Source organism: Manacus candei, unplaced genomic scaffold (assembly GCF_025592945.1).
Source record: "Manacus candei isolate 608988 ecotype Guabito, Panama unplaced genomic scaffold, ASM2559294v1 h1tg000049l, whole genome shotgun sequence".
Taxonomy (NCBI): Eukaryota; Metazoa; Chordata; class Aves; order Passeriformes; family Pipridae; genus Manacus; species Manacus candei.
The window spans coordinates 17,647,640-17,888,380 of NW_026138097.1; the positions used below are offsets into that span (position 1 = coordinate 17,647,640).

General features: G+C 39.7%; 2 protein-coding genes and 3 long non-coding RNA genes across 5 annotated transcripts; 2 read left to right on the plus strand and 3 right to left on the minus strand.

Moving 5' to 3' along the window:
• The first annotated feature begins 52,460 nt into the window (after positions 1-52,460).
• LOC127476510 (uncharacterized) lies at positions 52,461-55,929 on the plus strand. The gene is made up of 4 exons (XR_007906658.1): positions 52,461-52,668; positions 53,308-53,414; positions 54,986-55,101; positions 55,829-55,929. It is a non-coding gene; the product is annotated as an uncharacterized LOC127476510 (long non-coding RNA).
• A 16,576-nt stretch (positions 55,930-72,505) lies between these two features.
• On the minus strand, positions 72,506-77,051 carry LOC127476512 (uncharacterized). The gene is made up of 3 exons (XR_007906660.1): positions 76,981-77,051; positions 74,929-75,085; positions 72,506-72,626 (listed from the first exon to the last, which is right to left on the minus strand). It is a non-coding gene; the product is annotated as an uncharacterized LOC127476512 (long non-coding RNA).
• A 47,040-nt stretch (positions 77,052-124,091) lies between these two features.
• On the minus strand, positions 124,092-230,286 carry LOC127476511 (uncharacterized). The gene is made up of 6 exons (XR_007906659.1): positions 230,131-230,286; positions 227,485-227,604; positions 198,744-198,881; positions 182,258-182,386; positions 180,371-180,540; positions 124,092-124,207 (listed from the first exon to the last, which is right to left on the minus strand). It is a non-coding gene; the product is annotated as an uncharacterized LOC127476511 (long non-coding RNA).
• A 6,064-nt stretch (positions 230,287-236,350) lies between these two features.
• Positions 236,351-237,749, minus strand: LOC127476521 (uncharacterized). The gene is made up of 2 exons (XM_051799524.1): positions 236,951-237,749; positions 236,351-236,843 (listed from the first exon to the last, which is right to left on the minus strand). Exons 1-2 carry the CDS (start codon positions 237,747-237,749, stop codon positions 236,764-236,766), a joined length of 879 nt encoding a protein of 292 aa, XP_051655484.1. The 3' UTR covers positions 236,351-236,763.
• On the plus strand, positions 237,736-240,175 carry FOXQ1 (forkhead box Q1). Its single transcript, XM_051799512.1, has one exon. The coding sequence runs from the start codon at positions 237,748-237,750 to the stop codon at positions 238,960-238,962; it is 1,215 nt and encodes a 404-aa protein (XP_051655472.1). The 5' UTR covers positions 237,736-237,747; the 3' UTR covers positions 238,963-240,175.
• Positions 240,176-240,741: the final 566 nt, after the last annotated feature.

Consider the following 240,741-nt stretch of genomic DNA (forward strand, 5'->3'; position numbering starts at 1 on the left):
CATGTGTTCTTTTCCTTATGGAAAGGGTCAAAAGATCTGCTTTTTCGCTTTTTGCTAGTATTGCTTGATATTCGGTTGCAAGAGCCAAGTTCGGACAAAATCTTACTGGGAAGGAGAGGAAAAGCAATGAGAAGTAAAAAACACTGAAGAATCCATTCCTCAGTTTTGCCAAATCCAACCCAAACCAGAACTGTAGTGGGAAAACAAATTACCTTTCATCAACAGTAAAGAACTTAAGCACTATAAAAAGCATTAAGGCCAAGAAACACAATTTTTCTCACTTTTTTTGTATGCTATACCCACTCAGGTTAAATTAGTAGTCTGTAATATTTCATCACATGAATAAACAACACTTTTCTGACTCTTTCCTCTAGGCTTTCTAAAACATTACACAGCATCTTTCTAGGGAAAAACAAATCAGACGGTACCTATTTTTTCTCTAATTATCTCCAAAGTTGTAACCAGTGACTCTGCAGTTTTCTTCTAATATCCAATGCAGAAAATGAGCTCCTCAGTTCTCCAAGAAAAGTTAGCATCACATTAAAAACACAGTGTAACTATTTGCCACCCATTTCAAAATTATGCTTTTTCTCCATGACAGCTTGTTTGAATTTTTATTTGGATGCACCAAATAAAACCACTCTTTGAAAGGTTTGATTGCTGCAGAAGGGCCCACATAGTGCAGCACATATGTGGGTCTCAGTCATGCCCAATGCCCCCTGAATATCTGAGAGTAGATACCTGTGCCCATAAAGTCCATTGACTGCAGTGGGAGTCCACAAAGGGAACTGTGTAACCACAAGGTTTTGTAATAAACAACTATGAATTTAGATTCTGTTCAAGTGACAAACTTCAGTGCCAGACTGAAATTTGGTTGTGGATTTGACTGCATATTCACTTCTGCCGTAAGTGCAAAGACCCTAAAGAGGTGATTAAGAAGAGGGAGCCTGAACTTGAGAAGACGCAACTCCTCCAGGCGAGGAAAAGCCGCGAGGCCTTTTGCTTCTGCAAATGTCACCTAGTCTCCCCTTTTAGAGGTTTTAAACTGCTGTTTCTAAAAGGCTGCTCAGCAGCCTTTTATCCAGATTGTGGCCCTGGGGAATCTGTCAGAACAGCACAACCAGGCTAAACTCTGCAACAACAGAAACCTTATAAATGCCATATGTAGTTTCATCACAGACATCCACACAGGCAAATCCTCCTATTTCCAAGACCAGTATCCTGGAATCTTATGATCTGCAGGGGCCCTGCATAATACTGTCAATGAAGATCTTCCTGTGTGGTGCACTTTGTTGAATCTGCTGTGGGTGGTTTTACCAGCTGATGTGTAGTGACCATCACCTACCCCTTCAGTGACTCCAGAACAAAGCTGACAGTGACTGGCTGCAGATGTGCCCCACTGGAGAAAAGAAACACCACCCCACATATCTCTTTAGAACAAAAGGAGGAAAACTAGTGCGGTTAAAATATATATATATATATATATATATGTATAATATATATATATATGTGTATAATATATATATGTGTCGCATATATATAACTTATGATGTATATACCATAATATATAGTATATATTTGCTGTCATATATAATGCTGCTAATATAAATACATTACTCCCTGGAACTCCAGGTGCTGTTGAAGAGATTAATCTATGCAGTTAAAACTGAGGAAAGAAGTGACAATTTGTAATATAATGACCTGGTAAATAGTAAGAGTTATACTTCACAGAGGTCACAAGAGTAATTGCTCATTCATGCCTTTTTCTAATCCATTTATGCAGATTTGACAGTGATCTGTAAACATTACATCTCTCTACAAAGTTGAGTAAACAGATTTAAAAGCCAGAGAGATTATTATGATCATCTTGTCTAACCTGAATATTGAAAGCTGTAGAATTTCCTCCAGCCATTCCCACACCTAGGTCTTTCTGTAGTTGTTTCTTAGAAAGACATCTTCGTTTTACTTTAAAGAGCTGGAGAAATGGCAAGTCCATCACTGCACTTTTGAAGATTTCTCAGTGGTTACCCTAACACGTACCACGCTACCTTAACGTGTAAAAAATAACTGATAGAAATGTAAATGTTGTTTGAAAAGGTAAATTCATCTAGCTGCAGCATCTGTCCATTGCAAGCCTGCTTCTTGTTAACAGAAATATCTCCCTTTTGAAGATGTTTGTAAAATGCAGCAGATTTGCTCCTTCACCTTCTCTTGACAAACTGTATGGATTAATTTTGATTCTGCACTGTATAACTGCCTTGCCAGAACTGTTCTCTTTTGTGAATGCCTTCAAGCTTACAGCTATTGCCTATTTTTTTTTTACATTTTGACATCCAAACCAGACCTCTCCCTACTTCTGTTTGAATTTGTGAGGTGAATATTATAACCAGGGAAATCTAAGGAACAGAAAAAAAGCTAAGATGCATAAGGTTGAAAATGACCTTAAGAAATCACCCTTTCTGGTACTTTCCCTTGCTCTAAGACAGGATCAACTACTCTTTTGTTGTAACATAATTGTTTTTTCAATCTTGTTCTTACAGGCTTCCCAGTATGGTGCTTTTGCCATCTCCTCAGGCAATCTTTCCCAGTGTTTCTCTACCCTTATCACTAAAGGCCTTTTTTTCTAATGTATACTTTGAACATAACCTCTACTGCAATTTCAGTCCATTAGTGAAAGGTCTGTCTTTGCTGGCCCAGAGAACAGACTCTTTGCTTCCTCCATATCGCAGTCTTTACCATATTTAAAGGCCCTGTATCTTCTTTTCTTCATTATTCCAAACAGTCCTCTTACTATCCTGATATTTAATGTTTTCTGGACTTATAATCAAGCTTGATCTCCACTGCACTATTCTGCAGGCACCTAATGTCATTTTGGAAGTGTAGTTCCCCAAGCCAAGCATGATCCAGGTGAAAAACATTTGAAAAAAAGCACTAAAATTGAAGCAGTACTATGGGTTAGCAGAGCAAAATAATTGCATTTCCTATTTTGCAGGCTGTTTTCCTGTTTCTACCCCACTCGTATGGCATTTTCCTTTTTACAACAGCTTAACAAAGATGACTTGTGCTTAGCCTGTGATTCACTCTACATTTTTTCTATGCAACTGTAATCCTGTTTACTTTTCCCCTTCCTGTATCGGGGGAACTGATAATGCTATGTCTATTGCACCTATTGAATACCATCTTTTGAATACCATCTTTTGTGTTTTTCTTAAAAAACCCCCATCACCAGCTTGACAAATTCCCTCTGAATTCTTATTCTGTTCTCTAACACACTTTCATTTCCTCTCTTCTTCATGTCCTCCTCTGTAAATGTAACAAGCTTAGTCTCTATTCTGTTCTTGGGATGTTTTATAAAAAGTAACATATACAGAATAGACCCTTGAGAAATCTCTTTCAATACATCTCTACATCTCTCCATTTAATAGTGGCCCCATTTTGCTAACCCTTCCTCAGCCTTGCCTTTTCTGACACCATGGGATTTTCAATCTGGATCATATTGTCTTTGCTCCTTTGTAAGAAACATTGCCAAAAGCTTTACTAAAATGAAGATACATGACTTTTTAACTGGAGATCAGTAGCTTTCCAAGGCAGTCAAACCAAGAGCAGAGCCAAGAAGCCCAACCCTTCCTTGTCTGCTCTAACAAATCTATAATCACTGCACAACTTTTCTTCACCTCATTGGTCCCACTTCCTCTTATTTTCTTGATCCATCAATGGAACATTCCTGTAGATGTTGGCTTCTAGCAGTTGCCATAGATTTTATGAAAAATTCATACAAATATTTCAATTGCCAAGCAGATTTCCTGTGTTGTATTTTGCTCCCAAGACCAGCTACTTTCTGTGTCCTCCTAAATTGGAAATCACCTGGATCTGTGTTGTCAAACCAACATCCAGGAACTGACCTACATAAATCATACAGTTCTATTTCTTTTTTTAATAGATTGGTACAGAAATAAGTTCTTTGACCTTGGCAGCATTTTGACCATTATCCAGGAGTTTAAGCCAGAAACTTTTATTATGAAGTGAAATATATTTATCTTCGCTGACAGGCGAGAGAGAAAGAAACAACTTACTGATCAGTGTTTTCCCCCAGATGATTTCTGGTATGATTCAAGAGAAACAACATCAATTAATTCACATAGTATTTTGAGTTTTCTTCCAGAACTCGTACAGTCACTTTTTCCACATCAAACAAAAAATACAGTCTTTGCACTTTAAACCATTTCCAACAGTACACAAAATTCTCTCACTCCTTTGCTTTCTTGGCTAACACCACCCTAATTCTTCCCTTTCAAGGCCTATCCAAGGAATCTGTGCACTACTGACCCAGAGGCATTGTTTCTCTAAACAGCACCAATGAAAAAATTACTAAATTACTTTGTGCAGCTAAAAATACTGAATGTTATATACCATAGCTCTGTCAACGGTGTCAGTAGTAAGTTGCCACAGTTTAAATACTTCTCGGGACCACCCTTTATCCATTGTGTGTATTTTAAAACAATAGATGGGGTGAAGTTGAAATCTGAACCAACATAAAATTTTTCCGCATTTCTTTCTCAAAGGAAAAAAAAATACCCCATTTCAAAGATTATTTGACGGGTTTTGTCCCTCAAATTCTGCATGAGATTCTGTTCCACTTTTCCGCAAGAACAAAGTCTGGCACAACTGCTTTAATTTCAATACTTTAGGGAATAAGGAGGGAAAAGCTTTTCATCAGATATTTTTTCAGACTCCTGAAATCATGTTGACAGAGGGCAGAGATCAGATCTCCTGTTCTGAATTGAACTGTACCTGTGGAACAGTTCATTGCTGCCTGAGCACCCCAGTTCCCCTCTACTGGAAGTGACCATATCTCAGCTCTGGTAGCAGCCAGCACTTCCCAATGTGTCCTAGTGAAAATCAACTAGAGTAACAAAGAACTATTATTCAGTTGTCAGTTGGACCTATTTTGATGGAACCAAGTTGTTTTCCTCACTTTCCCAATTTGGTGTCTCTGCACAACCATATTTATTTTAAAGGAAATGATATGGGAATTTTTGTGTTTAATATTACAAATAAAGATTCCATCTATTACTAAATCCCTTCTTGTTTGTTTTTTTTTTCTGTCTTCATAGGATTCCCTATCTGTCTCTTTCTTCTTTCCTCTCTTCTTCCTCCCAACCTCCTGATCTCTAATTCTCCTATGGTGAAAAATACAGGAAAAATTACAAAATAGGGCTGGGGAAAAGAGAATGAGAATGGCAAAAATCAGTTAGATACACTATGCAGCCTGGGCCCAAGTATAATTGTTCTTTCAAAACTTAACTTTTTAGATAATTTACATTCAAATTAGTATCACAGCTGTATGCTGTTAGCAAGAGGTTACATTTTACATCAGTTAGATATAATTATGAAGCTCCTTTTAGAGATAAAATTATTTTCATATATCAGACAAGCAATTAACATTAAAATGTGAATCTTGATCTATGCCTTAAATGTACAGTCAGAGGTACCAGATCATGCAGCTTAGTCTGAAACCTGTCAAACACATGACAATATTTGATTTAATGAACTACAGTCCTAGTCTTTAATGCTTCTTAGTGACATTTATTCTTAGATACAGAATTCTAAGAGGTGTTTGGCCTTGACTTCAGAACTACAGCAATTTCCACAGAAATTTCTAAGAAGAATGTTGGTCAGTGTTTTAAAACATAGGGGCCTAAATTTAGACTGTAAAATCTGTATTTAGCCCTGCAATGTGCTGAGCTCCTGGGCTATGATCCAAGAAAGCACTTATGAGTTCCCATTAACTTGAAAACACTTTCAGGTCTATTATTCACTTTACCAAAAGTACTGAACTCAAATACTTAAAATTAGGCATGCACATTAAGTAGCCTGTTGGACTCAGCCTTATACAGTCCCCAGTCCTGTTCTGCTCATAGCTGAGATCCTGACTCACTTTATTTGCGTGACTTGGCCTATTGCAGTGGCATGACCGACAATAACAGTAAAATTTCTCAAACATATTACAGATTTCAGGGCTGTTTTTTTAAAAGAACCAAATGACCATCAGACACACTTGCAGAACCTACTTTGAGACACATGTTTTAAAATATGGTCAATATCTGAGTGGATTTATAATTATATTTATAATTCTGTCCTGTTTCTACTTTATTATTATTAATAATAATAATAATAGTGTTTTGCACATCCAATCCAGCTTGTGGGCAATATTCACACACTTCTGAAGGCCTGATAAAAGTCCCACAGCAGTGGTTAAGAGTCAGTTTTCCATATCTGGGAGGGACAGGATGATGAATACAAGACACTATAGCAAAGTGCATTACGAAGAACTCTAACACTGATGACAGCAAAGTATTGGTATAGGTTGTTTACAAAATCAACTGTATTTCATTCACTGGAAGCCTTTAAGAAGTGGCTAAAGCACCTACAGGAACAATGCTATTCTTGGAGCTGTAGTCAGTCCTTCCTTAAGAGGTAGGATGTACTAGCAAGTTCATAAGGTGCCTTATTTTAAATTTGTGCTTCAGGAATTATACGACAAGAATTTCCTCTATGTGCGGTAAACCCACTTTTAAAAGCACCCCTTGTGCTTGCCACAAGGGTCCTCCCATTCCGTGCTGTGTCTCTGTTGTGCCAAATGCCAAGCTGATGGTGTGACTGTATCCTCAACAAGGTAGAGAAACCCTCATGGCAGAGATATACAGCTGGGGGAGCACTGTCTTCTTCCATTTTAACCCATCTTTCCCAGTTGGTTACTGTTCTCATTTACAAGGCAAAATTAACAAGCCATAAGTATAAAGGGAAGTGCTCATTTACTCACTTGTATTACACCTAATAGAATCATAGAATCATAAAATTGTTTGGCTTGGAAGGGGACCTTGAAGATCATCTAGTTCCAACTCTCCTGCCATGGGCAAGGACACCTTCAACTATACCAGGTTACTCAAAGCCTCATTCAGCCTGACCTTGAACACTTTCAGATATGGGGCATCCACAACTTCCTTGGCAACTTCTTCCAGCACCTCACCACCCTCACAATAAAAAATTTTTTCCTAATATCTAATCTACACCTAGTCTCTTTCAATTTGAACCCATTTCTCCTTGTCCTGTCAGTACATGCTCTTGTAAATAGTCTTGCCCCTGTAAGTTCCCTTCAGGTAGTGGAAGACTGAAGTTAGATCAGCCTGAAGTGTTCTCTTTTCCAGGCTGAACAATCCCAATTCTCTCAGCCTTTCACTTCAGGGAATGTATAATATCCTGAACCAGAATTCACTGTTAATTGTAACAAGGCACAATATGCACATGTCAGATACTTTGATCAATCACTACTCTACCCTTAGCGTGGGGCACTTTTTAACTTCTCACTGGGAAATGTGAAGCTTCTCACTAGGATTTGGAACAGGCTGGAGAGGTCCAGTTAAAATCTGAACTTCCCCACTGGAGAGATCTAGACTTTGCAAAGAAGGAAATGGAAATGTGGAGGAATGCTAGGGCTGACATTTTCATTTGAGAATGTCTCTGTTAAAAAAAAAACCCAAAACCAACAACAAAACCAAACAAAACCCTGAAACAACAAAAACCCTCAAACAACAAAAAAACCCACAATAAAACTCCATAACAAACCAACCAAACAAAAACCCACACACTGCTTATTTTGTTACTTTACTCAATTACAAGAAATGTTTGGTGCTCCAATAAAAAGTCTTCAAATATCAGAGTTATAGATAAAACCCCAAAATGGCATCCTGAAAACTCAGAAATTGGAGCAGACATTTTCTTTTTTTAAAACTTCTTTTCCTTTCAACATCCAGTTTTATCTCCATTCTGAAACATCTATAAATTCAAACAGTTGTGGAATCTTAAAGGTGTGTGCCTGTAGGTAAAAAAGAATCTATCTTCAGTTCACTCTTCCTCCAAATAATTTCTGAGATACAGATCAGCATCATAATTGTATATTTATTGCTAAAAACTTCCTTATGCCTTCATTCTGGGGAACAAAACATGATTCCCAAAAGACTTCAATAGTTGCCCTTAGTGTATTAGATAAAAAGTAAACAGGTTTGTGCCAACCTTTAATTTTTGCGTGCACAATAAAAATTGCTATAAACCAAAATAATTAGGCAAGAAGAGAAAAAAATTATGTAAGTTTGAAATTTTGTCAAGGAATCGGTGAAATGTTTTAATCAAAACTTGAAATCTACCACAGATACTCATGCCCAAGCACGTGCACCTCCAAGCACGGAGCTAACGGTGACATACTAACCCTGTCTGCTGCGGAATTACATTCCTGCAGAAATCCAGGGAGGCAAAGCACGATGCTAGTGCCAATGGCACATCCAGACATAGTTGGAATTTTCCTAGAAAGTGATGGAGGGGCTGCTTCTCTTTTCCTTCCACACACATTATGCAGCTATTGAACTCTGTAAGTCTTGCAAAGAATACACTTTATATTATCTTTTCATTTCCATGGCATCTGTGCATTTAAAGTTTCATGCCTCATTGTGTCTGCATGTGATCATCTTGTACATGTATTTAAATAGCTTCTCTTGCCTCTGATCTTCAGAGACAAAAGCAACACTGAATTCTTTTTCCATTATATATTTTCACAAAAGAACTACTGTAAAAATTAATCAAAGATATGCTGCTTTTTATTGTTATTTTTTTAATTTTGGGGGGTACTGTTCCTCATATTGCAGTGGTTTTGAAATTGAAACGTTGCACTGCTGAGAAAGTGCCATGAAAATATAACCCACTACATTCCAGGAAAATAAATAAGCAAGGCCACCCAAATTTTCAATTAGTGCTAGTGCAGTATGCAGGAAATGGCTGGAGAACCGTCAAAGGCAGCCTTAGGCTGGGTCGTGGATACGGAACAGTGACAGGAAGGTTTGAAGCAGGAATACAGGCTCAGTGTGAAGATGGCTTTTCTCCAAGGAAAACTGCATACTAATAGGTTAATACTGATTTCCTGAAACATACAGCCTGGGTATTACATGCTGGAATTTACATTCTGACAAAGGCAATTGCTGAGCCTCAAGACTTTGCTTTTTTGGTGATGAAATAACACTTGAAAGTTCAAACTGCATTATATATTTCATGTTTTAAGCTTATTAAACATTCAAAGTACAAACTGTGCACATATTTTTAAGCCACCTGAAATAGCAACGGCCTCACTAGTTTGGGAAACTAGCATGAGAAACATTACATTTCAACAGGTCAAGTTTGTTCGGATTAATCCCAGCAAAAGATACCGACCAAAGTGAAGTGATGCCACTTTCAGAGTAAATCTGCCCGGAATACAGAAATATTGCCCAATCAAGCAGACACACACAGTATCAGGAATGAAACACTTTTCCTTTAGCACAGGGAAGCCTTTGTAGACAAAGTGGTACTTGGAAGATATCTGACGACTTAGTTGGACAAAGCACTTCAGAAAATAAAAAACTAACAATCACAAGGGGGCTCCATTGATGACAGAAGGTGCTGTACCAGACCTTCATCCTTGCCTAAAACAGGAACAAAATTAATAAAGGAAAGAAACTTAGTGAGAAAGACCAGCCAACCTTTCCCTACAAATGTCCTCCTATTCTGTTCTATCCAACTGATGTTGCAAGTGTCAGCTGAGGGTGGCACTGCAGCATTGCTGAAGACCCTAAGCCAGACTCATGTACTACCTCGGCTGTCTTTATAGAGGGTAGCTGGGAGAGGAGCACAAAAAGCATGTGCATCCACGAGTGGAAGTGGGGAAGAGATGATGGGTTTTCCACCAGCATCTGCAGGGCCTTGATTTTTCTGTTTATCCATCTTAATATCAGCAGGAATTGCTTTTTCAATCACATTTTCATGATATTTTCCATCCTGTTTTTAGAATACTACTGGAGTAAGCATGATCACATGTCACAGCAAGCGGCCAGTGGTGCCCAACTGCCCTGACCCCGGGTACCCATTTAAACCACAGGCTGTGCCTGTACTGGTCAATCATATTTATTTATGAGGTACACACCATTTTCATTGTCTCTCACTGTTCGGAGAACTGGAAGCCATCCTGCAAGTCTTTTTAATACTCCTAATTGCACTAAAGTCACTGAGAATTGTGCCTAGATGGAGCCTGGAAAAACTGGGCCACAAAAAGAGACCCTAATTATTTGCAGTAGGAGGCAGAAACAATCCCCTTTCAGTTCCAGCTTCTCCCTAGGAAAGGTTCTGTGGGATTGAATTTGCTGAAAACTACTTGGGGTCCATTGAGTGATGCACTTTCCACTTCTTTTCAGGGAAGCTGTTTTAAATAATCTGTGTAAAAAATTTAATCAGCACAGAGTATTTTAAGTTTTGAGTACCCATACCTCCCCTGGAACCTTTTTAGTTTAAAGTCAATAATCGTGTCACTTGCCTATAAAAGAGAAATTAATAGAGCAAGGAAGTGAAGGGAATTTGGGGAGTTTTAATTTGTGTTCACACATAATGGTACATTTTTTGGTCATATGTGATAATTATTCAATCAAATGGAATTTTCCCAGTGGTGTTTCACATGACACCACTGCCAATCACCCCAAAGCAAACAAATCTTTCAGGTGATGAAGGGAGCGTTTACTCATCTGTCTTCTGGAGAGCTGCATGCTGTGAATGCTGAATGGCATATGTAATATTGCTAAAGTGATCCATGGGCAGCTAACTGGAATGGCACCAATTCACGGCAGCACTTAGGCATTTTTGGGAGTGTAGACAACCTTTACGGAAATGGGTTTGTAAGGCTGGGTATATACTCAATCATTGTCCTGGATCAAGGTGCTCTGCTGAACTGAGGCCACAGATTTTATGAAAAGGTACTTCTTCCCTATAGGAAGAAAGTGCCTCATTTCTTTTCCATGTGAACACTTGATCCATGATAAATGTTTATAAAGTTCCCCTTCACCAAGTTTCTTAACTGCTGAAGAATAAATATTTAAAGAATCACAAATGCTATAATCAAAACCACGTAAGATGCTGCAAGAGTGTTCCCCTTTGTACAAAAAAACAAAGGAGCTCAAGCTTGCAGAAAGCTTCGTTTTCCTGGTTTGAAAACCGATCTACTGTATGATATAGCATGTATTATCTTTGTGCAGTATTTTTAAAACAATACCTTAAATGCCATTGGTTTAATTCTTACCATATTACTATAACAAAACTATGGAAGCTCTGCAGAAGACCAATGAAGAGGAGGTTTGGGGGTCACATCTGCAGGGTACTGAGGTCGTTAGCTTCTATTTGGTGAAGTCCTGGGGATTAGACCCATGTTTAAGATTAAGGACATACCTAAGTGCCTTGCTGGATGGGAAACAGAGTGTTGAGCACCTTGCAGGAATGAGTCCTTTGCTGGCACTCAGGACAGCAAATTCCTTAATAATAGTTGTTATTAATAAAAGTGGAATAAAAAGGGAATAGAAGTTGTTATTAATAAAAATAAATAAATACATCCCTCACATGTTTCCTCATTGTAATAGGTAAATAAGACCTGTAACACCTTTAGAAGCAGTGGTCACCTGATGAAATCTACCAGCTGATTTCAGAAATATAATTAATTATATATATACATAAATTTGAACAAGACTTTAAGTCATTTGGGTAAAAATCCTGGTTCCATGGAACCAAATGAGACTATTGCCATTTTTGACATGGGACCAGGATTTTTCTCATCCCTTTTACATGACACAGGCTGATTTGGAGCCTTTTTCTGACTCAGAATTTGACTCTAATATTAACTTAAATGGCAATTTCCTATGGCCAGTGACCAAATTATCCAATAATGTCTGCTTAATACAATCAAAATAAAAAAGGTGGAAGTCATGTTATTTTAATGCAAATGATTTTTTCCCTGAATTTTAATCAAAAGGGACAGAAGGATCAAGTTGATCAACCAAAAATTTACAGTAATTCAGAGGTAAACAACATCTTTGCCCATGTAAAACTCTTTCTCAATTCTAATTCTTCTTTCCTTCTTTCCTTCCCTACTAGCACTGGGAAAAAAAGAGGAAAGAAAAGCTTTTCTCCTTAGGAAGACAGGAAAAACTATAGGAAATTTAACTACAATGCCTCTGGACTCCTGGTGATCAAAGGTAGTTTCCTACTTTCCCCTCCAGACCATCATACGATTGCTCTGGGAGAAAAAGAAGGGAAAATGTACATAGTAAAAGGTAAGGGGACTGTCCCAGAGACATTCCTGGGCTCTGACGGTCACCTGGCTGCCCAAGTGCTCCTGCAGCAGTCACGCAGCAGATTCACAACCAGCAGCCAAGCATCCCAGCTTCAGAGTTTGGGCTTCAGTCCCCGTGCATACATCTGCACTGAAATTCTAGCCCATTGTCAGATTGCCTGCAAACCAGTGCTGACTTCAGCAGAAGCAGAACACGATCAGAAGCAGTTTTCACCTTGCATGTTCTGTATGTTTGTAATTAGCTGTGAATTAATGTGGAATATTCCTATACAAGTTTGCTTTTCACCAGCAAAAGGCATATCCATGTATGTGAGCCTGGGGAGAATGAGAAACCTATTGTTGAGGTCAGTGTTTTATTTTTTTTGTTTCACTTTCAGCCTCCAGGCATAAACACTACATTGAGAAAATGACTGTTTAAAAGTGGGGTTTGACTCCCCATTTATGTTATCCCTAATTCTCACAGTAGCTACAAGGAATAAAATAATTTAATAATATTTTCCCACTGTAAATGGCTATGGATTAATTTCAAAGCCAATGCAGGAGCTGAAAAACTAGTAGAAGAAGGAGGTGAAAAACTAACAGACACATGCAGGTCTTGTTCATGAAACCGTTAATGAAAGCAAAGCCCCTTAGCAGAATAACCTACCTCATTACTCTCTGACATATCACTGTGTGTTTCTCCTCTCTCCAGATACATCACCACAGTAAAAGACTTCTATAAAAGAGCTAGCTCAGCTTAAAAATAAGGGCGGTAACAGACAGAAGAGGAATTAGGCATGCAGCCTTCTGCAAAAAGCCTTATGCACAAAACTATCGTGGTTTTGATTTATGTTCTGTTCAAGTTTTCTGTTTTTTCAAAACCACCAGAGGGAGCCCCAAACCTCTCATAAACATAAGAAAAAGCTTGTTGGGGTCACCAATGAAGAAAATGGAGTAAGAATTAGGCTGTCTTTTGTGTTTCAAAGAAATACACTAATTGCTCATTCACCAAGATCCACACAGATGCAAAAGTTCTACATAGTGATGCTTGAATCACATAGAATTATATTGGAAGAGTCTTTTAAATTTGGTCTTGACAATTATTAATACAACTCATAATAGTTTGAGCATGCCAAAATATACACATCAGTGGTGAGGATGAAATGATGTAGATAGCCATAGAGCATATATTACATTATCATTTAGGAACATACTTTTGAGCTCTGCTTCTGAATCAGCATAACACTGTTGGGTGCACAGACCATAAGTGAAGTTATTTACAACATGGGCTGCTTCACATGGTTGCCAGTGTTTACGCCTTTATAAGTGCTGATGGCTAAGGTAATCACTGGGAAAAAAATGATTCTTTGGATAAAAGAGTGAGGAGCACAGTGTCATGAAGCACTGATTGCATGACTGTCACAGAGAAACATTCCAAATTCTGGACTGATATACTGCATGACTTGCTACTGATTTGGCTCTCCATCAGCTGGTCACTGATTGATCTAATTAAGTGTTACCTTGGCTAGAAAATAAAATAGATAAGGAACTGTATGGACTTACCAGACCACTTTTACGAGAGAAAGCTAAAAATGTCAAGTGTAAGTCACGATTTCTTGTTACAATTACCTTATATGAAGGTTCTTCAAAAAGGTTCAATAGGGTCTAACTAAAACAAAAGTAGATCCTAGAAAAAGCCCAAGAAGTTTGGCATGATGATAAAGCAAATGGCATATAATTAGTTTGCCCTTTCCAGATCAATATATTCAGGATGCAAGTCCTAGTTTAATAGCTATGGGAAAAAAATTAAAAGCTCAAAGTGTGCAGAAAAGCCTAAGAGGAAGATGGACAAAAGTTCCAATGGCAGGACCTGACACACAAATCCAGTGTTTCTTTGAACAACCAAGTAAAATTAATGAAGATTGGATGAACTCCGTTTGCTCATCTACACAAGAACTGATTCTTAGCGTTTACTACTCTCAGGAAAGATTCTACAACAGACTCCTTTTTTTCTGGGCATAGAAGAAAAAACAGCTTTGAGCAACCTGATCTAGTGGAAGGTGTCCCTGTCCATGTAAGCAATGTTGAGATTAGATCTTTGAGGTCCCTTCCAAATCAAACCATTCTATGATTCTATGATACTGTATACATCTTCTCCTTGATGAATTGTCATAGGTCTTAATTGCAACATTTTTCAAACCAAGCTTCATCTCTGGTTCTGGAGGTGCACACAGAACATAATTACCTACAGCTTTTTAACATATAATTGTAGAGCAATATTTTCAGCTTTTACAGCAAACTCTTGCCATTTGTTTTAATTCCACTTCTGTGACCTCAGCAATGGAAGAAATAGTTATTTTCCAGGTTTTCATGATGCCTGAAGCGCTTGACTAATATGCAGTTCTCTTTACACACACATTAAAAATAGACCAGTCAATGCCAAAAAGTAAAAACCAGTAAAACTTTGACTGGTAATATTCCTGCAGTGCACATCTCGACTACAGCTATGAGTTCTGTAACACTACTGATCTCAACAAAAAAATGGTCTAATTCAACAGTCAAAATGAGCACTCTATCTGATCTACCTTACTTGGTCCACAGGATAATTCATTAAAGATATTTAAATAATAAATAAATAAAAGGAACAAAAGGTAACATCATGTTATCTCTAGCTCACTTCCTTTCTAGGAGACACAGCACAGAATTGCAGCCAGTTTATTATTTGACTACTCTGCACATGAGGGATCAAGTAGAGATCAGTTAATTAAAAAAAAGAGGATATTATTAGAACACCATCATTAAGGGGGGAAATTGTTTGAAAGCCAGGAAATTCCTCGTTTAGTGTTCATAAAGTCGTGACTGTTAGAGCTTCCTCATTAGGAGAGAAAACTCATTCTACCAGAGCGTGAACAGATTACAAGGTGCAGAAGAGGGCACAGGAAAAGTGCTCATGCCTCCATCAGGTAAAAAAGTATCCCATCACTGGATACAAGTCCACCCTGACAAAGTTCTGCAAAGGACCAGAGCAAAACCACCAAAAATCACTCTCATGTCACAACTCTCATGAAACCACATAAAACCCCGTCTATGTCTGCTCTTACTGCTTTAAAGTCACAAAAGATAGCTATTTGCAAAATATAAAATGGGGGCAAAAATCTCTTGTTCTTCACCCAAATTGCAGATGCCCTTCCTCCCCTTGGACCATCGCTGGAAGGGCTGCAAGCAGGTCTCGAGTGCTGCAGTGGGTGATGGTGTGCTCACGTAGATAGGGAAAGCAGGGTGGCCATGCCAGGGGGCTGCGCTATCCGCATGGTGGCTGGCACCCCATGGGGCCTGCCAGGGCTCTGCTGTCTGGGACAGCATCTGGATTCACGTCCAAACCACACGCACAGTCAGCCAGGCACTCCAGTAAGCCTGGGAGCAGGCTGTGGTGGGATGCATTAAAAATCCTATGCCCAGGAGGCAAGTGTAGGACTGTAGCTGTTCCTGAAACTCAGCTTCCCCAGCCTTAGGCTCCTTCCTTGCCCCCATTCCCACGACTCAGCACAGTTGGGGATCACTTCTGGTGCCTTGGCCAGCTGTCACTCCCTGCCCATCTCTCTTTGACGCCATGAGTCACTTCCTCTCCTCAGATCTCACCTTTCAAAACTTCCTTTTTCCTTTTTGGGGGTACGTCTGAAAGCCTCTTTTGAAAGTGGGCATTGGGGTTACTTACCCATGGACAAAAGTGCCTCTGGGAAGCAGCATGTTCTCATGTCTGAAGACACACAGCTGAGACCTTACAGCCACATTCATATGGTCCCCATCATGCTGGTGTGCACACCTCCACAATGACCTCCTCCAGTCCTCTGCTCTGACACCCTGGATGTGGTGGCAGAGGGCCTCTTGCTCTGTACCTTGCCTGCAGGTGTGGGATACACAGAGAAAAAAGGAGAGAAAAGAGAGGCCAATTCACTCCAGTTTCCCTTGCTGGCCCAAACTGCTGCCTCTTGCTCAGAGAGCAGCAGCCCTGGGGTTCAGTTGCAGCTGGAGAGAAAGCAAGAAAGTAAAATAAAAGGATCTTTGACTTAAAAAATGGAGTTCCTTTCTTTTATCCTTTGTTTTCTGAGCTGTTGGGAATTCAGATTTAACATTTTTCTCTACAGCCATAAGGGTTAGAGATCTGTTTCTTGGAGAGTAATACTGAACCCTTCCGAAATCAGTGACAGTTGTCAGGAGCTCCTCTAGCATGCCACTAGTGCTATCCCCTGGGAAGCTCCCAGCTCTTCATGATACTCCGTCATATATGATGGAGAGTTCATGTATCCCTGCCCCTCACAGGCAATGAGGACCAGGAAAGTCAAAGGGGGAGGAAAGTGTGGATGTGAGGGGAGAGGTATGTCGGGGGAACCTGTCAGGGTTTAAGAGGTGGCTCAGGTACAACTTGTTCCCTGGGAGATTTCTGTGTTATCAGCAAGATAATCATATTAGCTAACAACTTAATCTGCAGGTACAGAGGCCAAATCTGTCTGCACTCAGCAATTCGGAATGAAGCTGTTAGTTAACTATCTTATTTGTCACTGTAGTTTCAGGATTATACTGTTGGATGAGTGTGCTTTGACTTCTCCAGCTTTGAACTCTGTAAGGCTGTTTGTTCTGCTCCAGGACCTCTGAGACCTGACGTTTTGCCTATATGTAAAGCTGTTATCACTTCTTTACTGTGCAGCACTATTAGGAGAGGAAAAGTAAAGTTATTTGGGCAAGATTCTGAGTTGGTGCAAAGCCACATCTGGAATGGGGGGCTATGCAGGTTCACACTGGCTGAGAATTTAGGCTACATTATAATGGGCTTGCAGAAGAGATCATATTTTTGAGTTGTTTTACAGCAGGGACTTGCAGTTTTCATGCTAATTTCATACCATGCTAATTAAGTCACTGGGCAGACAACTGCAGTATTTAAATTAATCATGCAAATGGATGTGGTGTTGAAAGATACTGTTTGTCACAACACAGAACCCTTCTGCCCATAGAACACATTTCCCTGGACCCTGATGTAGGACAAGCTGGTAATTTTTTTTCCCATCTGAGAATAATAGAAAAGCCCCAAATTGCTGAATTTTGGGTAATTAACTGTTGGCAATAATACATTCTTACCTTGCTGAAAACTTAGCACCATGCATTTGGATTACTATATGCAGTTTTCTAAGGTAGTAAATTAATCTGTCAGGCATTAGAGGACTCTGTGGGCCTTCCTAGGCAGGAACAAAAAGTAGGAATAACCAGAACTTGGCAGTAACATTGGGTAAGCAACACTAATACAGATAGGAGCATAATTTTCCAGGGGAAGAAGTGCCAATTTTACATGAAAAGGTTAATAAATGACTATAAAATCAAAATGGGAACACACTCACTCCCCTAACATTTTCAATGTTTTTATATTCACAAGATTTTATATAAAGGACAAAACCCACAAAACTCATCTTACTACTAAATCTGAAGAAGAATTTATTTTTCAGATGCAATTTTTTTCCAACACCTCATTGCTGTAAATTCCTTATCATGAAGTAATAAAGAAATGGATTTCTCTTTTCAGAACAAGAGAGCAGCTTCGGGAATTCCTGTATTCATTCAGCTTTTCATTACAAACATCATCCATCATGCCTTACATCCCTTACACTGGACTGCAGAAAACATACCAGAAATTCTACTTGGAACAGCAATGCATCTTGAACAAAGCTGATTAAACTCAAAATTAAGTTTTCAACAACTACATGTTAAAAAGAAAATCAATGAAAGAAAAACAGCGAGCTCCACTGAACAAACATCCTGCGGTTAAAAAAAAATATGTTTTGATTGATGAAGGAAAAAGCCATGACATTTTAGGTGCCTTAAAAGAAGTTTCAAGGATCACATTAAAAAGAAAGTTGGCATTGTATTAAAATATAGTTATCCCAAGAGATAACTGTAATATACTGTGAAACAAGGACATAAACTGGTTTTTCCTATTTCTCAGAGCAGTTCATTAAATCTTTCTTTCTTCATCTCATGTCCCCAAGTGAGGGAGTTTACCTTCAGGATCATCAACTTTCCTGGTTGTGAAGCAGCTCTAATCCACTTACTTGATCCTCCTGCAATCAATTAATGCCATGATAATCCTGTCCTGGCCAGGCACAATGTGGAAAACCTAATGTATCACATTATCTACAAGAAAAGTATGTAGGAATCTAGTTCTGAATCCAAGACACTTTTACCTCTACATAAAGGTCAGGACGAAACACTCGGTTCGGTAAGATTTATGATATCTACAAAAACAGCAAGGTAAGCTCTGAGGAGAAGCAATATCTTTCATCAGATCAACTGATACTGCTGGAAAAAGCAGACAGCCTTTCAAGCACAGAGACCCAGTGTAGGTATGGATGACATCTGAAGTTTAGTTTGGATTAGCCCTGCAGTGAAAACAAGTCTTTTGGCATTGGACATTTACACAAATAACTCTTTTGAAGGTAATTCTTTTATCCTCTTTATGGAAAACATTTTCATGGTGTAATTAGAAATAAATTTCTAGCTTTTACTTTTATGACAGCAAAGCCCCAGATATTTCCATAGGATCTTGCATACTAGAACTAATAATGCAAATGCATTTGTCAAAATTAATTATATTTTTAGTATTGGAAGCCTCTGTCCAGTTTCACAGGTTATTAAACTGAGTACACCAATTCCAGAGAATTGATGGTTCTTTTCTGACTGCTTAATTTCTATCCTTACGGACAGCATAAATCACATACTTCCATGAGAAAGTGTAGGTCAATGGAATTACTATGCAAAATGCAACTTCCTCTTGAGTGAACTTGTCAAGTCAATGTCTTCACTTACAGTACTTTGGATGCTACTCTGAATGTCATCTTTGCAAAGCAGTACCGCTTTGGGAGAAGTAACATGCTGCTATTCTTTCTTGTATGTCCCTAGGCTTGTTTATCTACTTCCAATCAGTTATGCAGGCAACAAGATGGCACTGGTGTCCTCACAGGCATATGACATTTATGTATATCATCTTTGTGAGGCCAAAACTGATCCGAGAACAGAATTGCTTGAATTTTGTCCCTAATCTCCATTACTGCTGTGCATTATCAGTGAGATTCTTGAATATTTATGCAATCTCAGTTAGCTATAGCTGGGCACTCCCATGGCGAGTTCCTCCTCTGTGTATAGGAGCTTCCATTGCTATATTCTATTTTATTTCTCTTTCAGATATAGAAAGAGGAGTGCAATGGAAAATCATGGAAACAAAAACAAAAGAAAAAGCCAGTATGAAAAAACTGAGCAGCTCACAGTGGTATTGTTTTGTTCACAGGCAGTCTTGCCAGCACAAAGGAAATGAGGTGTACTCACAATGAAAAGAAACAGGCACCTTCTGCGTGGCCAGGGCCCCTGAGCTTCTACTGGTGAGGCTGCTGGTGCTCATGGCTTGGGCTCTGGAAGAAAACTGCTGGGACCTTCTTGTCTTACCACCCTCCTGGGCAAGTGCAGCTTCCAGCTCTCTGGGTGGTCTTTCCAGCAGTGGAGGTCTTGTCCTTCTGCTCTTGGTGTGACCCAGGAATGAATTGAGCTCATTAAATGTACTTGCCTTTCCTTTAGAAAAAAAAAGGAAAAAAGGTGGAAATAGATACAGTCAAGAAATGATACTAATTTATACTAAAAAAAAAAAAGACAGTGTATTTGTTTGTAGAAATCAAAAGCATTTCACCCATGTGATGCTTGCTTCTTGAGAGACCAGAGCAATGGTCAGATCAAGTATTTCAAGACACGTCATTTCCAGAAGAGAGGAGTTAGACACACTCTTGATCGTGTGCTTCTGTTTATTCTGCATAAGGGATCTAGGACACCTGTGTTAGTTTTAAAGCTACTACATGTACAGCACTTGACTGCTATATTTTGGCAAGTCCCAGCTGTTATTTCACATGTGTGAACTAAGAAAATACCCAAGGTAAATACAGACTTAGAAGAAGTACCAAAAACATTTACAATAAAGTGCAAGTATAGCCCTGTATGTTAACTTGCTAATATATACAGTGTGTTGGCCCTGATCTATTTCCCTTTAGAGAGGCAAAGAAAAAGAGATGTAACAAACCCTGTATGAAACACAACTGGTTACCAGTTATTTCTCCTAAAGAAGCAGCAACAATATGCATTGTTTTTCACATATATTTCTTTACTTACAGTTGTTACAAGCCAAACTTATGCAAATGTGGGCAATGCAGAATAGAAACATTTTTTTTTCTATTAATTTTGTGCATCTGACAGCATTTAATTTAAAAATCAGTTTAAATCCAGGTTACTTAAATGTGTGCACATGCTCATGCTCCCCCTCTACACACACAATGTTAAAAGGACATTACTGATGATCATTTATTTTTCTCTTCTCTTGCTGCATTTCATAATATCCCTTCTCTCTTGAAATACTGCCAGAGAAGATTGTCTTTAATAGACTTCAGTGGTGTCAAAAAAATCTCAGGAAATGAGGACTGAGTTGCACCTAAGGTCCACTGTATGCCACCAGTACTCTGATTATACATACTTCTTTGTACAGGAGGTAAAGATCTGCACCCCCTATGTCTTGCCTTCAAAAACCAATATTCTGTCCACTTTCCATCTCCTCTAATTAAAGCGAACTACTTTGACATGCTTGGTTTCTCCTCCAGAAATGATGTTCTGTTTTAACCTCTTCTTGACCACACTCAGCTTTGAGTTATGCCTCAGAAACTCTTAGATTTCACTAGAAATGAGTTTTACTAGAAAAACAGGGTTACTTTATCTCCATGATTTCCTGTATATGGGTCACATCCTTTTAAGTACAATCACCAGCTCTCTAAGTAGTATCCTTAGAGGTAAGCTTTCCAGCTGCCTCCTGACATAGCCTGACATAACACCCTGTAGTCTGGGAGCCATATATTCTATGGGGCAAACAAATAAAAAAATGAGCTATCGATTCAAATTAAAGTAGTCAGATAAGGAATTTCCCGGCAACAACCTGATCCCTGAGTAATGTTTCCTGAGGTATTTCAGACAGGAGCCTAGCAGATATGAGAAGATGAAATAAAAGACTAAAATTTTGTAATGGGATGGCAGCACTTTGTGTATCCAGGGTCAGCTCAAGCTCCAGAGGAACGTTTCCCAATGTTTTAGCTCTCACTTGCTTAATTCAGTCCTGATGTACATGAGACCTGTTCTGCTGAAGTTACGCAATGGGTGAGTTAGCTCGCTGTGTAAGAACCATGCGCCATTTTGTAATTAACTAATTTCTCGCTCAAAAGCTTTCAGGAGTAAAAGACAAGTATCGTATTTGTCCCATGTTTGACATGGGACATGTCAAATTTCAATTGAAATATCATGTCCCTCTAATTATAGGTGCTTCATACTCTGTAATGTTTTGCTTACATCAGTCACTGGTCATTCACTACTTCCATTGATCATAATCCTGGATTGCTGTAGTTCACTCAGCAGTAATTCTAGCTGGCTTTCATCATTCCATGGAAAACACATATGAGCAATTAAATCTCTCAGCAGAAGGAATCAACCTCATTTGGAGATTTATAAAAGCATTGCAGAAAAAAGACCATGTAAATATTTATGTGAGCAATAGCAATGAATAATTATGTTAATATCTGATAACAATACAGCTCATTTTGTCAATGGTGAATTACTAATTTGATTTGATTCTTGAGAGCTTCCTGGATAACCTGAATAGAAGAAGGGAGGGGGTAGGAAGACGAGGAAAAGGCACATGCAGTTATCTACAGAAGTTCATAGAAAGCTCCCTACACAGTGCAATCTAGAAAACATTCATTTACTATAGTGATATAACTATGAAATAGTTAAAAATAATATTTAGAAGCAACAAAGTATATCCCAATACTTTAAGGCAAGAAGAGTATGTGGCCCAGGCAGGGAAAATTTTGCCTCACTCAGTTGTGACCTTGCAGGTTTGTGCATACTGAACTCTAATCAACTTTTTCCACTGTTCATTCAGCTCCACCTGCTCTCATGACTTGTCTGAAGTCCTGCAGAAAGTCTGTCTGAGGGTGGGGAATGAAGAAAGGTCTTCTTGCCCCATGCTGTAACCATGAGACCACTCTCCCACGTAAGAGCCTGAAGGCATTACAATATCAGGTTAAAGGCACTCTATAGCTTTCCATATATTTTAGTGAAAATAGCTTTGCAATACTAGAAAATAAGCAGTAAGCATAATGGTTTGAGGGCTGATAGCTCAGTCATGAAATATTTACATCAGGCTAATGCTGGCTTAATATTGTCTTTACAAGCTCCCATGGCAATGATTTATATGTCCTTCCAAGCCTTGAAAGAAAGAAATGAGGCTTAGTATTAGCTTTCTAATGACTATAGTGGTGAAGAGCTGACTATGTGTAGATAATGTTAGTAATAAAGAATTGTAAAGGATGCTCATTTTGTGTATGCATATAAAATACGTAGTAAAAGGAACAAGAGAAAAAAAGGAGATGCAAAGCTGCAGAAAGAAATTGGCTTGGTTGCAAGACTTAAAAAAACACTGCAATAGGGAGCACACACAACAAAATAGCAAAATAAATTTTGATTAAACCAGTCCACAGGCCACCACCCTATAGACTGCTGAACAAAAGCAATCCCTCATTATTTAGATATCCCTCATGATGGAAATTTTTATAATTCACCAGCAAAAGACACTTTGGTGTAAAAAGATCATATTTAGAATCACAGAATGATTTAAACCTTCAGGGGCAGGGCTAATGTTAGGTCAGATTTAGTGCTCATGCCTGAAGTTCCTAAATCAAGAAAGACAGATTTTTTTTTTTAAATTCTATCCTTACATTATTTGTCAGTACTTCACTTGTAGGAGCGGCTGGATGGACAACATCAGCCACCTGGATGATAAGAAGAAGAAAATACTAAAGTAAAAATATTGTGGTCCTGAGCTAACCAGAGCTAAGATTAGTGTGTGTGTGAAAAGAATCACGAGGTCAAGCTGGAAAGCCGCTTGAAGCATGATTGTTTTCTGTGGCTGGAAGAAGTCACATGAGGGTGTGTGGTATGTGGGGAGATAAAGAAACATCTGCCTGGCTGGACAGCTCAGACCCAGGGTTGGTAGAGAGTCTGTATATAGGTATGGAGTAATAAAGTTACAAGAGAGTTCTTCCTGGACAAAATTCTGTCCTGTTTGAATTCATTTGCTGCAAATGGTGCAGAGTGAGGGATTTTTCCTGCATTCAATTACAGTATAAACCTAGCCCAAGCAAGAGACATCTCATTTACTCTTGTAGGTTTTGTTTACACCTGCTGCATCCAAACCAGAGACAGTTTCAGAGATCAATTTCTTTACTGACCTTATTTCAATACCTTCAAAAAATTTCTTGTCTTAGAGCTCTCATGGAAGCTCTCATGTTCCTCAGAGAAACATCCTAAAGCTCTACCAACATCTAGTTACTTCCACCATGGACAAGAAACACTGAATTGCTTTTGCCTTTCCAGCAAATGTTACAGTGCTGGAGACAGCTACCCTTATTCCAAACATTTTACATGTGGACTTTTAGCAGGACATTCTTCCATGGTTAGCTTTGGTCGCTGGAAGAGTTGTTTCCACGCACATTTTGTCATTACATGACTGGTTTATACCTATTCTGTGTACTGCATTTCATTTCAGATGCAAACTTGCCTCTGTCCCAGTGCGTATGAAACAACTGAAAATGGATAAACATTGGACTTCCGGTGGTCCTTCTGTTGACTTCAAGGACTGTGTATCATTTGCTCCTTCTAAGCCTACAATGTTAACACAGTTAATAATACGTCATGCATGCCTTTCAGCTCACAGACGTAATGGCTGAGAGTGCTAAGAGGAGGAATTGGTTTTGATTGCACAACATGAAAAAAAGTCTCTTCCAAAAACAAGCAGGTACTAAGAGAAAGCTGTTTGGGAGATACCAAGCCTTATAAGGGCTTCTTCAAGGAGTTAGACCCATGCAGAACTATCAGTGCAATGAGAGATTAGTGCTGAGTAGAGCAGAGTGGAGATTATGAGTTAGGAAAAGAAAGTGACTGCAGCGTCTTAAAAGAAACAGTCTATCTTTATTGCCTTTTAAATCAATTAGGGATCAGACCACCAGCATTTCTACATCCTGCTTTTGCTCATGGTACTCATAGATTATAAAAATGTTGACATTTCACTTACACTTGATAATTTTTATTTTTTTTAAAAGGACATGTTATTTTTAGATGCATTATTTTTTATAAGTAATGTTTTAGCTATGATGGTCTAAGGGTCTAACCAAGGCCAGATGTGTGGAGAGAAGTATTGTCTTTCATTGGAACTAAAATAGTTGAAAAAATAGACAAGATTTAGAACATGCAATCACTCTTCAGGTAAAAAGAATGAAACATCCTCAACTGCATCAAGATAAACTGTGGAAAGAGCTGAACTACGAAGTTACAATCCTTGCACAAGCTTACTGGGAGAAAGAGGCATGAAACCTGTCTGTCATCTGCGCTGTCCAAGAGGAGTCCTCATTTATGATTCCTGATTCTGAAGAAGTTTGGGAATTGCTGTCCCCAGAGACTAGGGAACAGGACTCTTTTTTTTTCTCTTCTCTGAATGTCATGCATGACAGGCTTCTGTTGACAGGACTTTTACACCAGCAATGGGTAGGTAGGAGGCAGACAGACATCTTAGTGGTCAGTGCACATTTGTATGGCACATTGTATTTGTGTAATGCATTTGTTGGTAAAGGATGGCAAACCGGCTTTTCACTGCAACCTCACTGCTTTCCACCTTGACTGGTAGGTAGCACTGTTTAAATCAATGAGACCAAACTCAAAGTGTGTCATTCAGGGTGGATTTAAGTCTTTGAAGAGACGAGACCTGAAAGAACAAAATCACTGTCTTTATAAAGCCTGCAGATGGCATTGCTCAAGCAAGCATGTTTGAATTCTTCATGAAAAGAAAAACATATCTGAATAAAAACTATCCAAGCACAAAAAGCTCCTAACAGTTGGCTCCTTCTGCTTTCTAGTATATTTTCCCTTGGATTCAGCTGCACTTAGTAACTATATATAAAACAAAGCTTTGTGTCCTCAAGCCTGACTTTGTATCCTTGCTCTGTAGAAATAAATAAATAAATAGGAACACTATTAAAATATTGTTAGAATTTGGATGAGGATGCAGAGATTTAATAAATGCTGCTAAAGTACAGTCTTTTAAAAATAAATGCACACCTTTTGGAAACTATTCTGGTCCCATTATAGTGTGATTAACAGAGATGTGATCACAAGTATTTCACAAGGACACTAATCCAGGCAGGCAATAGAAACAGTGCTCTCAATGGGCCAGTACCAGTGAAAAAGAAGGTAGTAGCAAATGCTGTGCATTAGAAATCACTGCACGAATATATAAAGTTCTGCAAAATGACATGCCAACCTGGAAATACATGGACAACAAAGGGCTAAAACTACAGAGAACTTAATTATATCAAAATTTTCTCATGAATTAATATAGTGCTAATTTTCTGGAATGCCTACCTTCAGAAAAGATGACATTTTACAGATTATGAAAATATTCATTATAACAATATCTTTTAACATTGTTTTAGCGTTTGTCACAATTGCAGACAATTGCAGAGTATCCAGTTTCAGGACAGGAGATAGGAACAGACATTTCCCTCTGGTTCTGGGGTCCATCCCATGAGAAGCAAACAGACGCATGGAAATGGAAATATATGCCTGTGGTTTTCCACACAGTGGATGGGAAAGAGTGAACAGCCCTTGGGAAGGGCTCCTTTAGGAACTTGGGAAGGCTGTTGGTCAGATTTGTTTCACATCCTGGCAAATGTCTTAATACTTTGGCTCATAGGATAGCCGGTCAGCAACAATTGACCTGGTTAAAAAGTTCTTAAGAATTTTTTTAAAAGTTCACACCATATCATCTCCACAAAAAACCGGACATCTACATTTGCCCCAGGGAGTTTGCCCCCTCAGAAACAACAAACAACAATTTTTTTTCTCATTTAGGCAATTAACCTCTTTTTTTCCTTTGTTTTTCTTTAAACCTTTTTAGATAGATAATATTAGCAAGAGTTTTCTGCTTGTCTTTCTGTAAAATCTATAGTGTGCACATATGTGTGTATCTATGAATATAATTATAACTTATAAGATATAAATGCAATTATAATACAGTAGTTGTTATGTTTAACAATGATAATATTATAATACTATTATAATACAACTTATATGAAGATAATTTACCTGGGATCTTTTCAAGATAAAAATCCATCAAGAAATTATGGATTTGTATAAGTTATACCTAACACATATGTGCTTACCATACGTCACCAAAATTAGAGCAGTATTTTCAGTGATACATCCTAAAGAAATGAAACTTCTGGGATGAGCTATCTGTCTGGTCAGACCTTCTTCCCTCTTTCCCAATAACTCCCAGGCCAGTTTCAATCCAATTAAACCTTTCACAGACAGCAGTGTTCCTATCAGTTATATGAAATGCAGAGGATAGAAACCTAAGGCAGCAGTGTTTTGTGGTGTGCTTCGTAGCTTACCAACTGACATATCACCGCTGAGCATCCAGTCAGCATGATTATTCTTCAGGCCTGCCCCTTCACACCTCTCTTTTGCCCAACTGAAGGCATGAGATGAAAGTCTCTAGGAACTTAGTAGTCTAATTCCCTGGTGAATAAACCACAAAGGTTTGCAGTAGCTCAGAAACTATTTTTATTATGAAGATGATTCAATCCTAGGTACCTGTCAAAACCTCCCAAGTAAGTCCCCAACATCACAAATTTCAGTTTACAAACTACATTTTACATTCCACTATCAACCCAGGAAAAACATTGTGCGGCATCAGTGCTGATGGACACTTACCTGCAGAGAAAGGCATGGCATCTTTCCAAGCCATTTATCTTCCCATGCCCTGTTTGGAGTTGTGGAAACACACTATACAGTGGTAAATTATACACAGCATTTAATTTTCCCTTAAGAGAGAAAAAAAATCTGCAACCAACCAACATGTCAGGCCTGTTGCTATTTGTGGTACCTCAAGAAAAATTTTGCTATTTCTGAGGCTGATGCCTTTTCCAGAAGCCAGCAGGAGACTCACACTGAGCCTGCCAGGGCATCTGATAACTGCTGGGAAAGCTCATCTGCCCCATTCACTTCTCTGCCACAGGAGCCCACAGGTTCAGATGAAAACATACAACCCTGAAAGGGGATTTTTGGAGCAACACAGTGAGCTATTGAGACAAACTTCAGTCTTCACTGGATGCTGTCTTTTCTTTGGAATCCTTTTCTCTGGGTCTTTTATGCTAGCTTTAAGTGGTGACAGTTTGTAGATATCACTACAGAATAAATGACAACTCTTTGACATCTGGAACTTAAGGATCAGGCTTAAATCTTCGCCCATCCACATACCTGAAATTAATGTGGGCATTTGGTCACCTGCAATGCGAGTGCAAGAAACCACTGCAGTGAAAATACATATGCAAGCTACGTCATGGTGGTGTTCTGGGGGAAATGGAGAATCTGAAAACAAAAATACCTTTTGCAAGCTAGGAATGATTTCATTGATATGTAAAATTATCTTGGTATTAGTGCTGATTTGTTTTTCTGCGAGCTGTTTGCACGTATGTGGATATGATAACTTGATGTAGTATTTACTGAGTCCAAATACATTTTTATCATTTGCTTAGCTGCCGAAGTGATTTATTTTCTGGATGTCGTGGTGCCACTAGCAGGTTAGTGCTGGGGGTGCCATAAAAGGGCTCATAATGTGCTCGCCTAATTAATTGCCTCCTTTTCAGAACCTTCTCAAGTCTGGCAAAGTCACAGGATTGCAGGGAGAAAGGTATACCCAGTGAAGGAAGGGAATATATCCAGCCCCAGGCCAAAAGGGCGCACATTCATCCCGTATCACATGAGTCTGGGAGGAAATGGTGCCAGACCCTCAAGTCGTTCTCCAGTACAACAGGCAGATTACTCTAATACAAAAAATGTAAACCACGATAAATCGGAGCAGATTTTAGCTATGATAGTCCATGTAGCCTTCAATGCATGAATTGATTCTTTGATGGAAGTCTGAGCTATTTTCATTGCTGACAGATACATTTCTGTTCGCATGGGTGGTTTTATAAAAAGTGATGATATAAATAAAAAAGTATAATTTAAAAATATTGTCTTTTTTCTCCCATCCAGATTCCTCTAGATAAAATGTGTCATTTTAACAGGTCGAAATATCGCATTCTGCTTCAAAAATGTTTCTACATTCAGTTCCAGCTGAAAAAAGTAGCTCATGTCTGAGATGTTTAAAATATATGAGTTTTATTCTATTTACTTATTCTTTAAAGAGACATATAGCAAAAGAAAACTCAAATATCCTAAGTCAGAAAATCCAAAAACCTAGCCAAAAGAAATGTATCTGTCCACTTTGTAGTGAATTAATGCACTGTCCAAAGAGCATGTGCTTTGTACATACATAGGCCTTTCTTGCAGTAGTTCCAGCTGTGCAGTGTAGAACCACCTGGAATAACAATGGAGCCACCAGAATTACTTTTTATGCATATACAGCAGCCAGGACAGGGTCCTATCTACATAGAAGGGAACTTTTACTTTTGAAGATGTTCCCAGCCAGTAACACCTTTATGAATAGCACAAGTTTCAATTTAAATACTTGAGTTGTGTCTCACATCTGTTCAGCCCAAGCATACTGTAACTTACTGGTTCTCTTGATTAAATCTACTGCATTACAGGGGAACCCTATGGAAGAAAGTCTGTCTTTAACATTCCTGTTAGATGGTAGAATTTTATAAGTATTTCTTACTCTAGCCTCCAGTAGAAATCACATTCTTTGAGTTATGGATAGGTCCAAAGGCCAAAGGGAGCCAAATTTCTGTCTTCCATTACCCAGTAGGAAATGGGAAAAATTAAATGTACGCTGAGTGGTAGAGTTAGCCAACATCACAGCTGAACCATTCCCAGTAATTTGACAGAAGTAGTTAGAGGAGGGAATGAATAGAGAAAATACTATGATAGAAAGCATTTTGCAAGAGTTTTACAAGAGCATAGTCCTCTAAATGATGATAAGAAACTTGATTGGCAGCTGGCAGGAATATTAAATGTATCTATTTTAATACCTGTATACTTCTAAAATATTCCAAACTCCACTCCCAATTTTTTTCCCTTACACTCCTTATACTGACAAAGCCACCTTTAAAAAAAAAAAAAAAAAAGGACTTTAAAACGTCTGTTTCATACATTCCAGTACAGGGTTTTTTCTACTTTTTAATATGATTAATAACTCTAACAGGTATTCTCAAAGCCAAACAGCTGGGTTATTGCTCAAGAAACAGCTGTTTCATTGCTAAATATATCCTTATTTCACCAACCATCAACTTGCTAAAGCTTTGCTGGTTACTTGCTTTTAAACATTTGCTGATAGTGAGAAAGTCCTGGTACTTAATCATAGCTGGTGCTACAAAAGCCGGAGCTACTTTGAAAAAATAATACATGGAGAAAAACATTGGCAGAATGCTTTTTTCTTTGAGGGTGGGGAAGTTTTTTTTGTTTCAATGCCACACATTAGGTTGCAACCAGATGTTCATGTTATAGATCCTGCCTGGATTAAAAAAAGACCAAAAAACACACATGCACAAAAAAACCACTCTTATTCAAAAATGTCAATATCGTTTAACAGCAAATGTAATATAATTACAGTATTCAATAAACATTTAACAAGACACAGACATTTTCTGCAAGAAAATATTACCAGAGTGAGCCTTTTAGCAGTTTAGCAGTTAAATTAGTAATTTCTTCTTTAACATCTGGTGAGCAGTCTCTAATTTCTGAAGTTTTGGAACAAAGAGACATGGGGGAAATTTTGAGTTATGAATAATTTGCCAGTTGTTTACCTTCATGCCAATCTAATTCTCCACTGCATAGATGCAATCGAATACATTACAAATGTGTTTTCCATAAAAATATGTAAAATGCAGGAGGGGGAAGGTAAAGAACGACTTCAAGCAACTCTGGCCCTTCACAGGCATTGCTGTGCCTGTCACTGTCCTCCTTGCCTCTCTTGACACACACACAGAGGCTCAGGACCCCACTCTGAACTCCCGAAATTCAAGAGTGCCTCCGTGCAATGACTCAAAGCAAAGCAGTTGACCTGAGTAGGAATCTTTCCATAAACTGTGTGGATATGGGATCAAGTCCAACAAAAAACCCTCATGGCAAGAGGAGTCTCTCAGGAAGTCGGAGAGCATCAAGGGACCATCTGGGTGGAGGAGGAAAGCCCCAGCCACCTGCTAATGTGCCTCTGGCCAGCCTGGGGACACGACCCATGGAGTAGGAAGGCTCCTTCCACAAAGGGATGTTGCCAAACCACTAACCCCTTTCCTGTGCTGAGAGTTTTCCCTGGGTACAGTTACTCCCTAGTATCCCAATACTTCTTGCTCTGTGTTTTTCCTTGGCTGAAGATCTTGGATGTGTTTGCGGCGATTACCCTTCCCTTTTGCAGTTCAAGCCCTTGCCTGCACTGTGACCAGGGCTGCAGTGGTTGCAATGATAACCTCCTCTGCAGGAGTTAGGTCAGCCCACCACACCTACTGTACCCCCTTCTATCTACCATTAGATCCATCCTGCATTACAGCCACTACAATCCTGTGTGTTGGGAGAAGACTGTCAGCATGTAATTGATGTACATCCAGTGCTCTACAAACCACATGTTGAAAACAGTGTGATAAATCTTTCTAGAAGTTGCTGATTTCCAGAACACAGTTGATGAACTGCCCATTATCTTGAATGGGTGATAATATTAAATTTAATAAAAATTACTCTTTGCTGTCATGTCATCCAAAAGATACAAGATTTTTGTATCGTTTAGATGAAAGGTTTAATTATTAGCCTATTTCTAAATGCTTATTTCTTTAATCCTAAAAATTAAAGCTGCAAGATTTTTAACATATTCCTAACAGTATATGTTCCATACATGCTCATAAAACTTCTCAAAAGACATCATGAACTGTCCGTAAAAATGTACTTTCAAAATATGCCTCCTATTTTTTAAAGTATCAATGTTGAAAGTCCTATTTAATACCCAGTAAGGAACACTTGACTAAAAATCATGATGGGCTCACCACACAGAAGAAAATCTCTCACGGGTGCTTTTGTTGTACACCGTGGTGAAGCGTGGCCGGATCTCATCTGCTGTGTGTTCTCCATTCAATGAAGCCAGCTGACACTGGTGCAAATATAGGCCAGAATGTTATCTGATATAAAGCACAATAGTGATTTTTTAACCCATCAAATCCCTTCCTTTCTCTGACTGCTTTTCTTTTTTCACCAAAAAGTTCAGAGGAGGCAGAAATACAGCACATATAATCGTGGAGGTTTTGTGTCTTGCTAGATCAGCTAGTGCACTTCCAGTTGCCCTGCAGGTCATGCAAACATAAACAGTCTTAAAAGAAGAAAGCGAGAGAAAAGAAGAAACAGAAGCTTAAGCTAAGTTTTGTTTTCCTCCCAATACCTCACTTCCACATGTGGGAAGTGAGTAAGCTAGATAATTTTGTTTATAGCCTGCAATTCCAGTACTATCTACATAGCAGAAAGAAATAACATGTTACCAAACAAGCAGCATCAGAAATTAGAGGCAGTACAAAACGTTTTCTCTTCAGGGAACAAAAGCACTTTGGATCAGTAGGGAAGGGCACTCAGAATCCAAAATCTGCAAAGGCACAGTGGGACTGAAGGGCATTTTATGCCTTTGATGGTAAAGAATCAGTTATTTGCAATGATAAAAGTGCACAGTCTGTCCACATTCTGTGCTGCCTTCACTGTGGATGGTTCTTGCTCTAATGACTGTGAACAGCCCTTGTGACCACTACAGGTAGTAGGACTCAGCCTTCTCATGCCTGTAGGAGTGTACCTCATTTCTACCTGTTAGGCAGGTTAAGAAATAGGAATGTAAATGGAAAGAGTTTAGGATAAGTATTTCAGTGAGATGAGAGACATTTTAATGGAGGAGATGATTTTTTTGGGGGAGTGAGGGTTGTGTGAGGTTATTCCCTCCCCCCTTCATTATTTGGCGTTTCTTTGCTGCAGAGCAGCAGAGCATATCTGGGATGTGACATTCTGTGGTAAGTGCTTCATCCAGCTGCAATATAAACAGAGCTTTTCATGGCACATTCTAAAGCTGTAACATTAAGGAGAATAATGGACGATACCTTTTGATATCTTTGTGTAAACGAAGAATTTTATTACAGTGAAATTACCATGTTAATTTATGAAAAGTAAACAAAACCAAGTGCAAAACTGATTCAATGTATAACCTAACTTTCCTGGTGCCTAATGAGGTGACAGTGATGGAATCAAAACAAATATCTTTATGTTTCATAAATGTAGGGAAAAATACTTCTGTGTTTAATCACTGCCTGACTCACTGACAATGCTGGCACACCAACACCACAGGTTTTAAAGTAAATAAAAGTCACTTTGTCTAGTGGCTGAGGATACAGGCAAACTCACTGTGGACCACCATGTGTTGTAGGATAACGAGGATGCAGGGAAACAGCAGATAAGGTTCAGAAGCAGTCGGACCATTCTACACTTAAGTAATATACTTTCTCCTTGCCACAGTTCCCCCATTCATCCATAAACTGCAGAAGCAAAACTGTACAAAACACTTCATACAGAGCATCTCCCTTGGGTCAAAAAATTCCTTTAACTTCCTTACTGTGGAATAAGACATTGAAACCTCTGCCCATGGAAGACAAAGTGCTGTCACTACCCCTAACATATTATCCCTCTTGAGTTGGCAAGTTTCTTCCTGTGATGGTATGAACTAGGTGCATGTCCCCTCGATATGCCAGTTCTCCAGAAAACTGTGATCATGGGAAAATTTGTAGGCCAGGGTGAATCTTCAATAAGAATATTGTCCAGACCTCTCTGGAACAATTTGGATGGATCTTTTTGCTCTTTACATGTATTCTCTCAGGTGCTCAAGAAGTGTATACATATTTGCTGTTTACAGATATTTGGGGTTTAAGTGTCTACAGGAGTGTAATTGACAGGTTATTTGTGCTGATGTATTCCCCGCTAAGAGTGTCTGAAGACAAGACTCCACGACAGCTGCACACTGAAGAGTGTTTCAGTGCTCAGATAGGAGCTGGCAAACTTGGTTCTCCACAACCAGTTCCAGTCCAAGTCACGCTGATAAGAGTCATGCAATGTAATAGGAAAATAATACCATAGGAACCAGTAAACTATATCTGGCTAAATTTATTATGGGTCTGAGAGATGTGATATAAAACTAATTTAACTTGTGTCTGTGGATTGGATCTTTATGTTCTTAAAAACTGTCTGTAGAGCAGCCCTTTATGTCCTCTGCATCTTAGGAGCTCTTCCTGGGAAAAAAGACAGAAGGCATGGCCTCCCTTAGAAACGTTAATTTTTCTTCTTTTGTTTCACAATAGAAATATTTGCAGTGAAAGTAACTTTTTTTTATACAGAAGATTGGGGATCCCTGCCAGAGTTGTGTATGGCAATTCCAATTGCTCTCTACACAGCCAAAGATTAATTTCACACCAAAAAACCTGTCAGTTGGCAGCAATAACAAAAATAAAGCTGGAAAAGGGTCCACTTGTCACTGTCTATATGTTTCTTGGTCTGATTAGGGGAACCCATGGTGTTGGCGAGACGCTAACAAACAATCAGGTCCTTGGACTCAGCCTCTTCTGGTGCTGCCAAGACATAATCATTCTAACATCCTGGACAGCCTAACCTTGCCTCCTTTTTAATAAGCTCCTATACAGGAAACCATTTATAGATAAAATAAAGGAAAATTATTGTGCTCACTTCATATTCCTGAAGAAGGAAAAAGAAGCAAAGTAAATTAAGTCCAATTTGCATGGACTTTTGAACACGCAGTTTTGGATATAAGCTGTGGAGCAGACATAGAATGTTGTAGCCTTTATAGTCAATATTTTATTAAATTTTTCCTTGTAAATTTTGCTCTGTCTTTATTGCATTCATTCAATAATGGAAAAAACTTCCCTGTTTCCCTAATTCTATGCCTTGAAATTTCCCTTCTTGTTAACCTGTGACTGCAGTCTAATGCATAGAGTGTCTGCCATACAATACCATAAGGGTAGATTCAGGTACCAAGGTGACTGTATTTTTTATTAAAATGCCATTTTATATGTTCAGTTCCAAACTGATGACTGCATTTGAAACACCTAATTGCCACCAGTATCTACAAATACTTTGCATTTAATGAAAACATCCAACTAAGGTTCCTCATTTCACTTGAAGCAGCAGGTTGTATTACGCAGTGTAAAATATCATTTTATGAAATTTCATAGGAATACAGACATAACTTTGCACTCTCTATTCTTATTTGAACTTTATTCTCTTTACAATGCAGGGTTTTATTAATTTTTTCATAGTAAGTCTCAAAATAATTCTGTTGCATCAGGAAACTAGGCAGCAGTGGCTAATTTAACACCTGTAAATTGCCATGGCTACCAAGGAAACACTTTCTAGCTTTATAAGGTAAGTATCTATTTCATATTTTAAAATAGTGGTGGATTTGGATCCACCACTTATATCTTTTATTAAAAATTCTATTAACTTTATTCATTAACACACCATCAGGGATCACTAGCAGCACACAAATTTAAGGCCAGGAGGTAATCAGTCAGCCAAGGCTGACCTTCTTCATACTCTACCACATGGATTCTCACCTAATAATGGCTGAATTAGATTTTTTTTAAAAGATCCAAAACACTTTTGCTGCTTACAAGAGCAAAGAAGAAAAAACAGTTGAGCTATTTGAAGACTTGGTTAAAACAAAGAGCAGAGAGAACTGTGTCATCTTTTGTTCTGTTCGTCACTCCATAGCTTCATCAGATCTGATTTCTGGTAAAATCTAACAAGGATCTGAAGGTCATCTTGTGTGCAGCCACATCATCTACCACTCAACTATACTGCTAATGCAGCTTTGAACTTGTTTAAGGTGTGAAATGGCAGGGTATTTACAGCTGTATCATTCAGTCTACAGCCTAATGACAGGCAGTACTTGTAGATTTTAGCTCACCTTATAAAGAAAAATCAATTCATAGCAACACAAATCAAGATTATAATTCTTCAAAATTCAAAAGACAGGAAGAGGCCATAAAACTAGAATTTTTAGTGCCCAAAGATATTCTTTATATCTCTGCAATGTGAGTGCGGTGTTCCACAAGTGATGTCTGAAATAAGAGCCTACTCAGTTTACAGGGACCAAGCTTAAACTCACCATCTTGGAGACCTGGCAGAGGTAAACCCAAAGGGTCTCAGTTTCATCCTTATTCAGCACGAATTATACCACAAGAAGACAATGAAGATCCACAACTTGCAGGGACAGAAACTCTGCCTCCATCTCTTAAGCAAATAGTAAAAAAAAATAAATAATAGTATAACAGCCAATATAAAGGCTTTCCTAATTTAGTAATTTAAACAGTTTCGTGCCGAATTCTGGATTACATCTAGGTAACACTTCAGGTTGACTTCATTACTGCAGAGGCACATGGTATGAAGACAGCTGGTGAGATGGCACAAAGAATGACTGAAAAGGCAAAACAACTGCATCAAAACCCCTAACTCTGCTTTGTGCTTTGACTGCTTTTTTTTGGACAGTTTTAGAGCTCTGTGGGTATATATACACAATCCAGATTCTCCTTCTTTCAAAGGCTGGTAGTCTCACTCTAGAGTCTACTATCCCGCTGTACCTGACATTGGTACTTGCAGAGTATAGACAAAGAGCATCTTGGCCAGGGAATGGGAGAGCACGCAAGAACAGGAACATATACCATATGCTTTAAGCTTTCCAGGGGCATCAGTAAAGGGGTGGAAACCTGATTTGGGCTTACATGGGCTGGGAAAGCATGGCTCTGGATCACTCTTCAGCCCATTGCTGCTTTGCTGTAATGGCTTCTCTGTCAGACAAGCAACTGTAGCAATGTGGAAACAGCATGGATATTGGGTAACTTTGGCACTGCAGTTTTAACATAGCTGGAAGTTTCATATGAAAAATGCAAAAAATTTGCAAATGGCCCACTAGGAGAAGGCTGTAACATAGCCAGATATGTTCACCCTTCTGATTTAGTGGGAATTGGTCAGAAAGGTCTCATGAAAAATATACAACACTTTCAGATGGGAAAAAAAAAAAAAGGAAAAGAGCTTGGACTACATTGAAAGGAGAAATGAGACTGTGAGAATACAACTGCACTGGTCTTTGATCATGAATCCAGTAGGAATATTAATTATATTTATATTTGTGACAAGATTGCGGGATTTCCTTTTTACCAAGTCCCTTAAAAAGCAGAAGGAGACTGCGACATAACAAATTGGTGCTGCTAATTCGAATGAGAAAGGCTTCCTTACATGTACTGTATGTATCTTCACAATCCTGAATGGAAATTAAAAAAAAAAAATAAATGGGGAGATGCTTTTTTCAGGACACATAAATACAAGTCCACCATTATTCCACTGGCTTCAGTTTAGTTCTACAGATTTTCTATATTAAAATCAAAACCAAATAAAAACCTAATTTTTCTTTCATTTATACATACATCATGTAAGTCAGATGGCACTAACTGAAGTTAGTGTATGTGAGACTAAAACCAAGTGTTATACATACATAAGATGTGTTCAAGTCCCATGTATCAAAGCATGACTGGATCTGGAAGCACTTGTATAATATCAACTCTATATAACACCCAGAGTAATGCCATTCATTCCTGACTTACTCATGAGAAAAAACCCCTCCAAACTCCCCTCATTCACCCCCCAAAAAGACAGAATAAGATCCTTTCTTTAGGATTGCTAAGAATACATCCGTAGTATAACTCTTGGTATCAAGGTGTTTTAATAATCTCACTTCTTTCAACATTTCCGCTCTTCTTTTCTTATTTCTTCTTCCTTGCTTTAAACTGCTGCTCTGCCTCCTCCTTTTTCTGGGCGCTAAGTGTCTGTCTGATTCAAGGAACTTGCAGTGATTTCAACTTCTCAAAAATCAGTTTCTTTTGAAAAATTTACAGTGACAGAGTTTCTTTTGTGTTCTTACAAAAATAAACTCAATACCTGTTGGAAATCCGAAAAGCTTTTGTTTTGGATAGTCAAAAAGGTTAGGTGTGCTGAAAGGCAAAAAAATATGCATATTTGCTCTCGTTTTTCACAGAAAACCTGAAAGAAGGTGATGATGGAGTTTAGGGAAAAGGAATTCTTAAGAGCGGACATGTCATTATGTTGCAGCAGTTTGGAGACACTAGTTTCTCTGCAGCAGTTTGGAGACACTAGTTTCTTTTAAATTGTAAATATTTTTTCTTTGCATATGTAGAAACTTCTTGTAAAGTATAACACCGTCCCTTCCAAAAAAAAATAAAAAATCCATCAAGACAACCAAAAGCTGCGCAAGGATTCTAAGTCGGCTTTCGTGAAAGGGGAGCCTGAGATCTAATATTTTGCTTCAGAGGATGGAGAGGGAAAGTGGAAATCGATCCCCAGAGCAGACGCAGGGAGTGAGTGGAGGGCAGGAGGGGCGGGGGGCGGCCCGGCAGCCACCAGGGGTCAGCCGAGACCTCCCCAAATTGTAGGTGAGGGTGAGGGGCGCCGTGCGGCTGCCCCGCTCGGGAATGGCTGGGATAAACCATCCGTCAGACCTGAAAATCTGGTAAACGTTTCCGACAGGTTATCTCTCAGGCTGTTACGCGCACGGAGCATTGACGCGTCCTTTTTATTCCCTCGGTGTTTATGCAGCATTTAAGGAGTTGAGTGTATCCAGTTTGTGCTCAGCGCGACTGCAACCTGATACGGAGAGCACGGCGAGGTTTACTTTTTAATCTCCATACTCCCGCGGGAGAGGTATTTCAGGCTGCTCCTTTGGGCAAAACAATCCCACCAGCCAGCAAATTGATTGTATGGGGAATGTGACTCTATTTCCAAAAATTTATCCAGAAACTATGGATATAGTGGGTCAAAAAAGTTATCCAGAAATTATGGATATAGTGGTACCAGGTGCCAAATTTGCACTTTTTAAAAATTCAGTTCACATATAGCTCACTTTGTTTCAGATCAAATGCTTTACTGAACTAAAACTAGAAAAGAAACACAGCTAGCCAAACACCCCAAGATCACAACCCTACAATAACAACCCAGGACACACACACAATAGAAAAGAAAAGCTTCTGCAGCAGCAAGGAAACAGACTTCAGTCTCAAGCTTCCAGGGGGGTTAAAACAACAGTGAGTTAAACGTGCAACTTTGCATAATAGGAAAATATCTCGGTCTTTTATTCCATGAGTGAGGAGTTGCAGAATCAGAATAAGGAATTGTGTATGGTAACTGAAACCGCATTAAAACCTTGGGTTTCTTTGCATATGGAGACAAGAGCTTGCCAACATTAATTCAAGGAGAGGACCTAAAATTGGGAAGAATGCTTATGCATGTACACTAGAACCTAGGAAAGTCCCTGAGACTGAAAAAAATAAACCAGAATGTATTTAAACACTTTCCTGAACCAGGGCCAGTGTCTGTCATAATAATTAGTGCATCTTAATAATCAGACTATTTTAATTAATATTAAGCTCTTTTTATTTTTCATGGAAAAAAAATATAAGCTATTAAACATACTCCCACATATACTTTTTTGCTTAAATAAATAATTGTTTTTGAGGAGGGATTCCTTTCCTGACAATTTTTTATGAGAAGAAGTAACAAAATGATACAAATAATGCCTATTATAATCAAGCAAATTGAAAAAATAGATCAAGTGCAACCAAAAAATATTTTTTTTTCTGATTTTCTAACCAGCTCTAGAATTGCTTGCATTTGGAAAAAACAATTCACCTGCTCATTTTACCATAATTTAGAACATTTATATATTCCCTCCTGCTGTGATACAAACTGTTCTTCTTTTAAAATACAACAGCACTGTAAATATTATAAGACATTTGCAATACAATGAACTTTTCCACATTTAACTTTTTTTCCTGTTCTCAGTTATAATGACTACTTATTCTGAATAGAACATTGCTCCACTATACAGCTTGTTTGTACAGGATGAAGTAATATCATATCTATCTAAAATGCAGTTATAGCTTTATTCTGTCTCAACTAGAAAACCAGTCATGTAGTTGTTGTAGAGCTATTTACTTCACTGTTGGAGACAACAAAAGGTGACCTCCAGACTGTTAAGTTCTGTCTTTGTAAGTGCTCATAAAATGGCTGTACTTTAGAAAGGTTTCTGCCTCTTCCCCAGGATCGACGGTTGTGATCTAAGCTTAAGTCACACCATGCCATATCCAGAATTTCTCAACACACAGAAGATTGGAAAAAATTCATAGCCATAATCCTATCAACGTAGCAATTGCCAAAGTAAAGATAGGGTTAGATGAATCAGGCACTGACCTGCCAAGACTGGGCATAAATATGAAGCTAACAACACTAAGTAGATTAAAGAGTGGGTCGACATCACTCGTAAAAGTTACATTCAGTTCACTGTAATATTTGCAAATTCAGACTTTTTCCAACAGCCATTCACCATGTGGCATATACGTATGTGTGTGGATGTTTATGTGCTACACATGTATTAAAGTAAAGGCAGTGAATAACTTCTTCCAAATTTCCAGAAGAAGGTTCTTGACTCCTCCATGTTTCTTGACTCCTGCAGAAAATGTGGGCATCTCACGTTCTAGCAGGCAAGACTTTGAAACACTACTCAACTTCTCTAATATCCTTGGAGCATTGCTATAAATCTTTGATTCTAGTAGCAATGTTGAGGAACCAAGTTCTAGGTTGTATTTTCCTAGAAGAGGCTAAGCCAGTTCAATGGAGTTGTGCCGATTAATACCAGAAAGTGGGTCGACTCAAATATGTTCCCAATCAGACTGCTATTTTTTATACAGACATAGCCTATTTCCATCAAAGGCAAGGGACATGACCAGAATACTTTTAGAAGGATATGTTTCATGGGAAGTTTCAAGATTTTATTGGGAATCGTTTGCATAAGAAATTGCTCAAAATTGAGGAACTTTTCAAATAAAATTAAGCAGACTTTGTATTTTGAAGGACTGGAGCCAGAGTAGAAACTTGTGTCAGAGCAAGATTTCAACAAGGCTGCTGTGCACAGGGTTTGTAACAGGGTTCAGAGGCAGCTGAACAGTTGAAGAAGAAAGTTTGTTTTTCTTATTTTAACTGCTTGGTCACAGCAGTACTGCGAGGGTAGAGCACGTCCTATCTGCTGCCTGGTATGTGCCTCTATTCTCAAACACAGTACAAGACACGTCAGTCGTTACTGGCAAAAATTATGAGATTTTTCTTCTACTGGAGAACTCCGTTGGCTCTTATCCACGTTGCTGTGCTTCCAACTCCCTTACACCTTCCCTCTCAGATCTCAGCTATGTTAACTCTTTCTTCTACATCCAGAACTGCTCCTGTTCCCTGTACTATTCCCCTCTTGTTACAGCTTGTTGCAAACAGGAGATGGTGAGGAAAGAGAAGTTGCTGTGTGACAAAACACACCTCTGAAACTTTCAAAGATAAAAAAATCCAGTTGAGGTCTGAAGTGGAAAATTTCAGCCAGTTCCACTTTCTTTTTTGCTCAAGGCAACAGCTCAGCTGACCCGAAGCTTTCAGGAGGCCAGAGAAGTGCACAGTTAGATGATAGCAATGCATGCATACACAAATATAAAGATACATACACGTGTGCGTGTATATTTTCAAAAAAAGCTGCTGCCTTGCTTCCCTCCCTTCCTGTGCTGCTGTCAGTGCTCCTAGCTGTGTTCTGAGATAAGTCCTGTTTCAGACTGACCTTTGCTTCCCATCATCCCAACAAAGAGACCCTGCCTCTGTGGCTACCCAGGGCTGGGTTAAGGAGTTGTGCCTCTCTGTCTAGACAATCTGGATGTTAGGAAAGGAATTTGGCAGTGTTTAAAGACACCATCAGTAGGGCTGATGCATGGGTCTCTAACAGAGGAGACACTCCAGCATATATGTAGTTACTGGCGTGTTTCTTGCATTATAATTGCTGCCCAAGATTCCCAATAAGAGATCTGCAGTTCTACAGCCAACCAGAAAATGACCAAGAGCTAAACTATGAGGATCAAAGGTATGCAGCATCCATGTGAGCATGGTCATTCAGCCAGACAGGAAAGCCATGCTGCTACTGGAGCATGAAGCAACTCCAAGGGACTTAACAGCTGTCAGTTAAGTCTCTGCCAGGCTCTGTCAGGCAGCCAGATGTTCTTGTTGGGGAAATATACCCAGTACAGCTCAACATCTGGGGCCCATGATTGCCACTAAAATGCTGGAAAACACTGGGATATGGGGGACAAAAGGTTTTTGAGACTGTACCCCACCCTTCTTTTCAATTAATTGAGAAACATTCCTGGAAAGTCAGGGTGCTAGAAAGGACAAATCTTACAACACAACTGAAGAATAACTTAAGCATGTTATTTATATATTTACAAAAACATATGTCTCTTATTAAGATTTTTTATTATGAGACTGTTGTTTGAGAGCTGGGAAACATATACTGAAATTAAACCACTCACTAATATTTATATTGTATTTATAGTATGATGTATATGTGCAGGGGGGATTTCTCCTATAGGTGATAAGTCTGTGTCTGAACCTACTTCCAGTTACATCAAGGCAAAACTCCCATTAACATTACTAGGAGGAGAATTTGACCTGGTGAGAGTCAGTAAGACTTTCCCTGAGCTCAGCAGGCCCTAAGTCCAAAGGATGACTCAGCTCATGGAAGCTCCTTCAAATTCACTTTCCCTGAATATGGTGATAAGTCACTTGCTCTCCTAGGTCAGCTTTAAGGAAATTTGTATCCTCTCGTGCTTTTTTGTGCCTGATTGAAATGAGAGATACTATGTTGTTACGCCAGGAGTGGAGTTTGCTAGATTTCTTATTCCCAGTTTCTGTTTCTGTTTTATACATTAAAGACAGAAGCTTCCATAAATACCAACTCTTTTTTTCTGTTTTCTTGAAAAGGTCTGATTTTTAAAGCATTCTGTGTTTGCTGCTCTTATTGAATTTTTCTGCAAGGAGTGCTCAGCAGCTCTAAAAGTCTCTCAGGCTCCAACTGAACAGACAAAGTATATAGAAAACAACAACTTTTCAAAAAAGTCCATAACCCCATCTAAAATCTTCATATTCCTTCCCTGTTCACCCAAGTACCTCACCACATGCTGAAGTGCTTTGCTGGGAATTGGAGGTGTCTAATGCCAAGTGCATCTCACAGTACTTCGGTGGTGGATGCCCAAGTTGAGCTCCCAGAAGGTGGAGCCCACGTCTCCAAGGTGGGTACAGTACCATACGTAGTGTCCCAGTCTCAGTTCCTGAATGATGTTGCAAAGACCACTGGAACCATATGAACCCAGACAAACTTAAACAATAGCAAAATGCCCTCTTCTCCTCTGATTTTGCGCTTTGAATAGCTATCTGCAACGCTGATAAATAGATGAGTAGCATTATTAACAGCAACAGGAGAGAACTATGCTCTGGTGGCATTTCCAATGCTTTTTTACACGTGGGACATTATGGCACAGCATGCGACCGCTTATATCAACAACTGACAAGCACAGATTTGCTGTGGAGAAGGGAAGAGGCAGAAGAAAAGAGCCTCTGCCCTGTTCAGGTGTAGTCAGCCAGAGCGAAGTTCACACCATACAATGTAGTTGTCGGCCCAGCTGCTGTTAAAATGGAAAACCCGAGCTTGCATGTGCCACTGCAGGGAGTTCTGCAGCACAAGAATGGGGCAGCAAGTTGTCTGCCCTGCAACAATTTGATTTTGTATTAACTTAAACAAAATAGGGGTCTATGTAAAAGTAAATAAACAAATAAAGACTGTGTGATGGTAGGAAAAAAAGTCAGGTTTTTATTTAAACTTTACCCAAGACAGTTTGTATTAATTCAAGTAGCCTGAGTCTTTATTATTTGAGAGCTGAAATTAAAACAAGCATAACCCTAACAATGATAAGGTTAGTACCTTAAACAGGAAACAGGTAAATATCACTAGAGTACTGACTAAGATATATGCCATGAATATTTAGACAGTCAGCAGCTGTCTTAAAGCAGATGTCTTAAATGCTAAAGTTAGACTACAGACTACCACATAGGATGCATATAGCACCTGCGCAGCCTTGGACCTGGTAGACCTTCAATGCATCCTCGTTGGTAGCTGCAACTAGAGAGACATAGGCTCTAATAAAAATTAAAAATAGTTATTGTTTAAAAACCAGTAATAGTTTCCATTCATTATTTCAACATTTTTATCAAACTGGCACATTGAAAATTTCTGTCTCATGTCTCATTTAAGCTAGCAACATGTTTTATGTGGCTATTCTTCCAGATCTTATGATTACATTTCCAGACTCTTCAGAATTACTCTTCTGACTCATAAGTTTCAAGGAAAGCTTGAGTAGCAAGAAAAAGAAATTTAAAATAGTCCCCTTCAGAGACATTCAAATATATTAGAATTGTAAAAAAAGGGTAACAAGTTTTCCAAGTTGTGACTCTAGACCTTGACGCATTTCAGCCCCTCAGATGGTTTCTACACAACATTTGTCAAGTTTTCAAATTGTTAGAATCTGAATTGAGAGCAGCTTTAAATTATGGTGTATAATGGGCTCTATAAAGTAGATTAGCTTTCTCTTTTTAACCCAAAACTGCTTTGGCCTCCATAATGTGCGCTTGGAAAACATTCTGGGCAAGGTGCAGTTGGCTCACTCTGTAGCCATGTACTGTACAAGTAGACATCACACAAACCAGTTGCATGTAACCAGAACTCCTAATAGCCTTCGGCTTTCAAAACGCTAACCTCTACTGAGGGAGCGAAAGGAGCTGCCCTACTTGTGTGGAGTGAACCTAACACAAACACTGAGGAATAGTTTTATTCAGATGTAGCCCTAATTTTGAGAACTTTATTGATGAGGATGGAAGGTAGTATATGTACTTTTGCTTTGCTTTCTGGGAATGAAGAATTCTCTTAAATGGGGGTATAGCACTCCTGCTATTCAGGAGTGATGTTCGCACTAGAACCTCATGATGTTTGAATTCCAGCACAGGCTTAATAACCCACACTCCTTCATAGGAAACTGAATATACATATCAATCAAGCAGCTCGCCTTGGTGCTCACCTATCCCCTCCATTGACTGGGGTTATGTTTGAAGGCAACACAAACAAATATTGCTTTTTTTACTGTTTTCAAACACTTTCAAGGGGTCCAGACACACAACAACAGGACGATGCAGGCACCAAGATGAATGAGGGCATGGAGTATAACAAACCATATAATTGGGCAATGGTTTCAGGAAAAGCTTTGTTCACATTATTCCACAGGTTCTTTTTAAAAAACAACATAAGCAAAGCAATGGACTTGGTATAGCACTTTCTGTTTTGAAGTACCACAGAACATCCCACAAAATAAGCAGCTGAGAGGCAACTGCCAGTTCTCACCAAAGGTAGAAAGGTTAGGCCTGTTACAGAATACAGCTACTGCCTTAAGGTTAGTCCCTCAGAAACCCTCTCTGTTGACCTAATTATTCTGCTTCCACTGAAGCTGATGGGAGTCTGATGGCTTCAGACTCACTAGAATAAAGCTAAACATAATTTTACCCTCTGAAAATCCCATTCATTTTGACCACGTTTCACAAAATGGGTTTTGCTCCTTATGCCAAGGCATCTGCACAGAGCTAAGGGAATCCAATACTGGGCAAGTTGAAACATTTATTTTATTTGTATTAAATCTACTACATAACATCTGGGCTTAATGTAGAAGTCTATCATAGCAGACGAAAACGCTGAAATCAGAAAATGGCCCCCAATCTAACCTAGCACCTTCCCTACATGTAAATAAATTTGCCATTTACAAAAAGGCCATCTTAGAGAAATGTCCTAGGTTGTGTTTGTCGAGCTGAAACTTTTCAAGCCTTTGATAACATGGCCAGAAGGCAACACTATGATCAACCGAAGTGCTTTCCTGCAAAACACCAACCCTAGGATTTCACTCCACAATTTTTGTAGGAAATATAATAACTTGCGGTAGAAATAGAGAGTGTAAGACTGCGCAGTGAGTAATTGCACTGTTATAAAAATATTTATGTTTGTCTTGAAATAAAGCTACAAAGGAAAGAACTTCTGAATTACAGATTGTAAAGAGCCTTAACACTCTTTCTTTTCTTTTTTCAACGTGCCACCTTTATAATATTTGGTATTGACCCATTCAAAAAGTCCATCAACAAAGAACACACCTACTGTGCCAGATGACGTGGTAAGATTTTTTGGAACATGTAGAAGATGTTTTCTACCTGCTCTTCTTTAATGTTCATATTTAAAAGAAAAAAAAAACAAAATGAGAAATAGTTTGCCATTTCACTTCTCATTACAAAATTGCTCTCTGTCCATGAAAGAAATTAATTGTCCTGCACATTTTCTGACAGAAAAATAAAATCTTTTTGATTCATATATTTCACAGTTGTTAAACTGTGTTGTAGAATTACAGAGTTATTTCAATCCTTAATGTAATTTAGCAATCTTGACTTAAACATGTTCCGCTATATCAAGGACATCAGCATGGAATCAATTTAGAGTAAAAAGATCTTCTGTTGTGCTTTTTTGAACTGATGTGTGGGGTTTGTTTGGGTTTTTTTTAAACAGTAATTAATAGAAATGACAAAAGAAATTTAAAAAAATCCTTCAAACTCAAACAACTAGAAGTAATAAAACCAAATGAGATTTATGCACAGATTCAGCTCAGTCAGGTTTGTCTCAAATGTAACTGACTTCCCATGATTTCAAATGAATTTAAAGACTGAATTCTGGGGAATTGGAATCTTTGGTGGCATGAACCAGACTTTCACTTACTTCCTTATAAATTGCTGCAGTAGAATTAAGTATATTTTAGGCTTCCCAAACATCTCCAATTTCTTTCCAGTTTCTTTCTTTTCATGAAACATCCTTTATGAGAATGCCAAACCTCAAAGTATAACCCGAATCAGCTGGTTCAGGCAGCTTTTAGCATTTCTTTGGGTCTAGGTCTATGAGGTCCTCAGCATTTATCTGCAGCTCACTCTAAAGCTTCATTAACCACATGTTGGGGGCATGAAAAGATGGAATATTCAAACCTGTATTTCTGATATAGCAGTGGAGTGGAAGACACAGTTTAATCCCCAATAACAAACTTGCAGAAAAGCATCTCAATTACCCTCAGATGCACATGAGTAACTCATTGGTTCCAATAAGTACCAAGCCTGTGCATGTGCTTTTCAGTATTTATGAATATACTACCAGACTAAGATGCTGGTAGATTTACATGCTGGATGCAATTCTGCTTTTTGGTAGAAGGTGAAGATGAACATCTCTGATCTTGGAAACAGCAGCTATTCCATAAGCACAGAAACAGCTTTTCTCAAGATGCATTCTGAGTAATAGGAGGAAACCTCAGATCTGCAACACTCCTAGTTTTCTGTAAGATGACATGCATTCATTGGAACCTATAAATCAATGGCATGACAGCTTTACTTTACCTGAATGATGAAAAAAGATTGATATTCCTAAATTACATGTTAACAGAGTGAAATTGTTATAGGCTTTCCTGAAGTGTGAATATATTTTTGAACTGAGATCTTAAAGACACTTTGGCAATGCCAGAAAAAAAAGAGAGAAAAATTTAAAAATACTTTGAATATTTTATCATCCCAGCTCAGAAGACATTGACTGTTATTACTTCAATATTTGAAAAATATTAACTATTTAATATTGAATAAAGTATTGTAATAATTTAATAAATAAACTGACAAAAATTATATTGCATGGTTGAAAAGAAAGAGAAATTAATTGTTGTTTTACATTAACTCTGGTTCATTTCCCCCCGGATTTCTACAAAGGTCTGCTGGTATGATGCAGAGGGATTTTAAAAGTCTAAAAAAAACCAGATAAGGATTAGCAAACAGTAAATTAACAGTAAAACTTTAGAGTAGGAAAAATTTATTTGTTCTGGATTCTAGTGCTAGTAAAGACTGCTAAATAAATCAAGTCCAGGGAGTATTCCTGGCCTGGAGGCTGGTCTGACTACATCTACAGTAGCCTTGGTCCTTTCTACCACCCTAACCTTCATCCTTTACACCGTGCAATGGTGACCTGAAGACATAGGTACAATTTTAGTGTGTTTTTTTCAGTCCAGTATTCCTTAAATAAAGTGCAAGCCGACCAGAATGGTATTTTCATCATGTGAGTCTGATGCAATGTTTTATGAGGACACACATGTTGGAGAGTGCAAAGTCTACTGAACCTCAAAGGTCTGTCTTGGCAAGAGGCATCTGAATTTGTTCCAGTACTATCTCTATTCCATATTGAAAGTGATTTCTGCTCCCTGCTTTCCCTGTGCCAGGACTAGGTCTTGCCTTAGAGAGCACCACTCAGCGCAGGTCAAAACAACCAGGCAATGTACTCAAAGTTAGACAGCACAGATGCTCAAACACACTCCCTGGATCAATTTTGTTTAGCAACAGAAACAAAGGCCAAATGATTAAAGGAGTTTTACCACACCCACAAGAACTGTGAGTTGTGATAAAGGTCAAGAAACCATTTATAGAATGCAAACTTGGCTTTTTCAGCCACCTTTTTATGATTACAGCCCATCTCTAAGGAAGACACAACCAATTGTGTATAAAGGAGGCCATGTGCTCTGGGGTGAGAAGAAGGAAAGGGGCTGCCCAGCTAGGACACTTTCCTAGCATTTTCCTGCTCTGCTCTGGCATGGCTTCTGTCACAATTTCTCTACCTGTAAATGCAGGTGATAATCCTTCCTACAGAGATTGGAGAAGGGGGTGAGAGTGTTTCATGAGGTAAAGAATAATATGATAAAAAAGGAAGTGCTAGCAGTTTCAACATTAAAATGGTATTTGTTATCAGGGATAAAATTAAACAGATTGTAATTTGCTTTCCACAAATGCTGTAGTTAGGATGCTCTCAGCTTTTGTGTTCATATATGGAGCAGCCTTTTATCTGTTGAGGAAGGGGGAGAGAAGGTGCACTTTCTGTTATCCTATTTTATATGTATATATCTCTATCTTGTTACTTTCAGACTTTATTTCTTTTTTGAATACCAGGTGAGCCAGTAGTGTCTCGCAAAAAAAAAGCCATTTACTTTGTTGTTATACCTCATTAGCATGAAAATACCTGCATAGTCACCAATTAGTATTTAAACTTTAGGCAGAAAGTTTGAGAGCTCAGGTGGGGAGAGACCAAAATGGGGAAATGACCCAGGGCCACCCTCAGGGTTAATTCTAACTGTATGACTTAAAGCATATCACACTGGTTCACAGTTTTGAAAGGTGTTTAAACTCATAGCTCCAATCAAAAGCAGTAGGTTCAAAATAAATTCTTAAAATAAAAAAAAGTTAGGATTTTCACCAAACTAAACTTAGATGCTAAATCCAGATATGAGTTCTAAAATAAGTCTTGATTTTTTTCATGTTAACTGAGGTTAGTAGGAGTTATGCCACTGTAAACAAAGGAAGAATTTCACAAAAAATTTCTGTATGTTGTGGTTAAATACACAGTTATTCCCTAAAATTAGGTGTAATTCCTTACAATGAATAACACCTGTAAGGAAATAGAAAGGCAGAAACTTCTTAAAATAAGTCAGAGGTGAATTACACTTAGTGCTGTTAAAATATAATGGTAGTAGTCCTTTGTTCCATTCATAATATATCTTTTCAGCATAAAAATGAATAAGAACTATTATATTGAAAAAATATAACCTTTAAAACAGACGTGATACACTTCATTGTGGTTTGCAAATAAATTGGTAAAAAGTATGTATTTGGCTACTATTATAGCTTTTATATTAGTTCAGAAATATCTTTTATTCTAGTCATTTATAAATAAGTTTGTTCTGTCCATTTTTTTTGTTTTGTTTTGTTTTGGGTTTTTTTTGACAAGTCTAAGGTATCATTCAACAGTTTTATCCCCCCTAAACTGAAGGGAGGTGAAAAGCGGCACAACATAATTTCCTCCTGAATGGGGACTAGGTAGCACCTCCTGCCTACCTTCCTTCTTGTCTGCCTGGAGTGGCTTGACCTTCAAATTTTCTGGGACTCCAAATTCTGGACTCCCTGAGCTCCTCCCATGGAAAAAGTAAAGTCATAAATGTTGCAAAATACACCTTCTGGGAAATTCCATCACAATACAGCCTGTTAGGGGTATGCAGACACACCTCTTCAATTCTGATTGCTGAGTGGGAAGAAAGAGGATCTGAAGACTTATGAAGTCAGAACAAGCTGCTGCAGGCAGAACTGTTCCCTCTTTCTACCTCAATGATCTGTAATTTCTTAGAGAAACTTTCTAACAGCCTACAACCTACGTCATGAGCCAGACTGGCCTCTTTGGGCAGTCTCAGTGCCATGTTTGGTGAGGGTTTCTGGGACCATGAATGCTTGTGTTGCCCCTTGATGCAGTTTGGGCATATCCTGCCAAGTTACAAGCTGGTGGAGGCATACAGACACAGCAACTAGTGGGATATGCTGTCCTTTAGCCTGTTTCCCATCCCAGACTGCCCCAGTTGATGAGGGGCTGTTGAGGTGAGCCTCACACATCCCCTTCTCCCCAGTTCTACCTACTGGTGGAACAGCCCCTCCCTCCAGCACGTTTATCCATAATGATCAAGTGGCTTTCTTCAAAGACATTGTTGCCAAAGCCCTTTTCCACCATCCAAGCAGCTCAACAAATAATGTCTGACTCATAACTTACCCAACCCATATATTTTGCTTTTAAGTGGTGTGACCAGCTCTGAGCACACTAACTGCTCTGTCTCACAGTTCAATGGTAAGATTATCTCTATTAGGGCTGTATTTTCAAAATATAATTTCTGTATTTTATTTATAAGAACAATGCAAAGTCTTCTAGCAGTTCAAACTTCTTGCCTTTCTTGCCTGTGAATTGTTCTTTAATGCTCCTGTTGTGAATGACCAAACAGGAGCACTAGATTTAAATTCTTTCTAACTCTTGTTATTTTATATACCTTTAACTGCGCCCTTTTAAAATTTGAGAGACAATTTTTTCACTGTCCCTTCCCATGTGGAAGATAATGCAGGTCTCAGAACATTTTGGCATGATCAGGGATTACCCACATACAAAGTCCATCAAGAGGGAAGTGTCAGAATATATTCTGACAATACAGTAGGAAACTTTTGAAACTGTCTTGACCTAAACCAGAAAAAAACCCACTGTCGTTTCACTACTGTGCGTCACAGGATAGCTGTTCCAAAATCTGTTGCCCTTTAGCATCCTATTTTGTTCTGGGATAACATCCATACCTCGTTAACTCCTATTTCTCATTTGCATCATCATCACAATACATCACAAAATATTCCTTTGTCAACAGACATCTTATGGCATTATGAGACTGATGCTGTGGCACATTTATTTAATACTCAGACAACAGGTAATATTTAAAACATATATTGTGCTATTATGGAGTCTTCCCACTTTGGAAGACTGAAAATAATCAGAGAATTCACATTCACTATTTTCCTGTGTAACTAAAATTCTGATCAGAAGAATGAAACTTTTGATATGGGCATTCACTAACATTCTTTAGCAGCCATGGTCATAATTTTAGACACTTTTTAAAATAATGTATTTCAGGGAATTATGAAAAATTACATGTAGCTGAATGTGCTGGTTTTAATATTTCCTTAATTTCAGAGTTTTAGTGAGGTTTCTGGTTCTGCATATTACTAAATTTACAATAGTGATAATAATAAAATCTTTAAAAACTCCCTAGATACATGCAGATGTTTACTAGTTTAAAAAGTTTCCTCTGAGTGAGATGTAAGCTTTTTTTAAGAAAGCACTTCAAAAGAAAAAAAATGTTGTGGCTGGCATTTGTTATACAGATAATGAAGAAACTAATTCATTGTTTGGACAGGTCATTAAGAAAAAAGTAACTGAATTTTTTGGGAGAAGATCAAGTACTTAATACAACACGTGATTTGTATCAGCTTTAACTTGTAGGAAACATGTAGTGAATCCAAAATAATTTCAAAGTAAATATATTAGAAAGCTTATGGAGATTGTCAAAAGAGGTTTTTTTAAAAAAGACTGCATAGCTACTGTTGCTTCCAAATATCACATGAAATATTTTGCTACTTCAAGCACACAAAATATTGAAAGTAAAAACATTCTTTATGGAATAAAACACCATGAATTCTGTAAATACCTAGAGACTGTGCCATTTAGGGAAAAATTGAGTACAGAGGTTGCAGTTTTATTGTTAGTTTGCATAGAACTGTATTTTACTTAAGACAAAGTTCAACTGTGTAGTGAGGGTGAAATAAACAAAGGTAGCCCATTTAATGTGCACACTTTCATACAGGAGAAGAGGAAAGAAAGAGGGCTAGAGCAAAGAACACTGGTGCTGGGTAGCAAGGTGCATGGCACTTAGGGAGACAGCACTGTACCTGGGGAGGGGTTGTGCACCTCTGCCAGCTTTTTCTTCAAAGAATTGGCTAGGACTGACCTCTGCTAGGAGCCAGAGTGACCCTCACATACCCCCTCAGAAACCTTCCCTCACCCTTATGGGTGGGGCAGGTGCCTCGCAAACTCTTTGTGTTTGCCTTCCCCACCTGTGGAAAAAGCGGATGTGGTGGTGCCTCTGTTCCTCAGCTCAGGGTTAGGTGGAGGTCCAAGCCATGTCTCTGGGTTGAAATCAGGATTTTTACCTTCTCTTGGGCTTCAAGGTGTTCTAGGTGGAGGCTCAGCATCCTCAGACAGTCCACAGCCTTCCCTGGAAGCCCCACCAGGACTCATGGGGGCAGGGAGATGTAAAAAGATAATCTGTCTTAGGAGGCTAGTGACCAAGCTAGGAGCAGTGAGGAATACATATTTTGGGAGTCATAGTTGGTTGTCTTCCAAATAAACAGTATTGCTTATAATTTCCAAAGCAAAGAAACTACCAACAGCAAATTGGTAATCAGTTGTGCCAAGATAACTATCGAACACAGTTCCCCAAAGCAACATTTTTATCATGAAACCAACAAATTGACAAGTTCACATCCACATTCTGTATCCACCTACAGAAAGTCACTGAGAAAGTCAAAGGTGTATAAGACCTTTATTCGATCCCTTTCAGAATTTATGAAGGCTGGTGGAACTGGGGCTGATGCCTTGTGTCATAATTGGAAGAAAAACATTGCCAAACAACAGTATCTACCAGAGAGTGTGGAATTCCCTGAGCAGAATTGCTACCAACCAGATTAGCCAACCTGTGCTGCAGACGGAAATTCGATGCAGCTTTCCAGGATCTAAGTTTATAGAGGAACTGAGAAACTGCCCTAGTTGACATATGGCAAAGTTGAAGCTCTAACTTCAAAAAAAAGTACTGAACAACTCAGGAAGCACTGAAGAAACTAATAGGAAAAAGGTAGTGCACAAAGCATAAATGCAGTAATTTCAAATAGAAAACACTAACAAATCTGAGTTAGTAGAGTTAGATTCGCCACCAGCAGTCAATATTGATATCACAGCTCTTTCCACATGACAGCATTTTGTATTTGACTAAAACTATAATTGTTCTCATATGAGGAAACCCAAAGTGAGGATGCCTAAGACTATGAAATCTGCAGTATGCTTTCAACAGGTGCCAAACAGTCCAACGTCATAAGAAGAGATTGATTTAGACAATTAACACCCAGAACTGTGAAGCACTATATTTCATATCCAAATAAAGAAATGGAAGATTTAGTAAAACAAATAGATGTTACTGACCAAGTCAATGTATACAGGCAAAGATAATTGATATGAGCAAAGTTTTATATCAAGTTTAATTTACCAATTAAAGAAATGCAGCACAGACCCCATTGTCTAGGATGCCTTCTCTTGTTGCTTGTTTGGCTTTGCCATCAATGTCACTATGAAGACAAATTGCAGATGAGTGCAACACAAGTATCTCATGACTTGACATTACACCAGGAGATTCACAGAAATAGTGAGTGCAATAAAATATAGGTCATGTGCTCAACAGCTGGATGTACATGCAAGTACACACAAAGATTTTGTCCAGGGTTGCAAAAAAGAATCAAACACATATTTGGAAAAGAAATGATCTGCCATAAACTCCATACACCTCACCCCAAAAAGAGAATCCTCACAATCTCAACTCCAGACCATGTAAGTCAAAATAGATGAATCTTGAAATATGGAAAGGATCTCAAAATATGAAAGGAATTTTAGTGTCCCAACAGGCAAAAATGCATTTACCACAGTAAGCTGGATTTGCTGAAAAGTCTGTATCTTAAGAACTAAACTATAGATTTTCAACTTCATTAGCATTTCCATGTTGATACATGGATGTGAAGACTGGAAATGCATGAGAGTTAAAAACAGGCGTCTGTATACTTCTGAAAGCAAATAGACATACAAGGGAACAAAACCCTGGCAAATGTCAGGATGAATCTGTTAGCTTCACAACCAAAAGTTATCCAGAAAGGTAGCAGAAAATTTCTAGGATATATGTTAAGAATGAATATAGATAATCTGCTAGGAGAGGGATATGCAGAGGAACAGGGCCAAACAAACACTACTGAAAACAAGAAAAATTCATGGGGCTTCATAACACAAAGGACAGAGAGCAGCCAGAAACAGACTGGAATAGCAGGAGTCATGCTCATGCCTGTAGCACATTTAAAAGGAATGGTTCACCTGTGACGTAGGGTCAGCTGAACTCTAGCAATACAAAACTACTTGCTGGCACATTTGGTTCTAAATAAAAGGAGAGGGTAAAAGGGGAAATGATAGGGCAGTGTCTGTAATTATGGCCCTTATGACTTTACTGTTGTGAATTCCTTCCTCTATGTTAACTCCTAACCAGGAGTAACTCTGGGTACTAACATATCCATTCACCAAGAACTGCAGCTCTCCCCTTGGTCCAGCCCTTTATTTCGATCTCTCCCATGCTGTTGCTGCCCGGGCTACGCATACTCACAACAGGGAGTGGGCAGTGGGAAAGCTCATCTGCACTCCCTTCCTCAGAGGGAATGAGAAGGCTTGTGAGTGAGTAATAAGCCAAACAACTGTATCACTCATTAACCGTTCAATAGCAACAGCCCCTCCCAGTGCACCAGCTTACTTGCATGCAAATTGAGACTGGTTAATGAGAGGACTTTTCAAGTAAAACTGATTTATGTAATCTGACCATCCTTGAAGCTGCTCTTGCAGAACTTGTATTATGAACTATAGGAAGGAAGAGGATGTTCATTGAAACCCCTTTGGAAAAGCAGCTTCATTTCTACTTCTTCAGAGGATAATGGAAGGAACAGACTGTCCCTGCCTCATGGAGAAGGTTCCCAGGTTGTGCTTCTTCATGCACTGGCCACTGATGCTCAGGAGTGCCCTATGTTTGTGACTCTTAACATCAGCTTCTATTATAATAATATAGTGGTGTGATTCCATAAAACACATTCTGGAGTTCCCCAAGGCAAAACAAATGAAAACCTTCTCTATTCTTCCCAATTGGAAAAGTGCGATTGCATCAGATGAAGCAATTTGATATTCTAACTAATCTCTAAAATTATGCCTAGAGGTTGGATTTTTGTTTGAGTGACTACCTCATTTACACAAAAATTCAAGACAACTAGAAGAAAATGAGGTTGTAAAACATGCTAACCGTTTAGCTCATTGCTACCAGAGAAACTTGCCAGTATGATTGCAAAAGAATAACCTGACATGATTTGTCTTTCTAGGATCTACAGCCTTGTCATGGTCTGAAAACTAAGACAACCAAGACAAAACTAAGGCATAGATTGTGAGTTTGAAAGGATTTCCCCCTTAATGCAACAGAGAAAAAGTCTCTCTGTGGGTATGTTGCAGATTCCTGCCCGTGTTCTTCACATACTAATCTGGGATTATCACTTCTACACTTATATGCTGAGGGACCAAGTAAATCCCTCTACTATCTTATTTTTATTGGGACTGACCTCCAAACAGAACAGGAAATCTCTTTGTAAGCAAATTCCCATAGCCAGTCCCCTTGCTGTTTAGTCTGCATTGGATTAAGCAGTGACTTGCTAGCTTCTTTGATTGGCAACTATAGTACTATAAAAACAAATGTACAGAGCAAATCTCACCAGAAAAGCCTCCCAATCTGCAGACCCTTTCAGCTTTATTTGGACTGAAACTTGATGATAGCTCCACTAGACAGGAAACACTCACCCCTCCTTTCTAATATGGCACTACCAGGAGAACACATTTTCTCACAGACCAAGTAGCGGAACTGAGAGCAGGGGAGAAAGCAGGAACACCAGAGACCTCCTATAATACATGTCTCAAATTCAAGCTGTTGTAAGACACAGAAGCTGCCAACACTATTTATTTACCCTGCAGTTAATTCTTTGATTGAGAAAAAACATGGCTTATGCCATGCTTGAAATTGGGTGAGATATGGAGAAAGCAAAGCAAAAGCAACCCAGGCATTTTAAGTCCACCACATGGTAGAAGTTGGAAGGAGCAGCAAAACATTTTCCTTGTTTTCTCATTGGACATAACACACTGCTTGTTAATGACACTTTACAATTCTGTATCACCAGGAAGAACCCCTCAGGTGTTTAGGACTGTCTTTGAAGCTGTAAGAACTCACAGATACATAGAAGAGGCTGTACAGCACCTAACATTGTCAGAAAATCTTAAGGTAAGCATACATGAGATAGAAAAGGAGCTGGGTGCATTATTCTTCCATTCTGTAGCAGATCTATTAAGACACATGATACTTATGTGAAGTGACCACAGATTGAAAAGTCAGAGAAATTAAATATTTATTTTTGAGGCCAAATCAGACACATCACATAGTTGAGCTAGCATTAAACAAATGAACCACCAGCAGGTGTGAAGTGCAAATCCTGTCCTTCTTAAACTTGCATCATGTGCATTTGGCACTACTCTCTAACTTTAACCTTATCAGCCATGCCAGCCAATTGCCTCAGCTGCTTAGAATCGTAGAATATCCTGAGTTGGAAGGGACACCTGTGGATCATGGAAGTCCAGCTCCTGGCCCTGCAAAGGACACCCAAAAATCACACCATGTGCCTGAGAGCATTGTCCAAATGCTTCTTGAACTCTGGCAGGCTTGGTTCTGTGACCATTTCCCTTGGGAGCTTGTTCTGGTGATCACCCTCTGGTCCAAACATAGCCTAGTATCAAGTATGTAGCATAGGTTATCTGTTGGAAAGATGTGGATTCAACCATAGTCAAGGAATACATCTGAGAACTAGAAACTATACAGGCAAGTATGTGTGTGTACACAATTCTTCCATATCTGGATGGCCACAGAAAATATTTCTCCTGCTGTTTTTTCACCAGAATAAAAGATGGATCAGTAACAGGTTTGAAATTATGCAGCCACCTACCTATGCACAACAAATTGCCTCCAAAGAGTCCTGGTAATTTGAGAAAGGTAAATCACAGCTCCATGCCTAAGTCAGCAAGACATTTGCACTCCATCTGGGAATGTTAAATGCTGGTGCCCAGCTATACCTGACCAGGCTAGCTAAGGTCCATACTAAGCTCTCCTACCTAAAATCCCTATAGGAAGGACACAAATAAAACTTCTGTGAGATTGTCTAGCTTTTTTTAACTAAAGAAGTGGAGGTGGCCACTTACCATGAAGCAGCAGGGTATTAAATCCAGGAAGCATCAGGAGGGCCATAGATTCTTGCTTCTCCCTCCTAGCCCCAGCTATGTTCTGACTTGTTATCCAACTTTCCTTCTGCTGGGTCTCTTACCTGCTACATTTGGCATTCACTATATTCTTGATCTTCAAGGTTTCATTTGACAGAATGAAAAGCAGGAAGGGGTAAATGCCACCATCCCGTTCACATGATTCATATTACTCTGAAGCACATTTCCACACCTGCTTTCATATGATTCACCTGAAGACACTTAAAGAGACACTAGAAAAAGTATTCTTATAGGCAAGAAAGTAGCTGCTTCATGTTGGCCTGCACTTTCCTTTGGTGTAGGGTACCTACATTAGCCACTTCTTGTGACTGTCATCTCCTGTGCAAGATGGCCAAAGGCTGATTTTGCAGATCAGCCGCTGAATTTCTGTGAAAAAGAAAGAAAAAGAGTTAGGCTTCCTAGTTAGTTTTCTGGGATGCGTGAAGAAAGTCTTTGCTGGAGCTGGTAACAGCTCATCACCACCAGCAGGGCTGCTCACAGTGCTTTCTCCCAGACAGCTCTGGGGGTGGCTGGATCCCTTCATGGGATGACATAATTCACTAAACCTGCAAAAAGCTATACCTGCCAAGGGTGCCGGGGGTGGTGGTGGGGGGGGATGGTGGTGGAATCTTTCTGGCATTTTAGGAAGTTGAACTGCCTCAACAGAGGGCAGTGATGCCAGAACTGCCACAAGAGAGGGCGGGGCTCGTGACCATGGGGTGAGGGAGAAAGGGCCTCCACATTTGGCAGCAGGGAAGCATCATGATGTTTTGGCTATCCATGGATGCACAGTCTGAGCCTCCTGCCAAATGACTGAATCACCAGGCCAGAGGCAAGCAAAGCTGCAGTGCTCCCAGGCCCTCCCTGCTGAAGGTGGCACTGTGCCTGGCACCCCAGGGTGTTAACCTGGGGCAGGGAAACAGCACAGCTGGCTGGACAGCAGGGCAAAGGGACACTTGCCAGCTGGGGCAGAGCTCCAGGGATGTCCCTCACACAGCTAGGAGAGACAGGTCTACATCCTGCGAAAGAGCATCAGCCTCATCGGGGGAAACCCTCATGATGTCCTAGACTAGATAACCATCCTTGCCTTCTGCTTGGAGTACAGCAATAAGGGGGTATGTCCCCTATCTGGCAGAAGAAGGACCTGACGCTGGGTATCCTGCCACCACAGAGGGGTTAGACTGAGGTTAAATCTTTATTTCCAACGACTGAGGCTTCTCAAAGGACATTTGTGAAAGCTGTCATTTGTGGATGCCATCAGGGCTTAAGCATGAGCTGGGTATCTACCTACTGAGCTCAGGAAGGGAAGGGAAAAAAAAAAAAAGAAGAAAGGGAAAGCAGAGGCAGTCCCAGGCATGCCCAGGAGCAGACCTTTGGGCACCTCAGGAATTTTACTGGCAGGAACATAGGCACTTGCAGACTTCAGACGCCTCCAGGGTTAGGCAGTAGCTGAACAGGGGTTTTGAGGATCTAAATATTGGCTGCAAATGCCTATGAGGCAGCTTACATGCCTAAACCTTTTTTTGTGGCTCTAGCCCTAAACTAATATTATGGAAAATACCAACAATTATTAGGGACTTCTTATCAGATTGGATACATATTTCCTTTACATAACTTTACCATGGCCTCATTTATGTGGTGCTTAGAAAGGATGAATACCTGTTCTGCATGAGTAATTATGCCAAAGGCTTGTGTGAGGGAGGTAGTTTATGACTGCTGAATAAGGCCAGCTATGTTTACCTATACATCTTCATCACTTAAACTAAAAATTGGTCTTACCGCTAAATCTCCCTCATTGCTTCATTTGCCTGATTGCAAACAGATCCCAGAATATGCAGTTGCACTAAGATGATTGATGCCAAGATGCTGCACTGAAAAGGAAGAATTCTTTTAAGTGTTATCACGACTGTGAGCATAAGCAAAGCCATGTCACGTGACAAAATGTAAATAGAGCATTTCTTAGAAAAGCCATTTATTTGCCTCCATGATTTATTATTCAGTGACATATAGGGTATTTTTTCTTTGTTACTGGCACTCATGTTCATAGTAACAAGGTACTTGACTTGAAGGTATTTGGCCAACCTTTCCAAAGTGCTATGTAAGCAGTAATCAGAGAGAGCTAGGCTTGTGAGTCAACAAATTGCTCTCCCATGCTGATCAAACAGTCTTGGCATCTCTATTAAAAAAAACCAAAACCAGATTTTGGACTGGCTTACCCAGTTTTCTCTCTAAAATTTTTTATTGTATTTGCATTTGGCAGAGTCCAGGCTCAAAATAACCAAAGGTGACAGTTGTTTTATTAATAATACTTTACATATGATTTTCATTTACATATAGAAGGATATATGAGATAGCCAGTTAGCCTCCAAAGTTCTTGTTGCCATAAGTTAGGTTTCATTTGCTCAACCTAGAGGCAAATGCTTCTCTCGTTTTACACCATACCTCTGCAGCCTGCAGTAGAAAACAGTCTAATACTCGGGTCAAAGTTAGTCAGCTCAGTAGAGTTGAGGTTTATTATGAAAAGCTTTCATTCCAACCTACTCCAAGTTATTACTATTAAAGCAAGTAGCAATCAGATATACTGCACAAGCTGCTGGCATTATCGGAGGGGAGAACTCAAATCTAAGTGGGATTTATGCTCAGTTTCCATCATCTATGCCCATCATATGTGCCTACAAACCCAGGTCCTGAATACAAAATATACACCCATGCTTAATCTTGCTACTTCACTTGTAAATTAATGCCTTAAAATGAAATACCTGTAGTTGTGTATCATTTCACTGCTTCTGTGTGCAAAGTGAGTAGGGCTGCATGAATAATAGCATTTATTTTCACTGTGATTGCTGAATTCAAAATCTTTTGGAAGCTTGCGTTAAACTGGTGGAACTCTCCTCTCTTTCCTCCTCTTAATTTTTTTTTCCATGAAACAAAAAAAGAGGAAACCTTATGTGCATTGAAAAGCTCCTTCTGACCCCCAAAATGAAACACTTCGTTTTTGGACACATATAGTAAAAGCAAAGGAAATTAAAAGGCTAGATTTCCTAAAGCAAGAAGGGGTGTTCTCCCCCTTCTTATTCAGTAGCCAATAGGCAAAAGATAAATTTTTTTTGTTTCCTGAGGTCTTTGAAATGGCTATCTCCCTTCCCTGGAGATGCCACTCACCATCCCTCAGCTTAAGGGGGACAACTAGGCTGTGACTTTACATGCAGCTTGCCTGCTGTGCAGCTTTCCTCCATGTTGCCTGTTTTGTGCTGCCCCAGGCATGGGAGCAACTCACAGGAAAATGAGGTGAGGTGTCATTGCCTGAACCAGATGCCTCCAAAGTAGCAGGTTATCCTGATGCAGACAAGGTGCTCCCCTAAGGTACAGCCCTGCAAGTGAAAGCTCTTCCAAACACCCTCCTTTTGGTCCTGTTTTGGTTTGTCTGTATAGTAAGCCGTTCCCTAAACCCAGGGGCTGCTTATTCTCAGTGAGGGAGCCCTTCCCATCAGGCTACACAGTTATGCTGCCTTTTAACCAAAGGGTTATTTCAGCATTTGGTTTCTACCAAAGTGCTGTTAAAATAGTTTCACTTATTGCAGGACCACAAACATCTGTTAATTATGGGTCTGGGGTTTATTTATTTATTTATTTTAATAGCTAGGTCTTATTGACCTTCACTTAAGCACTTTTGAAAATTTTACCCCATATAAAGACTGCCATGTTGAAAAGTGCTAACAATTACCATCATGGGAGTCTTGGATTCAAAGACAGTTTGCAGACCTCATTAAGCCAATGAGCTCGCCAAGTCCACTCTTTTCAGTTCAATGGAAGCAACACTTAAGTCCTTTCATACAGCAAACCAGCTGCTAGCAATGTAGGCTGCCTGACATGGGCAGGGAAAGCTAAGCTCACCCAGGGAGACTTGTGTGTTTTTCTACCAGAAGACAGTGACTCACAAAGGGAGCTGTGAGAAGAACCCTAAAAAGCAGCAGGATGACAGGGGTTTTTCAGCATAGGGCTGATCAGTGAAGCAGTCAAGATCTCTGAGCTAGACAAAAGTCCCTTGGTTATCTTATGTCACAGGAAACACTATTTCTGTATAGTATCTGTCAAGAAGCATAGTTAAAGTGATAAATCTTGACTAATGCAGATCAAGACTGGCAAGGTTTTCCTAGCCCAGCTAGGGATGGACTAGCATGCTGCATCACGCCATTAAGAATTCTTGTCTTGCATGCAGAAGAAAAGCAGATTTTTGAGAAGTTTCGAGAAAATAAGATAAGCAAAACCAACTCTTCAAAGAGAGGTAAGATGCTCTAGGCATTCAACAGATCGAAAAGCCAGACTACATATTTACATACTAAATATGGAGGTAGGAGAATGCCTCAGGCTAGACAACAGCGTTTCTATACTTTTCAGCTGTGTGCGAAGGGTAGACTACAAGCACCCATATACATCAGTTTGGGTGAAGCAGATCAATCAAACATTGTCACAGTAATATGCACAGGGCAAGAGTAGTTTAGAAGCTTTCAGTCTAAAAGAAGTGAGAAGCATAGTAGCATTGGTATTCTATCAGGGAACCCAGAAATAAGAAGGGAATGCACAGATGCACAAAAGAGTTTAGACTACTGAATTCAGTGCTATTTAGGCACTTTTTATCTGTGAGGGAAAGAAAAAGTTTTGAAAATACATGACAGGTTTTTACGATCTGATTATTGAGAGATGTCTCTGCCTGAATTAAGATGCAGATGCGACCATATGCTGAAGTAAATAGTATGAATTTTATTTAAAACTCCATCCTTTCCCTTGGTTGTGTCATCCTCAGCTCAGGATGTTTTCAAACGAGTATTTTCAAAGGGTAAGTCCCCTTTCCACTCTACTTGCACTGAAGTTATGAAGATGAAGCCTCACATTAACTCAGTACAATCCCTCAAGGTTTGGCCAAAACCACTCTATTATACTTAGGACTCTCTCTAAATTTGTATCCTACCATACATCCTTGCAAGCGCTAATCCAGTATAAAAACCAGAAGCTGCCCAAACATAATTCCCAGGGGGGATGTAACTGAATACCTCACGGTGGTATGGCCATTAACAAGTTTTATAGAAAGAAGAAAATAATACAAGATTTGCTCTAGAACAAAAATACATGATAAAATTCCCTAGTGAACATTTTTGAGACATTGTGTCCATATTTAATTTACAGTTTCCTAGTGTTTATCTCTTCAGGTGGAATTTTACATATTAACCATTGGTAGAACACACCCCATTTTGTAATTCCCTTATCTTACTTAAATAGGAGACAGATAGCAACTTCTATATGTGCTCACACCTTGCTAATAGAAAACAGTGATATATTGAAAATTTCCTTATCGCCTTCACTTTCCACACAGGTGTTCTTGGTGATAAACTACTGAATGATATAAACAGTGATTTCAGGTAAAAAGTAACCACTGGTCAAGAGGAAAGGGAAAAAAAAAACCTACCAAAAATTAAACCAGATTTCCCAAGTAGGATTTGGAACTGAAAATTATAAAATACAAGAGCATAAGTGTGAATTTTTTCTGCTGTGTCTGTGAAGCACAGAATCCCTTGGACTTCCCTTTAGTAATGCTTGGTCTCACTTCTCACAACTTCTCTTCCATTCTGAGATAATCTTGATGGACAATTCATAGATATGATAAGGAACTGTATGATATTCCCTTAGTTTTATCCGATGATAATATTCATCTGTCCACTGGCAGGTTTGTCTCCAAGGAGTGTTATCACAGGACAGCTCTTCTACTGTTATTCCTGAACAACAGTGGTAGGAGAGTAATTCTAGAAGAAGAATTACTGAGCTAGCTCTATTGATTTTCAGCCAAACTGTTAGTATTCCTGTGATTGTTCTTTAAGATGCAATAGAGATCATTTAAATGTATTCAAACTAGCTAAACTGTGTTGCTGCCTTGTGCAATGAGTATATTGAATCACCTCAGATCCATAGAATGTTGTAAAAGTTTATGTTCTACATTGCCTTTGATTATTTTCATTTTTGTATTCTGACGAAAATTTGTATTCTCTAACTATTACTAAGTTCTTCCAAATGGACCACTAGCGGCCTAAAAAAGAAGCAAATGCACACTTGTTGTAAAAGTGCATGACCAAGTCTTCACATCTGTGAATGCCACAGCTTTCTGTACAAGGTCATTAGGGACAAAACTGGAAACCCCAGTATGTGATGATGTTTTTGAAAATCCAGCCTCTCACAGTTTTCCACCATCTGCATTAATTATCCAATAATAGGATCAACTAAGATTAGTAATACATAAGCCCCTTCATGAAATGTAGAGGAATAAAGTATCAGTTTAACAGAAGCAGGAATTCAAACATACCATTTAATTTCACAAGAAACATTCCAAGATTGTCTCTCAGGCTTTCTCCAGAGCAACACAGACTGTGCTCCCTGTCAGAACAGGACTCTGGCTTTGTATTTATTATTGATGCGCCACTAACAGATTTCAGTGACCGCGCACAGCCAGGCAGACATCGCCATCACTGGACAAGAGCACCAGACTCCTTAGTCTAAAGGATAACATTGCCCTTCTCTTATCAATTCCCTTTAAAGTTTCTGCCATCTTACCAGGAATAAAAGGTACTTTCAAAAAATGGTCCTTTTGCTTGAGGGGAAAAAGTATTTTTTTTTTTAATTTTCTCAGTGGTTAATAGATTATTTCTCTAGGACTAATTGAGTCCTGTTGAGTAAGGAAATCTATCTTTCTTAGATTTTGGAGATATCTTTTTGTGTTTAATGTAAAACATTAACAATGTCAGACCTATCAAATTTCTCTCTTATTTCTGCCTCACATGCTTTCCATAATGGTTTTATGCCCCAATTATGTCTTCCAAGTCTTGGTGTCTACTGAACTTCTGAAACTTGGAGTGAGGCACCTGGTTGATAAGTTTGGTTTGGGGGTTTTGCCTTCCTTTTATCAAAGCCTAACCAACAGTTTAAAAAAAGTAATCGTGAATATTTTCCATAAGGTCAAGTGTTGTCTGAATAGGTTTCTGTAAATCTATGAGAGTTACCAAGTTAAAGGCAGAGATTTCAAAGCCCAGAATGTGTGAATCAGTAATGGCAGGATTCAGCAGATCTCAGGTTTCCAAAGCTTCCAGTTTCTCAATAAGACGTCCTAGTACATAGGCACAGCATGCCACCACACAGCTGGACAGCATCCTTACCATATCTACTTAGCACATATTCCTTTCTCAAACCCTCTTATAGAGGGTTCTTCACTCAAGGTGGATAGCAGTAGGAGTTTAAACCAAAAGCACCACTGGCAGAACAGTTTTCCAAGGGCAACTATACAGAATATTCAGTATATCTTGATTATTCCTAAGCATTCTTGATAAGTGTGAGATATGCTTAACACTTCTCAATAAATCTTTTCATAGGAACAAGACCCCATAGGTATAATTTAACATGCATTAACCAAAATGGAGTAAATCTCTTGAAGTGTCTTTGCATTCTTGAGATCTGTTGCCTTATTTTTATTTGGAGTATCACAAGCAATCACATAGGTATTTTTTGTTCTTGTTGCAGTTCTTGTAACATGAGTGTTGGCTGTGGATTATGCCTCAGACTCCATCACCACCAGTACTGTCTCATGTCATTGACTTTTCCTTATTTTGCTCAGTCAGGGTCCGGTTGGATACCATCATGTGTCAGAGTCCACAAGGAGGCATAGGGTCTGAGAGTGGATTCTCATGAGAAAGACAGCAATGTGAACAGGAAATGTCCCATCAGGAATCCTTTCTTGGGACAGACTCCTGTGGAAAAGAACAAACCCTTATTGTCACTATTGCAGCTTTAACTTTATATTCTTCTGCTCATCCTTTGATTCATTCTCTCTCCCCCCCTCTATTCCCATCCGACGGGTGGGAAACAGGATATTTTGTGAAATTCTTTCCTTCCTGTGTGGGCCTACATGGCATCTTTAATTAGCAACTCTCTGCAATGGAAGTGAACAATTAAAAAGCACAACTGTCCTGCTGAGGAGATCATAATACAGTTGCTTTTTGAACAGGTATTTAAGGCATCACTTTCTGTCATTTACGAAGATCATTGATGTTATTATTTAAAAATATCGCACACCAAAAAAAAAATTTAAAACACTTCCTTACATAACGAGTGCTGAGGAAGAGCTTTACAAACATTGTCTGTCTTTGTGTCCCACTGGAGAAACTGTGATGTAAAAGAGTGATGGGTAGGAGACCTCTGCCTGCTTCCATGGACAGAGCTCCAGCCTGCTGGAACATGCCATTTCACCTGGAATGAGTAGGAACACTTGTTTCGTTAATAACTTGACCCAGAAGCTGATCAGAGTGATGTTTCCATCCACAGACACCCAGTGTGGTTGAAAAGATTTTTCTGAGGGTGGGATTTGACACTATGGAGGTAGAGACAGCAGTGCTGCTTTGGAAGGAGATCAAAATAAAGACAAGCCTGGCACACTCAGAGGACCTGAAACTGATCCTTCCTTACCTAGTTTCATAGGTTGGTACTTGTAAAATGCTATTAAGTCGCATCTGGCAGGACTGTCCTTAAACACCAGTAGTCCAAGTAATAGCACTCAACTTCTGGATGTCCTATAGGGTTGACCTATCCCTCTCTCCCAGACCCACCATGCTGAAATTTTCTTTTCCCACTGGTATGACTGTACAGCCCCAGAGGACATTAAGATGATCCATCTGTCTGATTTTCTTTTTTTTTTTTTCTTTGGTTTTTTTTTATTAGTTTGAATATCTGACATTTTACCTGGCATCTAGGAGAACTAATTTAGAACGCTACAGAGCAGCATACACTCATTTTGTGAAAACAAACAGTAACCACACAAGAAGCTAGATGAGGGAAAAACCAGGATCTCTGAGCCACTATGGCATTCCAAAATTTGGGGCTATGAACTAAGAAAACCGCAGACAAAGTACAGGATTGTGCTATTACTAAAATATCTGTCATATCCCAAAAGTGTCTGAAGGTTGGTGTGCAGACATGTGTAGGATCTCACCAGGCTGTACATCAGATCTGAGAAGAGTCTCATAGATAGAAATAAGATTTTTTTTCATGCTGAGCCTGGGCTTAAATCTCCCAACTACTCTCTCATGTTGTCACAGCAACAGGTTTGTCCACAGCCACTTCACAATATAAAGCAACTGGAGGCACTGCCTCCTGATTTTCATACAGATCTAATCATGAAACAAGAATGTGCTTGGTCATATTCATACTGGGACTGTGTGTCCTAAGCGAAGTTTGTACACCACGATAAATTGGCTTGCAGTTGAAAATAGAAACTGCTATGAGTAATGACTGAACCTGTAACTCTGAGCAAAGATTAGTGTGTGAATATTGCTAATGGCATTAAGTGTCTTTATCACATCTTGTAAAGTGTTATCAATCAAACTACAGGTGTTAAGCAGGTAAAAGCTCTAGTTTGAGGCAATAGATAAGAACTTTTCCCTGGAATCTTAAGCACTGTTTCCTACTAAAGCTCTCCGGAGAAAAAGTGTCAGGGTATCAAAGGGAAAAGGAAAGATTTTTTTTTAGGCCTTGGGGCAGAAGAGGGAGGGGATTTTGTAGGTAGTTTTAGGAGAAGCGTTATTGACCTATCGCAATGACTTCAAATACCAATCTCTTCTCAAATCACCATCAGATGTTTATTATGTTTACCATAGAATCTGCCTTCTTTTTTTATAAATAACAATTTGCTAATAATATTAACAGCTATGCCTTGTCAACTTGTGAAGTATATGTGGAAAGAGAAATAAGCATATTTGAGCCATTTAGCTTTACCATATACCATAGGCACCCAAAAAAATGGGTGGCAACATTACACTGGACCTTGTTTGATGTCCTGGGATCTAATGCGCATCATTTGGCTTGCTCCCAGCAAGTGTTATGCATATTTAATACATAGAAGGTAAAGAAATCAATTTTAAGGCTATAACTGAAAACCACTATAAAATTGCACTATTACTGCTGTGCTGTAAATTACATGTTATTGATTCCTCCAGCCTCTTTTACAAGCAAGGTGATTGGTGGACTGGGGCCTCAGCCCTTTATATCTGCATTCAGACTCCACCTGAGGAATCTGGTGGCCTTACTTTGAGCCTCCAATTGGGTACATTATAAACCCACCAGCCTGCTTAGGGCTCCTGCAAAAGCAGGCTCTGCAGAAAGGGCTGAGGTACCTCCACAGAGCCACACAAAGAAACTCTCAGAGCTGGACCCACATTCTCTTTTAAAATGCATATATAATCCTCCCTGCAAGGACAGAAATAGCTGCATTTATAGGAAGGAGAAAGAAGATACCTATACATGGTTTCAGGATGAACCACGCGTTTGTATTTTTGAGAGCTGAAAATTCGTAACTCAGAGTGACCAAATTTTTTTTCTGAAATGAACATTTTTTTCTGAAACAACTTTATACTTTCTTCCTAATCCAAGAAAGAGAGGGAATAACCAAAAGAAATATGTACATAAGAGTTACATGTCCTAAACAACTTAACACCAGGGGGAGAAGTAAAAGCCCTTTTTACTTCTGTAGTTAGTCAGAGGCTTCAACTTGTATTTTAAGACAGACAAGCACTTTGATAGTCATTTTAAAATCTGGGAAGAGAGGTAGGGATGTACCCAGGGCCATTACTTGGGGCAGGCACCAGAAAGCAGAGGCCAGAAACTTGGCTCTACAGTTCCAGTTTTGAGTTCCAGTTGCCCAACCAGAACTCTAAACCATGGAAACCACAAGCCAAAGCCAATCATGAAAACAAACAAACCCCAAAACATTAAAAAATGTGCTAGGTTAAAGCTCTTCAAAATTCTTTGCATATAAACTGATATTGAACTATCTACCTCCTAACATAAACCACTGCAGATGAAACAAAGCCAATCTCCTCATATACATTTTTAAATGAGGTGATTTTTCAGGATTTCAGCCAGAACTTGAGCGTACTGTAGGTTCAGTTAAAACTTTTTTAATAGTTATCTCATATTGCAGTGATCATCCCCTATTGCCCCTCAACTATCACACAGAGTGTTATGGTATTTTTCTATCTAATGGTATAAGTCTATTCAGAAAGGCAACACCCTGAGAAAGCTGAGAATTTTTTTTTGTGTCCAAACTGACAGTGGGTCAAAAATCAAACCCCGACTCTGAGCCCTTTGGATGTTGGAGACAATAGCCCCAGACTTGTCAACCCAGTGTACAGCTGTACCATGGTGTGGTCCAGATATGGACCAGATGCCCAGCTACAGCATTAAGAAATACATGCCAGTTAATTTACTCCATTTAGTCCCCGATCCTAACAGTAGTAGTTCAGGCCCTGAACTGAATAGTGCAATCTCAGTTACTAAGATTGACTGATTGGGGAAATTGAAGTGATCTTACTTAACATTTGCCTTAAATGATCTGGCAGTCTGATTCAGATAAGATTTCAAACAGTCTCTGTGCTTTTGATCTCAAATTACCTTCAGGATTAACTCAAGCTTGGTTCAGACACAGTAAAAAAAATCTCTCAATTATATCTTACACCGTAACCATGCTCAAGCCCTCTTCCCAATTCCGCCAGCATAATTAAATCTCCCCTCAACCCAGTTGTGCTAGGGATGGTCTGAACTGTAGGACAGTGCTGGGAAGCTGAGAGGGAGAAGCAAGACAGCACCTACAGAAACTCCTGTGGCTGAAGAGTGGTGGCAGGAGGGAGTCCTTTCTGCCTCTTTTTTTAAATTCTGTGATTTAATGGATGCTTTCTTGTCTCTCTGGTACACAAAGAAAAGTGTATGTGAGCAATAAGATGAAGAGACAACATGTCTTTTCAGCACAAGTGACATTAAATTAATTTATACAAGACACCGGTCAAAACCAACTTCTACCAGTGAAAGCTCAAAGTGAGACTGAGCCTTTAAGGAGCTTTCCTTCTGCTTTCTGTTCACTTCACAGGACTGCTTCAGACAGAGATGCTTCTAACATTTTGAAGGCACACTACACAAGTACTATTGCTTTTAACATAAAAAGATCCATTTTGTTATAAGTATTTGCTTTTAGCAGCTCTGTTCCTTTGTGCATTCCTTTCCCAGGTAGAGTACAGGTGCTTCAGGGCAACTCTAAAGATAATTTTCAACAGTGGCTTAGGAACCTAACTACTGCTTTTCTAAACAACATGCTAGCTAACCAGACACACAGATGCCTGTTAGAATCAAGTTACTTCTGTAACTAATCTCATACAATAAACTCTCCCAGGCAGCTTATTTACAACCTGAGGGAAAAATACACCTTTGAAAATTGTTTTCTAAAGGTACTCTGGCTCACATTTCTCTGTTCGTGCTTGGGCTTTGTGGTATTAATTCTCATTTTTAAAAATGAGGGAGGTATCTAAGCTCAGGTTTCTAAAAGTACATAGGTGTGAATAGCTGCAGACGTGCACTGGTACGTCAGGCTTGCTGAAATCTGTACCTATGATTTGCAGCTCTCTATTTATCATTTACCCTTTGCTACTGTTGAAAGGAGCAATGCATAAAGACTTTGGCAAAGCTGTTCCTAAGGAGCAAGATTACTTTAGAAGGTGATTTGAGGTTCTTAATTCCCTTAGAAATGCTCCACATTTTTTACCTCAGGTCTACAGAAGTGTTTGTGTATCACCTCAAACCACAAAGCCTGATTTTGATTAGACTGTGGGTACCACTGCTAGGTTATTGTTTTAAGATAGCATCATGGAAAAACTTCAGTTATAACTTAATTAATTCAAACACTATCATTACTTTTGAAAGGAAGCATTTTATCCAAGCAAAGGATCACCCCTGAGTGACTGTATTTGTACTGCAGAACCACCACGGCTCTAGGGTTCAGCTAAGGTCTGCAGTCAAAGTTATTGCATTAACACTTATGTTATACTGCTGCCTACAGGTCCATATTTAAAATTAGGGTATTATGCTAACTTATGTTTAAACAAGGCTCCTGTTCCAAAGCTTAGAAAACAAGCAAGATAAGAAAGGTATCAGAGAAGTTGAACCCATTTTAACTTTTCTTGGTTATATTTGTGTATGTAATTGAATGCATTTCTTCCACTGCCCTGAAGCCACTACAGAGGGGCTGGTTTTGCAGTAGAGCTGTGTATGGGAAAGCAATTTAAAAGGAAGAAAGGGATTATGGTATTGTGTGTATCAGGGCTGCTGTGGAGGAAAGCACAGTGATACCTAGAATGGCAGCCCTTCACATAACAGACAGGTAGGGATCTGATGATTTCTCCTATGGTGTTTGTTGCAAACTGTGATTTCCACTTGTGGAAACTGCACATTTTCTAAAGCAAATGTATATATACTTTGAGGTTGGGCACAGACTATACAGAATGTCTTTTGCTAATTTGCAGTTTAAAGATCCTATGAATCTCAAGAGCTTGTCATGTTGTCTCTCACTATTATATTGAAAAAAAACAGTGACACATGCCACACATTTTATCAAAACCAGAAAAATCATTCTTCCAGAGGTTGAAATGGAGAGTGGTAGTTTTCCTCTCCAGTTCACGTACATAGGTTTTTTTTTATAACTAACTTTAATTGCTACATACATATTTTGAATTTTAAAATATTTTCTGAATACAGGAAGAAGACATTTCAACTTAGTGCCTGTAGAGGAGCCAGGCATTTCTGCAAGCACTTCCTCTTCTCCTTTCAGAACTGATTGATCTTGGCAACTCAGGATGCTGCTGATTTCAGCTAAAGTAACAGCAGCTGAAATGATTCTTCAATAAACTAGTCTATTTTTGCAAAAGGAAATTCCTTTATTTGAACAATTAGCAAACTGACATTTCCTAACATCATGTAAATTCATAGAAATGTTAGCATTTAGCACTCAACATCCTCTGCACCCTGGAGGCTGGATAAGGTATTAGTCATCTCTAATTAAAGTTGCCTTATGCCAGGCAGTCCCCAGTGACTGCCACAATACCGTTTCCTTTGTAATCGTTGGTCAATTTGTTGCAATATATCATCAGGATTACTGAATTATTGGTTATAATTACAGCTTCAGTGTCAATAGCAGTGTCACAGCAAGGGTAAGTAAACACTACAAAATTAGGAGGGATGGAAATACCTTTCTAGCAGCTACATCATATTAGTAGTACAGAGACCACCCACTGTAACAGTTAGGCACAATGATAAATTCCTACTTTGAGAAGGTGGAGTTGGATGTTTTCCCCTTAATGTACCGCATTCATCTCAGTGACATCCCCTATAAGTTCCTCTTTGATTCCTGCCCACCAGCTGTGGAGCATGCGTATTAGGTAGTTTAAAATAGCTAAAGCACAGTTTGCCAAACTCAATTTTACAGCTAACACTGTCAAACCATCCCCAAGGATGCACCTTCCAAAGGTCTATGAAAGGAACCTCCCAAATTCTGCAGCTCATTTTCCTATGGTGCTTCAGTCACCCTAAGTCCCATTTTCACAAATGGTCTGAGGGATCAGGAGCCCACAGCCTGTCAGACAGGCACCAATGCTTCATTCTCCAAAGGCCACCTTCTCAAGCAGTATTTACATTTGATTCCTGATATGGCTGGCAGGTTATGACCTCTTGAAGAATTCACCCCTTGTGTATTTTTGAGAATGGCGACACAAGGTCCTCTGTGGAAGAAAAGTTTGATAGAAGTGTCTACTGCTTTTCAAAAAAGAACATAGCATTTGCTGGTACTATTTTGACTAACAGGAGAGACACTTTTCAAAACTACTCACAATTTCAAAGGATGCCTTAATATGGGGGGGAAAAAAAGAAAAAAGAAGTATTTTTCTGCAGGTCAAATCCAGGACTTCCAGGGAATCCAAAGAAAAAATATTTCTGATAAGATATTTCAGGTTTTACACTAAAGTCAAGGTATGTTGGGAAATGGCCTGAGAGTTCAGTGTGTGAAAACATGACTTGTAAAGTTCAGCATATACTGCAAGAACCAAAATCTAAATAGGGAAGTTAGTCAGGCTTTTAACTTACCTGCCTAATCTCTAACCATGGACTCAAAGACTGAAGATGTAGCTCCATCTTTTAAATCAAGAAACAGGTCATTAAAATTCAGGCTGTACAACTAACATTGCACTCATTTAACAAAACAAGAGTTCAAAACATAAAAAGTTTAACTCCACATCAGAGACATTTCTATAAACCACAGACTTAACGAACTATCTTCCCTCCATAGGTTTCAAATGAAACAGGTACAGAGGCTTTCTTTGGTACAGCCTAAGCTTGTTCAACCAGGTGTGGGTTTCAATTAAGTTACCCTTGTGCAGGAATGTGAAGTCAAAGATTTATAAACTGTTTGTTTGTTTGTTTAAAAAATATGCCCGCAGTGGCCACACTGCTGAAACCAACAAGAATGGCTGCAGCAGCAACCCCGAGCCAACCAGTCAAGTCACAGCTCTACGTGTGTGCTTGTGGTCTGCTCTGACAGCCCATAGACTGACTCAGTGGAAAAAAATAAAAGTCTGTGGAAGCTCAAGCTACAGTGAGATGACAGGTGGCTTCTGAGGAAAAAAACTACAGCTGTAGACCTGCATCCTTTTCTGGAAATCTGGCTCAGTCATTTGTGGGAGAGAAGGTGTCAAGCAGAGCTGGCTGGTGACAGTGGAATAAGTCCATTCCAAAACTGTGCAGGCTTTCCAATTTTTTCATATGGTCCTGAAATGAAAACAAAAACTTTTCAAATGGAAGGGTGTGGAATTGTGTTGAAACATCTATTTCTGAATTAGAGAGATCAAGTTTTCAATCAGGTTTTCAGAACATACATAACCAGAGACCTCAACCTGGGATACAGAAAACTCCTCATTCATCAACACCAGCACCTCTGCAAAATGTTTTGGCGACCAAGAGGCAGCATATTTTAGTTTAAATATATTTCATCAAACATGTTCTGACCAATTCGAATCTTGAGATGACATTGTGTCACCACTTTGTGGAAAGATCAGTATTTTTAAAAAAACCTCGTAAAAATAAAGGACTGGAAAAGAAGCTGAAGAACAGCCAGTCACTCAAAAGACATTTGTCAGCAAAATTAAATATAAGTTCAGGCATATTCCATTTCATCACATACTGTTCCTTTTACGGGTGAGGCATTTAAGTAATTTCTCTATTTTGGAATGAGACTGCAAGACAAACAGTTTATCTTCAGCTTGGCAAAAGAAAGTTACATTAATGTCTATCAAGATGAAAGTGGTGCAAAACAGAATATTTTACAGCCTAAATAGTGACTCTGTTCTTCAGCTATGTATAAACCATTCTTCTCACAGGATGCAATCAAATGTCAGTGTCTTGATATGAGTTCCCAATAATCTCAAAAATACAAACCCATGTACTTTATATATGTATGTGTATACACACACACACATATATCTAGTATATAGTACATATATATATGTGTATATATATATGTGTATATATATATGTGTATATATATATATATATATGTATGTTTGCATGTACACACATACACAGACACAACCCACATCTGGAGTTCCACTAAAATATTTCTCCTACCTCCTCAATAACCACAGTTACAGTAATACCTAGAAGGAACAGAGCAGGGCTGAGGTCAGCAGTCTCTGATCACCAGTATTTGTACAAAGTGATTTTATGTTTCATTTGTACTAGAGATGAATATCAAGTTAGAATTTTTGCTCATAGGAATTTTTAAGGAAGAAAAAAATGGAAGGTTGAAAGATTTTCCCAAAGGAAGGTTCAGGGAATAAATGAGATCTTATTTATCTTTTTCATTATTTTTGCAAGTTGGAAAATAGGAAGAAAATTATTAATGTTGCTCCTTACACCACTGTATTATCAGGGACACAAGAGAGTCTGTATTATATTCTTTCTGCTGAAGTTAAAAAAAGAGGGCAAACATACTGCATAAAATTCAATCTACTCTTTAGTAAAAATATTATCACTGTTTCATTTTATGAATGCTACCATCTTTTAATCAAGATGATTTCAAACACGATGTACATTTTCTGTCAACTTTGAAACATGTTTCTATGAGAATTCATAGATTGGTTTTTTATTTATTTATTTCACAAAATGTTTTTATTGAAACAAATTTCAGCCTATTCTAGTTTGCATTCTGGATTCTTTCAAAATTCAAATTCAAAACTTCAAAGCAAGCCATCTCCACAACCATTACTTTTGTAGGATTTTGATCAAAGCCATGGAAATTCCTGGTTCCACCCCACAATAATGAACCAGCCCCGGTTTTATTTGAAATCCAGCTCTGAGGAGCTGACTTACCTATCTGGTTTGCAAGAATCCCTCTGTCTTCACCTGACCCAAGAGCATCTCCTCATAGCAATGTTCTCCTCCAACTGGAACACATCCACACTACACAGTCCCCATTCCCTCTATGTGGGGGGCACCAACGTTTGGCTGTCAACCTCCTGTTTACCAACCTTCTCCAAGATCAGAAAGCTCCTTCTTTCTGCATCCTGAAGATCAAGGTTTTTTTTTAACAATTCACTAGATAGCTGTGTTTGCCTAAAGAGACCCTCCCACTGCTCTTTTATCCTCTGAAGGCAGGCCAATTTTCAACTACAGCCTGATGGTTGCCTGGGTTAACCTCTGCTTTGTTTCATGAGGCTTAGAAACCCCAATACATCTTTCAAATGGCATGTCTGATCACCCTACTCTGGGAGATAAGCAAAAAATTAGAATAAGCCTCTCCAGGTAAGCACCAGCATGAAGGTGCCATCATTTTCCAGGGGGAATGCCTGGCAGGTTAGGAGATCGGTTATGATGGGGAGACAGAAAAGGCAGCTGTGTAATAGCACAGTAACAACACTGTTTCAATGCTTTTGAAAGGCAAGGCTGTGGTGTTGCATAATCACAATGTTTCCTTCTATAGGGAATTTGGGACAAATATCTTGACAGCACTTTTAACACTTAAATATTGTATGGAAGACATTTAGGTGGCTGTTGAAGATGACATCACTCCTACCTTGTTCTACTCAGCTTATATTCAAGTATTCTAGATTTGAATTTTCATGCTTCAGTTCATGTCCTTTGTCCTGTAAGTTTTCCTATTATTTGTAGGATTTGCATCATGCCAATAGCCTCTTCCTCCTCTCTACCAACTGTAACTGCATGCCGAAGCCCTGTGCAATAACAAAGGCAAAACCTGTGAGTTACTTCAACTTGTTTCCCTCATGTTTGTTCATGTCCAAATGCAAACTTCACTGCACAGAAAAATTCAGGTCTTGTAGTTGGTCCAGACTGCTGTCACCAACTAAATTGTCCTTTGAGTGAGGGGTGACAATCCAGAGCAGCCATCTGAGCTTTCCTAACTGATTCTGAAGACCTAATTATTCCTCTGAACACCTGGCTTTCCTGGGGCAGAAGTTACCCTTCCTAAACCTGGATGTATTCAAAATGAGTACAATTGAAAGAAAAAAGAATAAAACCCCAAACCAACCAACCAAAAAAAAAAAACAAAACAAAAAAACAAACAAACAAAACCCCACAACAACTTTTACCTCAGTGTTTTCCAGTGATTTCTTTTTTTAACTACAAAAACACAGGAGTTCAGAATTCACCACCAAATTCCCACCCTTAGGACTTCATTCTCTTGTGTGCCTTTCACAGCTTTCCCCCAAATCCTAAGAAGATATTTAACCATCTCCTGCTTAGCTCAATGGGATTTAGGCAGATCCTGCAGTATGCAGGATCCCAACTCCTTTGTACTGACAGCAACTAAGCTGCTCAGATTTGTTCCACAGTGTGTCTCGCAAAAGAAATTGTTTCAAGGTGTACAATGCATTTGCTGCCTGCTGCTGTTGGCAGAGTAAAACTGCCACAGAGCCGTGCCAGGGGAAGGAAGAAATAAAATCCCCTTGGGAAAGAAAAGAACACACAGGTAGAGAAGGGGGAGGGGGTGGGAGGTGTTGGGTCCCCCCTCCAACCTAGTCCTCATTTTGAAATAAGATGAACTTGTTGTTGGCACAGGGTTTGGCCAATCTTGCTGATCCTTCTATGTGTACCCTTACATCCCTGTACATGGATGACTTTCACACGCTGAGGGTTGTTCCTTGCCGTTCTGAGCCTTTGCTGTGAGACCTCCTTGTGAACGTCTTTTAAGAGCAGTGGCTCTTACTCCACTTCCTGAAATTTGCTGTCTAATGGCATGTCAAGTGAGGGCACCCAAAAGCCCTCAGTGTTTGGAAACACAAGTGACTGTGCAGAAGCACAGCCTTCCTGCAGACATCTACATGGCTGGGGGAAGAGGTGGAGGCCTGTCCCTCATTCCCAACCTGAAACGTGCCAAAGTGCTTTCTCACCTTCATTGATTTGTTGATACCCATTTATGGTACAAGAAATTGGACTGCAGACCTTGAGGCAACAATTTTAAAATCTATTAAACCCCTGCTTACCCCCATGCAGCCAAATCTGCCTGGAGTGTGCTGAAACAGTTTTGAAAGGAAGGGAAGCCAGGTGGGGGCAGTAAGACGTGCGATGGAGAGCAAAAGCCATGGAAGAGGCCTGAAGCCTGCCAGTATTTCCCTTGATCCCAAATCTTAAATCTTCTGTTGTACCTACCATTTCCCCAGGATATTTTTCTCCAGGTAGTGCAGCAGGTATACCCATGCTCACATTATAGTAGCAGAAACCAAATAAGACTCCAAATTTAAGACGTCTAAATGTTAATGCAATAAAACGGCTAGATACACAATTTTATTTTGCTCTGTTAATTTTGGGGTCATGCATGTATGAAACTTCCTCTTCTATAACTTCTTTCACAGTCTCCCACAGAGCTGTCCTGCAGACAATCCCAGCGCTAACAAAACAGTGCTGTCCTTTCTGAATGACAGCACCAATTCTTGTCACTCCTTTGCGTGGGTGCCTAAAACAGGCACTTTGTCTCTCAAAGTGTCACTCTCAAAAAATATTGCACCTTCCAAAGAATAAGATTGAATATCAAAAAGGGATAATCCCTAACAGATTTTACAGTTCACTTTAGTATACCATGGATTAAAAAAAATACAGTTTTTCTTACCTGTTTTATTGAATAGACTTTTTCAAACTATTTCAATGGAGCCTTTGCCCCAGAGAAACTGTTAGTTCCAAACCATAGTTTTAGGCAACAAAGCTCACTAAAAGACAGAAAAAAAATGACATTAAGGTTACAGCTGGTTTATACACTAGGCATATTTTCCAGCTAAGTTCTCTTTCATTTGATAATACAATGCTTCATTTTGAAGCAAGTTCTACTTCTTCTACTCAAAAAGTGTTACCCAATGTCACATAGAGACTATATTTTTCAAATATTAATTCACAGCATTTATTTTAAGGACATGTTTATAGAGGTTGAAAGGAAGTTCAGATAAAGTTGCTGCATTGTGGCAATATATGAAACGAATTGTTTTAATAGGAAAGAAGTTGGAGATAATCTCTCGGCCCTGTTTCCTTTACTGGTTAAACCCCTTTGGTCATGCCTGTGAGAGCAATGCTGGGCACTTTTGTTTATTTTTCTTTAATTGAAAATTTTTAACCCTGAAAGTAAAGTTGAAGGAGAAGAAACTAGTCCAAGGGGCTTTGTGCTATGCCAGCACGTGTCCTTTTCCAATTGCAGATACCTCGGTAAGCAAGTAAAGTGATGATATTTGCCTTTCTCCCTGAATTTCTGTGTTCCATTTGTTGTAGCCACCATCAGTAAACAGCAGATTGGCTTTGCTATGTACCAACTCCAGATGTACCAGGAAGATGCGTAAAAACAGGTAGCCAAACAGAAAAACTGTAAAGCAGACAGAAAAAGGACAGGCCTGACCAGCAGATAGTCCTCAGAGGTATTGTCAGGTAGAAAACTAGAAGCTAAGAAATTGTACAGCACAAATACAATAGTATCTTCTTAAACCATAATGTAAAGCTTAGGATTTTGGTGGTGAAGTTAGAGTGGAGATCTGAAATCCAGAAGCTGCTTTCAACCAAGATTTCTGTGGTCCTGTGGTCTTCTGCAGATAAGAAGGGAGTTTCCATTCCTGGATGATTGCCAAAGTTGTCCTTCTCCACTGGTTTCTTTTTTTCCAGCAGAGAGGGCTAGACAATTAGATATATAGTTAATTATGATTTTTTTCAAATACTAAAAGTTGAAAATATGGGGGGGGACTAGCCAGACAACACCAAGTTGCTACTGATCCCTTATCTAACAGACCAGAAACCAGGGACTTTTTCCAGCAATATCATCTGTATTTGTCTAGATCTTACCTCTCTCAGGTCCAAGACAGAGGCCTGTTTCTGTTTCCCACACAACTGCTCTACAAAGCAGAGCTGATGAGTCTGAGAGCAAGCCCTGCTAGTGCAACCATACTGCATCTGGGGTCAGAGGGGTCTACATCAGCAGGCTGGGAGCTCACCCAGGTGCCTCCAGGTCAATGCTTTGTGCAGACATGTCACCAATATGCCCTACAGCCACCTCTACAGAAAGGCTCTGGCAACATGTGCACATCTGTCCTCCTGTTTGTCAGGTACAATGGATCACCCTCCTATTCATGAGAGATCCCTGCCTAGCCTAAGGACTTCCACAAGGCACTTGGACCATGTAGGGTCAAAACCTTTCCTCAGAGAGTGTTTCTTATCTCAGACATTGGAAAACATTATTAGCTCATTACAGGTAGCCAATCCTGACTGGAAGGCTTTCTGCCAGTTTGCCCATATCTGGTAGCCTCTGCCAGACCACTCACAATGACAGCCACCAACCACAAAGCATACAAGTCATAATGCATAATGCACTTAAGCATTAACAGAGGTGTTACAACACGGATTTAGTCACGTCCTTCAGACTCTCAAAGAACCCTTGCAGAAGTAAGTGGGCTTTTCAAGATTTACAGTAATACTAAGTAACAAACAAAAAACCCCACAACTCCATTTCCCAGTATCAAAGGAGAACTTGCAAATAGCACACTAGCAAGCCACACTGACTGTGAGCAAACAAGCTCATTTCTGCAGTGCCTGTAACTGGGATGACTCTTGTTGAGGTACTTAATTTAGATCATTGATGAATGGAAATGTTGGCAGGTACCTTATTTTTATGCTGCTTCTGGAAATCCCACACATTTGAAAATTTGGTGAGCTGGCCTGACTAATACATTTATGAATGTTGACATTTAGTTCATAGTTACTGCTGAGGTATAACCTGAGTTATTTTTCTCAAGACTATAGTCAGGTGCAGTCCTGCAACTGAATTTATTTTAACGTAACTCAAAATATTTTTGTGTTTAGATAGGACAAAGAATTAGATGTACTCCTCTGACCAACAAAAGGACTGTTTATGACTCCATAGTTGAGACTGACTGTTCAGTGGTGTCTGTCTTCAAAATACCTAAAGTGCGAAAGAAGACACTTCAGTTGCATTAGCCTACACAAAAAGGCAGCTGCCGGGGAGATACAATATCATTGCTGGATTAGTTCATCCATTAGAACCTTTCTAGTTTATTTTTGAAAGTGCTGTAGAAACAAAGTGAAGCAGATGTGCCAGGGGACGCTTCTGCAAGGGTACAACTTCTACAACTTCCTGTTTTAATTTTCTAAGTGGTAGGTGGGTGGAGCACCTTAATAATTAGCTTTTTTATTACTGAAATAAAATATCTATAATATCTAAGGGCACTGGAAGAGAGGTTGTTCTTACTGCATTCCTTTGCAGGCGGTGTGGCTTTTGCAGGGACACCTGTCCACACGAAACTCTGTAAACGCTTTTTAACAGGACCCCAGGTAGTAGAAAGAACACAGCTGCTAAAGAGTGTTAATGGCAGGACAGCTGCTTGGCTGACAGAATTGGAACCAGCATGGTGCATGTGCTGGGACTGTAAACAAGAATGAATTTTCCTAAAAGCTTTATAAGTAAAAATATTTATTTTTGGAATATTAGCAAAATAAAAGGACTTACAATGTTCCTTTAATTTTAAGTCAGAACATAATGACATGCAGCTTTTAAGAAGGTTTATTTTATAGCAAAATCTCAAATTGAAACAAGGTGCCTTAGAAACAACTTCAGAAATACCATATATTTATTCTCAATGTATGTATAAAACATACTTGGGCATTTTTTTGTCCTTAATCTGTGGTAAAATGGGTCATGAAATTCTGCTTTCCACAAACCACACATCAGGTACTGAGGAACACCTTTCTGTCTACCAAGCCTGCCATTGATGGTAAATGCTTGATGTTTGGTACAAGGAGGTATTACAAGGTATGTGGAACAGGTTACTCACATGCTAAAAAGATGCAATAGACATCTTGTTTCAAGGACAGGCACCAAAATGAAGACACCTCATTCCTAGCCTTTCCTCAGCCATAGCCTTCCTCTTCGAGTCAGTCATCCAGTGCCAAGAAAGTGCCCTCTTTTGGTGGACACAACCCTAGCATAGGCTCAGAGCTGAAATTTTGAACCCAGCTGAATACCAGCATCAGACTATTGCACACAACTGAAATCCTTTTTGGAGTGTTGGTAAAGTAACACATTCTCTTTGGAAAGTTCACCCAAGGATAGCAGAAAGCAAACTCCTTTCTGCTCCTCTTGCAGCACTTACAGTGTAGCACTCCAGCCTGGATGATATGAGCAGTACTTACCCTGTCCTCTTGTAATGCAATCCCTACCTTTTTAGGAACAACAGTGACCTTTTAAAATTTATCTAGACTTTATCACGTTTCTCAAAGTCTCTCAAAGGCATTTTCCACCATACATGCTTCACCACTAGCTCATCAAGGGATGAAAATAGTGGGTCTATTACCTGTACATAGCTCTTCGCAGCTTTTCATCAGGAGTCTGATGCTGGGCTTAGTTTAAAGTTATTAATTGACTTTTCCACACCTGGCACCAGCACCTTGCATATTGACTCAAAGTGTGATGTGATAATTAGGCAGGGTGAGGAATCTTTCTCAAGTTTTGTTCTTTGGCACTATTTTGCCTTTGATCTTCTTTGCTCTTCTTTCCAGAAGAATTACAGCGTTCCAGCAGAAGCCAAGGGTGGGCCTTTCATCAACCTCAGGGAAAAGCTTTGTTCATGCCCCACAGCACTCTGCTCTCAGTCTTAAACATCCTATTCAGATGACTGCCATGTGCTAGCTGGAGTGCCTATGAGGTGCCTACAGTCAGAAGAGCACGTATGGTGCATCCTCCACCAAAACACAGATCAAATTAACAGATTAAAAGAGAAGCAGGAATGAAGTTCAGTAACAAAAAAAAAAAAATAAAAACAAGTAAGCAGGCTTTTAATCATGCCATTTCTTCATTAACTTGATTGAAAGTTTGTGTTTTGCTCTGCAGGCAAGGAAGGCTGCACAATAAGGAAGGCACAATAAATGTAACATCCTGTGGAAACCTACATCCACTTCTTACTCGGGTTCCAAAGCTGCCCATATTCCAGACTCATGCAGGCGGTTAACATATTCATTCTGCTGATTTTTATTGGCCAATTACAAACCACTTAACAGATGGCGTAGAAATAGTTATATAAACTAAGGAATAAAACCTAGAGCATTTATACACTTATCGATGAATCATTTTCCCAAATGTTCATTCTTGGGCTTTTGTCACTTACTATTTCTTTGAGATCTGGCCTTTCTACTTGTCACACCCCATTCCTTTCCAGATCTGGAACAACATGAAATTCTGGGAGACAGTGGGCATGCCTGAACCTCATGAATATTGTCCCTGCCATAGTGTTCTCAACACTGGGCTTTTAGAAACACATCAATGAAGTAAAATAAAAGTATCTGCCCCAGGAGATGTAAATGGTAGGATTTTTGCACTATGCATAGAGCAAATGAATGAGAGGAGAATTTGTGTAGCAATTCGCTTTTTCCATCCCAGGAGGGACATGATTGGCTGTTACACTGTGATGTGTTGAACTAAATCCCAGAGCTGTTTTGGTATTAGAAATTAGACATGGGTAAGACACCTGCAAGGTAGGTGTGCACATGACAATGAAGTTAATGTCGAAGTGTATGCATGTGAAGAAATGAACAACTGTGTCATGTGTTACATAAAGAGTAACTCCTTAAAGCTGCTTTCCCCAAGCCCTTATCGTCACAGTCTCTTGGTCTTCCAAACCAGGGAGACTGTGAATACAACCCGCCTGTTAGCAGGTTTTGTTTGCTGTCATGGCTATATTAATTGTGGTAATCAACAGAGTTTGTGCATATCATCTTCAGTTTCTTTTGGGCAAATGTGCAAAAATTCCAGTAGGAGATGTCACGTGACTTCTGGGAGGCTGACACTGGTGGAGGAGCAGGTATCCGACTGCTGCATCTCTTATCTGATGGTTAGCATATTGCTGCTCTTACCCCAGAGATTGTTCAAAAGAGGTTGTCCCTTTAGGTGTATTAGATCTCCCTTTCACACACAATGGGCTGAGCTATGGTGCTTTTTTGCCCTCTTTTGCTTGTCTGCCTTCCACCTCTTCCATAATGCACTCCTGGCTGCAGCCAGCCATGTCCAAAATTCAGGAGCAGGGACGCAAAGCAGCAACTCGCATGTTGTTGTTAAACAGCCACAGCAACAGAAGTGCAGAGGTGGAAAGAGGCAAAGAAAAACTCAGTGCCTCAGGATTATGCAGGATACACGATTTACAGGGTGAGGGTTTTGTGGATTGGATTAAAGAGTCTCAAAGATGCAACAAAGACAACACAGTGCTGGGTCACATAAATACTGGGCTGTCCATGGACTGTAACAAGTCAGTCCTTCCTGTTCTTCTGTGCCTTAGGCTTCTGCAGTAAATTTCAAAGGATGCCTCTTACAGAGTGTCCCCCACATGGACTGGAAGCAGTCATGGGAGTGAGACAGTTAAATACATTTTCTTAAAGTGTGCCTTCGTCATAACCGAAATACCATACATCCTACCTAACTGTACATCTTCCTGGCTCACCACTGTGGGGTTTTTGTGACATCTCCAAATTACTTCTACTCCATCAATGGTTGGACTGATTTCTGTTCCTCCAGTGAGTGGCGCTTAAATCATTCCTGTTCCTACCAGGGCTTTTGTCTTTGTGCTTTTAGTTTTCCAAGAGGGTCTCTTTAGGCATCTGTCAAAATCCTGTTACAAGCAGCCAGATGGAACCAGACAGAGAATAAAGGGCTCATCTCTTCCATGTCCCAATTTAAGCACCCTATGTTCACAGGACTTTGAGTGCTACATAGATGAAAGAGAGAAGACAGTTTGCTGGTAGGAAAAAGGCACACCCAGAGGCTCTGCCAGGGCTGAGTCTCTCTGAGATTATGCTCAAGAGGAAAAGGTATAAAAACTTGTTTGAGTCTGAGAGGAAAAAAGTAATCAGAATCTCTTTCTGACAATGGTGGGTTCTGAAGTGGCTGGTAGGTTTTTAGAGTCTTCAATTAATCTAAATATCAAGAAGCAAAATCACATTGCAAAAATATTAAGCCTGTTATACTCCAGCAGAAAAATGAGATCTGAGAGACAGCAATTCTTGAACAGAGAATACAAATAGAAGAAAAAAAAATAATGCCTGTCTGCAACTGAACCTGGCTCATGGGTATCCTGGGGCAGAACACTGGAAGACACATAAACAGACCTTGAAAATGTGCTCAGATTTACCCAACTAAGAGAACCCCATGGACCTACCTGAGAAAACTGATAGATGACAAAAGAGTGGGGGTAAAAGGCAGTAAGGCCATATAAGTTGGAACTCAGGAAGAGATGGCCCCTGTAACTTGTGGCACTATGCCAGCTAGTGCTTACCATGATCCTGCCCAACAAGTCTGGGGCTATACAGCACTTCATAGGACAGGATTTCCTTAAGCTACATTTGGGTTAATTTCAGTACACAAGAATGAGATCAGAACACGCAAGAGTATAGATTGCCTAGACCTACAATAGACATGAAGTTCAAACAGAGGCAGCATTTTTTGACTATGGGAAAACCAGTGGAAGAACATGATTTGAGCCTTGAGGAAACCTTGGAAAAAACACAGAGGTGTTAGACTGACAATAACAAGAGTTTGTATAAGGGGTGGGGGGAGGGGGGCAGCATCTATGGTGAAAAGAGGCAACATATCAAGGGAGGCTTCAGTTGAGTTCTGCCTCTGACAGACAAAGGAGACATAAAAATACTGCTTAGGATAACAAAATACATATTGGGAAATTTGTGGCTCATTGGTCTGATGGAGCAGGGAGAATGTAAAAAGTTGAAGCACTGGAAGAATTAAATATGTCCCTGAACTGTTTGTATCTCCAAAAGCACAACATTTAAATTTTTCAAGGAAGTCTTCAGTTCAAGTTCTGGCAGGAAAATACAGTCATAACTGACAACTGATGGCTTGAGACATCAGGAGTTCTATCAGTGAAGGAAGACAGCTGTAATTTTAAGGCATTGGATTGAAATTAGGGTTAATTAGGGATCAATATCTTTACTGATAGGAACCTTATTAACTTCAAAGTGACTGTAAACTCTTTACTGCGCCCGAAATGGTCTGATAAGCATTTTGAAAAAAACACTATATTTATTTTTTCCCACCTACCAAACATATGATCGGCAAGGCAAATTTAAGTGAGGCTGATAGTGCAGGCATATGCATTTCAGCCTTCAAGGAAAGTCTAGGATAACAAACTAAATTTGGTAGGAGCCAATCTAATTTTAAAAGCCTTGTCTAGATAAAATTCAGACCATAAAATATGTTCTTGCTGGAACAACCGCTCAGGATGTGACCCCACAGAGAGAGTGTAACAGCCTTTAGTTTGTGTTACAGCTATTGGGTTGCTGGAGTTTTAAGTGCTATTTCTCCATTGAAAAGAAATTATGGTACTGAGAACTGTGCTTTAAAGGCTTAAGCTACTCAGACAGAGTCTCTGAGTCTGGGTTATAACTCTGAAACTGTTGTCAACATCAGGCACAGCCAGCTGAAAATGCATATGGGAATAAGTAGTTCTTTTATAAATGCTTTCAGAGCAGTGGGTGATCCCTAAGGCCATGCTACTCCCTCCAAAGTTGTCCTTTACCGTCCAACTGCGTTGTTCCCCACTAACTGCAGCAGTAGTAAACATTGCACAGGAATTTTTAATCCATTTGCACTTCTAAATTTGCACTCACTGTTGCAAAAAAAAAAAAAATCATAAATGAATGAAAACTTTGAACATTAAGAGAATTACTACTGTCCTGGTCTGTATTTTCTGTCTTACACTCTGAAAGCCAAAGTCTAGAGATGAGATGCTGCTACTGTTCAGAATCTCACTACTGACACACAGCATGTCCTTGAGCAAGTCTATCCATCTTTTGTATGCTTCAGGTTCAACATTTGGAAAACTGAGAAAGTTCAGTGAGCTCCACAGAGATGCCACATGAAGCTACTAATAGCTGTCAATGACTGTTTTTTTCAGGTGTGAGGTCCACTAAATGCAGAGTGGCTGACTACAATAAGTTTTGAATCAGGCTTTAAATAAAACCTGTATTACTACTGACTGAGAAGTGAAATTAAAGGTTTTTAAACAGCTCTCTAATGTGTCACTATTCTAAACTGATAGGCTTGTAAAGTAGCCACTTGGGAATTTCTTCATACAGTTTTCCCAGTCAGAAAACACTGATTTGTCAAAGATAAATCATTTGTTGGTCAGTTTGTTGCTTTGTTTTTTCAGGAAACCAGCAGTTTAGATAAATTTTATAATTTAGAAAATATTAACAAAAATGTTTCCAGAGCAAAAAAATATTTTGTTTGTATTTAAATAAAGGTACGAGTTTCAGTTCAAAGTTACTTTTGCTTGAAAAAATCTTCCTAGCTACCTGTTAGTTATAGTGGAAAAGTAAGTCCACAGGCCAAGGGAAAGATTTCCAACTGATTGCAACTGGGATGAAAGCCATGGTTTAAAACCCAACCTGTGGGACAGAAAAGCTCTTCTTGGTCCAGTTCTAGCCATGGTAATATCAAGCAAGCTGCTGCAGAAGCACAGAACCACCACTTTTTAACTCTTAATATGCTGTGGTCAGAAAGAGCGTGAATATTCGTATTGGGAAACTGAAGATGCGTGTTGAGCATCTGTGGGATCGCACAAATAAGTAATTGCTTATTCTCATAAAGTTAAAGAATCTACTAGTAAGGTAAGGATAAAGAAGGAAAGTAGAAAATTTAGAAATTGTGAACCCATAACTGCTTTCTGAATGGATTCCTTTTTTTAAGAGCTGAATTGGTCAAAGGAAGGAAAGTTACATACTGCTGTGGGTAACAAAGCCAGCAGGAAATACGGTTTAGCAGTCAAAAGAACACACACGATAACACTTACCCGAGTTCACACACAAGAACAATATTTATCTCCTATTCCCACCACTGTCAGAAAAATATAGGGTCCAATAAAGTGTTTTCATTACCGAAGTGCTTATAGAGGAAGGGATTAGAAAAAGTATGGCAGGAAGTCAAAATCTGAAGGAGCAGAGACATGTAGTACCATAATTCAAGTGAAGAAAGTGAGCTTGAAATGAAAAAGAAAGAGACATCCACCTCATGACAGTCAAACAGAGAGGGGTACAAGCCCCAAGATTAAAATCCATGTTTCAGACACCTACACTGAACTACAGGTTCCACTCAGCAGTTATAAAGGCAGAGGCTAGACTATATGCATGGTGGCTGAGGGCAGCATAACTGTATCTAAGTTCAGGTAGTCTCTGAGCCCTGGTTTCACCAAGAAGATGCTCTCCTGTGTCGGCCTTCTAGGGTATTTCTGTGCCTCCAAATTCTGATGTACTCTTAGTTAGAATTGACTTCAGATGAGCTGAAGTCAATATATTTACCATTATATGGTAAATATAACACAGATGCAGATTCCAAACAGCCTTAAAGTTTAAAAATACTTGGGGGCAGGGATCTGTTTTGGAGCCATGTATATTAAATGAAGATGAGCCATGGGTTGCAAAGCAGTGGCCTGCTTGAGTCTTCATTCATGTTATAGATTGTCTGAAACCCCCATTACACTTTTTCAAATAAAAAATCTACTTACCTCATTCCTATCCATTGTGTCAGTTACTGTAGTTTAGGAATTAGGTTTCAGTCTCTTTCTCTTTTAAAATTATTATCCCTGCACTTCCTGGCTTTAACTGGATGAAGAAATGCTGAAATACAATAAAAAATTACTTTTGAAACGTCTCCAACCCAGGCAAAAGCTGTCTGTAGGAGAAATCTTTCAAGAAAATCTGTCCTCATCTTATTTCCAGCTGGGCTGCATCCAATTCCAAAAGTACTTGCTGATGATGGGAGAAAAGCATCCAGATATTTATGTGATTTGGATTGTGAATACAGTCAACACTAGAAACAGCAGAGAGAAGTGTTAAGAAGCCACATTGAGGACAATAATAGAAAGGAAAGGTGAATTGAGACAGCTTCCTCTCCTGAGGAAAGGTTATCCAGCCTCTCTGGTCCTGCTGTTGCTGCCCTTACTGCTTCACAGATGCTTACCTGCACTGCCTAGCCTTACTTTTCTCTCACCTCTGTTCTTCTCAAAGGCAGCAGCTCATAATCCCAGCCTCCCCTACCAGATTTCTAGGTGTTTCACACATCTTTCTCTTGTCTTCATGTTTTGAAAGAAATATCTGTCATTGCTGTACAGAGCTTCTCTATATTCTTCGAAATGCCTCCTAAAGCTCTCCTCTGCCATCACATCTAGAAAAACCTGAGAAGAGGCTCCCAGGGCACTGCTGCACAGCCTAATGAACAATAATGATCAGTGTAACTGTAGTGTTTTCCCATGTTCCCTCATCCCTTGCTAAGCACTTATTTGGCAAGCCTGAAGGAGGCTATGTTTTCTTTCTCTCTTTATATAACACTGAGGTTCTTATCTGTGGGTAGGTCTCCCTGATCCTATCATCACACAAATAACAACAGGTAATGATTTAAAAAAAAGCCAAGGAAAAACATAAGGCTTAGTTGTTGTAATGGCTTTCACACAGTGCTGAAAACATCATGATTTGATAGTAGCAGAAGTGACGGAATCTTGTTATTATTACTTTTTTACAGTGCTGTGTTGTTCCAGGGTTTTTGTCAACAATCACTGTCAGTTCTAATTCTCCAAACATGCAAAAATTTGGGTGGAAATCCTGTCTCCACTGAAGCCAAGTGACAGATTTCCATTGGCCTCAATGGGCCTGGAATTCACCCGGTCACAACCTAGGGAAAGAATATTTGTAGTAGCAAACCAAATAAATATATCTGTGTTTTTCTGTGAAAAATCAATTTGAGACTCTTTTTTTCTTGGCAAGAGTTATGCACAGCGATATAATATGAGATATGGCAGTACTTGGAACAGGAAATGACTGTGGACACATTGTCAAGGCAGTGCTCTGCTATGCCAATGGTTGAAGCAGAGAAAACTCATAGGAACTTGTTAAAATACTCCAGGAAATAAAGTAAAACAAAATAAAAAACAAACCCAGAAATAAAATGGAGTGCACAATGAAAATACCACAGTTGAGACTTCTGTTAGGTTGAGAGGAAACACTGAGATGGGAAACTATATTGAAAGAAAAATAGTACTTCATGTTGGTTGCCAATGAGGTGCCAGGTGTTGCCCTTTGTGAGAGAGAGAAAGCACCTTGACAGAGATTTTCAAGAACTGGAGTAGCAACACAGCAAAGTATCTTAGAGAACAACAACCCTAGAAAATATCTTAATATAGAAATTGGGTACGGGGTGGAACAGCTTTATTAGACATCCAAAGAGTGATTTTCCTATTCTATGGAATTAATACTAGCTGAAGCATATGTGTGTGTACTCAACAGATCACATGAAACAGAAAAGGATCCTTACAGGGGCAAATAACCCTTAAAGGCTCGGATGCGTATGCCAGAAGTACTAGAAGCAGAAAATCACTGGGAATCAAAGGACATAAAAGATGTTCTCTACATCGGAGATCAATGATACTTTCAGATATTTAATAATTTTGCTTAAAGAAACAACTCCTCATTATATTAACTCAGAGCACTATACAGCAGTGGGTACAGTTAACTGGTGAAGTGAGAAATAGCCCAGAAACATGAAAAGTCTGTGCACAAAACCAGTGATTTGGTGCCTGAATGTGACTAGTGGCATGCTGCTTGTATACATCTGCTACAGACACATCAGTTCGGTATTTTGGGGGAGGTGACCACCCACTTTTTTCCCCTCTCACTGATAATTTCATTGAAACATTTCTGTCACTTGTTTTCTTCTTTTTTTTTTTTTTTTAAATTGGAAGATTAATATACTTTTCCCACTGAAAATGCAAAGTTTTTTCAGAAATTCTAGCACCATACAGACAAAAATATTTCAGGAGAATATTTTTTTAATTACATGTGAGAAAATTACTACTCAAACACCAACTTCCAAAGGAAACATAGAACTCTCATGATGATTTAAAGTAATTATTGGAATATGAGACACATTCTTGGAATGTGAGCTATAGCAATGAATAGTTTATATCATATCATAGGGGATATATTTGTACAGCATAAGAACATCATCAAAATCAAGTGTTTCATCAAAAGTGTAACTGGCAAAGTTCCAAATTGTATTCAAACTGATGATCATATATGTCATATCAGCCACATTCAGCTTGTAAACATACTTATTCACTGCAGTGCATGTTGCAAAATTCAAAATACTCCTCATTCCAATGTACTGTATAATGACTTCTCATTATTTAATACTTCCTTACTTCTTCTGGATGAGGTACTACTAGTTTCTGTATATATGCTTCTAACTTTTAAATAATTTTTGTGCATTTGATGTGTATTTGAAATGAACACTCTAGTAGAGGGTTTTGCTGGCAGGAACTGGACCTCTGGGTACAGAATCTATGAACAGATGTATGTTATGAATGCAACAGACCAGATCTATTGGGGAAGCAAGTAGTACACATGCATTCCACTCATCCACAACAGTTCACAACATCAGCCCAAAATGGACTTAAAAAGCAAACAGACATGCCACATATAAGGATCAGAAGAATATCTTTTTTAGGCCAACTGCAATCTTTTAACTGAAGTTTTGCTCCCTTTCTTAAGCTGTGGCTCGTATGCCTGGTTCTTCACAGCTGTTTAAACCCCAGAAGACGCAAGTTTCCTTGCTACTCAAAGAGTGACTTTTATTTTCTTTAGTTTTTGAAACATATTTTGACATAAGAATATTTTTCTTCAAAATATTTCATAAAAATACAGAATTGTTCATGAAAGTGAGTCACTTCTGACTCTCAGATCAGAACAACAGCTGCAATGCACTATCATGGCATGAGACCTTGTTTCTGTCTCCTTTCTTTCTCATATGAACTCTCCCCTGCAGTTCCCCCCCTCCATCCACAGCTCTACAAATTGTATAAGATGGGTAGATCCTACAACAGTGTACATATGTAACTTCCACAGTATAGATTAATGTGCATTGCCTGTTTTATCGCAATTCTTTATATTTTAAATAATATTTATAATTTTACTTTCCAACTATTTTCTTTTTTTCCCCTCACCTTAACCAAACCAAATGGGGTGAAAAAAAAATCAATGTTGACTTTTTTTTTTTTAATCTTAGGAAAAACAATTTTAAAATTAAATAGGAGAATTGAATAAGAGCTTGTGGAAACCATATCCTTTTCCTCCTTCCTTGCAGTCCTTTTTATCTCCACATCATAATTTTTCTTGATTCAGACCAGTGTTATATGACAAGATTAGCTGACATCCTGGTAACAACAAGGGTTGTGAACGGGTACAACCAATGACAAAGAGAACTGTGATATTGCCTTTGTGATATAGAGGCAGCTTTATTTGCAAATTGAGAGAGTTGCTTTCTTTTAATTTATGAAAGGAAACAGGAGAAAAAGTAAATGATACAAATAAAAATGCCACTTTGCTACTGTAGTCATATCATAAGGAAAAGCTCCTCTGGCAACAAACTTTCCAGGGTTACTTCGCACCAGTTAAATTAGGAAGATAACCTTAGCCAGTAAATTAATTTATTTTCATTAAATGCACCCATTCCTCATTTCCTATGAAAAAATTAATGCTGTATATTAGCTATAGTGCTTTCAGTAGGAGGAGGGCTGTAATCAAGAATTAGTACCAGAAACTGTAAGCACATGTTCCCATCTCCTGGATTATTATTCCACAACACATTGAATGGGTGGTTACTTTATCATCTAAAGAGCTGAACCAAGCTCCCACAGCAATGATCTGCATAATATTCATTGAGAATGCAGCAGCAAGCTCTTATTAAAATGAACACAGACAGAAGAATACATATGAGGTGCAAGACCAAAGCAACAGAGGCATAAGTGAGCTAATTCCACAACAATAAACCTCGTGATATTGATACACTTTAGCACTTTCTACATTTGGTATAAAAATGGCAGAGGGTATAAGGAAGTAATTTGAGGAATCATACCAGATCTGTGGTAGACCAGGACATATGTCAAAATAGCTTTCTGGGGGCAAACAATGCACATTGTGCAAGCGTGTAAAGGCAGATGAGACTTTGCAGGTCTATAAAACATAACGAAATAGCCCACACTAGTGGGTACAGAGATTAGAACCCAGATGTCTCACAGATGAGAGCTTTCATTTTGACTGAAGGAAAGAGAAGTATGAAACTATTTTCAATTAGAAGGACCAGAGTACACGACATCATGGATATTCAGCTACAGAAATAAACAATTTCAGTGAGCAGAATAAAGGGGGGCAACATAAAAGAAATGTGACCTAATCAGGAATAGCTGAATTAAAGAAACCCACAATCTAAAGAAACCCATAATAGTCTAACATAAGAAGAGACACTCTGTTTAAAGTTGTTTCTGTCCCTTTCTCTTATTTACTTAGGTATTTTACACTCAGCTTTCTTTTCTTTCCTTTTCTTTTCTTTTCTTTTCTTTTCTTTTCTTTTCTTTTCTTTTCTTTTCTTTTCTTTTCTTTTCTTTTCTTTTCTTTTCTTTTCCTTTCCTTTCCTTTCCTTTCCTTTCCTTTCCTTTCCTTTCCTTTCCTTTCCTTTCCTTTCCTTTCCTTTCTTTTCTTTTCTTTTCTTTTCTTTTCTTTTCTTTTCTTTTCTTTTCTTTTCTTTTCTTTTCTTTTCTTTTCTTTTCTTTTCTTTTCTTTTCTTTTCTTTTTTCTTTTCTTTTCTTTTCTTTTCTTTTCTTTTCTTTTCTTTTCTTTTCTTTTCTTTTCTTTTCTTTTCTTTTTCTTTTTCTTTTTCTTTTCTTTTCTTTTCTTTTCTTTTCTTTTCTTTTCTTTTCTTTTCTTTTCTTTTCTTTTCTTTTCTTTTCTTTTCTTTTCTTTTCTTTTCTTTTCTTTTCTTTTCTTTTCTTTTCTTTTCTCTTTTCTTTTCTTTTCTTTTCTTTTCTTTTCTTTTCTTTTCTTTTCTTTTCTTTTCTTTTTCTTTTTCTTTTCTTTTCTTTTCTTTTCTTTTCTTTTCTTTTCTTTTCTTTTCTTTTCTTTTCTTTTCTTTTCTTTTCTTTTCTTTTCTTTTCTTTTCTTTTCTTTTCTTTTCTTTTCTTTTCTTTTCTTTTCTTTTCTTTTCTTTTCTTTTCTTTTCTTTTCTTTTTCTTTTTCTTTTTCCCTAGGGAGCAGTAAAAGCATATCCCTGGCAATTGAATTTTTTTGCAGGATAAATAGATGAGAAAAGCTGTTTCCTTAGGCAATCCTAACAACCCTTTGGATAGACTTTTTCACATACTGTTTATGAGAAATTGTATTTACAACAGAGGAAAAGTACCAACTGAAAGGTAGATACTCTTAAAGTTATCAGTCGCTATGTTGAGATCCCTCAGCCCTACATATACCATCAAAACTTCTATAATCATCATGCTATTTTAATTAACATACCGTCTCTTTAAGTTTACATATCAGTGGAAGAAAAGAAAATTGTAATACACAGCAAAGCAGAACCCCTTCCACATGGCATCAGAGTAGGTCTAGAAAAGTCAAACCATTTCTGAAGTCTTTGTAAAACACTGTAAAAGAAATCATCTTAAAATAACACACTATTCTTGAACTGAGCTCAAGATATGTGTTAAGAATATACACAACAGTTTTCTCTTAGAGCCTCTGCAAATTCAAAAATGGTGAGTCATTTTTCAACAGTGACTGTGCTGTGATTACGTGCAAAGAATACAACGATGTAATACATGAGTACATTAATCTGTAACACAGAAGACAATGAAAAAAACCAGAAGACTGCTGACCAAACTGTTTTGAGAACAGTTTTTGATATCAGATACAATAATGATAGGCAGGTTAACAATATATGATGAGAAGATAGCTAATGTCTTAGAAGCACCAATATTTTATTAAGCTATAGATTAGATAACATCTTGTTCTCAACTGGTTTGTTAGCAAAACCTTGTTTGCCCCAGTATCACCACCTCCATGGCAGAGGAAGCATGAAGACCTTGTGAAGAGCTTGGTTACTCAAATATTCTATTGCTCCATTCCAAACAATACTTGTCCTGGCCTTTTTTTTTTATTATTATTTTTATGTTTTATACAAATGCCACACAGCAAAATTGCTATGCTTTTAAAGGAGATGGAAGTCCTTTGCACAGATTTATTTTTTGTGGAATACCTTTGAATTTAGGAGACAGGATTACTTAGCAACATATTCCAATTTATATTCAGATTCAAGGTAATATCTGTAGAATGCTCAGACTATAAAGAAGATAAAGTGGAAGTAGAAATAAAATAAGAACTCATATTGAATATGTTGAATGGGAATCCTCTAGCTAGCACAAATCAATGAATAAGTAAGTCCCAACTCCAAATGTCATTATCTTTCATAGGCACTATTGGTATTCACCTAATCCACAGACCTAAAGAGAGAGAAAATGCTCATTTTCTAAATAAGTGTTGGTGGAAGCACTTCCCCTCATTCTAGAGACTACAGAGCTACAAATGTCCCTGTGTCATCCTGTCAATACTGCTGTCAGTGTGTACACAAACACATCTGTCTTATTTATTTATTCAGTCATCAAAATTCCAAGTCTGCAAGCTAGTCATAATTACACCTTCCAAAGAGGCAGGCACCTGCCATTTACTCTACCTTTTTCAATTACACCTAATTGAAGACTTGAGCTCAAATAGAGGAAGGGAGACAAGAGTTCTTCAAATTGTCTAAACACTTTCTGTTGAATAGAAAAAGAGAGGTTTCCTACCACAGCTCAAAAGAAGTCCTCCAACATGACTGGCATAATAAAGAACTGGAATATGAGATGCCTTTCCTTCCTCTAAATACCCTACACCACGAGAATGTTTTTTACACAGGTGATGGCTCACAGCCAGAAGAAAAGGTCCCTCACCTCTATCCCTCCCATCACTGCTGAAGCTAAGCTATTAGAGAATTTCTTGAGAACTTATCCTGGGTAACTTCCAGTAATTTTCTCCTTTCAAGGGCAGCATGTCAGATACGGAAGGTGAGAAAAAAAAAAGCAGTCCTGAAGAAACCAAGTTTATTTATGTGTGATGATGCAGATGAGATGCTCGATAGTAGATTATCCTCTCTGAGTACGGCTGTAAACTCCTTAGCAACAGTAACCTGATAGTCACCGAGCTAGAGTAACCTTGTAGGAATTGAAGAAGCTGGAAAAAACCCCAGCTGGCTCCACTTATATAAGGGATGTAATTAGACCTAAAAGAGAGGATGATTTCAGCCTGTGTGATCTGCATTAGGAATAGGTCCCTGAGAGCATTTTTTGAGAAGGTACTTCTAGTACTTGAGTGTGTGCACACACGTGTCTTGGGATTTTCCATTTCCTCGGGTGGTGACACAGAAGTTTCCATCAAGAGATAGTAGGAGGGTATCATTTGGAGAGAAGATGGGAAGAGTCAAAGAAAGAAATCCTTCTATCAAGTGATGTGATGGGAGAAGTTGACCACATTAGTTGGTCACTAAAATACATAGACAAGAAACTACAGCTAACGTATTGTTAGTAAATTAGACGAATTATGCTGAAAACAAAATGGCCAAATGGAAAGTGTCTCATATTTGTTAAGGAGGAACCAGTGGTAAGTAGTGTAAAATACATAGGAAAAGCAGAGAAGTTAAAAATATAACAACCCATCATCAAATTAGTTATACATCCACAAAGATGCACCAGTATAATCCTTTAATTCATTTATAATCAAAGATAAAAAGCTATTTGTAATCTGAAGAGAGGATATTACTACATTAGCACTTCCTAGCCCCATTACTACCTTCCTAAGTGCAGAGGGAACCTGCAGTGATTATATGTTTAATTTTAAGATAATGGATGATGAGAGACATTTAACCATTGAGAACTCTGTACATAAAAATCCAAGTTAGAGAAATGAAATATAAACACTGTAATGGAGTTGTCCTGGTTGTTTGAAAGCCTAAAGGATTTAATGCTATTGAGTGAAAGCAAGAAAGAACTCAGCTACTTTTCATTATTTGTATCATTTCCCAGAAAATGCAAACAATTGTACCAAGAGGAGAAGGGAAGATTCCCTTTCTCTGCCTTTCCACCCACTTTTCTTTCTTTCTACAGAGAAATGTAGGCTGAATGTAGTCAACATTAAACAGGCTAGCAAAGCCAAGGTGATTCTTTCAGACTTCACTGCACATTCCGCAATACTATTCATCATCAGTGGTATTTCTGGAGAATGCAACATCATGGGTAGGAACTCGTGGCCGAACACACTGCATGAACACCACCAGTGACTATCTAAGCTGTTTGCACCTGCTCCTTTTATCTCCTGTTATGAGGAGCGAGAAACTAGACAAAAGAACAGCTAATTTGCTTTCCTAGCTAGGTGCTAGTGTAGAAGAGGTATCTGCCAGGCCACCAAAGCATAGTAAGCAAACAAGACATATTCTGTGGGTTTTAAGTGTATACTTTTAATTTTATCATGTAGCCTCTTTTTGTAATATATACAGGGGATGAGAAGAACTTGATTTGTCAGCATCACTTGAATAGCTCTCCTTATGTTCATCTCTTTAATTTTGGGGGTTTTTTTGTAGCATTGCATATCTCTTCTCATGCTTGTTTATTTTTCCTATTGTCTCCATTTTTCATTAGTATTTTCAATCAGTTCCTGAGCAGAAGACACTAACTGTCAGACAAGAGGACTGATATTCAACTAATATTTTTCATATGTGGATACACGTTGGCAGTGATGGAGGGTGCCAGATTTGATGATATAAAACATACAGAACTTTGGGTATGCAAAGATTCAGTTCCTCAGGTTTACTGACACGCTTTGAAGCAGGTGGAAGACCTGGCCTTGGTTTTTATAAATAAAAGAGAAGCACAAATTTATTTCAGAGATCATCCCACTGGCCAAAAAAAAAAAAAATGCAAAATTGGTGCCCTTAATGGAGTGACTTGTAAGATTAATTTGGCTTATTTGCTTCCCTGTCTATTCATTCATTCATGTACCGGGAAAACTGAAGCAGGATTTCACTAAATATATGTCATGGTTTGTGTGCAGGTGCAAGGGGATATATACACACAGTAAGCATGCACATTACTCTTTCCTTTACCTTGGTAGCATCACCTTTCCTTTCTGTTGCTTTTTATCAGCCTGACATGAAGAATAAAGGCACTTACTTCACTCTCCTTGTTGTTTGACAGCACAGATTAACTATGTCTACAATGATGACTGTGTTCAAAGAGAAACTATACTCGAGTCTTTCTCGCTCCACCAAAGGTCTGAGCACTAATCCAGTTTAAGATGGGGGGGCAGGGACACAGGGAACCAAAACTAAAACAAGCCAAAGTGTGCTTAGGTAGTGCAAGTGATGAATAAACCAAGACAACGTGGCACATCATTAGTGCACTGACTGAGAAATATGAGATTATTGTGACAGGTTCAGGACTATGTGGGTGTATTTCTCTCACAACACTGAAAACAGATCTCAGACCTGTATGCACAAAAGCTACACAGAGCTAATTCTTATATTTGCAATGAGAAACACTGCGAGTAAACAACCTACTATGTTTATGTTCATTATTAGACCTTCCTTCATCCATGCACAGCAAATGTAGTGCTCAACAACACACACTGAGCAGTAATGAACTCTCTTTATACTTCTTGTATTAATATATTGAACACATTGCTACTTATTGCATCTTACTCTAAACAGGCATTCACTGCTTCACAGATTCTTTTATTTCATAGTCACTCTTATTTCAATGTCAATGTAGTTGCCTGTCCGTGTACTTCAAATAATTAGTATAATTAACAATATTTGTGGTTTGCCTGATGTACGGCTTGGCTTTTTCAAGTGGAGTACCCTGTTCATTCTTTTTATGCATATATGATCGATAGTTCCAATTTTTTTATTCAACATAACACAATTAACAGAGCTTTTGTGAAAGGCTCAACAGCCTCACAGTCTGTGGGTGAGACTGCATTTACTACAGAGCAAGCAGAATAAATACTTGGTAGGCAGGGTTAACTGAACTTTAGCCTCCAAAGCATGTTTTTTCTCCTAGAATGGGGCTAAAACCCTTTCACGCATATGAAAAGGGCAAATGAGAGCATGGTATGTTCTTCAGTGCAGCATGATGCAGCTCCAGACCTCAGCAGGACTCCTTCTGAGGGCTGTCCTCAGAGGGAGCAGGGAGCCAGGGGCACTTGCATCCCCTGGACAAGAGAGCTTGGTTTCACAGGCAGCCTGAACATGTCACTTCCCATCAAAAACAAGCATGAGCCACTGAAACATCTGAAAGAAAGATGTGGCAGGACAAACCCAGTGCAAAATCCATGTGAGATAGAGAGAACTGCTGTGACAATGCCAAGCTTCATTGTCACCAAGCTCTGACAAGCAAACACCTGTGGTATGGATGTAGTTTAAGAAGTTACCTCATGTTGCTACATCCAACTGTACAGTGCTGCTTAGGAATATTAATATTTTGGCTCTGTGCAATATTGCACTATGTTGACATAACCTTAGTTTTCCTGCTTCCCTCATTAGCCTGTGTTCACATTGCTTCAGATTTAATTTGTTTCCCTAGCATTTGTTACAGGAGCTGCACGAAATGGGGTAGCACAAACTTTCCCAAGCCAGTACTGACGTTCCAAACGTGGTGAAATGGCGTAATACGCAAGAGAACACACTGCAGATACTCACTACAGTAGAAGGCAGGTTTGTTTTTTCTAGAAATGTTTCATTTGTTCTAGCAGGTGTGTCTGATACCTTTTACATAATGATAAACCCACACACATTCCTCATGCAAATAGTGACCCAACAGTTGCTCTTAGTTGCTTCAAGTAGTAAGTGCATGTAACAACCTGCACTTACATATACACATATGTTGACAGAGCGTTTATACAGTGTAAGGTAAACAGATCCCATTGTGCAAAGGGAGGGACACACAGAGCTGCTGGAATAGAGGTGCCATACCATGGCCAATATGGTCAGAATCAGCTGAAATTGTCCGAAAAGCTCTTCAGAGATACTGCGAGAGTTGTAAATCTTATCTTTCTTCTCCTTTCTGCAGCCAGATAGTATTTTACTCTAGTGTGTTATTTGAAAAGCCTTGCCTATATCAACCCGTTCCACAAAGGTTTGGGGAGCAATGTGTGGGAGCAATATTCGAGGCTCACTGACCTGGACGTTACGTGCTGTGGCCACTGCTTACTTGGGTACCTACATGTGCTCCATTGACCTGCCCTGGAGACTCAGGTGTGGCCAGCAGAGTGCTTCTCTCATTTCTCTCTCACATTTTCTGCTAGCTTTCTCTTTCTTTAAATCTTCCAGGTGCTGTGTCTCAAAGGTCAGCAGAATGTTTCTTATGCCAGCCCCCACTGTTAATTAGGTAAGATTATTATTAAGAGCTTCTTTTTTCTTATTATTAATTTCACTTCACAACTGAATCCAATCTTGACAGGTTGATGGCCAGTTTCTTAATAGGAAAAATTAATGTTTGTTGAAATGGTTGTTCTGGCAAACGTGTCTGTGAGCTAGCTTGCTGATGATTCCTCAATCCACTGTACTTGAAGAAAAGTGGAAACGAAAGAAGGAAAAAAAGAAGTATCTCAGTTTGTGGCAATATCCAAATGCACCTATAGCTACTTTATTAACACAGAATTACCACTCTAGGATGTAACTCTGATACACTAACGTATTAATGTATCTGAACTTTCTAACTCAAGCCAGTGGGTCCAATCAGCACCCATGTTTGATGCAGGACATTCACAATATCACGACACCTGTCTCTGAGCTTCGAGGTTGTGAATTACAACAGATGAGAGGCAGATATTTGCTTGCATCTCTGTTGCACCTGTTCTCTAGTGTCTACAAACTCTGTTTGGCAGTAACTAGTTTAACTTTACGCATTTGATCTGGCACTGAAATGGACTAAATTGCTGACACCATTCACTACCGTTAACTGGAGCTGTTAACTGGACCAAGATCCTAATAGGTTTTTTAGACCTCATGGCCCACTTCAGTGTTTTTAATGCTTTCAGGACAGTTGAACACATAGCCTTAAACAGTGTAAGTCATCTACAGCAGCAGTTTAAGTTTTGAGGTTTGACTTTGCACGGGAACATAATGGGAGTGCCCAGTCAGCAGAAACGTGTTTGCAGAGGCTGGCACTCCTGCATGGAGACGAGGTGTCTGCGTGAGCACCCAGCCTAGCAGCAAAAGCCTCAGTCCTCTCTGCCTCTGATCTGTTCCTGTGCTATCAGGAGCCAGTGAGAATATGGGAAACGGGCTGTAACTGCAGTATTCAGGAGGCTGTAAATGGAAGGTTCCCCACCAGGACTGGGATATGGTCCCTTGGGAGTTTCACTTTGTTTTCAATGGGGTCAGGATTTCATCTCATAATATATTTACCACTGTAAAACCTGCTAAGCTGCACAGACACTGACAAACAGATAACTAATTGTGGTTCATGCAGAGAGTTCCTGTGAAACACTGAACTCCCATGACAAGTCAGTAAATATTTTATGCCCATTTGGGTACAACTACAACATGCCATAGTAAGCAGGACAAATAAACCAAAAACATTCAGATGGGTTGCCCAAGACAGATTCAGACCTCTGCATCTCCTAATCCCTCAAGTGTGTGATGAGTTTTGTCTTTCCAAATGAGTAGTTTCATTCATTTCATAGTATTCAGTTTTAGTAAAAGCACTAGAATTTGTCTCAGTATGACTAAGAAATTAGCTAATAATTGTCATCATGCTTATCTGTTTGGCATTTTAGCTTGAGTTCCTACTAATAAAGAACTATTTGAGATTTTAACAGAAATGTAAATGTTGAAGTTTCACAGGTCATTGAGTTTTATAATATTGAGTCATTGGGCTATTATACATTGATCGAGCAAATAGCAAATGGTGTGACTTGCCAAAGAGCATTACTCAAATATTGACCAGGAATTGATGACAGTCGGCTACTCTCCAAGGACTACAAAAGTTAACAGGAAATTTCTACCTGAGGCAACTGCAAGCTTCTCCCCTAAGACAGGCAGTTTTGTTAGTTCCTTTTTGTTGCCATCTTTTCTAGTCTCCTCTGCTAAAACCAAGAAATTATATCATAAACAGAAATGTACTTGGAATAAATGCTTCCATTTATCTCAATTTTTTTAGTTTATCTCTCAATCATCGCTTATTTCCAACTATCTGTATTGCTTTAATTAATCATATCTATTCTTCTTCTGATATTTTAATTTTCTTTTATTATTATGATATATATTTTTATTTAATTAGTCATATATATGCTTCCACCTACAGAGAGTGGAACAGGTAGGGTCCTACAGAGCAGGACAGGTAGCTTGGGAGGAATACAGAGAAATTGTCCAGGATCATGTTAGGAAATCTAAAGCTCTGATAAAATCAAATCTGTCCAGGGACATCAAAGGTCATCAAGAAAAGCTCCCATAGGTAAATCAGTGATAAAAGAAAGACTCGGGAAAATCTGGTCCCTCTCCAGAAGGAGACGGAAGACCTAGTTACCCAGGATATGGGAAAGACCTTGGTCTTCACCAGCAAGTGATACAGTCACACTGCCCAAGTTGCAGAAGGCAAAAGCAGGGACTGGGAGAATGAAAAAATACTCACTGTAGAAGATAAGGTTTGATGCCATCTAAGAAACCTTAAGGTGCATAAGTCCATGGGACTTGTGTCAAGACACATCCACAGTTCCTGAGGGAACTGGCCAAGGAAGTGGCTAAGCCACTACCCATCATATTTGAGAACTTGGCAGTCCAGGGACGTTCCCACTGATTGGAAAATGGAAAATATTACCATCACTTTTTGAAAGAGAAAAAAGAAAGACCCAGGGAACTGCAGGCCAGTCAGTCTCACCTCTGTGCCTGGCAAGATCATGGAGCAGATCCACCTGGAAACCATGCTAAGGCACAAAGAAAATAAGGAGGTGGTTGGTGACAGTCAGCACGGTTTTGCTAAGAGCAGATCATGCCTGACAAATTTGGTGGCCTTCTAAAATGGGGTTACAGCGCTGGTGGATAAGGGAAGAGTGACGACATCATCTACCTGGACTTGTGCAAAGCATTTGACATTGTCCCACATGATATTCTTGTCTCCAAACTGGAGAGACATGGATTAGACAGGTGGACCACTCAGTGGATAAGGAATTGTTGGATGGTCGCACTCAAAGAGCTGTTTTCAATGGCTCACTGGTCCAAGTGGAGACCAGTGATGAGTGGTGTTCCTCAGGGGCTGGCATTGGGACTGGTGCTGTTTAACATCTTTGTCATACTGCTCCATTTTAAAATGTGATTTGTATATAATGCAATGCATTTTATCTTGAACAAAGAATGTTAAAGTACAAGCTTCTAGCATGGCACTATTCACTTTTACTTCTCCAGAGTCATAAGCTTGATCACAAAGACTCCGGTACAGTTGGAGGTATTAGCACACTGTTTTTCAAAATGTACAGCTAGAGGAGGTTACTCCTGCTTTGTCCACCTGGCTCAGAACCAGAGACTTCACCCATATCCACAGAGGAATGGACTCATTCTCCTCACCATAAAAGAATTTGAATTAATTCCCTGAAGAGCCCATTAGACAGTTTGGGATCAATGTTCCTTCCTGTGGAAGCTATTCCACCCTACTTGGAACAAGCAGACATTATCTTCACCAGAGATAGTGTGTAGGCTCTTGGACATTCAGCTAGATTGAGGAAAGCAGTGTGTCAGTTCTTATTCTACTGCCTATTTCACACTTTTGTGCAGTGTGTTTAATACAACAGGAACCGACATCAAAGTATCCTCTCTCCCATGTGAGTTGTTAACATGAGATCATAGAATCACATTCAATTTCCTCTTTCTTCCTTTTAATTTCCTTCACTTTTAATCTAAGAGATGTTGAACTAGTCCCTAAAAATCAGCCCAATTTAAGCAGAAGAAAAGCTGTGAGGGTGATGAGACACTGCAACAAGTCACCCAGAGAAGAGCTGTGTATGCCCCATCCCTGGAAGTGTTCCAGGCCAGGTTAGATGAGGTTTTGAGCAACTTCTAGTACCACTGCCAGTAGAACGAGATACAATTTCAGTGTTCCCTGTGGTAGAAAAGGAACCTGAGCCCAAACATCCACTTTTGTACCATGGGTCCCTGCATTAAACATACGTGGTTTAACAAAGGTTAAGTGACCTTTCCACATGAAGCTGTGTGCAGACTGTGACCAATTAGGCATTTTGATAGCAAGCCACTGGATCAGGTCCTGCACACCATGAGATGAAGAGAGCAGCTTATTCATGAACCCACAAGCAGCTTAAGCACAGGACAAGAACCAAGTCAGCTACTCTGTGCTGGAGGCCCTTAGCCAAAGCCAGATCAACCTGCAGTAGCACAGCTCCATGTTCATGTCTGCACTACAGCTGAAGGTAATAGGACAACGCAACACATCTGCCCAGCCAGTTTCAGCGGGCTTGTATAGGAACTGACAAGCACTCATAATGGGATAGTGTGGTCTTTGGCACAGGTTAGCAGTCCAGCTACATCTCTGGACTTCCCATTACAATAAAAGAGGGCAGCCTGGCCACACTGGGGTCTGCCCTGCTGCTCTTCCCAGCTGCTGTTACACCATCGGGTAAACAAAAGGAGCATCTCCAGAGGCAGCTACACCAACATACCTCGAGAAGCATTCAGTCACCACTTAGCACACAGTCATAGAGCAACTGCAAAAAAATACCTGTCAACACCTGAGCTGTGAATATTGCATTGCTATCCTTTGTGTAAAACGCCAAAAGCTTTCCTTTGTATTTTTAGAGATTTGCACTCACATCATTATTTTCCAGCCTTGCTTAGAGTTCTAAGCCACCATCTAGAAGGGGGATTATATTCTGCTCCTGGTTTGGGAGCAGAAGTGTCTCAGGAACAGCTTTTGCAGTTTTCTGCCAGCAGAGGATACCCAGGACCAAAGCTTCTCACAGCCTTGATGCAGATTCTGCTTTAAGGCTACAAGCACTCACTTCCATGGTCTTTGAACTAGGAGCAGACAAGATGTGACACCTCACTTCAGTCATCCCTATAATTTTGGGAAAATACATAAAGCTAGTTTTGAAACTCTACCATTTTCATTCAGGCTTGCAAAGTTTTCCAGCAGTAGGAATTTTGCACTGCCAGTCTATGACGTTTTAAGAACTACTGCACCTTGCCAAGGACATTTCTCATGACACAGGCTCATGATGGATAGATCAATAGATTCTTGAATCCTCATATCCTTTTCAAATTACTACCCAAGATATATACCTGAGTAGGCCATCTTATCTGATAACTTAAACAAGCAACCTGTCTACACTTTAATTGTTATTGAGGATTAATGTTGTTTATAAAATGAAATCAATACAATCTCTATTGCTTATTAACTGAAACATTCTAGGCTCTGCTCTGTTTGCTTTGCTTTTCAATTAGTTTCTATTATTTTCCCTATTGGCTTTTAACAAATAGCTGTAGAAATAAACTTAATGGTTGTGAAACTGTTATCAGAGTCAACAAAGTCCCTTAATGGAAAGTCTTGTATATTTAAATGTAAAAAAGAATCCACTGTTTAATCATTTGACATTATGAGATAAGTTTATTACTATACATCTGTTCTGTGCTGGGCCTTGACTTTTTTTTAAGCTAAGCAATTAAGAGTTCTTAAGGGTTCTCTAAAGTTCAGATGTCAGAACTGTTAAGTTAGTTGCTATGTTTAAGATGAACAATAATAACCTTTGCTAAAAAATAGCAAAACTGAGAATGGGCTGAAAACAATGATATTGTTAGGAACATATTAAATATCATCCTGTTACAGTGTAAAAGTGTTCTCAACACTATGCAACGATTAAGTATCTGAAGCATCTAACAGACACTGCCCATGCTTTCTCCGTGATCCAGATATGCATCAGTCAAGTGGGCTGCTGCAGTTGTCAGGGTTTGTTCCTCCCCAGCAGAATGGAAGAAGAACGAGAAGTGTTAAAGGATGGTTTCTTGACTCCAGATGTGCCTCTGATTCTGAAGTAAGATCCAGGAGTTGAGTGGATGAATGTGAAGGAGGATGGACAGGTAGAATAGTTTTAAGGGTACTGAGAGGTAACCATGCAGGTGACAAGTCTCAATACATAGCGCGATAGCAGCATGTCCCACTCCAGCCAGCATCAAGATTGTACAGATCTGTTTTCTCAGTAATTAATTTTTGCTCTTTGAATGAAGAAAACTTTTCTTTCACATTACTCACCGTGTAGGTGACAGAAGTGTGTTTGCTGATGGGTGTTTCAAGCAGAAACTCTCAGTCTACAGGAATACAGTCCACCACGCTTGCTGAAAGCTGTACCTTTATGGATCTTTCCTGCACTGCAATTTTACACCTTACTACTCATAGCCAGAGACACCTGCAACCCAAACTCTCTTGGCACACTGTTTGTGAGCTCTCAGTAGTTTAGCTGGATGTGGTCATGAAGCAAGCAAATTTACAAGAGACAGTTACATAACGAAGTGATGAGTTTGCATAGGCAAACAGCTTTGCTTGCTGCTGCTCAAACCACAGGCACCAAAACAAGTAGCACAATTCCTGCGCTTCTGTACAAAATGATTTTGATTTGGTAGCGTCACCTCCACTTCGTGTTCACTGACATAAGCAGAGAGCTAGTATAACACTGGACGTGGTTGAATCAGACTCAGGAAACAGAGAAACTTTTGGATGCAAGTCTATAACCAGAGTACCATTTTGCATACTCAGAACCACACACAAGTAAATAGTTCTAAAAGCCATTACAAATGGTGTATAAGCTAGCTAATGCAACCTATCTCAGCAAACGTCCAAGTTCTCCCAGCTTCAAATAATTCTGTTTGCAATCACCACAACTGTTCCTAGCCTTCACACAGCACAGATACATTCCAGGGTAGGGCGAGGCAAAAGGTTATGAAGCTTACTCAGGTGTCATTTATTTCATGAAAGTCTGCTGGTTATTATAATCAAATGTCAATTGTCTGTAATTGTGGCATGCAATGGAAAATCCCTACTTAGGACATGTTCTGCCACTTGCTAGTCAAGTACACTAACCCTCAACAATGAAGCAATACTGAAAAAATAGTTTTGACATGTAAGCAGGTCCAGGAGTGTAATTAACATGTATTTATTTTGATATTTTTTTTCTTATGGTTTTGCTGTAGGGAAACCATACTGTATTTTAAAAGAAAAGTTCAATGCAGAATTAAAGAATTCTTCCTACTCAGTTAATTTATTAATCTAATTACTAATTAATAACACTTTCTACTTTAATGGCCTCTGCTTTGACTTACCTTCACAAACATAGATGAATATTGTAGTTATCTTGCAATACACAAACGTATCAGTGGCTTGCAGAGTAAGGATCACAGCATAGAGTATAACTTGAGCTCACCTCAGATACTATTAGAAGACAATATTCTCTGATAGGGAGCTTGCATTCAGAGCTTCAAAATTAAGTAATAACTACTTTAATCCAGAGGGGATTCTACTTGAGAATAGGAATACAATTTGGTGTCAGAACCATGACTGATAATTTACACTGGGCTGTGTGGGGCAGGAAAGATCACTCAGTATTTTAATACTTTTATTCTTTCCTTTAAAATGAAGCAAATGAATGGATTCTATACACAAGTAATAACCATATTATTCTGAGGAGTTATGAAAGTGTGGAAATGGTTTGACAATGCTAAAATTGAAGCAAGCTCTTAAAGAAAACTTGGGTTTTTCAGTAGCAAACATCTTTTTCACATAGAAGGCTGTGGAAAATAAATGCACAATGACAGTTTACATTTTGAAACTCAGGATGAAGATATTTGTATCAGAATCTAACCTCTAGGTCAGCTTGCACATAGATGTAGTAGACTTGCCATCACTTGCAGATTACAGCTGGGGCTGACTTACTCTCTGAAAAGATGGTACAGTTCAAATAGTCAGTCTGGGTCTGAGCAAAAATCACATTGTGCAGTTTTATGCCTTGTTTCATGCATACAGAAAAATATTATCTGTATCTACCCTTAAAATCTTGGATTCTTGTGGAAAGAGAAGAAATTAATAGTATCTCAGTAGTCAAGCAATCAGGGTAGTTTATGAGAAGATGTACTTGAAAAATTAATAGGGGAGAGGAAAATGAGGAATTTCCTCAAGGATTTCATTAGCATGCCGAGTTAATCTAATATTCCTCATTACTGTTTGTATTCTCTGTGCATTGTATTATTTTGTAGCTGGTCTATTGTAGAAGAAAATACATGCAAAGAAAATGTACAAAGCTTCCTTGAGCCTGTGCCTGAAGAATTCCTACAACTGAAATTATCTGTACTGATTTTAACTGGCATGCATATGATAAACACCCAGATTTTATGCTGAAAAAAGAAAAGCTGAATTAGGTTGATTTGTAATAGTCACTCTGGTGATCACATTAGCACTTTTAAACACATACACTGTTACTTTCTGTAATGAGAAGTGACATGATTGTGGGACCCAATGGGACTTCGAATATTTTTCCAACTACTGATTGTATGTTTTCACACACATATACAGTGAGGAATAGAAATTATGGAACAAACCTGAATAAAGGTTTATGAGGAATAAAGGTCCATAACTCTTAAAGAAAATGTATATGTGTATGCATCTCTATAAAAATATACATGCTGATTGTTTTGAAAAACCACTTAATTTTCAAAATTATTTAATTCTGGCTATTCAGATCATTAGCAAAAAAGGACTTAATATTGTGTTTATTGGCAAAATAATACACTTTTTTATATTTGCTTGTAGAACAATAATGTATACATTATTCCAAGGGTTAATGTTTTCACAGCTTCATAATTTTAGCTTTTGTATTACAGCTCTCCTCTTTACCATCTACATCTATTCATTTCTTTGGACTCCTGTGACTACATTTTAAACAAGTCTGACCTTTGTTAAGTGACTTGGTTAAGGCTGATTTAGGGGCACAACTTTATTCTTATTAATATGCATGCCTGTAGGAAAATTGGAGAAATGCTCTGCAAAAACAGCATTCTGTTTAGCAGAGAGAAGAACAAAGTATTATGGCTTTGGCACAAATATGCAGCTCTTAAGTCATAGGATGGAGAATAATTGGTTAGCAGCTCTTCAAAAAAAGGATTGTAGAGTTATAAACTGCAAGCTGAACTTGAAATTACAGTGTTGGACCTCTGAGCAAGATTAAACATGGTTTGAAATGTTTCAGAGAAGACATTTCAAGAAAGCACCTTATAATGATGTATTTCATACACAGAACACAAAACTGAAGTTCACCACCTAACTGGCAAATCTGCAAATTATTTTCAGAGGGTATTAATGGCAACGGTTAACAGTTTCTGCAAATAAATACAGTAACACGAGAACTCAGTAGAATATACCCCTAAGTAAAGCAAGAGATGCTAAGTGACCATAAATGCAACGTATACTACAAAATGTATTTTGCTAAAAAATGCCCGAAGTTATGTATTGGTTTGCACAGAACTATAAGGATCAGATCCCTGTTGTTGTCTTACAGGGCACACACCTACCTCTCTAATCAGCTTGCGCAGTCTTTGCAAACAAAAAGAGCTCACTACAGTCACATAACCTGGGGAGGAGAAGTGCAGAGCACAGCTACTTCAGGGATTATACAGAGCAGAAAATATCATTCAGATGTCTAGAGAAGATGCAGAGAGGAGCAAATATGAACTTTATGGGCTTATTCTCTTGAATGTTATCTGTCTCCATGCTTAAAATAAGTCATGTATTTCAATTAATTTTTTATATTACAGGAATAGTTGTATTTGATACATTTTTTCATGTAAAAAGAAGTCAATAAAGTTTAGAAAAAGATCACTTGGCCCATGCTTAGACTGACAACCCAAAACCCACATGCTCTCTCTGGATCCAAGTTTGTTCAAGCAACGTCAGTGTTGTTTTATTTGGTTTTGATTTCTGTCTCATTCCCCTAAGGAAAAGCAAGTAAAATGGGATGCCACAACACACTCACGGCCACCAGGTCCAGTTGCAGGAAGTCAGCATCCACCCCTTTGTTTGCAAGCAAAATCACAAGTTTTCAAGCAGAAATGGTGCTTGCCATTTTTCTTTCAGACTTTTGTAGCTTCCAGTGCTCTCGCTGTCTTGTTCGGTGAGTCCTCTCTCTCTAATGTCTTTCCAGGCGAGTGCCAACAATACGTGTAATGTTATTTCCTCTGCTAGGTCATGAATTGCATCCACTCTTTTCTAGGAATCTGTCCTACAGTGTCCTCAACAGTATTCAGGAGGGCATGAAAGAGTATGTTATAAGGAAGAAGTCTCATTGGTTTCTACAAGGTGAAATCAAACACCTTCATGGGTCCCTTGCCACCTGGTCTATCAGGAATGGGTTTGAATGGTCAGCAATCACAGCATTGGAGGGTTGGGAGCACGGCACTGACTCTGTGCTGCTCCCATGCATAAGGCAATTTTCCCCTTCAGTGCAGAACTCAAGGTGCCCTGCTAGTACTGAACATGGCAGTCACTCCCCAAAAGTTGCTCCTGAGCTGCTTTCTCCACGGCTAAGCACTGAGACCCTGAGAGTGCAGCCAAAACACTCCCCCAGGAGGCTCAGAAATTGTGTTGGCACAGGTGATGTTGTGGAGGGAGGACTGGGGAGAAAGTGGTTTGCTGAGCTAGAGGCTAGGAAGAGAGAAGAGGTTGGAGATGCAGGTTAATCCAGAAAAATGTGGGTACTTTCCACCAGAGAACTGGCATCTCACCAAACGATCCTCAAGTCTGCTTGAAGAGGATATTACTGTTTCCACTCTTGCTGCAGGGATCTTTGGCTCCCAGGTATTGCTAGATCATTTCCAGGGTTGTAATTGCAAGGTAATATTCACATGAACTGATCTGGGAGGAAAAAAAAAAAACCCTTCAGCTGGGTATATGACCCATGGTGAAGTTTAATCAGCTTTATAAGGTATCTTTGGTATCCTACTGTTTCAAATAAATAAAGCTTCCTACAAAAATTAGGCATTTGAAAAGACTCTCTGGGTAGTTTTGGGTTGGGTTTTTTTTTCAGTATTCCTTCTATTTATAGCTTTTTGTGAGGAATGGCCACTGTTTTGCCAAGCATTCAGTAGAGCTTTTAATTATGCATACTGGTTAACTATTAGCAGGCATTTCTGATATTTTCAAAGGGGTGGATGCTGACTTCCTGCAACTGGACCTGGTGGCCGTGAGTGTGTTGTGGCATCCCATTTTACTTGTGTAAAGAATTATTATTGCACTGAAAATCATGTCAGTGCAGTTGCTAGCTTGATAGACTACTTATGTCAAACTTGATCCTGAAAGGATTTGTACAACAAACTCCTCCTGAATACTCTGAAAGTTTACATAGAGAACTCCTTGAGGATTTAAGCTATTACTGATTTTCCCTCTTTTAAATATATCTACCATATTGTGTATCTATGTTGGGAATAAAATTGGTGAAGGGCCTTGAGGGCAAGCTGTATGAGAAACTTGGTCTTTTCAGCCTGGAGAAGAGGAAACTGAGGGGAGACCTCACTGCAGTCTACAACTTTCTAGTGAGGGGAAGAGGAGGGGCAGGCACTGATCTTTTCTCTGTGGTGTGCAGTGACAAGACCAAGGGAATGGGATGAAGTTATGTCAGGGGAGGTTTGGGTTGGATATTAGAAAAAGATTCTTCACGTAGAGGGTGTTTGGGCACTAGAACAGGCTCCCCAGGGAAGTGGTCATGGCACCAAGCCTGACAGAGTTCAAGTGTTTGGATGATACCCTCAGGCATATACTGTAACTCTTGGGGATGGTCCTGTGCAGGGCTAAGAGTTGGACTCAATGATTCTTTTGGGTCCCTTGCAACTCAGCATATTCTGTGATTCTGTGAAAGCACAACCATATGAGTGGAGTACAGCAAAAAAAAAAAAAAAGGTGAAAGGTGTAATTCAGTAGCCACTACAGACCTGTAAGTCTGACTGCTGTTGCATGAAAACACATGGAAGTAGATAGAAAATAGCATAAAATACAGCTTGGCTTGATAAAAACAGGGCCACGAGTTTTAATCTTTCTCTCAGAACTGATTTCTTCACTTTGGAATTGTGGTAGATTTATGTCAAGTCTTGCAAGATATCTGATATAGTGGCATACAGGAGCTTGCTGTTTTAAACTAAAGAAGATGTGGATTAGCAGAATTATAAGGAAGATAAGGAACTGGTAGAAGGGTATATTGCAGTATACAGTGCTGAAAGGGAAAACTGAGAGAACTCAATGACACAAAGGAAATTGGAGAGGCTATAAGAGCCTTCAGAACTGGAATAATAGTAAGAATAATATTTAGTGGTCCAAAGCAGAAGAATCTCCACTTAGCAGGTGACAAGTATTTCTATGGTAATGAGATTTAGTTGAGTCTGCACCTACACTGTGAGCCAGGGGATTTGCTTGGAGCATCCCATCATCTGCTCCTTTCTTCTGGCCTATGCACCTAGATTTTTACAAGGGGAATGGCTTTACACTGAAAGAGTGTAGGTTTAGATTAGATAATAGGAAGAAATTCTCTACTATGAGGGTGGTGAGACACTGGAACAGGTTGCCCACAGAAGCTGTGGATGTCTCATCCCTGGAAGGGTTCCAGGACTGGCTGGATGGGACTTTGAGCAACCTGGTCCAGTGAAAGGTGTTCCTATCTGTGGCAGAGGGGTTGGAACTAGACGATCTTTACGGTCCCTTCCAACTCAAACCATTCTATGATTTCCACCCCAAAGAAACAAGTAGAGGGCACTTGTAGAGGTGTGATAGGATGCATATTTGGGTGTCTCTGGACACAAAAATAGAATGCTGAGAAGGACATCGCCTCCCTTTATATTCATGTATGCAGAATGGCACTGAGCTGTCAGCATGAATGACCATGTGTGCCACCTCTGCAATATGAACATGAACTTTCTGGTCAATCTACTTCAAAACCATTTATTGTCTTCACAGTAATTTGCATTTGCAATTCCAGCTTGAAATAACATACGTTCAACAGCCTGTTCTTCCAGAGATCAAAGTTAATTGGAAACATCCTGGATTTTTAACTGTACATTGTAAGGAATGGTCTTAGTACAGGTTCCAAAGAGCTGCTGCAGCAATCCACCAGGGCACTGCACTCCAGGGAGACTACGTAGGGCTTCAGTCTGGCTCCTTGCAAACTGCTTACTAGGCTTCACATGCACTTCAGTAGACTTTCATGGACCAGCTCTAACCCTGAACTTCAATATTCAAGAGTCTCTAAGTGGCTGTTGCATGAGCAAACCGTTTACTAGAGCATTTGCTGCTGCAGGTTACCTGTGCATACAGCAGTGAGGCATTGTGCAAGTACAGTTGGCATGTGTATTTGGCTATGCAAATGTAGAAATTTTATGGGGTTCATCTAAACATAGATAGCCCCAGTTTGCCAAGTCCTTGAATAGCTGTACAGGTTAGAGCAGTGCAACCCTTTATGGGAACAGGATTATTCCTTTCCATCCACTAATGAGTAACTACCTTCAGTTAATACAGGAATAACTAAATATAAAAAGAAAACACCCCTACATAAACTAAGAGAAAATGTGAGACTGCATAAAATTTCCTCATCTATTTCTTCTCAAGCTCATCTCTGATAGATATCTACACTTTGGCCACATGCCAGAATGGGCTACGTTGTGAAAGACATGCATATTTTACATACATTGCATTGCTACATATGGAAAACAAGTTTCATGTCCTGACTGCTAGAGTCCAGAAAAAACATTTTTGTTTTCTTAAAAGATCATGAAAGTTAAGAAAATTTATCCTGTTTCATAATTTGGGAAACAAAAAACCTCAACAACTTTCTGAATTGGTAAGCCAAAGGGGAAGGGGGAAAAAAAAAAGGCACAAAAAGTCACTGCCCCCAGTTCAAAATATTTGCATTTCCTCATTTCAGTTTCCTTTTTTGCTTTGTGGTTGGTTTAGGTAGGGGACAGATAAATTTAAATTCACAACTACATTTTTTCCTGAGAATATTCTAATGCATCATTTTGACAAGATTGGAAATTTCCTGAAACATTTTTTGAAGAAGAAATCAAATCTGAAGATTTCACACACGTTACTCTGGTTTTGACAAACCAGAGCTTGTCTGTCCCCAAGAGAAGAGGCTCTGACAAGCTGTGTCAGAGTTTGTCATCCCCAAAGAAGAGGCAGTTTGTTGAAGAAATTCCAGCCCACATTATCAATTATGCAAGTCCTGTGCTTTTGCAATACCCATCTCAGTAGACTGCATCTAGGTGGAGAATAACTAGAGACATGCAATCTTCACCTAATGAGCCTGTCTCCATAGGAAACTATACATAAAACTACACATGTAAACATCACTTCAGTCTACTAATACAATCCGAAATATTTCATTGGATAAATTTAATAAATTGCTGTCATTATCTTTTTGCCTGAAACCTTCTTCTAAAAACAAAATGAAATTACTGAATAAAACACATCCAATTACATTTTTTTCCTCTCCTAATCTTTCTCTCCATGATTAAGCTAACACTTGCATACAAAGGTTAGCCTTGGGCTCTGTTGTACAGTCACCTCTTCTGTGTTTCAACATGTTGGGGACTTTTGTAAACTGGAAAAAAACACTGAGCTAGAAAAAGTTACTAGGGTTACTGTTTCTTGACTACTGTTCATATGAAAAGAAGATATATTTCTTAGGGTAAATCTATTCAGAGTAACAGAGAGAAGCTGCTGTGGATGAGCCTATCTAGTCCTTCCTCTATATAAGTGCAAGTTAGATTTTATTACTGATCAGTGCTGAACTTTCCTTTAGTGGCATACTGGTAGCTAATAATTCCAACCAAAGTACAAAGGAAAGGTGAGCTAAGCATGCCAGAGACAATTGCTACTAGGACTGCACACGCAATAAAACAGTTTGCTCAGAAAATTAATGTGTCAAAAAAATCTAACTGATGGTCAGCACCAAAAAGGTTTTCTCAAAAGTCAAACTACAGAAGAACTTTTTTTTTCTTATTAATTTTCCATTTCAACCTTTTCTCCTGCAGTCCTTTCTCTTATGTCCCTTAATTCCTCTTCAGTCTCTTGCTCCTTCCTAGTCTTCTGCCTAATATGTACTCTTCTTTCACCTGAATTCCTAGATAGACACTTCCTTTTTGTTTGTTCTTTCCTTTCCAAGCCCTCTACCATGATTTTTTTCTGTAAAAAATTAACAATTCTGGTTATTTATGAACCCTGGAGTTTCAAAATTTCTTTAAAATGTGCTTGGGCAGTACCCAAACAATATTCATCAGCAGGATATTGTTCTGAAGACTGAGAACTCAACTGAGAACTCTAGTACTAATTACTATAAATTACTTAATCTCAATCAATTAATTATTTTTTGTTGGTGGCTATTCAGAATAATTTTTTTATAAAAGGCATGGTCAAAACTATTAAATTACACAAACCAGATGCCCTCATGACAGTTGACTATAAAGTGATGTCCTTAGCAAAAACTCCAGATCAGGAATTCACTATAATTAGACAGTTACCATTGCTTTTGAATGCTTTCCAACTATCTGGGATAATTTGGGACCACCATTGCTAAGAAATTTAGTAGCCTGATGGGCTGAAGCTAGCAATGCAAAGGCTTGCCCAGGTAGACATGAAGTCAGTCTTCAGGATCACTGAGTGCAATGAAACAGCAGTTTGCAAAAGCGTCTTTGATCCAGGAGTTTAGGTTAAACTTTTTGAGAGTTTTAGATCATGTTAATGAATATATAGCATAAAAAGCCCAAGGCCGTTTTCTTGGATATCCTAAAATATCCTGGATTGGGATATTTTATCATTACCCAAATCAGGTGATGGAATTGTAATCCTCTACAGGAGCTAAAAACACATCCCTGGGCCACTTCTGCTGCTCAGAGTTGGCAACTTTAATCTGTTTTTATCTTCATCTCCTAGAGACCAGTATCTCGCATGCATTCCTGTCAATACAGACACAGGAACTTTAGAATTATGTGTACCTAAAATTATGGGTCCTTAAATAAATGGTGACCCCTTAAAGGTGCTGAGTCACTAACACACTTGGTTGCATGAGGAGTGATGGATATTAATCTGCCATTCTTGGGTTTTTTATTTCTTTCTACTACCTATTTGTAGGCTTTTCTGAACACTTGTGTTGGGTGTTTTTTTCTGCATTTGAAAAAGCTCCTTTAGTAATGTTAAAGCAAGCTTCTCCCACTGTCCACATCTTTCATGATTTTTAGATAACCCTGTGCTGGCTGCTGCTTCTTGTGCTCTTTTACTAAACCCAAATATTTGGAGTTTCGTGCACCATGTTTATGGTGCTTTTTGTTAACACATAACAGAGATTCTCATAAAAATGGAAATCAGACACAGACTTTCCCTTTTCCAGTGTGCTTTATGCTGGCTCTACCATATATGCTGATATCCATGAGTTTTTATCCCTTTAACAGCAGGAGTAGGAAACCATCTGTATTTGATACAAACTGTTGAAAGATCACATAGTAGAAAAGCCTATATATAGCCAGGGTCAATGTTGGTTTTGTATTCACCTTGTGCATCCCATATCCACCATGGATATAATGTGCACTTGGTTGACACCACTGTGCCTTGCAAGGGCTGAGAGTTAAGAAGCCCTACTCTTGAGATTGTGTGTTGAAAGTCCTAGAGATCTGAGAACATGTTTTACACTAAAAGTACAACATAAATATGCAAGTCAGGCAGATTTCTTAGAAAGAAAAAAGACCTACAACCGTCCCTTTAGCAGCCTGGTACAACATAAATGTTTCCAATGACATGAGGCAGTATCAGCCTCCAGCTGCGCATCCCTTCCCTCTACAGATGCTTGCTGCTGTAGACAAGTAAGGAGGCCTTTGCTACCCAGGGAGGAAGTTGCATTTTGACAGTAGTACACAACCAGTTTCTATACATCCTACAGAAAAAGAAGGGGTTGGAGGCAAGGGAAACCACTACACAACTAACCATGTTTTGCCTATGAAAGTGCCCACCTCCAGTTCATGCATCCACTAGCAGAAAGCCAACAAACATCAACATCTCAAGGAAAGAGTGAAGTGGCATTTTTGCAGAGGGATAGGAAGGATGATCAAGCAGTCTATAAGATTGAAATATCTGCACACACTCAGGACAACTCCACACAGGCAAGCACATCATCTTCTATCACATGGGCTTCGATGGAAATTCATCTGGTTTTGTCAATCACACCTTCATAATGAATAAGGGAGAGGATGAATGCCAAATATTCTGGTGACATTCATCCTGATCTTGCTAGCTGCTGGTCAATACAGAACACTACTAAGATGTCCTGTATTTATGTGCATGTGCACTGAGCAAGCATCAATGTAGTGGTAACAAGTACTGACAAAGCATCCTTACTGCAGTCCAATCCACAAGCTCTCCCTCTTTATCTGTTTCTCTGTGTGGTTTTTTAGTAAAAGTGCTCTAGAGAGCAGGAACTTTCTTTATTTTTTGGCAAATAATTTTATGAGAATATTTCAGTAATTAAGGAGAGGACTCAGTTAATAGCTGTAGAAGGCATTTTAATTTATTCAATCTGCTTTTAAATGTCAGCAGTGACTGCACATTTGAAGTTCTGTTGGACAACTGATTCCATAACCCACAGCTATAATTAACCTGCAATCAGGGTGGGACAAGTCAAATAACATACCAAGATGGATCTTAACACACGATTAGCAGAATAAAGCAAAAAACTTGCAGTGCCTAGCAATGGCCACTCAACACTTAAAAAAAAAAATTCATTAATGGGAACCAACTGGTTCCATTACAGCTTTGCTCTTTGACATTTAGCTTTCTCTAAGTAGAATATATTGGAAAGGACACTTGGGCTCACCATGAGCTTAGAAGTAGGAGCCAGACCTCGGAATTTTGCCAGTGGGATTTTGAAACCAAAAGCACTAACAGGCAGAAACCAAGAATTTCAACTCCTTTGCCCTCAGTGGGCAAAAATATTTCTTCCTTGTTTACTTTTTCTATACAGGAAAACAAATAAACAAACAAAAACCCTAACCCAAAACCCAGCCACAATGTTCTGCAGGTGACCTTCATGTGCTGTTTGCAATGTAGGAGGAACCTGGAGGGAGGGGAAAGAGAAGCAGTAATTTTCGTATGCTTTTTTGTGGGTAATCATCTATGCTAACCCCACTGTTTGTGCAGTAATGCTTGTTTCATCTTCATGCCATGCAGGATATCTGGAGTCCTTTGAAACTGAGAGATAAGTCCCTTGCACTTAAGGGACTCTACTATTAGCTGTAGCTAGCTGTATTTAAACACTGGAACTTCTTTTTCATCCAAAGGGGCAACAATAAAATGACTTTTTGAATCCTGACTCAAAGGGGAGAGCCACTTTCTGAATCAGTGCTACCACCTTTGTGCAATATCCAAAAATGAATCCCAAAAGCAACAAGCATCAAAAAAAATAATTTTTAAAAAAATCACAGTTTATCATAAACTCACATTAAAATAACATGTTTCTGTTCATTTGGGAATAGTAGGTCAGCCTTTGCAACAATTTCAAATTCTGAAAGCGGAGACCAGGAACAGGAAATTTTCAAAGATGACATAAGAATCTGGCAAGTTTGCCTGTGTTTTGCTTCCTCTAGAGATTAACATGTGGAATTTTCCATTGAAGGGGGAAGAAATCTCCTTTTGTCTTTCACTTTCAGTTCTCTGCCTTATATCCAGTGTTGTAAGGGCACATCACCCTTTCAAGGTCTGTGAAATACCTGATATTGTTCTCCCAGTTGGGACTAGATAGCATTTTCATAGAATTTCAGTTGTCACAGTACTTGATTACTACAACACATATCTGTTGAAGGGAGGCAGCTGGAAACTGTAGAAGTTTCCAACTTAAATATTGAACAAAAAACCTCACCAAAACTGACTTAAATTGATGTCCATTTTTATTATAACGACCTGCGTTTTTTCCATTTTACGTATGCAATTTCAACTTTCCAATAGAAAAACTTCAAAAGAAAAAATATTTTTTATGGAAATATATACCTGTGAGTAATTTCCAATTTCACTGATAAAAAAAGGGATAAAAACTTAGCATATGATTGCAACACTAACTGTCACAAAGTGCCAAACCCTGTGATAAAGGTAAATAGGATCCTAAATTCCATTTTGACACCTCACTACCAATGAAATCTACAGGTATTAAAAGGCACTAATATAATCGCAAATTAGTGAATGATCCGCAGGAAATCCTCAGATGGCATTTTATTTCATGCTGCAGTCATACTAGAAAGTTACAAAGTTCTGCTTTGGTCTCATATATACAGCAATCTGTGTATCCAGGGCTGACCCTATTCACCAAGCTTTGCTCATCATGTTGAACCAAGCTTCCAAATTTGTACTGCAACCGTTAAATTTTCTTCCTACGACTGCAGCAGAGAGCCCAGATGTAGAAATTAATGTTATGACTTAAGCAGGTTTCTTTCAAGGAGGATTAATGAGGATCAATTTACACAAACTGACTGTGAAAAAGACAGTTACCGATCTCACTTATCATTGTGTGTCACGAGTCTGTATACTATTGAGGCAGGGATTATCAATTTAAACTGGAATTTTTTTTAGGTTGGTCCTGGAACCTGCCTAGCAAGGTTCTAGTTTTGATAACTGGCTTGTGATCATCACTGGCACAAGTTTCTCAGGGGACTGAAATTTCAGGAATAGTGGACTGAGAATTTATACCAATATTTGATAGGCTAGAGAGGTATGTGGTAAGAAGAAGCCAGAGGATGCAAGAAAATTTGGAAGTGCAACATGATTTGGAAATGGAGGAGCAGCAAGAGACAGAATGAAAAACTCCATTTATCTAATTATGAGATGCACTATCACACCCACTTGTTGCTTCCATTTTGCAGGCTAAATCCACATGCTCTGTTTTCATATCTGCTTCTTTGAACTTTTTTCTGGATGATCTACTTTTCTCCAATATGCAGGTTTCTTGTACAACCATATCTTCCTTTAGAAATAGTCCTAGCTGTAGGCACTCTTTTTCATCCTTTTTCTGCAACTACCCCTCTTATAGTCAAGCTCTACAACATGTTTCTTTCCCTCTGGGTTTGGTATTTATTTATCCCTTCTCAGAGGCAGAAATTACTTTATCATCCCCGAATGCAGGACGCTAGGCACACGTAGACATGAGAACTATGCTGTTTCTTACAGGAAAGTATTCCCAGACTGCTTAGTTAGTCTCATGATCCTCTCTAACAGAGATTAATACAGCCAATATGCTAAAATCATAGTGATTCCTCAATAGTTCTCATCTGATTGGAATAATCCTGAAGGACACACACCTAACCTCAAGTAACAAAAGGCAGTCCCAGAGATGAGAGACAGGAGAATTTCCCTCAAGCCTAGACCCCATCCCACCATTCAGAAGGAGAGTAATGCAAGATTGTCTCAGATTTGCAGGGCCAGCTCATGTCACACAAGCAAGTCCAGCAGGGATCAGCCTTTGCTTCACCCTGTCTGTAAATTTCCCAAGCCCATTAATCAAGGCTGGTCTCATTTTCTTACAATACAGAGCTGTTACAGCAGAGAAAAAGCTCTTCCTCCATTGAGCTGTTTATATATATTTTACTTTATTTTAATAACAAACCAAGAAGGGAAGGGAGTTGAGAAAATGAGAATTTCTTTATATGAAGACACCTGAATCTGAAACCAAAAAATTCTGTAGAAACCAGCCATCTCTATTTTAAGGTGACAAAATATTCATGTCTACAGATCATATGCTTCTCACTTCTCTGTGCCTACTCTTAAACTCTGGAATATCAATAAGATTAGATAAAATTCATTTCTAAAAAAGCAAAACCAAACCACCACACTTTGTATTCACAGTTTAACCACATGTCAACCTTAAAAGACTTGTGTTTTCTAGTCTGTACCTATCACACAGGTTAATAACTAATCTCCAGAGGATTAGAACAATGATTCCTTTTATTTTTAAGGTGTTTTAGTACCACTTTCATCTGTGGGGGAATTGTTGGGGAATTAATTTTTCAGACACTCATCCATAGCGGGGCAAGTGTGGGGAAGGAGTGCAGTCTGAAGAAGAGGTTGGTTCAGCTTCACTGTCTAGTTCACGGCTTCCATACACTGCTGGAGGACTGTGTGGCTATGGAGAATAAACCACACTCTCCTAGAAGTCAATTCACTGCTGGACATCTCAGCCATGAATGCTACAGAAAAAATAATGTTAAACACAACTGGGCTGCAACATGCCCATCTACTCAATTGCAGCAAAAATCAAAAATCAGAGGACACTCCACCCACACGCTGATAGAGATATTAACTTGATGTAACATGCTGAACTGCAAGCGTAAATCGGGATATCAGGGAAAAAGTCTGGACAGCTCTTCTATGTCAGCTAAATAGCTTGCTTCAAGAGCAGAGTTGGGTTGTTTTTCCCCTGGGAAATCATGTTTTACAATACCCTCTACACAGAAGCTATACAGTAGCCAGACCCGGTCATGGTTACAGAAAGCCAGCCCTATGGACTAGAACTTCAGAAGAACTCATCAGAGGCTTCTGGCAACTACTTACCAACTGTGTTGCACATGGACAACCTCATTAAATTCAATTAAGCAACCTTGCAGTTGCAAGCAGGGCATAGACTCCGGCTGGGATTTGAACAATGGGGATTTGTACTGCATCTGCCCCCAGTTCAAGCCCAGGATTAGGATTCAACAAGGATACAAGATGCAAGAGACCAAGTCATAAGTCATATTACTTTTTTTTATTTTTAGAAAGTTCACCTGGTAGGCACTGCTTTCCCCAATGAAGTCACACGTTAGAGGTGTGCTGACTTTGCTAGAAAGGAGAATCGGATGGAAAACCAAACTTAGCAGCAAACCATGGAACCGTTATTCACTGTTTGATAGCAAGGAGTAGGTATAGCTGCCTCTGAAAGTGCACACCTAGCCACATAATCATTCTACAATTGTTTCTTAATGCAAAGGATAAAGCCTTTTACCTCCTTTCAGCCTTTTCCCATGGCCAACATTACTATTCTGTAATAACTCATCTCTGAGTAACAAAGTAAACAACATTACAAAATAATTTCTAAAGCCAAATATCTGATAAAGATGATTAATGCCTCATGAAATAGCCAAGTCATATTTGCAATAATTGCAATATTTGAGATGGATAAGAGGAGAGAATTATAGGATTTTCTGTAAGGCTGAATTATCTACAGGAAGTTCATGTGAATGTCACGCTACCATCTAACTCGCTGGTACCTGCCAGCCATACTCCTTAACAGCTGACTTATTTGTTTTCTGGATTTTAGAATTAGAACAGTTAGAGTTTTGAGATAGATTTTCTAAAGGTACCTTCAAAAATACCCTCATTCTTGAAAGGAACTGTATCAATCTAGAAACTACTGTGCAAATATAGGAATCTCCCTCTAATCAACAAAGTTGTGAGGTATTCTTGAATGGCTGCCCTAGTCAAAATTTCACAATGTTTGTTCAAGACAAAGTTTGCCAGCAAGTACAACGTTCTTCCAAAGAAAAATGACACATTTCTTATTCTGAGTAAGTTATGTGGGTATGTTCTGAAGTTTCCAAGCACAACGAAAATCTAAATGTTTGGCACTTGCTTTGGGAGAAAGAAGACCAAAAGGTACCATCTTAGAGGGCTTCACTTCAACCATTTACATTATATAGTCCACAGACTGTGAAGAGAATTATGGATAACTTCCTTTTTTTCCTGTGATGGGATAAAGAAGTTCTTCTTTTTATAATCATAAACTGTCTTGGTAGCTAGCTAATGTTCAACACGATAACGATGAAATCAGAATAAAAAAGAGAAGTTATTATTGCTGTCAGACACCTACTCCAGAGTTCTCATATTTATTCAAGCAAAACTATCTATTACATCATTTTGTTAGTAATGACTGAACACTTTGTAAGGATTTTTATAAGCTAAATTTAAAACTGGAGTTGTTCTGACTGGACATAACTGTTTTGTTTTGCTTTCACAATGCCTTAAGGTTCTCTCTTACAATCAGTCACTTCTCCAGTGGTAATGAAAAGCCTTGCTGCAAATACTCGAACTTAATTATTATTCTATGACCACTCCTATACCCCCCAGCCTGAAATTGCACCAACATGAACAACAGGGGCAAACAAGCACAAACAGGGCATGAAAAAGGTCAAAGAAAACTTGTTTTCAACTTTAAATAAGTATTCCTGTAAAACTCTTCCCAGTACCTGCTGAGTCCTTATAGGGCCTAGAATTTTCTATACTGCTACAAACTGCTCATTTCACACAGAGAGGCAAGGAAGAAATATCTGCAAGGGGGAAGCTGGCAATGAGGAAGATTCTTCTCCAGCCATTCGCACCTATCACATGAAACTCCAGACTCCCTTGAACAGTCACAGTGTAATGGGGGAGGAATGTGGGCACACTTTTCCCTTTCATTCTAGTGCAAACAAGGAGAAACAGGGAAGAGCCTAGCAGGTCTAACTGTGCGCAGAGGGGTGTGCAGGGGATATGGCTGAGCCACCACGTTGCTTTGCACAAGTCAGTCCTTTATAGTGGGCTACATGGTCACCTTTTCCTTAAGATGTGCTGCAATATCCAGTCGCAGCTATTACCAAAAAGCCTGGCAGTTTAGCACATTCAGACTTTTATCCAGACTTTTTTTACCCACCAGAAGACTCAGCAAGTAACAGAGACACCCTTACTTGAGCCTCTCCTGTGTGATTACAAAATCCCAGAGCAGGTGATGGAGTACACCTTGCTCCAAAGGCTGAACACCGAGGGCAAAACATGGTTGCCAGTGCTTCTCTCCCCTGTCACCACCATCCTCAAACGCTGTGGCAGGAGACACTGACAGATTTGGCATGGTCTTTGTCTGCTACTCTGGTGTTCCCCTCATTGATTCTCCAAAATACCTTGGATAAATCCCCCTTCCTCCCTCGTTAGTGAAGAGGGAAGCCGGTCTGAATTCAGCTTAGTCATGATCACTGGTGCAATTGCACAGTGCTCATTTAACCGAAGGGAACCCTTTGTTATCCACACCCCATCTGATATTACACTACCCTGGTCTATAACGACATATGTTTTTGGAAGTACTTGTCAAGAGTGACAATTTTCCTAGGAGAGAGGAACATTAGAAAACAAGCAAGCACAAAAACCTGCAGTAAATGAAAGACTTTGGAAACTATAATATTTCTTTTATTTACAAGGAACAAACAACCTCATGTGTATCAGGAATAAATAGAAATCAGCCTCCAGCCTTCACAAATGAATAACCATGTGTAGAAAACATAGTGTTTTTTTGTAAAAAATAAAGAAGTAATTCGCAATTAGCTAAGGAACAAGAACTATTTCTTCTAGAGCCAATCCACTGAGGTTTTTAAAACTGGCATATTCTGATCTCATTTGTTTCCCCATGGGCAAAGAAGCCAATCTTGAGCTTTCCTGTTGCAGATCAAAGTGACGGCTACAAATGTTAGTAAAACAAAGTCTCCCCTAGTGTCAGGCAAAACAGGATAAAAAGCAAACAAGCAAAAACTTCTGCACAAGGAATCTAAGACAAAATGGGAGAGTTACTTCTGCCATGCCAAGAAAGTTGAACGTCTACTAAATCTTGGATTTCAATAAATACAACATTATTATGATAAGAGACTGGTTACCATATATGCGTCAACTCTCCAGGGAATCCGATTTTTATTTTCCTTCCTGTTCAAGGACAGTTGTTCGTATATTTATTTGCATTGCCATAACATGGAGATGCAGGTTGTGATCAGAGGTCCATTGTGCAAGGTGCTGTACACAGTTTATCAAAACAGCCTCTGCTTCAGAGACCCTCCAGTCTAAACAGGGAAATTCTAGAAGTCCCAAGGGGAAACAAATGCTTGTAAGGCTTCCAAGAGAGAACCAGAAAGCCTTTGGAAAAGCATCTTTGGGTGGCATTTCAGACTAAACGTAAATCTCAATGTTCTTATACTAGTGATATATTTCCTTGGGTTTGTGTCATTAGGAGTCTTCCCCATATTTTCTCAGCAATTAGATCAAAATGGTTGCAGATAATAAAACTGAGGCTTGAAGTTGTGCCCATAGAAAAACCTAGTCAGAGTACCTTTCTATCAGAGAATTCATAGTTTAATTAATCCTCAGAATTCCTTCTCAAACATCAGGTGCCAGAAATTCCTTGTTTACTCCTCAGCTGCAAACTCCCACCACTACTTGCTCCATCCTTCTGGAATATTAAGAAAACTTGGAAAAACAGGGAAAACTTGTCCACGAGTGACTTTCACATGGGGAAGGGAGCCATAAAGATTCTGAAGGCAAGTCCACCAGAGTATTTTCAAAATTAAGGTCTGAAATATCTTGAGAAGAACACTTTGAATAACCTTTTCAAAGAAAATGATGGCCAGATTTAGTTATGTACTAAAAATGAGTGGAAGAACAGAAACAGTGTGTTCCTATACATATTATCTTGCATCTATTCAGAGATAAAATGGCTATTTATAAGGCATAATGAAATGTTACCTTCTAAATATAAATATGCATTGAAAAGAGTGTGGGCATTTTAAGCAGAAAAGAAATAAATGGTCGACAAGAGGCAAGGAGATCTGCTTTATTGAGAATGCCACTGCTTGAGGACATATTCATCTTTCTCTGTTCTAGAAAATGAAAGGACAAAGTAGGGAACACAAAAACTCAATGATAATGCCAAGCTAATGCTTACCTTCATGTTCATACAGAATCAACAGCATCTTGAAGCCCCTTGTCTTTGAATCTCTTCTCTATTTACTCATCAGGGTTGAAATCCCTTTGGTCTCAGAATGGACTTTAGAATTCTCTGTGAGTCTGTAAAGAAAGAGATTGATAGAATGAAAACATCCTTACTCCTGGGATCTGCGGTTGGTAGAGTTTCATCACTTAAAAATTATTTCTGCTAAAGATACTGTGGATATACATTAAATTTCTGCCATACATGTTGGCAAGAAGTGGAGATCTTACAAGGAGTATTACTTTTGCTGGTTGTGCTGGAGGACAAGGTGAGAATGAGGAGAGTGCCAAAGCAGCACATTTATCACTGGTTATTCAGACCTTTAGTCTTCCATTGTGGACATAAGTAAAACATACTTATATTTCTATAGAAATACTGCTGCTAGATCAGTGGGCAAAACTCTGACATGGAAATTCAATGAATTATTGGAATTTAAGAGAGAACAAACTGTTTAAGAAATCACGCCAGTACTTAAACTGATAGAAGATGTAAATGCTCGCCATTTTAACACGTAAGTAGTTAGGTTCTGATCTTATATTTCAACAGTTGACCATAGGAAAAATACATCACTAAAGCCATATTGCAAGCGTTATTTTTCTTCTAATTAATAATGACATAATCTACTTTGGTACTGCTAGCTGTCAATAGAACCATGAAGAATTTCTTTTTTTGTACATCGTTTTCTGAGTTGCAAAAAAATGTTAATCCCTGATAGAGCTGGAGGAGCTAATTTTGTAAAAAGCAGAACATGCCTGCTTTAGTAAAGGGATTTCTGTTCTGAAGCTTTAAAATCTCCTGTTCACCTTCCTGTCAATCACTGAAGCGAATCAACCTTTTAGTGGAAGCAACATCATCTAATCTTGGTGAGAAAAAACCCAGTATACAAAAAGCTAGTTCAACAGTAGAGCAGCCTCACATGCTGTGTTGCAAACATGAGATTCTAAATTCTTTACTTAACAAATGGTCTTAAAAAGTACACAGAGGTGAAGAGCAAGAGGAAATGATAGCCCAATGTATTTGAAGGAAACTAGAACTCAAGTACTCAGTACTAGGCAGGCTGATATTACAACCTGGCCAATTTCATCTGGTAGACTTCCATTTCAAAGAAAGGAGAAGACTGCAGAGTTATTGGACAAAAATCTGCTAAAGCATTTTCATGTAGTTGTTTTTATAAATTTTGCTGACAACAAATTCCAAAACAGTAAGTGTCTTACCTAACATGGATGCAGCTGCTGAGCCCTTGTGTGACTGAAGTCATTCTTAAAACAGTGGCTTCTTGGAGTTTTTTGATTTTTCTTGCTGTTGTTTGTTTGTTTTTGTTTTTGTTTTTGTTTTAACTTGAACTCTGGTTAGCAAATTGAGTTTAAAATATCATGCTGATTGCTTAAGCCATTTCCATTCAATCCATAGATGTTTGTCTATGGAATTATCTGAAGCAATAAGTTACTGAAACTTTTAAAATAATTGGAAAAACAACTGACTTTTAACAGTGCACGTAAGAGATGAAAACATGGAGTTTCTTAGTTTTACTCTCTATGACTTCACCACTCTTCATCTGACTATGTTATTTCTCCCTGTAGCATTAACTGGATCTACTGTAAGATCTATACAGTAGATAAAGAAGTTCCTATGCTTTGGATCAACTATTTTAATCTAGGAAATTCTTTTTTTTTTGTAGTGAAAAGGCTTTTAAGGCTTTGAGAACATGAAGCCTTTGTTATGACTCATACAGGAATAAACTTCAACTCTAAATTCACTAAATTAAACCTGTTATTGCCAAGGACTGCTACGAAGAAAGATATGTATTCAATATGCTTTCCACTGGGTCAAGGACTAAAGTCATGGTTTATGGTTGTTTCTTATGTAATGAACATTAAATGAAAGATGCAGAAGGATTCCATTTTAAGACAGAGTTAAAATGAGCTATTTAATATACTAAAAGCTAGTGCATACTGTATTGCAACTCCACAATGTTCCATAATGTCAATTGCTGCCTATGCCATTAAAGAAATTAAATGGATTGAGTTTCAAAAATAACCTGTGAGCTATTAAGAAACAATTTCTGCAGCCCCTTAAGATGACCTGTCTATTACAACTGTATGAAGAGAAGGTTAGCGTGAAATCCTCCCTTGGTTGCATGCAGCATGGGAACATGCACCTCAAGCCTTCCAGCCTAAGCATGAAGTTCTTACAAGCTTGAACCACCAAGTGAAGCTCTGCACTTCCTCCACACAAAGACCACATAATACCATGATTTTACATTCCCTAAGTACCCACAAATCAGGCCAACTGCAGAACTGGCCTAAGTTTATGCAAAAGATGCATGAATATTGCAGGCAAGTTAAGACTGCTCACAGCTTTTAGTCTGCATGGAAATAAACTGTTATCTACTACAGATAGTAGCAAAAGTTTTCCACCTGCACATTTGCTGCGTGTTTTTTTCTTGTTCTGGTATTTCTTAGCCTGTTATGTGGTAATTGATTACCTCCACTAGGGAAATAAAACAGCTCTTTCCTGGCAAGTACAGGAGAATTGCAGGGATAATTAATTAATGTTTTAGTATGCAAATAAAAGATATTCCTTTACAGCCAGAATTTTTCATAGCATTATATAATTATACAAAGTCTTAATCTCTGGTCATAAATCATGGAAGAGCATCACTGTTCCTTGCCCTCTCCGTACACTCTTTCCTTAGACACCCACATTTAAAACCTTTGGAGACAGGATTCAAGGCTAGAAGAAAACAATTCTTTGTATAAGAGAGCACAGCTTCAGAAGGACATTTTTACACTATTTACTTTTTTTTCTCCAAATGTCTGTTCCTGTTAGGTTGCTTGTCCATTAGGTGTTGTAGTGGGTTTCTGTGGCTAGGTTTTGGTAGCGGGAGGGTGTGGGGGGCTACAGGGTGGCTTCTGTTAGAAGCTGCTAGAAACTTCCCCTGTCCTGTGGAGCCAATGCCAGCCGGCTCCAGGACAAACTTCCTGCCGCTGGCCAAGGCCGAGCCAACCAGGAGTGATAGTAACGCCTCTGTGATAACATATTTAAGAACAAAAGATTGTTGCATAGAGAAGAATTCAAGTCAGGAAAGAGCAGAGTGAGAACACGTGAACAACAAGGTAGACACCAAGGCCAGTGCAGAAGGAGAGGCAGGAGGTGCTCCAGGCACCAGAGCTGAGGCCCCTGCAGCCCGTGGTGAAGACCGTGCTGGAGCAGGTGGATATTCAAAGGAGGTTGTGACCCCATGGGAGGCCCAAGATGGAGACAGGTCTTGCTGGGGACCTGCAGCCTGTGGAAAGGGAAGCCCACGCTGGAGCAGGTTTATCCCAGGTAGGACTTGTGGCCCCTGTGGGGGACCCACATCAGTACAGCTCATTAATGAAGGACTGCACCCCATGGAGGAGTGACCCACGGAACAACAGTTTGGGAAGAACCATTGCCTGGGGGATGGACTCATGCTGGAGAGGCCTGTGACGGGCTGTCTCCTGTGGGAGGGACCCCATGAGAGAAGGGGAAGGACTCCTCTCCCTTAGCAGGGGCAGAAACAACAACTGACTGTAACACCCATTCCCTGTCCCCCTGCACTGATGCGGGGGAGAAGGCAGAGTTTGGAAGGAAGGAGGGGTGGGGAAAAGGTGCTTTTAAGATAATTTTACTTCTCACTCTTTTCCTCTGATCCTGTTTGTAATAAATTCGATTAATATCCCCACTTCAAGTCTGTTTTGCCCATGATGGTGATCAGTGGGTCATCTCTCCCAGCTCTAACCTCAGCTCATGAATCCTTCGCTGTTTTTTTCTCTCCTCTGTCCAGTTGCAGAGGGGAATGAGAGAGTGGCTGTAGTGAGTACCTGGCATCCAGCCAGGTTCAGCCCAGTACAGGTGTAAAACATGAAAGTGGGTTCAGAGTTAGAGGAAAGGTTACTGTACTGAACTGGAAGCTTGATCCCACCAGATCATACACAGCCAAATTCTTGATTCTAGTAATGGCTGAATTCAGCTCTAGGAAAAATGACAGCACAGATATTGTGACAAAAAACCCCAGTCCTAAGATCTCATTATGAAATAAGAAATGAAGGAACCTGAAACAGCATATGTGAGAAGGAAAACTGGGCACTGTCCTGATCTTGAGATTTTTTTTTAATGTTTAATTACCTCTTCCACATAAAATTTTCAGGCATTTTATAATAACAATCCACCAAGAAACAAAGATGATTGTTATTCAATGTTTTCAACTTCTTGGCAAGCTGGTGTCTGACAGGAGCCAAAGACGTACCCAGTTCCTTCAGTGGGTCACCTTTTCTGCTCTCACTTCACCTACCGGCTTGGAGTCTGCATTTTTCTGCAAGTACCAGTTCCTGCAATTTCTAACATTTCACATCAGCAAGTCTTTGCCTAACACTTAGTACAAAAAAAAAGAAAAGCTGAAGGACTGCAAAAATACTCCTCCAATTTTAAGAGAAAGAATGCTTTTTGTCTTTGATAAAATTTTCTTATAACTTTTCTATTAAAACAAAAAAAAAGGCTAAATAAATAACAAAACCCTGAAAAACAAAACTACAGACTTGTGTCTCAGAATCAGTTACCACTGGTTCTTACCTAGGCTTTGAAGGATGGTTTTCCAATAGTCCCATGCCTCAGAAAGTCTTTCTTCCATGTTTATTACAGGTGCCTAATAAAAGGAGAGTTTGTGATGGTACCTTTCCGTAGGACAAAATTATTTTCTCCTCTGCACATTTATTTTAGAAAAGTTGTAGGAACTTAGTATCTTTTAAAATTCTATTCCTCCATGAAATTTAGCTAAAACAGTGAGTTCAAATGTTTCCAGGAGGGTTGTTCAAATGGACAGGTGCACACAAGTCTACAGACACATAGGCAGTAGTTTTGGCTCAGTTCTCTAAGAAATACAGACAGAAAAGAAATCCATGCTCAAAGATAGGTTGAGATAGGTTAAATTGGGCTGAGAGCATCAAATGGTCAGGCCATCAGAGAAGAGGTGATACAAGGTTTACCTAACCCAGTTCTACTGCCGGCAGAAGTAACAACCAGGAAACAAGCAGGTGGGAGGAGACAAGGAACAAAAGGAAAGAAAAGAAAAGAAAAAGGCTTTGCTAGCTGATCTTGTTGACTGATGTGATTAATTGCCACCCACATAGGTAGGTGTTGCTACTGTTTATTTAGCATTCTGCCAGAAACAAATGTTTGGGACTCCTGATTGCTTCATAGACTTTGTCTACCTGGAAGTCAAAACCAGTTGTATCTTATGCATCATCACTGACTAAACAAAACATCAGGAGCATAAGATAAACAATCCCAAACAGCTGGATGGTAGGGGCACTGCAAGCTCTCCCCACCTGCCAGGGAGCCATAAGCAGTGAGATCCAGCCAGTTCACCTTACAGAGCTCCTTCTCTGCTGCTATGCCTCCTGCCCCAGAAAGATGCTAGTATAGCACCAAGAGACTCATGTATACTATGTATACTCTCGGAACCTTGTGAGCTTGAACATTTGAAAGCATCTGCTTCATGTGCAGTTGTGGTTGGCAAAGACAAAGCAAGGAGAGAGGGCAAAGTGGAAAAAATTATGTATCAAGACTGTTTTACTGAGGAAGGAAACTGAAATTCACATAGAACATATAGGTATTGCAAAAGATACTTGGAGCAGGACCCACTTTAATTTTGTTTTTTTGCTTCTGTACTTACACATCCTGCCTGGACTGAGTTCGATAGAAACTGTTGCATTTACAAAGAATAGGTGAAATGGAAGACTGTAAAATATTCTAAATTAGAATAAGCACATGCATTTTCATTCCACAAATGGAGATTTTGAAAAATCTTTTCCAACTTTAGTCATGTCTGAGAAGTATATTTTGAATACATCTGTGGAAGTGTTCTAAGGTCAAATCACTGTTCTCTTTTAACCACTGGCATATGTGAAGCTAAGTTACCATTCCTCTGTCAATTAGAGCAGTTAGCATTTCAAGTATGAGTAATCTTTCTAGCAATCTGATTTATTCTCACCGGTTTCCACATATTAAACATAGCAACGGTATGCATCAAGGAAACAATAATAGCTAGAGCCATGTCAAACATTCTTCTAAGGTTTCATTTTCAGTCTAGCAAAGAACATTTTTTCATGATGTCAGGACTTCCCAGCTTCTCATCAACTCTGTGAACACCTCCTTTAGTAACATGCACAGCTCCATGTCTCTTCTCAAGAAGCAATACTCACTTAAATACTCATCTAGTGCAAAAGAAAATTCCAGACTACAGGAAAACATACTTTCAGTCAATAGTCAATGCCCTAAGAGAGAGGAGACATGGGAGAAAAAAAAAGGCAAGTTGATCAGCAGATCTGGTAAGAAAAGCCATTGAGGGAGTTTGGAGTACTTTGTGTAATGCTGCTTCAGTGCTTTATCTTGCCCAGGGAATATACTGAGTGTGGCTTTCCCAGCTGAAAATGGATGTCTATTGTTTTCACTTTTGGTAAGAAGCCAATTAGTTGCCAAACAGGGTCATCACAAAATTGTTAGTGTGCATGGCAAAGCAAAAAAATACTTTACTTACATGTTCACTTTGTCAGAAACAAACTATAATGCAAGAAGTTCCAGCAAGGATGGAAGGGTTATATCCTTGTTCACAGGGCAATCAAGATGCAAACCTTCCTGTTAAGCTAGGCTTGAGCTGATGATGAAAATGGGTGAGGATTTACAGAACGCTGGTGTGTAACACCTAGAATAGGCGTTACACAGAATGTTTTAAATACTACAGGACAACTCCTGTTATATAATTACACCACTTCCTGAGATGGGTTCCAGTATATACAGTCAGATGCTGAGATTTTTCTTTTTGCTGTCAGTGACGTTTGCAGAGGACATGACAAGAACTGCATTGTCACAGATGAGTGAAGCCAAAGTTGCATAGTACTACAAAGGATAAATCTGCACTAGCTCTGAGCAGCAACAACAGATTTGAGATATATCACATGCCTGTTTCCACCTATTAGGATTGCAGCATTCTTTCAGTATGTAATTAGCACTGCCTACCTGTCTTAGCCAATATCCCTCTGCCTAATATGTGGCATTAAAACTAATCATCCAAGTATCACAAATACCACATTTCCAGTTCAGGGATACACACTGCCTAACCACCAAATCCTTCATTCTAGCCAAAATGACCATCAGCAGAACAGTTTTCAGTAAGAACACTCACAGCACCTCCAAGCCTAATGAGCAGTTGTTTGGGCAGGGTTTTCCAGGTCACCCTTGGAGTCCAGCTGAGCAACCTGAGGTGTGGCTATGTCCAGCTTGCCAAGACCTATCATGCCTGGGGCTTCTGAGACTGGTCATTGCATGTGTACAGTACAGTGAAGGATGATGAACACCTGATGAGTGGCTGACCTTTTGTAATATTGCTTGAATCCTTAATCACTTGCTTTGCCTGGCCACAGCAAAGCTAACCATTAGTACCAGAGCCAATGGCCACTGAAGGCACAAGGAGCTCTGGGCTACCCATGTAAATAGATCTCCACAAGGTTAGCAAAGGCCAGTGAATATTGTGGTCTACTAGCTTGTTGTGGTTTGAACCCAGTAGGCAGCTCAGCCCCACACAGCCACAGTGGAATGGGGAAGAGGATCGGAAGCATAAAAGTGCAAAAACTCATCGGTCGAGATAAAGAGAGTTTACTAGGTTAAGCAAATGCTGCGTCCACAATTAAAGCAAAATAAGGAATTAATTCACTGCTTCTCATCAGCCATCTCCAGGAGAGCAGGGCTCTGTCACACATAACAGTTACTTCAGAAAGCAAATGCCATAGCTCAAAATGTCCTCCCCACCTTCTTCGTTTCCTGCAGCTTTTATTGTTGGGCATGGTGCCATATGGCCCTGGGATATCCCTCCGGTCAGTTGGGGTCAGTGGTCAATGGTACCAGCTGTGTCTTCTCCTGGCTTCTTGTGTACCCCCAGCATGCCCACTGGTGGGGCAGTATGCAAAGCAGAAAAGGCCTTGATGCTGTGCAAGCACTGCTCAGCAATAACTTAAACATTCTTATGTTATCAACACTTTTCATCACAAATTCGAAACAGAATACCATGCAAGCTACTATGAAAAAAATTAACTCTCTCCCAGAAAAAAACAGTACATAGCTGCAGAATAAAGTTTAGGAAGACCACATATTTTGCTCATTATGAATAGATAAACCCACAGCTACATCAAACCTAGATGTGACTCTTCCACTCTAGTGTTGTATATATTCCACCAAGGATAAGCACCTCTGACATCTATAGCACCAACTTTCGTTCCTAGACAAGCTTTCATTTCCTAATGAAACCATGATGAGACCATCATGTCCGCACAAGGCTACACTGCCCCACTAAACCCTTGGTAGGCACAAACTCTTCCCTGTTCACCGAGCTGGTGTGCCTGCTGATCTGGCAGCATGTCCTGGTTGAGACAAATCTGCTTTAGATTTTGTACTCAGTCATAATCCCTGAGCACTAACAATCCAGGCCTTTCCACCAAAGCAACGTCAAATCCCTGTGAATGCTGATGGAACGAAGAACTAGCACAGTAAGTGCTTGTTCTTACTTCATATACTGTACATGAAATTAGAATGAGGGATACTCTGCCTCTTGGCCAGGTTTAGCTGGAGATACCCGAACTAAATGGCCTTTTCCTCTCATACATCTCTTTCATGTTTACCACAAGCATATGTTACGCATACATTTGTGTTGTCTTTACAGTGGTAGGTACCATGTCTAATGCTCCATTCCCACCATGTGCACAGCTGAATTTGTATATTACAAAAGGCATGTCATCCAAGTTTATTTTCAGTTACTTAAGAGGATGTTTCTCCCTGAGGCACAGTTTCTGTTTAGCTTGTTGAGATGCCACAAATCCAAACCCTTGGAAAAAAAAATGATGTAGCTGAAGTGCAAACAGCCAATGCCGTGCAAGACTGCCCCTGGGAGGGAGCAGACGCATTGCAATTTTAAAAATTACAACTCCCACAAACAGTTTGCCAGATCCTTTGATGATGAAAGCAAATTTCATTAAAGTGACAGCAGTCGATTTCCTGAAACTGCACCAATGTCTTCCTGTAAAACAAGGCCAATAAATAAGTATATATTTAAAGGCAAACAGAATCGACACATTGATACAGCATTAAGAAAGGCATCATAAGCCTCCGTCTCCCCTTCCACAAACATTCTTGTGTCAAGGCTTCCTTCCTGCAGCAGGCTCACCTTCACTAATATCCTCTTGCCTTTGCTTTTCTCCCAACAGCAGGCCAGAGGAAGGGACAGTCTCCTCTAGTGCGGTGGGTTACTTGCTCTCATGTACAAAAATAGCAACTTGTTCAACTGACACAAAGGAAAGAAAACATCCTTGCATCCTGTCCTGCTGCCAGCTTTCAAAAGGTAATTAAACATCCCCCTCTTTCAAAGAGCAGAGTTCTCCAGGATAGTGGTGTTTGAGCTCTGATGTTGTCAAACAACAGGGGGTTGCTTAAGCTTTGACTGACCTTTCCAAAGACCTACAAGCAATTTAATGGGAGCCCTCCTCAGTGGTGACAGAAACGTTCCATTATCTGCTTCCTACTTTCTTGATTGCTTGGGGTAATAGGGAACTTTAATTCTCATGGTCATGAGGGCAAAGCCAAACCACTTCAGGCAGATTCACATTTATCTGTATTTTCAGCACAAAGAAAAGCTTTTCTGTATAAAACTTAGTGCCAACTTGATAATGTAAATTTTATTTCCCCCCATTCTGTTCTATTCACCTGTCATTTCTTTCTTATGCTCAACAAATCGTAATACCTAAGTGCTATAACGATCCAATCACACTCCCATGGGGAAATCATGATCTCCAAGATCCTCTGTCCATCTCAGAGACGATGATGGGTGGAATTGGCTTGGAAACACTTGCCTGGCAGCCAAGCTCTCTTGGTATCCAGCACCCCATGTATCAGTTGCACATACTTCTTTCCTCTCCTATACAAGAGATGCTGAAGAGATGGGGGAAGAGGGGAGTTGGGTATGCTGATGGTATGCTGGGTAAGAACTCCTTACAAGAGGAAAATTTCCTTCTTTGTTTGCAATCTGCTAGAAACATAAAAAAAAAGAAAAAAAAACACTAGGGAGCAGAATTCAGTTCAAAATTCATTCTATAATTTGAGTGTTTGTTTTTCTTTTCTTTCCGTTTTTCCTTCAAACTGAGAAAATGGGAGTTCAAAAACAAATTCTGTGGGCTGCAAAGCAGTAAACAACCCACTCATTCCAGGGGAGATCTGCTCAATTAAGAACCATTAAGTCTAGTGCTGTTTCATAATTTTATTGTTTGCTGAAAAGTCCCTGGAAGACAGCCTCCCAGAGAATCAAACTCTTGCAGCCAACATGAGATGAAGAAGTTATACTTGTGCTGTTCCTTGACTCACTCCGGCAGGACTCTAACCTCTAAAGTGGAAACAAGGCCACTGCCATGCCTTCTAACATTCAGCCATTTGCTTTGCCTCAAATAAAAGGGGAGAAGAGCAACAGACTGCTTTTCAGCTGGAGACAACTCTACAACAGGCTAGCTAAGGGGCCAGTCCAAGCAAAGTTCTGGCTTCTGCATTTTGTTTTTGCCTCAGTGAGATCATTGTATGCACTGCCTTCCCTTCCTTCTAGTTTCCCTCTGCTTAGACTATGTAAAATAACTACTGGCAGGAAACCTGTCTCTCAGTTTTCTTCCCCTCTCTCCCATGCAACAATGTTCTGGAGCAATCCAGGAATCTCAAAAAAGAATAAAAGCCCTGTGTTTATCTCCTTCCACAGCATGATCACTACACAAGCCTCCTCTTTGCTCCTGTTGCGAGGTGCGAGAGAAGCCATGGGGATACCAAAGCTTCTGGGGCAGGGTACAATCATACTAAGTGACACAATCTGTCCAAGTCATTTCAGGACATGTGTGGCATGGTGAGGATTACCGAATTTTTTGTCTCAGCCCAGGTAACAAAGGAAGATGTTTAAGGCAGCAGCTGCCTACATCAGAGCCTGGGAAAGCCAAGCTTGCTGCTGCGGAAGGAAGATGATGTGCAGAACTCCCGTCACTCAGGGGTGACGGAGGAAAGAGCAGCCTTCCTGAAATAGTGGTTACTTTCCCCAGATTTCTCATCACGCTAAAGAATGAGTGGCAGGCAGCCTGGATTTTCTTCAGGGTACTTCCCCAGCTTAGTAGCAGGAGCAGACAGGCATTAGCTCTTTTACCTTGGGCCAGCAAGTTTAATTCTGCCAGACCTACCAAAAAGATGCCTGAACTGTCCAAGCTCAAACACAGGTCAGGGTCATCCCTTGGGAGCTTCAAGAAAATCATAGCAACCATAATGGCTACAACAAATTAAAATAATGCGTCAAAGAGTTGCCGGCATTTCTGGAAAGTACCTTTGGATAATGCTTCTAGCAAAACACATCCTCACCAAAACATGTAAGTTCTTTAGTCATACAGGGAGAAGGGATGTTGGGACAGGTTTTTCATTTGTTTGGTTGGTTGGTTTTTTACACCAGTTGCTGTAAATTTAGAAAGGAAAATAGTGTGATAGTCTAGAAATTACTAAATACATATTTTTATTACCTGTTCAAAGTACATGGTCAAGTAGAGGGCTGCTTCACAAGTTACCTGAGTGCATCCAAATGTAACACCAACTCTGAAAGTGATTTATGAAAGCATCAATGATATATTGACATGGTCCCAAACTGGGCAGTTGTCACTGCTCACGTCACTCTGGGGTAACCTCACCAAGCATGATAGAGTAACTTCCTACTAGCACCAGGAGAAACAAAGAGCCAATCCCACTCCCGGGAAACCTGTATTTACTTTTTATGACAACTGCAGAGGATTTATTTATTTTCTATTCCTCTTGAAGAAAGAAGGGTCACCTGGCTTTTAATTATGCCTCGTGGACGACTCCTTTTCATTCGCGATTGTGGGTGGTGCTACCCTAGCTGCCACAAAATAACACAGCTAAAGCCATCCCAAATTACATGACCTCCTCTGGACCAGAGTATGAAGCTCTGGATCATGCACTTAGTTGCCTGCTTCCTTCTTCCCTCTGTGCCTGTATCCTAGATCCCACCACAGGGAAAGAACATACAAGGCCACAAGGGAGAGTTTTTGAGTCCAGTCAAGAAGACAAAAATTTTTTGTTGTGCTCTTTTACTCTAATTAGCATGGGCAAACAACAAGATGGAAGCCAGCATGAGTCTCTTGCACCACCCTAAATCTGAAATGAGAACTCAAATAACATTTTGAGTTACTGTACAATGACAAGCCTCATTATGTTATGAGTACAAGCCTCATAACAAAAGTATCTAGATCCCATTTCTTAGATGCTTCTTCAAAAAATTTGGCTTGCGGTTCCATGAAGATGGAGTCAACATAAAACATACAGAAAATGTGAGATACAAATTCCACAAACATATATGAAATCAATTGAGCTGAGCTCATTCATTTAGCACGATTTGGCACAGGCAAAAAGTAAAACCCAACATAAAGAAAGAAACTCTTCTTGCATGCACATCTCACAGAAATTATCCATACGTCATTTTGGTTAATCAATATCCTTAATATCATTCAGACAGTAGCTCCGAACAGTTCATTTCTCTGTCATCCGGTATTTACCATTTTCATGCATTGACTTAGGCTTAGTCTATGGTAATCCTTCCTTTTAGCTCTGAAATCTCTGCTTACCTGTTCATCTTGATTTGTTATTGTGGGATTTCTTTTTTAATTTATAATTGTATGAAGTAATTCATTAAAGAAAGGCAGAAGCTGGCAGTCAGACCGTTGTTTTGTTTGTGGGCTTTTTTGTGTTGTCTTCTTTTTGGGGGGTTGGAGAGGGGAACAGGAAAAAAGGAACTAGCTATGAGAAACATCAGACTCTTAACCCTTCTCACCCATTATATGAAACTGTATTTTGCACATCCAACTGTTTTTGACTAAGATTGTTACTGTTTATGAGACTGGCTCTATCACTATTGCCTTTGATGCCTAAAAGAAAATTCAGAGAGAAAAAACTCTGAGACAATTTAATTTTGAAGGTGAGATAAGGAAAGGGTTTTAATTTGTGCCTAGGCATAAGATTACAAGATGCGTGGGCAAGTCCCTGTGTACTCATGTTACAATTTATAATACTGCTTGTCCAATCCGAGGTTTTATCCTCTCTTTGGTTTTTTGCTCTGGATCACCCTCAGTCATGCCCCTTGGGAATTGGGGCTGGGGTCTCTGAGACCCTCTCTTCATCAATCTTCATCTTCTTCAGAGTACAAGGGGTACATGGTCACCTAGTTTCTGACCGTGTTCTGCGGTTTAGGCCAAGATTACAAGCATTCTCCAAACAGAACGGGCCTATCTTAGAGTGAGACTAAACATGTTCTAATGGAATCCAGGGGTAGAATTGATATAGGGAGCATAGAATGGGGTAAAAGGGTTGGAGAACGTGTGTAGCTTCTGTGTTAAGGGTAAAGGAATGAAATGCTGCTGCTTCTAAATCTACTCCTGCTGTATAACTACTTATAAAACTTATAAAAATTAGAAAAATCAAAAAAACAGATGGACCTTAAGGCATCACCTTGAACATGTATCAGTCTACAATGCATGATAAATTAGCTTAATATATTCTTGAAAGCTAGACCTACTTTTCTCTACCCTGACCTATTTTTAATAGCTGCAGCGGGAGGAGTTCAAAGAAAAGTTGCTCTGCCTGAAGCTTCACCTTCCCAACATGATTGCATCACCAACAGCCACAAGAACTCAACAGTCAAAGTAGCGAACTCTCATATGAGCTGCGAAATATATTCTCACACTCGAGTTCATAAGCAACAACATTAGCGGGCCAGACTTTGTAGATGGGGTGAAGTGATAAACAAACCCCTCCTTTCCCTATTGAGAACAAGAAAGTCAGATTCTTCACCACAGTTACTAACGGCAAAAACTCTCTTGCTTACAGGAGAGATAGTGGTAGGACAAGAGATGGGGAAGAAAAGCCTCCACTTAAATGAATCTGAACTCTAAGCTGAGTTTTTCAGTTAAACATATCTCACCATTACAGCCAAAATCTCTCTCTCATCTATAATTTGCAATTATGGACGTCCTATTGTTGGAAGTCAAAACCTGGAGCTGGCAAGGTACAGGAACTTTATCCTACAATGAGAGTACTCTATCTTGTTCAGATGGGAAAGGCAAGATTGTGGCAAGTACATGAGAGGAAAAGGCATGTACAGTCAGCACAGCCGAGCAAAGGTATAACTGAGGTTTCAAAGCAGAAACCAGAGGAGATGTCACAGACAGTCCATGCAAGTCAGCCAAGCTACAGCAAAATAAGGTGAGCATCTGCATCACATCACACTTGATGTGTGCACAATCTGACACACCACCACTCAGATTTGACTCTGAAATAACTAGCTAATATTATTATTGAAATTAATTGCTCCTGAGTTGCCACATCTTGTGCATTTTAATTTAATCAGGTGAACAATGCCTTCACTCTTAAAACATGGAGTTCTCTACCCTCCAGTAAATCTACTCAAAGCATAGCAATTAAGACTCCAAGCTCCAGAAAGACAGATTCAAAGGATCTTTCAAGTGTCCCGAGTGAAAGCCACAGGCAAAATTCTCTTCAGGGAAAAACAGCTGAGATTCCATTAAAGTCCACACCACAAGTCAATTAAAGCAGAATCATGGTGATAAGCGCACAGGCAGCAACTGGGACACCCCTAAATGTAAAAGTATGCTGCAAATATTGTTGATTATGAAAAGCACATTGCTGGAATAAGATCCCAGGTAGAGATATCCTTTTTGGGTCAAGTGGAAGAGTCAATTTTGTCTTGTCAAGTGAGATCCATTTGTAAAATTTCTCCTGAGGTCCTTGCTTCCTTCCAAAGGCTCAGCAATTTTTAATATATTCTCTTCCTTGAAGATGTATTTTTTGTGAAAGTGATGAGAGTGTACAGCACCACTCCTACCTTCTCCAAGATTGCTTTTGGTGTTATTTTGATGCCTCAGGAGTCTCCTTTCAGACTTATAATAACCCACTTACACATGAACAACTCATAGTTGTCACTGAGTGATGTTTCATATCTCCAGGCTTCCCATACCAAAAAAAGCTTGAGGCTTATTCTCTGTTTATGTTTCTCTGATGTGGGGCAGTGGTGCTTTCCTCTACACTGCTTAAAACTTTCCTTCCTAATAAATTGAATTTGGCAGGTCCTTGCAGTGATTTGAGAGGAGTGCTGGCTGGATCAAAGCCTACTGTACATACAAGTCCTGTCACCCCAGGAGCCCCCTTGTGCAATAGACACCACAGTGATGCTGCGGTAACAAGAGGGGCTACTTGCAAGCACAAGCATGCCTTCAGCTCTCCTCAACACAACCAGAGCAAAGGAGCATCTAGCAGTGATAGTGAGTCTCCAGGACCTCTCACATGGTCCCCATTCATGCTCTCAGAGAAGGAGGTCCTCATTTGGATAACCAGGATGAGCTTAAAATCCCCGGGTGGAGGTCTGTAATCAGCCCTGTTTTTTGTAGGGAGCTAGGAGAGTTATCTTGCCACTAACCAATATTTGGACTGATATTAAACTAGAATATATCTGTCATTGCAGAGAATTCATCCTGCTCTTTGATATATGTAATTTATCTAATGCTGCACCTCTGGTTTCAAATTGCCTGAATGATAACTAGGAACTTGGATGGTACAAGACACTACAGTGAAAAATTTTTACTCACACAACCTTGGATCTGGAAAAGCAACAAAGAAACTTCACAGATTTTAAGCAGAAATGTGGATGATAACAATTCATCTTTTTGCTTCTCAACCTGGATTTGATTTTCCTCTTATTTTGTTTAACTTTGGTTTGCCCAAGACCTAAGAGATTTTGCTCATATATGCACAGATATTATGTTTAAAAATCCTTCCAGATTACTACATTTGACCTCCAGTATCTCATAAGTCATTATATTTCATACTATTATAAAATTAAAAGTTTACTTTTAACTAACTCAGGTTTTCTAGAAGGGCTTCCGATTTAGACTTGAAGAAATCAAGAATTGACCAGTGTACCCTCAGTTTGTTCCAGGGTTCAGTCCACCACTTCAAATCAAAATCTTCTCTTGTTTGTATCTTAAAAGTACCTGCATACAACTTTCAGACAGCAGCAGCTGTTAGGCTATTGATTCTTCCAGATCAATAAGCAATTCAATAAGCAACTTCTTGTTCTTTTGAAGGCATTTTTCCACTGCTTTTATCACTTTCTACTCACTTAGTAAGATGTTACCAGAAGTTCTTCTGATTCTTCTTTCATTTACACAGAAAATTATTGAATAACTTGAAATCATGTCATTTAATATGGCATGAAAGCAGGTATAACTCAGTTATAGAGTGTTTGACTGGTAAAAGGTTTGAAAGGATGTTGTGTGCTACTCAGACTGATTTATTCAGGTTAATTTTCATCTTCACCACCACAGATGTTCGCTGAAAGAAAAACGTTTGTGTTTTGAAGCAAACTGCCATGGAGAAGTCTCACATACCAGCTATTGCTTAAGTGCCAGCCTTGCCAACACTCCCAAATAACCTGAAAAATCAGAAAGGTTTTGGCATACTCTTGCCACAAAAGAGATGCTCTCCTGCCTGCTCACTCAAGGGATAAAATGGACCTCACAGGACACATTCTGCAGTGAAAGCGAGCAGGGGAAAGGCAACTCTTCTGGTTGTCAGCAGCATCCACTAAAAGAACAATATCAGATCAAACTGAAGAAGTGATAAACACCAATCACAGAGCTCAAAGTTGATGGAGCATTTTTCTCTCATCGTCTTGTGGTTACAGGTGACCCCAGGGGCCCAAATACAGAGAAGTGCTTGAGTAGGCAGGTGCATGGGGTGCAGAAAACACTGGTTTTTGGAGAGGCAGAAAGAAATAAACCAACTTCCCCCAAAGACAAATGAAGTTCAGGATGGCAGTGGGGTAGAGGGCAGAAAAGCCACCTTTGAAATTTTGATTTTCTATTGGATTTTCATTTTCTACAGGGCTATATTGTCAAGACAAATCTCCTACCTCCAGCAGTTTCAAATCCCTCTGGCAATAAGGAAAACAAGGACTACCAACTTAGTCCTTCCTAAAAGGAAAGCATATGCATGCACAAGCACAGAAATGAAAACATCTTGTCTTTCTATCCCGAGCTGTTGAATTGGAAAATATAATTACTACAACTCCCTGGACACAGCAGAGCTTCTAGCACCACTTCTTTGCTCACATCCTCATTCCCATCTTCTCAGTTCTTGTTTTGGACCTGCAGCAACTAAATAAAATACATTTGCAAAGGAGTCCTGTGCTGATGGGAAGGGGTGCACATAGCTGCTCACCTGATCACCTCCTTCATATCCCTCTGATAACTCCTAGTCCGCTGATACACCTCAGAACAGCAAGTGAGCTAAACTCTGCTCTCAGCCAGAACAGTCCACCTTTACCAGGTTTGATGAAACTCTTCAGGTATAACTGCTCATTGAAGCCTTTCATGTAAAGAAAAATACTTACACAGGTGTTTACAAGCTCATTTCATATTCTTTTCATAATAGAGAAGAGTTCAGTGATTTACCACTCCTGCTTTCCTATCTATCTGACCCTGCTGTCCAAGTAACATCATATAAATTGCAGATCTTATAGAAACTTAAACAACCCACCTTCCACTCCTTCAAGATCTCTAAACCACCTTCTGATGCACTGAGTGGAGGGAACATACCAGAGTGGGGTTTGTTCACATGCCCAGTTCCCTCAGCAAAATGCTTTGGCTCTTTCAAGCAACTAGTATGGTAATAAATACACCCTTATTCTGCCTCATAGATGAACACTTGGGTTTTTGTGCTTGGGTAGAAACAAGGGCAGCAGCTCTTGTTGTAATCACAACAGCTTGATGTGCTTGTGGCCTATTTGCCACCATGGTCTTGCTGAGATACTGACATGTGCTAGCAGTGACACTGGGAAACAACTTGTTTCCAAGTATCCCAGTGTACACTGAAGTGAGACCCTGAACAGGTATGAAGAAGAGCATATTCCAGAAATCAACACTCCTTTGCTAAAAACAACAAAAACAACAATGCCTCTGCTTACAGACATATCCCAAGGTACTCACTCCTAATTCATGTGCTATCGGAGGCCTATAGGTGAAGTTACTTCACCTTCCAAATCTGCCCTGCTGCTCTCTTCCACCCTGGTAAAACTGAGCAAGCAACCCTAGAGCTAACAATAAACTCTGACCTCCTTTACTCCATCCACTTAATACATAAAAGACTTTGCATTCTTGTAAGGCTGTCTGGGGAATTATTGGGTTTTGTTTGCATCTATCAGGGGTAGCCTACAGATTAGCTCAAAAAGCCACATATATGCAAACACATATATATGTACATATACAAGTATGCACAGGTTTTTAGCTCCCTCTCTCTCCCTCTCTCTATCTATGTAATAAACTAGGCTATGTGTATATGCATGTATATGTAGGCAAATCTCATACAGGAAGTTTCCAGCTGGCCGCAGAGTGTGTAGTGGGGGACAACCTAACAGACCCTTGGCACACCTGCTTTTTGTAGAAGGGGGCTGTTTATTTACGGAGGTACTTTGCAGATAATTGTATCTTTGGGAGACACAACTACACACACTGCTTTGAGCAGCCTAAACTGCAAAAGAGAAGGATATTAGGGGGGCAGAGAAAAGACCTGTTCTAAAAAAAACCAGCATTATCAGCTTTACAGGTATACTTTCAAAGCACAGCTTTTCAAAGGAGCTGGTGGGGGGGGAATAAAGAAAAATCTGTGTATGCAACTTCTGTGTAAACTTCCTTTAAGACCCGAGAGTTTACAGATGTTGGAGGACACAGGAAAGCACCTGCCCACCAGCACTCTCTCACCTGATTAGAGACTTTGTTACCCTTTGGTCATCATAAAGCAGATGCTTCTTCACTGCCAGAGATCAGATACAGCCATTTGACCCAACCCGATGAACTACACAAGCATCCAAAAGTTAACAAAAGGAGAGTTCATCACTCCAAGGAAAAGCTGCCATGTGACTTCAGATTCCTATCTGATTTGTACCTCAGTAGAACATCTATCACCTTTCAAAGAACCATTTGTAAAAGAAAGATCACCATCGTTCCTTCCTACCCGAGTTAGACAAACATATTGTAAATCTCTTCCTTGAAGAGCAGCAATTAAGGAAAAAGGTTTCTCAGGTGATCACTCAGAAAATAGAAACAAGTTTTTTTTCTGGAGTCTTTTTATTTCACCAAATCTTTATATAAAGTCTTAAAAATCTCATTGAGTAAGCTTAGGTTTTGGATTTGTAGCTGTATGAACACCAGTGCTCTTGGCATGTTAATGTGCTCACAGCAAATCACTTTGTAGAAGTTAACAAATAACATTAGCCCCTTCAGCAGACAAGAAAACCAAGGTACAGAAAACCTAGAGGTGCATTGAGAATGCAAGAGGTTTCAACACCCCATAGTGTGAATGTTTAATGTATTCAATATATTTTATAGTATTTCAAAGTTTTTCAATTATAAGCATCATGAAGAACCTTTGCATAAAAATCTGCAAAGCCACTGTTACTCTTAAAGACATGTTGTTTGAATAGTGCTTCTCTTTTCAGTAGTTTCCTTCAGAGATCAGGCATTTATTCATAATGGGAACATTCAACATGCTAAAAAAATGCTCCAACAGTTTATGGAAAACATAAAAAAGAAAAAGGAAGAAAAGAACACAAGCACTCTTGTCTTGCCTTAGGGCTCTTTGTTTATCCAACCTGAATTTAACCATCCCATGTCACAATCAGCCCAGCCTATCTCTCTAAAGACAATACTATTCAGCATTAACGCCAGCCAACCTGATTGCAATCACTAACCTGGATTCAGCCCCAGTTTATGGAAATGGCAAACTGAATTTTACCAGCAGCAGAATGAGCTAACGCAAACAGTGTCGTGAAGCCCTGCCCTTTGTCAACACTTCACTCCTGTCTCCAGTCCTGTGTAATGGATTTGTTATACGTGTTCCCACATAACGTCTAACTGTGCTAAACAAATTATCACTTCATTGCATCATACCAGCACTAAAAAGGCAGAAAAAAAAGAACTGCAGCTTAACTGTTAGAATAGAAGATAGAGACATTAGACATCAGGTATTGTACAGGATTTGTACAGGAATCAAGACTGGAAGATTTTTGACAGTAGAGAAAGAGATGATTGTGGCCAACTAACAGAAGGGGTTTGAACAAAAACAACCAGGCAACCTTGAAGGTAGTGCTTGTAGTAAATAATATAGGATGCATTCTGTGTGCAGGTAATGCTGTAGTTTTTATAATTATTGATGTTCATTTGAACATTTGTGTACTTGCTTTCTTTACATATTTGTACTAGCCCATAGTCTCAGGAAAATTAGATTAAGAGAGCAGTTCTGCCATGAATACAAAGAAGTTGGCAATCTCTGTTAATGCAATGCTGCTGAAAGAATAAGCTGATTCACAGATAGAACTGCAATGAATAAAGAAAAAGGAAACATTGAGTATATGATGATATTTATAATTCCAGCCAAAGATCATTGAAGGCTTTCTGTCAAACCTTTTTCTTATCAAAAACCCAGAATTTTTTCCCCCTTAAAACTTTTCCATATTTAAAAAGCTTAAGAAACTGTACTTAAAAGAGAAGACTTGGAGCGTTATTACAGAAAAAATTTCCTCTTTTTTTGCATCCCTTGCTGGAAAGTAGTATTGGAAACATTTAGAAATATGTAAGAAAAATGGAAAATTGTCTTTTCCTTCTCTCAAATTCTTTTGAGGCAGTTACTAAAGAAAAAACAAAAACAAAAAACAAACAACAAAAATGCAAAAAAGAGAGAAGAAAAAGTAATACATTCCCAAATCCTTCCTTCATCAGAAAAAAGTGCCTTTTTTCATATTGATTTTTTTCCTATCAGAAATAAAGTTTGACACTGTTACTTTCAGACACTGTTACATGGAGATACTTGTTTTTTCCTTTTTTTCTTTTTAAGAAAAAATGTTCCCTCATGCCTAACCACTCTTCTAACAATTCGTTTTGGTGGCCTCAGTTTGCACACATTCCCTCCTCCTCACTCTTAAGAGAGCAGAGAGATTGCTGCATCCTTGACATCTTGAGGTGATGTATATGAGGAGGAGGAGAGAAGATAAGGCCATTCACAGTAGCAGCCTGGAAATCCTGCTTAAATCTCTCTTCTCATCAACTCTTGCTTGTTGAGCTCTAGTCTGTTCAACTAACTAACTTCTCCGATGGAGCAAATGCTGGCCTGATTCTACTACTGGATCTCCATCAGACTGCAAGCTCACCCTCATAGAGGATGTGTCCTACACGATTTAGGGCCACTGGTGCTGCTTTTCCCAGCTTTTTTTGTGCATGTCAGTACTACCTTTCTATAAAAGCAGCAGCATTCACTGAAGAGTATAGTGTTGCTTTGTTGCTCACCAGGAGGAAGAGACCCGAAAACCAGCCCAGAATTATTTGGCAATTGGTCCCTCTATGGAAGTTCTGGAGCTTTCAGTTGATGTGCAGAGCACTGCTACATACTTTCTACTTCCTTTTATTTCCTTTTATTTGACTAGAGTTCTGGTTCAAAGGCATTAGAAATCTGACCTAATTCTGCCCATATCGACCCTCACAGTATTCATAGTAACACCTATTTCCTAAGCCTGGAATGATCATCCAGGAAGAGCAGAAAGAAGTGTCTCTGCAACAGCTAGGAATGACCCTAAGATTTCACAATAAAATTCAACCTGCATCCTGCTGGAGAACTGGAAGGAAGTAATATGGTGCCTTTTAAACTGGCATGCCTCCAAAGGGTAATAACTGAGCTTTACTCTTTCAGTTATTCCCATTAAAAAAATAAAATTATCAGAAATGTTTATCCAACAGTGAATAAAATGCTCAAATCAGATAGGCTTTATCTGATAGTAAGGTAATGACTGACTACCAAATCACATGGCAGCAAAACATTTTTTATGGATGTGGTAATGTGTCTTTACCTGAAAACCTCCGATTAAACAACAGGGAGGTGGGGGCACCTCAGATAAGAACAGCGAAGTCACGTAACACAGCAGTAATGGCAACACAAAGCAAGTCTCTTGGGGGGAAAAAAATGTTGGGCAACTGCCTACAAACAGTTCTGCCTCAGCTCTGCCAAAGGGTCCTACTGCCTTTTGATGACTTGTCCCCTAACTCCATTCACCTGGACAGTTAAATATGAGCAGGCATTTCTGTATTTTAATTCTGTGACTTGAATTGCAAGCAACGACAGCTTCTGCAAGACTTCTACTATTTACATAAAATTCATAAATAACAAGTTTATTTGTTGCCTTATGTAACTAGTATTGTGTAATTTATCTAGAAGTTTCAGTTTAGCTCACAGAAAAAGGAAAAAAAATCAACAAATCTACATTCTCAGGAGATATTATTTAAAAGGTGTTAGACAATTAGACAGCAGTAAGGTTTATAAGAAGTAATTTACTTTCTCTAAATTCCATATACACTAAGTTGCTGGCAATCCTATTGTATCATAACTGCTTTAATGCTTTGTGGAAGTAGAAGTTTCATTGCTAACCATTAATCTTCAAACATTTTTAGAAGATCATAAGAGTAATTCTGGAAAGTGACAGTATCAGAGAGCACAAGGATGAAATAGACCCCAAAAGGTCATCTAAGCAGGATCAGTAATGCCTAAACCACTCCTGTCAGATGTTTGTTTAACCTGTTCATTGGAAACTGAGGTAGTGAAGGGACAAACACACAGCAAATCACTAACACAGACCAAAGACTTCAAGCTGAGAAATACTCCAAAACATGCTTTCTTCGCATGGATAAATTTTTCTGTTAACCACACTGAAAGGGTTATCAAGCACTGGAACTGGCTGCCCAGGGAAGTGGTGGAGTCAGCATCCCTGGAGGCATTTAAAAGACGTGTGGATGTAGCACTTGGAGACGTGGTTTAGTGACAGACTTGGCAGTACTGGTGTTATGGAACTGGGTTAACAGTTGGACTTGATGATCATAAGGGTATTTTCAAACCTAAACTATACTATGATTAGGTAAATCGCTAATACTCCTTCTGAAGATAAGCCAAATATGCCTGCAGCTGTCACTTGCCTAAAGGCAATGGCGTATGGAGATAAAGCATTTGTATTCAACACCACGTGTTGGTTATATGGCATCCACACGGAGGAGGCTGCTCTTTAACAGTGGTTTCCAGTGGGATACATTAGTATTGGATGAACAAATACCAACTCAACAGCTGGCTAAAGGTTGTCTTGTCCAGTGCACCTAGACTCTTGATTTAGCCCCACCATACCTGTGCCAGACTGTTTCCATATTCTTGGGAGATACCGAGGGGTTTTTCAGGAAGCCCACTCTGCCCTAACTACTGAGCACTTTGCATGCTACCTGAGCCTGTGTCCCTGAGGAAGGGCAGGGAAGGACTGGATGCATATCTCCCACTGAGGGGGGGGCACAGAGTCAGTAATAGCCCTACAGCCTGTAAGTCCCCAAAATGGGGCTCCAGTCTGTGCAGATGCAGGGGCTGATGTAGCTTCCCTGAGACCTTCTGATTCAGGGCATGTCTTGAGAAGGCCATTGTAACAGAGTCTTGTCATATGGATCTGACTTTCCAATTGTCAGATCGTTTCTACCCGATTAATAATAAACCTCAATGTTATGGTGAACATCTTCACTATCGGCCTCATAATCCACCTCAGGTTCACCAAGGTGAAGGCAACAAATTGTTCAAATAATCAATCCTAAGAAAAGCTGGATATCATTACATTTACACATTGCACATATATCCATTCCACTGCAAAATGCAATTCATGTTACATAAATGCATTAGGAGTATTACATTAATATACGAGCAAAGAAAATGAAGAATGACCCTAGCAAAGAAAATATGAATCAGCTTGGTCTATCAAGCAAGTAACTTTAAACCAAATTTTAGCACCCTACAGATGCCTTTTAGTCAACAAAGAATTGCTCATTGGAACACAAATAATTGACATTTGAGTCAGAAATTTCACTGAGATGAACATTTTATGAACATTTTGATACTGATATTTAAAGAGGTTGAAGACATTTCTGTAATTTTAATAAGAAAAAAAAAGACCACTTGGAATTTGAGAAAGAAATTCCCAGCAATTAACTCATCCTCTGCTTAGGAGAAAGATTTCTTTTTTTGGAAGTACATTATGTTCTCATCCCCAGTTGGTTCCACACACCGCTCCAAATGCTAAATATCTATAGAACAGATCCAGCTCTGAACTATGCTAATGACCAGGCATCAAGAATTTTTCTCTGAGTATGAAAACAATTTCACTTGTGGACTGAGATCTAAAGGAGACATTTTATATGCCAAAAAAAAAAAAAAAAGATTGTTGTGTTTGCTGTTTGGAACAGTTCAACACAGAACTAGAGGACTTCAGTGAAAATCATTTTGGCAAAACCTGCATGGTTTATGGAAGACTTTGCTTTATCTTCAGGCTGGCCTTAGATCCCAAACATTTGCAATAGACTGTCTGACTGTTCTCTGATGCAGTGAGGATTAACCTCCTGCATTGTATGCTCGTCTGGTGAAGTACACAATAAAAAGAAAACACTCTTACAAGCAACTCAGGAAAACCTGAGTACAATTTGAATAAGTCAAGGATTACAGTATACAAGCTCACTTGCCTGTTATGCTTAGTAACACTAACACAGACAGCATGATGTCTGTTAAAGATATGCTAAATCTATTCTCACAAGCACAGAAGAAAATGGAATGCCCTCAATGGTTAAAATTCTTATTAGCTTGTAGTGGACACCAAAAGCCTAAGGAAAAGAAGTCCAGTGTTACTTCCTGGATTCTCCATGCTAACACCTAGAAGACTCTGTTTCATCGGTACTTTCTCAGGCAATAGTGTTTCCTTATTGCATATGGATTATTGTAACACTTCTAGCATAAACTCAGAAGGGGAAAAAATGCTTTCTACAAGGCTTGATTCTGCTCCAAAGTAGAGAGAAAGGAAAACATGCACTGGCCTACTTGAATACTGAAAAAAGTCCTTAGCAACTGGAGCCAGCATGACCTGGAGTTTGTCAGTGCTGAACATAAGCACGCAGGTTCCAGTGGGTTTACTGTTCCTCTTGCACCTAGGGGTAGTTTTTGGCCTACTCACTTAAACCCTCGCCACATAGCTTGGCAATGGATTCCAGGCACCGAAACTTCCATGGCATTTTAGACATGGAGGTTTAATTTGGTTTGGCTTGGTCCGAGTTCTAGACACTTGCCTGCCGTGCAGTTTGACAACAGGCCTCTGCTCAGCACTCAGCTGTACCTCCTGGGCCCTATCACTCCTGGTACTGAGAATTCAGCTGCGAATCAAGATTGATGATTACTGCCTATGAGAAAATTTTTTTAATATAGCAGGTAAGTATAATATTCAGGCGTCTGATTTGCAATGAAATGAAACTCAGTTTCTCCAAATCAAGTTCTAGCACAAACTGCTTACCCACAACATTAAACATGCTGACAAGGTATGGGCTGAAATTAGCACCATTTATTAATTTTTTTTTTTTTTTTTGCACAGCCAGAATATAAGAGTGACATGCCAAACCAGAGAATGGAATTAGTAATTACAGTGTCACTTGGCTTCACTGTTCAATACGCATGCATGAAGAGGCACGACAACAGATCCAGACGGATAACACGAGGAAACAGTCGGTACATGGTGGGATCAGTATGTTGTGCAATTTAAACAAACACAGTGTCTAATATCAAGCAGGATGAGTCACGAGCATGATCTCCAAGGTTTTTCAGCGAGCAGATGCAGATCTCTGTGATTCTTTCACGAGTGTGCAAAAATTATCTTTAAATGCAAAACTCCTCCATATTTTGTGCCATATTGAATAAATTAAATGGAATAGTCCATCTTGAACATGGTATTAAGCAGCTTATTATGACATTTGACTTTACACTGGGTTGTCAGAAACAGAGCAGATCTCGCATTGTGGCATTGTGCCACAAAGTACAACCACTTAGTGTCACAGGGCAGCAGTATTTCCACTGCTAGTTCGAAATTACTGGGTAGGCAGAAACACAGGGTAGATAGGAAACTACCTCAAATGACAGCTAATAACTGGTCCTTCCTATTGATTTAATCCCTACAAAGTACATTTCTGTGGATGATGATATGCAAGTCTCATTAATTCAAACCAGAAGGAAGACAACATGTACAGTAGGGGAGAACGAATTCCTAGATTTCAAACCCTTGAACAAACAGTTGAAACTCAATTGCTTAGTCCTGAAAAAAAAAAAAAGAAAAAAAAGCAGCAATGCCTCTAATTTCGAAGTCTAATTAGAGACTCCTCTAATGTATCCAATACTTCTTTCGAGGTACATTTTATGAAGGTTTTCACAGAAACTAAACCATCATTACCTGAATAAACATGTGTTATAGTTTGGCATTCTGCAAAAGAGAAAGGATAATACAAACACATATGTGAAAGGTCATGTGTTTGTATCTGAGTACCATGCGAGAGATTAAAAAGAGAAAATCACACAATTGACAATGAGGGACAGACATCTAAATACCCCAATTCACTGCCTGAAATGTCATTGCTTAACCACCTATGATGTGCTCCAGAGGCACGTTGGATTAGTGTTTCAAACTACACATTGCAAGACCACAGGGAGGAACTACTTCTCTGCAGCCTAAGAACATGACCTGTTTCTGTGCACAATATTTCACCATCCATAAAAAGACAAATATTAGCATTGGCTGCCATAGCAGAAAATCCATCTTCTGATTTTCAGCAGCGGAGATTTTAAAGCCTTTGTAAAAACTTAAAATCTTTATGCAAACTGATAGATTATGCTTAGATTCATCTAGGACAGAAGTGTTTTTAACTGCCTGAAAGAGCTGAAGAAATACAATACGTTTCTTCATGGTATGAATTCTTCTATGTGTTCCACAGCTTTCCAAGCTTTACAACACAATCTCCTGGACTTACACAGACTCTGTTTTATTTGGTCAGCTATGATATACACAAAAGAATTAACTCCAGTCTGTGGTACGTGAATATTAATCATCCTTGGACTACGTCACAGATGCACTCCACTAAACACAGCTCATACAAGTGGTTGTTCTAGCTATCGTACACCACAACTCTTTTTGGAAACAAAAAAACTGGTAGAAAACTGGGGTAACGGCGTTAGGCTAGAAGTTCATAACCATGAATTCTGACCCAGACTCAGTCCAAAGACTGTCCAAAGACGGGATCTGCAATCTAGACATCATAGAGAAGGTATAGTAACATGGAGGGAGAGAGGAAATAGTCAAACAAGCATACATGCATAAATTGTACATATAAATGCATATCTAATCTATAATAACTGCCTAAAAGACTATGCTCTCCTAGAAGCTACGTATGATCCTGCACTTCCTTCTAAGAGCATGAATTCCCAAGTGAGTGGGTGGAAGCTCGGGGACTGGGCTCTGAAGAGCAGTATCTATCTCTGTCACCGCTAGGAATCCTACTCTCCTAGACAGCACATCAAACACAGCATGTTCTGCCACTCCAAAACTTACCATAACCTTTACCTTCCTAACTCTGGACTTCAGAAAACACATATCCTTCCTCAAGAGTTGCTCTGCCACCTTACCAGAATCCTTGATTTAAGTTCTGTCCAATGCCCAAAAAGCTCCCACTATCTTCCCTGGATAGACAAACAGAAAGCAAGTTGTAGTCCTGAAGGCTTTTAGCATTTATTGCCCAGTTTCTTTGTGTCTTTTAATACTACAAAGTCAGCAACAGGTGCCCACAGGCATCTGAAGCCTGGCCACTCTCCTTTTTTGATCTATAATGAATTAATAATAAAGTGATAAAAGAGGGAGAAATTTAGATTTGATTTTACCTCTTACACTGGTCTGCCCACAAACAGGCTGTGGTTTACTCATGGGTATTCCCTGCCCTGTTCAGACAGAGCACCTGAACAATTTGCTACAACTAGCTGGTATTTGTAATTCAAGCTATATACACAGATCATCTGGAATGTTATGCTTCTCTTCTCTGATGAATTAACTTCTAGAAGTTGGTTTCTGGTGGGAATACTCATGGTTCTGCATTCGTCATCTGCGCTGAACACTCACAGCTTTCTTAAACATTCCTGCCAGTAAACACTCACTGGAGAGCTGGAACACAAAGAAAGAATTTACTGAAAATTTTTAATGAGACTTTGAACCAAGGAAAGTCATTTGCTTCATGTTTATGATTCGCACACTGAGTTCCTGACCTGGTCAGACCTTAAGGTGGTACCACAGAGTAGATGTTAATTTGCAACAAATAATATATCAAACTGTTCTAGTTTGACTCACCCAAATGCCACAAGAAAGGGCTGGTACTGAGGCTCTTCCCCTGGGCTGCAAGCCAAGAAACCCAGTGCTGTGTCACTTCTATCCACATTTCCCTCTGCATCATCAGACTGGCTGCAATTGGCTACAATCTTAGAGAAGATTCTTCCCAATAAACCTGCATGAAATCTCAGTACAAAAATATTTGTTGGTCAGAAGATGCTCCATCCCTCAAGCCACTGCATTCCCCACTCTGTATTCCCTCAGGAATACAGGGAGAGAAACAGATGAGGTTAATAGTGGGACTCATCTCACCTGGCTTTAGCCATTTAAAAGATGTCTGGGTTAAACTACCTGTCCAGGCTCCCTCTCTAATCAGTGCAGAGAGCTACCTCCAGGAGCAGATTAAAGTCCTGTACTTTAGAAAGCCAGAAGACTGCTCCCATGTCTTTTCTGTAGCCCTGACTGAGCTTCCTGATCAGACTAAGTCTTGGATACGGAGGTAACACTCTGTGCAAGGACAGAACTAGACTTAGTGCCTGATCCATCCAAGAGAACAGGAACACGAACTCACAAGCTACAAATTTCCAAAGAGCAATCATCTTCTTAACAAGTACAACAGTTCTAAAAGAACTGAATGCAGAACATTTTTCATGAAGGAAAAAAAATGAAAAAAAGAACCACCTGAAAACCAACATAAAACTGTGTGTGTGAAGTGGGGAAGGGGTGGTAATTAGCAACAATTTTCTATAACACTTCCAACAGAAAAATCAGTCATCATATTATTGCAAGCATAAACATGCCTTTTATCCATCATTGCTATAGAGTGATAGCACTCTCAGGCTGCTTCCCCTTAGAGTCCCAGGAGGAAAACAGAGATTTTTGCCAAGTCGCCTGTTGCTATTTTTTATCCTGAGTGTTGCCTTTCATCATTACAGAATGGGAATTCTGCCATTGATATGAAAGACTCCATGATCATAATTGTAACTTCATATTAATGTACATGTGTTTAATTTAATTGCTTTGTTTAAAGATAAAAGGAAACATGGATTTCAAATCTCTCAACTGATTTCACTGCACATGTTCATAGTTCTGTAGTTAAAAAACTTATGCAGCTTTTTCCTCCCCCCACGGGGAAACAGCACTGTAAGAACCACACCTATCTGTGTAATGAAAACAGCTATAAAATATTTAGATTTTCTCCATTGTAATGGAAATTTCACACTGTTCTACTGTAAAACTGATTTCTCAATCCTTATAATATAATGTTTTAAAGGTAATTTCATGTAAATCTCTCTGGAGAGTAGGCTAGAGGCTTAACCACCTTTAAAAAAAAAAGGAAAAAAAAAGAATGCTTTAGGGCCATAGCAGTGTAGGTATAAATCAGTGCAGTTCTGTCAGTGGAGCTGCATTAATTTACACTTGAATAATTTGTTTGAGAGACTTAGTCATTCTGAGGCAATATGTGACAATCTGAAATCAGTTTTATAGAAGTAATATGTTCAACTTCACATTTACATAGATTACGTAGATTTAGGTGAGCATATCACACTTATGTGAGCAAAAGAGCATTCACCTCATTTAGAGATTTCTCTCAACAGCAGTCCTCTACAGACTGGGAGACATCACGCAGAAACATTTATTATAACTTCTTAAGACAGCTGTAAGCTTGGGGTGCTGTGCAGCAGTAAGCATGCTCCCCACCCTGGCTGGTGGCCAGGAGAGCAAGGATCAATCTGGAAAAATCCACACCCAGTTTGCCTATGAGAAAAAAAGGTGATTTTATTTCCTGTAATTAACAGACATTTGAAGTGGTGACAGAGGAGAGGATAGGTTGTCTGTTGGGATTTTTTTTGTTTGTTTTGTTTTTTTAATCCTTTTTTAGTATTAAGGATTTGAGAACTTTGTCTAAAAACTCTGTGATGATCTCAGTGAGTTTATAAAGTCTAATGCCTTGTTTCTAAACCCCAAGACTAAGACCTAAAGGATGGATAACAAATGTTCTTCTTTTAATCTCAACACATCCATGGTGTATTTTTTGTTGGTGTTTGAGGGGTGGGTGTTTGATTTTAATATGAATAGCTAGTTTTTGGTTTACTCCATTTTAAAACCAGGCCTTCACTTTTGTGTTCGGTTCAAATCAGAAATAAACTTATGGTGGTTCCATTACTTTTACCTTGAAGCATTATTTTTAACTCATATTTAATGCATTGATCTGCTGGACAGAGAAGAACTGCTTTGCACTTTAACAGTAGCAGCCGTGAATATTAACGTGAACTCAGGCAGAACACATGAAGGAAGCTTGACAAAGTTCACAACATCTGCCTAACTGTAAAAGGGCTTCTGCACACCCACTCCTGCTTATAAAAAACACCAGGTAGACCCTGTTTCTTTCCACTCACACAGGGTATGACATGGAAGAATACATTATTTGGTGTGTGCTAAAATACACTGCTAATAGAACAAATGGGGCTGAAGGAACAGGAGAATTTAATGACTCTAGTCACATCAATGCACCTGTGTATTTAAATAATTGTTGGTGTTTAATTTATTATGTATTTATTATTTTTACAAGGTTTCTTATTGCCAGAGTGAGTCAGAATACAAATAGGCTGCAAACAGTACATAATATAGTTACACCAGAAAAAGATCAAGTCGTTTCAAGAGTAAAACTGCCTGTTTTCCATATACTCCGTTCTCGGTCGTTCAAGGGTTGTTGCAAATCATCATAATGACCATCAGACCTGCATTTTCACAGTACTTTAAGCAAATACCAAGGTAGAGGAGGTTTAAGCAATTGGAAGTCAAATGGCAAGTTATAAGCTCACATCAAAACTACCTTAAATCAATGATCCTGTAAACAGTTATTTTGATGCTCAAGAACCAAATGTACCCTGGGCTGATTCTGGCCACATAACTTCATTTGGCTCTTTTGATTACTGAAAATCATACACTTTTTCTACTTGTGGACTGGTTAGACTCAAGTTAGCCTGTAATTCTCTTCTCTCAGACTCTGGTGATCCTCTAAGAAAATTTTGCCATCTATAGGTAATGGAAATAAGACTCTAATGTCTGAACAAGCAATTATGCAAAAATTTTTCTACAAGTAAAAAGGTCCAAATATTTCTGAAAACAACTCTCTTGTCCAGGATACAGTGGCCAGCATGTCATACTTGGTGCAGCACAAAATCTTATTTGTATGGATGTGAAGCATTTTAAAGTGACAGAAGTATCCCCACTGGCACTCACCTATCTGTAATGACAATAAACTGGCAAGTGAAACTACCTTTGAAATATGTTCTCTTTTGCCTCACCTTTGAGCTAAGTTATATTTATCTGTTCTTCTCTGGCATTTAAAAGAAGACTTATAGGAAAAAGCCTCCTTTCTCCTTTCTTATTAATTCAGATGATTTCTTGGAGTAAATCACTATTCTGTTGGACAGGTACTTTTTTTGAGAAAGGGAAGATTACCATTATTTCCTGACCACTCCACTGCCCTATGTACAGCCTGCATTTAAAAGTCTCAAAGCAAGAAGTAATGCTAATGGTCTCCATGTTTCCATAGCTAACTTTACCCAGATCTCACACTCTTTCTGTATGCCAATGAGTCCTGGTCAGCTGAGGGGAATCCAGTGCTGAGTCATGCACAGGACTCCCTCCTGGACAGCATGTCCCAAGTAGGAGGAAAGCACGCAGTGCCATGCTATTGCCTGGGCAGAGGAGTCATCCCTTTTCTGACCTGACACCAGACACAACCCAAAGGCAAGGAAAATGCAGGACATGGGGCTGTTCACACATGCTCTGTGGGTGCTCTGGAGGGGCTGCAAGAGATGGAGACAAACCGTGTGCATCTTGTGATTAAGGCTGGCTTGGTAGCTTTATTTACAAGGAGAATGATGGAAGAAAGTTATTAATGCAGCATAGCCTGAAGCCATTAAAACCTTCTGCACTGGAGAATCCTCTTCCTTTAAAATGAAAAAGGATTTCAGGGCTGCTGTAATCAGAAGCAACAAGAACTGAAACCACTGGGAGGCTATTATCACTTCATAGCAGATGCTAGAGTGCTTTTATGTTGTGGTGACTCTAAGTGACATCTACTGTACTGATCACAGACCTCTATTCCTCACAGCACCTTCCTCTAAACCTACTCAGACTCAGAGCAAAAAAGGAGTTAATACAGTCTGATTGGCAAGCAGAGAATTCAGAAGTCGTTAGTCTAAGTGGTTGCACCTAATCATCTTTGTTTATACATTCTCTTCCTGGTTCTTCAGCAAGAGAGTTTTGTTGAGTGATTTAGATTCTGTATCCCAATTCATAATATCTACTTACATATAGAGATCTTACTGTACTTACTGAGCCTGACTCACCTCTCTCTTAACAATATGGTAGTAATTTTTCTTTCTGTTAATTTCTTGAGGGCCATAAACCTCATTGCCCAAGTAGTCATCATCATTTAGGTAACAAAGTTACTACAAGATTTAAAATTATCAGACTCTAAAAATTATGGATCCAGATAGCTAGGATAATTCCTTGACCTAGCCCTGCTAGCAAACTGTATTTAATTTCATGGTGATCCCTTTCAATGCAGTCATACAACAGGTGACACCTACAGATGCAGGGTCAGACGCTACTTAGTGTTAGAATTCTTTTTGCTCAACAGGGTAAGGTTTAAGCTCAGTGAGCAGTTCACTTTTCAGTACTTCTCCTCAGGTAGCTGGGCATGCTATAAGACAACCCCCCTTCCTGCTAAACACCAGCACATTCTTAGACAATTCGTCATCCTGAAAAGCAGCAGAAACAAATAAACAGTCTGACTGAGAAGCAGAAAATAGTAAACTGACTATGGGTCAAATAGCAATAGGTGTTTCCGGCTCTCTGCATACTGAAATTCTCCACTTATTTGGGTTTTGCCAACAGCTCTATAGAAGAAACTGAGTCCAATCATTCATATGCTTTGTGCTCTCATGTTAGCCATTTCAGTTCCATGTGTTTATGTGTCCACACCTGTAGCATGTGGTGGCAAATTCTTACCATTTTTCCTCAAGAATTGTTAATGCATGTAAGACTGACTTACAACCAATAGCTAACCAGCCTCCATTTATATGTCCCAGGGAGTGCTTTAGCCCAAACAGGTTTCTCCATGAAAAACTAGAAAGGGGTCCTTCCATTGCATGGTGGTGCTTCCAGGCTGTCAAACCAGCTGCTACATTAGGTACACACTTCCTCACATGGATCACCCCTCCAGGGAACACCGGTTTCTTTCCCTCCTCTGCTTGGGCAGCTACATGGCAACTGTAAGCCTTGAATGATCTTGCCTTAGAGAAGCATGTTGTTGCTTGGGAAGAGAAAGGGGCTAACTGCTAAGATTGAAATTACTCACATCTGCTACTACTCTAATGTTCTTCTTCATGATACATAAGAGTTGGGAAGAATTTGATGATTTCCCCAGTGTACTGTTCTAAAAAAACTTGTGATGCTACTTAATGCCCTTCCTTGGTCAGGTGCATTTGGATTAGTTGTACAGAGATGGAAACAAAAGCTGTATGACATTCAGCTGCAAACTTCTATCAGATAGCACGATATCAGAGTGCTGCATCTCATAGCCAGTGGCAATTATTTGTGAAAGAATGTAAGGCAAACATACAGCAACATAATAGTCTTCTTGCTATCTTTCTGGATTTTGGAAATCTGCGGTTTGGAGACTTTGCAAACCCAGGGGGCTGCATGTCATCTTTTGGGTTAAGTAGTCCCTGACTTCTTCCTCATGATCTATCACAACCTTTAATAAATGACAGAAATACATAAGCAATAAAATGTTGCTAAAACAAATATAGCCTCTTCACACTAGCACAGTTTTTTGGTTGTTTGCTGTGGAAGATTTTGTGTGAAATAATGCTCTGTGTCTTAATTAAGATGAAAGCAGGGGGGCATGAAGAAGAGGAAGGGATGACTGGTGTCCCTGTTTTCAGATGAGTTAATCTAAGGCAATCCAAGCATCTTCAGACTTCCATGGTTAAGAAATACAAAACAGGTAAACAAAATAAAGTTTTCCAAATCTCACTGAAGTTCCCAAGTGAAGCTAATTAAACAACAGACAATTTAGCAGTCAGTAAAGTGGTACATTATACTACACTGACTCTGGTTTTAGTTTTCTAAGCTCATTTCTGAGCTCTTGCAAAAAGCAAACCAGTGCCAACACTGCTCCACGTGGCCAATTTAATTTTCTGATGGCCTTATTTCTTTTATTCACATCCCCATGCTGGAACTTTCGTGCTTCACATTTTGATCACAGCTACAGTACACCTTGCTCTGTCTCTTGTCTGTAACCCTACAGAGTCCCAAGCCCAACCTTCATCAGCTGGTGTTTAGTTAGTCCTGCATCTGTTCTGTGACCTAGCCTACCTTTACTCCTGTCTCAGTCTGTGCTCTACATCTGTCGCAATAGTTGCCTTGGTCACTTCCCCAGCTTTGCCCATGCCATTCCCCTGCTCACCCAGCACTTCTCATCTGTCACACACAACCTTCTTTTGCCTTGACCCTTAACTTGGGTAGTCCCTGAAAAATTAACTTTATGCTGTCTACTGTATGAAAACCTTTTTGTACACTTCTCCTGCCATTCTAGAAAGTCCCTAAATCTTCCTCTTCCTTCAGAGCTTACTCCATGACAAATGGGTAGGGCAGACGGTAAGCTAGGATCTCAGTTAATAATCTGCTGTCATTTTTGTGTGTGTATGTACCTGATTTTCTCATCATTAGTTCAGGAGAATATATTCTCATGTCACTATTGATGGATTCATTCCAAACACATCAAAGGCCTTCTGTATCAGAACAACAACAACTGAGCTGCTCTGGGACAACCAGGAACAAAAAGCCAAGCGTCAACTGTGCAGGCGCTGTATACAAATTCTCTTGAGAGGAATGTGAGCAATAGGGACAGTCTTCCAGAGATGATTAGACAATTTCTTAAGCCTGATCATTTTTAGAGATCCCCATAAAACCACTGTTTTGAGAGACCCTGTTCACCTGACACAGTTCCCTTTTTGGTCAGAATGGCTAGCAGAAATGCTCAACCTATCTGAAACCAAGCTCAGTATATTCTATGACACTAATACCAGTTTTACATAGGGCATGGTGGCATACAGTCTCCACAATCAGCAGAATAAAATCTGAAGAAAATCTTCACAAAGAAAGGGCATGAACTTTACTTTACAAACTTTTAGTTTTAATGTCTCCCCAAAGTGGCTCAAAAAGCAGAAATTTCACACACTCCTGTAGGATTAGAGCAGAAGGCCACAAATAATATAGAAAGCATTTTCAAGATTTGTCCTAGAGAGCTTTTGGGGTAAGGTTATGCAGATGCTATAAATTCTCCTTTAAGTAAATAGATAGCAAGGACAAGAATTTTCAGAGGAAAAAAACCCCAAACCAACACACAAACAAACAAACAACTCACCACTAACAACAACAAAATTATGTCTGTAATTTGCACGTTAAACCATGCAAGATTTCCCTAACTTCTATGTAATGAGGAATTCCTAATGTGTTTTTTTCAAGAAAGACACAATTTTAGAGAATTTCAGATCTAAACGTTCCCCAGGCTTCAAAGAAAATCCAAATATGTATGAGCCAGAAATTAATGAGATCACTGGAAAACTTCACTGGTTTAAAGCCGCTCTAAAGTGGCTTGAAAAGAACAAATTTTATGTGATAGCTAAATATGATAATAGGTTAGCATAGGAAAAGAAATAAAAGGCTACCCTAGAAGAGGTGACAGAGTTTGCATTGATATTACCTTCCCATCATGCTTCTTGGCCTGCATACAATAAAACTGGTGCAGGGAGGAAGACATAGCTAAACAGGAGCTAGACAGAGAGATCTAAGAGTGGCTGAAAATGGAAATAAGTTGTGATGTAGAGTTTGGTATTTTTAATTTTGTCAACAAAAATCCGCCCTAAGGAATCAGGTAAGTTCGATCTTGCTAGGTGTATGGGCAACATCTCTGTGCCCATGAAAAAGGTCACCTGCACACAGTTGAGCCGGACTCGTTTTGCAAACAGAACTGCCCACATCTTCCCAGGTAATTTTACCTGAAGTAGTTTAGCAGCAAAGGAGCAGACGTACATTTTTCCCCTTTGTCACACACTGTAAATGCCTGACTCCTGCTTCCGGACAGGATGAAATGCAAAGGTGCTAAAATAAATAAATAACTAAATAAAGCTGTCCTCATCTCCCACCACCCACCCATTCCTGAGGTATGACTGGCTGTTTCATAATCAGGAAATGTGTGAACACTTGGGGGGTGAGAAAAAACCAAGATCTCATGAGGTTGCAAGCCTTTTCCAAAGGCTTAAATACACTTCAGATAAGAATCTAAAGAGACAGGAGAGTTCCAGACATCTTGAGCTTTACCCTTCACTAGTTTCTGACTCAACTGATTTAGGTGCTGGATTCAAAAAGAGGAAGAGAATGCACCCATGTGGACAACTCGGTTCCATTATGTGCCATGTTTCAGCTTGAAAACTATTTTTTCCTTTCTGCAGAACATCTCAGTTGGCATTTTCCTGCTTCACAAGTCTAATTAAAACAACCCTATAGCAAACTACATTTAAGGCAACTCAACTATGTGGGTTTAGGGTTTTTTTTAGTATTATTATTTTTCCTCTGAACTGACGTTTACTTCTTTCATTATTCTGTGGCCTGAAAATCTTCTACCTCTTTTTACTGAGTCAGATCTTTCTGCCCTTACTCCAGCAAAACTTTCCTCCATTGCACAGAGCCCTGGAAGAACATTTCTAGAAACTTTTTCAGAGGACATTCATTTATCTCTCTTTTCAAACCAGCTCCAGCTACGCTCTTTTGCTCTTTTTGTTTACCTGTTTTGAGTGCTTACGTGCCTGAGAGTTATTAGCATAATCCCCACACCAAACGTACTAACGTGTGAATGCTCAATTCTCCCATTTGCCTCCCACCTTGTGATCCAAGTAACTCAATAATTAGCATTCTGCTTGCATCATCCAGGAGCAGAAATACTTAGGGGCTATAACAACTGAGCAAAACAGAGCAGATGCAAAGACACAGAGCAAGAGATTTTCCACAAGAGAACTTGCCCAATAACAAACAGCTTGAAAGGGAGCAAAGCATTTGGAGGCCACATGAAATGCATTACCCACCCTTTCTGCCTCACATTTCATGCTTGTACTGCCTGAGTAAGATGCTCATTAATACCAGGATCCTGAGTTTAGCAATTTTAGCTGATGGGTGAATTGTCATAAAGTCTCCTGTCAGCTGCTATTTGTAGTGATTGTGCTATGAGCTTGACATGCATTGCATTGTTCAGGCTGGTTTTGTTCTTTTATTTTGCTTGGGCTGGCTGCCTCCTGGAACCTCTACTCTGCCTACTTCCTGAGGATTAAAGCATGTCTTCTGGGCAAGGAGACGCAAGGACCACCTGCAGATTCTGTTTATATATCCAGCCTTGTAGCCTGATTGATCTCACAATAGGACTGCATAATGTAAACACTTCATTATTCCACTAAAGGATATGTGCTGTACCACCTATGGTCCCTCCAACCAAGAGTCAGTTTTAGGTGGTTAAAATTTGTTAAGCCACACCAAAAGAAGCTAAACAAAGGAAAATCCATCCTAGCAACATGCTAAAGGTTTTAAGTTAGACTAATTAAATGTAATTAATTTGGAAACTTTAGCCTACCCCTTTATTCCAGGATTTTGCCACCAGCCCCAGCAGTGCTCAGGCCCATTGCTTCTCATGCACTGTTTCAGTGTGCTTAATAACAGTCGAAACTCAGGTTATCAGTGGGATTTATTCCCATTCCAGGCACAGACACAAGTTCAGCCTTGGGAACTTCTTTCTTGACATGGGGTACTGGTGGGAGACACAGATCCACCTGGAGAGAAATGGAAGCCTGAGGAGTCACCTCTCCTTGACTTTTAAAATGACACCTACTACCTTTGCTGCCTTCCAACCTGACACAGCAGAGGGGCAAGGGGAGAAGGTGGGGGGACACCCTTCTATTCCTCCCAAAACACAGTCTGTACCTGAACCAGCACTGAGTAGCTCTTGCTGCTTCCTACACTAAAGCTTATACCACTTTTTCCTCTCTGCTCGGGAACAAACACCTCCTCTTACTTAGATCCAAAGGACAAGTCAAGGGCAGAGCCATAGCCATAGCACTGCATCTCCTGGAACTTGGGGTTCAGCTCTTATGACTATTTCAACATCATACTTGTGGTTTATTTCCCTTCAGGATTTGTTTGTTGATTGTTTTGTTTATTTAACAGCGTTAATTAAAAACTAAAGGCACACCCAGCTAAAGCAAGGAGCAGCAATCTGAGGAACTGCCTAAGATCCTCAAGAGAAAGGAAGAGTTTACCCTGAATTTATCTAAGTAGATAGAAATAATAAAAGAAAGAAAAATACAGACTATGTCAATGTCTGTAATGCACTCTGCACACATCTGACTGCTTCTTAAAGCATAAACCAAACTGATACAATTTAATTCAGCTTTAAACAAAACAGCCCATTTTGATTAGTAAGCAAGGCATGAACATGCACAGACTGTCAGTGTATCTGCTGAATTGGGCATTCACATTTGCAGTACAAAAAACAGCCATAAGGTCTTGATTGAATAACAGACACAAGCAAGGCATGTAAGCACTTACTAAGGTCAATGACACCTAAAACACATATGTACTTACTTGCTTTAAAGAATTAGAGCTTAATTGTTCAGCAAATTGCAATAGTTTAGTGTTTACACCAAGCGGTTTATCAACTGAAATACATTTCTTTTTAAATTACTTTTCTGCTTTGGATCACACTATAGGCCTTCAACAAGATGTTCCGTGAAACTTCAGAGTGCCTGAGTTTGCCTAAAAAACTGATGTCATTATTCTGTTGGCTAGTGCTGACTCTTGTATTTTATGATAGGCACCTGAATTTAACTCCCTAAATTCACACAGGGATTAGTGAGTAGGATCAGTTTGAACTCTGACAATTCTCTGAATCTCTGAAATAATCCTAAGAGCATTCCAGTCCTAAAAGTAGGTCCTGGTCCTTTCAATCTGGACTCCTAAGAAGAAAAATAAAATTACACTTTGGAATTGGAGGGGAGACAAGTGTAGAACCTTTGTAAAAGAACCTATACAGAAGAAGAAAAAAATTTATTTACATTTGACAGGGAAGAGATACAGCAAAGGGTTTAAAAATAGCAGCAGTATTGGTCCAGGAAGGGTTACTGCTTACAGGCTTTGATAGATAAAGCAGCTTTAAAAAAATGCCCTGGGCTAGAATTGTCTCTGAATTTCTCTTAGTAAACTTCATCCTTGGAGGTTTCTTTTGCTATACAAAACTATACAGCTTATCCTATCTTACCAGCAACTTATTGGAGGAACAGCTTCTTACTGTGTGAACTGTTCCACAGTTCTATTTGAAATAAAGTCCTTATACAAGGAAAGAAAAGAAATGGAAGCTGACTCTAAATTCCTAGGTCCATTGTCCTGCCTCTCCAGCCTTTAAATCAATGGAAGTTAAAAACTATTTGAACCAAGAGTAGAATCAATCCCCTATTTTCACAAAGCTCACCAAAAGGTGAAATTCCAACTTCTTCCCAGCTGACATGCCTTCATACTAGGTATGCTCCTGTCATTGCATGCAGCTATTCATGCACCTAGTTGTTACTCACCTCTCTTGCTGCAGGAGCAAGGCATTTTCTCCTAAACCCTGCTAGCACTGTTCAAACACAGAGCCAACACAGCAGCTCTCCTTGAGAACTTCGCTAGCACCATCCTTACACAACAGAACGTGTTTGATGTTCTAAAAGGTGCCCATGCTGCTCCCAAAGAGGAGGGGTCCTGTGCAAAGCCCTAGGAATGTTTTCTGCACTTGCCCCAGCAGGACTCAGCAGATGAACATCGTCAAGTCATTTGAGCTCTCCAGGCCTTGGAGAGCTTTACCCATCTGCGAGTAGATGGGTAAAGACCTCAGCACCACAGAGGAGACTGACAAAACTATGCTTTATAGTATTCCTAACACAACCCAAAATCTCCTGCACAAGAGAAATTCCTCTAAGGGAATACGTCTGTGGAGCCTAATAGAGATTTTTTTCTTTTTAAGAGTTGCATAGTGATAATTCAATTCATTCTGACTAATGTGTCTAGACTTGTTCTTCGTGGTCTTTTCTTATGCCCAATAGCTTTTCTTTTAACCTGCTTGTCCTTCAAAAACTTTCCCACCATTTTAGGGCCTGTCTTGCACTCCCAAAGCAGATAAGTTTTGATTTATGATCTCTTCTAAGTTTACAGCAGCAGGGATATATACATAAAAAATATATTTTCTCTATCAGACAAAGAAATCCTCGCTTATCTCTATTCCCACTTTTCCCCCAACATGGAGTGCTGGCAGAGCTGGTCAGCAGAGGTGCTGTTCTCAGCCCTCGTGTAACACACAGCAGAAGGAGCAGTACTGCCAGGTTGGCAGCCTCTGCTGGAACAGCATCTGTCTTACAACAGGCATCTGGATGAACGGCTGGAAATCCAAATCTGTGGAACATCAGCATTATTAGAGATGAAGCTAAGCTACAGGTTTGGAATCCAAATCTAGATTTTTTTCTAAATTGAAGAACCAGGGACTTGCTTCAACGCTTTATAGAAACCAAGAGCCATGAGGTTTTGATCTAAATCAGAAACTCAGGCCTTTTCAGAGCCTGGCTTTTGCTTTGGGCCCTGTGCCTAATCACAGTTGGTTATAAAGTGATTACTCAGCACTGCTTGTCCAGTTCATTCATCTTGTAGCCTCTGTCTTCTGTGCTGTTATGTATACTTGGTATCCTTTACCTGCTATGTCTGTGATGAGGTAAATCTATTTTTTTTTTTTGTTTTGTGCAAAGGAACTAAAATGTTGGATAGGGAGTTAGGGGGATCACCTCAAACATTTCAGTTTCTAATTTCTGACATCTACAGAGAGCCACAAAATGTAGGTGTTCCTGCAAAAGCAGAGATTGTAAGTTACTTGAAGTGAGCTGCTACTGGTACGTACCATACAGAGTTTGTCTTTGTTGGTGCTACCGCTTTACAGTGTTCAAAAATAACCCAAACAGGTTAGGTAGTAACCAAGATATTATCTGAGTAAATTTTACCTCGAGGGATTCATTCAGAGTAAAAAATGTTTTAGTCTGTCTGCACGAATGTGGCTCCAAGGAAGATTTTACAAGCAAACAAGTTGAACGGCACAAAAAAGCAGGCAAATGTAGAATGGGGGGAAAACAAACAGAAAAAATTGCGACACATTTTAGTAGCTGTGTTTTTTAATCCCTTACTACTGATATTTTTGTGTCTTTTCAAAAAATAAAAATACATCTGGGCTTTTGTCAAAACGACAGCCTGCTTGTTTTGGTTTTGTAAGAGGCGCAGGCAGGTCCAAACAAAAATCCCAGAACCAAACACCACTTGTGGTAGGAAAAATCAAATTCCCAGAATACAAGCACTCCTTTAATTTGAGTACTTTAAAATCCAAATCCTCTTGTGTCTCAGGATTACACTGCTGGGCATTGTCTGACCATAAAGCCAATTTAATTTTCTAGGGCATGGATGATTTTTAAGTGCTTTTGAGATGATCTAGAGAATTTTACATCACTTAATTCTTCCACTGCCAGTTTAATAAGGAAAATAACTTAAGCCAGAGATGTCTATGTTCTTTGGTAACCTTGATCTGCATATATAGCCTCTTGTGTTCATAGCAGCCTGGTTTAAGTAAGAAGAGAGACAGCTAGCTCACTTTCTTCCTCACTTCTTTCTGACCCATACCCTTTTCATATCTGCAGATCCCACCTTCTTTCCATGTAATACCCAAGATCAAAACTTCAGGACACTCATATACACACAAACTATATGAACACTCATGTACTTCAGTATTTTAAATCCAGATAGGAATTCTAGAAAATTACCCAGCCATGTCTCTTTACAGTAGCAGAACTGAACAAGAAACCTACCTATGAACTCAGACCCAATATTATGCCAGTATATTAGGATTATATTATATAAAGACTATCTAATACGTGCATTGTAGCTACTATTTTCCAAATAGCACAAAATAAAAATTAATAAACTTGCAACATTTTGGCATGACATCCTTCATATCTTCTCTTCACATGCATGCTGACATTAATATTTTTTTTCTTCACCTGAAAATTTGCAGGCACTCATATACAGACAGGTAGGAAAATAAGTATCTTTGTATGTCTCTTTGTTTATATACTGTTTATATGTGCCTTCAACATACACGTAACATATTTTGATACATTTGTCCACAAAAGAACACGTTTGACTATGTTTAAGCACATATAAATGTGTCATGTTAAAAATATTTTGCCTACTGTCCTATTGTCTCTTGTCAGTATCAGAATGTATCAAATCAAAGGGGAAAATGAGAGAAAAAGAGAGTTTTAGTATAAATCCTCCAAAACTTTACTAGCCAACAAGGCCAGATGAACAAAGCTATGGGCTTTAGGTGACCAGCTATACAGCTCTGGCTGCATTGCTTTCACCACAAGCTGTGTTAGGCACACTTTTGTAGCCAAATGATTTCCAGTCTTTCCGTTTAGTTTAGTGCATAGGGTACACCAGCTCTTACAAGAAACTTCTGGACTGAATATACCACCAACACTAAGGAGACAGCTATGGAAATCCAGAATATAGTACTATCAGAATTATTTGTGGCTAGCTATTCACAGACAAAAAATGTTGAAAAATATTTGTCCTGGTAAGTATTGGACAGCATTATAAGCAAACCTGTTAAAAATTTCGTTCTCTAGTACGTTCTCCAAATCGGTGACTTCAGCAAGCCTGTACGAAAGCTGAACTGTATTAACGTACTTGTGAATCAAATTCAAGATGAGTTCAGTGAGAGATGAGCAGAGGCAATGCAGTTAGGACTGTAGTCAGGGACTTGTCCCAGAGGGTCCCAAAAGGAGCCCAGGAGTAGGTTAAGAGTGGAGCACTGTGAGTGATCAGCAACCTAGAGCTTGCTCCCTGACCTTGTTTTGGTCAGCAGCAGTCATAGCCTGTGAGCAGGTCTCTAATCCCTGCTCAGTTTGGACTATTCTAGCACATTAGTCCAAGCTCTTTGGACAATAAATGTAAATATCTCCATTGTATAGATGAGGAAATATAGTGCGCAAGGACAAAATGCTTTACCATGAAGACAGAAGATATAAAGATTAAATGAAAAAGGGCCACATCATTACCTTAGGTGGAGATTTTCAGGTACTGAGAAAATCACTGGACAATTCTGCTATTAGTTGGAGAGTAACAGACTTTCAGAGAACCCCCAGAAATCATACAAGCCATTTCAGTACCCCATGGTGGGGTAATTTCCTGGACGTATTTCTCTCTGTCTGCTCCTAAAGACTTCTGAATATCTCCCATAGCCAAACATGTTCCAGTGCATCAGTAGGGTTTTGTCTTTATGGTAGGTGCATTTGCAAATTCTGCATTGACTTCAGTTTCTAGCTTTCTTTCACAAGATGTATGTCTTCCCAGGGGCTGGTTTTGTATCCCTTCAAGACATGACAAATAATGAACTGATAAGCAGAGGTGAGCAGGTCCAAAAAGAGGAAAACAAGCTCTCTGTGAACTACACAAATGAATTTCTTCATTGTCTAAAAATGTCCTTGCCCTTTTAGTCTTAAACTTCACCCTTCAGTCATTCCTGTCACTGAGGAATAGTTAGCCTTGGAATTTCTGTATATCCAGGAGACCATGTTTTTGTTGTTCTTAATTTTTCATGGTGCCTAAAGGGATGGTGAATTCTTGGTTGTTTATCTGGGTTTCATAATAGTGAGATCAGAGCAATGTGTGCAGAGAGCAGTGTGTATAGGCTACTGTCTGTGTATTCATTATCCCACCCTTTCAGTACAAGCATCTTTTTCAGAGGAAAGCATCCTAAGACAAATCCATTTACCTGGATATGAGTTGTAGACGCATTCCCTAGCAACATCAAAGCTACTTTAGATTTTCACCCAGGGAAAGAACAGACACTAACAGAAAACAAGGCTCTAACTTCTACCCCCATGCATCATGCTACCCGCAAGAGAAAAAAGATTAAAATATATCAATGCTTCCCAGTGTGTAGGGAGTTCCTTGGTGTGAATTGGAGCTATGCACTCACCAGAGAAGCAGCCTCGCTTGAAGACTAGAGCAATGCATTGAATTCTGTTGTAAAGCAAAATACCATTGCTCCTTCAGAGTGGGAAACTCCACTAGCAGCTCTACTCTATCAGGAGGGAAAACTTACAGACATTGTCACTGTGATGGGTGTTCTCCTGCAAGCTGAAGGACCCAGAAGGGGCATCTTCATCCCTAATTTGTTCCTCTGTACTTCTGTAACAATGAAGTAATACCTAAAAGTGCTACTAAACCTGGAAAGCCTTCAGTCCCCCAAACAGCCCTTGGACGACCCTCAAACAGAGTTACGATGAGGTTGGCCCCTTTCTTCTCATATAAACTATCTGTCAAAGAACTCCTACTTCTTCTGCCCCACGATCCAAACAAAGCTTTCAGAGACACCAACAAGAGCATGTCCAGTGGCAGAGATCCCTCCAGTACCTAAGCTTGGCCCCAGACAATACTGTGCAGAGGCTCTGAGGCTCTGAAAATCTCCCTCCTAACTGAGGCTCAACAACAACCTCCATGGAGGCAGAGCTTCCTGAACTGATTTGAAAAACATAGGTTTGTTGTCAAGGACAGCTGTCAGGCAGGAGGGTCTGCAGGTGAATTAGACCTTCTATACTTGCAAAGCCTCCTGTGTGAACAGTTTCATTCACCTGAGATAAAGTTAAATACGTGCTGGATTCTGTTTGAAATATGTCCAAGGTGGTTTACCTGAATAGTATTCATGTCAACACAGTTTTATCACCTTTAAATTGTTTTTGTTTCATTTGCCTACTCGTAAGCCATTCCTGGGAATGTTTACGGTTTACTTAAAGCCCAGTGGTATCGGGACAAGTTGTGTAACATTGCTCTTTTTTCGCATTTCCTTGAGCAGCTTCATCTACTGCACAGAGCCAGGAAGGCCTGCCTAGCTTTGACAAATGGTAACAGAAAAGTCCTTTCTACAGTGGCTGACTGGGTCAGCTACGATGTAAATAAAGGCCTTACCATGCAGTTATCTGAAAATACTTCCAGGCTACTTTTGCAAAAGACATATCCTGATAAAGCTAGCATAAATAAATTTACTAGTTCCATCTGTAGAGCTGACATATTTTTTGAGACAAAAATATTTATTGCAAATGGCTTTTTGTAGAAAAGATTGGGAAGTTTTTCTCTGTTGTCACTGGATTAAGCGTAAGTGCTGTGTTCAACTACAACACATCTCTGGGAAATAGCTGATCTCCTGGTCTTGATTTGGCCATTTCTGGAGAAGAAGAGTTCAGCACTGTTCTGAGATTTTTTGGTCATCAGATGACCTGAACCACAGAGAAATATAAAAAAATCTTTCCTGAGTATTTCCCACTTCCCCATTCCAACAGGTGTTCTCGGTCTTGTCTGACCCCATCCTGTTTTTCAACTTATTTTGTATGTGAGTTGCAGAAGAAGACTTCACATTCCATGTAGTCTGCACCAGTGAGGCACTCTTCATCGAGGTAAAAACAAGCATTAGGCTTCTGTTTACTGCTCCTACCTGTTTTGCAGATTCAAAGACCGCCTTAATCTTTTTGGACATGACACCATCCAAGGAAGGCCTCTGAAGCCAGTTGCCCGCTGATCCGAAATCCTCTGCAGAATCCTTGTCCCCCAGGATATGTGTTGCTCCTTTTCCGACCCCAAACCTCTTTTTGTAGGCATGGCCCAGCACTTCTTGTTCCCAGGTGCATTCATTGGCAATTGCTTGTAGTCAAGTGCAAGGCTGTTACATCCCAAGAGGTCTTGGTGATTTTGTGCACCTTGTCCTCCTTAAAATAAAGCCACAGCTTCCTGTGTTACACTACACACTTGCTGTCTACACTTCACATAACAGCTGTCTCACCATTTTGGAAATTATTAGTTTATTTTGCATTTACACTAAATATCTAAGCCAGCATTGGTCTCCATGGCACTGGAGCAACAGCTATGATGTCCCAGCAAAATCAAGCTATAGCCTACAATCATTCTGACTCAGTGAAGCAGTAAACATCAGAGCTAATGCTTGTGCGCAGGGAAACGTGTTTGCTAGAAACAGAGCCTCTTGTGAGTGTCAGGCATTTACTAACACATCACTGTGGAACTTAATAGTCTCACACAATCATTCCCAACAAATACAGCTCTTCTCTCAGTGGCTTATTTGCATGGGCATCTTTTTGGTTTCAAAGTTTTATGACCAAGAGAGGAGCAAGTTTTGAAACACTTCATATCACTGTGGGTGTCTGTGCTGAGCAGCAGCTACTCTTACTTATTTAAGAATGGAAGAGCTGCCAGCTGCTGACCGCTGGACTGCCCCTGCCAGTAGCAGCATGGCTGGCATGGGTGCAACAGAGAGGCTGTGGCTGTCATCTCATCTGCTATTCCAGCACTGCTGCCAGGTCCTGGTCTGTCACAGATGGACACATTCATGGAAACAGAATGGCAAAGAGAATTCAAAATAAAATTACCCGCTCCTAGACCAAAATTCCAAAATTTTCCAGAACAGTTTAAATAAAGCACCCTTTCATTTTGATTAACTTTTTTCCCCTCTTAGAAAATTCCTTGAAAGTTAGTCCATTTTGCAGGTTACCGGAAGGAATCAATTTCAGTGAGTTTTCTAATATCCTCTCACTGAAGTAGAGGCCAGGCACACTCCAGTTATGGTTAGTGTTTCTTTTTGCCAGCTGTTCAACACAACAGATCTCAGACAATCCCTTCTGTCCTTACGCAGCATCTATTTACATTCTGGGACACAAAAAAATCAAATGGCAAGTAATTAGGAAAAGGTTATATGAAGACAACTTTAAAGGATCTTGCAAGGTTTTTTTCTTAATAGTCTAACTCCATTAATAAAAAAAAAAAAAAGTTGTAAGTGGTTTTGTCAATGGTGGGAGTTGGCACGGAAGACAAGGAGCTCAGCTTTAGCCAGGTTACACAATAACGTGCTACTATTTGTGGCTGGCTCCCAGAGGGCCAAAGAAATTAACTCGTGGTTAGTTAAATAATAGTTTTATTAAAACAATGATCAGATCAAATAACTGGCATGTATGTGCAGGAAGTCTTTCAAAATACTCAGGTCCTGCAAAAAAAGTCAGATCAAGAAAATATCTTCTAAATGTCTGATCCCTGAAGTAACTGAGAGCTGTAGAAACTGGATGCCTTAAAAAGAAAAAAGTTTTTTTAAACCTTAATCCCAACATTCTCTCCAAAGAATAACATAGCTCTCTACTTTCAGTGTTTTCTCTTCATGCAGATGTTTTCATTCCCTTGTTACAGTAGAGAAATTATTTTTTTTTCTGTGACCACAGCTCTCTTTTAATATTTTATTTTTAAAAAGAGAAATAAATGGAAGAGATCTAAAACCGTGTGGTTTCACAACCCCCAGTTGACTTGTCCCACTGAAAGGAGCAACTAACTAGAAAAGAGGAATGCTGACTGAAGAACAAGTCTCCGGATACCTCACAAGTTGTGGAAACTGCAGCTACAGATGAGCTTGTGAGAGCTACGGCAGGCACAGCTCCTGAGGGTACCTTTTTGTGCCTTTTTTGTGCCACACGGATTCAGGAGCCACCTTTGCACATTCAGGTGCTTGCTGGCAAGAAGAGCAAATTCAGTCCCAAGCTGTTGTACTGCATGTGGATGATGAGGCTGGATGGAGAGCACCACGGCTCCCTCAGTCACACGCCTGCCGCAAGAAGCACAGCCGTGGGCTTGGTGACTGCAGAGTCAGGTCTACGGTGAAATTGCTCTGAGCAAAGTTACCAGCTTCGGCATGAGAGGATCGCAGCATTTGGAGCAGACTGCGCCTGAAAAGGGACAAATTACCTCTCAGGGTTCACCCAGAGTGCACGAAGGCAGGGCGTCTGCAGGCAGTTTTTGGCCCCTACTCTCTGTGCTTCTGATCCGTGGGATTACTTGCCCAGTAGATACTTTGTGACTTTAGGAGTTTGAGAAAGCGGCTTGAGGTACTGAGAGTTGTTTATACAATTCACAGCACAAATGGATGCTGTTAGCAAAGCAAGGTGTGTTCAAAGAGAACAGCAACATAAAGTATCTAATTTCTTCAAAACAGAGAACGCATTTTCTTAAGTGTAAACAACGCACACTCTCGTGGCAGATATCCATCTAAAGGTGAATTGCTGCCCCTAATCTGGGTTTGTGTCTATCAGTTTGCATTATATTCAGGTAGCGGTGAACACTGCCTTTTGGGTGGGTATAGAGTACTTGGTAAGCTTTTTGGATAAAGGGCAGGTAAAAACTTGCTATGTCTTGTATCCAAGATTCGAGTATTTACCTGTTGGAGCCCTGCATATTAAGGCCCACGCATTTACACTGCAACACAACGTGGAATTTTAATGAATTCATGGACTCTGAAGGCCCCCACCTACCTGTTCTCAAACAACTGAAATCCTCTGCATTCCTCTCAGCTGTACCTACTCTGCATGCAATGGCAGCAGATCAGACTGGGAACAAACAGGCCTGCTCCAAAACATAGAGAAAGTGACAGACACTTCTGGGTGCTAACTCAGCCAAAGCAGAAAACGTCCCTCCTCTCTCAAAAGCACAAGAGGATCAAAAATTAACTCAGAATTCTCCCCTTCCATCATAGGCCTTATGGCTGCAAGTTATACAGAACCACAAGCCAGGTTTGATTACTTTCATCTTCCTGTTGAAGAAACCACTCTTGCCCAAACACGGAATGTTTGTGGTGAACATAATCAATTGCTTATCTAAAGGAAAAATCAAAACCAGCAGTGAGGTAGACTTCACAGAGCCCTGACCAGATTTACTACACTGCACATCATCCACATACAAGAGAAAAGGGGTACAAATGGAAGCTAATTTTCAACATGTGGCAGAATCTGTTTTTGCAACTGATCTTGTGAACCTCCAAGTATAAAGCACTGTCTTAGCCCAAGGGGAGGGATTATGGAGCCCAGCAGTGAGAGAGATAGAGGTGGAGACAGTTTCTATTCTAGTATTTCAGAATGTGATGAAACACTGAAAAGATAAACTCTAGATATTATCAGTCTTTCATATTATCTTGATAGCTACTACTGGAAAGGAAAAAAAAATGTCCTGTGAAGAAGAGAGGACAGCAGAGAAGAGGAATGGGTATAGCACCAAAGCTGATTAATCTTTATCTGCCTCTAGCTGGAGCCCAAGGAACTCCTCTCCACTGTCAACAATGGTACATCTTCTTGTGCCAAGACATCCTGAGTGAATTGGTCTGACAAATCCCATAACAGGTAAGAGGATTTCAGTTAGGATAAGATCTGACACTTCAAAGCAGGCTTCTTAAAAATACAACCTGACAATGACAGTCAATACCAAACTTCGAACTAAGAAACATTGGACAGGTCCATGCTCTTCTAAATCCCAGGATCAGCATCAAAGGAGAAGGAGCAGGGTGAGTAATGCATGCAAATGGCTGCATTCATATTTGAACACGAATCAGAAATGCCTGCCATTAAAGAAATCCCTCAGCTGGTATCCCACCCTAGGAGTCAGACTGTGTAGCATAGTAGCATTTATACATGTGCATACTGAAAACAACCTGCTTGACACACTCCAGGACCTGGATGGCTGTTTCACTGACATATATGCAGCACACACATTCAGTTGTAGCAGTGTTTTCCTCCTCTTCAGCTACTCCAGACTGGTGAACCCCCACATAGGCACAAATTCTTTTAGCAAGGGCCTTGCATTTATTTTTACTTTAACTAATCTCACTTATTTCTGTGTTTCTCATGCCTTGATGTGTTCTCCAGGTGCTTAGTCGTTCTACTGTAACCTCCCAACTCTGTTGCAGCCAGTTTCACTAGCACACTTCCATTTTATAAGTAGCAGTCTCTAGTAAAATTAGCACAGAAGACTGGTCCCAAAATCAATCATCAAGAGCTTTCATTAGCAACTTCCTCCAGTCAGAAAGGTCTCTTTTCACTTAAACCTTCCTTTTAGCTTACCTATTAGTCACAATTTTTCTGTCATTACCCAGCGTGTCTCTCAGTTTCCCATGGTACAGTATACTAGAAGCTAAGCAAGGAGGACTGCGTTTCCATGCCTGGAAACACCAGTGCTTTTATCAAAGTGATTAGGTTTACCTAATCTAGCTAGATCTAGCCTCTTGTGTTATCTTTCCTTTTTCTGCTACCGTATGCCCTATTCTTACTTTTAAAAGCATAGAACAGCTGCTACAAATAGCATGCACTCCAACAGGGCTGTCCTTGCCCATTCATCAAAGACAGACTTACATCCAGCTGAATGGTGTCTTCCTTCCGCTGTTAAGTCCTATTGAAAATATTGTTCTCTAGCCTGCAACTACGCGTCAGTTCCTTCCAGATACCAAGATGACGATGATCCAGTCTTTCTCCAATATTTAACTCAAATTTTTTTCTCCCGCTTTGGCTGAAGACATTTCAATTTCCAGGTTTCCATAGGCACTAAAAACCTGCTACGCCTGAATAGTCAGAATCAGCATCCTAACTGAAACAGAAACAAAGTATCTGATAAATTATTGGGCTATGCCCAATTACCTTCTGTTTTCCCTTTTATTTATCTGGCTGAAGGACCTTTTCCTATTTGTTTTAATTTCCTTTGCAGAGTCAAACTCAGCTTGACTCATGCCAATTCTTATTTTACCCACACATTTCCTGACCTCTCACATGTGGCTTTCTTTGCTGACCCGTTTATTTTTCTACTCCTTATTCAGTCATATCTGTTAACTTTTCTTCCATGTTTTTCATTTCGTAAGATATGCCTTTTCAGACAGTTTTTGCACCTTTGATTCAAAGAAGGGCCAGACTTGCTTTACAGTCCAGTCCTCTTGAGCTCTTCAGGCTTTAGTTAGTTCCCTAAATGTATCAAATGCCATCCACCTGGAGCTGAAAAGCTCAGCTATAGACCTGCACTTGTTTCCCGTTCATTTTAATTGAAACTGAAATCCCTCAAAGCCAGGTTATTTTCTGCTTCGTTCTACAGCTTAGTGTCAGACCTAAAAAAATTATTGCCTCTTGCTGTTTCAGTGACTGGTGAGGAACGCTGTTGGTTATTGCATTGAGAAATGCCTGAATTTAGCTATTTGTTCCCCTGTATAATCCAGGAAGTCAAAGCCTCCCATAATGACAGACCTCTAATAAGCAAGATCTGTATCTACCAAATCCAGTTCTTGAGGTCATTGGCAGATATACCACACTGCCTCAGCAATCATACTTCCCCAGAATATCTTTGGCTCTATTAAGTTGGTTATTTAACTCATATTATCTCACCTTATTTATCTCATTAAAGGCTTACAGTAACATCACACTGTTTACCTTTATGTCTGTCTTTCACAAGTCAGGTATGCTCCAGTACCTCTAGTCTGGCTATTCTTCTCCTTCCTCACCCTCTCCTTCAGTAATTGTTTCCAAATCTACAAATACACACACAGACCCCTGCCCCATCTCCTTTGTCATATCCTTAAATACTCACTTAAACTCCTCCCACCATTTCCAGGTGAAACTGCAGTCTTGTGATTTATTCTTATGGGACATAGTTCATTGATACGTCACACCCGAATACTTCACGTGAATTGCCTACTTGAGGATAACATGCAACCAGCAACCTTCTTAGTTATATCCACAATTGTTTTGCTATCTCTGTTGCACCTCAGTAGTCATGCTCATCTATCATTCCTTGCCAGAGCTTTTAATAAAAATAATTTAAAAAAAAATCCTTCTCTCCCCCAGCCTTTAATTCTTTACCCATAGAACCTCTCTCTACCCCTGGCTCCTGGCTATTCAAGCTCATTTCTTAACAAGTAAAACCTTAGCACCTTATTTAAGCATGATGTCCATACATGAAGTCTGCCACTGCAAACTGCACTGTATTTTGGCATTTCTATTTATTTTTAATCTTTTTTTTAATATAGCTATTAACTATTCATATTTTGATCTCTGCCTTATGCTTTATTGTCTTCCTCAGTAGTCCCAGGTATTAGCATAATGAAATATAAACTGTCCAGAAAGAGGACTCTTTTGGATTATGACCCAATAGATACAGTCCAGGTTGCTTGGGATATCTTCACAGGGGGATAACACTTTTTACATAATATCCCTAAGCTGTAGTCTTCCTTATTCCTACTTTAACTCAAATATAAAAGTACTTAAACTCTTATCAACTTTCTTCCTTGAACACAAATAAAAATAACCGTGTTTGGCAAACAGGCTGTCTATTCTCATTCCCTCTGCTTGCTGGAATTTCACCTTGCGGGAGCTCATGCAAACCATTTTTTATTGGCTTTGGTTAACATAAGTTCAAATAAACTCAACACTCAAAGCCAAACTTTCAAAAGGTGTCATATATTTTGCCTGCTTTGAACTCAAGGATTTTGTAGGCTTTCCCTGTAGATCTGCCAAGGTTAGCAAAGTTCAGAGAACCTAGCCCAAATTGCAAGGCTGCAATAAAATCTGACATGGAGATTCATCTAGTTTTAATGTTTATAACAATTGCTTTATACAGTTACCTCCTTGGTCCTTCTGACTCCCTAAAAAAAAAGCAACAGGAGTGGATTTTCCAATAATGTCATCTGGACAAAACTGCATTGGAAGTTTTACAGAACTGTGTGTTACACTCTTGTTATCATTGTAGCCATCCATATTTCTTTTTTACAAAGAACTGCTGCTGGTTTGTAAGGAGCCACAAGTCAGATTCTGAGTTTCAGCTCTTTGAATTCCCCATGTGACTCAGTTTCATAGCTGCTCTAATGACATTGTTTCCAACACAGGTCTGGCCGCTCCCTCTACTTCCAAAGCCATATTAAAACATATCTTGCTCATGTGGCTGATCCCATGGCATGCTGATATCATTCAACAAATCAGTCACCTCATAAAATCAAATGATGATCAAATTTTTTCCCCAAATAAATCTAAATCAATTACACTATTCCTGGACTGCCTGCAGGTTGCAGGTCGGGAAGGAATACATACTATACACACACACACACACACACAAAATGGTTTCCTCAATGCTCTACACTGAAAAGAGACTGGAAGATGGAGTTAATTTATAGGTTATGTCACATATCTGACTGAAAACAAAGATGAGCACAAACCATAACCAGAAGCATTGCTAAGCATAAGCGCACACTCTTGGCATTTCCTCCTTTTTTTCTCCTTTGTATGTTCCGCACTGGCCATCTTTGCCTGCAGTAGATATACAATACAAATAGTGACCTGGTCTATGGGTACACCTGGACTCGCCATATTATGTACTTCCATTAATAATGTATTATAAAAGGTCTGAATGAAGAATAAAATTAATTTATCAGTTACTACAAAAATATTACTCCTGGAAATATATTTAAAAAAAAAAGTAAGCTGCAAGGGCCATAATATGTGACTGCCTAGATGATTATACAATATATGTATAGGCATTTCAGTGCTCTGTTTCTGACATTTGGTCAGAATCACACAGATTACATCTTTATCCTGCATCTGTTTCCACAAAGGACAGACAGTACAGGTTGATTCTATAAAGTAACATCCCAGCCCCTCAACCTGTTCATTATATTCTCAGAAAAACTGAGGCTAGAGAGCTTCAAAAATCCCCATGATACTGCTGGGATCTCTGTTTCCAGGCTTGCTTTGCCCTCTGCACCATTTAACAAGAATAAAGAAATTTAAAGAGGAGAGGAAACCACCAAGGTACTTGGTTAATCACATCACAGGCTACTGCAATCAATACATTTGCTAATCTCCTTAAAATTGAGGTGTATGAGGAGCAAAACCAAACAAGGAATAAACTCTCCTGTTTAGCTCATAAACCATTGGCTGCTGTGAGTTGACAAGAGTTGAGGCCCTTAGATAGGTTCTTAAGTATGGACATATGTGAATTGAGAAAGTATATAGAAATCCTCTGTCAAAGGTGCACTGACTTTGCCAATCCACTGACCTCCAAATCCTTTCCGTAAGACATACTTGCTCACTCTCGCTTCTTCTTGCAGATTAGTTCTGTCTGCTCCCAGGCGCCTACTCTCTCTTTCTCTAATGTGATTAAATAAGCTCCCTGTCTCTCCAGGCTTGTGCAACTGCCTCTCGCTTAGTCACCTAAGCACTCTACAACACCCCAAAGGAGTGGAGTCAGCTGAAACAGGAGCGTTCCCAGCTCTGACATGTAAAGTACTTGCACTCAGTGCTAAATAAACTTGGAAAAATGTTCACAATGCAGCTGTGTGCACAAGATGCTGCAACCTCAGGGCAAGAATAATTATACACAAACAAGATACTTAGGATTTATGTTCCCCTCAAATAAAAATGCACTCTGCTCATGCCAATCTCAGCACTTCATGGTATGTTTGCAATCTGAGGCAGAGAAACAGATTCTCTGTTAGGGTTAACAGATTAGATACCATCGCTGCTTTATTTTCCAATAAACTCTAGAGGCATTCTAAGCACTGTGGGTACACATTGATACGCTTTTCACCATACAAGGATGAGGATTCATGGGAGGTCTTTTAAATGCCCTGTTGTGTTATTGGTATTTATTTGGGTAATTTTCTATTGGCATATGTTGGCAATTCCTTTTCTTACAGGGTTAAAGCTGAAGCCCACAGGAATACCAGACCAAAAAGAAAACTAAAAAAGTTTCAGCAAACAAGAACAAGTACTCCAAGACCATTCCAAGCAAAGGTTTATCTAACTTGCTCCTTAAATTCTCTCATGACAGAGAGCGCCAACTGCTTGTGCAAGTAGCCTGTTGCAATGCTTAAGCATCTCTCAGTAGAAGACTATTTCTCCTAACAACCAGTGTCAATTAAATTTCTTGCTAACAAAGTCGATCTCTCCTTTTCTCAGAGAAAGCAGCAAAGATTGATCACTGTCCTCTTCATAAATGGCTTTTTAATCATGGTCATATTTATCTTCTCTTCCTGAGGGGAAAAATACCCTAAAGCCAATTCTCTGATCCTTTCTCTTTTTAAAACCTCTCAACATACTCCTTGTCTTTGGGTCTGTAAGTATTTGAATGTGCCATATCCGTGGGCAATGCCAAAAAATCAAAGAAACCTGAGGAAAGAAGTCTAGACTGCAATGAGCCTGAGATCTCTCACAAGCCATTCTCTTGAACCAGACTCAGCAGTGAATATATGCAGTGATACTTAATTATAATCCTGTGCTTTAAAAAAATCTCACTCTAAAAATCAAGGGAGACTCCCTTAAAGTTGCTTTTATACCTATTTAGCTCTGCAGTGGAACTTGAAATGGTATGACTTGCAGAGTTGAAAGGAGACTTTGCAAGCTTTGTTAAAGTTGCTGCAAACAAGGAAAACTCAACAAACAACTTCAGGAGTACTTTAGTAAGCAGTTGCTCGCTGGTTGGAATGCAAGTTACACCATGTTAGACCCGCTTCATATTTTGCCCCAAGGAAGCAGCAAGCTGGGTGGGAGACCAACGGGCATTCCCACCAGCCTGTCAGGCTGGACGAGCTGCAAGAACAAGCAGTCAGTCTGATATTTCTACCTTCCCTTTCTTGACCACAACTACAGGGAAGAAAAAGTTAATGCAACTTTCAACCTTTATATTTAGGTCAAGTTCTGTTAAAATTGTAAGAGAAAAAGGTTCACGAGTTCACCATTTTCTTAGCTAAATAATGAGAACAGAATTTACATTCCTCTGCTTAGAGAACACTTACACCAGGCTATGCAAGTGATACATGAGCAGTAGCTGGCTCTTCACAGGAGTCTTCTGGAACCAAAGGAGAGATGCATAGGAAATGCCTATCCCACAACAACTGTCAGTATCTTGTTTTTAATATCTTGTGTGCAGGTGGCCACTATTTCCATTGTCCAGTCCTGTTCCTTGCTACATGAAAAAATAAATTAAACAAAAGAAGTATATTAACCAGGCATGGGAAAAAGATGCTAGCCCCAAAACCCAAGGCATGGAGGAAAATTTTATTTTTGCTGCTGGCAATTTTCTTTGGGTTGGCAGAACATGTCCTTTTGACTGTGAAAAGGAGCACATGAAGCTCTGTGAGCTCATCTTGGTATCCCTGCCAGTGCCAACTAGTAGCAATGCAGAGCTCAGCTTGTTATTGAAGATGAATCCATTACAGCTGTCAGGTACCAGACAATTTAAACCTTAGTGAAAACTGGTCAGAAATTGAGTGACTTTAGAAACTAATACGTTTTTACTTTTTTTCAGAGGCTCAAATGGGCACATGGAAAAGATACTGTCTTCCAGTAGCACATTTTGCAATTGATTATAAATTAAATCCTTTGTGCTTGAATCAGGGTGGGGAAAATATTTTGAGACAGCAGTTTGATCTGCATGTTGCTTTTACTTGTGGTTTGGCAAAAGACTCTGAAATGCTGTTAAATCAAAAAGGCAAAGAAAACCTGCAATTGCCGTGTCTCTGCTTATAAAAAAACATTTTAAAATAACCACATGCATCATTCACTACACAGATGCCACATTCTTCCCTACCCTTATTTAATAGCTAGCTGTCAATCTAAGTTGAAGAGCAGTTACCTGACATTACCATAATAATGCTTCAAAGCTTCATATTAAAGATGGGTATCTTCCTAGGCAAGCCCATAGGGGAAAAAAAAAAAAGCCTTTTCTCTCCAGAGCTGCAAAAATGCAGTTCCCTAAGAGATGATAGAGTGTAACCAGACAGGAATGACGATCACAGATACTCCTGACTTCTCTTTGTTGTAATTAAGCAGGGAGGGATCAACAAATCTGTGTCTGCATAAGAAAGGTTTATCATCTCTATTTCTATTAACTGTGGTAGAAAGGAAACTAAAAGTGAATTGAGACCTCTGGCCATTAATATAACATAAACACTTCTTCCATTTTCCAGGATAAGCATTACGCTTCTCAGGACAGCTCACTCAGAACCACTTTGATGTTTAGTCATTCTCAAAACACACTCCTTTCACATGCTCCTGCTGTGAGCAAAGACTGCAATGAAAACTTGCCTGTGTCACAGGTTTGAGAGATGCTGCTAGGTGTACAAGCCAAAAAAACTCAAAATCTTTCAAGTTGAGTTAATTTGATATTGAGTTTGGGCAACTGGAGCTGACATTCAAAAGTACTGTCTTCTGAGCAGGATTAGAGGGAGATGGCAGGACACAAAGATGTGCTGAACATCTGAGACACACAATTGACTCCTACAAGTGTGAGGAATGGTGAGAAATCAAAGCACGGAATCCCGTGAAAAAGGGTCCAGGTGCTTAGGTGAAAGAAAAGTACAATTAAGCAATGGCTTATCAACATAATAGCTCCTTTTATTCTCTCTGCAAGAGACTAGAGAAGCCCAGAACTAGAGAGTAATTAGAAAGCAGAAGGCAACAGGTGCTTAGCAGGGGAATGTCCAACACCAAATGCACAGCAAGCACCAAGCATGTCCTCTCTCCTTCCAGCATGTATTTAGACTCCAATGGATGAGTGCAGAGCACAAACTTTCCTTGGGAGCTACTATCAGGAAAACTATTGATGCCAGCCTCCATGATCAGCAGACCCCTCATGCAACCTCCTGTTTACTAGGTCTTCCATATCTCAGCTTGCCACTTACCAGAAACTAAGTGTTCCAGGAATGTAGCTGTGCCAGTCTTCCATGTTATGAGACGAGATTGCGCAGACCTCTGACACATGAGATTACATAAAGGGAAGCCATTAGGAAATGGTACAAAACTCCAAGTGTCTATAAGAGAAAAAGGAAAGGTAAAGACAAATTTCCTTAATGAACTCACTCCCTCTCAAGAGAGAAACCCTGACACTTGCACTATTCAGCATGAGAAGAATAAGCTCCCAGGAACCATCTTCCAGTAGCCCACCATACTAGGATTTGTCACCCTAGTGAGTATCCTTCAACTTTTCTTTCTCTGAACACAGACATCATATCAACCAAGGATGGACAGAAGTGATATCTCTCAGCACCTTCCCCCAGTAGCTTCCACAGCTGATAAAACTACCTATATGAGAGCAATGGCACCTACTCAGTACTCTGGGACACAATATCCATTCGAGGCAGGGGAGCCTCTTATTCAAGCATAGAACTGTTTCGGGCAAGGCAGAATACTTATAAGTTTGTATGCAACTATGTTTACTCTGATACAATCAGATTGCTTTATACAAGCGTTTTGACTGAAACAAGATGAGATAATAGGAACCCCGACTGTTGGAAGCCAGCTTGGTTTCAATTTGAATATATGTATTTATTTAAGCCTTCACAAGGTTTCCCATTGACTCTGCACATAAAAAAAAAAAGCAAAGTCTACAAAGAAAGAATGCTGCAAGAGCTCAGAATGGTATTTGTGAGCTCACGCCATGACAGGAGAAAAAACAAACACCACAACAGTTTTGGATATCATGGGCTCATTTCACAGCAGTTCACTTCACATCGCTGTTTCCCTCTTATTCTGAAAGAGGGTTTTTCTGATGTAGAAGAATGGGGAAGAGGGGGGAAAACAGTTCTATAGTGCCAAGAAAATCTCTTCTAATTCTTCACATTGACTATTAGCATACAGAAAAGCTTCTGTATCGCAAAAACAAAGTATACAGCTTTTGCTGTGAATCAACACAAGACCCATCACACAAAAGCAATGTGTGTTCAAATACATGCATGAACATGTACACAAACACGCATATTCGTTCACGTATGCACACGCCCAGAGGCAGTGACTACCACTCTTTTTAGGGGAGTTTCTTCTGTACTTTTGAGAACAGCACTTTTCAGTAAGAACATCCACTTCTGAACCAGTTTTCAAGTACTGGACCTAAATTAATAATAGGCCTAAGCAGCAAATTTGAATTCAAGTTCAATTCTCTCCTGAATCTGACCACAATGTACCGTGGCTTTTCATGGATCTATCATATATCTAAGCCTTCCAGTATTAACTTACGAAACTTGTGGACCAAAACAGTAGTAACACAGCTATGAAGAATTAAATTCTTCAGTTACGAAAAATATAAGTCAGTATTTGATGTATTGCAACAGTGCTTTTCATTAAATGTTTGCACAAAGTATAGCAACCATGACAAAATAATTTGTGGTTTATGCATGCATATAGCTACATTAGACTGCACAGGCCATTTAAATAGTGCATTATGTTAGCAATCATTGTTACTAACCCTACGTTAAGAAGTGCGGGCAGACACTTCATTAATGCATACACAGATTGCCAGGATATTGTGCTGTCTCCTTGTCTCCTTGCTGCAAAAATATAGAATACAGTAGCGCGATTGAGTGGGATGATGAAGTCATCTGGCAAGTCTCCAGAGAGTGATGCACCTAGGAGCAAATGACATAGCATATTCACACCACCCACTGGATACACCACTGGACTGGAATTCAGGTGCAGACAGACATTTCAATGATCCCCATTGCCCAAGCGTGGACAAGCCACAAATCAAGCCTAACGCCCTGTATCTGTGGAGGAGGGAACACTATTGCTATCTTTCATAACTTTAATTTCTAGCAGAAACAAATATACTGGTAAAGCTACCAAAAGATAGGGTTGCCTAACATTTCCCATTCTAAGTACTTTCTTTTTGGTCTACTATAAATTGACTAAATGTAAGCTATCAGGTCTGAAATTTCCATGGCAGGATCTCCTTACAACTTTTTTTTTTCTTTTGAAATTAAGACAAATTATCTTCTAATATTGGGAAGTTGAGATACCCACTTTATAAAAAAAATCTGCATAGGCTAATGAAACACAGGCTGTTTTGGTTCTTAGCTCCCAATCTACAGATACAAAAATGATGAATTCACAAATAAATGAAGCACTCACATTATACCAATAAAATATGAAGGCAAGATACAAGAACTTTTGCTTTTAGGGTCATGTAATCTAAATATTGTTCAACAGCTATTAAAGGCTAACAACAAAACACGTGTCAAAGAAACAATCCTAAAAATTGTTAAAGAACACTAAGTTGGGGAGCTGGGGACTCTAACAAAAAGAACCAGTTAAAAGTAGGAAGAAAGGAAAGGTTAATAAGACTAACTTGCAATGCCCATTCAGAAAGCTCTTTTGTTAAGAGGCAAGTATCAACAAAAGTAAGCATGAGCTTCTCAGAAAGAGGTGTTTCCTGTTGTGATTTTGCATTTATTGGATTGTGGAGGACAAAACTACACATCTCTTTAGCAAGAAGGTTAGTTTAAATATCTATATTCTTTGGACAGAATAAAGCATTATGATGCATTGAGGGTAGAAGAAGACATTCACTAACAAGCTAGAACAGAAAAGGAGCAAGTAAGTGATGTATTTATTTTACCAGCTACATTTTCTTTCCAACTACAATTTTTCTTTTCTAAGAGAATGCTGGTTTTATGCCTTTTCTACCATTACTTTTAAGATCAACTCTTTCCTGGCTGTTCTCCCTCTTCCTCCACCCCCAAATCTATGCCCCCTGCCACAAGGAGTGGCAAAGTCCTGCCATGTTTGAGTGGAATGTTGACGCCCATGTGGGTGGGTGCAGAATTAGCCAAAACAAGTCCCTGCATTCCTTTGGATGTCAGCACCTTCTGCTGGCTCTTTCCTAATATCTTATTAATACGTAAAATCTCTCTCCCAAATCGGCCTTCCCCATTCTTTCATGGTGTAAAAAAACAGAAACAAAAAACTTCCTTAAAAACAGAAACAGAAGACCTTCCTTAAACAGGTGCCCAGACTTATTTATAGCAAAGAATTACACTAGTTAGACAATTAAAGTTTTTCAGTTGCCCAATTTAAATTCCTATAGGTACCTAATAAACCATCAAATGAAGAAGAATTACCAGTAAATAGCAATTACCTTGAAAGAACAGCACTTTAAATATTAAAGTGACACTTCATTAGTTATGCTGGCAAACAGGTCACTTTGAATCAAATGGCTATTTTAAATTAGTGGTCCTATTGCAGACATGGGGTGTAATTTTTATTACCAAATACCCAGCCAAGCTAGTGACCTTAAAAACATTACACAAGAAATGGTTGAGATTTAATTAGAATACAGTGCCAGGGGAAAAAAAAAGAATAGTCTTGAACATCTCTGAATTCTTTCCAGGAAGGTGTTTTTAATAATGGCAGTAGTTTACTCCATTTAAAGGTCCATATCCTCAAGTCAAAATGTAGGCTTTTATGAAACCAGCAAAATATAAGACCAGAAAAATATTTCCATCCCTTTTCTCCAACTGCAGAGATGTTTTTCTCAAGAAACAAAATACAGAGCCTTCAAAGCATCTATGACTTCAGAACTGCATCTCTACCACACAGTGAGTGAAAGCTGCTACTGATATTACCACATGCTGAAATGAGGGCAGCAAGAAAACGTACAGATAAATGTAATTTGACATTGTTAAAAATAAAAAGCATTCTATGGTTTCAGAACTTATCACAAAACCAGTTGGCTAATGCACATTTTCTTTCTTGTGATCTCTCTTTTCTATAACATAGACCAGTGCAAAGAGTTATGATATTGATAATTCAAGCAACTGCTACCTGTAACACCACTGCAAGACCCTCATTACACAGAGAAGTTCCTGTTTTTTCATCACTCCTGAAAATTGTGTCTCTAACCTTTCTCAGCAGAAATAACAAATAAGCTGTCACAATGAAAAAGAAATAGAAGTCCCAGCATGACTTGTTTCTTTTAGGCTCCTGTACAGATATGTTCACTTTACATTTGTCTTTTTTTATTCATTTACTTTCATTCGGCTTTCTATCCAACATTGTGATCAGGTACTCCCCTTCACACAGTCCCATCCAGTGTATTTTGTGATGGCAGTGACCTCAGTCAAGAGCAGTTGTGGATCTTAAATTCTGCCCAGCTTAAGTAGAGCATTAAAGGTTTCTTTATGCTGCAGCTGAGGAGAATTTGCCAACTCCTTACTAGACACAAAAGAAAGAACATGATACTGTGAGTCATAATGGAGGACCCATGAGAACTGCCATAACTACACCAAAGTTCAACAAAACAGTTAATGCCCTCTGAGGTAGAATGACTTCATACAGAACTCAAAGGAAGATTCAAAATAAAGTTTGAGTTTATGTAGAAAAATTTATGTAGTCTTTCTGTCTAAAGATAGAACCCATTCATTTCCAGGGGTACACCTGGCAGAGGTACAGGGAAGATCCACAGCCTTGTGAAAAATGTTTGAACTCCAAAATTGTTAGAGCTCTGATAAGGGATTTGGGTATCAAAGGTGGGACTTGGAAGGAATTTACTTCCCCAAGAAGGAGAGCCCTGAGATCTGGCCTTTGCTCCCAAGCTTTACATTAAGCAATAAAACACATGAACAGTCCTAGAATCAGGGATTGAAATCCTAGATTCCTCCTCGTATGAGTTCCCTAACTTTGAGGCTACACAGACAACCTTCACTACATGCCTTCAATGACTCCAATGAATTATTGCCTGACTAGTGGAATAGTTTTTGAGGAGCAGTGGAGAACATTCCCACATTTCCCTTGTAGATGGGAGACAATGGTAAGAACATCTCAAAGTAGGTAATGGTAAGAACATCTCAAAGTGGGAAACTGGACTTGGTTCTGACAGATCTTAGATGAGCTCCAGCCACTGTGGTGTGAAAAATTTGACTGAAAGAGCTGTATAAGAGAGAGGAATGAGTCTTGTTCAGCAAGTTTGGACCAAAACTGTGGATACCCATCAGCAAGAGAGACTTCAGGTCTCCAACCTATTTCTTCAGGATATCAGTTGGGTGCAGGGAGTCATGTTTAATCGGAATATTGTGTTTCGTGCCTAGACCAAGACACTGATAAGATTTCAGACATATTTTTGTCTTCAGTACCTTTTTTAGCTGATACCTGGCACATCTTAAGCATGCTGTCTGTTTTGGATCTGATCCTGAAGAGTCTAACTGTCCTTAATTACTATGTGGGCTGTGAAACACCAGACACCAAAGGTCTGAATTGCACTCAGGGTGATTCTGTGCCTGATCCTGCACTGCACTGAAAGCTTTGCCACAGATTTGAATGGGCATGGAACCAAAGTCATTCCAGTCTCAGTGAAGCTCTTAGTACACACCACAGAGGTCAACACAACAACCAAGCGAGGACTGTGTTTGACTGTGATTATTTTTCCTTGTATTTGTGTCCACTGAAAGCTGTCCAGTAGCAGTTGAGATTGGCAGAAACAGATACTGTGGCCAAAGCAGCAAACCCTGGAATCCTTTTGATCATCCAGGTCTCAGCGTCATCCTGGCCCTATCTAGGAATGACACCCACCACCTAACTCCATCATGGTTGCTTCAAAGAAGAAAATATTTGATTCACATGCCAGACAGTCAGAAGAACAGGGTAGCAGAGCATGTCATGCTGTGCACTCAGCTTCATCTTTTCCAGAAAGGATACTATGATACCAGACAATGCCCCATTCCAAAAGGCTCTCACCATACTCTGCATTGACCCAGTGACACAGACTCATTAGCACAGCCCTCATGAAAGCCAGGCTGCAGAGTCAACAAGCAGTATTGCTCAGTTCTCCCACTACACAGATCACTTGGGGAAAAAATGAAAAGCCAATTATTTCAGACTAACTGTGGTCTTAACAAGCCTAATTTAAGCATCCAAAGTGGAAAATGAACTGCAAAGTACACCTGTAGGAAACAAGGCCCTTATAAAAGAAGAAATTAATTTGTTCATTTCAGCTGTGTAGTCATTGAAATGCCTATCTCGTACAAATATTTGTCTGATATATTGATATAGAAATATAATTTCAGTATATTATCTGAAACACTAATTAGATTAATAGCTATATTTGCTTTGTAAAGGTCTCCCTTGCTGAAATCAATTAAAAGTGCATGATGAAATTTCATTAAGCTCTTCAATATGTTTTTCCATCAAGTGCAAAATTACTATCTCCTGTTATCTTATTATAACAGTGCATGATAGGACTGCCAAATAGATTCAGAAATCATTGTGCCAACACTGTTTTGTACTTCTTTATCAGTAAGCATGGAGTTTGCCCCCCCCCCCAACTCCTGAGAGAACATATTTGCCATGCATGTAAACAGCAATGAATTTGTGAACGTGGGATGACGTTTACTGAGGGATACATCTGTGGGAATCTCAGCCTCATGCTGCCCAGGAGTGTTCCCTCATACAAAGTTGCACACATTTCGCTCCATGGGGCCAGGGTCACAGGCCCTCCCTCCAGCAAGCTCACCACGATGCGTGACAACCACCACTGCCTTTGGATCCCCTTTGCACCCCCATTTGACACTATAAACTATAAGGCAGAGAAATAGAACTTTTACAAATGTATAGGTATTTACATGTTGCTCAAAAAATGCTACTACAGGGCAAAGGAGCACCAGAAGCAATGGACAGAGGTTTGAGCTAACCTGAGAGGCTCAGAAGCCAAAGAATATATACGTGGCCTGTCCTAGAACAATCATTAAATTCATGGTTGGGCAGAAGAAGGTTGTGAAAGAAGGCAGACAGATGCATAAAGAGCAAAGACATGGAAAGTCATTCCTTGAGCCAAGGATGGTGCCAGCAACTGCACCCAGACAGACAATGATCTGTGACTATTCTTCCCAGCATCCTTTCAGTTCTCACTTCCGCAAGCCTCAGTCTAAACAACCCAACAGGTTTGTCACAACTGCATGATTTGGAAAACTACGTCAGTTCTTTGCTCCTGAGCTTCCTCCATGTCTTGTTTCCCTCTTTCTTCTAACTGCTAACACACAGATATTGCAGTGGAGAGTACAGAAGAAATACCTTTCAGAAGCTAGACCAGCCCTGCTGGACAGCAACAGGTTTTATTCTAGGCTTATACACCTGAGGAATGAGGTCCCAAATCCACTTCTGTAATAATTCTTCCTGGTATTACTTCAGCTGTCTCCAATGCCTGAGACCCAGAAGGATGACAATAGGGTAGGAAGACACAAAAAGAGTGCCAGAAGAGATGTGGCCCAGAGATACTGAAAGAAAGTAGACCTGTGCTGCAGATGTATGCTCTTCCTGGGAAGAGCACATTAGAAAGCAGCTTGTAAAAGTAGGATCCTTACAAACATAAAGGGGCCAAAATGAGGTAAAACACCTGAATAGTTCTGGAGTCAAGAGTCTGATCTCACATTGCGGAAATCTGAGAAGCTGCTCTGCATGACCAAAATTGAAGAGGTGCCTTAGTACTTACTCTGAAGAACTGACTCATGCTGTAAATTTGCAGTTCTTAACTTGTAAGTGGAACAGAAACATTTTCTTCACTGAGAGACCCAAAAAAGAAGCAAAGAATTGTGTATTTTGCTAAAGGAATAAAAATGTATTTAATGTATTTTCTAATATAAATAAGAACTGACACTTTTATAAAGCCAGACAAATATAAATTAGGTTTTTCAGATATTATATTTAGGACCAGTGAGAAAAAATTAATCACTTGTGAGGAGTTTTATTCCACCAACAGCACTACCACCCACCTAAGTCTGTCCATGTGTTTGTGTGGAAGAGTGTCGTGTCTTCCTGCAGCACTCATGTCGGAATTAAAATACCTTACATTGTAGACGTATTAGGAGTGCTTTATCATGCTCAGCTGTTGCACAGAGTGGCTCATTACGATTGGGTAACTCAGCCATTAAGCTTTACAATAAGCCCACGCTGAATCCTAAAAAGGGAGCCATATATAGGCTATGGAGGTGTTGAGTAAGAGAAGATTTACTGTGCTCTACATAATTAATTTTGCCTTCTATCTTTCCTGTATTTTTAGTAAAGCTGCTAGCTGAACACATTGAATAATTACATCCCTCTGATGCAATTTCATCAAGCATCTTCCAACCTAATGGAGCCCTATTATGTTCATGACCGTGTCACAAAGGACAAACGAAAATCCTTCAGCCCAGGTACAAAGGAAAAATACAGGTGGTTTTTTTTTTTCCTCCACAGCTGAAGCTCCTGGTTACTTGGGAACATGGATAGGCATTGCAACAGACTTGGCATCCTCCATTATCCATGTTAGCAGTTGCTCACTGCCAGGCAGCTTTTGAAGAAGCAGCTTTTGGAAAAGAATACGGGGAGGGGAAAAGCACCCAAACAAAACAGTACCCAAATAAAACAAACTGGAGGGGAGGAAAAGAAATAGCAGAAGAGTGAGAGAAAGGGAAACTGGGAGCATCTGGGCAAAGAGACTGGAGGTGGAATGCAGTTAAGGCCTGAGCAGAATCAGGTTAGCTGGGAAGGAGAGATCACACCAGATGGTCAGGGGCCAGAATGAGGAACCAGTCAGCGGTGGAGAAAAGGAGGGGATGTAGAACACTGGTAGATGAGATGCATGTGAAAACAAAGGCCAGGATATGGAGTTATCCTGGATTAGCTGCATGAGAGAATCATTCTAATGTCACATTATAGCATTTTTGTTTCTCTATTCTATCGAAAAATACAAGCCAACTTTTTACTGTAATTCTTGATGTTAAAAACAAATAAATATTTTCAGCTGGTAAACTCAAGATTTAGGGTCTTAAATAATAGCAGTGCAATGTTAACGTGTTCCTCTGGAACACTAGCCATTCTAATGCAGTATGTATTGAGATGACTACTTGCTGTTCTTTCTCTCTACTTATTTTATGTCTGTGTTTTCTTTCATGACTGAGGTATGAATCTTTCCAGCATGTATCTTTAATTCATAAATATTAGGTAGGGTTGTTTCTTCCCCCACTGATTATGAGTGCAATTAAATGTATTTTTTCAAATGAAGCTATTAATATTCATTACCAATGTTGTTCAGAGCTCTAGATTGCAGCACAGACTCATATGTACACCTGCTAGCTCTGGTTTATCAGAGAACTTTTTAAAATGGAATTCTCCCTCTGTTTAAAGATTGACCAAATATCACAACAAGCAAATCTGCTTAAAACTCGTCATACTGATTGATGTATTTAATAATCCAGCTGGATACCTCAAAACACTTCAAAAAAGAGCAGGTGCTCGTTCCAGGACAGCAGGGCTATTTCTATGCTTTTTGCAGTTTGCAATGGGTACTTACAGCTGTGTTTTTTCCCAAAAACTGAAAGCAAAACTAAAGATAGGCCTGTATAAACAGAGAATCTTGTGAGTTTCATAGTTTTAAGCCTAAGGAACCAAAAAGCAAACAAACTCACAGTTTCACTGGGGAGAAAAGAAATGAGAATGCTAGCAAGTGAAGCATGAAGTCCAGTATAAATTTTGTGACTACATACTTTTTATAAGCAAAAATAATACTCTATGAGAGAGAAAGTATAGTTTATATAAAGGATAGCTGTTCTCTCTGACCAAACTAACCACACACATTAGCAAGAGCACTATGCAGACAAGTAGGATCCATGAACCTGACCAACTAACAGCACTGAAATGTAGTAACCTATACTGTTTTCATTGCCACAACCTAGTGGGGAAAAAAATGAACCAAATCAAACCAAACCAAACCAAACCAACAAACAAACAATAAAAAACCCCAAACAACATAACCCCTGTGTTGTTTATTCCACTGACTTTACTCAGGGGGTAAAAAATTTTGGTCACTACTAGCAATCCACTGGTTAGTGACCAACAGAGATAGCTGGGGAAGTTTGAGCTGAATTTATCACCAAAATATATCTTCTACGGGGATGAAGCAAATAAATAGATAAATCAGGTATTAGATAAATAAACATGTCATCATTTAGCATCTCTATTTGTCAGCAGTTTGTGTTGTGATTCTTTCACATGCTTTCACATAACTCAGATAACTGAAACATATTAAGAGGGTTGCATGTATTCTAGATTCATGACCCATTTACTTCTTTTCTGGGTGCTAATTTCTTCCAACTATGCATCAAACTGAGCAGTTCCCCGTCAACCTCCAAACAGATTTTTTTTCAGCATCTGACTACAAAAGGACAAAGATGGAACTTGACTTCAGGAGGAACGAGGTAAGATGAAATTCCCTTTGCTAGATTATTTAGAATGAAGGCATGTATTTAAAATATTCAGGGAGACAACACAGGGGAAAACAAATCCCCCAGAGTATGGTTTCCCAGAGTGCAGAATAGGTGCAATGGAAAAAAAAAAAGTTATAAATCAGTTACAGCTTTCAAACTATGGATGAACAGTCTATTAAAAAAATAGTAGTCCTCTACTTCTTGGGATGAAGAGCCTTTATCTTGTTTATGTTGTGGATCAGTCCTGATTTAAACAGCTGATAGCTAGCAATTGTTTTGTTCCCCTGTGACCTCAACAACAAACAGGCAAAACCTCTGGGGAGCTTCCAAGGTAAGTTCCACACCAAGGAAAGAAGGGGATAAGTCCCCCCACCACAATTCCACGGAAACAGCTCTAGCATCACACACATCAAAGACAAAAGCAAATGGACACAGCAATCCTTCAGCAACCTGATTCAACTCAGGGGAAAATAAGGGCCAGTAAAAGAAATCTTGGGAGGCATAGCTAGGGGAAAAACTGCTTAGGTCCATTCAGCCTAATGGACCACATAAAAACTGATCACAGCAGCATTACTGAGACAGGGATAATTGTCATCACAAGTTAGCAGCAGCAGTTGCATTTCAGGAATTTTCTTCACAATCCTTTTCAGACACCTCCAAATCAATTTTCCTGGCATATCCTCAAATGTTCTATTTGAAAGCATACCAGCTGCTCAAAAATATATAAAAATAGTTTATCTGGGCCAAGCAAAAGTCATCATGGCTAGGCTTCACGAACGAAGATTTGGGAAAAGTACACCCAGAACAATAACTTATCTTGGATGATGGTCAACAGGTACAAGATGAAGACAAACTCACAGCAATACAGTTGAAGGACTGTCACTCTTGATCTACTCCAACTAATGCGATCGAGCAAGCAGGGCTCTGTCTCATTGGGTGAAATGCCTGAAGCATAACAGGCAAGATGTGTTTCATCCTCAAATTCCAGGAAAGCATTGTGCAAATACTCTGCGTGGGAAGGCTGTCTTTACACGGCTCATGTGACTGAGTACAGTTAAAATGTCCCAAGTCTCTTCTTGGTGTAACTACATCGTTACATCAGAAGCAAACTGGCTTACAAACCTAAAGATTGTTCATGAATAAATGCGCAACGGGGCAGTAACAAGTAAAAGATGGGAAGAGAGGAGTTCGTTTCTGAAACTGAAGTGACAATTTTTGTGACTAAATCTGTGCTCTGCAACCTCAGACCTGAATCAGCTCTTGTACCTTTTCACCTCACAGCACTGTAATCCCACTGACATTAGTAAATTAATCCTGAGGAAGGTAAATATAAGACCCGAGACAGATGTGACTGACTACCCAAGGCTGGCAATATCTGAGCCTTTTATTTAGTTCATATAAATCCAGCCTACAGCCCAAAGAGCATGAGGGGCACAGCTCCCAGTGTCTTGTAAATGACATTTCAAAGCAGCAGAGAGGTTTTATACCCTCAACCTTTTCATTAACCTGATGTATTATCTATCTCTAGATTATGTTGTTCCAAAATACTGCTTCAATACCTATGAGTAACTGTGCCACTGATGAAAAAAACACCTTTTGGGGGGACAAAAAAAATCCACAGAACATCTCTGTGTTTCATATGATACCCTCCATGGCAAATATTCACTGATGGGCTGTTAGGTCAGGTGTTCTGTCTTTTCCTCCTCAAACCAAAAGCTATACATTCAGTTGCAAACTACCAACTATCATAATTTCTCATAAACCACCATCTAAACCTTCTCAGTTGACTTACTCAATGAAAAAGGTGTTGAAAGCACTGTTAAACAATGCTAATAGTTTCAAGACTTCCTTGGCTTTTGCTCATCTTGGAGCTCTTGCCACAGAGTAGTCAGGATTTGTTTATTAGCTTCTTGTTGGATCTGACTGAGATGTTGGCACTTTACAAACAAAAGGAGAACAACACAAAAAATTAAACAAAATAGAAGTATCTCTTCCAAAAAGCTTTTCAAATATAATCCACTCAAAAAGAGCTGAGTGGAAAGTCAACAGTGTAATTCATTCATACACTCTCCCAAAGACAAACACGGAGCGTAGAACTGAGGAGGTGTTTTGGGTTTGGTTTGTTTCTTGTGCTTTTTTAGAGTGTATAGTATAATACATGCACACACACTAAAAGCAACTGCTTTGTCCAATTTGGAACTTCACTATGTATTCCTTCTCTGTCAGTTGGATGTGGGAATAACAATGACAAATGAAGAAAACAAGCAGTCCTCTGTTTTTTTCAAGTCTTGCTGCAAAAAGAGACAAAAATGATGCCCCAGTGAACTTTGGGCTTTAAGGTTCTTACAGCTGTTAAATAACTCAACAAGTAAACAAAAGAATCCCAGTTTACCCAGTTCTTCAATAGGGAGAGCTGTCTGGCCATGCTGCATCATCTGACACAGGATTTTGTCCCAAATATGTCAGTGAAAGGTACTCAAGAAAACACTTGTACCTAAAGGGCATCTAAAAACTACGAGCCTATAAGTAAACTGAAGCACAAATTATGCTTCTCTCTCTTTGGCATGTTATCCCAAACACATACAGTAAACAAATAGTAACATATCTTGAAATCTCTAACCCTATGCCAAATGCAGTCACAAAGGCCTATAAGACACAGGTTAATGAACTGGCCAAGTGGAAGACGATGTCTAGCCATAATTTCACATCAGACTAGCATCTGCACATCTATTGGGTATGTTGATGGTAAACACAAACTTCTTAACATAGATACTGATGATTAATTCTTTATTCCCACCAAATTAATAAAGATCCCTGGTGCGGTTGAATAGTACACTCATTAGACAAGTATAATAGATATGCTGCAGGGGTAAGATGAAGGACTCTAATTATCCTAATTTGGACAAGTTTATTTGAATATCTTGCCTTTAGAGAGTAAAGAAGCCTAAGGGAGTTTGGTCCCAAATGCCACATCCAAATTCTTTAGACTTATTTAAAAATCTAGTTCATGAACCTTGGAGTAAGACTCCTAAATATCTTTCGAGACACCTGTCTGAGTGTCTGAGGGCTTAGTACCTAGCCACTTCATGGATGTTCAGCATACCTGAGCAAAAATGGCTGCCCAAATAAGGGAAATGTAGAGGACACAGTCAACAGTGATTCACTAGGTTGATATTCTTCCTATTTTTCTTCAAGCTCTCACAGAAGGGGGTGGAGAATTAGGGAACTAATAGGCATAAGGTCAATGAGCTGTTCTATGAGCAACACAACTGATGAAGCTGAGTTTCCTGCAGATGTAGGCCCCACATTCCCTACTTAAACTGCTTTCCTCTGTAATCACGGTACCCCTCAGTTCCCCTCCGTGAGCTCATCTGTTAGCCTCCACAAGTCCATGTTGCATCTGATGTGAACCTACACATACTGACTGGTCAGTGGGCTGTGGTTCAGGCTAGGTAAGAGATTGATCATTAATGCTATTCCTTCACTTTTATAGGAAAGAATAGAGCATTCTAGTAGGAATAAGGCATTAATAGGAGTTCCTCTTCTCCAAACAGCTATCGACACTCCTTAAAACTATAGAAACCTATGATCTTTTTATCTATTGCCCCAAGACTTTATCCCCTATCTAATTAGACCAAGGAATTAAAAAATTGTATAGAAGAAATAGAGATATGCCTTTTGTCATAAAGTCTTGATTCCTAAGAACCATACATTATATAAGCTGAAGAAGAATTACTGTGGGATAGACAAATGAATTTCTTCATAAAAACAAAGTCTAAGGGCCATTCAGAGAAGCCCATTTTCCTGTTCTTAAAGCTAATTTGTTTACTTGCCCTAGAGGTAGGGTTAGTTACTTACCATCAATAAAAATTATCATAAATACTTTTCATTTTTAAGTCTCTCAGTTAATTCAGTGCCATCTGAGCCACCCCCACAGAGAACATGGATTCTGGCAACAAAAGTTTCTTGTTGCCAGCTCCCTGCCAAGTGTTAGAGAAAAAGTGCATTTTTTTCTGACTGAGCATCATGCACGGCACTTTCCAGATGGCAAGGAAAAAACCAGAGAGACCTAGTCAGCAAGGATTTAACTGAGGAAGGTGCTTTGCACCCACAAATTTGACAGGATCCAACATGATCTGCACCACCCATCAGAAACTCCACAGATCAAGTTTCTTTAAAAGACAACTGTGAATTTCTTGCTAGAATATACCCTATAGAACGTATAAAAATGGAAGGTGACGAACCAGAATTCTAGCAGTCTATCAATCAGCAGCAGAGAGATATTTGGAGGTTTCAATTTATTACCTTCTGGTGTTGTTTTTTTGCTTTCTATGCAGTATCCAGCACAATGAGATCCAGTTTCTTGGTACTAATGTATTACATACAGCATATGCATCATCAGAGAAGAGCACAGAATGGCTGCAAACTAAGATCATCAAAGCTTACAGACATCTCCATAGAATAAGAGGTTCTCCTTCAGTTTTTCAGACTAAGGACATTTGTGCTACACTCTTCATTCTTTGTAGCAATAAATGTTTCCCGTCAATGTTGTTACAATGGCAAATCTTGACTTAATCCTACCTCTTGTGTCCATAAACTTAAGTAGAAACTCTGAGGGCTGAAACAAGTCTAACATGCTTTCAAGCATCTAGTTCACTACAGTTTGTATCTCACTTTATCTATCCACATTACCTTCTGCTTGTCCCAATAAGCAGTAATGCAGTGTTCACTACATGATTTCCACAAATCAAAGGGATTTCATTAAATACTGGCAATGAAATGCAGGGACAACTTTAAAAAAAGTCAACACAAGGATAGTCTTGATTCTTAGCTGCAGAATATGGATAAAAGGATAGAAAGGTCTTTATATTTTCACTGCAGCTATGGAATTTTGTTGGCTTGATTCACAATGCATGATTAAGTTACTTGAACAGCCATTTAAAGTTACTGCTACTCCAGCATCTGAGCACCACTGGAGTGTAAGGCTGTGACTATCTTCTCTGTATCTCCTGAGATGCTCCATAGAAATGTAATATATATCTACATCCATCTATGCAGGAATAACTTTTCCTTAGCCAACTGTACATTGTGTTTCGCAGCGTCATGAGGTGACAAAACTGGAAGAGAGAACGGTGCCTAATGCTGTTAATCCCCAGTAAAAGCATCAAGATGCAAAATCTGATCAGCCTGTTGTATTAAACAACTTAATGACATGATTAATTCAGTGACAAGGCTGGGAAACACAAGACAGTAAAATGGAATAGGTAATTTATCCCAGAGTTTGTCATGGTGCTCACTACAGTCATGAATGTGAATATAAATGCTACTGATGGGATTTAAGGAAGGAAGGAATCATTTTACACATGGGATCTGCAGAGAGAATTTAGGCTTCTTATCCAAGGGTGTAAAGCAATCCCCCATCAAAAAAGCTTGGAAAGGGCTGGTCCTCCTGCCCACAGTCATGAACAACTAAGATACATATTCCTCCCCTTAGTCGGAGCAACACTTGAATCAGCATTGCCTGCACATTCAGTGACCAGGGAGGAGTGGAGAACACACTGGCAAAGCTAACGACAGTAGAGGTGTGGAAAACCGAACCAGTGGGACTTCTGCTGTCTGTAAACCACAGTGCCTTAAATTTATCTACAGGCAGGATACCAGGCTTGAAATCTTAATGCTCTGCACTGACATGGCAGAATTCACATTGCTAGGGAAAACAAAGAGCAGGGCAAAGCCCCTTGAGGCATAATGGGAATTCTCAATAACAGCAAATTCATTCTTATCCAAAGGAAAGTTTCCATGCTGTATGGAGCTCTCCCCCTCCCCAGCAGTAGCTGGCCATTTAGCTGGGGACCTTAGAAGACAAGAAATTGCACATTGTGTAACTGTTGAAATTTCATTATACCATTAGAGCTGATGACAGAATTCACAATTTATTATAGGGCTAGGAAACCAATACAAACTTTCTGTTTTGAGCAAAGCTAAAATCAGACTGGAACTTTTCCCAGAGTATGGGATGAGCAAGAGGAGCCTGAAGCTGAGTTGTCACCACCTTCAAATACAGATGACTTAATTAAAATAAAAAAGAACATATCTGATTTGACTTGGTTTTCCCCCTTATCCCAAAGTCAGCACATTGGAAAGTGAACACAATTTATCTTACTGAAGAAGCACATGTCCAGGTGAATCCAAGGGAGGATCTGGAGAGGCTTGGTAATGAGCTGGAGAGGCTTGGTGGTAATGAACCCTTCTTTGCACAAGTTGGGAGCGTTGTTTCTCCTTATGCTCCGACTGCTCCCTGCTGTGTTAGGATTAAACAGAAGCCTTCAGCTGGGTGTAAACAGCATTTATTCCATCACTGCAGTTCCTCTGTGCTCCCATAGCAATACAAGTCACTATACTGTTGGTCAGCACCAGAAAACCAGCAGTAGAAGCACACCAGTCCTAGCAAGGATACAGTTACACCAGAATCAGGGCATCTCACACACACAGAACTTATTCCACTCCCTCAAACAGAATAAGATATCCCTGGAGAAGCACTTTCATCTCTGGGCAGATCTGTCCACCCTGTGTATACTATTCACCCCACAGAGTTTGACCTCAAAGCCCTCTTCAAAACCAGCTTCATGACCATACAAGCAGCAAACCAGTATACAGAGGTGCTGACACAGATGAAACACATAGACCTGAGCATGTCTGGACACATGAAGGAGGTTAGCGGACTGTCAGACATGTCTGACAGGCTGTCCACAAACCAGTCCTGTGGACATGGGATGAGCAGTAGACACGTGCTGCCACAGTTAAGATGGTGTGCAGGCAAACTGTAAAAATCAATTAGGATTAGGCAATACATACATAATGGGTCAGCCCCATAAATTTTAAGTGCAACTGATTCTGCAAACAACCTTGAACTACACCTCCTCAAGGGAAATACAATTACCCAGTGCAGAAAACCTATTTATTTAGAGCCCCCTGAAATCACCAAAGTCCCTCTTTGAGCCTTCAGTTGTGCCTAAGAGACTCACACTGGCCCTAAGCAGAGCAAAAGAGTCACATTCTATTACGAAAGATCCTTTTCATGTTCTCCTTAACATTCTACACCTGGATCTAGCACAAGCCAGTTTTGTAATAAACAAGTTAATGGGCCTGTGCAAAGCGCACTGAGTTTTCACATTACAATAAAACCCCAAACATACTTTTATTTATATAGTATAGAGTTGCCATATGAACTGACAGTTAAGACAAAAACACTCAGAAAGTTAATGTGTTTTTTTTTCCTTTCTGTGAAGCATCTACAAGGTGAAATCCCACCTGAATCTTGGTTCCACAGCCTTGACTTATTTAAACAATTCAGCTCCTTTTGTCTCTCATTTGTACTACACTTTGTGCGTCACTCTGGGTTGTTTCACTGCACATTGCACAACTACAAGTGTTCAAACATATAGGAGGCAAGAATAGCTTAGTTTGTTTCGGTTGTCTTACAATCAATACCTTTGCCTCAGGCACTGAAGAACGTATGAGAAAATGAGTTTTCTGTTTTTATAAACTTTGTCTATCTTCAAGCACACTTTGATCCATTCTTCTACAGAAATGAATAGGGTGGGGCCATTACAGAACAAGTAGAGGCAACAACAACATTCTGTTAGACTGAATGTTAAAGAGGTGACCACACCAAAGGCCACCCTTCTTAATGATCGTGCTTTTATTCTCCAATTCGTTTGGAATCTTTATTCTCCCTTCCTGAATTGAACAAATGCAAGCTTTGTGATATCTGTTCCTTTTCATTCCATGGCAGTGATGAGGTTTTTTAGCTTTGATCTGATCCAGTATGCAATGTTGTGAAAGTACTGTCTGCCAAAATAGGAAAAAACTATTCAGTTTATGATTGCTGGAAGTGAAAGCTGTTTGTGGGGGTGTTTTTTGATAACATGGTAATTCAGACCATATCCTTACCCAAAACAACTGTGAGAGAAACAGCGTATTACAAAGTTGAAAAATTCTGTTAGAGAGCAGTTTCACCACAAAAGACTGTGGTTTACGTAAATGAGGATTTACAAGCCTAAGGAAGAATTGCAGACATTTTAAAAGTAACACAAGATTTTTTGAGCAGTTTAGCTCCCTTTCAACCCAACCCAAAAGGTAGGTACATCTCCTTTTTGAAAAACCATCATTTTTATCGACTCTACAGATTTGAAAAGAACTCCCTTAAAAAATCAAAGCTTATTTTGATGACCTTTTGGCTGAGATAAGAAGAGTTTGCCAGAATATGTACAAAGAGCAAAACATCAAGGAAAACCATAAATAGGTGGTACAGAATTCTTTTGCACCACAAGATATTTCAAATAAAGATCTCTGTCTTCAACCTAGGTCTAAATATCGACACAGAGTGCTCCCATCTCATCATCATCCTCCAGCAAAAAGAAATTTAAATTCTAAAAGGGGGCAATATCATTATTCAAGTTACTCCTGGCTCCAAGAAAGACACCTTTCAGTTCAATTTGTGCAAGCACAGCTGAGTGCACTGCTGTCCATATTCCCTCACTGAGACCTCTCCTAGAGTTCACTTTGAGCTTGATCTTTCTCCCATTGATGTCATGAAAAATCTCTCTCTGATATCAGTATGGCCAGGAGGGGTTGGCATGTAGAGAAATCTAATGAATTGTGGGTGATTTCTCTATATTTTGTGCTTTGTTAGCTGTTTAGTAGGCAGTTTTTGCTCTCTTGCCAGTTTTCAATTTCACTAGAGTATGTTGCAGTTTTTAATGGAAAACAACTCTTGTGTTTGGTTGTATTTTGCAAAACGCCCGAAGGCTTTTGCATACAAGCATCCCATAAAAATGCATTTGTGTTTTATTATTTTTAATAATGTTGCACTTGATCAAGAGTAGTCTACATATGGCCCCAGCTAACTTAAGCCACCCAGACTGGATGATTTTGTCTGTTTGTCTACAATGCCAGGAGGTGGTAGTCTCTCCACTGTTAAATTTGTACCTGAGTATTCCTAACTATGTAGTATGGACAAGAAACACCACTGTAATTGTATGTATATTATCAGTGTGCAGATCATTTAAAGACTTACTTTTAATCCAAGGTTTTTATTCAAGTGACTGGAAAGCTACCATTCCAAGGATGTAATCATAAACTTTTGCGTTCACATCTAACTACTTATAAGCTTACAAACAATATTACATTAAACAAGATCCAACCAAACCAATTCTGGGTTAAAAGGACCTAACAGAACTAGCAGGATATTTGTTGATGAATTTATTCTATATTTCAAATATATTTGTTGATTTTAGTTATCAAAGACTCATGCAAACACACATATGTGTGCCTGGCAGCTGTTTACTAATTTGAAATGTAGAAATCACTAGAAAGAAGGGAGTTTGAGCCTTTACCACAAGCAGATGCAAGGTAGTATAGGTCTAATAATTTTGATGAGGAGAAAAAATCAAATCAAGTCCATAATGCTGATTTCAGCTCAACAATGATTTGTGAGATCATGTTACTCCTTTTTTTACCTTCCTTAGAGTATTTGGACAACTGCCAAGTATTTTTTAAAAAGTTTCATGTATTTTAGTGTGAATGACAGTTTCTCAGAAAATTTCCACCAGAACTGTCTCATTTGCTATTCACTGTTATCCTTCAAACAAACAAATAAACAATAGCCAAAAAAACCAGGTAATGCAAAGAGCAATAGTTTGAACAGGATCTTCATTAGTGGCCTGTAGTCTGACAATTAGTATGGTGAGTTGATGGGGTGGGTAGGATCGGGGTGGATTTAGGAGTGCTTTCCTAAGAGAAGATGACCTTATACTTACTATCTTATCTGTAACTGCAGTTGATCTGGAATTTTAGTCAGATCAGATTTAGTTTCCTTCCAACAAGGAAATGTAGTCCCTCCCTCTGACTGAGCTATTGGAGCCATAACAGCACCTACACCACAAGAACAGTACTTCTCCTTGGTTATGGGATAAAAGCAAATGTATATGAGGCAGGATCCACCTCAGATCGCTTTGGACAACTATACTTCTAGAGTGTGATTCATCTGTCTTATTTTAAAGTTTGCTTAGCATGAAGTGAATGGTATAGTAGAAATGTCTCTGTACAGTCGCTAAAAGGGATCCCAGTGACATACTCAGGTGGGGCTGTCTACATCATAAGATCAGATCATCAGTTGGATTCCAGACAGATGAATGCACTACAACTTCCTTATGTCCTTTCAGCACTTGAAAAATTGCAATTTCTTTACCAGCAACATAACATTTTGAACTGTCATTTCCTGGATCTTTTTGTTCCTTGAGAATTTGTGAATATTTGTTATTTTGCCCCAACCCAGACTAAATGTAAATTTTCACAAGGAGAAACTATACTAATTTTTGCTCAGCCCTACTTATAAACAATCTTTGGTCCAGCTATGCTTTAAAGGTCATTTAAAGGTTTCACCCTATAAAATCAGCACAAATTTCTAGTTGCTGAAATGAAGAAAAAGTTCCTCCAGATAGAACTGATCTAAGTTTCTCTACTTCCCAAGATCCCACTGTAGTAGGAAGTAAAATACCTGATGACATGTTATCACATAACAACATATGGGCAGGGCCAAAGGCGTGGATTTAGCCTTTGCTGTTTGGTTCTGTCTACAACACTATTAAATATTAAATACAGTAACCATCCCATTCTCTTTGAAGACGTCATTGTCTTCACTTGGGTTGTGTTTAGATATTGGACTGAAAGTAGTGGTAATGCCTTAACACAGGCAGGAGATGAGGATGGAATGCTAAATTCATTACACTAGCATGGTACAACTTTCAGTGGACTTTGAGCTGAAAGTTACTGAAACAACTGAATTCCAGACAAATGTAATCATCCTGCCCAAAGACTGCCCAAAGACATGTTCATCTAGTAACTCTTGTTGTGTTCACACTTACCACCGTCAACACTCGCTGCTCTGAGGACTCCAGCATGTGAGTAGAAATGCATCATGAGCAAATAGCTTATGCTGCTTTATGTGGCCCAAACATTATGGTACAAATTCACTCATGGCATAACCATTTTGTTTATACAGTAGTAAGAGCAACTAACAGATACAGGACAAGAATATAGATCCAAACAGGACCAAAATACCTAAATTCCACCCATATTCAAGACTGTGAATCCATAACCCCCAATTCAGCTGCTATCAGCATTCTACAGGTGCCTCCATACATAAACTTCCAGTTGTCAGGACACCTAAAGCTCTGCTTTTCCATGTGCCATGAAGCACCCCAGCCTTGACAGCACTGAGTATCTCCTACCTAAATCAAGCAAAATCCAAAAGTCGATCATTCTTCTGTTTCTCTTTCCTCACTGCTTTGATCCATCGAGAGTCTGCAGAGCATCCCTACACACAAGACATCACATAAGGCGCAGCAGCAGCTACTGTTTTCTTTCTAGATACAGCCACCATATCATTCTCAGTTCAATTTTCAGATCACTCTGCTAGCATGGAAGAAACTTGCCTGCCACCACCATGATGCAGCCAGCCCTAGAGAGTTCAAACACATATTAAGCATCTGCCTTGATACACCCCCAACCTCTGAAGTATATGGCATCCTCCTTTTCTCTCACTGGAGTTGTTTCAACAGGCCAGAAGTGAAAGCCCTCGCTTTTCTCTTATGGGGAGAAAATTCTGAAGTTGGATTCCTACTCTATGCATGGCAAAGCCGTTTTAGTTGAAATGGCCCTTGGAGAGGGAGGTCACTGTGCTCCTTGGAAGCACTGTCTTATTTTTGGTTTCTAGCCTAGTTCACCTTGAGTTCTCTTTAATTCCACAGCAGGGTCAGTATCTGCACTGCAGACAGCAGCAGATAGACATACTGTTTAGGAAACTCTCTGGGAGGTGAGTTTGAGTTCCCTCAGGCAAAAGCAATAACAGAGAGAGATTTCCCGCAACCTGGGGGAGTGCTTTAATCACTAGGCTGCTGTTCAAAAGGCCACCCCCACCTACTCTTCTGCCATGTTTTTAGAAGAGAGAGACAAGCTCTGTTTTTGGAACAAAGGGTGTAACAGGTAGCTACGTGCTGGTGAAGATCCCACAGTATCCTCAGCATTTCCTAATAGAAAGCTGACTACTTGATCCTGATGTACCTCACTCTTCCCACATACCTGTATGGGGCCAAGGCACTTAAGAGAGGTGTCTGCTTACCTTGGGCCAGCCACATAAAAGCTCGGCAATATAACACTCAGTGTTGCAGCATCAAAGTCTCACTTTGGATCAAGCCTGAGGCTGCTACGAGAGGTAATTTATAATGTCAGGATTTAAAATCGTATGTGATGCTCATTACTGTAACAACTGACTCTAGTCTAACAAAAGCAGCAATGCCACAATAGTTATTGTTAAGCAATTTAATTGATCCAGACATTTATGCAGAGCCATTTACCTGTTGGGGCTCTAGGCAGAGGCTAGGCTACCCTTCTTTTCATTCCCACGTTAGATGACTTACAATTTCTTAACTCAACCTGAAGGGATGTCCTCAGGTTTCAGGGCCTTCAGCAACTGTTCTGGTTGCTCATCTCCAAAACTGACTCTGCATGTATATTGGTATATTGTGCTAGTCACCACAGACGACACCCTTTATTTTTGGCTGCAAACACTTTGCCTTAATTGTGTATGCAACTCATTGGTCTCTGAGGTTCACCTTACTTCACCTCCAAAACTTAGTGAGGTAATATTGCTTAGTGAACTCCAACAATTTTTGTAAGGTGCCTTGAAAAAGTATAGTCTTCTGCCTTTTTGTTTCTCCCCACAGCAAAACCAGTGAATTCACAAGTCTAATAGGGATCACTGACAGTAATCACAGTTGAAATTGTTTAACTTGCACTTTCCTCAGCAGAAATAGATGACAAACAGTTGACTGATCTATGGGCCAGGCAGGAAAGCCTGTTGACTTTCTCAAATAAACCCAAATAAAATTTAGTTTTTACATATCAATTCAAACCACTAAATTTGCTTCCTAATACTGGTTCCCCAAACTAACTACCTGTAACCTCCATTAGAGTCAATGTGGAGTGTGGGCATGCAGAACCAAATTAAAAGCTACTGACTTCAGATAAGACTCAAAGGGTGAGACAAGTCTTGATTACTTGACCTATGCACTGAGAAAAGGCTAGAAAAGCTTACTGCCAAAGGAAGCAACCAGCATTGCTGCACATCCTGACTGTTCATAGAGCTCGCACCCTCATTTGATTCCATTTATTTGCCTCCTCTGGGCAGCACGAGATTCTACACTTCACATTCACATGGAAATAATAAAAGGAGGATATACAATGTGGAAATAATAATAATCAAATAATCTCTCAGAAGCTAAGTAGCACATATGAAATGTTCTAACATCAGTTGAAGTTTCTATTGTGCAAGTACCTAGCCTCTTTGTGGGTACAAATAAATAGCTTTAAACTCCTTATTCATATATAGGATATTATTGTTTCATGAAGTCAAACATAAGCAACTTACACTTCTTTTCTTTCCTTCTACAATGAAATAAGACTTTTAGGTAGTTTTGTGGCTAAGGGAAAATTCATCTCTTTTGATGACCCAGTTAAATTGTATTAGTATCTTTACATATTTTTATATTCTTTCTTGCTTTTAATAGCTGCCTACACAGACATACTAATCAAAAAATACATACAGTTGAAAATCTGAAGTAATTTCCTCTCGTTGTCTGTTGATGTAGTGGCAGAAGAACAGATGGTTAAAATTAAAGAACTGCTTAGAGATATAGCAGAGCACATTAGAGAAGGAAAGCAGACAGCATTTCTTTTAAAAAAAAACTTTCCTCTGAGCAAACCAATGAACAAACCTAGGTTACTAAGGAATTTCTTCCTCTAAGAAATTAAATCCAAGTTAGTACCCACTAAAACCAAACCAGGCATTTGACTTATGTGGGTAGAGAATCATGCTTTCCCTCCCCCTGTCAGGATCAGGTTGTTGCATTTCTGTAGCACTTAGAAAAATAAGTCTAAAATAAACAAATAATTTCCTTCCAGTAGCTATACTGACTCAAGAACACCCATGCTGTAAATCACTTAATGTCAACCAGATTTATAGTTGGGGTGAATTAGATCCAGAATGCTTTATTCCCCATGTTCCTACTAAATAAGCCATATGCAAAGATGTGTTGGCAGAAAGAATGGTGAACAAAAAAACCTTCCAACCCTGTTGACTGATACCACGTTCATTCTATCGTTGGTGATGACATATTTGAAGAGAAAAACAAAGGTGTATTATTAGGGAAGGCGTGAGATCATCATTGTGGATGGACAGATTCATAATTCCCCTGTCTCTTCTCTCTTGCATCTTCACATGAGGTGCCTCCTTCCATCCTTTTATTTAGCTCTGCTCCCAGCTCTAGAACTTACTTCTTACCTATGACTACTCCAGTTAATTCTAATTCAATATAATATTCTGGTTACACTTGTCATGGCAATATGACATATTTATCAGGTTTGATAAATTTTTTTAAATGATACTAGAGATTGTACATATAGAATTTCATGTACCAATTTAAAAGGACAAGAAGTTAGACAAAAATGATGCTTTTTTACTTCCCAATCTCTCACATTACAATTCATTAAATTACAAGTAAAATTCAATAAAAATCAGGTCTCATTTTAATTAAATTACCCTCCCTCCTTTACCCTCTTCTATTTCAGCCTCAAACAGAAGCACAAACCTCTGCTTCAGCTCTCCTCCCACAACCACTTTAACAGGTAATTTTTGCAGTACTCCAGAAGTTAGGGTGTATGTCAAGTTGAAAGAATGTGCTAAAGGGACAAATGAATACTTGCACAGCAGAATACAGGTCGGTGATAGACAGCACTGAGAAAGAGAGAAGGAAAGTCTGGCCATGTTCTATGAGAAATTTTTGAGACTACTTATGAAACAATTCATATATGTCCTCAGATTCACCCTTCGAACCCCTAAAACGACACACACTGGATTGAGAGTCATTACTTTTGGCAGCTCTGGTAGTTCTGACAAATCCACAAGCAGATGGGTGGTACAAGTCACCTACATCAGCTTTCATGCTTTATTTGCCAGTATATGGGACACAGAAGTAAATCAAACACAAACTTTTTCACATGAGCACCTGAGTGCATGAAAGTCATGAGATTGGCCACTGATTTCTGTGGAACAGAAGAAGGGTCAACTCAATTTAATATATTTACAAACACCTGTCAGTCCTCCTGGGTGCAGAAAAAGATGCTGATCTCAGAAGTACATAGGAAACTAAATCACCCTGACATTGATAAATGTTGAGTGCCTAATAATTGACATGGGCCTGATTCACTCAGGCTATTCAAAACAGAGGAACAGTAAAGGAATAGTTGGGGCTGCAAAAAAAGGTCTAAAACACCAAGCAACCCATGCAGCTCAGGGCTGCTAAAGCTAGTGCTCATTAAAACTATTTAGAATACTTGCAACTATTTCAGAGTAGACAGTGCAGGTGATTGATCAAAAAAATAAGTTTGTCATCACTGGAGACAATGTACAAAGAGACTTCTCTGTTTCCAGGATAATCAGAATAAAACTATGCAGGGGAGTTGAAACTGTATTCAGAAGGCAAAAGAAATACTGCAAAGGTCCTCACTTAGAACATATGAATCTTTCACAGTTCCAGGTTTTGCAAGCTTCTGAGTAATGTTTGCGTCTGCAAAACTTGTTTGACTACAATAGGCCTTACTATTGTAACTTAATCCTGTATTTTTTGCAAAGGTGGTTCAATTAAAAGGAGAAGAGAAAAATCAACATTTTTCCACGTGAATGAAAGACATCAAAGTAAATACCTGTTACCTCCAGAAACTAATCTTCCACAATGCATGGTACTCTTTGAAGATCTGACACACTCCTTTTTCTCTTTCCAATTTCCCCTTTATTATCTTTCTATGTTTGTTCCTTTTTCATATATTTTCTAAATTTTTTTCTGTTTGACACCTCTTTTGCAAACTTCTCCATTTCTCTTGGAACACAATTCAGTGGCACACTGCCTCAAAACCTACAGAGTTCAAGGTCTGTCATATCACTGCTCCTGAAAAGCAGTGCCACTATTACACGTTTCATACCAACAGAAGGATTTAGCCTTGCTGCAGCAAGCTCAAAAAACTCCAAAAGGAAATGGAAAAGAAGCTGTTTGTCTCGGAGACCCTTTCTTTTTCATGGAGCAAGCTACTAGCAGACTATGAAAGCTTCACCACAGATTTCTCACCACTCTCATGCAAAGGGACTCTGCCTGACATTAGTCCAGGAGATGGGACTCCATCATTGTACTAGGTAGGTTTTCAAATGAGTCATTTAGGGCTTTCTCACATTGCTGCATTTTTCTAAGAGGATCTCTCTAATGTCTTTCTCCACAGCTGTCCTCTGTTGTTCACTTGCTTGCAAAAACTATCAAAACATTGATAATGCTTTGTTAGTGACGCTACCAAATTGCCTTCAGACTACCTACCATATTAGCCAATATTGCCCTATTTTCTGCGTATACTCCTCCCTTTTCATGTGATTTGTCTCCACCTGTTTTCCTTTGCCTTTTGCTTCTATTGTAAAATCTTTGAGAGAAGGACTGCCTTTCACTGTTTTCCTACCACACACAGCACAAGCCATTGGAACAAACTGCAGTAATATAAAGCCAATGTGTGGAGACAGGCCTTTGAATGGCCTTCATAAGCTTTCTGTGAGGCTTTATTCTATCTCACATACATGGATGGGAATCCACCAATGGGTGCATTATAACCAAATATGCATCTAATATGTTGCATAATGTAGCTCAAAGCCACTCTATGAAATAAGTGGAATCAGTAGAGATGCTCCAAAAGTCCATCCCCTACCTCCTCATCACATGCAATTCAAATTGTAGTTTAGTCATATCTGGATCACTTGCAGGCTGAGAAGCCTCACTCAAGGCTCTCTTAACATTATTCTATTAATTCTAAACACGAGAAGAACTTTCTAGATTTTTATTGTCAATTGTCCAGCCTTATGTTGAAAACTTCACATAGCCCCCCTACAATGAATGATAAAATGCATTAAATAAAACATGAGAGAGCAAAAATTAATAGGATTGAGAGCACTAGGCTTAATGATTGCTTGTGCAAATTCATGTAAGCCTTCCTTGTATGTGTGCATTCTGCAAAGACATAATAGTACCTGATTTTCCCCAAGAGCTCTGCCTCATGTAGCACCCAGAACTGCCAGTATAACCTCTTAAAACAACACTAAAACCAGCATTCATGAATGGATTCACAGGCTTCTCTATCATATTTGTCATTTGAGCATCTAAATGCTTCCATAGGAAAAAAAAAACAACAAACCAGCAGCAACCTTTACAATTTTAACAGGGAGTTATGGATAACTGATAGCTGGTTGCTGCCCTCAGTATGGGCTGCTCTAGGCATCTCTCTGCAGGCACATTATACAGCTGCTGAAGGACAACAGATGACTATTACAAGTTCAGCAGAGTCTAATTTTTAAGAACTTTTCTTTCCATTTCTTTCTCTTCAGGCTCTCTAACCTTAGCATCCAACTGCAGATTGTCTTAATAACTATTCATCTATCTAGTCTTCTTTCAAGGTCAGTAAAAGGCATATATCTCAGTTCAGACCAGCTTCCGAAATTAAGATTCAAGCCTTTGCTCAAAATCAGTGTATTTTCCTCCTTACTTCATTCTCAGAAAGAGTTGAATAATTTTTTAATAAATGTTCCTCAAAAATTACAACAAAAATTTCTCTTGGCCAAATAGCTGGCCAAGAAAATCTGAGTCCAAGTGGCTTAGACTTTGGTAGTGTTATCAGCAACCGCAACAAAAATCATATAATGAAAAAAGTTAGTCAGTCTTAATTGTCTGTGTCATTACCATGTCTGCCTGTAATAACATGGTAGCTCAGCCTCTTCTAGATGACACTTGACTTACAATTCTGTGGGAATTTTTAATGTGTTACTATATGTTTATTCATATCTGTCATCATTTCATTATGAGATTAAAATTATATCCCCGTTTATATTTCCATCAAAAATAATGGTCTAAGAATACCCATTGTTATTGCTGCAAATTTTAAATCATGCAATGAAAAGAAGGCCAATTATCAAACTTAAATTGCTCTAAAAGAAGGATCCTATTTTGTCACACAGGTGAGTAGAGTCTTTAAATATTTCCACTGTTTTGATATCTTTGTGCAATGCAGCAGATTCAGGGGGACAAGTGAGATTTTCTAGTCATCACCCCTTGAAACACTCAGGTAATGACGATTGTGAGGCAACAAAGTTGTTATCCAATCTACAGATGGAGCACAGAGGCATGGGAAAATTAAATTTCCTGACAAGGCTCTCAGGTGAAGCCTGCGGCAGAGCAGAGGCTCTGCTTTGAGGCTGTGAAGTCCTATGCTTGCTCCTTAAGCATCCACTAGCCTTTTTTCCCCTCTACATGTAGGTCTCAGATTTTCTTGAAAGATGTCCTATTTTGTAATTGATTTTCAAAAACTCTAGACAAAAGCTAAATACATGCTGCACCTTCACAGAAAGGTTAGGAGAAGAAATGAAAGAAAAAAACACTTGAAATGCTCTGGTGTTTTACTGAAACCTCTCTTTTGGGGAAAATGTGGCTGTTTCTGCTGATTTTTGGCAAAATATGATAAACTAGTTCATGTCAGCCCAGTAGTGAAGTTGCTTGAGAGACCAAAACAGGAACAAAACAGTAAATCCTTACATTTAGCACAATAATGCCTAATTATAGAGAATAACATTATGATATTGCTGGTGTTTGAGGCTGAGTACACCTCCATTCTGTCATTCGAGTGGAAGCATTTACACATCACTTTTCCTGGAATGATTTTACTTCTCCTTGGACAATTGTATTTCATAATGTTCAGAGATCAAGCAATTTGAAAAGCTAGCAGTGTTGCTAGAGAAACTGAAGTTAAAACTAAGCTCCTTTCTCCTTTTACACAAAGATAATTGAAAGACAAATTGTTTCACTATTTAAAAAGAAAAAATCTCTGTATTTTAAAGAGTTATTCTAATCTCTGAAGAAAATAAGTGTTTCAATATCTGCATTTCTCAGTTGTTTATTTAAAGGACAAGTGCTGCAGCAGGTTTTCTTTTGACTGCCATTTCATCACATTTAGAGCTTCCTGCAAATTAATTTTGTATACACAACACTATGTGTAGACTTTTAGCATGCATTCAAGGCCTCTCCACTGGCATCTTGTCAGAAAAAAAAAAAAAGAAAAAGAAAGATAAAATTAAAAAGTATCAAACAACTGAAACAGTGATGCAAAGGAGCTATATAGACACAGAATCAGTGCCTCTTCTTACATTCTGGCTGGGATGGAGTCAACTTTCTTCACAGCTGCTCTCGTGGTGCCAAGCTGTCATTATCTCAATGTACAAGTCTTTTCACCTTCTTTCTTTTTTCTTCCTACAATATAGGAGGGAGGAGTGAGCAAGAGGCAGGGTGACTGTTGGGCTGCTGGCCAGGGTCGACCCACCACAGGATCCCAAGTCATAGGTGTGATCCATCTAACATTTTCTCTTAGGCTAGTCAAATGCATCTCTTTAGGACAGCAAAGTAGACACCTAAAGGTGATATCTAGTTATTTCCCACTATCAGTAGTGCATGATACAGAATGAGTTAAAAACTTGAAATAATTGAACAGCTCACACTCACCTCTGCATGCTTTTCAAGATAAACAAACCAGTGGAAAACTCTTGTGCAGCACTGTGTCCATTTTACTATCTCCCAAAGAAAACTGGAGTTGGGCAGACATGTAGGAGGAGCCTTTTCTCCTGCAAACCACTTTTTCTTCTCAAGTAGAGCTGATCAGAAAAATGTTTTCCTTAAAGGAAATAAGGTCTTTCAAAAACTTTCCAACTTGTGTCTGAATACTGAAGATTTTTACTTATCGACATTGATCTTTATGGCTATACTGCCTGTTACTTGTATGTGTTTTCCTTTATCAATCAGACTGTCTGGCCAGTCTCCCTCTCTTGTAACACCTGATGGTCTCACTTGCTGTTGACCTACAGTAGTTCATCATAGGAGAGAAACATTTGTCCAGAACCTTCAACTCTGATGTACAATAGGGCACATTGAGGTACCTGTCCTCACATTTCTTGAGGACTGTGACATAATATTTCCCATGTTCAGTCAATCTGCTGTTATTATATGAAAATGAAAACTAATAGATTCCTAGTAATTTTTTTGAAACATTTTTTTTCTGAAATTTTTCGAATCTTTCTGTTTTAGTTTAAACCTAACTTTTATCACCTTCTTCTTCCTCGTTCTTGCAACAAAAAAGAAGAGAAGTTTCCAAAGGACAATCTTAGCTAAATGCTGTCTGCCAAGAAGGCTGCTTAATTTCAAGTTCTGCCTTTCCCTTATTTGCTGGCACTAAGCATTACATTGATGGCTTCTATGTATTTAACACAAGTTCCCAGTAGCACTTGCAAGTAGCATCTTAGGCACAACATAGGGCCACTATCTAGTCAATCTCTTCTCTACCAGTTTCACTTGAATCCTTATCTATTTTCTTACATGGAAAAAGTAAATCCCTTGAGTTATACCACATGGAGATGCTCTAGACAAAACTGGCTGAGCTACAACATTCTGTGATTAACCTAAACCACATCTTCTGTGCTGTGCCAGGTACCACCCTGCGATACTCCTCCTTTACCCCATACAGACAGCCGGGTATATCAAGGAGATAGGTCTATGTGGACAGCCATTCATGATGATGAAGCTGTCTATATACATGGCACTGCATTAGAATTGCACCTTAACATTTGCACAAACCACTGCCTTTGGCAGTCTTGTTCTCTGGTTTTTTTCACTTTCCCATAAAATAATAGAAAAAATAGCAATAAAAACAACCTAATAAACTTCATTTTGGTGCCCCAAGGCAAAAGCATCTGCTCCTACATTCTTTTTCAAAGATATTTACCTACCTTTTCTAAAATAATTCCTTGCACTTATAGAAAAAGTCTGCTACTTCTCCAGGCAATCACTATTCTTATTGCTACAAAGTATTCTTGAATATCTACTCAGTTGTTTAACATACTGCAATTAGAGCCAGTTAGCCTGATATGAACAATAACAGTGTAGGATTATAGTAGACATAATTATATTCTGATTAGTCCCCTCTTTGCCAGAGCTTTTTATGTATTTGAGGACCCTTATTAAACTTTCTCTCCCCTTGAAATCCTCCATTCTTTGGGCCAATCAATTAATTCAATCTCTTCTTACCATTAGGTTTTGCAGATTTTCGATCATTCCCTTGTTCGCTTTGGATTCTCTCCAATAAGCTCACATCCTATTAATTAGGAAGGCACAGCCCAAAATCAGTTCCAGCGCTCCAGCTGATGCCTTATCAGCATTGAGTGAAGTAAGATTACTTCATGTGTCTTGTCAGCTGCATTCCTGTTTGTATGTCCCAGGCTGGCAATCATTTTTATTTTTCCTTTTTAAACAACATTCCCAACTCATGTTCACACATGTGATCCTCTGCAAGGCTTTTTTCTGAGGAAGTATTTCCCAGATACTTATTCGTGCCAGCTGACGATTTGATGATGTTCTTCATCAATCACTGATAAACACTACTAAAGTGACATAACTAAAGGGCAAACTAACCCTGGTCAAAACCTTGATGCAGAGATCTAACATGTTACTTCTGTATGTTCTGGGAAGTTTCTTTGCTTAGTTTTGTTTGTGCTTTGTTTTAGTTTTATTGGCTTTTTTGTTTGTTTGTTTTAAACAAGGCTGGTGGGCAGGGAGAAGATACATACAGAAGAGGAATCATGCCATTCAGTAAGTGTTCTTGCTGACTACAACATACCTGCATAGCTACTGCGTGGTCAGTCATTAATAATTTCATGAGGCCATGAGGACTGTGTCCCTCAGCTCGTCTTCAGTGGCAATGTGCCCTGTGCTCTGACAGAGCCATTCTTTGCTGACCATTTGCATCCAAATTGCTCATCCTTTGTACAATTCATGTACTTGCACTGGGCATGACCATATGACTCAACAGAGTTATCATACATGGTTTTAAAGTAATAGTCCTGTGGTGACCAGCTTCCTAGATCTGAAGAGAAAGTCCTTTTTATTTAGACTGATCAACATAGTTTAGACTGACCAGTGTGATCTGAAGTGATAGTCCCCTTCACTTATACTGACCAACATAGCTACTGTATATTTTGTACTACCACTAACAGACTCATTGTTTAAGAACTCCAGGGATTGATGACCCAGAGATTTAAGATCAAATTTGGTTTCCATGGACATTCCTGAATTTCAATGCACAGGTCCACTGTGCAAGAGAGACAGAAGCCTAGGAGAGAGACCTTATGCTTGTGAGCAGAAAGACAGAACTACTTTAGAGAGCCAATTGTCATTCATAACCAAAGCTGCTGGACTGACTGAAGTTAACATAACACCATTCCACTCAAATCTGTAGGTTTCAGGCTGAGCCTCTGCTTGCTAAATGCACCTTCAGGGCTTCAGTTCTTCCTGTGGCTTTGACTCCTCTATAAGCCTTGCACTTCTTACTGGACACTTTAAACACCTGGGTCTTAGGTGGAGTCTTCGCAGCACTTTTCAGTTAGAGAAGTTTAAGATCTCTAGGATTTATGACACTGGTATTTGCACAATGGATGCCTTTGGATGTTATTGAGGAGGCTTGAGATGGCTTCAAGAAATCTTCAGTGGCCCTGCTCCATAGCTGAGTTACAGAAGATGAAAGTACAGTTTATAAACATGAAGATGAGGGGAAAAAAGAACTTTTTTCATAACAGGAAAATCTTCTTAGTCTTAGGTGGCCTTCCTGTGTCAGAATGAATACCAAGAAGTTTTTTCTTTCCAAGAGAATTGTGCCATGAAACCAAAAGAATCCTCCCTGTTTATCAAGCAGCAAAAAATAACCAATGACTTCAAATAGTTCTTTAATCTCTACCATCCCTACAGAAGACTTTTCTTTTTACACATTTCAGCTGGTTTATTGCATAAATATTATGTTAGCAGTCATTCTTCAGCATGTAGGTGGGATCGCCAGTAGGCAGAGACAGTGATAAATGAGTCTCCAGGTGTTGCTGCTCTTTTTAGAAAATCCTTTAACAAGCATTTATGAAGATTGAGGTCATTTTGCAAACTTATAAGAGTTACAGTAAGTTGTTTCACACACAATTCTTTTTTTAAGAAGTGCTGTCAAAGTTGGCGAACGCAAAGTGGGTTGTATCTTTCTACTTAGCTCTGTTTACAAAACCTAGATAATTATTTATACGCATTTAGTTTTGAGGATGCATTAAACAGGTCAGGGATGGTGATTATTAGAGCAATGTTTTCATTAATTTCTTTCCTTACTGCAAGAAAGCGAATCTTGCAGTCCTGAATTTTCCAATGACCATTTTGCACACTTGATGACATCAAGCAGATGATAGATTATGGTTCCATAAAGGTAATTATTGTAAACACCAAGAAGCCAGGAGAGAAGCCAGAAGAGAAGCTGCAGAGCTCAAAAGATAAGAGTCTAAAGCCTTTCACCTTCAGACTGCAGGTCCTACCACCAACCAGGCTAAACAGGTTCATTCGAGTATCCAGCCTACACTAAAGTGTCCTCACCATCATCAGCATCCATCAAATCTAGTAACTGGTAACTGGCTCACTGACTGACAAGGCTCCACAGGGAAGTGGAGGACTAAGCCTAATCACCACACAGGGAGAGAGCAGTGGGATCCATCAGTACAGTAGGCACTGGGAACTGTACTGAACTGCAGCTCTTGCTGTGATGGTTCTTCAGACAAGATTGCTGGCAGCTTTCCTGCATATCAAATGGATGCAAACTATTTTGTGAAGCATACCAAAGAAAAAGGAGGAAAACTATTTCAAAGCCTGTTCAAAGCAACATGCCACTGTCCTTATCAACACAATCCCTTGGCATGGGGAAAGGCACTCAGATCAGGTAATTCCAGGCACACACCACCCAAAATACCATTCTGAATGCTCCTCTGGCAGCACTTGAAATCAGGTAGCAAAGAGAGGTGTGTTGCAGTCAGGATCAGCACTGAAGGCCTCAGCTCTCAGGATGGAATAAACACCATATTGAAGGAGCAGAGCTGTGGAAAACCGTTTGGCATTTCATAACCAAGTCCCTCACCTTCACACTTAAGTAATATTTTATCGTCTAGCATCGTGTCTTGGCACAGAATTCCACAGGCTGAGACTCTTTTGTAATTCTGTGCTCTACAATGTTGTCCCCCACCACCACTGAGAGACCTCTGTCCAAAGGTGGAACACAAACAAGTTCCATTCTGAGTCATAAAAACATAACACATGAGTAAGTGCATGCAATAATCTTGGTATAATTTGCCCCTTAGTCATTGTCTAGTCCTATTATGTAAATCTGAAACATGCATTTTTGAAAATAAAGGGCTTCAGTAAAATAATTACTGTTGTAATCCTGGAACCACACCCAATAAACAGTTTAGCAATCAACTGGCTCCAAATATTTGAAAGCTATAAACAGATTTGTATGAAATTAAACCAGTAAGGCCCAAAATCTCAGCTGCTGGTGTAAATTAGTACAGTTTGACTAAATCAAATTAGCAGGTTGATTGACTTCAATTAAGCTACACTAATTTACAGTAAGCCATCATCTTTTCTTTCTTTATGCATATTCATCTCAGAGTATGTGTATGTGTGTGTGATTTCTTTTGTATTCTATGGAGACAGTGATCTTTTGCACAATAATCTAATTTCTCTCTCTGCATATGTAAATTCATGAAATTTAGGTATGGTTTCAGGCACTGTGGGAGAGGAATTGAAGGACTACCAGAAAAGAAAGAACTGATGACTCCAATCTAATAATTTCAATAAACCCCTATTCATTTTCCCAATAAGAAATTTGCTTGACAACAGAAGACAGCATGAGACTGCCCTTAGCAAGCTTCATTCCAAGGAAACCTAGAAATTATTATCCCTTTACAGTTTTTGGACAATTTGGAATAATAGCCAAGTTTTTCAAAAAACAATTTTGCAAACTGCACAATATTCCAGGGCAACAACTCCACCTGATTTTTCATTTTCCCTACAATCATGATGTGACTTTGGTCTCATAGTAAAAATCAGCCTTATTTTAATAGTTTTTCATGGCATAAGATTGGCCATTAGAAAGATCAGATGATTGGGATCTCCTTTTCATCTGGAAAAGAGGTCACCTATATTGTACTTTCATTCTAAGTCTTTTGAGACATGTGAATCCTTAGCATTATCCTCAGGTTGCATGTTGGATAAATGGGGCACAGAGTTAAATGATGTGCTAAGCTCAAGGGCTGGGAGAAACAAGTCAGATTTGGGAAACAAATTTTTGGCCCTAGCCATGTTCTGAAGTCATGCTTTTCCCTTGTGTCATCTGTACTCCATCACATTGTCAAACTAAAAATAGTCCCTCCACTACAACTACTTTGTGGCATTCTGTTAGGACAAATCTTTTATCACAGGGGCAGGAACACAAGGGGAGAGTGGAATTGTGGAAGAAGGTTGCGGTGTCTGAAACATATACTGGATCTGGGTGGCAGGAATGAGATCGTCCTTCAAAATATCTTTTAATCAAAAAGCAACAATATTGCTAATGGAGAAAACACATAAGGAGGAAAAACAAATCCCACGTGGCTTAAAAAAAGCAGAATGGAGGAGTGAGGAAATGAAACCTTAATCTAATTTACTTCTGAACCATTCAGAAAAAATACTTAAACAGATATAAGTTACAAGGAAAGAATGCAAAGATATGTGGAGGAATTTTGGTATTGAGTGGACCCAAAAGGATGAAGGGGGACCTCCCCTCCAGGGCTTAGAACAAGGAGAACAGGGGAAGTGGTAAAGCAGTCAATAAAACTGCCAGCATGGCCAGACCTTAACTGCCACTCTTCTATCAGACGCAGTGTAAAAATATCTGCCATTCTGCATTCCCGCTGCACGATCCCCTCTGGAACAACAACCGAGACACAGGAACACCATAGCCAGAAGTAAAGGGAAACAGGGAAAGCAGCTGCTCTGAAGAGCAAACAGCCATCCTAGTGAAGAGATCCAGGCTTTCCCCTGCTCCCACACTGGAGGCTGGTGCCTGTGGCCACACAGATCCTGACAAGTGTTGTCCCTCAGGGATCCGTATGGGGATCAGTACTGTTAATATCCTGATTAATTACATAGACAGAGGGACTGAGTGCACCGTCAGCAAGTTTGCAGGTGACACCAAGCTGATGGTGTGGGGCTGCCATCCACAGGGACCTCGACAAGCTCAAGAAGTGGCCCACCAGAATCCCATGAGGTTTAACAAGACCAAGTGCAAGGTGCTGCAACTGGGTCAGGGCAATCCCCAGTACAGGCTGGGGGCTGAACTGATTGAGAGGAGGCCTGAAGAGAAGAACCTGGGGGTGCTGGTGGATGAGAAACTGCATAACCCAGCAATGTGCACTTGCAGCCCAGAAAGCCAAATCCTAGGCTGCACTGAAGTGTGGCCAGCAGGTCTAGGAAGGTGATTCTGCCCCTCTGCTCTGCTCTGGTGAGACCCCACCTGGAGTACTGCATCTAGGTCTGGGGTCCCCAGCATAGGAAGGACACCAACCTGTTGGAGTGAGTCCAGAGAAGGGCTACAAAGAAGATCAGAGGAATGGAGCACCTATCCTCTGAGAAAAGCCTGAGAGAATTGGGATTGTTCAACCTGAAGAAGAGAAGGCTTAGGGGTGACCTAACTGCAGCCTTCCAGTACTTGAAGGGAGCCTACAAGACAGATGGAGAAGGACTTTTTACAAGGGCATGTAGTGACAGGGTGAGGGGGAACAGCTTCAAACTGATTAGATATTAGGGGAAAAAATCTTTACTGAGAGGGCAGTGAGGCACTGAAACAGGTTGCCCAGAGAAGTGTGGATGCCCTGTCCCTAGAAGTGTTCAAGTACAGATTGGATGGGGCTTTGAGCAACCTGGTCTAGTGGAAGCTATTCCTGGGGGGGTTGGAACTAGATGGTCTTTAAGGTCCCTTCCAACCCTATGGTTCTATTATTCTTAAAAAGATTCACAAGGTCCAAAAGAAACAACCCCTCATATACTGACAAGTACCTGGAAGCAGAAACTGAGTACAACAGCTACCATGTTTCTGCATTAGTATCGATCACACATTGCCGAGCGCAAAGCCTGATAACATATGCAGCTAACATGCCAGCCTCAGGTAGGAATTTGGTCTAGCAGCCTTCATCTCTATGGCTCATTTCACCTCTTTGATCTGCTGTAAACACACTTGTTTGACCACAATGCCCCAATAATATCTGACACCTTGAAGCATGGGGAGGAACATGACTTTCATATTTTTTTTCTTTACAGAAATAAGCCTAAGGAGGGGTTTTCCTTACAGTGTCTGTCATTTTCCAATTGCCGTTGAGTAACAAGTAACAAAAGGGAAAAGTTTTATTTAGGAGCACAGCATAAGGCTTGCACCCAGAGAGAGGATTATTCTGTATGTTCTTGTTACTGCAATATTTCTTGTATATCGAGATATTCCTGGCTGGGAAGGCAGGAAAAAGAAGCACGTATTTAGCAGCATGTGGAAGGATAGCAAAGAAAATGCTGTCTGTGCTACTTTCCGTAAGCTTATCTTTCAAAGCTTGGGCTATACTACACTATTGACTAGCAGGCCCAAGTAAATGCGAACATTAAAATAAATTAAAATATTTTTATAAAAGCCTGTTTTTTATATGCTTTTACTCTTGTTTTATTCTATCTGACACAAATACTAACAAGTTGAAGGGCAGGAACATTTGCAGAAACAAGTAGTTCTTATGTAAAGCATAATAAATGTTCAAGGAATGAAAACTCTGAATTAATACACGACAACATGTTCCTGAATCTGTGAAGGGTTATTTCCATCTTTCAAGGAACACAGCTGAACCATAAGGCTACACATAACTGGTCAAACTGTGAATAGGTATGTCACATTTAGGTGACATTACAAAGCTATAGTAAAGGATTTCTATGATCCTTCAGCTTGAGGTTAAGATTTTTTCCTTCATTTTCCTTTTTTCTTCTCCACAGAACTTCAGGTTTTAAAAAGCAATATAAAAAACATGTTGCTGAATTTTGGAGTTTTCAGGAAAAGCTCAACCCACGTGTCTATCTAAGTTTTAACTCCCACATAGCACTGAAGTGTAGGGAGAGGTTTTTAAAGTCATCTGGATGTCTCAATAGACTGAGAAATATATGTTGAGACTGCCAAAATAAGTGGCTACTTCTTCCAAAAATCAACAGGTGATGCTTCCTTATGAATATCTGACAAATCTCATAATTGTATAATCAATATTTTCAAACTCTTAAATTATTTTCCTAGAAAACAGAGCCCCCAAGAATCCAGGAGTCACCTCTGGGACTCGCTCACTGGGTGCTGAGCAAATCTCATCATTTTTGGTGCTTGTTTGTCCCCTATAGCCACAGTGAGGGTGCTGACTGCCAGGGCAGATTTGCTTTTCATCAACCAATCTCAAAGGGTACCATACTAACGAGGTAATATTAGGAAGCTGGATTTTGCAGGGTAATTCAATTAGGCAGCAAGGGGAACCTTTGAGGTTGATTTCCCTTGGCTCCGGTGGACGCCAAATCAAGTCTAACAAGTTGATAGACTTGTTGGACCTTGAAACAATATGTGCCTTTGAAATACCTATATATAAATATGCACAGGGACATAACTAGCCCATCTGTGTCCCAGTTTGCTCATCTCTGAAATATGGATAACGACAGCTATTTACCCATCTTTATAGAAGGCTGATAATATTTAAAGCAATTGGTGTGATGACTAATTAGCTAATATTTGAAATTTTAAAGCACCACATAACTGCTAAGTACTATTACTAAATTAAGCCAACTGTCAGTAAAGGTAGACAGCCTGATCTTCACTGCTTGTTGACACAAGACTAATTATAAATAACGAGTTCCATAAAGTAGAAAATATGTCATATATGGAGAAATTAATGAAAATTAGGATGAATAAAATGGTACATCATCATCATAATTACCATTCAATATTATTTATTGGATTGCAGAATTTTAATCAGTAATGTCTACAGTAATTTCCCTTTCTATAGGCACTATATAGCTAAATAAAGCACACCTGCCTTTTTGATTGGAAATAAGGTCTGAGTTAGCTTTGTGTCATTAGACTATCCCTTGATACTATTAACTTCCACATCCGGAGCCCTGTTCATTAGTTCATGAAGTTCCAGTTAGATTTGCTGCTCTTCCTACTCACACTGGAAGGTTATTAGAGAATCTCATTTTTAATAACCTTGCAAGTGCAAACCTAATCCATTAATGACCACTCTGTTTCCATTTGGCTTTTCCCATATTGCACCACAAGCTCACAGTTATTCTGTAGTCATATATCACATCCAAATCTTTCTCTACCACTTTCTTTCCCACCTTGTGCTGCTTGTCTTCTAGGGACCAACAACTTCCATTAACAGGCAGAAGCCCTCAGCTATTAAACATTTAGTCTTTTTTCATTGTTCCTGCCCTCACACTCACAGTATGGGAAGAATAGGACATCATCTCTACCTTGATAAAGCCTCCTTGTCTTGTGTCAGCAGAGAATTTCATTAGTCAGTTCCAACCTTTGACACCCAAGGCATTAAGGAAAATGTTAAGTAAGATCAGTCACAGGCTGGTCTGTTAGGATTTCCACTAATAGCCTTCCACCAAACTGGCAGAACCTGTGCCATCTCTCTGGTCCCTGCCCACCTTTCTACCACCTTCCTCGGTTTAAGAAGGAAGGTGAGTCTATCTTTGCTATCGTAGCGTTTCACTCCTGCCAAAGCAGTTTTGCAGATGAAATCTGAACACGTAAAGTTAGCCAACTTTACACAGACATTCTTTTTCATGATCAGGGAAAAAAATCTAGTTTTTCAGATTCCAGAATCATATAAAACAAGTACAGTACTCTACACACAGTTTCAGAAATGCAGAGGTAAGTATAGGTTCTTAGTACACATTCAGCCAAATCATTATCCACAGGGTTTTCAAAAATTGTGGAGAATTATTCCTTTTCAACTGACTAAACAATTACTGGTATTTATTATCTCTATTTTGACAGAACTAGTTTAACACATTCTTAAAAAAATACACAACTTATTCTTTTTGATCATCACAAGTGTCATCAGCCTACCACAAATATTGTAATAAATAACTCTGCACCACAAAGAAACACGATCCTCTAAATGCTGAATCAACGTGTTTGCTAAGGAGGTGTGTATCAAGTCAAGTCATCTCAACATATAACTGATCCCCCAGTGGGAAGCAAATAAACAAACAAGAAAACAGAATATCTAACCTTTGAAATGCCAGTTAATACAGCTCCATATTCTTCTCTAGCATTTACTCCCTGTGAGGCAGCCGATGGAGTCACAGAGCTGCTCTATCAAATGGTCTGGTCTACAGCTCTCAGCAAGGATGTTTGCTGGTCACACAGTGACCAGGCACCCTGCAACTCTCCCTATCAAGATAGGAACAACCAGGCACTTCCTCCTCTCCTTTTCCTTCTTGGTTTCAAGGCCACACACAACCCCTTTCTCTCCCTCTGGGAAGCTGGATTATTTTGTGATGGCAACTGGTCATTCAGCCCCAGATCCCCCATGACATCAACAGCACACAGACTTCTGACTCCTGTGTCTTAGATGAACGCAGGTAAAACGCTCTGTTGGGGCGAATTCTCTCCCTTGTAATAAAAACATCTTCCCTTAAGAGAAAGAATGTCCCCCTCTACGTATTTTGCCTGAAGGCAAAAATCAGCAACCTATTTTTCTAAGTCTTATCCTTTCCTTCCTAGAAGAACATTAAATCAGCCAAATGGCTCTTGCTGCCCCTCCACTGATAAGAAGGGAAGTAACAACTAGAGGATAAAATACAGAAGGAAAATCATGACTGGCAAAAAAGAAGTGGTAGCACTGACCTCTTGGCTCAAGAGCAGTGTGGAAAGGAAAGCAGCTCAGAGTGGGAGGGAAGTGGCAGAGGAAAAATCATATGCATATATGTGGACACACATGCAGATACAGATTTACCAAAGCCTAGTGAGGAGGCGTCAGCCTCCCTATCAGCACTAGGTTGTGTAGCATGTCTTCCTGCACTTTGTGGTAGAGCCACACAGCAGCAGAGCTCAGCAGCCTCCTACCCGACTCACGAAAGGGCATCGCCAGTCCTGAACAAATCCATTGGCATCTACAGCTTCACACAGGAAGGGGCCAGTACTACTGGAGAACATTGTATTACATGTGCTATTTTTGATGAACATGAAACACTATTTATAAACTTACATAAGGAACACGATCTGATCTTGCATTACTACCACGTCTGTAGTTCCTAGAGGCATGCATGCAGACCGATTTTAAAGCTGTAAGCCTGTTTTCTCTGCAGATAGGAAAAACAATTAGAAAACCTTTGTATTCTTTGCACTTACAAGGGTAGATCCCCTTACACCAGATACTGCTCTTTCAGCAGATCTTTGTGGGTGGAGATTTCATATCAGCATGTCTGCCAATTCCTGCCAGAGTTTCATCCAAGCCACAACATATAGAGTCAACATTAATTAGCATTAATTATTATTTATAAGAAGCAATATTATCTGCATTGCTATCATTCATACTTATTTTTATGCCTTGAATAGGACTCATATGCATGGTACCTCACTGCCCAAGCAGACAGGACAAATCTGCAGACTAACACACAATATTGCCCTCCTTAAACCATTTTGAACAGGTCATTGTAAAAGCTAGGAGATCCCCTTTTCTGTGCTCCCATGAACTTGCCTTGTACTTTCTGTTTATAGCAAGGTCAGGATATTTCTTCTCTTTATTTTTTTTTCCCCTCACAGCCAGGAAAGAACAAAAAAATCCCCATTCTTATAGATCACAAAGTAATTTTCTAACTAAAAAAAACAGAAAAGAACCAACACAAGAGCAGCATTCCCCCACACTATTTGTAACCATCTAAACACAGTGTTTCCAACACAAAACTCTCAAGTGAGGCTTTTGCACTTGACTAGAATGAATTGGTTTCATACAAACAGAGAAAACATGCTCAATGTATTTATGTTGCATTTATTCCTCTATCTATTTTATTGGTACAAGCAGAAACTTTCTTCACCACCACCACTTCAGTCACTTCATTCTGCTTCAAATCTTGTCTCCAAAACCAGAATAGTTTTGTATGAGACGGAGTTTTATGTTAAGCAATGGGGCTGATTTTATTTAGTTCCCATAAAACTGAGAAAATTTGCAAATATTACAAAATTCTATTTAAAACAGTTAATTAGTCCAGATTGCTATTATTAGTACTATTGAAGTTATTAGTATTGTTGATAATAATTGCTCATAAATAATCATTTGCATACATTAAATTTAGCTGGAAGAACTTGTGAGCATTAGCAAATCCTATAATGAGCATGGTCCATATTCTCGTTTTAATGAATTCTGCCTCACTTCCAGTTTAAATAATATCTTTTACCACTTTGTTTCTTGCTTATTTTGTTGCTTGGTGCAATATACAATATCGCAGGCACCAAGCTTAGTGCAGTGAATCCAATTTAGAAAGCCACTTTTGCATAGGCCAAGGTTAATGAAAACACTTCAATGTGTTAAAGTGAATTCCCTTAGTCAATCCAGGCTAGTTGGAGAAACTGTTAATAAACAGCTTGATCTGCTGAGCCAAAATTATGAATGAGATGGAAACACCAAACACATTTTATGCTCCCATTACTTGAATCCTATTTGAGATTGTTGCAATCACAAATTATGCATAGCTCTGAAATATTACATACTTTGACCAGTATGAATTGCAACATTTTGCTGAGGAGTGACAACATGTTGTGTCACACTGAATACACCTTTCAGTGAGAAGTGTGAACTAAATAGAGTAGGAAAACTTTGGATTACCACTTGCTGCTGAAAGCCAACTTCCATCTGAAAACATTTGTGAACAGTTTGATTTCTATCAATAAAAACATTTTATTTGCTTTGCTAAGAAATCAGACTAGACTTATTTAAATTTGCAGATACATAAGAAATGCAACTTTAAAACTAGATATTGTTGGCATATTTACAATTTTTCATATTATTCACATATGTACCAGATTAATTTATTCCATAAGTTATCTAATCAGAAAAAAGAAACCATACCATTTTTCTTACACAAATAGCAAGTATGAGCATTACAGGCATTATGAAGGGGTTCTCTTAGTTGTTGTTGTGTTTTTGGCCAAAAATATGTATGATTAATTTGTGTAATATGACACCAGAGAACACTGTTCACAGCTCCCGGGTAATTAATACACACAAAAATATTCATAGAAATAAATCATTACAACTTCTTTCACTCAGTTTTCTAACTCTGAAATGTCATATTCATTCTTTATGTGAAAAGATAGGGAACATGCTTCCAGGATAATAAAAGCATTCTGAACTAAAAAAAAAAAGTTTGATCTTTATTGTATCTATAACCAGTAATTACCATGCCATTATATTTATAACAACAGTCAAGCACTTCACAGGCATAAACAGACACACCTCTTTCAGCAGCAGGGTTGCAATCAGTTATGCTGGTAGCTATCTTCATCCAAAATGCACAGACAGTTAAATATGAAGAATGTATAAATTATTGCCCAGATCTTTAGCTGGTTCATCACACAACACTTCACTGAAGTTAATAATTCCATACCATCTGATAACACATCCTATTATTCACAGCTTAATTAAATTGTACATGGAAAGTTAACAGAAAGAGGTAACCAACCAATGCAACGCAAACAACACAAAACTCAGTGTGGCAAGCTTAAGCTGGCTCTGTTAAGCAACGTACCACTAACAGTGGAAAGAACACTTTTGGAAAGCATCTCAGTGTCAATAAAGACATCCTTTCCAGTATTGATTAAGCAAGGCAACTATCAGGACTCACAAAACCACATATTAACTCATCTTTTCCTGGAGCAAGCACTAATGTTCTAGGATTTCACAGAAAGATGTTACAAAATAGCCTAATGTGAAATGTCCTTCTGCTCAAGTCATATCAGAAGGATGATAAGCGAGCTGTAGCCAGGTAAAGGAAGACAGTAACTACAATGCTCAAGATAGAACACAGTGTGAAGCTTTTAACAGTAAATAAATTTTGGAGAGGCAATCCCTCTTACCTTACACAATGTTTTGGTCTAGCTCACTATGTTAAATCCTATCTTAACTTCAGGATGAAGTTTGATTAATGATGAAAGTAGCTTTTCTTTACACAATCAATTATCTTACATAACTAATCTCTTCATAAATAATCAAAGTGTCTCAAACACTAAAAACTGGGGCAACTGCATTTTAGGTGCTTCCTAAGAGAAGACAGAGTTGAATTCACCTTACTTTTAGAGCTCTATAATACATTCCAGGTGATCACCTAGGAAGCCCTAGGCTTATTTTCAGCTAACAGAAATAAACACTGCAAGGTGAAAACCACTTCACGTACTACAGGCACCTGTTTTGGGATGAGATTATAACAATTCCCTGGTGTGACAACATGTGCAGGCATTTAAAATTTCAGGCAGCAGCTCTCAGAACTCACTATCTGCAAAGCAGAATCTACATACTTGGCAATTTTTAAAGACAGAAGTTTTCAGTTCAAACTCCTTATTATTCCTTTGGTTCATAAGTTTTATTTTCTTCTTGCTTTTGAAATTTTCAATCTCCACTATTCAAAATAAAACCACTCTCCTTAGTGCTATACCTTTCCAATCCTTCAGTGCCCTAGCCAATAGTTTCCTTGTGACAAATTGAAATGGTATTTATTAAAAAAAAATATTCTTTAGGCTGCATCAAATCTTACCTCTGAAAGGGAAGACTCACAACACACTGAGAAAGATAGGTTCCCTGCAATATTCTTGGGCAAAACTCTTCAGCGCTAATGGGACAGAAATCCAGCCAACACATCCCCAGAAGTACACTGCTGAAGAGAACAACAGTGTTACTCTTTCCTGTAAAGAACAGATGAGAGCAGTAATACCTTATTAAAGCTTCCAGATGTGAAATGAACACAAATATTCATGTAAGTTATATTTTGCACTTGTAAATTCAAAAGACCCAGGACATGGACTCAGGCATGTGATTGTCCACACTGTCTAACTACAAACAAGCTTCCCAACATAGGCTTTCCCCTGTACCTGGTACTTTTTCATGCAACACAGATGCCTATATTCAGAATATAACATGGACAAAGGACAGTTGCCTTTAGACAGTACAGGTGAGGCCACTTCTTTCTAAGTAAGAGAATTTGGCCATGTGGACACAAGCCCTCAGGGGCAAGCACTGAGTGCTGGTCTGTTTTTACTAGGGCTAAGGTAGCCATAAAGACCGGATGGGACGTTGTGGGCATCTTTAAGTGTAAGGTCAAGATTGTATCTAGAACACATCACACTGTAATGTTTCAAATACTAATGAATACATTCATGCGCAAGAGTAATTTTCTCAAATTAATTAGGATTACTCCTATGTATAAAAGAATGCCAGCGTAGGTGTGTGCAGAAGAGGTTTTGGAATGTCAGTCATCATATACACATCAGTTAAAGTACACTCATAAATGTTTTTGTTTGAAAGATTGTATTAACCTTAATATAAAAGACATGTTTTCTGGGTCTGATGACTCAGGAAGAACTTGCAAGTCTATACCTTAACTCATTCATCTTATATAAATAAACTCTCCCCTTGTGAAAGGGAGTCCCATGGCATTAATAAATAGGGATCTTTCTCAACCATAATCAGATCCTGTAAGAAATAATTTAGAAACATTCAGATTAATTATTTGTTGCGAATTATTCACTTAACTCTGTCTCTTCAATCAAGAAGCGTGGCTCTATTTCTTTCAGCAACACGAGCTAGTATAATAGAACACAGTTTCCACATTTAATGCTCATATCCAACACCATTTAATTAAAGTCTCAACTGGGAATAGTCATGAGTCTGGCCAAAGTTTTGAAGGTTTGAATGCAGGCCCACTGGAGTGAAAGCCCCATCTATTCAGTTTGCCTCTGCATCTGACTACACCTATCTTCCTCAAGGGGCCAACCTTTAATGACAGTACATTTAAAGGCTAAAGTAGGGGTAAGAGAGTACAAGGTGTCACAACCTGCCTTCAAAATAAAATCTGTCCAAATCACCAAGATTTACTTATAGAGAGATTACTGTTTTTTAAAGTAGAACTGAGGGAAGCCTTTTTTCCCACAACACTTTGATAACTCTTAAAAAAGCATTAATATATGTTGGGCTTTGCTAAGTTTCTCAGCATTGATTCCATGACAGCTAGAGAAATTAAAAATGGACTGTCTTTCAAAGCCTTATGGCATAAATAAATCAAGTTATGAATAAGGACTCTTCATAAGCAGTAAGTAAATATCTCTATTGTCTGATCCATCATTGTCAAGTGCCAGAGCTCACAATTTGCAGAAATGGATACTGAAGTCTGCAAATCTTTGAATCCCTTTGTGCATAGTCATGCTCTGTTTCTGTTTCATAGTCTCCTATTCTTCACAGTTGCTAGAGATTTTCATTAGGAAAAAAAAAATTATAGAAGGAAATATTTTGTACAGAAATTGCAAGTAGAAGGAGATATCAAACTGATGCACCCAGCCCCTTTCAGGAATTACACACAGATGTACAACCTTCACTTTTGCATTTTTTATAATTTTTATTCAATTTAAAACAAAACAAAAAACCACCACAAAAAAAAACCCCACTCCTCAACCACCCCAAGCCATGAAAGACAGGAAAAGTATACTCAAAGAGAGAAAATGCAGATGAAAGACAATTGCTTCCAAAAGAACCTGTGAAATGAAAAGCCAGAGAACTCCCTAGCCTGAGGAAAGCTGTAGAGGTGAGCAGTCCAAAAAATTCTACCAGTAGAAGCAGTCGAATTGGAGATCGTTGGGCATCTTGAAAATATTCTACAGTCTAAAAGGAACTGCTCCGTAATGTGTTCTCAGTTGGAGCTATTTACTTCAACTTTCTCCATATCTCCATCTCTTCATCTCAGCTTTGCTCCAGTCCTCTTTTCCGCTGCTACCTTTGCCCTGCTTGATTCCCTTCCCCATAGGCATCCATTTAATTATTTTTTAACAGTAAAAAGGTTCTGAAATGTCATTACCACCATGAAAAGATGTCAAAAGATGTTTTTAAAAAGGAAAATGATCCATGTAAAAACAAACCCAAACAAGCAGCTGTGTGTCACAGCAGCAATTACAATCCCAGAGAAGTCAAGATACTGTTTGTGTTAGACTCCCTCCTCACGGTCCTGACTGACTTAGAGGTAAGTAGCAATTGCATTAAAGCAGATTTGGAGATGTTTAGTAAGACCTGGTCATAAGCAAACAAATCAGGGCTAGTGACAGGTTTACAGGGCAGAAGGTACTGGGTGTGACACACCAGAAAATCACTTACAGACATTAAACTGGCGCAAGTCTGTGGATTATGTTTTACTTACCAGTCTTGGGCTAACACCTAGGACTTTTCTTTCCTTGCAAAGGTATGATGTCAGGCACATGGCAGTTCTTGAGATTCTGTATAAGCCAGCATTGCCAGAGGCTCTGTGCAGGTGTGGTTAACAGTTATTTAATGATTCCTCACAATTGCATGTATCTGTCTGAACATAAACACAGTCTGATCATAATCTTTCTTTTCACACCATGAATTTGCCCTAGTGTTTCCACTCTTGCAGGTTCTCAAATGCCCAATGTCTGTTATTACAGACATGAGATTCACTGCATCATTTCAAACCATTCACGAGAACTTTGCTGTCCTGTTGGCTTGGTAAGGTGAAGAGACCAAAGGCAGTATATTTAATATAAATGCTCCAGCTCTTCACTTAAATTCTTTAAGTTTGGCTCCCTCATGACTCACAGGAGTCTCCTCCCTTCCCCATGTTTACACAATGATGACAAGTACTGTTAAGTTTCTAAAAGCAAAATTATCAAAAAAAACACCAAAACACCAGCAATTTCTGGGAAAAGCTCTCTGTATTTCTCCTTTCCCAGCAGTTGCAAGAGCCTTTTTTCAGCATTAATACTAGTACTGTTCAATTAGTTAAAATAATTTTGAGTGATAGTTCAACTGTTTCTTTTCCAAAAGGTAATAGTTTTCCTAATTAGTCACTTGCTTTGATAAGGCACTGACTTTTACTCTAATCTAAATTAACAAGACTTTATCTACCTGCATCATTTAAACACACCCTACTTGCAAATCTGGTATGACTAAAAACCATGACAAGTGTTTGGTTTCATTTTACATTTGCCTCAAAGTGCCCCACTTGGAGGTTAATTATTAATCTACTAAAGTATATGTAGAGGTTCAGAGAAAAAAACAGGGTTAGTGGGTAGAACAGTAGTGGAGGAATTTGGAAACCCATGTCCTATTCCCATCTTAGATCATTTAAGTTTGGCCAAGACATTCAGAACCTGCGAATCTTTACTTACAGAACCAAAATAGCAACACTCTGCACAAAGCACTTTGACATCTTTAGGGAAGAAATTTCATGGGTGTGAGGCAACAGGATGTTTATTCACACCTTCAAGAGATTGAAACTCGGCTAATCCCTTAAGAACTCACCTAGGAGCTGGAAATCAAATACACAATGCATGCAACTCAACAAACTAATGATTTTGTTAGATCTGCAGCAACTGAAGAATCAGCTCCCCCAGCTTTTACTGCATTTCTTTGCCATCCAAAAAGTGGTGAAAACATATCCAATTTCTGGAACACAGTTTGGAGAATATAAATCCTCATCCCCCACCAGCTGAGGTATACAGTGGATGTACCCTGTAACTATGCTACATTTTCCAGGAGTAAGCAAGCAGCAGCATGGACCAGATTTTCAAAGACACTACTAGTGCTCTGGAGCTGTCCAGGGCGTTGCAGGGAAGGAAGAGAAAATAGGGAACAGAAGACACACAAGAGAGATATAATTTGAAGGCAATACTGCAAAATCCTGCCTGCCACTGGAAGGTCTGGCTGTCAGCACCTTGCTCCCAAATAGCTCCATTACAATGCAGTTGACTTGGTCTTGGGAAAAAAAAATCATGAAGATTTTAACACCATTATTTATTTATGGATTTGGCTAGTGCTTATATAAACCATGGGTTTTCACCCATAAATAGCTTTTTGAAAACAAAGAAACACAAAAAAAAAAAATCCAATCCAGAAGTAAGAACGGTAAATACTTATTGCTGTTGAACTGGAATATTATTGGCAATGTGATTAATTTGTTGATCCACAGTGCTAAAAATAGTTTTAGTTGAATTGAAACATATCCTTCATATCTCCAGTCACTGTTTACCCATGTAAAATATATGTGGTTTTTAGCTGGCTTAGGTGTACTCCAGGAAGGGCTAGCAAAGTTCAACGACTCTCCACCACATATTCAAAGCCCTTCATTTCTTGGTTAATTCTGCTGTACTTCTCTTACAAAGTTGTTCACTCTACTCCATCGATGCATGGACTTGAAGGCAATAAGAGGCTATTGTAACAGCTCAGCTGGTGTTTCCTCATATCATGGGCCAGTGATAGCAAGCCTCTGGCATCAATACCAAGTTTGGCGCCAGCAGATATTTGGTCTGGCACCAACAATAACAAGCTATGATGGTTTCTTTTTAAGTTTGTTTGGCACCAGTAGCAAAAAATATTCACTATTCCTGGCAGAGAGCCACAGAGTTCACCAAATGGCTTCTGCATCATAACTTCACAACAAACATAACACAGCGTAACTTCTAATTGCGGTGGAGTCTGTCTCTTCACAAGCAATTCTGTCCTGACAATTACATCCAGACTCATCAATACATGTGCTGCCTTTCCAATACCGGTTCTTTCTTGCTATAAGAAAAATCTCTTTGAAGAGATCCACAAGCCTGTAAGTCCAACACCATTTGGATTTTCTCTCTCTTGGTGCAGTTACATGAAAGTAGGCAATCAGCTACGAGAAGAGCCTACGGGGAAAGTTATTGAACTGTCATCACAAAATATTTTGTAAATACTATGTTAATTTAACCTCACCCTGCACTCTTTTATGTCATGTACTTTCTCAGACTGCAAACCAGCAATGTATTCCAGAGAGGTTCATCTTAGGCTGGTGTGGAACTCCATTCAAGCTCCTGAGACTTAACATAGCACTAGTAAAAAGAGAATTAGCTATAAATCATCTGAGTCTCAGGACAGAACAAACTCCATTTTGACAGCTCCTTGCCAAATGGTACAATGCTTTCTGATGATGCCTTGTGATGGATACCTCAGTGGACATAGTGCAGGACAAGGGCTCCAAAGAGCTCAGTTCTACAGACGGGGTAGCAACCAACTTAGCAAATTATTTTCAACAGGACTCCACTCCTCATTGCCTGTAAGATGGGAGAGCTCTGAGATCTCTGGGTGAAAATGATGGTGTAGGAACCTGGAACTATTTCTCCAGCACTAAGCTTTAGTAACAAGAGCAATACTGTCACTGTCTTCACAGGAGAAAGTCTTCCCCTGCCCATTCTGTCACAATCCAGGACTCTGGTTAAAAAAAATTTGCTTAGATGCACTTTTTTATGGAACATGAAGTGTGCATAGGGAGGAAGTGATACTAAGCTCTCAGTATGGGAAAATTTTATTCTGAGCAACGGCTCCCAAGAAAATAAAGATTGCATGAAAAAAAGTTGAAATGGAACTCCCCATTGTAAATTCAGCTCTTAGTACCTGCCAAAGACATGAGAAAATCTCTACCCACAGGGAATGGCTGTCCTTGTGAAAAAGTGCCAGTCTTTCCCAATGAGGGAATTCACACAGACATACATTCTGCTTCAGTGATCAAACTTTTCCTCACAAGGTCTAAAGGAATTTCCACTAACCTCCCTTCTTACAGCTCAGTCTCCAGCTGGATTTCCTTCAACTATAAAAATATACATAGTGCAATTAGCCAACCTTCACAGACTCTGTAGTTCATTTATGCATGCTAGGCACATCTCCTGCTGTGAGCAGCCCATCCAAAGCGAACTCTTTGAACTGGTCTATTGTTGCTCATGTAGAGTATTGCATTGTCCAATTTCATCATTCCTGGCAAGGCAGTGCCCTCCTGCAGCTTTGCCACAGGATGAGGAGAAGAGATGATGAAGCACTTTGTCCAGCTGGTGTGCCGGACATCTCAGATGCACAAATACGCACGCCTACCACTAACTATAGGACTTTCCCAGTCACCAGCACGACCTTATTTACCAGTTGTGCCCAGAGGATCTTACTTCGAAAATCTCTCTAATGTAGTCAGTGGTCTGGAGAGACAGAAGGCAGAAGAGATGGTAAGAAAGGACTGCGTGAAAAGAATTAAAAGAAATAATTTTTAAAATATTTAAAAGCAAGACCATATTATGACACACCTTTGCATGATGTTTGCTGAACTGAAAAACCCATGTCTCCATGGTTTAAAATACCACGGAGACAACATAACTGGGTCAACCAAAAATATATCCACAACCACCAGAGAGTGTAGCATCTTGCTACATTTAGTAACAAACATTTTTATAATTTGTAGTTCGAACAAACTGCAAAGGACTACACTACCTTATCTCCAAATATCCATTGGAACACTCTTACTATTTCTAAAATAAATTAGTCAAATACTATAGAAAATGGGACGCAAAGCTGAGCACGTGATTTTCAAGCAACTATTTGCATTTTTTCATTTGTCTTTGAGTCGTACTGTTTTGGGTAGGAAAAGAGGGGGTCATACATCAAAAAGTCCTGCTCCGCTGATCTAAAGAGGAAGAGACATTTCATTTTAGAACAAAGAATTAGATTTTTTTTTTTTTACATTGCTTCACTGGAGGTTTTTGGAGGTTTTTCTTGGGGTGATGGGGGTGGGGTGTTTGGCTTTGCTATAATACAGCACATCAAAGTGCTTTTGATGTGAAGTTTACTTAACAGAATCAGTTTTTCCGATGATTGTGTTAATCTTTATAAACCTGAAGGCGATACTGTGCCTTTTAAAAAACTATAGCAGGAAAAGGCTTGAGGTTACATATACTCTCAGTGGTGAGAGACAGGAGTAGTTGGACTATTTCACCACTTCTTACAACTTTGCTCGTTGTTTCATGGGCAGCAACAGCAATGAGCTTGACATTGCTCGCACTCGGGCCAAAAAGGCTCTACTTAAACCATGCATGGCCCTTTTGCAAGCACTTTTATATGTTTTCTCAGCTAAGAGCCACCACAGATTTCAAGGTTCAGTTTACAGCATGCACTGGCTCGAAGATACCAAAGAGGCCTTGAGCCGCAACAAGAAGCAATGCTGATCTTAGAAAGGTTCCCTCCTCCCAGCCATTAATAGCTATCTTAGTATTATTTTGAGTACAAGCTCCTGTCCCTTCTTAAATCTTGCAAAACCAGCTTTGCCATCCACTCCTAGTCTTGAAGTACGGCTGTGAAAAAGCTTCTGTTATGTCTGACGTGTTTACCTACAGCATTTGAATGACTTTTTAAGTTCTTTGAATAAAGATAAGAGACAATGTGTACATTTTCCACACAAATAGTGGAACGGTAATAAAATAAACATCAAAGGCAAGCTAGCAAATCATCACTACTTCAGTGCTATTTACAACAAAAGCAGGAAGAGGAAAAAAACCTACCCTTGCCATTGGCATCATCTTAGAAAATATGAGTTTTGGAAGGAATGATACCTTTTTCCCATACCCTTAAACACAAACATTGGCACCTACAGCTAAGGCAACACTTTACTGAAAGATTTTGGTTTACATTACATGGAGACAACAACAACAACAAGGAACCAAGAGAGGTCTCCCTCCTCTTATTTTTGTCTTTCAAGTCACTGAATTGCCTGTTTTCCTGAACTGGTAGAGCTTTAGTGAGAACCGCAAGACATCAAATGTACTATTATTAATAAAGTTGTCAAAAGTGCAACCAGAAGGACAGAAGAACCTGTCACTGTTCAATATTTACCATATAAGACTCATGCAGACTGAAAAAATGGCAAAACTTTGAAACAAAATGCAGGTGTGTGTGGAAACGTATATTCCATTCAAGAGAGATTGAGATAGAAAGTAGCACAGTTTGTTTCTCCTCTTAGTCTTCTAAATCTGCCTTTTTTTCATCTTCAACTCCAACACTTCGTGAAAGCCAGACCACAACAGCATTGTCCTAACCAGAGTGACTCTGCATTATGTATTTAGGCTAAAATAAGGTTGGATTTGGAAAGACTGCTTTTGGAAAATATGGAGCAATCCAACTCTTACTCCAGGACACAAAATTCAAAGTGTACATACGAGAAATAAAACATAAGCACCACAGTAGATTTCTGCTGATGTTTTTGATACTGTTTTGCAGATGCTAGCGCTACTGCCCTATGAAGTCAAACAGCATTTTGCAATTGACTTTGAACAGTGAGTAGAACAGGGAGTTTTCAGAGATGCTACTGCCATACAGCTCTCTTCACTGAGTTGTTTTCTCTAGCGTAATGTTGAGGGCAAGACCCTGACAACTTAAACCTAAAAACAAACCCAAAACCAATAACTAATTTTTCCAGAAACAAAAGTGTCTGGGTCAAATTACAGAATACTTTTTTTCTCAGGTTTTACGGAAAATTTATAGATCCACTAGTGTTTAAAAAAATGTTAGTTATTATTTTTTTTAAAAGAAAATCAACAAACCAACAAAAACAAAACCAAATAACCACACACACACACAAAAGATTTTACTGGAGAGTGACAGTTGTAAGAGAGAGGTTACAAACATATCATCCAGAAGAGATCAAGCAACACTACTATATGCAGAATAACACACCTAAAACTAAGGTTAAGGTTTTGACTAAATCCCTTGTAGCAAAATCCCAAAGCATTGCCTACCTGTTCCCATTCTACCTCTGCACCAGGTGTGCTTATGACAGAAAGAAAGAGGGACCAGGACTGAAACTATTTTGTCAGACTACATAAATCATTAGGAATTCACAATTGCGAAGCCATGTATTATTTTCCAACAGGTTGTTGAGCTGTCATATTACAACTTGTTGCTTTATACGGCGCTATTAAAATAAATCACTGCACGTAACAGGTTCAGCTCTGCCACCTATAAGTCATTTTGCATTTTACACCTGGGAGGCGGGCCGGCTCTGCGAAGTCGCGCGGAACTGCGGCTTCGTTCGAAATACCCGGGAAGGGGAGGGACCTGGCAGGAGAAAATACAAACAAGTTGCGTAAAATAACTTTCCAACAAGACCGCGCTGTCATCTTGGCTAATTACGGCTCTGATACGGCTTATTAGGGCATACCCACCTTTGCTACCTTGCTTCTCCACCCACCACCCTTTCAGATCTTTGTCCTGGCTCCGCCTCTCGCCGGCGTTATAATGCGCTGGTCTGAAAGTGGTGGAGAGACACAGAAGCACAGGGGAATGGAGAGATAATGACAATAACACTAATAACCCTAATAACCGGGCTGCTGCCCGCGTCGCAGCGAGGAGCCAGCCCGGCGTCCCGGCACTGACGGGAGTCGAAGCCGGAGAGAGCGGAGTAACGCCGACGGCCCGAGAGAGCTTCTCCCCGCGCCGGGGGAGCGCCGACCGGTAACAGCGGCAGCGCCCCCGAGAAGAACCGGGCTCGGGCGGACGCGGAGAAGAGCCGGCTCCAGCAGCCGCCCGCCCGTCGTCTCGCACCGGCTCCAGTGGGACCACCTCGCCCTTCTCCTTCAGCCCCATGGAGCAGCGAGAGTAAAGAGCGAGAAGGACAAAAAGGGGGGCGAAAAGAGAGCGAGCGCCCCAGTAGAGGAGAAGGAGGTGGAAGCCGGAGGAATCGGGCGGCAGGGCACCGCCGCCCGTCCTCGGGCGCCCGCCGGCCGGAAAGGGGCAGCCCCCTGCCAGCGACCCCGGGCCGGCTGGCTGAGGCGGGCGCAGAGCTCCGCTGCCCTGCCGTGCCCTGCCCGCCTTGCCAGCCGCCGCGGAGCTGTCCAAGCCGGCGCGGGGGCAGAAAGCCCCTGGGTCATCTCGCCGCCTCCCGTGAGGCCGCGCCGAGGGGCGGGGGTCGCGCCCACCCAGCGGAGCCGCGGGGTGCGGGGGGGCCGCCGGCGCCGCCGCCATGAAGCTGGAGGTGTTCTCGCAGCACTATGAGGACAAGCTGAGCGCCGGCAGCGACCAGGAAGGCAGCGGCTCGCTCTCCCCGGCTCCGGCTGACAGCGAGCTGGGCTCCGACGGTGACTGCGCGGCCAACAGCCCGGGCGGCGGGGCCGGGCGATCGGGGCACCCCCCGCCGCCGCCCCGGACCCCGCAGCCGCCACCACCGCCGGCCGAGAGCGCCAAGGGGAAACCCTACACGCGGCGGCCGAAGCCTCCCTACTCCTACATCGCGCTGATTGCTATGGCCATCCGCGACTCGGCCGGCGGCCGCCTGACCCTGGCCGAAATAAACGACTACCTGATGAGCCGCTTCCCCTTCTTCCGCGGCGCCTACACCGGCTGGCGCAACTCGGTGCGCCACAACCTCTCCCTCAATGACTGCTTCGTCAAGGTGCTGCGCGACCCGGCGCGGCCCTGGGGCAAGGACAACTACTGGATGCTCAACCCCAGCAGCGAGTACACCTTCGCCGACGGCGTCTTCCGCCGCCGCCGCAAGCGCCTCAGCCGCGCCGCCCCGCCGCCGCAGCCTGCCCGCTCCGCCGCCGCCTCCTCGCCGCAAGCGCCGCAGGAGGCGGCCAGAGCGGGAGCCGCGTCCCCCGGCGGTTCCCCGCGGTGCTGCTGCGCCTCCTCGCCCTGCAACTGCGCGCCGGGTGCCAAGGAGGCAGCGGCGGGGGGCGGCGGGGCGAGGGCGCCGGGCGGCACCGCCAAGTTCTCCAGCTCCTTCGCCATCGAGAGCCTGCTCCAGCGGCCGGCAGGACCCCGCGCCGCCCCGCAGCCGCCACCGACACCGCACGCCCGCCTCCTCTGGCCGGCGCCGCCCGCGCCCCCACACCTGCTGCCCGGCCACTACCCGCTGCTTCCCTACCCGCCTGCCGCGCAGCCCCCGCCCGCCACCGCCCTCTACGGCGGCGGCCTCCTGCAGCTCTGCGCCTACGGGCTGGGGGAGCCGTCGCCGCTGCTGCTGGGGGGCGGGCGGCAGGCTCTGTCCCCGGGGGAGCCGCCGCCGGCAGAGCGACCGCGGGTGCCGCTCTTCCCCGCCGCCCTCGCCAAGGGCGGGCGGGGGCCGCCGCCCGGCTCCCCGCTGTACGGGCCCCTCCGGCTGGCCGGGCCGCTGCCGCCGGCGGCGGGGGGCTCGGCCTCGTTCCAGCCGTACGCCGTGGAGACCCCCCTGGCTTAATGGAGCCCCCCTCCTCCCCTGCGAGGGACCTGCCCGGGGAGGCGTGGAGGGGGGAAGGAGGAGGCTCTGAATCCCGCACTTTAACTCCAGAGGCGACCAAAGCCTCCAAGCAAAAGCCTCGGTGACTGTGCCTTAGTGAAAAGACAGTGGGTTTAACTTAAACCAAAAAAAAAAAAAAAAAAAAAGAAAGGAAAAAAAAAAAAAAAAAAGAAAAAATCAAACAACTGTCGGTTTGGACATAGCCATGAGCCTCAAGTGCTTCTTACTGTTCGTTGAGACTACTTGACTTCAGCCAGTCCCTCGCCACCTCCTTTCCATCCCCCCCGTCTTGTTCCCACATCTCCTGCTACCGAAGCCTTGGGCAGCACAACGGGGAGTGCCCCGCGGAGGCGTGTGGTGGCGGCCGCAGGGAATGCGCTGTGCGCTTGGGGGGGTGGAGGAACGGGGCCGGGGGAGCCTGCCGGGAAGAGCAGGGAGAGAGGAAGGGAGGGGGCCGGGGGCTGCTGTGGAGCCGTAGGTCTGTACTGCAAAGCAATGCATCACTGTGCCAAAAGTAAATCTTTTCTCCTGTCCAGCAACTAGCATTTCGTGGGAAGGCAGGACATTAAATTATTTATAAAAGTAGTGTTTTTAACAAAAAGAGTGCAGCTTTTTTAATTATTGGGGGGGTGGGCGGGGCGAGACAGGGGAAAGGGCTTAAGGAAATGTCAGGCGTTGTCTCCTGTACTGGCTGGCGTTCTACGTTTATGGCCAAGACCACTGCTACTGGAAAAAGAAAAGTAATTTTTTTCGTATTTTATTTCTGTGTTTGTATATAATATATGTGCGTATGCATTTTATTGACACTCGGCCACCATGTTTTTTCCATTTTTTTCCTTTCTCCCTTTCCCCCGAATAAAAGCTGCCCACTAAATAAAGTAGTAAGGAGAAGAGTGTGATGTCTGTGCTGGCGTGGAGGGAGGGAAGCCTGTCGTGAGACAGCCTTGGCCGAGAAGCTTGGCTCTGGCTTCAGGGGCAGCCGGGCTGCCCGCCCTTTCATCCCCATCCCTGCCAGGGGGTAAAGATGCCTCCTACGGACCCGCCTTATTTCGGTCACGGAAGATGAGAAAGGTTCTCCTCTTGAGCTGCCGCCAGGTTTAGAAGTCCTCAGCAATTCCTCGAGTCAGGTCAGATTTTCGCGCCAGAGCTCAGCCCTCCAGAAAGGCTGGCGATTTGCAGGCAGGTAGATTTGTGCGGCGGGCTTCCCGACTTGGGGGCAGCCTGCGGAAATCCTGATCATCTACCTGCCTTTTTTTTCTTCCCCGCCTTTTTTTTTTTTTTTTTTTTTTTTCCCTACGAAGGACAGCAGACGACATGTAATCCTGTTGTCATCTTTCAGTCCAAAGAAAACTCGCTTCAGGAAGGTCATTGGCACTACCAGGCTCCGACTGCTTCTAGTGGAGGCACCTGAAGCGGGTGAAACCTCATTGGGGTGAAGACTATGGAGTATTTGCTGGCAATAAGCAGCTTGCACGCGTTGCCTTCTCCCGACAGGCGTTACGTTAAGGCTGATTCGTATTGTCAGAAGTGATCAGGAAAGCCTCAGAAAGGCTAAGTCTGAAAAAGAAAAGTGAGGGCTCTAACTGCCCGTGGTACTGAATTACAGATTAGTGGCGTCCCCGCACTCGAAGAGTTTGTACAAGTGCCGAAATGATAATTCAGGGCTCGTTTGTTTGTTGGTTTGGTTTAATTAAACCTTTAAAAGCTATGAAAATCGGCAGGCTTTTTCCCCTTCAAGTC

Excerpts from the sequence above, each read along its gene's own strand:
- FOXQ1 (XM_051799512.1), top strand. The coding sequence starts at position 237,748 with ATGAAGCTGGAGGTGTTCTCGCAGCACTATGAGGACAAGCTGAGCGCC.
- LOC127476521 (XM_051799524.1), bottom strand. The coding sequence starts at position 237,749 with ATGGCGGCGGCGCCGGCGGCCCCCCCGCACCCCGCGGCTCCGCTGGGT. Across the intron at positions 236,844-236,950 it reads GGAGAAGCAAGGTAGCAAAG|GTCCCTCCCCTTCCCGGGTA; the intron begins GTGGGTATGCCC and ends TTCTCCTGCCAG.